Here is a 288,358-nt window from a genome sequence, read left to right on the forward strand (position 1 = left end):
GCAAGTTTAATGACTTAAGATCCACAGGATGATAAAAGGGACTTTATTTTATTGTGAGGAAGCTCTCACAAGGGTTAACCAATTTCCACTTTCCACTATCATTAATGCTCTGTTTCAAAAGAATACCCACCTATTTTTAGGATAGTCTATATTAGGACACCACTATCTCAACTTCTGGGGGATGAGGGTCACTAAGAGTCATCTTCTCCCATCCAGGTCTGAATATCAAAATTCGAGCTTTCACAGTGTGCTGAAAAGACATTAGAGTGTAGAAAAGAGACTCTGTTTCCTGGTAACTCAGAATCTCATAAACTATTGTTGCTTTAGCTGCATCTGACATTCTACTGTGGGACAAATGGGCCCCTGCAGTGGCCAGATTGTTTTCATGTTTTATCTGTTTTCCTTTGGAAAAGGTTGAGCTCTCTACTTTGTTTTGTGGTGTCTAGGGGGACTGTGTTTATGTAGTTTTTGGCAAGTTTGCTTGACCCTGGATTCCTCCAAATGTCATTCTCTGAGGCAACAGAATATGCACTGAAGACTCTTTTAAAAATACAAAAAGCTTTTTTTCGGGGGGGTGTCCTTGGTTGATTAAGGTATAATTATTTGTCATAATGAATATACTATTACTGGAACATTTTGGAGCAGAAGCAAAACATTTAAAAAATTCAACAATAACAACTGTATGTAAGAAAACTAAGGTGTCTTTTGATGATCACTTTAAGATTCATATCACCATTATCATCTTTGCATCAAATGTTTATTTAGAAGGATCTAATAGAGAACATCTTGCCAAGACCTGGGGACACCAAAATGAATATAATATGTTTTCCAACTTCTCAGGGATTGCAATCTTGTACAGAAGTCAGGGCACATATTGTTATAACCAGAGTATATCCAGGCTATACAGAAAAAAAATGTTCATAAAAAGCAAATCCCAAACCAGCAATATTTCTCCAGCTCATCTACTATGCATAGTTTGGCCTGCCATTCCCACCTCAAAATTTCCCAGCTAGTTCAGGAAGCTCTGAGGCAGTATCTCACCTGTGCTAACCAACAGAGGTTTCTTGTCTACGAGGTAGAGTCCAGGAGTTCTTCATCATGCCTTTACTGGGCAGGTATCTTGGCCACCCTGAGAGGCTACCATGTTCTCTATCCTGCTTTTGGCTCTTCAGGGATGTCTCTTGCTAGCACAGGTCTGTAATGTTGTCTTCTCGTCTTCTTTCCATGTGTAAGTCAATCTAGCCCCCTACCCAGGCTTTTATGGTCTTCTCCCTTCTCACATCTCATGCATCTCTGCTTCCTGGATGACTGCTCTGTTCAAGAGAGGAAAATGCTTTCCGTGTCTGCTTGTTGCTATGGCCTATTGCCTGGGCTAAAAAGAAGCAGCACTTTGTGTGCTCTGTGCCTGAAGAGATCTTAATAAAACAGCACTTTTATTTATTCACTTTATAAACTCTAAGTCCCTGGGATTTTCGGCTAAGTTCTGCTAGAGTTATTGGGTAAGGTGGTGATTGATGGGCTAAGAGAAAATGGGAACAAAATACTTCAGGTGGCACTTAAAACTACCCCTCTTTTCCTACATGACCCACTGGGCTTGGATTAATTGTTGCTGACAATAAATTACTTTCACAAAATGCTTCTTTGCTTTTTAGGCATGTAGATCTTTGTGCTTTCTCAACCTTAACGTCCCTCTACATATGTATTTATTTGATAAAATATATTGAGTACTTACTATGTGTCAGTTACTCTGCTAGGCCTTGGTGATATACTGGTTGATGAAACAGTCCTAGTTTCGGTCATCATGCATCTTACAGCCCCAAACTGTCTGAATATTCAGTGGATGAACAGCTTATGTTGGCTTCTAACCCCTGCTGCAGAACAAATGAACAACAGAAGGTTGTGTCTGTTAAATGCTTAGTAAAGAAGCACCATAGATTTCAGAGGGGCAATTGATTACTGGAAAGGCTGGTCTAAGCTCTGTGAAAGAGATGGGAGTTGAGTTGAGACCTTGAGGGAAAGGGAGGACTAGACGGATGGAAATGAACAGGAATAGCATTCCAGGAGAATTGCATATGGCAGGTCCCAGAAGAGGGAGGCAGTCCAGGTTTGTATCCATGCATGCCAGGAGGAATGCTCAGGAGAGTGTAAAGTCACACTGACCTTGATTCAAATCCCAGTTTGATCACTTAGTATGGATGTGATAACCTTGGGTTCATTAAATTCTCTGAGCCTCAGTTTTCTAATCTGTAAAATGAGGATATCAAGACCTACTTCATAGATTTTTGTATTGATTATAAGAGTACAAAGTAGATAAAGCACTAAAAAATCATGTCTGGAAAATAGTAAGTGCTCAAAACTAATAGGTCTTGCCAGTTTGGTTGAGCAGATGATGCATGTAAGGTGAAGGAAATACTCACTTTTAGATATATTTTTTGGAGTTTACCCCTTGCTGTTGAGGGGGTGCAAATGAATGAGGAACACTCTCTTGCTTTGTTACCCACAAGGTGAGAGAAAAAATCAGGTGGAAAAATAAATGAGGCAAATGGACTGTTTTCTTGTACTTCTCTCTACTTCTTATCATAGGTGTTGAGCACCTGAATTACTCAGCCTGATTCTGTCTGTGTATGGCACACGTGCTGGACCAGCTAGGGGCTGGGAAAGGACACCCCTTTTTTCTTATTTCTCTTTACTTGTCTGGCAAAACTAGGGGTAGAGTTGTATATGAGATGATCTGACCACATACATCATTGTTATGTCAGAGCATCAAGTTAGGTTATTTTAATTTAAAAAGCTATTAACAAACAGGGCTTATATGTTTCTCCTTCAGATCATAAAACACTAGCTTCTAAACATTTAGCTCTATTTGTTCCAATCTTGTCTTACCTTTGATTTGTGGCAAAATCAACTTCATTGACCGATTTAACTCACTCAGTCCTACTGTTGGCTTCTAATCTGTTTCCTTTATAATCACTTTAAACTCAAAATCAATTGTAGTGCCATAGAAACTGCAGCTTCAAAGTGAAGATGCCATTTCACGTTGAAAGGACAAAGTAGATCAACGCTTGCAGTTCTCCTCAATTTCGATTCCGCATACACAGGGCTTTAAACAAGTCCTTGTGGAAATCTCACCTGAGTTGTTGTTGCAGCCACAATAAGATAAAGTTAGAAGAATCAGAAATATGTCTGGCTCTATTTAGTTCTCAGTGTCTTTTGCTGAAAGAATGCAAACTCATACCAGAAAATCTAAAAGAGAAAAGCAGAGAATTATCAGTGGGAGTGGGATGTTTCGTAGTTGGAATAAAAAGCAACTAAAACCGGAAGAAAGTGAGAGCATTTGGTAAACACAAAAGAAGAAAAGCACGAAATAGGAGAAAGAATTACTCAGGATAGATTAACAATTTGCAGATAAGACAAATGATAAAGAATTGTTGCAGGAAGAATGGTACACAATTATTGGGTGGTGATTCAAACAGTTGTCTGGACTGAATGAGATGGAAGCAGTGGGGACTAAAGCATTGATTATAGGGGGAAGAATCAAAGGGGATTATAATTCCAATCCAGTGGGTTTCTTTTACTCTGAATTACCAGTAGACTAGAACAGCTCATATCATGATTTAATTAAGCAAACATCCCTGAATTTGTAACCCCTGTCCTTTTTGTTCCTAATAAGCCTTTCTTCTGAGATTGAACACCTGAGCACCATTGTATTCAAGTTAATTGATTAAGTGTCTCATTGCAGCTGCCAGTGAGACTCTTGGGGGCAAGGAGCCTGTTGTGTCCATCACTGAGTTTCCTGTGCCTGGCCCAAGATTGGGCACACATTAGGGGTTCCGTGAAAGTTGTGAATGAATAAACAAGTGACCCTTTAGCATGGCAAACAGGCTTTCAGCCCATTCTTTGAGTATTCTTTAGACAGATTGCTTATTATTCCACTTCCTCTGAAGCAATGAATTACCTCTGCCATCCAAGAAACCTTCAAAAAAAGAAATAGGACTTCGATTCCCAAAAGGGTTTCCCTGCAAACACAAAGTACTTCATGTGTAATGATGAAAGAACCCAAATCAGTCTGGCACCGTCGTGACGGTAACTGACAGGCTGACAAGCTGTGCTTGCCTGATACATCTCAGAGGGCTGGGTGTGTTTTTCATACCCTGCCAGTTTTGAGTGTCTACCTGACAGATGTCTGTCAGGCTGCAGCAAGAAGAAGGAGCCTAGGGGAGGCCCAATGCTGCTGCTTGCACGTGCAGCTAGATGTGAAAAGTGGCCTCATTTTCACTACTATGTGATCTCTTCTCTGGATCTGGAACCTAAGGTATTTTCATTTCCCCAGTTCTGGGAATTAGAGTCACTGTCAGTTACAGGAATTCGATTGTCCTTTTATTCTAGTGCATGGAGACAGCCTATTAAAAAAGGTATAGGTTAGAGAGTCAGGTGTGTGAAAGTGAGCAAATATCAATGAGTCTGTGATTCTTAATCCAAAAGAAATGTGTATAATACTTGTTTCACAGAGTTGTTGTGAGAATAGAGATAGTGTGCCTGGAGTTTATGAAATGGGACCTACTATAGAATGTTTGTCCTGCCCTCAAATTCATATGTTGAAACCTAATCCCCAGGCTGATGGCATGAGGAGATGGAGGCTTTGGGAGGTGATTAGGTCATGAGGGTGGAGCCCTCATGAGTGGGATTAGTGCCCTTCTTAGACCTCAAAGAGCTCCCTCCCCACTTCCACCATGTGAGGACAGAGCAAAAAAGATGGATTATCTATGAACCAAGAAGCTGGTCCTCACCAGACACCGAATATGCTGGTGCCCTGATCTTGTACTTTCCAGCCTCCAAAACTGTGAGAAATGTTTGTTATTTAAGCCACCCAATCTGTGGTATTTATGTTATAGCAGATCAAATGGATTAAGACAGAACCTATGGAACAGTGGTTCTTGACTGGAACAATTTTGAATTCCTCACTCTCTGGGGCATTAGGTAATGTCTAGAGACATTTTTGGTTGTCAAAACTGGGACAGTTGCTACTGGCATCTAGTGGCTAGAGGGGTGCTGCTCAACATCCTGCAATGCATAGAAGAGCAACCATCCCCTCCCCCAGGACTTATTCTGCTCAAAATAATCAGTAGTGCTGAGCCTGAGAAACACTGCTGGAGAACATGAATGCTCAAGCCCTGTGCAGAAGCTCATGGGTTTAAGTTCTAGAAGGTTTGCTGGCTTGTTCTACTTAAATAAACCCCCACTCAGAAACCCACCATCTGACCCTTGCTCCCAATTTAAAAAGCATTTAGGCTTTAATCTATTAAAATTAGGTTAAATTATTATGTTCTGTAACAAATATTTTTTAGTGACTCAAGCAACCACTCCTTCAGGTCTGAGACCCATGTCATCCTCCCACAGTCTCACAAAGTCCTCCAGAGTGTTCCCCTGTGCCACCTCTCATCCTTGGCCACACTCCATGGAGTGACGTGTGGGGTCTGCTCTCTGGCTCCTGACTTGCTGTGATTTCCGCATCACTGTATTGGCAGAGTTTGCTCATCACTCAGTTTACTGGCTGTTAGGGGCACCTCCCCAAACCCCAAATTCACATGTTAAAGTCCCAACCCTCCAGTACCTCATAATGTGACTCTATTTGTTGTTAGGGTCTTTCAAGAGGTAATTTAGTTAAAATTAGGTCCTTAGGGTGAACCCTAATCTAATATGACTGTTGCCCTTAAAAGAGATTAGGGGGCTTCCCTGGTGGCTCAGTGGTTGAGAATCTGCCTGCCAATGCAGGGGACACGGGTTCGAGCCCTGGTCTGGGAAGATCCCATATGCCGCGGAGCAACTAGGCCCGTGAGCCACAACTACTGAGCCTGTGCGTCTAGAGCCCCTGCTCCGCAACAAGAGAGGCTGCGATAGTGAGAGGCCTGTGCACCGCGATGAAGAGTGGCCCCCACTTGCCGCAACTAGAGAAAGCCCTCGCACAGAAACGAAGACCCCACACAGCCATAAATAAATAAATAAAAATTAAAAAAAAAAGAGATTAGGACACAGGAAAATACAGAGGGAAGACCAGCAGCATCAGGATCACCTGGGAACTCATTAGAAATGCAGATTCTCAGGCCCCGCCTCAGACTTGTTAAATCAGAAACTCTAGGGGTGGGACAGCAATTTTAAGAAGTCCTTCAGGTGACTGTGATACGCACTCAAGTTTGAGACTCTAGTCATGGCATCTTCAATTCTCTGAGTATTCTGTTTGTTCTGGCAGTCACTTCTGCCTACCAGGACCCTCTGGTATCTGAATCTTGGAGTCCCTCCCCAGAGGGACATACTATCCTTTCATCAAAACACCCTTCAACTGCTTTACTATGGGGAAATCACCAGTAGGTTCACAGATTCAGTGATAGAAAATTCAATTCTCTAATCATCCTTCCATCAAAATGAGAGCATTGGCTAGCTCTTTCCCTGGAAATTATTTTTCCCTGACCAGGCTTGTAACATCTTTATCCCCAGTTGCAACATTAAATGTCATTTTACGTTATCGCCAGGCTTTAAGTTCCAAATTTATGTACTTGATGTGGAAAGGAGGAGGGGAGGGGATCTTCCCAATAATGTTAGATAAACAGTAATATTAATAACAAGTTTGTAAAGCACTTTTCAATGTACAAAACTCTTTTTACATCCTGAAATGTTCGTGTCCTCATCTGTACGGTAGAGATAAGTATACTCAGCTAATGGGGCTTTCAAAACAAGCCTATGACTTTGGTTCCCCACTTCCCAGAAGGGAAACTGAGATTCAGAGAAATCACATGACACAAGCGCTCAGTCCTGCAAAGAGATACCTTGGGCCCAGTTCCTGCTAACTGATATCATCATTGAAAACAAGACAAACCCATTTATTTCCACGTTGCAGTTTTTAGCACTTACCAGGAATGGTCCAGCCATCCAGGGCTCTCAGTGACATGTGCTTGGGAGACAGATTATGATTCTTTCTTCTTTGGCTGCTAATCCATGGCCTCACTGTAAATAACTAAAATGTACAGCCAGGGGGCCTCCTTTCAATTCTCTTCTGTAAATTTACAGAGGGGAGAAGTGGTTTGGTACTGGCAAGGTACTGTCAACAGCAGGAAGATTTGGAAAGGCTGGTTATACATGTCTGTGGAAAGCCCTGGACATGAAGGTGGCTCTTCCTGTTACCTCTGGACACCTGCACAAAGGAGCCTGAGGACCCCGGGGGAAGACAGGCTCTGTCCACAAATTGGACAACTGTTTCCATTGCCTGATGCGAAAACTCTGGGGGGATGCTACAGATAATTGACAAATAATTACCAAAGAAGCACGGAGAGAGATTCATGTAAAAGACTTTGCAGGAAACTGGAAAACTCTGCTGAAACCTTGATGGTTGAATGAGAAAGCGTGTGCATGTGTGTTTATGCATGTGTACACGCCTTTGTGTACATGCAAGTGCGTGTGCTTGTGTGACTGTGTGTGTGTTTAATGTTTTTTTTATTGTGCCTTTTAAAAGCCCCACAGATGTTTGGGGGAGAGGATTTTAAATGATATGTAAGCCTGTCAGGTTATCTTTGAGAAAGCATAAATTTCTGGGAGCCATGGAAATTGAGATGGAATTTTCCTAGGTTCTTATAAGGAGAAGTGAATGCCAAGATTTAGTGTATAATTAGAATTTGTTAAAGTATATTCTTGGCAACCACCTACTTAATAGGTATTTTATGTTTTTTCTCCTCTCCCTTTCAAGGTGAGAGTCAATTGTTTGCCATCCCATAGCGTGTTGGCATGATTTAGACACATAATCTTGCTCTGACCTCTGAAAACTGCCACCTTGGCCCTGTTGTTTTTCATTATGAATGCATAAGTTATTGTTGCCTTTTGTAGTATGATGATACAACTAAAGTTCCAAATAAATCACAGTAATATAAGAGTTAACATTTCTTGTTTACTATGCTAGACATTGTTCTAAGATTTTATAGGTAACATCAAATTTAACTCCTACAATTTGGAAGCAGACTGAACAGCTGTGCTTGTTTCCCTTTTTTTCCCTGAGTTCATTATAATGAGAGCAGAAATAATCTTTTTAAAGGTATAAATCAGAGATTGAAAACTGACAAATCACAGTCTGGATTTTGCCAGTGAACATATTTTGATTGGTCTGCAAAGTGTTTAGAAATATGTTATTTTCCAACATTTAAAAACTGGTTGTTTCTCATAAAAGTTCATATTTCTGGCCAGTTTTGAAAAATCATATATTTGACAACACTTGTATTTCCTTCTCACAGGTCAGTGATTGTCTGGGGGTGGATAATAGTTGCCATTTTAGATGAATAATAAGTCTTAAACATTCTGCTACACAAAGTTATTTTATCTTCCTCTGAAATGTTGGAGCACCCAGGGCTTGATTGTTAGATCCCTTCTTTTTTCTATCTATACTCATCACTCTGTACTCCCTGGGTGATTTCATCTAATCTCATGACTTTTAATACCATTTCAATACAGATTAATCCAAAATTAATATTTTCATTCCAGAATACTCTGCTTTTCAGTAAATGGCAGCTCCATTCATCAAGGCTTTAAAAGTTACCGTCATCCTTGATTCTTTCTTCCACATCCCACATCTAATCCCTCAGCACATCTTGTTGGTTCTACCTGCAAAAGATCTCCAGGATCCGACTATTTCTTGACATCTCCCTTGCTCTCACCCTCTAAGCCTCTATCATCTGCCTGAATTATCACAGTGGCCTCCTCCTCAGGGTCACCTTGTTTCTGCCCTTGCTCACTCTAGACTATTTACAAGATAATTGCCAGAGAGATTCTTTTAAAATGCAAGCCAGACTATTTAATACAATAACCAAGACATGTAAGCAACCTAAATGTGGTATGTGTGTGTGTGTGTATACATATATATATATATATAAATATATAAATATATATATATAATGGAATATTACTCAGCCATTAAAAAGAATGAAATAATGCAGCAACATGGATGGACCTAGAGATTATCATACTAAGTAAAGTAAGTCAGACAGAGAAAGACAAATATCATATGATACCGCTTATATGTAGAATCTAAAATACGATACAAATGAACTTATTTACAAAACAGAAACAGACTCACAGACATAGAAAACAAACTTATGGTTACCAAAGGGGAAAGGGGGGGAGGGATAAATTAGGAGTTTGGGATTAACAGGTACACACTACTATATATAAAATAGGTAAACAGCAAGGACCTATTATTTAGCCCAGGGAACTATATTTAATATCTTATAATAACCTACAATGGAAAAGAATCTGAAAAAGAATAGATATAAATATATAACTGAATATATGTATGTGTGTGTGTATGTATATATATATATATATATATATATATATATATATATATATATAGCTGAATCACTTTGCTGTACACCTAAAACTAACACATTGTAGATCAACTACACTTCAATAAAAAAAAAATGTAACTCATTTCATGTTTCTCTGCTGCTTAAAACCCTCCACTGGCTTCCCAATTCACATAGGGAAAAGCCTAAACTATCTCAATGGCCAAAAAGACTTGACATGATCCTCTTTTGTTTTTATGTAATTAACTTTTATTGGAGTATAGTTGCTTTACAACGTTGTGTTAGTTTCTACTGTACAGCAAAGTGAATCAGCTATACGTATACATATATCCCCTCTTTTTTGGATTTCCTCCCCATTTAGGTCACCACAGAGCACTGAGTAGAGTTCCCTGAGCTGTATAGTAGGTTCTCATTAGTTATCTATTTTATACATAGTATCGATAGTGTATATATATATCAATCCCAATCTCCAAATTCATCCTGCCCCCCCCCTTCCCCCTTGGTGTCCATACATTTGTTCTCTATGTCTGTGTCTCTATTTCTGCTTTGCAAATAAGATCATTTGCCCTAACCTTCCACATTGCCTCTTATCTCATCGACTCCTCACTCTCTCCCCTATCCAAGACACTGCAGTGGACTCCTTGCTCTTCTTTAAACATGCTAGGTATGCCCCTGTCTTGGAGCCTCTTTAATTTCGTGTCTGGAGTACTCTTCCCCTGGATATCTCATTTCCCTACCTCCTTCATGTTCTTGCTGAAAAATCACCTTCTTGCTGAGGCCTTCCCTGACCACCCATCCTGTTTTTCACTGCATTCCTATCCCCTTCCCTGCTTTATTTTGGACCTTTATAAAAATTATCACTTCCTGAATTACTGTATGTGTTTATTTTTTTGTTTATTGTCTCTTTCTCTTTGAACTGACTGTCACTTTCCAAAGGCCAGAATATTCTGCTCATCACTATGTCCCAAGTGATACAGTGGTGCCTGATACTAAGTAGGTGCTCAATATATATCTGCTGAATAAATGAATAAATAAATAACTTGGCTCCAAGTAAAGTGTTTTCAAGGTGAATGGAACAGATTCAAAGGAATAGATAAAACAAGTAAGAGGCTGAAAAATATTCAAAGTATGACTAAGAAGGCATATATTTTCTTTCTCATCCTGAAATAACATTTAATCTTATGTACACTTGGAAATGAACATTCTTACAAACCAACTGTGTAAAGAAACATGGGGGAAAAAAAAGAATTGTGTTTAGTGATGAATTTTTAAACATTGGTTTAAAAATCAATGAAAATTGGAGTTAATTTTACATAGACAAGGCTTTAGCTGATATCAAATTTTAAAAGCCACAGGCTTACTTACTTGTGAAACATTACTTTCACTTTCTTGCACTAACTCAAGGGATTGGGTCTCCCAGGAAGAGCAGCATCAATATCACATGGAACCAGTTAGAAATGCAAATTCTCAGACCCCACCCCAATCAGCTGTATCAGAAACTCCTGGGGTAGGGCTCAGAAATTTGCATTTTTAACAAGCCCTCCAGGTGATTCTGATGCGTGCTAAAGTTTGAAAACCATGGCTGGCTGTAACCAAATCTGGCTCTCCAGAGGACGGACTGCTCCCCTGCAGCCCTCCCAAGTGGAAACTGTTTTCCAGCTGCATTCTTTGGACCACGGGCTTGAGGTGAGCTTGTGGTGTGGTTCTCCTTAAGCCTTCTTGCCTCTCACAGGCCATTTTTACTCCCTCCTCTGACAATGGAAACACTCACACACACACACACACACACGAGTTGTCAGACCAGAATTATTACCTATTGTTCCTTCTAATATGCTATCATCTTTGTCTTCTGCGTCGTGTACAAACAAGGTAATGTTTTCCCCATTTTAAAAATGAAACAAAAATTTAAAAACTCTCTCTTGAACTTCATTTCCCTTCCAGTCATTGCCCCATTTCTCACCTTCTTTTTACAGCAGAACTCAAAATAATTCTCTAAAAATTCTCCTTTGTTTTTCTTTTGAACCCACTGCATCAGCCTTTTACTGATACTGCTTTACTAAAACTGCTCTTATCAAGGTCATTTCACTTTGCTAAAACCAATGAGCAATGTTTAGTCCTCATCTAACTTGACCTGTCAGCAGCATCTGACAGTTTATCCTATCTACTGTGCTTGATTGACTTCAAGTCACCACACTCTCTTGATATTCTCCATCTCAATCTCCTTTGGTACTAACTTTCTCATATATCTGAGTACTGACCACTTCCCTATTCTATCTATTCCCATTCCTACATCTAGTGCCATGGCTTTAAATACTATTTATATGTTGATGACTCCCAAATTTCTGTCTCTAGTACCCGAATTCTAGAGTTCAAACCTATATCCAAATGTCTACTCCCCATATCCATTTTGGTGATTAATGGCCATCTTGAAATTAACATGTCCAAAACCAAGCTCCTATGTGTTCCCTCCCAGACCTACTTCTTTACAGTGTCTCCTATCTCAGGTGATGGTAACTCCAGTCTTCCAGTTGCTTAGACCAAAAACCTTGATAACTCCTTGGCTTCTTTCTCTCTCATGCCATATGCAAGCCAACAGCAAACCTTGTTAGCTCTACTTCCAAAATACATCCAGAATTTGACTGCTTAAATTCTCCCTCCATGACTCTTATCCTGGTCCAAGCCACCACTGTATCCTACCTGGATTGTATAGTGAGCTCCTAAATGCTCTGACTTGTTCTCTTGTTCCCAATGAATCCATCTCTGCACAGTGCTGGCCTGACCCTGCTAAACTTAAGTCAGATCTCATCACTCCTCTACTCAAATCCTTTCAGTGATTGCCCCTCTACGTCAGAGTGCAAAACAAAGCACTTATGATGATTTAAGAGGTGCTCCATGATCAGCCCACCATTACCTTTTTGATCTGAATTCCTGCTCACTCTCTCGCCACACTGGCCTCTTTGCTATTTTCTTAAACATGTCAGGCACATTCCCACTTCAGGGTCTGCCCTGAAGTACCTGCTATCTTTGCCTGGACTGCTTTCTTGCAGTTTTCTGCATCACTTTCTCTCTCTCACTTCCCCCAAGGTCACAATTCCAATGTTCCTTATCTACCATTTTAATTATCCTGGACAGTTTCTCTCTCCCTTCCATTTATTCTTTTTTCTTTATAACTTAGTACCATATAATGTATGGTCTATTTTCTTCATTTGTGTTGTTCACTGTCTCTCTTCCACATTGGAATATAAACTCTGTGAAAGTAGAAATTTGTGTCTCTTTTGCTCTGCCCCAGCACCTAGAGCAGTGCCTGGCATATGATAGGCACCTCATACCTATTTACTGAGAAATGAATGAATGAAAACTTAAGCTCTTAATTTCAAAAAGTAATTATACTCATCCACAGGCCTAGGGGATAATATAAAACTCTTGCATTTTTAATAGAAAGAATTTATATATTTTTATGATAATTTTGTTAAGGCCTATCCCTCCTTCCACTTGATTGTTAACAGCATGAAGACTGGAACTGAGTCTGATTTGCTCACAATTGTCCAGAGCCAGGAATAAGGGAGGCAACTGAGGCACGTGCTATGGTAATAACATTTAGTTAGAAGAAGGCACATCAAGTAATCAAGATACATCATTTAATGCAACATTTTTATAAAGTCGAAATGCAAAAATCTGTAATGAATAACATCAAAATTTTGAGTAAAAATAGGATTAGTATTCCTGACTTCCTTTAGCCTCACGCTCCAATTTGGCTTCACTTGGTGCTGATAATTACCTTCTGCCACCCGATAACCATTTGCTGAGTGAGTGAATGAATAAAGGCCAGCAAAGGTGTAGACTAAGAGAAATCTATCTCCTACAGACCTTTCTTTGTGCCTTAGCATTAATAACTAAAGCAACCAACACTTATTAGGTGCTAGGCATTGATCAATCATATATATATAAAATAACTTATTTAAGCATTCCCAAAACACTGTAAACAATTATTGCTGTTATCATCCCCATTTTACAGATGCGGACGTTGAGGTCCAGAGAGATGAAATGACTTGGGTGAGTTCATACCCTAGTAAGTGGCAGATCTAGGCTTGATGGTGGCCGTGTCAGATCTGTGGATAGGAAGTCTGATAGGTCTGCAAGTAACCAGGATACATTCCAGGAAAAGGGAATCTAAGCAAATTCCTTTTATTCTTATAGGGCGAGTTCACACGGACACCAAAATAAATCATGAAAACATAGGAAAAAACAGATGTCAAGATCCAAACACTAGGCTAGGGAAACTAATGTGGAATTATTTTATGAAGCCTGTGAAACATATGGAACAAGTTACAAAGTGGGGTCATTATAGTTTTTTGTTGCTTTTTTTTTTTTTTTTTTTTTAAGTACAGTTGGCTTCAGGAACCAGGGTGTAGTATAGAAGAAAGGAAAATGAAGGAAGGAGAGAAATTATCCTGTCCTCTGAAGTAGCAGAGACAGGTTGCTCTGACAGTTTCCTTATCATTATACACCTTTTAAAAATGTTTTTTCCCACTGAGAAATAATTCATGGTATCCTCATGGGAGTGCAAGCAATCCCCTAAACTCTATATGGTTTTGTATGTAAAGGGTAGGATCACAGGTGGGGATCACTTGCTAGAGATTTATTTGCAAGTCGTTGTAGCAAATACCATTGATGTTAGCCACGCTAATTTAGAATAATGCTTCGAGGGCTCTGTTGAGGTTTATCATCAGAAAGAAGACTTGCCATTTAAAATGTGTAAGTAAATTTCAGGGAATAACATTAACACATTTAATTAAATGTAATCTCTACACCCTTTATGGAAGCACCATCTCCCCTTGCTTTGTGCAAAATAGTGAACTTTTATTGCATTTTGTGAATGGTGGCAATGACATATGTAAAAGTCTTTGGGAAATAGGTTAAGGGTGAATAAATGGGAGAGGCCTTTTGTATTTTCAGTCTCTATTTGAAAACAAATTGCATAACATTTGGGTAGTAACCCCGTTTTGAATTCCAGCCCCTCAGGCGACAACTTCTGATTTCCCTCTGCCCTTCCCAGAACTCCCCGGCAAAGTAGACTCCACCTGGACCTTGAAGCCACAGGCTAAGCTATTCACCCTGGCAGCTCCACCTCTGCATTTAGACTAGAAAAGATAAGAAAATAAAAGTGTATCCATCCCCAGGCTCCAAGTGGAAATTTATATTCTGATCTGACTTCTTTTAAGATGTGTTGAAATAAAGTCAGACTTTTTTACCCCCCTTTTACTTTTACATGAATTTCTGGAGCTCTTTGAAGTCCCGGAGGGGACTGACAGCCCTACTTAGTTGTTTCTGTGAGACCTTGTAAGCGCTTGTCCTCCTGTGCCATTTTGTTCTGTGTGTTCTTGAGAGCAGACACTCAGCTCTTGTTGGTTTTTGGTGTATGTGAGGAATGATCCCTGTCCTAAATCACTAAAAGCTTCAGTGGAAATAAAGAGGTGTTTTAAAGTAGTGATTTCAAAAGGTGGGGGAGGGCCGTAGGCCCAAAGTGTCATTTTCCAACGTCAGATATAACAATTTGGTACCTCTCAACAGGAAAATAAGAGACAGGGAATGCTGAGACCAGACTTCTTTGATATTTCTTCAGTCAAGCATATGGGTTTGAGAGAAAACCCTGGATTTATAATAGTGTCTCTATTAGGCAATATCACGATAAATTACAGTCTAACATCACGAGAGGGCTGAGGCAATGAGCATGGCAAACTTGTTAAATCCCTCTGCTATCAATCAGCTCTGTGACCCTGGGCGAGACACTTTACTTTTCTGGGCCTTAGCTTTTTGTTTTTCTCTATAATTCTTTTCTTCCACATATGCAAGAAGAAATTAACAAGTTCACAGATATAATTTCATTCATTCATTCATTGAACATTTGTATTGATCATCTACTTTTGTGCCGGACTAATTAGAGGGTGCCAATGATTTAGTGCCAAGCAAAACTAGACTTGGTTGCTACACTCTTGGAGTTTACATTCTAGTGGGAAGAGATATGCATTATTCAAAACTCATAAAAAGAAAAAGAAAAATATAAATGTAATAACTTTAAAGGGGAGAAATGCGTTGAGCCATGCAGGCATTTAAAAGGGGGAATTGAACTAGTCCACCATGGGTATTATATTTTGTGCAAGGGATAGTCTAGGAAAAAGAAAATGTTTATGACAAGATTTTTTTTTTCACTCAAAAATAGTTTTATTGAGCCGCCTAGAGGAAATCTTATATACTTATTTCATGATATGGAGAAAAAAATTTTTAGTAGCTTATATAAGAACTCCTTGTAGGTAGAAACCCAATTTTGTAGAGAGAAGCCAAGTTTCTGAGAACTAAGTATGGATGGACTTCTGTGTGAGTGAGAAAATGGGACACATTTGTGAGCAGGCTTGAAGGTGTAGGATGAGAAGAGGGAATGGGTGTAGTGGAGGGAGCGAGACGACACAGATGTGAGGCAGTATGAGATGTGCCTCAGGATCCCTTAAGTTTTAAAGCTACTCAACTCACATCGTGCTTCAATGGACACTGATGGAGAGGTTGGACTTCGCAACTCTAGGTAGCAGGCCAAGAAACAGAGACGCTTAAGGATGTAAACCGTCAGAAATCTACAGAAAGCAAGGCTGGGGTCTCTTTGGACTCTCACAAAGGTTTGGTACTGAATTTAATGTTAAGTTCAATAAGATTTCTGTGAGGCAAGTGGGTTCAGCATACATCAGAATTATACTACATGTTAAATTATGTGCTATATTAAATAGAAGAATGCCAAAGAGAAAATTGGCTCTGCTTTTTAGCTACTAAAATGGTATCTGATGTCTCCGGTGACTATACTCAAATCCTCTGAGCCTCATCTCCATGTGGGCTTCAATTCACCTCATGATAGCTTCTGTTATGTGCCCATTTCTTTCTACAGCCACTGGTGGAAGCCTGCTCTCTTAACAAGGATTTGTATGTACCTGGGAATGAGGGGATTAATGCCTCTGGGAGCATCCTTTGTGGAGTGTGGGAACAGATGGATAAATTCATCCCCAGTTGACCCTCAGGTGAATAGTTCTAAGATGCATTAGTATACTTTTTATAAATTCCCCTGCAAGACCAAGCCCCAGTTGCCCACAGAAATGACCTCAAAATTACCTTTTCCCTCTTCCTTAACTCTTCTCATTCCCTCTCTCCTGCTTCTTGGAATTGCTCCTCAACTGGACTACCTGGATACAAGTCCTCATATCAGGATCTGTTTTTGGGGGGAACCCAAAAGACGACAAACGGTAAAACCTGTGCATATTTGAAAAGAAGTAATACGGATGCAGCTATCTGTCTTTCCATTCCTGGGTTTGTTTATGACTTTCTGAATTCCAAAGTACTATTATTATTGCATTTCATCCTTGAATTTATTCTGAAAGTAAGAATTATTATTATCCCCATTGTACAGATAGAGAAATTGAGGCTCAAAGGGAAGAAGTGAAAAGTAACTTGCTCGTTGTCACATGGATGTTACCCACATAGAGCTAAAATTGGTTATTCCACAGTCAGTACAACCTTCATGGAATGCCTACTGTGTGTCATGCCCCTGGCTAGCCATGGGACCATGTTGTTCCTCTTTCCCCTGGGCCTTCTCTCCAGATCTCTGTAGGGTCTCTTTTCTACTTGGGCTGATCTAGGCCTGATCCAGACGAGAGGGGCACTCTAGGCTCCAGTGCCTCTAGCCTCTGGAAGGATTGGTGGATAGGATACTAAGATTGCTTTCTTATTGGAGTTGCTCTTGCCCCAGGGGGCCAGAGATCCAATCCCTTCATCCCCCACCTCAGGGGTATCTTCACCTACTTTATTTTGCTCTTTACTCTCTCAGGCAAATGACGCAGGACCAACAATTCTGAAAAGATTCCTCTTCGAAAAGATTGCCTTGGTGGCTTTACTTGCCTGACCTCTCTGCTTGGTAAGTGCTGAAAGCTTGTGATTGAAATTATTTTACAGGAGTTATCTCAAGGCTGTATAGGCCATGGTCTCTCCTCAATGTTTTGAAGTGTGTTGACTCTTACATAGGCTGTGAGTGAATATTAAATTATTCTTCCCCCACAGGCAGCAATGAATCAAGTACAAGTGGTCTGATTTCTGAAATGATCCATAAAGCTAAGTAAATGGTACTGATCTGGATCAATAATACTGGACTATCAACCCACAAATTAATATGCATGCCTTGATTTAGAATTGGGCAATAAGAAGGATAAAAACAAAATCATTTAAAACATCTGGATTGTTTTGCTAACTGTATTATGAAAGTATACTGTAAATGGCATTAGAAGTTTGCCTTATTTTCTACCCAACATGACATAAAATAGCACACATATAAAAAACTGTCAAATGGACATCTATCTTATAATATGCCTCTACTATTAGCAGAGCAACTAAAACAGAACTTTGGTTTCAGGCCCCATAACATTTAAGAGAAAAAATATTTTAAACTAAAAAATATTTTAAGCTAAAAGTCTTCAAGGTACTCATCTCATTTATATATAATTTTAAGAGTCTGAAACCCTGCTTTCCTGAAGGATTATTGTTCTTACTGATCATTTTCCAAAGTATATGGCTGCTATTTTACAAAGTTCATATTTATTACTTTGTGTAAAGCTTTTTTTCCCACTAGCAAAGAACAAAACAAAACCATAAAAAGCAAACAAAAATTCTGGGGTTTATAAATTCTTTATGTTAATATCTTGTGTCATAATGTCACCATATAGTACTTAAGGATTTTATGTGGTGTGGAATTTTATATGGAATAGTAAAGGGAAATAAATGATCGTAGATATAATATGTCATATATATCTATATATTACTATATATTTATATATAAAACTGTATTTGTATAACTGTATATATATAACGTATAGATATATATAAAATTATACACACACATATACATACACAGATGTCTTACCCTGGATGCCCTTGAAAATTGAGCTTGACACAAGGCTGTGGTGCTAATGCTTTACTGGGAAGAGAATCCCAGGGTAACTAGAGGAAAAAGGCAAGTGTGGCAGGTAACAATGGGAAGCAAATACAAGATGATATGGTACCATACTGACCACTGCTTCACAAAGAGCCATAAAGAGACATAGCCATTCCATCAGCTGTGCACCTGCTTGGCCATATGTGATATTGCTTGCACAGACGGCATGGCAAAATATTGTATCTGAACAGCCCATCTTGGGGAAGAAGTAAGATGATATTTATCTACCAGCTCTCTTCCATCTTCTGTTTCCTATTGGTCACAGTTTGCCTCATGAGAGTGGATTCACCTACATTTATAAAATTCTATCATCTGGTCCCTTCGGCAGCTTTGGGGAAGCCAGATCCCACTCCATGTGATGTGTGCTTCTGGAATCTAAGTCTGGAAATGGTGGAAGGAACCAGGGACTTCAGACATGTTGCTTGTTTGGCCTCCGGTATAAAATCATGCATCAGACCCACAAGTAGACCTCAAGGTCAGCAGCTGAGATGGAGGAAGTTGCTGAGGGCCTGGGAGACAGGTGAGGTCAAGAGAATATAGATAGGAACATAAGATGTGATAATACAACATCAGTCAATCAATCAACCATCCATCCAACCAATCAATCAATCTCCAGATACAACATAATATATAATGCATTCTCAAATCTCTGCATTAAAGGAGGAAAAAGAAGTATGTATAAGCTTGTATAGAATATAATATGAAAATATGCTAAGCTTTGGAATGGGTGTTTGTATTTCCTGAGAGCCAAGTTAAAAGTGTGAAAACAGAGTACTGCAAGATGTATTTGGGAGACCTGGCTTAGGAAGCTAAAGATAACCATCTTTGCCTATCATCCCCCCTTTTGTCCTCGGGTTAACCACTTGCAGTAAAAGTACGTTTGTCTGTAAGTTGACAGGATAGTTTTCCAAACAATGCCAAGAATCAGATGCCTAGTAAGAGTTGTCTTCCCAGAGCAGAAGAAATAGTTAGATCTGTCGATTTCAAAGAGCTTCCCTCCAGGCTGCCTATAGAGTAAACAAAAAGAGGTAAGAAGCTAACAGTGCAAGTGGAGAAGTTGAATCAATAAACTTGAAATTCAGAAAACTGCAGTGTGAATAACAGTCTTTCAGATAAACAAGGCTGATAATTATAAGTGCTTAATTTATGTGTATCTTCTAGGTACTATAGGAAGAGGTCTATATAGGAAAACGTGCATTCTAGAAATCAACAACATGAGGGATCAAAATAAAATTATTAGACCAATATCCTTATAAGCAGAAAGCTATTATGTAATAAAGTGTCATGAACAAGTTGATTTTAAAAATAAGGGGCAGGTTTAGTCCCAATTTGTGTGCCTGGCATTTTACCCAGATCTGCCACAGTGGGTATCTTGGCAAGGGTTTCTTTATGTTGTGGCATTCAGGCATTTGGGGGCTTTGTGGGGACTTTACCTGAGCCACTATAAAGAAAAAAATCCCACTAAAGATAAAAAGGCTTGTGATTTTAAAGGCCAAATCATGTGCTCCACTGGTTTTACACTTGAAACCCATTGGAACCATACTGGGAATGTCAATGAAGGTTTTTACCATTTTGGAAACACTTTGGTCTCTGAACTGTGGTTAGCAATAAATAAATACAAGACATCAAACCTCCATGTTACTTGGAGGACTAAACATAGATGTCTTCAATATACTTTGTATGTTCTTAATATTTGAAGAGAATTTTTTGAATCTGTGCATTTTATTTTTTTCAATCTTATTTGACAAATTCCTATTCTATAAATAATAGGGTGTTGTAGATAGAGAAACTTAAGGCACTCTGCCGTTTGGTAATGAAATGAAGGGCAGAAGATTTAGAAAAGTTCATGTACCCAAACACACAACAAACTAAAATAAATTCATGTCTAATGTGTCCAGTGGTCAAAGACTTTGTACTGCTGCCAGAATTTCCAAATTTTAATAAAACTGGACTTGAATATAAAAAAAAAATAAGGGGCAATTAACTTTAGGGTGGGATTCTGGAAGTACCCATTAGAGTTCCATATAAAGAATGGAAGAATCCAAACTCTTGAAACGCTAAAGCTTTCAGGAGATAAAAATATCTTTAGGAACCTTTTAATTGTGGGTTTGATACTCTAGAAAGATCCAACAGTTTCTGCATTATGTATATTCTGGTGGCAAATCACTTGTTTTGTTTTGTTTTTTTTTTGTTTTTACTATTATTTTGCACTACTTTATTTGTAACATTTTTTTGTCCTGTTTTCATGTTTTCTTTCATTGTTTTTATTTCAAATTTTCATCTTAGATTACCTGAAGATCTTACCTATGTTGCTGAGATATGTTGTTAACTATTGCTTGTTAACAATTCTCAAAACTCAAATAATACCAGTTGAGATTGTAATGTGTCACCACTGGCTGGCAAATCACTTCTTATAATTTGTTAATGTAGGCCCTAAATATATATATATTTGCACAGCCTGTTGAAGATAGAGATTGCTCCATGGAAATGAAACCTCTGCATCTGGAGTTTCACGCTCGTGGCCTGTGGGGTAAATCATGCCTACAGATGTTTTTCGAAGTGTCTTCAAAATCAGGAAAGATTGCATAAAATTTTAATATCTGGCCATACTAGGTGTTCAGTCCTTCATGGCCAATATTGGCTGGAGGTGAGTATAGCAAGTGTGCCCTTGATACTAGTGCTCTCCTGTTAGCTCATTCTCACAACTCTGTTCTATTGAATCAAATCCATTTTCTCCTGTAGACAATTGCATCTGTTAACTGCATTCCTCCTCAAACAACCACCTTCAAGAAAATTACTCCAGAGAGATGTAACCCGAGTGTTCATCTTTTAACTTGTCAGTGCTTGCTAACTTTGGTTTCAGCATGGTTGGTGGCTTTCTTTGGCTCTTATGTGTTCCTCATTGCCGTCTCTGGCCATACCTCCAACTTCGTCTCTAACACAGGTGCCATTTTGGTGTGTTGCCTGTGCAGTCTTAGGATACTTTCTACCATTTCAATTTGAGATTTGGCTTTCATCTTCTGTCTTGGTACTAAAAGCTAATTCTAGTCTCACAGGTTGACGCCTCCTGATATTGTTGTAGGTTCATCCAAGTGACTGAATATGACTGCCTTCTTATTTTCAATATGCCTATGGTATATAGATTGTATGAATGGCCCCAATTTTCTGTGACTCTCTGTATCCACATCCTTCGGTAATGAATCCCCGCCACCCTCAAACACACACACTAACTCTGGGCTTGGCAAGTTGACCCAAACAGAGGCATTAAAATGCAGTTGTACTTTTACACTTCCTCTCTTGCCTTTGATTGCCTTGAAAACATATTTAAGCTGGCCAGAGAGCATTCCTGAACTAACCTATTGAAGGGATATGAAAGACAGGTACAAGTGAAGACACAAGAAGAGCTCAGTTGTCCCAGCTGAGTCTATCCTATATCAGCCTGCAGAAAGCTGACCCCCAAACACATTAAAGATCACAGAGTCACCTACCTGATATGCAGCTGATGCCCAGGTAAGGCCAGAATTGTCATGCTGACCTATAAAATAGTCAGCAATAATAAATGTCTATTATTTAAACCATTGAGTTTTGGAGTAGGTTTGTTACATAGCAATGACTAACTGATACAGCATCCCAATTAGTGAGATTTTGGTTGTATTTACCATACAGTCTTCTCATGATAAATGAACCTATAGGAGGAGCTTGGGCAGCTACACACTTAACAATGTGCCAGGAAAATATTCTTATAATATTTTGAAGTTTCTCAGAAGCAAAATAATTGAAGGGTTACTTTGGGGTAGGTTGTTTTCATTTGGGAGAATGTAAACATGTCTCATCTAAAAACTGAATATGTTCTGGGGACATTCAAACCCAATGTTTGTGTTGTAAATGGTGTTCCAAACCCATTTCCGCATAGGTAGGGGAATCTTGGGCTGGCATACAGAAAATATTTCCCAACAAACCATTGCATCCACTGTTACTTTGAGGTCTCTATGCAGAAATGTGATTGGAAATAAGTGCATTAGGGACCTCAGAAGGTTTGGCAGTGCATTTTAGATGCTTATCTGAACCACACAAGTTAGGAATCTGGGATGGAAATCTCCTAAGAATAACCATTCTCACGAAATTTCCAATCCCTCTTTTTTTTTTGGCAGAATTTAAAATTCTGTGAAAATGGCTCATGTCACAAGACTTCTGTGTGGTGTTGGCCAGCCCCAGGAAGAAGAGTGGCCCAGGAAAGGAAAACCAAACCAATGTGGCTGCTTGTTTTCACACCTTTGAAAAGGTTTGGGTTTGGCTCAAACCAAGAAAGAGCACTTGGGGTTTTTATTTTGTGCCAGCTCCTTGAAATACCATTCACCTGACTCATGGAGCTTTGAGCATCAGGAGGAAACAAGCCCTTAACCACCATTAACCACTTCCTTATCTCTCAACCCCACTAACCAAACCTTTATGATTCCCAACATGACTTTCATCCCAGCAGCTTCCACCCTCTCCATCCTCCAGGTTGCTCCATCTGCTTTCTCATATGCAAATATATAAGGTCAGCAAATGCTCATGGGTTAAGACTTTTTCATCAACTAGTCTAATTCTAAGATGCTAATTTAAAAGGGATCTTAATTTCTAGACCCTAGAATCATTTACAGCACTGAATTACTTGACAGTTAATAATATGGTAATATTTGGATTCAAAATGCAGAAACTCTTTCCCACGAAGTTAAAACAGGATAAGAGTAACCTGATTTAGTTTATTTTTCAAGTTGCCAGTGGCTGGGTACTTCATCAGATTATAGCATGAGATGGTACTAATGAAGCAAAGGTCAGGGGTTCACATCTCTGTCTGGTTCAATTAGCATTATTATTTTTCACATTCCCCTTCCATTCCCCTCACTCTCAGCCAAGTCTCCTACAAATTAGTGCAACTGTGCAAAGGGATGTCCAGAAAAGAGAGCATAGAAAGGATTCAGTGAAAACTCGCTCTTATTTCTGGAAAGTCCACTGACAGTTTATGTGCTATATTGCTGCGTATGTGTACATGTAAGTTTGTGCATGGTGAGGATTGTTTTGGTATGTGCAGTTATAAATATGTGTCTGTCTATCTAATCTCTCTTGCTGTCATACGATTTGAAAAGCGTGCATTGTTTTAGTCAGGTGGAAGGATTATGTTACCTGAATACCGGTATTTAATGTACATTATCACATTTATTATCATATCAAAACCAGATGTTTAAAATTTGGGCTAGAAATTCCATAACACGGATTGCATTACCTCAGGGTCACCCTACCACCTAATGCTCACTGCTCAGCTGGTATTTTGTTATGGCTCTAATAGAGCAATAATGTGCTTCCACAAGTCTTAGTCTGGTATTAGATGACATGTGGGCTAATTTTGGTGGGTTGAGCAGACGGGTAGGGGGTTATACAAACCAGAGCAATTTGCTTTCCCAACAATAAGAAAATATGTGAAGAATTATTGCTAATAGTCAAAGCTTCTCTCTCTCTCTCTCACTCTGGCTTTGGCTTGCTCTCTCTCCTTACTCTTACTCTCCCTTTCATTCTTTATCTTTGGCTCCTTTATTTAAAATTTGTTGTCATTTTTATTGTCTCCAAATGCCCCTCAAACTTACTCCAGAAACAGAAGCTACCTCTAATTACTAACTTTCTTATCTCAGCAAAAGCTATTTGAAACATTCCTCTTATTTGCCTTTCTTGCATTGCTTCTGTACTGATAAAATTAAAACAAGCAAGCTCAGAAAAGTGATAGCATTCTTGATTTAAGAAATTATAATCAATGCAATTTAGATAAGGTTTAAAAAAAGAAATAAGAGCCTATGTGGAACCAAGCCAACGACTCATCTGTTTGCATTAATAGGTTCCAGCAATGGTACTACAGGCACGGAAAGCCTGTTCGCCACTGCACTTAGCAAGCACATGAGCTTAAAAATAAACTTTGACAATGTAGATCTCTTTGTCCTTTCAGGAATGGAAAACATTATGTACTTCAAAGCATACTAAGCCTGATTTTAAAATATAGTTGGGATATTGTTACTGTGGCAATTGGGAGTGTCTTTAGGCTGCACACAGTACATGGATGCTTCGGGTGCAGTAGTACTTGAGTCACAAACTAGTGAGAGTAAATGACGCTGGCAATTTTGATATGCTCATTTATAAGGAAGAAACTTCTGTCTTTTAAGTTCTCTGGAACACTGCAATATATTTCCTCCTTTCAATCAGGGAATTTCTTCCTGAACCAAACTGCAAAAACAGAGTATTTGAGTAGCACATTTCACTTGCATACAGCAGCGTTTGTTCATTTTTGACTGTTTTTGGACAGGAAATCAATCTACAGGGTAACATTCACACATAAAAAGGAAACAATATGGGACAATGGCTTGTTAGTACAAGTGTCTCTGCTTGGGAAATTACCGACAAGAAACCTTGGAGGAAGAACGGCATTAAAGATCAAAAGCATGATGACTCCTGATGAAAACATCCCCAAATGATGAACCCACAAGCAAAAAGGAACTTCTACTGTAAGTATTTTTGCAATAATCAAGTATCTTATTATTTTCAAAACTTCTAGCGTATGTGGAGTAGATTTCCAAGCAAGTATTTGATGTAGGGAGTCTTCATTATAGACAAGTCTATAATTAAACTCAATGGGTGGTTCCAACGGAGGGTTAGTTACTGGAATTTTTTGCATGATCTTGCAACACAAATAAATTGCACGTTGACGTGGGCATGTTTTATACAATAGGCATGTTATATCAGGTTTTTACTGTGTGATGTATTACTTCTGGCAATGCAAAATTGATCAACGTTAGTATCTATAAATTCCATTACATTTGGATTCTGGTCATTTGAATGATGTTTACTTTGGTTTCATGTTATGGCTAACCCTGTAATCAATTTTTTTCATAAATAGATTGACACATTATTTGTAATTTACTTAGAGAGAATATTAGCTCTTTCCTTAGTGAATCTAATTTGTATTGTAGGGAAGAGGTGGCTTAGAATTTTAGAAATGGGGAAGAAAAGGTATGATAGTTTAAAACTTGGGAACTAAGGCCTTTTAAAATCTTTACATTTCCATAATTTATTTGGTAAGTAGCTTTGTTTGAAAATTGTTTAGATGTCTGTATATAAGACTTCTATATAACAATATTTAGTGTTCCATAGTAATATTGTTATGGTCTTGGAAATGTAAATCAAGCTCATCAACAGCATAATCCTATGTAATTATTAAGTATAGCTAAGTCTATCTTTAGTCCCTGGCATAGAGTACATCCTTAATAAATAGTTTTTGAATGTTTAATATATGCTGGTGTTGCATAATAGGACAATTACCCTGATTGTACAGTAATCATTTACATAACAGGAACTTACATGAACTTACACATGAATGTGATTGAATTGTTTAACAAAGAACTGTACAATAATAGGGTTACACTGTTTTGCTGTTTTCAAGAAGGGATTTCTTTAAAAATCAATTTTCTAATTGATTTCTATTCTTGGTTGTTTTTCTTTTGAAATACAAAAAAGTTTGTCCAACTTACTGTTTATCTGAAGGGTAATGTTTTTGGAGCAAATCAGTATGTAAAATATCAGCTTATTTCCAATCAGTATGTAATTTCCAGGTGCTAGTTTGTGGCATTGAGACTTGGAATTAGCAATTTTGGAGCCCCCTCTGCTGAGGAATAATGGGTAGGTCAAGACACTGGCCAAGTCCTCAAATGGGGGAGATCATTTTTTAGGTGTGAGGGGCATGAAAATAAACTGAGAGGCGAGTGGATGGAGAGATTCTTGGAGTCAAACCAAGTGTTTCTGGAGTGACAGAAGAGAAGCAGAAAATATGGAGAAAGGCACTGAGTGGGAGAGAGCTGAAGAGGTAATGGAAACTCATTACAGATGCCATCTTTGTCTCATATGATGCCAGATAACACTATTCTAGTACTTCAATTTTTTCTAGATCACTTGCTATAGATACTTGTTAAACTAAACACATGTCCTTCTGCTACCACAAGTAGGAAACAAGAATGCTGTACACATGATTTTATTGCATCTTATTAGAAGTGATGGTGGGATCCTTTGGGTAGGAGATGATAGAAGCTGTAACTAAGCAACAGTTATAATCAAGGTAAAAAGACTTTTGGATAATCATATATAACATTTGGATAAGCTTAAATAATCCCATTAACTATTCATTTTAGTCTCCTACTTAGAGATGTATTTTACAAGTAATTTATCCAGGCAGATCTATCAGAATGTAACTATAATTAGAATAAGATATTCTATAGGAATCATTTGGAAGTTCTTTTAAGAATTAGAAAGTTGGTTGATATTGTCTACATGAGCATTTTTTCAGGCTAAAATCACCTGGATTTATTAGGTAGAATTCTGAGACCCCAGTCAAGAAATGATGCAATATTAGGGAGGTCTTTTAAGCCTTCCTTTTTAAGCAAAGAGAAGGCATTTGATTATAATCTGAAAGCCAAAGTATGGTAGAATGATTTTGAGAATTATCTTCAAAAGGAAAATGTAGGCTTAGGATGTCCCCTCCTCCCCCCAGCCCCCCCACCCCCCCCACCACCGATCAGGATATAGTTATTGATAACAAATGATAATTTGAATTTTTATGGCACATTATATTTTTCCTAGTTAGTCGTTTGACATCAGAAATATCTGTTGCCAGAACTGTCTAAAGATTTGCTGTATCGGGAGGAATAAACTCCCTACCACTGGTAGATGAGGAGGTTCAATGTGGAGGGAAAAGCAAGTATTTTGAATCAGACAAATGTGTATTGGAATTCCAGATTCCTCACTTATAAACCAGGTGACCTTGAGCAAATTACTTGTACTCTAAGCATCTGGTTCCCAATAAGTGGGGTTAATAATTTGTGCCTCTTAGAATTATTGTAAAGGTTAAATTAGATAATTTACGTTAACTGCTTGGTCTGTAAGATGGTTAAACTACATGAACTTTAGAGACCTTTCTAACTTTGTCATTCTAGTAATTCTAGATGTTTAAAATAACCTAAATTCCTTGCTTGTGCTAAATGCTATCCAAAGATGCAACTCAATAGAAATATCTATTCTCCATCTAGTCGGCTCCTCACGTAAGAAAATTGTAAAGCAAAGCTATTACAAGTGCAGTAAAAGAATAAGGCATTCCTGGCATAAACCCCACTTGATCATGGTGTATGATCCTTTTAATGTGCTGCTGGATTCTGTTTGCTAGTATTTTCTTGAGGATTTTTGCATCTGTATTCATCAGTGATATTGGCCTGTAGTTTTCTGTTTTTGTGACATCTCTGTCTGGTTTTGGTATCAGGGTGATGGTGGCCTCATAGAATGAGTTTGGGCGTGTTTCTCCCTTTGCTGGATTTTGGAAGAGTTTGAGAAGGATAGGTGTTAGCTCTTTTCTGAATGTTTGATAGAATTCTCCTGTGAAGCCATCTGGTCCTGGGCTTTTGTTTGTTGGAAGATTTTTAATCACATTTTCAATTTCAGTTCTTGTGATTGGTCTGTTTATATTTTCTATTTCTTCTTGGTTCAGTCTCAGGAGGTTGTGCTTTTCTAAGAATTTGTCCATTTCTTCTAGGTTATCCATTTTATTGGCATATAGTTGCTTGTAATAATGCAAGGATTCTTCAATATACACAAATCAATCAATGTGATAAGCCATATTAACAAATTGAAGGAGAAAAACCATATGATCATCTCAGTAGATACAGAAAAAGCTTTTGACAAAATTCAACACCCATTTATGATAAAAACCCTCCAGAAAGTAGACATAGAGGGAACTTACCTCAACATAATAAAGGCCATATATGACAAACCCACAGCCAACATTGTTCTCAATGGTGAAAAACTGAAACCATTTGCACTAAGATCAGGAACAAGACAAGGTTGTCCACTCTCACCACGATTATTCAACATAGTTTTGGAAGTTTTATCCGCAGCAATCAGAGAAGAAAAAGAAATAAAAGGAATCCAAATCTGAAAAGAAGAAGTAAATCTGTCACTGTTTGCAGATGACATGATACTATACATAGAGAATCCTAAAGATGCTACCAGAAAACTACTAGAGCTAATCAATGAATTTGGTAAAGTAGCAGGAACCAAAATTAATGCACAGAAATCTCTGGCATTCCTATACACTAATGATGAAAAATCTGAAAGAGAAATTAAGGAAACACTCCCATTTACCATTGCAACAGAAAGAATAAAATACCTAGGCATTAACCTACCTAAGGAGACAAAAGACCTGTATGCAGAAAACTATAAGACACTGATGAAAGAAATTAAACATGATACAAACAGTTGGAGATATACCATGTTCTTGGATTGGAAGAATCAACATTGTGAAAATGACTCTACTACCCCAAGCAATCTACAGATTTAATGCAATCCCTATCAAACTACCAATAGCATTTTTCACAGAACTAGAACAAAAAATTTCACAATTTGTATGGAAACACAAAAGACCCCGAATAGCCAAAACAATCTTGAGAAAGAAAAACAGAGCTGCAGGAATCAGGCTCCCAGACTTCAGACTATACTACAAAGCTACAGTAATCAAGAAAGTATGGTACTGGCACAAAAACAGAAATATAGATCAGTGGAACAGGATATGAAGCCCAGAGATAAACCCACGCACATATGGTCACCTTATCTTTGATAAAGGAGGCAAGAATATACAATGGAGAAAAGACAGCCTCTTCAATAAGTGGTGTTGGGAAAACTGGACAGCTACATGCAAAAGAATGAAGTCAGAACACTCCCTAACACCATACACAAAAAGAAACTCAAAATGGATTAAAGATCTAAATGTAAGGCCAGACAGTATAAAACTCTTAGAGGAACACATAGGCAGCACACTGTATGACACAAGTCACAGCAAGATCCTTTTTGACCCACCTCCTAGAGAAATGGAAATAAAAACAAAAATAAACAAATGGGACCTAATGAAACTCAAAAGCTTTTGCACAGCAAAGGAAACCATAAACAAGACAATAAGACAACCCTCAGAATGGGAGAAAATATTTGCAAACGAAGCAACTGACAAAGGATTAATCTCCAAAATTTACAAGCAACTCATGCAGCTCAATATCAAAAAAACAAACAACCCAATCCAAAAATGAGCAGAAGACCTAAATAGACATTTCTCCCAAGAAGATATACAGATTGCCAACAAACACATGAAAGGATGCTCAACATCACTAATCATTAGAGAAATGCAAATCAAAACTACAATGAGGTATCACCTCACACCCGTCAGAATGGCCATCATCAAAAAATCTACAAGCAATAAATGTTGGAGAGGGTGTGGAGAAAAGGGAACCCTCTTGCACTGTTGATGGGAATGTAAATTGATACAGCCACTATGGAGAACAGTAGGAGGTTCCTTAAAAAACTAAAAATAGAACTAACATACGAGCCAACAATCCCACTACTGGGCATATACCCTGAGAAAACCATAATTCAATAACAGTCATGTACTGCAATGTTCATTGCAGCTTTATTTACAATAGCCAGGACATGGAAGCAACCTAAGTGTTCATCAACAGATGAATGGATAAAGAAGATGTGGCACATATATACAATGGAATATTACTCAGCCATAAAAAGAAATGAAATTGAGTTATTTGTAGTGAGGTGGGTGGACCTAGAGACTGTTGTACAGAGTGAAGTAAGTCAGAAAGAGAAAAATAAATACCCTAAGCTAACACATATATATGGAATCTAAAAACAAACAAACAAAAAATGGTTCTGAAGAACCTAGGGGCAGGACAAGAATAAAGACGCAGACGTAGAGAATGGCCTTGAGGACACGGGGTGGGGGAAGGGTAAGCTGGGACAAAATGAGAGAGTGGCATGGACATATATACAGTACCAAATGTAAAATAGATAGCTAGTGGGTAGCAACCGCATAGCACAGGGAGATCAGCTCGTGCTTTGTGACCCCCTAGAGGGGTGGGATAGGGAGGGTGGGAGGGAGACACAAGAGGGAAGAGATATGGCGATATGTGTATATGTATAGCTGATTCACTTTTTTTTTAAGCAGAAACTAACACACCATTTTAAAGCAATTATACTCCAATAAAGATGTTAAAATAAATTTAAAAAAATAAAACAAAACAAAAAAAGAATAAGACAATCAGAATGCACAGCTTGAAAGTAATAAAGTTTTTTGTGGTGTTTTTGATGTTTTAGATGGTCTAAATTAATTTGACGGACTGTTCTATAGTCTTTGATGACTAAGATAGTGGAAACACTGGCCAATTAATTTCCCCTTTCATCCTCTGTTAAATCATTTTAGGAAACCCACCATAGTCAGCAAGGTCATTCTCAGGAAATATGGCTTTGGAGAGTTTAAGGACAGAAAATTGTTGATCTTCAAAATGTTTCCTATGACATCTTCTCTTGGTGCCTGCAAAAGTCCAAGTTTTAAGTGGATTGTGTATGTCGATGATTTAATTTATTGTGTCCATTTGTTATCAGCGTAAGCGCAAAGCACTTGGCAGAACCATCATTTTTACACTACTGTTTATACTAGCTTAAGCAATATTTGCACATCACAGATATGAAATAACAATCTAGCTGTTAGATTTACTAGCTGGAAAATTACTGTGTATTTGGGAGAGTGTCAGCAGTGGCTATTAAAAAAATATTATCTTGCATCTGTCTAGTGCCATTTTCTTTTTAAAGTGTTTCTACATATATAATTTCATTTTTTCTCACCTTTGAAGTAGAGAGGGATGCACATTAACTTCATTTACTGCATAACATGAATAATAAGTCAGAGATTAGGCAGAATTGTCTAAGGAGAAGATCAAATATGAAATAAGACTTTGCATCTAGTGTAATTTATCTAATGGTTTGATGACTATCTCTGATTTTTATCTAGAAATATATGATTCATCTGCTTCTCTCATGCCTTAATACGACCCTGAAACTTGAGCACCAATTAACACTTTCCTTGTTTTGTGCCTTCTACAGAGACCCAACCAATCAGGCACACAAAAAGAGATACTGCAACTGGGTTCAACCCCAGTTAGGTGTGCAGAAAACTTGCATGTCTGGAATTCTCTGACTCCTATACTATCAGTATATCCCAGACACTTCTAGAGAGTAAAGGTGCTGATATTTTCTCATTAAATTTGTTGTTTTACAAGGGAGTCAAGGCCACAGTCACACTCTTGGCCATCTTCCTTGTCTAAAATGACATGGATTTGGACAATTTTATTTTATATATCTTATATTATTTTATTTATATACTATATAAATAAATAAATATATTTATTTATATATTTGTATATATATATTTGTGTGTGTGTGTATATAAATAAATAAATAAACACACACACACACACACACACACACACACACACACACACACACACGTACGTATAACCAATTAACAAAGTGGTAGTATCAGGTAAAACTCTGCTCTATAGCTCCTCAAAGACTGATAAGCTACATCTTATAGGCATAGATCTTGAGACTCAGGGTATGGTTATATCTGTTGATTTGTGTCTAATAATCAGAAGTCTTCTTGGTATGACTGAAGATTTTAGCCAGCAAGAACCACAATTTACAGGTACAAGAGAAAACCAGAAAACTATATAGCAGCAGGGTCCAAATATCTTACACAAGTTATCCACTAGGTGATTTTGAAATGTGCTGATTTTTTTCTCAGCAGCTCCGTCTGTGCAACATTCTTTTAGCTCAGTTATTAATTTTCATTTAATAGCTTAACATTGCCACATGTTCTGTATAATACTTTTGGTTGATGGCATTTTATGAAAATATCGGCTTGAAGAGGAAATTGAGGAATTGAGGGCTTAGATGCATTTTGAATTGAGTAGATTGAAATTTAGAGAAAACCTTATTCTGTGAGAATATGGCTCACATAGCGTTATCCTTATTACTCCTCCCTCTTGTGAGAGAAACAGCCTCTAAGATTAGACTTGGTGCAGCAGAGCTAATGGAGGTGCAATTACAGGTCATTGAATTGTATGATGCCAAAATGTTTAGTTTTCACTAGGCTGTTTTTGTTGTTTTGAAACCTGAGGTGAGAGGTCAAGATAAATTGAACAGTCATGTATAAAAGCAGCCGGTAAACTTTCCACACCTTGACATTTTAGAGTTCTGAGTAGTGTAATCCTGGAAAAGTTTTTGCTTCTTTTCCTTTATGTTTTTAAGATTTGTTTTATTTTTGAGAAAGGTACAGGATTCTCACTTCTTCAGGGTAAGATAGTCTGCTCACAAGACAGATTTTTATTTTGTATATATATTTTAAACTATTAAAAACCTACATAAAGTAAAATTCACTAATTTTTGTGTGCATAGATCTGCGAGTTTCAACAAATGTATAGAGTCTTGTAACCATCACCACAATCAAGATAAAGAACAGCTCCTTCATGGCCAGAATATTCCCTCATGCTGCCTGTTTGTAGTAAAAGCCTCCCCCATCCCTAATCCCTGGGAACACTTACCTGTTTTTATCTCTATAGTTTTGCTTTTTCCAGAAAGTCATATAAGTGAAATAATACAGTTTGCACCTTCTGAGTCTGGTTTCTTTCACTTAGCAGAAAGCATTTGTGACTCATCCATGTCTATCAATAGTTTGTTTCTTTTTATTGCTAAGCAATATTTTATTGTACCAGAGTTTGTTGGTTTATTCACCAATGAAGAACATTCAGGCTGTTTCCAGTTTTTGGTGATTATAAACAATGCTGCTCTAAACGTGATACACTGTAAATGCAGGTTTTTGTGTGAATGTAAGTTTTCATTTTTCTATGGTAAATGAATTCCTAGGAATGGGATTGCAGAATGTTGTAAATGTACATTTAACTTTATAAGAAACTGCCAAACTGTCTTCCAAACCGACTTTACCAATTTGCATTCCGAGCAGCAATGTATAAGAGTTCTAGTTTCTTGGCCTCCTTGTCAGCACTTGGCATTATCAGTCAGTTTATTGTTTGTTTTGTTGTTTTTATTTCTTATCCATTCTAAGAAGTGCGTAATGGCATCTCATTATGGTTTTTAGATGGTGAGAATTTTTTCACGTGCTTATTTGTGATCTGAATATCTTGTTTGGTGAAATGTTCAAATCTCTTGTCCATTTTTCGTTGGATATTTGTTTTCTTATTGTTATTTTGAGAGTTCTTTTAAAATTATGGGTATAAATCCTTTGTTGGATTTGTATTTGAAGATATTTCCTGTAGTTTGCCTTTCACTTTCTTAACCATCTTTTATAGAGAAAGCTGTTTTAGTTATGATGAGATATAACTGATCTATTTTTTTCCTCTTATGGATCAAGCTCTCAGTGTTATGTCTAAGAATTCTATTCCTAAACCAAACTCATGAGCATTTTCTCCTGTGTTTTCTTTTGTCAGAAGATTTGTAATTTTATGTTTTACATCTAGGTCTATGATCCACTTTAATTTTTTTTTATAAGTTATGAAGAGTGGCTTGAGGCATATATTTTTGCATATGAATGTCCAATTGTTTCAGCACTGTTTGTGGAAAACACCTATCTTTTATCCATAGAATTGCCTTTGTACTTGTATCAAAACTCAGTTGACTGTATTTTTGTAGGTCTATTTCTAGACTCTCTATTTTGTCCCATTAATTTATGTGTGTATACTTTCACTAATACCATACTGTCTTAATTAGTATAACTTTACAGTAAGTCATAAAACCAGATAATGTGAGGCCTCTAAATTTGTTCTTCTTTCTCAAAGTTGTTTTCTACATCCTTTGTCTTTCTATATAAAATTTTGACTCAACTTGACAATACCTATAAAAATCTTGCTGCAAGTTTGATTGGGATAAGAGGTAACTCTATAGATAAATTTGGGGAGCATTGACATCTCAATGATATTTGAGCCATTTAATCCACTTATTTAGCTCTTGATTTCTTTCATCAGTATTTTTTATTTTTTATCATGTAGACTACATTTTTTTGTTAGATTCATACCTAGGTATTTCATTTTTGGGAGCTATTATAAGTGGTACTTTAAAAATTATATTTCTTATTTTTATTGCTGGTATATAGGTGTATGTTAGATTGTTTTTGTGTATTGCCATTTATCTTGCAAATTTGCTAAGCTCATTTCTTAGTTCTAGGAGCTTTACCTGGACGTTTTTTAGATTTTTTTATGTAGATCATACAGTGTAGGAATAGAGACAGTTTTATTTATTTTTTTTCTTTCCAATACATGTGCCTTTTATTTCTTTTACTTGCCTTATTGTACTGGCTAGGGCTTTCAGTACTACGTTGAGTAGGAGTGGTGAGAACAAACATCTTTGACTTGTTCCTGATCTTAGGTGGAAAATATTGAATCTTCATCATTAGATATGGTGTTAGCTATAGGACTTTTTGTAGATATCCTTTATCAGGTTAAATAAGTTTCTTTCTATTATAATCATTATAATATATGATGCAGTTTGCTAAGAATTTTTATTATGGGTGGATTTTAATTTTTTTCAAATCCTTATTCTTCATCCATTGATATGGTCATGCGGGCCAAAAAAATTTTAAATGTAGTCAGTAATCATACTGCTGGTAATATTAATGTTGTTATTTTGAGATTATTCTACATGTAACATGAATAAAACAAATGAGTAATTATGGTATACTCTAATTTTATCATCTCTTGTGACCTTGAGAAGCAGGATTCTTATGGAAGAAATGAGATACAGATGATATGGAAGAAGTTAAGCATAAACTTTTTAGTATTGAATTTGAATTGGAAATATCAGGATTAACTTATAAGGTATTTAATATACACACATATATAATTTATATTATATATATGCAATTGAGAACATATGTAATAGAGTAGGTATGTAATATAGTATGTATGATGTAGATACAGTTATAAATTTATTTCCCAGCTGTGTCCACTGGAAGGGCTTTGAAAAAATTACCAAGCACCCAATAACAATGAGAATCTTTAGCACCAAAATTGTGGTCTTGATATACTGTTTCCCCACTAAAGAAGCTAAGACAGCTTTGGGAAATGTATGGTGGGTCCAAGTGTGGATCAAGATATGCAGAAGATGAACATGGAACATCTTATATCATATAGTGAAAAGGCCCTTAAGGCTAATAGGGCTATATCATTGATTCATGAATATGAAACCAATTTTAAAAGGCTACTATTAGCTAAAAATGAGACAATCTGAACAGGATAATAATTGCAATGAACTAAATCCATCAAATGTTTAAATCCATGAGTTCATAATGATAAGAAAAATTAACTGGAGATTCAGGGAAGGCCTTTTAAAAGTGACAGTTTAGCTGAAATTGAGGGATAAGTAGGAAAGAGCTAGTGAAGACAATGGAAGGAATATACGTGCACAGCCAGAGGATGGGAAGAACTTTGTCCTGTGTGGCAGGAAGACAGTGAGTGAAAGGGAGAGAGGTTCAAAATGAGATTGGAGAAATATACAGGACCAATCATTCAGGGCCATGTAGTCAAGCTTAGGAGTTCATCTTTCATTTTAAAAGCAATAGAAACTTCTTGAAAAGTTTTATGTAGGGAAGGGGCATAATCAGACTTACAGCTTTAAAAGATCGCTCTGACTGCTACATGGCCAATGAATTGGAGGAGTTAAGAGCAAAATCAGAGAGAGAGAGAGAGAGAAAGAGAGAGAGAAAGAAAGAGAGTGTTAGGAGCCACTGCAAGTGAGTGATGAAGCTGGCTAGGTCTGGTAAGCACCCATGGAATGCAATTCTCTTTCAACATGAAAAAAAGGAATCTAAGAAATACTCGTCGCTCTTTGGGTATTTTATAATCTTCTACATCCTAGATACCTGATAAAATGAGCCCTTTTATCCTTATTCCACAATTATCAATAACTGGTTTAGTATGGTTTCCTCCAACAGAACCTAGACTCCATGTAATTTTTATAATAAAAAAGAGACAGGGCTTCCCTGGTGGCGCAGTGGTTGAAAGTCTGCCTGCTGATGCAGGGGACACGGGTTCGAGCCCTGGTCTGGGAAGATCCCACATGCCGCGGAGCAACTAGGCCTGTGTGCCACAACTACTGAGCCTGCGTGTCTGGAGCCTGTGCTCCACAACAAGAGAGGCCGCGACAGTGAGAGGCCCGTGCACTGCGATGAAGAGTGGCCCCCGCTTGCCACAACTAGAGAAAGCCCTCGCACAGAAACGAAGACCCAACACAGCCAAAAATAAATAAATAAATAAATAAATTTATTAAAAAAAAAAAAAGAAACAAACACAGATATAGAGAACAAACTAGTGGTTACCAATGGGAAGAAGGAAGGGGGGTGGTAATATAGGGTTAGGAAATTAAGAGGTACACACTATTATGTATAAAAGCTACAGGGATATATTGTACAACACAGGGAATATAGCCAATATTTTATAATAACTATAAATGGAATATAACTTAAAAAATTGTGAATCACTATATTATACACCTGTAACTTATACATCAACTATACTTCAATAAAAAAAAAAGAAAAAAAATTAGGAAGCCCTTTTCTGTCTGATAGAGTGATATCACTTTGCTTTTAAAGTCTTCTGAATGTATAAAATTACCTACTTTTACAGTTTGATTTTACCTTTTCTGAAGCAAAATATAGACTTTTCAAAAAATAAGATACAACTAGAGACTGTGTTTCTTACTGAGTTCACATAAAGAAAAAACATCTATTTCTATGTAAAAAGGAGTTATTTCTTTCCTTAAGAAACAGCCATGAGCAGGGCTCAGATAAGGTGTCCAGTATGACAATGTCAGTTGTTAATGGCTAGTGCCTGTTAATTGCCGAATCTTTTCTAATTGGTTGGTGCTGATGCATTAATGTTTGTTAAATATTAAACACTCTGCTCATGAATATTAACATAATATTTAAAATTTTCATTTGGAACATATTTCAATTAATTCATCTTCTGTATGGTTGGAATTAGAGGTTGAGGGTAGGCAGCGTTCAGACATACCAAAGCGTTCCTTTTGGGTGGCAGGGAGGGAAGACTGTTAGAGAGATTTAGAGATGTTGTAGGTCATCTCTTCTTACACTGTCAATTTTTCAGAATGCTTGGTTATTCTCCATGGAGAATACTCCAGCTGGTTTGCCTCTGTTATTCTTTTCTTCCTTTCTTTGATGTGATATTATTTTTTTGCTTTTAAAAAAGAGACCACAATTTCTGACCATATTTTATTAAGAAAAGAAAAAGTTAAGAGGATTTAGTTCAACAGGAGTCGTCATAGATCTATTGGTCAAAGTTCATAGTATTAACTGTCTTTTCCTCCCTTGTTGAATGAGTGTGCATTTTCTACCATTTATGCCAATCCTTTGGTAGCTCGATAGGTGTCTTTCAGATGTGTGATGTTTTGGATATTATCAGTGGGGGCATTCTTTAAGGATAGTTTTGTGCTGTGAACTCCGTTAATACTGGGACCAATTTATTGAATTGGGACCAATTTATTGAATAAGTGTATCAAGCTTGGAAATATTATTAATAATCAAAGATAAAGTCTGACTACAAAGACTTTTAGACTACCTTTCTGGAATGTCCTGTAAATTGGTTAAACTCTAGTGACAACACCTATTTTCTTGTGGGGCTCATACACCATCTCAGAAGCCAATTTCAAAAGAGGATTCCAGAAATATTTTCAGCATCAATACCTTTAGATCTCAATGGTTTTCCAGGGTGAATATTTCAGGAGAAATATTCATACATCATTTGGATGTATGAATTCTAAAAAGTTTCCTTATGCTTTATTCTTTGTTCCCATCACGTACTCTCAAACAAATAATTGGGATTAAAGACTCTCCAACTAAAATGTCATACATAGGATATCACGTTTTAATTTCATTTTATAAGACTCCTGGTCTGCCTTTACTCTAATAATCAAACACATTTCAATAGTGATGAGAAGATTTAGTCATTTCAATAATTTTAAATGATCCAAGTTAAAAAGAATCACAGAATGTATATTTTCATTGATAAATGATACCTGGATATTGGATATTAAGAACATTTATTTTAACTTTACCGTAATTGTCTTCTATTTTTGGACAGTGAGAAAATTATGCTTGAGGTAGTCATGTAAAGTACTTGTGATTCTCTGCCTATAAACTCAAATGTTTAAGAAATATAATTTGACTTTCCTATGAAGTGACCTTAACTTTTATTTCACGTTCCCTATTTTACTTGGGAGAAATTTAATCTTGGGTTAATTTGGAGTTTCTTCCATTGTTTCAGGGTCTTTTCAGTCAATTCAGGTTCTTCTCAAATCCCAGGTTTGCTTCTAGGTCTGGGAGCTTTCAGAGGTCCAAGTCCTTGGCATGGATATTTTGACATCTACCTTGGTAGCACTAGTTGTGCCATATCTGGTTATTGAGTCCTCACAAGTTTTATCCTCCTTGTCCTAAACATCAGGACTCATCAAGTCTGTTTGACAATTTCTGAGCCCCTCTCAGGAGACATGAGAAATGTGTGGCTGTTCCCTTGTGCTATCCTGGGTCCACAGGGGCTCTCTGATGCCATCTCCATCCCCCTTTGGCTGGAAACCTTATGCAGCCATTGCTACTCAGATGGTACCATGCCGAGCAGGGCATAGTGCATTTTACAGAAATGCTCTGCTTTACTGAGATCTGCAAAGTAAGTTCCAGGTCACAGGCTCCCCTGGGATTCCCCAAACCTGACTGAGGAGGTGCATTCTCCCTCTGCCTGACTTGGCCTAGCATTGGGGGAGGGTACAAGGCCCCTTCCCAAGGATTTAGGAGCATCTAATCTCTCTTTCTCTCTCTGCTATTTCTCTCCTTTTCCCAGCCCAGATTATCTTTACATTCTCTGAAATAGAAGAGAATAAACCTTTAATTTCATACATCATGATTTTTCCAACTTTAATGTTTATATAAAGACTTTGGCTTTTAAAACTCATTTGCTGCTTTGTTCTTTCCTTCCCAGAGCCTGTAAATCTAGAATTGGCTTTATCAGTGGGGGTAGAATCACATGAGTAAAACGAAATTACTAGGAATGAAAAGAGACAGCCCAGTTATATAATATCCAAGTATGAAGAGTATGGTTGTTTACACATGGCTTTCCACAACCTACAGATTTTTAAACTGAAGGAAGTAACCCTAAAATATGAGACTTCTATTTTAATGGAGCTATTGCTGCTGTGAAACAGCTGTGTAAATCCCTTTCAACTGACCAATCTTGCCTTTTAGGAACTTTCTCTAAGGCTTTGTTTTTTGTTGTTGCATTTTTTTTTTTCCTGTACAGTTAAATTAGGAAAGAAATTTAGTCTTGGAAATACATGGGCTCTTTGGGCTCCAGCCAACTCTATTACAAAGACATCTTTCTGTGTACCTCTGTTTGACAAAGAGAATTCCTGCTGTATTATCCAGCTGTGCATAACTGAACTTGTCAGTTCAGTGACTCTTTAATGAATCTCCTTTTAATATCTACCCCCTGGCCATAAGTATGTCACTTCAATATTATTTTATAGTTTGACTTGAGTTACATTGAAACATTTTGAGACTGGAAAGACATGGCAGTATCTTACTTTAAATAACTCCCCAACAATTATAGTCAATAGTTGAGTGCCCTAGTTAGTGAGCCTGGGCATGTTGCAAACAAATTTAGCATCTAAGGATACATATTATAGCTAAAGTCCATCCATCAGCAGACGTCTTTCAGTAAGCCCCAAATTCCAGATTTATTTTGACACTAACGTTCACTAACAATGGGAGTGATGCAAAACAATTATACATTTAAAAAAATAATTTTTAGTTTATAAGACACTCTTTTCCAGGTGAGAAAATTTGGATGAGAGTAGTTGCTTAAAGCTAGGTTGGGGCTTCCCTGGTGGCGCAGTGGTTGAGAATCTGCCTGCCAATGCAGGGGACACGGGGTCGCGCCCTGGTCTGGGAAGATCCCACATGCCGCGGAGCAACTAGGCCCGTGCGCCACAACTACTGAGCCTGCGTGTCTGGAGCTTGTGCTCCGCAACAAGAGAGGCCGCGATAGTAGAGGCCCGCACACCGCGATGAAGAGTGGCCCCCACTTGCCGCAACTAGAGAAAGCCCTTGCACAGAAACGAAGACCCAACACAGCCATAAATAAATAAATAAATAAATAAATAAATAAATAAATAAATAAAATTAAAAAAAAAAAAAAAAAGCTAGGTTGGTCTACTGTAGCGATTATGTTTGACCCCAAACAACCGACCCTAAATTTTACATTATGCTCTGTTTTGTTTTCTTTTGTCTCCCACCACTATACCCTGATGCCTTTGATGTTTTGTCATTAGGACACAGAAGAGAAGGGCCAAATCTGCATACCCAGCGTTGGGGATCCCCCCACCCCCTCGCCAATGAGAGTAAATCCATGGAGGGCAGAAGTAAAGCCGCTGCCAAGAAGTGGGCAGGAGAAAGGACATGTGTCCCCTTTGTGGATGGGGACATTTATTTTGCTTCTGGCAAAGTAGTGGTGGCATGAGGTTCCTGAAGCAGGTGTAGGGACCTGATGGGGTGAATGCTTCTGCCAGGCACAGCTCTGCCCTGACACCCTGTGGACTCATAAGCCACATGGACTAAAGCAGTCTCTGGATGGGGCCAGTATTTGGTTGAGGACTTGCAGGCTGGAACCAAGGCTGGGGCTGTGTCAGGTGTCCACACAGCATCCCTGTCATCTTCTCACAGCGTTGGTTCACAACGTTAAGAGGCTCAGGGTTGCAGGTGCCTGGTCTACCTGCCCAGAGAATATCCTGGCATTTGAGACTGTGTAAACCTATGCTCTCTTCTAGGTTTATCAACACTACTTTCATGCAAAGACACTTGTGCTGGCCACGGTTCCTATAGCAATATAGGTTTTGAAGATGACTTGCAATTTTCTGCCCTAATTTTTTCTCACACTATTCCCATGACTTCTCAAAATCTTACCTATGCACTAAATTCCTCCTCCTTCATAAAGCTTTTCATGTCTGAAATTCCCACTGAACAAATGTTCCTTAAATGTTAAAAAGCCCTAAATGAGGAAGAAAAAAAAAAACCCCTCAGTGATTCATGAATTGTTTTCACTATGTAGGAGACTATCTGGCTGCTGATCAGACATGTATTAGTGATATAAAAGTCTTTATAGCCATCCCCACCTACAAGAGCTAATAAATTAACAGCCTACAGCCCAACAGACTCCTACAACGTTTTTCTTGCTCAAGCAAACATACATATCTCTAGGAGTTTATCTTTTTACTGAAATAAAATTATTTTATACACATTACATTTCAGTTGTGTGTTTAGCTTAATAATATGGCCTGGACATAAATTGGTTACAAGCAAGTATGTCTAGTGGCTAAGAGCCAAGGCTTCAGGGCCACACTGCTTGGGTTCAAATCCAAGCCCAGGAGCTAAGTAATCATGTAACTTTGGGAAAGTTATTTAAGCTCTAGTTTTCTCATTTGTTAAATGAAAATAATAATAATATGTACCTCATGGGGTTGTTGTGACAGGTAAGTAAGTTAGTCCACATAAAGTGCTTACAGGAGCACACTCAATGCATGTAGTTACACCTTGTCCGTATGGGTCAGAAAATATGCATATACACACAAACACAATTTTATGTAAATGAGGTTATCAGAATGCTTTCATTGCAGTACAATATTTCCTTTTTGTTTTTCCTTTTAGTCCCTACTGTCTTTCTTCTTCTTCCCATAATTGCCTCTCTTGCTCCAACCACTTGAAGTAATATCAACGTGAGCAATTATAAACCCCCCTAACTAGTGTAGTCTTACATGAATTCTTCTGTAAAGTCCCTGATGATTATCGAACCAGATCTCACATTTATACATATACATATAACATACATATGTGCACATATACACACCTATGTGCATATGTTTTTGTCATTGTTTGCACTGCAAAAGTGAAACCATATTATATACATTTTGGGGGGCATCTTTTCTCATGCATGAGTTGCGTTTGGGTGTCCCTCCAGGTTAGCAGACACGAACAGTAATATTGTGTCCTGTGGATTACCATAACTTATTTCTTTGTGTACACTTTTTTTTGCCACTACAAAGAGTACTGTAATAAACATCTGGGCTCACATATCTTTATTTACTGGTGGTTATATTGCTATGGGACATATACCCAGGAGATACATTGCTGGGTCAAAAGGTTTATGTATTTTTAACTTTAATAAATGTTGTCAGATTGCTTTCTGAAGAAGCTGTACCCATTTGCATTTCCACCAGCAACGCAGAAAATACTTTTTTCCACATACCCCACTGACAATGATATCATTATTTAAAATTTTTGCCAGTCTGATAAGTTTAAAGTGATGGTCTGTTGTTAACTCAGTTTTCAATTTCCCTATTAGTGAATTTAAACAACATATTTATATGTATTTATTGGCCATTTGGATTTGCTCATCTGTGAATTGCCTATTTATATCTGTTGCTCATTTTCCTCTTAGGCTGTTGCCTGTTTCTTGCCGATTTTTAAAGCTCTCTTTATATAATTATAGCTTTTAAACCCTTATTTGTCATCTGCATTGCAAACATGTTTTCTAAGTCTGTTATTTGTTTACTGTCTTTATTTATAGTGTCTTCTGCCACACCACAGTTCTTTATTAGCTTTTATGTCTTCCCCAGGAGTCCTAATAAAATATTAAAATTATAGTTATATTTACTACTTTACCTGTTTTTTTATATATGACATGAGCTAGGATTATTACTTTAATTTTTTCAGGACGGGTACCCAGTTTGGGGAGAAATTTTGTTAAATAGACATTTTTTTCTCCACCAAATTGCATTACACCCTCATCAAGTATTAATAAGATCAATATGATTCATAGATTTTATAGGTTCCATGCCTTTCTCATTCAATTCAGTTTATACTGTTATTTTAAAGGGAATGTTTTCTGCTTTTTCTTTTTCTAATGGTATATGTTACTAGAGAAGAGAAAATCTATTGATTTCAGTCTGCTTACCTGGTATGCAGTCATTCCATAAATTCTCTTATCAATGCTCATAGGTTTTCTCTTTTAGTCTCTTAGATTTTTAAGTACACAATCATGCCATCAGCAAAATAGTTTTACCTCTTCATTTTCAATATTTCTACCAACTATTTAATTTTTCTTATCTCATTGTTTTCACTAGACTCTCCAGGCTAATATTGAATAAACGTAGTGATAAGATCTCTGCTTGATTCCTGAATTTTACTGGGTTCTTTCAATTATTTTGACATTGAGAATACTTTTGACTCTTGGTTTTTTTTTTTAATTTTTTTTTTTTTTAATTTTACTTATTTATTTTTGGCTGTGTTGGGTCTTCGTTTCTGTGTGAGGGCTTTCTCCAGTTGTGGCAAGTGGGGGCCACTCCTCATCGCGGTGCGCGGGCCTCTCACTATCGCGGCCTCTCTTGTTGCGGAGCACAGGCTCCAGACGCGCAGGCTCAGCAGCTGTGGCTCACGGGCCCAGTTGCTCCGAGGCATGTGGGATCTTCCCAGACCAGGGCTCGAACCCGTGTCCCCTGCATTGGCAGGCGGATTCTCAACCACTGCACCACCAGGGAAGCCCCTTGACTCTTGGTTTTAGTAAATATTTCAGTGGTTCCCTTTTCCTATCTTACCTAAAGATTTTTTTTTTTTTTTTTTTTAACCTAAAGATTTTTTACTGGGATTGGCTGTTAAATATTATCAAATGTCATTTCAACATCTATTAATAGGGTCATATGAGTTGTTTTCCTTCAATTTGCTGAAACACTAAATTACGATGATAGATTTTCTAGTTTGAACCTCTTCTTGCACACCTACAATATACCCTACTCAGTTAGCTTCAGGTTTTTGTTGATATGTAGCCGTATTCTATTTGTTGAAATTTTATTTAGACTATTTGCAATTACTTTCTTAAGTAACATTGATCTATTTCAATCAAGTTTTGGTATTTAATTTATACTAACTTTATATAAAATTGGGATGCTGTCCAGATTTTCTGTGTTCTGGAATAGTATAAATTATCTTCTTTGAAAGTCTGATAGACCTCAGCTATGAAAATACCTGATGGATCTTACTTGCCTTTCATTCACTTCTATAGAAATTGGCCAATAAAAGTTTCCTTCTTTACTTTGGTTAATGTTAATAACTTTTGTATTTTGCTAAAAATTATCCCCTCTGACTGGCTTTTCAAATTAATTGTCATAGATTTGTGTGCAATATGTCCTTGTAATTCTTTTAATGCCTTCTGCAATTGAGGTTGTCTCATGTCTCATTCCTAAGAAAACTAATATTATAAAAATTTTCTCTTTTTTTCTTAACCAAGCTTACTAGAAGTTATACGATTTAACGGCTTTTTAAAAACAGCTTTTATAGTTCTGTCTTAATTTTATTTTTTTATATGTCTGTACCTTTAATTTCAGTATCATCTTGATTCCCTCTTTTCTACCTTTTTTTTGTTCTGTTTTGTCATTGTCATTCTAATTCTCAGGAATTATACTAAGCTAAAGTCATTTTAGCCCTTCTTTAATAGCAGAGACATTTAAACTATGCATTTTCCTTTGGGTAAAATTTTCACTCTTTCCCATAGGTTTTTGCATTTTTCAAAATTGTGGTATATTACATTTGGTGAAGTGCATAGATCCTAAGTGTACAGTTCAAAGAGGTTTTTTTTTTAGCTAATTAATTAATTAATTTTGGGCTGCGTTGGGTCTTTGTTGCTGCGCGTGGGCTTTCTCTAGTTGCGGCGAGCAGAGCCTACTCTTCGTTGCATTGCGTGGCTTCTCACTGTGGTGGCTTCTCTTGTTGTGGAGCACAGGCTCTAGGCGTGCAGGCTTCAATAGTTGTGGCATGTGGGCTCACAGTTTGTGGCTTGCGGGCTCTAGAGCGCAGGCTCACTAGTTGTGGTGCACGTGCTTAGTTGCTCCACAGCTTGTGGGATCTTCCCGAACCAGGGCTTGAACCCGTGTTCCCTGCATTGGCAGGTGGATTCATAACCACTGCGCCACCAGGGACGCCCTCAAAGAGTTTTGACAAATGCATTCAGCATATGACTCACACCCCTATTAAGATATATAGTCCACCTCTGAACAGCATGGTTTTGAACTCTGCAAGTCCACTTATACACAAATTTTTTTCAATAAGTATATAATAGGCTCTCCATATTCTTGGTTGTGGAATCCATGGATACAGGGGGCCGACTGTATTACTTGAGCATCTGTGGGTTTTGATATCCAAGGGATGATTTTAGAGCACTTCCATTACCCCAGGAAGCTCACTCATGTCCCTTTCCGGTAAATTCCTTCCAACACCTAGGCAACCATTGCTCTGATTTCTGTCACTATAAATCTTGCTGTTGTGGGCCTTCATATAAATTGAATAATTTAATGATTCATTTTAATGTCTGATTTATTTTATTTAGAATAATATTTTAAAATTCATTCATATTTTTACATATACCATTATTCAATACTTTTCATTGCTAAGTAGCAATCCATTGCATAGATATACCATAATTTGTTTATACTCTCCACTGATGATTGATATTTGTGTTGTTTCCATTTTCTTTACTAGTATGAATAAAGCTGCTATGAATATTTTATACAAGTCTTTTTCTGTTGTGTTTATTTATTTCTCTTGATTAAATACCAAGAGTGGAATTGCTGAGTCCTATCCTAAGTTTACACTTAACTTTATAAGTAACTTCCAGTTTTCTGAAGAGGTTTTATCATTTTACAGTATCGCCAGAATGTGTGAAAGTTCTGGTTATTTCACATGCTTGCAATACTTTCTACTGTCAGTCTCTGTAATTCAAGCCATTCTAGTGTTTGTGAAATGATAGCTCAGTGTGGTTTTAATTTGCAGTTCCTTGCCAACTAATGATGTTAAAAAAATTAAGTACTTCTCATTTGCTTCATTCTGTCTCTTCTTTTGTGAGGTAACTGTGGAGTCTTCTGCCAATTTGGGGGGGAGTTGTTTGTGTATTTTAAATTTTATTTTGGGATAATTTTTGATTTACATAAAAGTTGCAAAGATACCATCGAGTTCCCCTATAGCTTGAGTCCTTCTCCCAGCTTCCCTTAATGTTAACATCTTACATAACCATGGTATATTTGTCAAAACTAAAAAGTTAACATTGGTGCAATCCTAGTAACTACACTGCAAACTTTATTCAAATTCATCAGTTGCTGCAATTAATGAACCTATATTTATACCTTATTATTCATTAAAGTCTGTACTTTATTCAGATTTCTCTAGTTTTGACTCACTGTGTTTTTCTGTTCTAGGACCAAATCCAGAACACCACATTGCATTGAGTTGTCATGTCTCTTTAGTCTCCTTTGATATGTGACAGTTTCTCAATCATTTTGTTTCTGTTTTTGTTTTTCATGACCTTGATAGTTTGAAAAGTACTACTGGTCATGTATTTTGTAACATGTTCCTGAGTTTGAGCTCATCTGGTGTTTGCTCATGATTAGATGATTAGACTAGAGTTGTGGATTTATGGAAGGCTATCACACAGATGAAGCTCCCTTCTCTTCACATCATGTCTGATGACAAATGATCTCAACATGACTTACTGGTGATGTTAGCCTTGATCACTTGTTTAAGTTAGTCTGCCCAGTTTCCACCGTAAATTTACTCTTTTCTTTTTCCAAACTCTATTTTTCAGAATCCATTCACTAAGTCCATCTCACACTCAGGGGGACGGAAATTAAGCTCCACCTCCTGAAAGAGGAAGTATCTACATACATTATTTGAAATTTTCTGTGAGAAAGATTTGTTCCTTCTCCCCCATTTATTACTGACATTTATTTATATCTGTATGGATTTGTAGATATTTATTTTCTTTGGATTATAATCTAATACTGTTGTTGTTATTTTGCTCAAATTATTCCAGCTTTAGCCACCAAGAACTCTTTTAAGTTGACTCCTACATCCTTTGGATATTCAACATTTTTTTCTTTTCCATCTTCTTTTTCTCTTTGTTACTGTTTTTCTTTTTTGTGCTTTATTATTTTCTAGCATAAGATGCTCCAGGGTCATCTTGTATTTTCCTTGAACCAGCCCTAAATTCAACCTTTGCCTCAAGGAACCCTGGTTCCTTTTATTGGACAAAGGTATTAGAAAGCAAGATCTGGACAAATATGCATCCATATATTTATATTTATCTATTTGTATATACTTAAAAATACACATGAATTCATGTTGACATTGATGATTCTAATCCAGCATCACAGAATTCGTTCTAATCCGCCCTGCTCCAACCCCTGTCACTTGTTTATTTCTAACTTCTCTCTCAAACAGTAAGAAACCTGAATCCTGTTATCACAATTTATTTACTAATTTTTCAAATCTAATATACATGCAGTTTCACAATTGCTAACCTACACCCCTGTGAGAAACAAATTTGCCAACTAGAGTTAGTATTTGCTTATAAATCATTTTGTTTTTGTACTTAAACTGTCTAGCAAATGCACAGTTTTCCAAAGTCATTTAGGTCAACAACTTTTTATGTACATCCCCTTTAGTGATGTTATGTCATATGTATTTAATACAGTTAGACTCATTTATCACAGTTTGTGTTCCCTCCAGTAATCACCTGACATATGGTTGCGTTTTTAATATTTGCATATGGTAAAGTTACTTTTTGTGTTATACAGTTCAATGGGGATTTGACAGACGCATAGGGTCATGAATCCATTACCCCAGTACCATACAGAATAGTTCCATCACCCTAAAATTCCTTTATGTAGCTTTATTGTCAATTTCTTCTCAATTTCCCAACTCCTAGAAACCACTATCTGTCTTTCATTCTTATAGTTTTGCTTTTTTCATGTCATATAGTTGAAAGCTTATATATGTAGACTTTTGGTCTGGCTTCTTTTCTTTAGCAAAATACACTTGTTTCACCCATCTTATTGTATGAATCACTTGAGTAGTGATTCATTGCATAGATATACCACAGTTTGTTTATCCATTCACCTGTTGAATGACATCTTGTTGTTTCCAGTTTTTGACGATAATGAATAAAGCTACTATAGACGTTGGTGTACAGGTTTTTGTCTGAACCAAAATTTTCAAATCCCCTGTATAAATACTTATGAGTAGAATTGCTGATTTATATGGTAAGTATATATTTATCTTTATAAGAAAATGTCAAATTACTGTTTAAAGTGGCTGTGCATTCTGCTTCCCAGAAGCAGTGAATCAGGGTTTCCATTGCTCTGCATCCTCATCAGCATTTGGTGTCGTCAGCTTTTTGATTGGTTTACAGAATTCTTTACGTATTCTGGACACTGGTCCTTTTGTCAGATACATGCATAACAAATATTTTTCCTAGTTCACTTCTTGTCTCTTCATTTTCTTAGCAATGTCTTTTGATAATAAATTTTTAATTTTCATGAATTCCAACTTAGTAATTTTTTATGGGTAGTGCTTTCTGTGAACTATGTAAGAAATTTTTGCCTACTTCAAGTTTGTGAATACTCTCCTATGTTTTTTCCTAGAAATTTTATAATTTTAACATTCACTTTTAATCTGTAATCCATCTAAAATTAATTTTTGTGTATGGTAAGATAAGCATCATGATAAGGTCCATTTGTTTTCCATATGGATAGCAGTTGTTCCAGCACCATTTGTTGAAAAGACATTCCTTTCTTCCATTGAAATGCTTTGGTATGTATGTTTACTGAAAACCAGTTGTCTCCATAATTATGGATCTATGTCTGGACTGTCTATTCTGTTCCATTGATCTATTTTTCTATATCTACATCAATATCACACTGTCTTAATAAAAATAGATTTATAGAAAGTATCGAAACGCTAGTATAAGTCTTCCAACTTTGTTCTTCCTTTTCCACATCGCTTTAACTATTCTCTATTGTCAAATTTTTAGAATCAGTTTATCAATTTCTTCAAAATACCTGTTTAGGTTTGAATTGATTTGTCTTGAATCTATAGGTTATTTGAGGGAGAATTTACATCTTTGCAAGATTGAATCCTTCAACATACTATAACACTTTATTTACTTAAATTGTCTTTAATTTCTTTCAACAATATTTTGTAGTATTTAGTGTACAGATCTTGAGATCTTTTATTAAATTTATCCCTTAGTATTTCAGGTTTTTTGATGTTATTGTATATGGTATCATTTCCTTGATTTCATTTTCCAGTTGTTTGTTGCTGATATACAAGAATTCAGTTGACTTTGTGTATTGACCTTATATCCTGCAACCTTAATAAATTCATCTATTTGTTCTCATATTTGCTTCATAGATGCTTAAGATTTATTAAATGAATAATCATATCATCTGTGAATAGAGGTTACTTTACTTTTTCCTTTTCAGTCCTTATGTTTTTTATTCTTTTTCTTGCCTTGTTGCACTCCATAGAATGCCAGTTCAATATTGAATAGAAGTGGTGGGAATGTATATCCTTACTTTGTTTCTGACCTTTGGAAGGCAAAGCATTCAGTGTTTCATTGTTAAATATGCTAGCAAATGTAGCATTTTGGGTGTTTTGGTAGACAACTTTTATCAGGTTGAGAAAGTTACCATTTATTCCCAAGTTGCTAAGAACTTTTTCTTTTTATCATGAATGGGTATAGAATTTTGTTAAATGGTTTTTCCATATTTACTATAATAATCACATTTTAATTTTTTCCTTTACTATTTTAATGTGGTGAATTATGCTGATTGATTTTCAAATAAAAAGCCAATCTCATGTTCCTAACATAAACTCTAATTGCTTATGATGAATTGACTTTTTACATATCACTGGGTTTGACTTATTAGTTTTGTTAAGGATTTCCAGGTCCAAATTCATACAGGATATTGGTTTGCAATTTTCTTTTTTTGTAATATCATTGTCAGATTTTCATATGAGTTGTGCTTGTTGACCTTGTAAAATGTTATAAAGTATTCCATTCTCCAATATATTTGGAAAGACTTGTGTAAGATTGTATTATTTCATCTGTAAATGTTTGCATGAATTCACCAATGAAGTTACCCAAGCCTACAGTTTTCTTTGTAGGAAGGTTTTAAGTTATGAGTTCAGTTACTTGGTGGTTAGTATTTAATATTTAGATATTAATATTATGATAATCTATTTTGTCCTAAGTCAGTTTTGATAATTTGTGTCATTCAGGGTATTTGTCAGTTTCATCTACATTATCAGATTTATTGGCATCATATTTTTTTAATATGCCCAATTTCCTTTTAAGTTTTGTAGAATCTGTAGTGATCTCTTTCATTTCTGATATTGGTCATTGTGTTTTCTCTTTTTTTTTTTTTTTGAGAGATACCCAGTGGTAAGAAGTAGTTATGTGTGTTATAGCAACAGGTAGGTTGTCAGTGCTTTTTTAAGATAGGGGAGGGAAGCTTCTAGCCGCCCATTCTCCTTGTTTGCCTAGAAACCTCAATCCACATATCATCTCTTCTGTAAATCTTAGAGACCAGAGAGACCCTGCATCTCACTAGGGATATCATAGACCCACCCACCCCTTACAGGGGCTTAAGGATCTCTGAAGACAAGCCTTCTCTGGGATCCACCTCACTTAGTTCCTTGCCATAGGGCCCATCAATGATGTCCTCTGAGTCAGGCCCCAAATGGAGCAGATTTATAATTCATTGACTCATGCCCTCCAAGTATATTTTGCTTGCTGGTAACAACAGCTGCTGGGCCCTCAGGAGATGTATGGTAACATAAGAGTTGAAAGTGAATGGAGTTGGTATATGTTAAGGTGATAACCCCTTCCGTCTCAGGGTCCAAATTTTATTCCTTAAATTTAAGTTTGTAAACATTGTCTAGAAGACTCTGTCTAAATATTCACATAGCGTTTCTAGTACTATAGACAAGCTCCAGAATCACTTCTTATTTTTAACTCCATATATCTCATTTTGTCCCCGAAGAATTTGCAAAGGGACACAGAAACCAAATCAATTAATTGTATTCCTGGAATAGGGAACTCTTTTCCTTTCTTCCTCAGTAAATTTTAAAGAAATATTATTTATTTACAAATTCTAATCAAGAGGCATGTATATCTGACATTCTCTCTCAATTTGACCCTTCCTTAACATCACTGAAACCATTGAAAAATGTTTTATTTCAAGCACTTCTGCTTTCTGAATGCCACTTTGTTTGCTTCTATTTCTCTCCTTTCTCTCTTCAGCTATAAGGTCATTTACATGAAAATGGTATTTTAAGATGGCTTATCAATATGTTGTGATTATTTTCACCTGTAGCAGAGAATACTCTCACATCTTTTATTATTTCCATGGAAGCAATTATGCTATCAAAGGAGAGAATTAAGATTTCAGTTAGGGTAGAAATTAGGTTGGACAGATAATGTTGAAGAAATGAAAAGGTGCCTAGTATTTGTACCCAAAGGAAAACAAGGTATAAATTAGATAGTAATTAGTCATTTTGCTTTAAGATTATCGCAAGAATGTAAAATCAAATTTGGAGCCAAATGTGTGCATTTTGCCCATACAAAACAGTTAAAGAGTGTCATTCTGTGTCTTGATTGGTCTTTAATCTTTGTCAACTGCATTGGGTCACACAAAAACTTACTCTAACTTGAATATACTTCTGTTTTAACAAGCTAACCCATAACTTAGACCATGGTCCTTCTAGCAAGGCAGGGACAATTCCATCTGTTCATAAAACTTCTCACTAAAAAACAAAATTAATCTTGAAAAGTGAAGACTAGTTTGATCAGCCATTCATCATAGAAGCCACTGAGTTATACAGTAATTTCCTTAGAGTCTCTGCTTGGGAGACTCTTTTTTCTATTTTTGCAATAAAACTCATCCATGCTTGTTATGTCTTCATTATCTTCCAAATTATAAATACTGTCAAAGAAGATAGTATTTGGATATTAAAGAGAAGTAACGTGAAGGTAAGCTATTTTGAAAATTGAAGAGACACTCTATTTATTTTTTAAATGCATAGATTTTTTAAAAATTTATTTTATTATTTATTTTTGGCTGCGTTGGGTCTTCATTGCTGCACTCGGGCTTTCCTCTAGTTGCGGAGAGCCGGGTCTACTCTTCGTTGCGGTGCGCGGGCTTCTCATTGTGGTGGCTTCTCTTGTGAAACAAGGGCTCTAGGCGCACGGGCTTCAGTAGTTGTGGCTCGCAGGCTGTAGAGTGCAGGCTCAGTAGATGTGGCGCACGGGCTTAGTTGCTCCGTGGCATGTGAGATCTTCCCGGACCAGGGCTCGAACCCGTGCCCCCTGCATTGGCAGGCGGATTCTTAACCACTGCACCACCAGGAAAGTCCGAGACACTCAATTTAAATGGAAAGGTAAATTACAAAATTTAACTTGAAGTTGAGGCATAGTAGGGAAAATTTATGACTTCAAGATATTTTAAAAATTATTGTCAGAAAGCAAACACAATTATATTTAATGGACTATTTGAAAATTTTCTCTTTAAGTTCTCTTTCTACAAGTATTTTTCTCCCTTTAGGCTATGCATAGTTCAGTACTTGGATCCTTGCCATGCCATACAATTTGCTTTCTAATAATTTTAAAATTTATCCTCTGGAGGACTCAGCTACTCTGAGCCTCCTGAGATTGGGGTGTTTCGGACAAAGGAGGAATGAATGAAGACTTTTTCTATCATTGTTTGTTTCCTACCAGAAGAGTTGATTTTATGCAGCACGTTGAAATTAAATAGGGACTGAGCAATCTGGCTGTGCCACTTTGCAAAACATTATGGGATGTCATTCTTTTGGCACTTCTAGAAATGGGGAAGAATAAGCATGGTGTAATTGAAAGAGCTCTGAGTTGAGTGTTTAATATATTCTGTTCCTATGCTAAATAATTTATATTACAGTAATGTAGTGGTAATAGGCTTCTGAGCCAGGTAGTCTGGGGTTGAATCTGAACTCCCCGCTTACTGTTATGGGATGTTGGGCAAGTTATTTAACCTATCTCTGCCTTTTACTCTTATGTGTTAGGAAAATAGTACCCTGTCCACCTGTGAGGCTTGTTGCAGGGCACGTAATCAGGGCTACATAATATTTGCAATTACCTTTAATTCTTAAACCTATAAAGAAAGCACTGTTACTACTTCCATTTTACAGATGACAAAGCAGATGGTTAGAGAGGTTCCATAGCTTGCCCTAAGTCACACTCCTAGTTCAATGGTAAGATCAGAATCTGAACCTAGGCCTGTTTGCTTTTAAAGACATTATTCTTTATAATTATACCAGATGCGAATCTGCTTCTAAATAACTGCATGATACTGGAAATGTAACTGGAGAGTTAACCTTTCAGAGGCTTCCTTACACAACTGTGTGACTAATGAGAACACGGAGGTTAATATAAACAGAAACACTGACCCACTTAATGGAAGTCTCTTCTTATGAATTGAGGAAGTTGCTGTCACTAGAAGTGAATTGGCATGATGTAGTAGGAAGCTGTTTGGGGTTTTAGATACAGTGTAGCTCCTTGCTAGCTGTGAGGTCTTGGGCAAAGAAACTAGTTTTCTCAAGTCTGATTGGGATTCAGTCACTATCAGTTTTCAGTGCCCACCAGCACTACACCAGGTGAGAATAATATCCATCAGACAAGTCAACCTCTAAAGGCTGTTGGAGTATCATATAATATATTTGACACAAAACTGCTGATTGCATAGTATCTGTGCTCTGTATACAAGATGGGACTGTGTTCTGTGTGGACCGCTCTGCAAATCCCTTTTGACTCAGAGCCAGCCAAGAAAAACAGGTCTGAACAAGGCAGGGACCTCTGACCTAGTACTTGTCTTCCTTTTAAACTTTGCATTCTTACGTTTCACTCCCCTTCTCGTCTACCATCCCTTTTCCAGTTGGACTAAGAAGAACCATTAGATATTCAGCAATAGCGGTCAATGTTTTAGGAACCGAATACTCAGAAAATTATGCTTCATTTGATTTTTCTATTTTGTTATATATTTTTGGAGTGGCTCTGCCACTTCTCAGGAATTTATTTTGAGTAAATTATTTTTCTCACTAAGCCTCAGTTTTTTTAAATCTGTGAACTGAGGATAATAGGAACCATTTCCAAAAGTTAAATACGATAGTGCATATAAAGTGCTGAACAGAGTACCTGCTCACAGTGTGCACTAACTGGTAGTTAGTTAGCTGGTGAGAAGAGCTCTGAGGATATGAAATGAGATAAAACTTGAGTGTATAAATCTGATTTCTTATAACTCTGATTCAAGGTGATAGAAAAGGCCAACTTTTTTTTCCCTAAAATACGATTTGGAAATTTTCTGTGGTTCATGTTGTCTCTGTCTACCGTTAATATGGATAATCAAGCAAATCATATATAGTCAAATTTTGAAATTATTATTTTGCTGAAAATGTTGGGTTTTAAGCTCAGGTATTTGTCCTCAAAACTGTGTGATGAATTCTTAAGTTTATATATGCCTGGGGAGATTCAGAATGCCCACTATTGATGATTTCAGGTGAATCAAGGAGTTTACAAGTGTATTCTGAGGTGTGTAACTTAATCAGGAAGGGCACAGCCTGTTAAACATGGTTTTGTCTAGGGTATCAGGTTTGAGGCTTTTCGAAAGCATGCTAAGAATGGTCTTTTTTTCTGTGGGAGTTCACAGTTTCACAAACAATATTTATGAAGAAAGTCATAGAGAGGATGTAACAAATGAACAAGTACTGAAGAAATCATTTACTTGCATTTGTGGGCATGGCTTGCCCAAAGAGGATATTTTATTGGAGGCACTGCTTTAGATAAAATGGATAGGAAAAGAAATTTGAGAAGGTTCCTGTAGAAGCTAGAGTTTTATAAGCTGGGTCAGTGATGGAGTCAAAAGGGCCTGCCAATTTGTGAAAACAAAAACCAGCACATTCATGTCCCAATATAACTTTGGGAAAGGGCATTAACAGAAGTAGAATGGATGGACCAAGGGAGTACTGAGCTAATTTGCCTAAGAATAATAGCAGGAGAATAGAAAGTGCATTGTCTTTACGTTCAATTTAAAAATTTCTGTCAGTGGCTCTCTTGCTAGACAATTATCCAAGATGCTAAACTTAGAGTCACGTTTTATTTCTTCTCTTTTATCAAACCCTTTTGGGTTGATTTTACTCTACTTTATTCTCTCATGAATTCATGACTGGTCTTGCTGTTTCCTTTATGGACTCACCTCCAGAAAAATTTTCCCCAAACAAATGCCCACTTCTCACCTCAAATATTTACTTTTTCTGAATTTACAATGGCTCCCACTTCACCACTGGACAAAATACAAACTCATCTTTCCATTCTAGGCTTTCTTCTTGAATCTAATCTTCTCTCCTACTATATAATAAATGCTTACTAAGCATCCAGTACGTATCACATGCTCTCCTAGGTACCCATGATCGTATGGTAAACCAGTCTGTGCCCTCATGGGGCTACAAAATCAGTATTTGAATCATTCCTTAAAACATAAATCACTTCACACCCATTAAGGTGGCTATTAGAAACAAACAACAAAAAAGAAAGAAAATAACAGGTGTTGGAGAGGTTGTGTAGAAATTGGAATCTTTGTGCACCATTAGTGGGAATGTAAGTGTTGTAGCTGCTGTGGAAAATAGCACAGCAGGAAAGCAACCCAAATGTCCACTAATGGATCAATGATAAGCAAAATAGGTTATATATGTATACAATGGAATACTATTTAGCATTAAAAAGGAAGGAAATTCTGACACATGCTACAATGTGGGTGAACCTTGAAAGCATTGTGCTAAGTAAAATAACCACTCACAAAAGGACAAATGCTCTATGCTTCCAGTTATATGAGGCAGTAGAGCAGTCAAATTCACAGAGACATAAAGTGAAATGGTGGTTTCCAGAGGCTGGGGAAGGAGGGAATGGAGAGTTAGTGTTTGAAGTGTACAGAGTTTCAGTTTGGGAAGATGGAAAAAGTTCTGGAGATGGATCATGGTGATAGCTGCACAGCAATGTGAACGTACTTAATATCATAGAACTGTACACTTAAAAATGGTTAAAATAGTAAATGGTGTATATATTTTACCACAATAAAAATAAAATAAAGTAAATACTGGGTAATAACTAGCAAGTTATATACTCCCCCAAAATTGAGTTAGTGAGGTAGGTGAAATCCATAGATGATGCCAAAAAATATTATCATGATGAAAAAGATGAGAGAAAAGATAAATATATAATAAGAATTCCCAAAATACTGTATGTAGAGAATAGAAGGATAAGACAAAGATAATAAATAAGATATAATAGAAGAAAATTTTACTGAACTGAGGAAGAACATCAGTCTGCAAAATGTACAGGCTCTTTAAATACAATAAATTAATTAAACAGAAAAACACATATGTTTTGGTGCAGTTTTTCCCAAAGTACATTCAGGAGAATACTAGTCCTATATGATAGTCTGAGTGGAGAGAAAGGGTAACTACATTTAATACATTTTGGAACTAGTATATATATTATCCTCCATAGATATTTGTAAAACTCACTAGCTCTGAGAATCCCTATGGTGAAAAAACTGTTAATTTTTATCTAACCCAGCATTTTCCTAACTTATTTGAACAAAACATCTATTATATTCTAAAACATGCTTTGGAAAGGATTATGTAATTGAAAGTACATAGGATTTTTTTAGTTGGAAGACCTGGGTTTGAGTGCCATTTTTCTGAGTCTCAGTTTTCTCAATTATGAAGTGAGCATAATAATAATAATATCTGTTTCATAAGATTGAATACTAGAAGTTACGGTTGCTTGGCAAAGTAACCCATTAGTTGCTTTAATTAATTGATTACCACCTATTGGCATACACATATAATAAAAAGTAGTATCCTAATAGAGTAGGACTACAAAAGGGCACAATCTGATGGGGAGATATGAAGATTGGGTCATAATTGGGGATCCTGATTGACCAGAGTGGTGTTCTATAACTAGATACCTGGGGGTTAGCATGTGGGTGTGTGTGTGTGTGTGTGTGTGTGTGTGTGTGTGTGTGTGTGTTGATGGTGAGTTGGCAAGAATTTCTTAATAGATGGAGTTAAAAACAAATTTGGAATTAGCTAAACTATGACCCAGTAACTACTCCTACCAGTAAAATAAACCGTGGTGATCTCATATAAAACCCAATACTGGCCTGGGGGAGTAATTTGTCTGGGTCTTTGTACCATTGGTTATGTCCCTGTATGAGCTGCTGGAGAGATCTAACCTCTTTCTGAATGTGACAGTTTTCGTTTGCAAACTAAAATTCAAAGAGAACTGTAATCTTGCTCATTGCAGTTCATCAAAGGATGACCTTGTGAGTAATACTTGAGATAAGAAATTTTAAGGATTATGCAAATCTTGGATTTTTCCCAAATGCATATAAAATAACTCAAATATGCATATAACCTTTGCTTAATTTGATAGACTGCATCTGAAATTCTGTCCTTGAATTATTATCTGAAAGTCCTGTTCTTCGATCTATGTATTTTTGACCTTGTACAATTTTTTAAATAAAAAATGCCCTTGAATAGTTATCCAAAGTGGTATATGTGTTCCCAAGAGGTTTTCCTGGGCTCTCACCTATAAATAGATTTTCCATTCCATTGTCCCTCATTTTGCCATGCTAACAAATGCATGACTTCTATAAGAGGGTTGATGTGTGTTCCATGAATATGTCCCTTGATGCTAATAATGGTACAATTTGTAGTAATTACCTTGTTAAAGGACTCACCATTGGCAAAACACAAAAATCCATTATATTGTAAAAACGGCTCCAGAATGTTAACAAGTAGAATTCTACAGCTTTCAGTGTGATGGATTACACATCTTAATAGTTCAAGTAATCATGGGAAAATCTAGTGTGCAAAAATTGTTTACAATACAGGAGTGATTCACAAATATTTAGATCTTAAGCTATACTCAGATTTGTAAATTCTAGGTCATAGCCAGGAAAATAGAGCTTAATGGAATTGCCCCTTGGGGTGAATAGAAATCTCTGTAAACAAATGGTTTTGATTTGGAAAACATGGTTTGAGAAATACAACAGCTCTACGTTTTATAGAGATGGCCCTTGGCAAAAAAAAAAAAAGAATATGTCAGAAAAAAATTAAAGGATTAAATATATATATATATATTCATGCACTTTAATTTTTAGTGCTATATCAGTTTAATATTTTCCAGGTGTTGTGAATATGGTTGGGAACTATATTTGACTAAGGTCAAATTTGATCTGTAAGAGTATGGAATTTAGGAAGGCTTCATTTTCTGATATAGAATACTCATTCTGATGCTTGTGCTTTCAACTTTGAAAAGTCACAGGCAAAAAACTACATTTACCACAGTTAGAAGAAAGTTGTCCTTATAATAAACAGATTCAGATTGTGCTGAATATTACCATATTCATAGGCTCATATCAGTTTTCTCAGGCTTTCTAAACCTGTACTCTTTTATATAAACAAAATGTTATGTCCTTCTTTTATATTATAGAAAATTTAAAAATATATATATAACATGACTTAAAAATTAAGATAATGGTAAAATAAACTTTACATCAAAAGATTTATTTCTTGACTTTATCACGTGATATAAATTTGAGGCTTGACTTTGCTTGCTTGTTACAAGATTTTCTATCCAAGGAAGTATTGAAATGTGAACAGAGTGTAGATCAATTTCAGTGTTAAGTTTGTGGGAAAAGAGAAGCTAATCTCTCTCTCTGTAGTGATTTTCTAGCAATTGTCTAAAATGATCAAGTTGCACTTGATTTCAAAACTTCTTAGGTAGACCCTGGAACAGATTGAAACTGATTAAGAATATGGTTCCTCATAGCATTCAAAATGGGAAATTTCAGCGTCATGACAGGAAAATATTGTCTGGATTCAATTTCCAGAAAAATTAAATATAATTTAATGTTCTCCTTGAGAAGATTTTTCACAGAATATGGACAGGTAAGATATCTTAGCACCAATTCCTATAGTGATAGTTGGTTTGGACACTATTAGTAAAGGTAACACCTTTTTGAACACTTACCATATGCCCATTGTGCTAAGCATTTTGCATTAATTTTGAAAGATACAGAACTTTGGCTTCTTTGGATTTTCTAATTTAATTATCAGAACAACTGGATGAAATAGGATTATTATCTTCATTTTAGAGATGAAGTTGAGCGAAGTATAGGACGTGGGATTAGAGAGATTAAGTAACTGCCCAAGATCACACACCTAGCAAATGATACAACCTAGATTTGAATGTAGAGCTCTTTGATTCTTAAGTCCTTAATCTTGATCACAACTTCACAACATACATGATCAATACTATTAAGCAGTGGTATGGTGTTTGCTCCCTCTATTACTGCATTAAAACAAAATAGCTCTAGAAAATTTGCCAAAATCTTCTGAAAATTATTTTTTACATTTTGGAGTAAACTTTCTCCCTTGTTTTAACAATGCAGAAACTATAGCTTTTGTCACAGAACCAATCAAGCATATTTTCTTTAGCAATTTCTACACAGAGTTAAATATCAAGACATTCTTTATACCTATACAATGAGGTGTCAGAATGGCCATCATTAAAATGTCTACAGATAATAAATGCTGGAGAGGGTGTGGAGAAAAATGAACCCTCCTACACTGTTGGTGAGAATATAAATTTGTACAGCCACTATGGAGAACAGTATGGAGGTTCCTTAAAAAGATCTACCCTTTGATCCTGTGATTCCACTCTTGGGCATATATCCGGAGGAAACTATAATTCGAAAAGATACATACACCTTAACATATGTAGCAGAACTATGTACAATAGCTAAGACATGGAAGCAACCTAAGTGTCCATTGACAGATAAATGGATAAAGAAGATGTGGTATATATATATTCCACAGTAATAGTAATGTTAGTATTATAGTAACAACAGTAATATTCCATTGTATATATTATGTATAATATTCGTATATATTATATATAATATAGACAATGGAACGTTACTCAGCCATAAAAAAGAATGAAATAATGCCATTTGCAGCAACATGGTTGGACCTAGAGATTATCATATTAAGCGAAATAAGTCAGACAGAGAAAAAGTATCATATGATATTGCTTATATGTGGAAGCTATAAAAATGATACAAATGAACTTATTTACAAAACAGAAACAGACTCACAGACTTCGAAAACAAACTTATGGTTACCAAAGGGGGAAAGCTGGAGGGGAGGGATAAATTAGGAGGTTGGGATTAACATATACACACTACTATATATAAAATAGATAATCAATAAAGACCTACGGTATAGCACAAGGAACTCTACTCAATATTCTGTAATCACCTATATGGGAAAAGAATCTGCAGTATATATATCTGCAGTATATATATATATATATATATATATATATATATATATATATATATATATATGAATAACTGAATCACTTTGCTGTACTACTGAAGCTAATACAACATTGTAAATTAACTATACTTCAATTTAAAAAAGGTTAGAAAAAGATATTCTTTATCCAAATTGACAGGGAAATTTTGTGAACAATGGTAGATGTGTATCAAGGAAGGCAAATAAGCTGATGTTTCATACACTGTGCAAGTTTTAGAGGCCACTGTTTGCAGATGAAAACGCAAAGAAATCCTCCACAACACTGTTTTCTTCATTGAATTACACCAAGAATATTGATCACAAACCTAGAATTTCTGGAGTAATATCCGTGAACATTCCAATAATATTTTTTCCAATTCAGTTTATTCACTTTAAATAATTTTGACAAATCTTCAAAGATACTGCCAGGCTCTCATAGTGATCTTCCTGGATTGAGAAAATAGACTTATTCCTCCATACCAGGAATGAACAAATAGCTGAGCACAATGATTCTTCAGCAGATACATACCACTAGTTGCAAGAGGGGCGATACTTTTTTCTTTTGTAAATTTTGAGTTTGGTATCGACTCTAAGTCATCAGTTTAGCACTTAACCTAGAGTTGAAGAAGAAATATTATGAAAAGTCTTTTGTGTTTCCTTTCCAAGCAAAGTGTGGGTAGCAGCGTTCACACTACAGCCTTCATGAGAATTTCCAGTGATGTAAGGTGTTTTGTTTGTTCGTTTTGTTTTTGTTTTTAATGCTTAGTGATTGAAAGGGAAGATTCTTATGAAATTTCCATAGACTTTGTGGTTTTCTGAATATATTTCTCATACTGGCTGATCATATGCACTGCAGAGAATCATGCTTTGCAACAAAACAAACAATAACAACAAATAAAATATAGTCCCTCACATTCTTTGTTTTTAAAAAGGCTTGCATGGTTTTTCAATTCAAATTTTTTTCTCAAGTCAAATGGGCCCTACTGTTTTAGACAGATAATACGCAGAGTAAATTGTATTCCCTTCTTTGCTAGGGCTATGACTTACCATTGAGCACCCAACCAAAGGGACAGGGGGCGAGTGAAATCCACCTTGCTGGTTCACCAGACCCCATGTCTTGGTCAAGCTGTGTCATCCAGGAAGAATTCCTCCAAGTCTGGAGATGCATTCAAGTTTTGTGTGTATCAATAGTTTATACCTTTTTATTGCTGAGTAGTATTCCATGATGTACCAGGGTTTGTTTAACCATTATCCTATTAAAAGCATCTGGGTTGCTTCCACTGTTTGGTTATTATGAATAAAGCTGCTATGAACATGATATACATTGGGTTGGCCAAAAGGTTCGTTCAAGTTTTTCCTTGCCAGCATTTGAGGTTGTCACTAAGTTGTACTTTAGCTGTTCTGATGGGTGTATAGTGATGTCTCATTGTGGTGTTGCATTTTTAATGTGCATTTTTGTAATAGCTACCAAGGTTAATCATATTTTCATGTGCTTATTTGACATCTGTCCATCCTCTTCAGTGAAAGTTCTCTTCATGTCTTTTGCCCATTTTCAAATTGGAGTTTTAAAAAACTGTTGTTCTGAGAGAACTTTATATATCTAGATAACAGTCTATTGTTGATTACGTGGTATGTTCTCTCACTCTGTAGCTTTTCATCCTCTTAACAGGATCTTTTGCAGAACAAATGTTTCTAATTTTGATGGGGTCTGAGTTACCAAGTCTTCCTTTGATGTTCAGCCTGAGAACTCTTTGCATAGCCCTAGATCCCAAAGACTTTATTTTATTTTTTCTAAAAGTTGTATAGCTTTATGTTTTACATTGAAGTACATGCTTAATTTTGAGTTAGTTTTTGAATAAGGTGTGATGTTTAGGTTTAGGTTCATTTTTTTTGCCTGTGGAAGTCCAATCACTCTGGCACCATTTGATGAAAAAGTTATCTTCCTTCCTTTAAATTACTTTACACCTTTGTAAAAAATCAATTGGACATAAATGTGTGACTCTGTCTCTGGATTATCTATTCTGGTCGTTGGATCTATGTGTTTATTCCTCCATTAATACTACACTGTCTTTATTTCTATAGCTGTACAGTAGACCTTAATATCAGAGTGATTCCTTCTACTTTATTCTTATTTGTTTTAGCTATTCTAGAACCTGTACCTTTCCATATAAATTTTAGAATAAGCTTGTCTATGTCTATAAAAACCTTGCAAAGATTTTTATAGGAATTTTATTAACCTGGTAGCTCAATTTGGGGGAGAATTGACATCTCTACTATGCTGAATCTTCCAGTTTATGAACTTCCATTTTTTGTCTTTGATTTCTTTCAGTAGCATTTTGTAATTTTCAACATATAGATCCTGCATGTTCAGATCTTTAGATTCTGTAAATCTAAGCATTTCATTTGCTTTGGAGCCAGAATAAGTGGTGCTATATTTTGATTTGTTTCTACAGGTTAGTATATAGAAATGTGACTGATTTTTATGGTTGGGAGGATATTTTTAAAGTTGTTCATAGTTCAAAGACCTCTTGTAGCATTATATCTTTTCATTAGTTAATTCATTCAACAGATATTTACTGGGAGCCTTCTGTGTGCCAAGAACTGTTCTAAATGATGAGGATAGAACACTTAAAAAGTAGATAAAGTTTCTGTACTATGGGACTTAAGTTCTAGTTGGGGAGTAGGAGGGGAGAGAGAGGGGGGGTGGAGAGGAAGTAAATAAAAAGTAAATGTATCATGTTCTAGATGGAGATAAGGGTTATTGTGAAAAATAGTACAGATTAAAGATATGCTGACTGTATAATTTATCTTCCAAACTGGGACATCTTTGAGGGTGACAGATGGCACTGACCAAGTGGCATACATAAACAAGAAGTGTACACTTGGATTCTCCCAGCAAACTGGTGTATATTGACATTTTACTTAAAGTCATGGAGTATGCTCGTTGGGGTTGGGTGATGTTATTGTTGATGCTCTCCAGGCAAAATCCAACATAAACACACTTGTAGTTGAACAATGTTGTGTTTATTAACTCTTAGCAGTGAGGGAGACTGCACACCATAGGGAACTGTGGAATGTCTCAAGAGGTTGTTAAGAAGGGTTTATTACTAGACTTGAGGTTGTGTTAGGTGATTTTGGAGAACTTTCAAGGAAGTGGGGCTTTGCTCTTGATTGGGTACTTTTAGAAAGTCAAAGCAATTCTATGATTTGCTTAATAATCTTAATAATTTTATATGTAAGGTGGGGGGGGGACAAAGTGGAGCTACGGCTGAAATTGATAAAGATGGAGCAGTCACTCATATTAGGAGAAAGGAGAGTGTTTGACAGTGTTCCTCTCTCTTTCTCTCTCTCTCTCTCTCTCTCTCGGTCTCTACTCACACACAGTTACAGGGTGCACTTGTTTTTTGTCTTGATCCATCACATCACAGAGTAACCTTGTCTAATGTTGGTGTTCTGTAAAATTGTTTATAATTCAAGAGGAAAATATATTTGCCTGGCTGTTACAGCTAGGATAGCTCCAAGCTGATGGTACACAAGGGCTGCTTTTTCTTTCTTACTATTTTGTATAATGTAGTCAAGACCAGCCCTTCTAACAAGAGGACACTTGACCAGAAACCTAGCAGATGTGAGAGAGAGTCATGGGACATCTGGGATACAGGCTGGAAAGCAGCCAGTGCAAAGGCTCTAAAGTGGGCATGTGCTGGGCATGTTTGGGAACAAAAGGAAGGCCAGCGTGTGGGTCAAGTTTTGAGAGGCGAATGTTAGGAAATCACGTCGGGTAGGTAGTAGTGGTCCAGATCATTCAGGGTCTTGCAGGTAACTGGAAGGGCTTTTGCTTTAACTCTGGGTGAGATAAGAAACCTTTGGATTGCTTTGAGTAGATTTAATAATATAAAAATCATACATTATTTTAAATATGTAAAATGAAAATGAAAAGTAATATAAATGAAAAGTAAAAAATGAAAAATAATATAAATCCAAATAAAGATGATAGATGTGACTATAATACAATTAATATAGGGTAATGGTATATAGTATTTGGGGGAGAGGGGAGTTATTTACATAGAATGGTTCTGGAAGAACTCGCTGAGAAATGATATTTGAACAAACCCTTGAATACTATGAAAGAGTCAGCATTCCAAGGAGAGTATATAAATGTCCTGAAGTGGGAAAACCTGGCAGGTTTGAAAAATAGTATAAAAGCCAATGAAACTAGAGAACCATGAATAAGGGGAGAGTGCTGAGAGATAATATGGTGAGCAGTTCCCAGAATGGTGAGAAGCCATTAGAAGATTTTAAGAAGAGAAACGATATAATGTGATTGAGATTTTAAAAAGATCACGCTGACAATAGAGCAGAAAATGGACTCAAGGGGTTGCAGTGAAAAGCTATTGCAGTGGTCCAGGTGAGTGGTGAGAGCTTATTTAGATCTGGGTCAGATGGTAGATTTAGATTCAAGATAAATTTTGGAATTTCAGCTTTCAGGATTTGCTTTTAGGTTTAGTGGTGCCCAATTGGGAATGATTTTCACACCCCTCTCCCAGGGGATATTTGAAAATGTTTGGGGACATTTTTGTTTGTGATGGCTGGGGAAGTGCTATTAGCATGTAGAGGCCAGGGATGCTCTAAATATCCTGCCGTGAACAGGACAGCAACCCCACAACAGGACTTATTCAACCCAAAATGTCATTGGGGCCAAGGCTGACAAATCCTGGATTAGATGTTGTGGGAGAGGAATCAATGATGATTCCTAGGTTTGGGGCATCAACCATGAATGGTGTTCATTAGTCATTAGTTTTGTGATGAGAAGGAAGGGAGGAGGAACAGTTTTGCATTGTGACCATCACGTAGAATTAAGTAGCATACTGTAGTGTAGGTATTTCTCTGAGTTTTTGCCAATGTGCTAGATTCCTCTCTTTTCTGTAAATGGTAGGTATGTTATAGTCGGCTGGGTAGATGCAAGAAATGAGTGATAGGTTACTTGTTTCCTCCCAACCCAGAGGGATGCGAGCTTCTCATGTTTCCACTTGCAGGGTTTTTGATGTTTGTATTTCTGGGTTTAGCCATTTAATGATGAGCTTGAGGCTCCCATCTATACAACGGAGGAATGAAGAATATATCCATGGAGAGATGTGGAAAACTAAACTCCTCTCAGGCAGGATGCTCGCTGCCTGTCTCCTGAAATAGGTAGGAGGGTATCAGAAATCAATCAGCTGAAAAATGTTTGAGGTCCTAGTGTGTATGAGGACGTGAGGTTAGACACTGGAAAGTTTGTTGAATGAGCAGTGAATGAATGAACAAACAAGCAGGAAGAGATTAAGTGGACAAGGCAAATTATAACAACTTGCGGAAGATGTTAAATGTACTTTTTTTTGGACAGAAATTCACCTGAAAAAGTGATGTTTCCATGCTTGAACTCAAATCACAATTACAACTAGGAAATTCTAGTAAAGAGACAATGGAAATATAAATGAATACTTTCTCTCTTCTTCATTGTGCTTCTAGATTACAAAGGTAGAAATAAAGTGTGAGATAGATATTTGTGAACTAAGTACAGCCCTGGCTGTTGTGCTTTGATTTCTTTGTTTTATTGCTACTTTTCAAAGCTGTCTTTCCTTAGTAAATCAAAATGGCCCTCCACCTTAAATAAATGATAGCATAGATACCATAAAATCTATAATTTGTTAGCTGCAATTATATTTTTTGAGCTTTTCAATTTGTTAGTATTAATTCCATGATTAAAGAACTCAATGGTTGCTGAGATTTCCCTTAATTAAGAGTTGTCAATGTCACTTTCCTTGGTGGAGGGGAATTGGATAGTTAGGAGACTGTTCAAGGGAGTTTTGAGTCTTTCTCCTCCAGGTCAGAAAGGCTTATACACAGCTTCTTATTTTTAGCTCTGACTGCTGAAACCCCCAGGCCAATTTGAAAAACTTTTGAGAGGTCTCAAAGGCTGCTTTGTTTTCGGCACCATCCCTCCACCAGGAAACCGTAATTCATCACATGAGTATAAAATGTGCTATATTCTGTTCAGTGTAACTTAGCTTCCCCAGACATGTACCAAATGCCCACTGGAGATGGTTGGTTCCGCTATAGGCTACATTGCACACCCAGTGTTCTGAGATTTGCCGGGGCCAAGAAGGCACCAACCATGAGTTATTGTGCACCAGGAAAAATCTGCAAGTTTTGTGTCAAGGTCACTGGCATGTCTTTCTATAATAGCAAGCGATAATGCAAACCACAAAAATATGCAAAGACAAACTATTGCCTGACTGGGGACATTTTTTGAGTTATAAGAGAGGGCTTTTTAGCCTTTTTCCATATAAACCAATCAAAACTTGCTCAGAAAGATGATTCTCAGTGCACACGTACTTTAAACCATTTTTCATTTTTTCTAGTGTGTTCTTTCCTCTAGGTTTGTTTTTACTTGTCTTTACCAAATACTATGACTGTTCATGAAATCATATCTTGAAAGCACTAATTTGAATGTTGAGTGCACGATTCAAGTGTAAGATCACTCTTTTAAACAATGAACATAGAATTGAAATTTCATGGTAATTGGATTGGATGAACTGCTTATTTCAGCATATTACGTGAATATCCTAATTTATCATTAAATCTAAAATACATCAGAATTCTGCAAGTTTGACCTTGAATAATTAGTTCATATTATGTTAAGAAATGTCTATGGCCCTCTGTCTCTTAAAGAATATTACCATTATTCCTGAGTAAACAGAAGAACAAAAGACTTAAGATTTGTCAGTGTCTGGGTGTCTTTATACTACCTTCAGACAAGTGTTTTATATTTCCCAATAACGGTCTGGGATTAGAAATACTCACTACGTGCTCAGAATATCTTCCCATTTCAGAGAGAATAAGACACATATTTCCACAAGCCATGAAAAAGGACTAACAAATGAATATTGCACTGCTCATTGGTTTTCAACAAGATACAAGAAGGCATTCCTAAAGAACTGCTTCCATAGTTACAGGGATATTCTCAGAAGCTTGGGTGGGACAGCAGAGGAAAGGGACATGCTCTTACAGTTACTATTTGAAGAGCTTTGATTTTATTATGAGGAAGTAAAAACAGGCTCCCAGAATGCCCTCTGCAGTTTCCTATTTCTTTTGGGTCTTACTTTTCCTCACTTGAATGGGGAAGAGAGACAAGATTTCTAGCCTATCTTCTCTCCAAACTTCCCTCCCATCCTCCCTTCATTGTGGTTTAAACTACTTTCTGGCTGGATTTCTGTGTCTGGTAGGAATGTTCATTGGGCCTATAGTAGGCGTTCTTGTCACCTTCATTGACCTACTGACCTAGCTGAGGAATGGCTACAGTCCATTCCCATGGAACTGTAAATTCAGTGATCATACATTGCACTGTCCTTGAAGGATTCCTATCTGGTGGCATAGCAAATTACTAGAAATTTCTGTTTTATATACAATGGCTTACGGGTTGCAAATCCTAAAGCATGCATTTAAAGCCTAAGACCACATCAAAGATAAATTACTCTGTGTTTAGTTTCTTAAAATGTGTCATATTACCTGAAGGACTGGCTTATCAAATACTAAAAAAAACATGGAAAGCTAGGAGCGTAAGAATATCTAGAATAGTTGTTTCATAGCAACTGTATTTATTACTAGTGTGTATCCAAAGTGCTGACTTGAGACGAAGTGCTGACATAATGATCCTCTGAAGTTTGTTTAGAAAAAGAGAAGGAGGTTAAGATAATACCGTAGTTATTTTAATGTTTTAATGCATAAACATTAGTAAGCAAGTAGCATCCGTACTAGGTTTGTAATGCAGGATGTGCCTTAAACTCTCACTCAGGCTGTGGAGTCAATAGAACCAGATCCAACTCCTGGAAAACTTGCTATCCTAGAGACTCATCAGTAGAATAGGAATCATATTAGTAATTATCTAAAATGTTTGCTGGAAGAACTGAATGTAAACAGCTTATCACTTGTCTAGCACAGAGCGGGTGATAATTAAGTTTGTTACTTGTCTATATTACTCCTTTTTGGATTTCTACACTGTTGCTCATTTCCTAACCTGTTCTTAGCCAGCTATCTGCATTATGTAGTTGGATTACCCCATAGTCTGAATAAGCCTGTCCCTGGGGCAATAGCAAACCAGAGGTACAAATATTTTTTGGAGTGAATTTGAGCTTTGTGTATTTAAGCATAGAAATATTATAGGATAATCACAATTTTTTGAACATTCTTGCCCTTTCTTTTTGGCTTAGTATTATTCTCATTTTGAATTATACATGGTGGGTGAGATGAAAAGTGAACTTTTTAGAGCTTATAACCCTGGTTGGGTATGTGACAAAGGTCCCACACGTGCAGAGGGACTGGACTAGAGGTCAGGGCAGAGAGAATAGTCTCCACAAATGGCACGACCCTGGGTGTGAGAGCCAAGGCAGGACCCACACAGGTGACAATGAAAAAAGATGGCTCCTGCCTCGGCCCGTACGTGTTAGGAGCAGTGGTGTTGTGGAATAGAAGCTACATTGACCTGCTTTGAAGTCTTGGCTCTGCTCCTGAAGTTCTTTCAGCTCTAATAGTCCTCGACTTCTATTTCCTATTTGTAATAATACCAAATTTCAGATTAGTAATAGCCAGATAGGACAGAGGGAATAGGCAAGGCAGTCTGCCTAGAGTAGAAGAAGGAAACAGGAGAGGAGACAGAAGAAAGGGAGACAAACAGGCCAGGGGAAGGCCAGGGGATGACAAGCGGAAGGGGAGGAAGAGATGGAGAGAGGGACAGGAGAGAAAGGGCTGTGAGTGTGAAGGAAAGAGGGAGGAGCCACAGAGCAAGAGAGCTCAGGCCGAGGACACAGAGGCAGACAAACCTGTTTTCACACTCGGCTCTGCCACTTCCTGGCCTGGTAACCTAGCCTTGCGCAAACTGCTTTGTCTTGCCAAGCCCAGGGTACCTGTCAAGGGGGCTATCACATCTCCCCCAGGGAGGTTTCAAGAAGTAATTCAGATCATAAATGTGTGCTGGTTTAATAATAAATAATGCTGGCAGTGATGGTGATGATGATGATTACGATATGATGATGATGATGAAGGGCAAAATTAGCAAAGTTCAAGAAGTAAGAAAAATAAAGAGATGGAGAGGAAGCCTGGGGAATAGGAAAGTAGAACATGGGGAGTAAAAAGGGAAAAAGCGAACATGAAAGAGACTGATTTTTCAAATGCCAGGTGGACTCAGTTGAAGCTTTGCTCCAACCCTCTTCAAGGAATAGCATCTCTTTCTCTTCCCCATGATGGCCTCCTTGCCCCTCCACCAGATAGATACTTGTCATTTACCTATTCACAGGCTGCCAGAGGTACTCATTCCTCACGTCTGTGATACTTACCACCTTCTTTCCCTTCTAGGAGGGACAGAATTGCATCTTACTTAACTGAACTAAAGACAGAATTCAGGACCATTGGTTATGCAGATTGGGAATGGATACATGCTCACTCTATATATCTTTTCAGAAAATGCCAAAAGCAAAGAAATTATTCTTGATTCCTCTTTCTCTTATTCATCAATAAGTCCTGTTAATTTTACCTCCAAAACTCGTACTAAATTCATCCACTTTCTTTATACTACTAGCCCAAGTATAGTAGTGTAAAGACTACTACTTTAGTAGTACTTCAGTAATGCTATACTTTAGTAATACTACTACTTTAGTAATACTATGGTAGTATTTATACTACTATTTCTCAGTAGCCCGAGCCACCTTTGGCAATCACCAGGTTTTCTAAAATAAGCTTTGCTTCCGCTTTTGCCTCCCTCAATCTTTCTCCAAAGATAAAATCATTCTCCCCATTAAAACCATCTGATGGCCTCCCTTTGTGCATGTATAAAATCCAAATCCTTTCTCCTTGTTTACAAAACCCTACATAATCGCCTCCATTGAGCATTCCAATTTTCATTCTATTTTTCTCCTTGCCATTTACCCTCAAGCCACACTGAAGATGTTTTTCTCCCTGTTTCTTGAACTTGCCAAGTTGTGATTTTTTCCCCTTTAGGGCCTTTCAAATGGCTCTGTCTTTTCTTTCTTATCTTCATTTGCCAGACTTCTTCTTGTCATTCTGATTTTTGCTTAAAAGTCACTCTCTGAGCAGCTTTAGTTTGCCACTCCACGTAAAAGTCACCCAGTCTCTTGGGTCACAGTACACTACTTTATTTCTTCACATAGGCCCTTCTCACTTCTGTTTTTCTGGTTTGTGTGTGTATATATGTATCATGTATTTATATATGTGTGTCTCCTTGTCTCAAGAATTTCAGCTCCAAGAGTACAGAGGCCATGCCTGTCTTGTTTACAAAATCTCTCCTGGTGCCAAGAGTTATGTCTAGTATATAATAGGAACTCAATTCATAATCTGTTAAATTAATGATTCAGCCTCTGAATACAGAATCCTTGCCAGTATTTGAAACTCTTTACAGGTAATCAGCATTCCAATCAAGCTCTTAATTCAGAAAGCTTTTCCATCCCTCTTCTAACTTGATAAGTTAATAATGAGTAAAATTTGCTAAGTCAGTAGTGATAAAAATAATAAGAAATACTACTTAGAAAAAAATTAATATGATTTTATTTTATGTTTTACTTTCAATGTACAAAAAACTCAAGGCATCTACCTGCCTTGGGGTGAAGTGAGGATTAAGATTATTAAGGAAAGAAAAAAAATATCATTTATTTTATGACTTTCAAAACAGAGTCACAGCAAATCAGTGGCTTTAAAAGCCAGAGGCTGTTGAAAGAAAAAGGATTCTCTAAATGTCTACAACTCCCATTTAACAGTCCAAAATGCCAGGCCTGGCCAAACTAGATCACAGAATTTTATATATAGGCAATCTGTGATAGACAAAAGATGAAGTAGAAGAAAAATCCATCTAATCTAGCCCTAGAGAAGGGGAAGAAAAATAGTAAGAAGATATGGGAGGTAGAAAGTCAGAAATGCACCCTTTTGGTCTGAACCGTGGGGCTTGCAGGGGTGTGTGTTGCAGAGGCCTAGGGAACACCCGCGGCAGACGTTCGTTCTCTGGGCCTGCTCCCCTTCTGTGATAGGCTGATCCTCATGCACGGAGGTGCTGAGGCAACACGGAGAGGTGGGCTTAGGGCCCAACACAGTTGACAGGCCAAATCAGTGTGGTCAGTGTGCCTTGGGACTCTGTTATCTAGATATTTATATGGATTGCAGGGTACAGCCTGGCTTCAGTTTCCCTGAGGTGAGAGCCGGCAGACCCAGCCTGGGGCCTGGAGACTTGGCCAAGACTCAGAGGGTCTGCAGTGCCAGCCAGCCAGAGCTGAGGTGAGGCTGAGTAAGCAGGCAGGGCCTGGGCCCCAACTGACAGAAAGAATAGAGACTCTAGGTGTATTGACCAGAGGAGTCAAGAGTTGATAGCAGCAGAATGCTCTGGTAGAGACCAGCCTAATGATACTTCAGGGGATCAACTAATCCACAACAAAGGAGGAGCCTGCCCTCCTCCATGGCCTCCTTCCTCCCAAACCAAGAGATGAGGTAGACATTTTCCTGCGCCCTAGACACCATCTCTGAAAGAAGCAAGGAGAGGATAAGTGTCTGAAGGACAGAGCAAATATTCCCAAAGGCCCAGTAATATCTAGGTGTCTGGTATAAATTATTGGCTCAGGTGGACTCTTAAACTGACTTGAACTCAATTCATTCCTCCCTCTCTCCCTCCCTCCCTCTCTCCCTCCCTTCCTTCCTTCCTTTCTTCCTTCCTTCCCTCTTTCCTTCCTTCTTTTTTCTCATGCCATGTAGCAGGTAAGGGATTTGAGGAAGATTAGAGCAGTTTTAGACAAAATTATGAATGTACATTTTCTCTACAGACGTGTCATGTAAGTTGCTTTTGTAACCCATTCTACCATGTTGAATGGAAACTCATTCTTCATTCTGATGCCTTAGATGTTTACTGAATACAAATTACCTGATCAATCTGAGGCTAATAATATTAACACAGAATCTGATTTCTTAAGTTTATCACTATTTGTGAGGATATAAAAATACGAAGGAATAAATTTAGAGAGACATTTAGCTATTTAAGCTAAATATTAATTCAAGAATATATGATTGTGCAACTAGAAGGTGATAGATTTGTAGATATAAAATTTTTTTTTAAATTCTAAATAAGTTTTCTGATTACAGAAGACATGAATATTAGGAAAATTTGGATCACACAACCATACATTAATAGAAATAGATCTAGTACAAAATCGGTAGCATGTTGTATATTCTGATTTATCATCTTTTAAAACATTGATATTATAGTAGCTGATTTGTACATCATGCTATGTACCATGCTCAATTTCTAAGCCCTTTAAATATTCATTAATCAGATTGAGAACATTTTACCATACCATTAAAATATCTTCAAAAACAGTTTTTAATTGGTATGTAATATTCAACAATGCATATATATTATGATTTATTACACCACAGCTCTAATGATGGGCAATAAACTTATTTCTTCTGTTAGAAATAATTCTGTTTATACATAAAACTTTGTGTATATCACCCAGTCATTGAAGATGTGGTAACATGTTAACTAGCTTGTATGAGAGTGAAAGTTTACTATTAATGGATTCATCTGTTATCACCTTCAAACAATATGGCCTTTGCATATTCTCAAAATGTTTTGAAGCATCTGCTTTAAGCATCCATGTAAAATGAATGAGATTTGACATACTTTAAAATTTGAAATTAGTTTTAAATGAGTCTCTCGAGTATTTATATAGTTTATTTTTCAAATTAAGTTTCAATGTCCCTTTTTTTTTTTTTAATTTTAATGACTGATTTAAACATACCAATCAAAGGGGGTTCTATCAGAGATTTTTTTTTTTTTTTTTTAACAAAGCAATCCCTCCAGGACATTCTTTTTTTTTTAATTAATTAATTAATTTTTATTTTTGGTTGTGTTGGGTCTTCGTTTCTGTGTGAGGGCTTTCTCCAGTTGTCGCAAGTGGGGGCCACTCTTCATCGCGGTGCGCGGGCCTCTCATTATCGCGGCCTCTCTCGTTATGGAGCACGGGCTCCAGACGCGCAGGCTCAGTAGTTGTGGCTCACGGGCCCAGTTGCTCCGCGGCACGTGGGATCCTCCCAGACCAGGGCTCGAACCCGCGTCCCCTGCATTGGCAGGCAGCATTCTCAACCACTGCGCCACCAGGGAAGCCCCTCAATGTCCCTTTTAAAAGAAAAAACCTCCAAAGAACAAGTTTTTTAATTGTATTATTGATGTGGGATTTGAAAACCATTCATGCAGCTTAAAAATATTTATGATAGTCTGTCAAATATGCAAATAGTCTGTGGATTAAAAGTTAATTAATTCACTGACATTAAATCTTGAGGCCTTCAAAAAAATATTTTAAGAGTTAGTTTGGATAACTGAGTGGATTTAAAAGGAAAGTGGATTTCTTTAAAAATATTCCAGAAGTACTATCTTTCTCTAATAAAAAATAATCGTCCTTGTAATTAGTTTTAAGTAATTAACTAACAGTGGCTCAGCCTGTTTCTTTGAGGACATATTATTTAGGAAATAGTCAAGGGATAGTTGGGATAAAGAAGGATTTATTAGTGTTTGTTTTATTTTTAGAAGAAAATAATCTTAAAGTTATAGAAGCTTTAAGTAAACACTGATTTTTTTTTTTTAACATCTTTATTGGAGTATAATTGCTTTACATTGTGTGTTAGAATACGTGTAGCTGATTCACTTTGTAAACACTGATTTTAAACTCTAAAAAATTATAAATTATTAGGCAGTTTAAAGTAATTTTACAGTATAATAATAGATGCTAACAATCTTCAACAGGATATTATGATTTTAATGGTAACATTCTTCCTTTCTGCTCTAGGCAATACGTGGCTTTCATTAAGTACTACACAGGTCTCTGACAGAGTTAATTGTCTAAGCCCGTTAAAAAGGCTAGAAATTTCTCTCAGGGAATCAAAGCATTATGCTGGAAACCAAAGACACAGATAAGAGTGTGGACTTTAAAGAGGAGAGATGAGTCCTGTGCAATAAACAAAGATACTCTTATTGGTCTTAAAAGCTACAGCCTTTTTTTTTTTTTAAGTACCACTTCAGATCAATTTAAACCCTTTGAGTTATAAACAAGACACATGATCAGCTCATGAGCCAAACTCACCCAATTGTGTGGCTAGTACCTTAGCAATTCTACAACATCCGGTATTTACCTGTAGGTGGAACACAGTGGAAAAATAAATATGGTATCAAGCTTCAAAAAGGCCAACTCTAAGAAGGAAGGGAGGACAAACATAGAATCTACAAGAACCCTAAGCCTGAAATACAAAATAAAATCTTTAAGCCAGTACTCATGATCCTTAGATGTGGGATGGGCGGAAGTTTGGTTCAGCACTATTAAGTGATAGCTAGTTGGGTATCTGTGCAAATAAGATCACAGAAAGCTTGTTTACACCAAAGGCCTGCTTTGAAAATCTTTTAGTATTTTTAGGAGTAAAGTTTGCTGATCCCAAACTCATTTATGTACTCTTCAAACATTTATTAAAACATCTGCTATATGTTGGGACATGGTCCAAAACTTTGGGATCTAGGAAGTGAAAGATATAGACCCTGATTTCAAAGGAGAATGAACATGCCAGAAAACCAATGAGTGTAATACAGTGAAATAAGAATTATAAAAGGATGAACTTGGTGCTGGAAGGAGTCCAGAGATGTTCCTCTGAGAGTAGAAAAGAGAGAGAAGGTAATGCTCAGTCTTGGAAGGAGTTCTGAAGGATGAGTGGAAGTTAGCCAGACGGACTTGGGTCAGGGAGCAAGATCTTGTGCAAAGAGATGGCAGCATTGGAGAGCTTGCCCTGTTTGGGGGAACACGGAAGTAAAAGGCTGGGAACTAGACTCATAACATGTGGAAGCAAGATAGAACATGAACCTGAAGAAACATGCAATTGAAGAGCCTCTGTGTCTTGCCAGTTGCTGGAATTTCATTCTGAAGGCTGTGGGAAGCTGTGGGAAGCCACTGGAAGGTTTTCAGAAGGGTTAGATTCTGACCACAGCAGGGAGAAAAGATTAGAAAGAGATATGGTGGAGGCAAGGGCACCAACTCACAGCCTACAGCAGGGATCCAGGTGCAAAATGATGAGGTAACGGGTCCATCTTGCTTAACCCTTCCCCGTCCATATCTCCACTCATGCTCTCACACTTGAAAGATGCTTTTCCTGACTCTTCAGAAAGTAACTATGCTAATGATAGTAACTAATACCTATTGAGTTCTAACTGTGTGTCAGACAATTCTACACCTTTACAGGTCACAAATGATATAATTCTCAGAACAGCCCTGTGAGGAAAGTACTATCATTATCTCCATTTTACAGAAAAAAAAAAAAAGAGGAATAAGGCAGTCACAAAGCAAATAAGTGACAGAAACTTTTTTCAGAGTCTGTTTTTGACCAATTTGCTCTCATTACTGTCTTCAATAACATAATTATTTGGTTAATTTCTCTCCTTTGTCCTGATTACTCCCCTCAGTTATATTTTGATTTTATTTTGGCTTAGTGAGCTTTCAGTCACCCACACCCACCAGTGTTTTAGTTACTGCACCTAGACTCGACCCTGGCAGGACCCTGGGTTGACCCCTCAGCTGGGGTCACCAGCCTCCAGGTAAGACTTGGCTGCATAAACAGTGGGATGGAGAAGAAAGGGTGTAAACTATTCACAAATTAGAATTTGTGGGATTTGTTGACTAAATGTATTGGGTTAGGAAGAGAACAGGCACAAGGGTGTTATACCATAATTATTGGTTGTCAATACTCAATGTTTACATTATTTAGATTAAAAAATATCATTCACTGTGACCTATATAGGGAAATGTGACTGTATCTCCTTTCTAGTACTACTTGTCTTTTCTCTGGGATTAATAATTGCCTTATTTTTTAATTTGCTGTTTCCCATGTACCTATCATTATTTTGTTCCTCAAGTCTCTGACAGAAATATAAATCTTTTCTCACTGCATCACCCATGAGGAAATCTCTCAAGTTCATTTTTTACTTGCAGACATCTCTCCAGCCTTCCTTACATCCGCTCCAAATCAGACTATTTGCTCTTTAAGGTTGTCTGATCTCTGAAATCCTGGGACTTCCCTTTACCATCTTCCTATGACTTGCTTTTGCCTCACTTCTATATCCTGTATCGCATGTCTGCCAATTTCTTATTCTATTTCTTAGCTTTGTTGGAGCATATTATCCCACAGTTGCTGAGAAAGTTCATGGAAACTGGGCAGAGTTTACATTATGCCCCACATGTTAATGATAGACATGCATTCTGATGCTGGTCTTCTGTCCTGATTGATTTTAAATGTTTTGAATTTCATGTCAGCACAGGAGGTAAATATTTTGAGAATTTACATGTCTGAAAATAACTGTATTCTATACCACATAGGATTAGTTTGGTAGGCATGGAATTCTCATTTGGACATCATTTTTACTCAGAAATTTGCAGTTATTGCTAAATTGTCTTCAAATTCTGGTGTTAATATTCATACGTCCAAAATTACTCTAAATCCTGATTTGTAGTAAGTGACCTATTTTCTCTTTTTTGAAGTGTTATGGGTCTTCTTTTTATCTCCATTGCTCTGGCAGTTTCTAGTTTTTTTTCATTTATTGAGCTGTATATACTCTGTGAGGTATTTCAGTTTGATGACTTTTGATCTTCAGTTCTGGAAATTTTTCTTCTATTATTTCCCTGACAATTTTCTCTGTTAAAATTTTATCTAGTCTCTTTTTCTGGAACTACTATTATTTTAACACTAGAACCCCTGAACTAATCCTCTATCTTATATTTTCTTTCCTCTTTTCTATTCTTTGTGTTTTTTTGGTTATACTTTCCAGGGAATATCCTCAAATGTATCTGCTCAAACTTCTGTGCAATTTTTAATTTCTGCTTTCCAAGAGTTGATTTTGATTTTGATTTCCAAGAGTTTCTTTTTGTTCTCTGAATGTTCCTTTTTTATAACCTCCTGTTATTTTGTGGATGCAATCTTACCTTTTTTTGATGACTAACTAATTTTATTGAATTTTCACTTAAAAAGATAGGTTTATTTCTTTATTTTATTTTATTGAGGTATAATTGATGAATAAAAATTGTATATATTTAAGGTGTATAAAATCATGATTTTATATAAGTGTATATTGGAAATGATTACCACAATCAAGCTAATTATCACATCCGTTACCTCACCTAGTTACTTCTCTTAGCTCTCAGAATAATACAGTTTCTCTGAAATTTTCTTTTGGTCTCTGGATTATCTCTGTTTGCCTGAGATTTTTTAAATTGTTCTGCTCTTTTTTGTGTTAAAGGATTTCCTCTTATGTTTGATGATCCCTGGTGGTCCATTTGTATTTATAAGAACTGATAACAATGTGTGTGTGGTGGGGAGTGCCTGTGGAGTGGTGAGTTTCTGAGTGGGAGCCTTACTTTAGGGATGAGGCAGGCAGTGAGCTACAGACTTTTCTTCTTGGGCGTGTCAACTTCTCCATAGAGGAATTACCTAATCCTTGGCCTGGGGCAGTGACTTAAGCCTGCTGTCACCATTCTGAGAGCTAAGTAAGGGAAGGGAGCATTTCTTCAAACTATCTGAAAAATAGTACTGTCTCTTCTTTAGTTTGCTTTGTATTTCCTCCCAATTTGTTGGGATTAGTGAGAATTTTCTTCATGAACAATTAGTAAACATTTGGACCAATCCTATAAACTATGACTGTCACCATATACTTTAAAATTTTGTAAGACTCTAAAAATCATCTTTACAGATGGTGAAATTATTTTACTAACTTGCCATAATGACCGAAATTTTTACCATTAAGCTCTGTGTAGAAAACTTCCTTTAGATGCACCTATATTGCCCGAAAGAATTACCCATCATCAATTAAAATATCATGTTAGCTAGTCATCTCTTAATCCGGATCCTCTGAAAGAATGGCATGCAGAACAGGTTTCTTTTGATTGGGAAGAGAGTAGAGGAAACATATATAATGGTATACTAGCCTTCATTTCCCTAATGGAGTATCGTAACTGAGGGTCCTGGGATGCATTAGGAACCTGGGGGATAGGGTGCCATGTGGAAATGGAGAAAGAACACAAAGAAACAGAGCCAGTAGAAAAATCCTCCCTTCACAATATTTTCAGGGGAAAAGCAAAATTAACAGCTGGTTGGATCTGTAAAAGTAAGAATTTAAAAGTAACCAGAGTGGCAGGAGCCCCATAGAATGTATCTAGGGAGGTTTTATGGATAAGCCCCTTTGAGCAGAGTTCTAAAGTAGGAAAAGTAACATGATGTGGGGGTAACATGACTGAGAAAAAAAAATCATTGTTATCTATCTATCTATCATCTATCTATCTTCTGTCTATCATCTATCTATCTATCATCTATCTATTATCTATTGATCATCTATCTAGCTATCATCTATCATCTATCATCTATCTATCTATTATCTATCTATCTATCTATCTATCTATCTCTGTCTATCATGTTATCAAGCATTTTTTTGGTAATCTAAGTAAGCTATGTAGATTCACATGTGCTCATGCAAAGAGAATTAGAGAAATGAGATTCTACATGAATCATTAGAGTTAAAATACCACATTTATCTGAAATACCTGAACTATCCTGATAAATGAGACAAAAAGTGTCAAATTTGCATTTTTAAAAGCTTATGTATGTATTTAATATGGAGGGATCCAAACAAAGAAAATAAATAACTGGATTTCACATAGTTCAGAAAATTCAGAAACTGCCCAAGTCCTAGACACAGTACATTTGGCTGCATCGCCTTGGTGATGAGGCTGCAGAATCCAATGTCTAGAACAGTGTTTGCTTCCCTGGGTGATTCCAACAGGCTTGGACTTGCTCACTATCTTCTAGGGACCTCACTGCTCAGATACTGAGCTGCTCCATAAAGGGGTGCAGGTAACTGGGAAAGCCATGGCTTGCTCTAGGTACAGCTGGAACTTGGGTCAGGGAAGAAGAACAAAACTACTGCTGAGTCTGGTCTTCCAGGAGCTGGAAAACAGAGGCCACTTTGCTTTTCTTAAACATGAAGGCCAAGCTTCATTGGGGGCAGGGTTGTTAAATATTCAAGAGTTCAGGCTGAAGTCTATCTCTGGTAATTGTATTACTTATATTTAAATTCCTTTGCAATTTCAAATAGAAAAGTTCTATCTTCCTCTTTCTGCTATTGCTCGCCCCCCATATACCCTCTTTATTTATTGTGTTTGTGGGTTGTCAGTATTGTGGTTCAGTGTTTAAATATTAGCTGTGTTTTATCAAACAGATTAGGTTATTATTTGATGTGGGGAAACTTTGGAAATGAAAGGTGATAAAGGATTACAAATTTGCAGGTATTGCAATATACCACTTATTTAAAGTAGTTTTAAATTGGGGGATTAGACATTATATTATCAAGGCTTTGCATTCTTACCCATAGAGATTTATCTAATGCTTTAAGCAAGTATTTTTAAAATTTTGTGTAAACAGAACTTTGAAAATGGAACAAGATTTTTAGAGGTACTCTAATTTGAAGAGGCGCTCAGATAAATCCTCTTACAAAGCCAGGGGCTGCCATTTATTTTATCTGTCTTCAAAGTTTGGATTTTGTACGTGGGTATCTTCAAGTACACATACCTATGAACCAGAAGTTACACAGAAACTTAGTGTGTCCTTTAAGTTTTTTCCAAAAGACTTTTTATTGGTCCTTAGTCATAGCTAGATTTTTAGGGGGAAAAAAGGAATGAAAAGTGAGAAATGAACTCAAGCATCTAATTCCTGAATTGAGATATAGTAAATATATTTATTGGAACATTTAGGACCTCAAAACTAAAGTTCTTTCCTTAACAGTAGTCATCTGGTTATTGACTAGAGGTAAATTATGACTCAATGCTTCAGTTTCATATTAAATGAGAATTAAGTACCCAGGAGCCAAATGATTAAAGGGATTTTGTCTAGAAAATGCTTTTAGGAAATAGTGCATGTAATTAACTAGCAAGTCTCTTCTAAGCCACTGCTCTGTTTTCACAAACTCTATACATCCTTATTTGATGGGAAAATTTGGACAGCTTGCATTAGCAACCCATGTCCTGAGTTAATAGCCATGTCTGGCTATTAATAAGTTATATGTCTTTGAAAGAAAAATTGAGAGGAAAGGAAAGAAAGATATCTCTTCTGAAATTTCAAAAGAGAAATCCCCACCTCCTTTTCTTGCCAGTGCTCTAAACTGGGTATGAATTTGGTGACCGCTGGGCAGTTTTTGGAGTGGATCTTTGGGTCAGTGTGCACAGTTCATGCCTTGCTTATTATTTCTAATCCCTGGCTCTTAACTCAGGATTTTTTGCGTTGACAAAGCAGTCAGTAGAGAGGGCTGGCCAAGGTAGTCGGACAGAGTGAAAAGACATCAAAGAGACTCTTTGCTTCATATTCATAAGACTGTCTTTCATTTTTATAACCTAAGGCAAATATTAGATTTTAAATGATAAAGAATTTTACTCTAAATTTGATCAGGGAAAATGGATCATTCTGAAAAAGCTCTGCATATCTCAACATGGATAAATCTTGTCAATGTAAGTTTTAAATGAAAAAAAAAAAAGCCAGTTGAAAAGAATTCATTTAATATGATACCAATTATGTAAATTTTAAAATACTTTATATCTTTATGGCTACGTAGGCACATGAGAAGGATACATTTACAGTCACAAGAAGGATGAGCACCAACTCCAGCAAGGCAGTTATTTTAAGGGAAAGAGAAAGAAGAAAGGAACGGGGTGGGCTGGGGTGAATTGGGACTGTGGTTGTAATCTGTTTTTCTTCAAAAAAGGAGAAAAATATATCGGAAGCATATATGGCAAAATGTTAGTACTTTTAAAATCCAGGTTTATGCTATTTTAGGTTCTCTTGGAATATTTGATACTTAAAAACTTGCAAAATTTTTATAAATAAAATGTCTCTGAGGTTGCTGAAGTACTGGAGTTCATTTTAACAAGCCTTTATTGAGAATCTACTATCTATTAGGCATTAGAGAGGGTGACATGAGGATGACTCAGTCCCTACCCTAAGGAACTCACTGGCAAGGGAGAAAGAGAGATGTAATAAATACCCACAAAAATCTGTGGTAATCACAATCATGTTATATATAATGGCTTCTAAATGGAATGACTGACTCTGAGATGACTTTACTAGCTGAACGTTGAGAAAATCTAGACCAGGTTAATGACAAAAAAAAAAACCATTATGAATTGAATTTAAAAATAACTTATTTTCATATTTAATATTTCAAATGGATTGCTAACAAAATATTCTCAAAGAGAGGTCCTCAACTATAACTGGCATATGCTCCCATGTAATTTATTGGGTTGGCCAAAAAGTTCGTTCAGGTTTTTCCATAACTGAACGAACCTTTTGGCCAAGCCAATATTTAAATAAATATTTATTATGTACCTTAGCAGATGTTTCCTTTGTATTCCCTTCTAGGTCTGTCTTTATGATTCATTTTTTTTCATGGAAATGTTGTTTTCCTAGCTATATAAATCTCTACAGAGAGGTTTTTGTATTTTTACCACCCAATTGCTAGAGCTTTAAGTATAACCCTATATAAACAATAACAATGGTTCAATTTTTATTGAATGCCTACTGTATGTTACAGGAGCATAGTAAAAGAGTACTTAACCCTGAACTCAGAATTCAGGGTCAAGGGTAGCAGGAAAGACATGGGGAGCTAAAATCTATATTGCCCAAAATATGTGGATACAGTATATGAAGAATGTAATGCCACATGTGAAGATGGTGCAAATGACATCCATCACTTCAGGCAAAGGAAACACTATAGTTAATTACCAAGAAGGTTGGCAAGGCATTTTGGAATCTGAACAGCGTACTATTGGTTCCCCTTCTTGAGAAAATATTAATGGAAAACAATAAAGTTTTTTTCTACCCAACTTTCATCCAAAGAAAAACTACCACAAAACAGCATTCTACTGTTGGGGTAGATATAAAAACAGGAAAAAAGGCAGTTTGTTCTATTCATAGCTGTGCTTGGTGACTAAGAGATTTTCATCAAAAATTGTTAAAAATAGAACAGTAAATATTTGACATCTCAATTTTAATTAAAATGAGCGTAACATGATACCAGGGTGAGAAAAATAAGAGAGATCCCTGATAAATTTGCAAAGAGGGAACAGGTACAATATCTGAGTCACAGGAGTAAATACACATGACACCTGTTGGCTCAATAGCAAACTCCATTCCTAGGACCCTTATTGTATTTATATGTTATTTGCATACATTGTTCCCCTTAGCAACCAAACAACTTGGGGTTCCAAAAGTTGTACCTGAACCAAAAACCTGTTTGTGGAAAAGAAGAGTTTTATCTGTCCAGAAAACAAAATTGATAACAATGAAAGGGAAAAAAAAATCAAGCAAACCTGGAAGCATTTAAAGCAATCATAGTTGCTAAGGAGATAGAAAGTAAAGTCAACACAATTTAAGGGCCAGCGTCAGATAGCAACAGTCCAAAACGTTGGGGCCGTAGCCAAAGGGAGATCTGAGTATGTGCATGATAAAGAAAGTGGCAACACCACATCTATAACGATGAGAAGAGACCTTTTAAGTCTGTTTCTGGGCTCCCAGTACAGCCTTGTGAACCCACCTACTATTCCCTTCCTAATCCAACTGGATCTCACTTATCCACCTTTGTTGGCTACATCCTGGTACGGACTTCTCTCCCATCAGGTGGAATGGGAAAGGCTTCCTGCCTGGGAAGAAGCTGCCTGAGTTGCAGAGTTCTCTTCTTTCTAGAACAGAAGTGCTGGAATTTGACTCCATCTTTTGCAGCTGTCTTTTCCTTCCTGAATCCCATTTGCTCATTTGGTTCCTAAAAGCCAGCTTCCAGGTGTTTGCTGCCAAGCCCAAGAAGATAATGACCTCTTCCTTTTTGTTTCACTTCTTACCTCAGATCCATCTTCTTTCCCTCTCTCCATGATTTAGTGCTATCACTGGGAATAATACTATTAATAGCGATCATTGTTTACTGAGTTCTTACTCTGTTTAGGGCACTGTTCTAAATACTTTTCAAGCATTAACTCTTTTAGGTCTCATTAACAAGTTGAGGATGACTACTTTTCACCCCCATTTCACAGATGAGGAAATAAGGCACGGCTAATAAGTGGCTGGGCCTGGACTTGAAACTAGGCAGCTCACAGTCTTTACCAGTGACTATGCTGACCTTCATGTGAATCTGTGTGATAATAGAATTATATGGGATAATAAAGGACATGGAAGAAATACAGTGACTTTCAAGGTACTGAAAATACCTTCATGTGAATTAAATGCTTTGTGATGATAAATGTCACAGTTGTGAAATCCTTCTTTGAAAGTCATAAGAGCTGGTGATTTTGTGTGTGTTGGGATGGTGGTGGTCTTTTATTCATACCGATTCAAAAAACATTTGCATACCTACTGTGTGTTCTAAGAAATCAAAAAGAATTCAGATGAGGTAGTTGTCTTCAGAGAACCTTTAGTCTAGTAGAGAAAGCAGGACATAGAGACAAATGTATACACAAGAGTAAAAGGTGCTATGAATTTGTATAAGGATCCATAGGCAATTGTGATCAAATTTATCAGAGGTTAAAGAACAGGGAAGTTTTCACAGAGGAGAATAGTCAGGGTATACGATCAGGCAACTGTCCTGATCAAATTAAATTAATTGTCTAACTACATTTTTTATTTTCTAATATCTAAAGACCCAGATTTCACAGGAACTTGGGACTTCATCATATCTTGTTCTTATTCAAATTATAGTTACAGGGATTATGTAGTAGTGAAGTTTCTATGCTGGCTCCAATTGTTTTCCCAATGGGTGCTTTGACAGCTCATAAATATATTTGCATAATTGGCTGTGTTAGTCCTGGTGTGATGTTGACATGCGACTCTCAAGGTTTGAGAAAAGCTTTATAGAGATTGTGACAACCCGGAATTAACATTTTGCCCTCAGTTATTATGCAATTGTGCACATTAATTATCTCATGGAGGGGTTTGTGGTGATGATGGATGAGAAGGTCTGTATTCTGAGTGGCTGCTTAGGAAAGGTCACGGTGCTCTCTGTATTGTCTAGCTTTAAAACATTTCAGATGTGATTTCCAAGCTGAAAGCTGAACCAACATAAGAACATTCCATGGTAACTAACCTGCATCTGTTGGACCCCACTAGCAAGCTGTTGTAGGGCTAGAGCCAGATCCCCATCTGAAGCATCTAGCCATGTGGCAGAAGTAAACAGGTATTAAGCTGAAACCTGAGAGAAAAGTATAATTAAGGAAATTTCATCAGAAATGAGTTACACCATCTCAGAGGAGAAGAAACAACAGCGTTCAAGATACATTCTTTCGAAAGAGGGAGATAAACTTGAGAATCCACAGGAAGTGTAAGTTACTTCATCTTACGTGCAGTGCAGTCATGCATGTTTGGGCACAGAATTTTGGGTGAGTGAGGGGTTGCTTCTTCTGTAATATAGCGTAGTCCCTGGAGCTCCAGGAAAGGGGAGCTTACGCAACAGAAGAGAATTCCCGTGTGTGATCTAGCAGGGAGGGTAAGCATCAGTGAAACAAGGCAGCGGAGCCAGGACTAGGGTGAGGCTAGTGAGGCCAGCTGGTGCCAGTGCAGGGTTGGATCCTCTTTATTGAAAATTTTGAACTTTTTGTTCACCATGAATTTTTCACATTAACATTGATTTTAAAAACTATTGTATTAAAATATTATTTAGCTGTGTTTTTGATGCCCTTTTAAATTTTGTGCCCCAGGGGAGTGCCTCACTAGCCTTACCCTAGTGCCAGCCCCACATGACTACAATTGAAGTGAGATGTTTCAACACTTACCATAGCCTAGAAAGTGGAATCATTGCATTTCATTGCAGATATGACCTCACAGGGCATCTAATGTTACCTGAACCCAGAGGCTGAAATCAGAGAGCCTCAGGACCGTGTGCAGCCTACAGATATGTTTTATTTGCCATTATCACTGTTTATTTTTGAAAACTGATTTAGTGGCCCCCATTTTGAAATTGAAAGGGTTCTTCTAAAACAATTTGGATGTCTGACTTCTCTTGGAAAATTGGAAGGTCTAACACACTGGATCTATGTTCTTTCATGGCAGTAATCAACTAAAGATGACTAGAATATCTCCTCCAGTTCACTGGTTCACTAGACCCACTTCGTGCATGTATGTTCCTGCCTGATGCTATAGGCATAGCGATTCTGAGCCCTAATTAACTGCAGGATTCTTTCAATAATACCTCTTAATAATGGGCTTTCATTCATTTAATCAGTATTGATTTTTGTGCCTACTATATGTAAGATATTGTGCTAAGGAATAAGATGACAAGATCCCTTCTCTCTTGGAACTTGTTTTAGTCTCATAGGCAATGTTATGGGTTGAATTGCATCTCCATCAAAAAGGTATATTGAAGTCCTAACCCCAGTACCTGAGAATGTGACATTATTGGGAAAAGGGGTCTTTACAGAGGTAATTAAGTTGAAATGAGGTTATTAGGATGGGCCCTAATCCAGTATGACAGGTGTCCTTTGAAAAAAGGAGAAATTGGGACAGAGAGACAGACATATAAACAGGGAAAACAATGTGAAGACATACAAGGAGAAGATGGCCATGGGATTGGTGATGTATACACAAGCCGGGGAATGCCAAGGATCACCGGCAAATACCAGAAGCTAGAAGCAGCAAGGAAGGATTCTCCCCTAGTTCTGTCAGAGGGGGCATGGCCCTGCTGACACCTTGATTTCTGATTTCTAGCCTCAAGAACTGAGATCAAAATTTCTGGTGTTCTTAGCCACCTGAGTTTTTGGAACATTGTCACGGCAGCCCTAGAAAACTAATATAGGCAGTGACTAAATAATAATCCGAAGAAGTAGTTTAATAACAATTGTGACCAGGACAATGAGGGGAGAGTACAGAGTGCTATGAGAGCGTATATGTTGGGGTGGTGGGCTGATCTTGTTAGGAGGTGATGGAGCATTTTCTGAGGAAGGTATGCTTTAGCTGAGGTCTAGAGAAATAGTATAAGTTATTTTCTAGTAGTGAGGGAAACAGGCACAGTCTAGGCTAGAAGGACTGGTGTTAAGGCTCTAAGGAAAGAAGGAGTAGGGGATACTCAAGAAACTGGAAATGAGAAGAAAAGCTGGTGAGCTGGGCCCTATATAGTAGTTGTATTGATTTACCAGCTGTGTTACTGTGGGGAAGTTACTTTAACTTCTCTGAGGATAATAACCTCTTATGATTGTTATGAGGAGTAAACGAAGTAGTAAATGAAATGGTCTTGAAAGAAGGGCTGGCACAAATGCCTCGTTAGATGTTACCTATTGTTATGATTCCTGTTCTTATTGTTACTGTTATTATTCACAGGGCAAGGATTTTTGAGGCCCTGAGAATGCCCTTAGCCTATTAGTCTCTATGGTGAAGGCAGTGGGAAGGTAGTGTATGCTTTTAATCAGGACTTCAGTTTAACCAGATTTTATTTTAAAAGCTTCATCTGGCTGCAGTATGGAGAATGGATCAGAGTTGAGGCCACTGGTGAAGGTCCTGGGGACGGGTGGTGGTGGTGGTAGTCTTCTCGCCTTGATCACTTTGTAGAATTTGGAGAGATCACACAATCATCTTAGCAATTTAAAAAATTCTACCAAAAGCTGCTTTCTTCTTTGTTTTAGCACTTTCTTATAGAACAAACATGCCTTGGGTGATGCATGTGTTTTTAATCTCAATTCTTCCATAAACTTAGTAGACGGCCTTGAGCGAGGGGCTTGGATGTGCTCATTTAATCATAGACACAAAAAGGTATGAGGGAAAGCTAGATTCTATACATAAATGGTAAAATTAAGATCTTTGGTTATTGAACACATTAACAAATATCTTTAGGAGATTCCAAATCCTCACATTCTCTATTTGCTTTTTTATTGCCTTTATATCTTGTGACTTAATTTTAGAAGAGAAATTGAATTGATTTGTTCTTCATTGGTGTCAGAATTTGTAGTCTCAGGTGAAGGCAAAATGCTGGATTGGCAAACCTTCACAACAAATATAAGTTTTAAATAAAGTACTGGATGTGCTGAAAATTCAGGAGGTAATGAAAGCCATCAATAAAAATTTTAATTCTAGTTCTCTCTGGATTTTATGCCTGATTTTAATAAAAAGCACCACATTTGATATAATTTGTTTGCCTAATACTGGCAGACTTAAAAAATTATCTAATGAATTCATTGTTAGTCTAGATACATATTAGCAAAATGTTCATTTCCTAGTGATAGTTTATGATACTCAGCTTTGAAAGGAGAAAGAAAATCTGGAGTAGAATTTCCTCTTTGTAAACTAAGTAAATTCTAATGTTTTCTGAATTTAATTATAACAGAGTACCATTTTATAAGGATTTCCTTACTTTACAACACCCTTAGTCAATCTTGTTCCCTGTTGAGCAAAATTATATATGAATATTAGCTTACTTTAATAATTAACACTTAAGTGTACACTGATGAAAGAACTGATGTTTATATGCAAAAATTGGGTGTTTTGACTTACATAAATTTTTAAAACTGAAAAGAAATCACATGGGACTAAGAATTACCATTATAAAAGAGATTCTTATTTACATTTAAAAATCTTATCTTTCTTCATATTTTTGTGTATATGTGTTTACTTTAAAGTAAGCAAATATATAAAGCCATTAAAAAAGATATTGCTGAGTGTTATATACTTTAGAGTGACTTTAATTTTCACAAAATGAACCTCTTGAGTTTGATTGATTTTGCAAAGTTTTATGAAAAAAATGACATTTAAAAAAATGTTTCAGGGTGAGGTACTTTAATCTGAAACCTTCTCAGTAACTCAATGATGTTTTACAAATAGACATGCACATGGTTTTACTAGTGTCATTCTTTCCTTATTTTAACTCTATGATTACAATGATTTGGTGTGTCTTCTTTACCACTGTATATCCCCAAAGGCTAGAAAAATGCCTTTCTGATACACAGAAGGTGCTTAATAGTGAGAGTGAATGGTGATATGTACCAGTGCTTTCTGTGATTGCCAACCACGGTGGCAGAGGGCCTGAGCTGTCATCTAGCCCAATCTCTTACCACTGCAAAAACCGCCTCTGTGACTGTGAGCTATCAGAGCAGAGTGAACCCAAATTCTGCTTTTCCTCCAGGATTCGTAAAGTGTGCTCCCTGGACTAACGGCATTAGCATCACCTGGGAACTTGTTATTCATGCCAGTTCTTAGGCCTCACCCCAGACGTAATGCCTCAGAAACTCTGGCACTGGGCTCAACAACCTGTGTCCTATAAGCACGCCACACAATTCTGATGCACACTCAAGCTTGAGACCTACTGCTTGAGACAATGCTTGTACGGGCACTTCTAACACCTACCTCTTTGCTTCCTTTGCTCTTCTTCTAATGATGTCCAACTTCCCTTCTGATGGACATATTCTAATTTTAGGTTGATGACTACTTCAGAATGAATGCATTTTGGCCTTTGAGGAATTGCCTTCTTAAAGTAACTTGCATAACTCAGGTCTGACTGACACTTTCTAAGCTTACTTGGAATTTATCTCTTAGAGGTTGTGTTATTATCTATTGCTGCATAGCAAATTACCCCAAAACTTAGCACCTGAAAACAAGAAACATTTTTGGTCTCACAGTTTTTTTTTTTTGATTTTTAATTTTTTTAAATTGAAGTACAGTTGATTTACAATGTTGCATTAGTTTCAGGTGTACAGCAAAGTGATTCAGTTATTTTCAGATTCTTTTCTATTATAGGTTATTACAAGATATTGAATATATTTCCCTGTGCTATACAATAGGTCCTTGTTGTTTATCATTTTATATATAGCAGTGTGTATCTGTTAATCCCAAACTCCTAATTTATTCCTCCTCACCTTTCCCCTTTGGTAACCATAAATTTGCTTTCTATGTCCGTGAGTCTATTTCTATTATATAAATAAATTCATTTGTATCACTTTTTTTAGATTCCATATATAAGTGATATCATATGATATTTGTCTTTCTCTGACTTACTTCACTTAGTATGATAACCTCTAGGTCCATCCATGTTGCTGCAAATGGCATTATTTCACTCTTTTTTATGGCTGAGTAGTATTCCATTGTGTATATATACACCACATTTTCTTTATCCATTCATCTGTTCATGGACATTTATGTTGCTTCTCTAGCTTGGCTACTGTAAATAGTGCTGCAGTGAACACTGGGGTGTATGTAGTTTTTTGAATTAGAGTTTTCATCTTTTCCAGATATATGCCCAGGAATGGGATTGCTGGATCATATGGTAGCTCTATTTTTAGTCTTTTAAAGACCCTTCATACTGTTCTCCATAGTGGCTGCACCAGTTTATATTCCCGGGAACAGTGTAGGAGGGTTCCCTTTTCTCCACACTCTCTCCAGCATTTATTATTTGTAGACTTTTGATGATGGCCATTCTGACCAGAGTGAGGTGATACCTCATTGTAGTTTTGATTTGCATTTCTCTAATAATTAGCAATGTTGAGCATCTTTTCATGTGTTTGTTGGCCATATGTATGTCTTCCCTGGAAAAATGTCTATTTAGGTCTTCCGCCCATTTTTTGATTGGGTTGTTTGTTTTATTGATATTGAGTTGTATGAGCTGTCTGAATATTTTGGAAATTAATCCCTTGTTGGTTGCATTGTTTTGCAAATATTTTCTCCCATTCTGCAGGTTGTTTTTTCATTTTGTTTATGGTTTCCTTTGTTATTCAAAAGCGTTTAAGTTTAATTAGGTACCATTTGTTTATTTTTGTTTTTATTTCCATTACTCTAGGAGATGGATCCAAAAAAATACTGCTACGATTTATGTCAAAGAGTGTTCTGCCTATGTTTTCCTCTAGGTGATTTCACAGTTTTTGAGGCTCAAGAATTTGGAAGGAACTTACTTGGGTGGTTTTGGCTCAGGGTCTCTCAAGAGGCTGCACTCCAGGTGTTATCTAGGACTATAGTGATCTCATGGCTCGAATGGGGAAGGAAACCTCCAAGCTCACTTACATGGCTGTTAGAAGACCTCAGGAGATCCACTTCCAGGTTCACCTGGGCCTCTCCTCAAGGCTGCCTATGACATGGCAGCTGGCTGCCACCAGAGCGAGAGATCCAAGAGAGAGTGAGAGAGCACACACAAGAGGGAAGCCATAGTCTTTTTATAACCTAACCTTGGAAGGGACATCCCATTGCTTGTGATGTATTCTGTTCATTAGCAGCTCACATTCAAGGGGGCTGGAGGGTTTCATAACACAGGGCATGAATACCAGGGGGCAGGAATCATTGGAGTTCAACTTAGAGACCCCATATAGGTAAATCATTTCTCACTTTCTCCAGTTCCTTGCTTTGTAATGTTTTGATTAGGACTTTCTAGTATCAGAAATCTCAAGACAAATTTGGCTTATACAAAAAGAAAATTTGTATGGCTTATGGTGTAGTTTGATACAGGTGATTGATAAAATGTAGTCACAAAGAACTGGTCATTTTGGTTCTATTTGCTCTGTACTGGCTCCATTCTCAGGTAGCTTCTCTTCTCTTATTGTCATAATAGTCTCCAAGACCTTCAGGTCTTGGCTGAGACCCAGGACACACATGACACCGACAATCAGGGATGAGTCCCACAAGAAACATAACAGCCATAAGAGGGGAAGGTAAGTGTCCCTGGAGGGACCACATCAGGCAGGCATTTCACTGAAGTACTCCCTATACTGTTGTCTTCTCTAAGTTTGCATGAACTAGAACCTCTTGGAATATGCCCACCCTCTCCCTCAGCATTCACTCCCCACACCCGCTGGATCACAGAGGCCTGTTGACCTACTGCTGCCACCTCTCATATCCTCTCTTCCACTCCCATACAAGTCACCATGAATCTCTCACCTGGACTAAAGCAATAGCATCTAAACTCGCTGTCTACATGCTTTCATTTGTGTTCACCTTGTGTCTGTTCTCCATGTAGCAACCAGAGTGATTTCTTTTAAATGTCATCTGGTGATAGAGAGTGATCAAGCTAGAAAGGCAGGCAGAGACCAGGTCATAAGGCCTTGGATCTTAGTTAATGGGACTTTGATGAATTTTCAGCAGAGCACTAACTTCATCACTCTCTATCACCAATCCTCACTCTCTGAGCTCCCCAAATTCTCCAAGCTTCTTCCTGCCACACGTTCTTCCTTCTCCTGAGGAAGCTCTTTCCTTACATTATGCCTCTTCCTCTCCACCCACGCTCATCTTCAGGGCTCAACTGTAATGTCACTTCTTTTGACAGGCCTTCCAGACCCTCCAACATTATATACTCTTGTACTCTGTACCTTCTACTTATTGCATTGATCAGAATTTTAATTTTAGGTTTGTTTAGCACCTTCCCTCTCTAGACCATAAGCTTAATGAAGGCAGCAACCTTGCTGTATCCACAGAGCTCCTGTTTGGTACTGGGTAGGCACTCAATAGATATTTGACAAAAGTGATTCATTCTTCCTCATCTTAGACCTGTGCAATTGTGTTATCCAGAAGATTAAATAAATGCCAAGATTTATTATAGAGTTGGAATTTGTTGGTGGTCTTGCTAGGCCGGGAGCCGACTGGTTCGTTGGGTTAGGTCAAGCACAAGAGAGAATGAAATTCTTTTGAGGACCTACAATGTTAAACACATATATGTGTTTAATTCTTACAACAATCTCTTGTGGGTTCAGTGTAGTATCCCTATTTTGTAGATGAGGAAACAGATGGTCAGAGAGACAAAGGGACTCCCTCAAACTCACATTGTTCACAAATGGCAGAGTTAGGATACCCACAGAAGTCACCTTAACTCCAAAATTCTAGGTGTGAATGGAATTATGGAAAAGACAGTGGCATGCTCTTTTTTTCTTTACTTTTTGTTTTAACTATGAGTAGGCCAAGGTCAAAAAAGAAACTGAACATGCAAGTGAAGTCCTGTAGATTTCTTGCTGCTAGTTGGAGCATAACAGCAACTCTGAAAGCACTGGAAGGAGGGGAGTATAGAATTTGGGGGCGCTAAATCTTTGTATTACATATTTCAGGTTTTCCTGTCCATTAAAAGAAAGTTAATAGGTGTTGAGTAGCCTGGGTCTGGCAGCATGAAAGAAGTAGAGTCCATCTAGTTTTTCTATGACAGTTTGGTGGGATTTATATGTATGAGAAATGCAGACATAAAATTAAACAGGATAAACCATCCCATTTCCTTGTTTCTCCAGTTGCAACGATACACAAACTAGTCTATCCCCTTTTCTCCCTCTTACTTCAAACACAGTTAGTAAGCGCAAGGTGGCTCTTAAAGGGGTAGGGGTCTTTAACTGAGGGGGCTGTGAGGGGCTGCAGTAGAAAGCAGGGCTAGAGTCAGTGTGGGGACTAGTTTCTTGGTTCTTTTGAATAATTTGTGAGGTTGAGGCTAGCTTGCTGGAATGATTCCTGCTAATGCTACAGTTTGGAATTTTGTTTGTTTCTTTTTCAAATCTTATTTTAACGTCTCTGTAAAGTAAATCCGTGGCCCCCTACCCTCAGCCCTCTACATATATGTGTGCCTAATGTGAGAATAATGCAAGGGGAACATGGAGGACCACTGCCGCACGTGACTTGATAGAGAAAAGGAGGGAAAATGGCAAATCAGCATTTGGGATTGGTGGTGAGTTTTACATCCCATGAGGAAGGGATGCACTACACAGGCATATTTAAACTATGAGTTAATCCCACACTTTAGTAAGTATTAGCCAGTTGGACAGAGGACCAGTGCTTAGCAAGGTGTGGCTAAATTTGCAAAAGACCCAGATGGAACAAAAAAGAATCACCGAGCAAAAGGGGAAAAGTAAAAAAAAAAAAAGAATACTCAAAGTGTTTGGGATCATTTTACTCGGAGAACAAAAAGCCTGTGATAGGGTAGAAAATGATTCTGTAAGTGGTGGATTTATCTCATTTCCTATAAATGTAAGATACCTAGTTCCAAATATCTAGAAGGAGGCCAGATAAATGATGTCTGCAATCACACTTTCATTCAGATGTTTTATCAAACATCTATTTAGCGCCAGTCACTGGTTACTGTGGATACTATGGGGAACAGAAAGACGTGGTTTATGCCCTAACTGAGCTTACAGTCTAGTTTAAAGAAGCACAACACAATGTGACAAGTGCAAAAATAGAAGCATAAATTGTCCTGGGAAGCAAATAGTGAGACACCTGACTAGGATTCAGGAGAAACTTTAACTGCTGGGTGATCTGGAAGATAATACCTGTGATGGTTAGTTTGATGTGTCAACTTGGCTAGGCTATAGCACCCAATTATCTAATCAGACACTTACCTAGGTGTTGCTGTGGAGGTATTTTGTAGATGTGGTTAACATCTACAATCGGACTTTAAGGAAAGATCACCCTTGATGATGTGGGTAGGGCACATATAATCAGTTGGAGGTCTTATGAACAAAAACTGAGGTTTCCCGGAAAAGAAATTCAAGACTGAAGCATTAGCGCTTGCCTGATTTTCCAGAACTACCCTAGGGATTTCAGATGGACTTGACAGCCCCTGTGGTTGTGTGAGCCTATTCCTTAAAATAAAATTTATATACCCACGAATACATCTTATCTGTTCTGTTTCTCTGGAGAACCCTACGGATGCAGTGTCTTAGTCATGTAAAGTTGGGGAGAGGACTGCGGAAGGTGTGCGAGGGAAGATGACAGTAGCCAGGGAGTCCAGGAATGAAAAAGAGAAGCCAGATCAGGAAGCACATTACCTGTGACCCAGAGAGTCTAAAAGGGTTTTAAGTCAGCAAGTGAGAGGATCAGATTCACATTTTAGAAAGGACATCGGATTATACTATTATTGAGAGCAGAAGTCGAGAAAAACATGCTTCAATTCCAGCAGGAAGGAATTCCTAATAAGGAGGACATTTTTAATAGGAGAAAGAAGGAGACAGCCGGCTGAATCTATTCTGGAATTTAAAAAGTAATTTGGCATTTCAAATCGTAGACGGCCACAGCCTCGCGAAAGGTTTACAACGTTCTTTTTACAATCGACAGTCTTTCTGTTCTACCTTACCTCCTTCACGTCTATAGCTTTCGCTACGAAATTCTCCTGGTAAGTGGGGAAATACTCCAATCTGACCGAGCAGCGGTTCTGGAAGATAAACTCACACAGCGGTGGAGGTGGGAGGGTGGAGGTCAGCAGGGGATTCCCGCTGCGAAAGTGGGAAGGAAGAAAAGAGTTTACAAACCAGCTGAAGTTCCACTACATCATGTGTGCGGTGAGAAGACTCGCTCATTACAGCTGCAGCCCGTCCTCTGTGCGCTTTCTCCCTTTCCTCTGCGGGTTCGGTTCCCGCACTGGGGTCGCCAGGAGTTCAGCTGTCCCCGCGCGGTCGTCTGCTAGTCTGGGCGGGGTCTGGTACCTGCCAAGCTGGGATCCTGATGCGGAGGTGTGCGGGGAGCGCCGAGTTCAGACTGAGGTCTGAGGTCTCCCACCCCGCTGCTTTACCGACCACATTCGCAACCTCTGTTCCTAGCAAAAGGGGTCTTGCCCTGGGACCGAATAGATTTTTTATTCCGTTCCCTTTGCCTCCCTAAATGTCTTCACCCTGGCGCCCGGTGCTTTCCCCATTGGTGCAGCACTCTGCCCATCAGAGCTAGCTGCCTAGGTCGAGCACCCTTGGAGATGGGGTGGTGGTTGGTGGTGACTTGATAACCCTTATCCTTGGAAGAAATCAGCATCCTTATTACCGCCCTCACTCCAAGGGTTTCAGGTGTACGTCTCTGTACAACCCTGGGGCGGGGGGGGGGCGGAGGGAGGGCAGGATGCCCACGTGCTGGGGTCCCCGCTCCCCAAAGCTCGGTCCCACACCCCCGCGACCCGACTTGGAAGGAGATGGGCTGGAGCCCGTTGTGCCCGATAACGTGAGTGAGGATCTAGGGAGGGGGCAGGGTTAGGGAAGCGGCTGAAAGAAGGAGAGACTGCAGGTGAATCCAAGGGCTATGCCCCCAGGCGGGGAGGCGGCTTGAGGGGTACTTTGGAAGAGGCAGGGGAGACGCAGGCGAGGGTTGGGCTCGCAGCGGGTGCGGCGAGGAGGGCCCAGGCGGTGAGACGGGGTGGGGGGTGGGAGGGGTGCGAAGGGGAGGGAGTTCCGAAAGGAGGGAAAGGAACTAGCGAGGGGCGAGAGGAGCGAGCCTGGAAGGGAGAGCGGCGGGGGGCGGCCGAGCTGCGGGCTGGAGGGCGCCGGGCGCGCTGAGACCGTGCCACCTCCACCCCACCTCCACCCCCGGGGCACGGAGGGCTCTGCCTGGGAGACGCACAAAGACATGCGAAGAGGGGCTGAGCGAGGCTCGCGCACAAAGACGCCGGGGCGCACTGCGGCTCGGGCTGCACCCACCACCCCCGCGCCGCGCAGCGCAGGGGCCCGGCCAGCGCGGAGCCCGGGGAGGAGAGCGCTGCGGCGGCGGCGGCGGCGGCTGCTGGCCGGCGCGGGACCCGGGTCGCCGGCGCTCTCCTGGTGACCCGGGCCCGGCCGCAGGCGCGCGCGGGGGCGGCGGCGCCCCAGCCCAACTTGGCCTCGGCCTCGCCCTCTGCCCGGCCCGCCGGTGTCCCCTCCTTCCCGCGATTCCGTTTCTTCTCACGCTCCCCCCACCCTCCCTCCCGCGTCCAGCCCCGCTCTCCCCACCTTGTAAAACAAAGCCGGGGAAAATGCCTGCCCGTGCAGCTCGGAGCGCGCAGCCCGTCTCTGAATAAGAAGTGAGTACAATGGCGTGTTTGTAAAAGCTTCAAGTCCGTCTTTTTCAAAAACAAAAAAACCAAAAAACAAAAACAAAAACAAAAAAACCAAAAACATTGTGAATGCTGCATGCCTCATGCTTCCCAGCGCCTCGCAGGAGAGACCCGGCCATAGAGCAGGAGAAGGTGAGACCCCCAGGTACCCCCTTCCCCACCTCCCGCCGCGGGCTTTCAGCCCCAGCCAGTCCGGGGAGGGCTGCAAAAGCCCCGCCGGCCGCAAGCGGACGTTTTCCACCTTCGTTTCCCGTCCAAGGTGTTGGGTCATAATCTGGGGTTGGAGGCAAATCTATCCCCGGATCCTCTCCTGGCTGCTTCTCCCCACTCTCCCGCTGGTGCCTGGGGGTTTTGCATCTGCCTTGGGTATGGGTTTGGGACACTTGGGGGAGTTTCCGAAGGAGGAGGAGGGTCAGCTCTTGGGAGTAGCCGACGGGCAGGACGCATGGTGACCCTGGTCACACTTGTTGCCCGTTGCGTGGTGGTATAGGCAGTGGTGCTGAAAAAAGCTCATTTCTCCTGGTATTGAGTCGTCAGTTGTGGCCGGGAGCGAAGAAGACATACCTGGGTGAGGATGGGAGACCAGGATTAAGAGGACGCTGTGAGGTGCTGGGGGCAGAGAAGGGAGGTAGTGATGGTGCCGGTAGAGTGTGCGGAAGGGGTGAATCTTTGATTCCTTGTTCTAATGAGCTTCTCTTCATGATCATACATCAAACGACGTGGAGATGGAAACCCAGAGGTTTCCCCATATTAGACCGAGGGGAAAGGCTGTTGTTTTTTATTTTGGTATTTCACTAGTTTCTGCCCATTCTGCCTGCCAAATGTGCATTATATATATTTCTGCTAATTAAAAAATAAGGCAATAGCTTAAAAGAATTAAAATCCATCAGGAAATGTATTAGCTTAATAACACACAGACACAATCTTTAAAAAAAAAAATCTGTCCCCTTTCCCCCAAAGCATGTTAATACCTTAGTTTAGCACTGCAATCTAGGAGTAGGATTTGGGAGCATCAAGGTAAACAGTCTTGGTGTTTTCCAGTTCTGCAGACCAGAAACCAGTGATGTGAAAAATCAGAAATATGAGAGCCCAGAGAACTGGGGAGGAAAGACTTGGAAAGCTTCCTTCAGAGAGATAATATGGAGCTTCTATGTGATTTTCTGTTATTTTTATTCCAAAGATGGCTTAATTTTAGATTATGACCTTTATTTTTCACTGAGACTCACTAAGCAGCTTGCAGGTGGGGTGGAGTGGCTAGACAGCAGATGACAGTGATTTTAGCTGTTATCAACATTTCTGTTAAAATGTTTCAAAAAATTAAAACATTAAACACGTATCCAGTGCTAATTTTGGGTGAAGTTGCCTTTATGAATATCACATGTTAAAGGCGTCTGCTAGTTTGTGGCTTTATTTGGAGCAGCTGACTGTATCAGGAGGAAAATGTGTACATACCTGTTATAGCAGGTTGAACCATTGGAAACTGCTGAAATGAGTTGTACGTATGTGGAATCTCCGCTTGGAGCCAGGGGTACATTTAAGTCATCAGAGCTCCAACTTCTCCTCAAAGTCAGAACCATTCAGAGTTTTGCTGATTGAGGAGCCCTCTGTTATCTGTCATCATTATACAACACTGCTTACTTAGGTCTGGTGCTTCACATAGCTTTGCTTGCAAAGCTACTTTCTGATGGGCAACAGATGATTTATGAACTCCAGCTGTGGTAGTCAAAAGAGGGCAGGGTATGTAGCCATGTGAAAATTGACACTTCTTATTTTCGAGTAATTTCAGGTTCCTGTAGGGTATTTGGGTGCAATTTCACAGATTATTTCTTGTATACTTACTTAAAAGTGTCTTTTAGATTAGGTTATCATTTTATTAAACCTGTATTATATACACTAAACTAATTTTACTTATATCTCTAACAGTTACGGATGTTAAGTTGATTATTATGGTTGAGTTGATTTTTTTTTAAATCTTCCATCTTTCAGCCATTCTATTACCCCTTTTGGTTCAGTGTTGCCTTTCCAATCAAATATTCTGTAGTAGATGGCTTATTTTCCCCTTAGCAAGTGGAAGTCTAGTATCTCTTGAATTTTCTAAAAGGAAATCCATTAATGATATTTTTGAACAGCTGAGATGAATAATAAATGGATTTCGAGTCACCTCAGAATATATGGGAATTTGTAAGAGAACACATAAATCCACTCTAATGGAGCAATTAGCTCCGTACAGAGCATGTAGGGTCTAAGGTGTGAGACGATGTTTTTAATTTTTTTTCTTGATAATGTTCACTGTTGAAGGAACTTGTCATCTCTTGGCTGCACCTATGATTGTGTGCCAGAATGGGTAGGAATACTTTTGTTTTTTTAAAAGATGTCCGAGATTGAATAACAAAATACAGAGAATGATTAATCATGAGCCCACTTTGGAGGACAGCAAAAAGAAATGATTGAGCTATTGAGTGGTTTATTTGCCATCATGTTTTACCAGATAATTACTAACGTTTTACTTCGAGCAACAATGTTTGGATCGCAAATTCACTTACAATTCCTTTATTATAATGAATTTTTAAATAAAAATAGATAACGTTCTTTACACTGATTGCTTGTGGTATAGAGTGTTAAGTTCTTGGGAACAGGAATAATCCATTAGCCTTCTTTATGAGCACTCAAATATCTAGCTTAGTACCATCAACTCTTAGGAGTTCTGTAAATGTGTTGACTAGCACGTTGGACAGATATAAATTTTGAAATTAATTAGGAAGTCCTCAGGCATTCTTTTTTTTTTTAAGGTTCTTAGTCCGCTTCCTGTTTTTTTCCTCCCATCGGAAACCCCAATAGCAGCAGAGAGCTAAGACCCAGCCCCTTTTCATTGAACCCTTATATACTTCTGGTTTAGGCTCCGGAGCTTCCACCAGGAGAGCAAGCGGAGTTCAGTCCACCTTTGCTGACCCCTGAAAGAAGCCGAGCCATTCCCCTCTAACCTCCTTCAACCTAACCTCCATTCTCTATCGTTGGCAGTGGCGGCCCCTGACTTGCTGGATCCTAAATCTGCCGCTCAGAACTCTAAACCGAGGCTCTCGTTCTCCACGAAACCCACCGTGCTTGCTTCCCGGGTGGAGACCGACACGACCATTAATGTTATGAAATGGAAGACGGTCTCCACGATTTTCCTGGTGGTCGTCCTCTATCTGATCATCGGAGCCACAGTGTTCAAAGCGTTGGAGCAGCCTCACGAGATTTCCCAGAGGACCACCATTGTGATCCAGAAGCAGACGTTCATTTCCCAGCACTCCTGTGTCAATTCGACTGAGCTGGACGAACTCATCCAGGTAACTGGCACCCAGGAGTTGTTATTCCGTTTCCTCTGTGGGCAAAGACAAGTAAGAATAAGAGGCAATAACTCAGTACTAGGCCCTCCGATGTGCCTGTGGGGTCGTCTCCCACTTTTCTCCTTAGTGTAGACCTCTTGGCCACAGTTTCTTTTTCTCTTTATTGCACTCCCTCCCTCTTTTATTACTTCTGCCATCTTTTCTTCTCCTTTTCCTTTATTTCTCCCGCTCCCTGCTCCTTCTCATCCTCTTCTGCTCTTGTGTTTCTCTATTTCTGTCCTGTTGTCACCCTGCTTTCTTTTCCTTTGTCTTGTCTTAGAACTGCCAGTGGACAGTTCTGTGAACACAGGGTTACCTTGCTGGAGGCCCTCAGGGTTAGAGAACCACTGCCGACTGAGAAACTTTGCTGTGGCAAATGAGGGGAAAATATAAGGCAGAAAAAGTGCAGTAATCATGGCAGTGGCTATCATAAGATAGAAAAGATGAGTTTGTGGTGGATACATCTCATGGTTAACAAGCCATAGCTCACTTCTTTAATCTAGCCAAAGTATAACTCTGATAACTGCCTTTTTTAGGTGTCTGGGGAGAAGTGATTAATCATTGCTTCTCTAAACCCCAACTAAAAGCAATTTACTAGCAACACGGAAAAATGGAGTTTTTGAATAAAAACTAATTTAGTTTTAATTTACTCTATAATAGCAGAACAGTATCCTTATGGAAAAACGTTTTTTAAAAGAAATTTAATCCCAAAATGATTAAAAAATTTCAGTTAGGCTCTTTCGAGATGGCTATATTTTTGTTGTAGATTTCTTTTGTTTAAAACAAATCATTGGTCCAACCAAGAATCTTGGTCAAGAAGAAAGCCCTAGAATTTTCTTTCAAGGAGAGATCTGACTGATGAAAACATTTTAATTGTACATATATTCATTTTCCTATAGAGCCTATTTTTCTTACCAGGTTTATGTCAAATGGGATTGAAAACCATCTGTGAGTCATCAACTGAGCAGTTTCTTCCTCATCTTATGTTTGGTTTTACATCATTTGAGTGAGTTGGAATAGTCGATTGAGGGAAGAAACTATTATTGATTTTTATCCAGTTTCTTGTTCTACGACCTTTCCTCTTTTATTCCCTCTTGCCATGGATCCCCAAATGCTACCTCTGTCCTCCATAGCCCTCTCTATTTATAGAATACAAGTTCTCGTTCAAGTTTTATTGAAAGCTATCAAAGCTAGTACTCTCTGATCCTCATTTAGCTCCTACCACATTCAGACACTTCTGCATCTCACCTATTTGATTAAATTTTGGAAACGTTCTTCAGATAATTAGATACTGAATTCCCTACTATTTGTAGATGATGGTGCCATTTTCAGTATTGACAGTGAACCTGCCAAATAATATTATCAGTCCAGCCACCGCATTGTCCGTTCCTGCATAAGATCACTTCCACTTCACTCTTGATTTGTGCCCATCATCCTTAGAGGTACAGAAAATCTTTAAAGAGTCCCCACTTCCCTTGGGTTTTAGAAGAAGAGCTCTATGTTATTTTGGTGGAGGGAGCATGGAGTCGTGGTAAAAGCCTAAACTGTGGGATCGGATAGGACGTTTTAAATTCCATTTGAGTACTTTCCTAGAGTTGTCATCTTGAACAAGTAATTTTCCTCTCTAAGCTTTAGATCTATCTAGAGTGAGGGAAGAATACCTATCAAGTAAGGTTGCTGTAAGGAGTAAAGAGATAATCCGTGGAAGGCATTTAGGTGCTCAAGAAGTGTTAGGTTTATTTGCTGTTTTTGTTATTTTTCCTTCTCTGCTTACCTCTTAATTGGGTGGAAGCATCTGATTCAGGTAATTGCATACTTACCTTCTCAAGTGAGGTTGTTTGTCTTGGGCAGGAAAAAAAATGCTACATTGTTTTTGGAGTGAACACAAACAGAGCTCAATATATGACATAATTATTTTTCTTTTTGCTCTACACAGGCAATCCATTTTAGCTTTATTAATATTCATTGCCGATTGAGGATCTTTGCTTCTTAAAAAATCTTAAGGATTTTGGTGCTTATTGAGTGTTTTTAAATGCAGAGGTTTGCCTGTTATTTATTGTCATATCACTCACCTTTATAACCCTATGGTTTTAATAAATTATTTTTTTCTCTTTGAACATAATTTCTTCTTGTAAAAGAAGTCTTTATAGTGGCATGGCTCCAAGGATCAAGCTCAGTGTCTAAATAGGGAGGAAAGCAAATGAGCCAGGATTCATATATTAGAATTACATTTCATTTGTATGGTTCTCATAAATTTCCAAGTGTTTTTCCCGTGTTTATTTTCCCTTTTAATCCTCCCTTAAAACCTCATGAGCGGGTATATTAGGCAGAAATATCGCAGCATTAAGGATTAGGAGGCTAAGAAACCGAATGATTTACCCCAGATAGTATCTTTAGGATGAGAGTTCAGGTCTTCAGAATCTTGGTCTGGCTTTATTCCTAGGAGTCTCCACTCTTCCAGGGCTTTCAGTGCTGAGGGGAAAATAGTTGGAGAAGTTAGAAGTTCAGTCCTTGTGTTGGTGGAGAAGGAATTCTGGATTCCTTTTGTGAATAGTGGGCAAAGAGGAGGAAGTGGGTAGTCAGGCAGTAAGGCCAACGTCAGGTACAGTTAACCTAATCTGGCCTCCAGTTATTAATTACACCTCTGGGTGGGTGATGGTAACCTCATTCCATGCTGTGGTTGTATCACAGGGTAGCCTAGGCTTGGGGGCAGGGTGGGCGGGGTGTGGGGGGAGATTGGGAAATGGAGCATTAAGGCACATGAGAGCAACTTCCTTTTCTGCTATCGAGTCCCATCGTGTGTGTTCAATCTAAGTGCTGTTTGGTTTTTTAAAATATTTATTTATTTATTTGGTTGCACCGGTCTTAGTTGCGGCATGCGGGATCTTTGTTGCGGCATGTGGGCTCTTAGTTGCGGCACATGGGATCTAGTTCCCTGACCAGGGATTGAACCCGGGCCCCCTGCTTTGGGAGCATGGAGTCTTAACCACTGGACTGCCAGGGAAGTCCCTAAGTGCTGTTTTTGACAAAGACCCTCTAAGGCAAGATTGAGGTGGTGGCAGAGATATCAAGACAAAGAGATCTTTTCTGGGATGAAATATTTTGAAAACTTTGACTTTTCAACTTCCATTACATTTGTTAGTGTGATGCCAGTACAGAAAAATATATGGAAACCTTTTTAAGTTTCAAGAGTCATGAATACCATTAACAATAGCCAAATTTTAATGAGCACTTACTATGTGCGAGGCACTATTTTAATCCCCTTTCCATGTATTAGCTCCTTTAATTCTCTTAAACAACCCTATGAGGTATGTGCCTTATTATCTATATTTAACTTAGGTGGAAACTGAGAGGGAGCTAATTTTCCAAGAGCTAATTTTCCAAAAGGTAGAGTGCACTGTTATTCAAAGCTAAATGGACAGACTCCAGAGCTTATGATTTTAGCTCCTATATTTACTGCCTCTAAAAAAATTTAATAAACATTAAAGTTTGCTGTCAAGTTCCCTATTATTCTGTATATTAGAGTGTAATGAATATCAAATTATAGTCCTCTGTACATCGTGATTTACATTATATAACATATCTCTCTCCATATATATGGAGAGTATATAACCTGGATTTTAATATTCTTTTTGGACAACACTTCCTGGTTTTCTCCTGTTTGAATGTCGTAAACCAGTAGAGGCATGGTTATATTAGATATACCTGGTTTTAATCTAGTTATTTCCATGTTTGCTGAGTCAATTCTGAGATTAAAAAACGGGGCAAAAATCTATGATCTATACATTGATAATAAAAACATCTTATGGGAGATTTGACTCTTGTTTTATCGTTTGAGCTCTACGCCCCTGTGAGGTAGGTAGGGAAGGTATTCTATCCACTTTTTGGGTGAAGAAACTGACACATTTCACAAGGTCATGTGGTGACCTCAGGTCTAGATCTTTGGAGTCTTCCAGTTGAGGGGATTATATTCTCTGTACTGTTCCCTCTTCTCAATTTTGTTCTTACTGCTTCATTCAGTGGCATTTATTGAGCACTTCCAGTGTGTTGACCTTTGCGCTGGATATTGAGCCAAGTAAAATGATGGGGAAAAACATGGCTTCTCTTAAGGTACTCTCTCCTTCAGAGTCAATGCAGGAGACTGCTATAAACTTAGTTATAATAGAACTACTTGCAGATTGGAGCTGGGCTACTGAGGAAGAAATTAACCACCCAGTGAGAGTTGGGAAGACACAGAAGAAGAGGTGAAAGGGAAACTGGATTTTAAGTGTGGAGTCAGTGCTCTCTGGAGGAAAAATTGGAATCAGTAGATGTTCTAGGCAGAGGGCATGGTGCAACTGAATTGTCTGGGTGTAACTGAATTGTCTGGGTGTGAGGGGCAGCGGCATGAGCAAGTCTAACAGAGTAGAGAAAGGCCTCTTATTCCACAGGAAGGAGGTGGGCTTTACCCTAGGCCTATTCCCCTCCAGCTGGAGTAGATGCACCATTGAGGGCATTGGTTGTATACCGTGGGATACTTGGAGCTACATGCCTTCCTAGAATGCCAATGAACTAGACTTTAAAAAAAAAAAAAAAAGAAAAACATTGTTTTATACTAATTCTATAAGCATGTATTCGTTCATAGATATTTATTGAATTCTTGTTGAATTCCATGTGCGTTGTCGCAGGCACTGAAATACAGTAGAGAATAAAACACATGAAAATTCTTGCCCTTGGCGAGCTTGCATTTTACTGGGGGAGGATGGTATGTTAGTGATAAGTCTCAGGAGAAAAAAATAAAGTAGTGAAGAGGGGTGGGAAATGTTGGATGGTCTTGGTGATTAATTTTAGATAAGGTCACTGATAAGGTGACTTTTAAGTGAAGGGCGTGAGGGAATTAGCCAAGGGGCTGTCTGGGGAATAACACTCAGCAGAGGGCCCAGCATATCCCAAAGATGAGAGCATTCCTGGCCTGCAGAGGAACAGCAAGGATGCTGGGAGGGCGTGGTGGAAGATGATGTCAGGCAGGTAATGAGGGCCAAGTCCTGTAGGGCCTTGTAAGTGAGAATCAGGAGTTTGGCTTTTTAGTACAGATGAGTGTTCTATCCTGGCTTATGTTTCACCAGGATCACCCTGGCTGCTGAGTTCAGAATAGACTGCAGGAGGCCACGGGCAGAAACAGAGGGAGCAGTTACGAGGCTGTTGTAATAATCCTGGTGATGGATAAGGGGAGCTTGAAGTAAGGTTGTTGTAGAGAAAGTTGTGAGATATGCTCAGATTCTGGATGTATCTTGGCAGGAGAGCCAATGAGACTTACTGACGGACAGGATGGGCGGGGCAAAGGTGAGGAGTCAAAGATAAGCCCAACATTTTTGTCCTAAGAAACTGAAAGAATACAGTTCCCATTTTTCTGAGATGAGGAGGAGTGCAGGGGGACCTGGATTGGGGGTGATGTCAGGAGCTTAGTTTGGGGCACTAATCGTGTCCATTAGACGGGCTTCGATTATTGAAGAAGATTCACAGGACCCCACATAACAGTGCTTACAGATCTATAGCATAATGTAGGAACATGGTGCAGTACAACAACAGCACCCAAATAAGGATCTGCACCACAGGCAAGGGTCATATCGCAGCCTGGGGTCTGGCGGGGCCAGGAGCCAGCTGTATTTGTCCTCCCTCTGTAAGGCCATGCCAGGCCGTACTCCTCTCTTGGATCAAGAACCACCAGTGTGTGCACAGAACATTGTGGGCCAGGGAGACCAGAATGGCGTCTTGGCTGGAGTTTCTGATCCCCCGCTGGTCACATAGGCATTTTCTTGCTATATAACCAGCCTCAGTGGCAGTGCTTTCCAGGAGTCTCTCTGAGACCCGGTGCAAATCATCCACCACAATGTTATCCATAAATAACGCTGACAAGCTGGTGCTAACCTCCCTGAAGCTCCTCAGGTCATGGTTATAAAACAATACTCTTGATCAGAGTGTCTCATGCCTTTACCAAGGGACAGTGTTGTGTGGGTCCTTTAGCCCAACGGCTCAGGCCAATTCCAGGCCAGCACAGTCAAGTTAAGTTTGAAATGCCTGTGAGGACATCCAAGGGTAGATGTTGAGTAGGATGCTGGAAATGCGAGTTTGGTCTTTGGGGGAGGGGTCAGGCTAAAGATATACTTTTGGAAGTCATCATTATACCGAAAGCATTTAAAGTCAAGATGTTGGATGAAATCACCTGGAGAATGAGTGCAGGTTGAGATGAGCAGAGATTCTAGTATGACCCCAGGAGCACTTCAACATGTAGAGGTTGCTGAGGAACAGATCCAAAGTCTGCGTGAATGACTGATTTACAACCTAAGATTTCAAGGATGTTCCTCTTGTTTTAGCAAGCTGTATCACCCTATGCCCCCAGGCCTCTTAAGGTTTCTTTTTTCTTTGCCCGTAGGAACCCTTTAAAAGAAACATTTAAAAAGTATGTCTCTAGGCATGGGAGCCACTGAAAGTGTTTGAATAGGGGAGCCCAATTATGTTTTGGATTATGGCTCTCTTAATGGCAAATGGGATGGTTTAGCATATGAAAAGCGTGCTTAGAACTGATTGTACATGGTGGTGAGTGATACTATCTGATTCTGTATACAAGGGTTTGGTGGCTGTTATTCTAGTTTGTATAAGCATCCAGGTATTTTAAATATTTGGCTTCACTTTTGGAAAGCGTATGTTCATCTTTGATCATTTTATTTATGGACACAAAATCATGTTGTCCAGAAAGCATCTAAAAGGGCTGTCTTTTCTTATCAGTGATTTTACTTTTCCTGTTCAATATTTTGGATGAATTTAGACTTTAGGAACCCGATTCTAACAAAAAAATTGCCTGAAAAATATTTAAACATCTCATAAATACTTTACGTCCTTTGGGTTAATCTCTGGAAAAAGCATTTTTAGATGGCGTAATGTGTAAACTTCAAGTAGCTTGGATTATTTTAGCAGATTATCTGGGAGTCACTTAAAGTACTGGGCTACAAGGGTGAGGATTACTCAAGAGTGCTGTTTTCATAGTTAGAAGAGGGAGTTAGGTATCAAGGGTGATACAGAAACCTTGTCAGTTTCCAGTTTTCCTGGGACTCTCCCATTTGCTACTTTCTTAGTGGGATAACTTATGTTTGCCTCCCATCCCAGCACCTATATTCATGCTATCTTGACTTTCAGAGTGAAAGAATGAAAAGGGAAACACTTTTTCCATGTGTAAGTACATCCAGTAACAATTGAGATAGTTTCATTCACTGTTTTCTAATTATAGTTAGGTTTTTATTATAAAACATAAAAGTTGTCAGAAAATGATTTTATCTCCAAAGGATATATGAAACTTAACTAGTTAATATTGGTAAAAAAAAAAGTAAAGTGCTATATGAATATTATATATCAATAAAATATCACCCAAACTGATATGATTAAAAAGGAATATTATTTTAAAATAATGGCTAGGACATTATTTGATAGCTGGAATGGTTATTGCAGAGAGAGCAAAATTATTCTGCATATACATTGTAATACATTTAAAAATATTTTTTGGCTGACAATTTCTCTGGTCTAAACTTAAAACATGACTTAAATGTAAAGCTCAGTCAAATAGTATTAGAGTGAAGTTTGACTAGTATAGATCTGTCCATAGCAATTATGATGGTGGCTCTAAAATTCTTAGAGTTGTACATTCCATATTTTCATTTTATCATATATTTGAATACCATTTTGCATGTTAAGGTATATTATATTATTTAATTCACACATCCCCTGACATGTATATATTAATTCACATTTGCAAAGTGAGGAAACTGAGGCACAGACAGATTAGGTGCCTTGCAGTTCAGAAAGAGACAGAATGGTACCTTGATTAGATTCTTCCTTGTGACTCCATCTCCAGGGCCTTTTGCTTAGATACTTAACACAGGAATGTGTGTACCACAATGTCTAGTGATAGTAAATAACCAATAAATATTTAGTTCAAGGCTATATCTCTTTAAAAAGTACTTATATATGTATTCTATTTTGTTTGGTTAGGAAACAGAAAGGTTATTCTTCATCATCCCCCTTTTGTAGATAAGCGAACTGAGGCACAGAATGTTTAACCCCAGGTCACTCAGCCGTTTTTGGCTTGAGATGCTGAAAGTGGCACAGCGAGCATTAGAGTTGCAGAGCTGTCGTTCAGGTGACTCTATAGCTCGTTTCCATTGTTCCAGAAGGCCTTTTTAGGAGTGACATTATTTTGTTGTGTTTTCTCCGTGGGATCCCCTTTTATCTAACCCCACAAACTAAGTCAGATTTCTGACTTGTGCACCTAGGGTACACTTGCTTCATTTTAAGTTGCTGGTGCATCTGGCACATCCATGCTGTAGTAGCAAAGACCAGCAGCAGAAGACGCAGCAGGTCTGTAAATGTGAAGGCAGAATATATACTTGTGGAGAATGAGAGTACAATTATAAGGCCACAATGAGCAACTAAAATATTATGCAGAAACGTGTGTGGTTGGGCACTAGTCATGCTGAAGCCTGAGCAGGGGAGGAAAGCCTGAGCAGGTGAGGTCAGGGAAGGTGATTTCAAGCTGGAGGCTTCTTACCTGAATGGAAGAGGTGGACAGGAGTGGAAAGAGAAAGAGCAGAGGGAAATAGTTATAAGAACACACTAGGTTAACATTCTATCTATAGGATTATAGCACTTTTACTCCTTTCTTGGTTTCTAACATCCACAAAGTATGAATAGTATCTTGTACAAAATCCAGGTGATACCAGAAGGTATCAAGAAGAAAGTAAGATCTGAAATCCTTCCCTCCGGAGTTGGCCAAGACCTCTCTTTAGGCATTATACACAAATGGAATAGACTGAAGGGTGTGTGTGTGTGTTGGTGTATACACACACATATGCATCTGTCCACACAGAATTGTACACACATGGGATCACATATGCATGCCATTTTGCCATCTCCAGTTTTTGCTCACCATTGTGTAGGGGATGATTCAGGAATATTCCAAGTCTTCATGTTAGCTATTGTCTGAAGGGTTTTGACATAGAGGACCTGACACAGAGTACTACCACTCCCCACATCCCTTGTGGTGGGGGATTTAGATTCCCTTATGGTCCTTTGGTCGAAAAGCTTCATTCTCTTAATAAGTGATGAATAGAAGAAACCGAAGTATTGACTGAAGAGTTCAAGTATGGAGTATTGAAGAGTATAGAAGAATAGAACCTGTGGCATTGCAAAAGAGGAGAAGTACTCATCTACTTGTAGATCTTGTAGTAGTAGAATTGCTACATCCTGAAATGTTTTCATTTCAGGAAATAAATGATGGTTCCTTTCAGTCGTGCTATTGGAATCCTCCTATTTTGTTATTTATTAAGTATTCACATAGGTTAGGTAATATCCTTTTCAGTAAGGGAATGAGATGATGTTTTCTAACTTTTTCAGCTATTCCCCTGCCTTTCATTTTTATGAACATTTGAATATCTTGGCTGAATCAAGAATAGTAGTTCATCTAGCTTAGTATTTCTTACTCTTAACTATCTAAGGAACATATAAAAACAGTGCCTCAGTTCCCTTTATAAAGCCAGCTTTAGAAAGGACAACTGTACCCAGTGCCTCATGACATTATGAAAAATCTGTCATGGATCTAATATTCATAAGCTTAATTTATCTAAACTGTTTGAATATAACCACATTTCACCTTGTACCTTCTCTTGAGATAAGCGTCTTACATTCTACTCAATAAAGTTTTTCTTTTTATTTGCTCTTTTGTAAAATTACATCCTTTAAGTTTTAAGCCATTTGCTTAGCGAATTTAGCAAAGTCATGAAATTCCCTTCTACGGAGAGGGACACTGTCTTTTTTATCTTCATCCCCTACCGCATGTAGAATTCATTCTTCCTCAACTCTGTATGCTTTTGTAATCCGTGATATTGTGTGTCTTGGGTCTTTGCCTTTCTGGTAGTCTTGTTTTTTCATCTCTTCCTTAGCACTTACAGTGTCTTCTTGATTATTTTACTTATCCTTTTTTGAACTGCTTTCTGCTCAGTTAACATTTTGAGAAGTGTCAATTAGAGCTGTGGGCAGTATTCCAGAAGAGGAGGAATCATAATGTAGCACAAAAGTGGCTTTCTGATTTAATTCTTTCCTTGTCCTTTTTTTCCCCTGTTTTATTTCTATTACCTCTCTGATGATGCCTAGTGTTTCGTATGTTGTTGTTGTTGAATGATGTCCTCAGGCAAAGAATTGCAGTGACTTGAGGCTTCTTGTAGGTTACTGAAAACACTATTTGAAAAGGGTAGCCTGGGTTATTTTCTCCCAAATCCATTAGTTTTCACTTGACAAAGATGAGCCTCAGTTCTCATTTGTGTGCCTCTTTACCCAGGCATGTGAGATTTTAAAAATTCAATTGAACATCAGGCATTTCACAGATCATGGTAGTATTTCCACACTTTGATATTTCCCTTTTTAGTGTAAAATTAAAACTGCAGAACAGATACTTAGATTTACATTTATCCCTTCAAATATATATTTATTATACCTACATTTTTTAAACTATTAAAACCTTTTCTTTTAGACCTGTAACCAAACATACCCATTTTTTTTTATTTTCCCATTTTTACAAAGAACATTTTTTCTCAGTCTTTAGTACATACTTTTCTATTTATGACTACTTACATTTTGCTAATTAATTTTTCTCTATGTCCTTACGTACTCCCTTATAATAGCTTTTGGATCGGCGAAGCATACTTTCTCTATACAGTACTGCTTTATTTTTACCCCGTGATTAGTTAACTTGCATATGTGTTCAGAAATATTCTTTATGTGCTTTCACTCTGTTTTGCTTTTAGTTTTTCTCAGAAAACTCCAGTTTATTTAGAACTTACTGTTACGTATAAGTGAGAGAGCTCCAATTAGTCTGTAATTAGTCCTCGGTTTATAGTAATGTTAAGTGAAAGTGCCAATATTGGCAGATTGTTAAAAGTATGTATTTTTTTAGGGGTACCTAAGGAATCAAAATTTACCAGAGGCTTGTAGAAGTAAAATGTGTTCTCTAGTGATGTAGCAATTCAGGGAACTTTGGAAAATAAGTAAAGCAATGAATGTGAGTACTGTGAAAAGGGAGAAGAATCTCAGTAGACACCGTTACATGGCCACATGGGTTGCAGTGATGCATATTTCAGGAAAAAGAATCTTTAATTCTTAAATTTTCCATTTTTAGGGTCCCAAAATAGTTTCTTGGCTGTTGTAAAGTCCCTTTTCTACAGTTATGCATCTCTTCTTATTTTGCTAAAACTCACTTAGAGGAGTATGGGGAGTCATCAGAAACTCGTAATTGCTAAAGCAGGACATGTTCCTTTTGGGCAAATGAAAAGTTCTCCTTTCCTGTCACTGTTATTCATATACTATAGAGGGTGATTTGAAAACGTTTGATTTAAGTGACAGGTACAATAAAATGAACTCCACTGTCCTTGGACATATGTGCGATCAGCACAAGAGTGAAACTAATGGTACCAGGGAAGCAGATTCTGAGATTTATGGGTGAAGAGACACTGGTTGGTGTCCATTTAGACGTTTTGGTGTTAACCCCGAGAGCAGAGGTACCTCACTTCTCCTCCATATTTGAAGGGGAGACCTTAGGGAGGTTTTGTGTTAACCCAAGAGTCACCACCCCATGGGTCTGTGGTGCTGTGTGTTTCCAACAGAGTGATAGTGTGGTCAGGATTCACTAACAGATTTCCAAGCAAGGCAAGCCCAAATGGACTAGAAAGGAGAAACATCCTTATTAGATGGATTTAGGATTCTTCTCTTTTATTTTGCAGGGGAAGTAAAGGGAAGGTCTTATTTTCCTTAAAATAGCCACGGAGATGCATACAAATTATGTTCGTTAGTGGGCAGCATATTTTCACATAGCAGCATCTCAGATGATCGGGACCCAGGTGTTTGTTGAGCAAAGAAGAAGCTAGTGAATATGGCAGAGGTCTTCTTAGCTTTGACTTTAAAACTTGCTCTAGCGCTTGTGCTTTTATCTGGTAAAGTAGAATTTACGATGTTAATTACCTACCAGTCTGTAAGGAAATTTATATGTTGCTGGGTGCAGTTCTGAAGTTCCTGTTGCATGAGGGAGGGGCTAGTGAGGGTTTCTTTGAACACCTGTTTTTCTCTTGCTTCTCAGGAGGTAGGCAGGCTGCTGCTATTTTCCATTTGTCCTAGTCCATGAACAAATCATCAAATGATTTATTCCCAGTTTTTATTAAATAAAATTTTATGAGACAAAATTACATTTTGATAAGTCAAAGTAACTTATCACTCGTACAGGAAAACAAAATTGATTTGCAGCATAGTTTTGTGAATCTGAATTTTTTTGGACATTTGGACACACACTGGCCATCCTGAGTTCTCTTTCTGCATCCTCACTCAGAAACATTTTTGCATTCATCTATCACATTCAGGTAGCATATCAGCTATCAGAGAGACCTGAGGTAAGACGGTGTAAAGACCTACTCATCTAAAGGAAGAGGTAGTTAAAATGCACATTCATTCATTTATTCATTCTGCATGTAATGTTTTTTAAGAGGTGTAGTTTTAAGCAAGGGGAGTCATCAACATAGAACTATACTGACAGAGTCCTGCTCTCATGAAGCTTCTATCCTAGTGGGAAGTGACTAAAAATAAACTAAGAAGTAGCTGAACAAGATAATTTCAGGAAGTACAAATGTTCCGAAGACTAAAGAATGACCCAGTGAGATGGAATGATGGGAGCAGGGCTCCTCTAGAAGGGCTGTGTTTTCTCTGAGCTGGTGACCTTGGGATGAGGTTTGAATGAGGGAGTCAGTCGTGTAGAGATCTTGGGAGGAAGCGTTTGAGGAGGAGTAGGCAGCAGATGCAAAGGTGGGAGCATTCTTGGTGTGTCCTAGGGCCTATGCAAACACCGGTGTGGTTGGCCCATCATTCGTGAGTTGAGGGAAACAGGCCAAAGCCTCATAGGTCTTCATTAGTGGTCTAGGTTTTGCATGCAATGGAAATTGACAAATAGAAAGTTTAGAAAGAAACAAACATAATTATATCATAATTGTGCTAGGCAAATAACGTGGTGACTTAGGGGGATTAGAAAGATTAGTTGGAGAAATTTTAATGAAAGTTGATTTTGTGAAGAATTTTAAATAAGGGGGGACAAACAGGGTTTGGGCTAGTAGGATAGGAGCCCTTCAGGAAGATGTGCTCAAGGGCGATGATCCTGGAAATGTGTGTACTTTTGGGGGAAATATAAGGGAGAGGGGAGATGGCTGAGTGTTCTGAAGCTGATACTAGATAGTCAACTTAATGTGTCTAAGATTCATTGAAAAGAAGATCATTTTAATGAGCATAGATAATTGCTAGATGATTTGCACGGGCTCTGTGTGGCAGAAGCCCTTTATTTTATTTTTATTTTATCAAAATACATTCTAGTATCCATTTTAGGATAAAAGATGTATATTTTATTACCTTTAAAAATTATTTTTTATTTAAAATCTTCCACAATAGCGATATTTCTAGGCATGTTACAGCTTACATGTCACCGTAAATAATTGTGTAATTAGTTTTTCCTTGATAAATAACGATTTCCTTTTTTTTCTCCAAAAGTTCCAAAGCTTCACAGCAGTGTTCATTTCTGGAAGATGTTTTATCAGATGATGACATTTGGCTCTTGATTTGAGCAGGCCTGAAAGATCTATTACATGAGGCTAGTTTTAAATAAGTTGGCTTAATTAAAATAATCTTATTTTATGATAATGATATCATTCCTGAGGCATATTTTTCATGGACAGCTATATGGGGCTATTATGCAAAAAATAATGCAAAACTATATTTTGATAGGACAAGACATCCTGCTTTATTCTCTTTAGTCAGTACCTCATAGCCTTATTTCTTGATCCATAGAGAACTTGTGTGTATGTTTGTGTGTTTGTGTCTGTGTTTTATCCTCTGTAATCCTTTCCTTATGCAGGATTAAATTGTTTCAGATAGCCTTCTTGTTAGGGACCTAATGAGATTCCTTTCTTGAGGGAAAAGAAAAAAATAAGTTAATCTCATATATAAACTGAACTGGGATATGTGTCTTTGAGTCTCAAAGAAAATGCAAAGAGCAAGCAAAAGTGGTAACTATATCTGAAAATCAGGGAGTTTCTGAAAAGTGTCAGCAAAATTTTATCATAATGTATTTTGTATTAATTGCATTAACAACATTTTAAGGAATAAACTAATTGAATTTGGAACTTGGAATCTACAGTGCCTAGTCAAACTCTGTCATTTTAGAGCTAAGAAAATAAACAGTTCAGTAATTTTTCTAAGTGCCTGCTACCAGTTAGTAAAAGAACACTATTGGATCCGTGAGTTCTAGCTTCCTACACCTTATCCCCCACCTCCCAATTTCTCCTTTTTCTTTCTCTTATAAATATAAGCATCTTTCCAAGATCAGAGCTGCATTCTAACATTTTTTATTTTGTTGAAATAAGTAGTGCAGATATTTTGTTTTCTGCCCTCCAGAGCTTCAGTCTGTATACAGTCTGTATACCCATATAGATGACTCATTATTTTGCATCTGTCCATTGCTTGCTGCCTCTTATGGTGAATGAATGAATGGCTGGCTGGCTGGATGAATGAATGAAAAAAAATCTCAGAATTTTAGGATTACAGAGAATCCTTCTGAATCTTGAGAAAAATTAAAGTGAGTAGTGTCCTTTTGAAGGTTCTTGCCACCAAAATTGCCAGATAAAGTTATAAATAGATTTTTAAAAGGATTAATCCTTTTAATTAGGGGATGATAAATCAAAATGATCTAGGAAGGAGAAGCGAGACAACTTAGAATTAAAAAAAATTTTATCTGATAAATGAAAGAAAATTCCATGAATGTTTACATGTTAAGTGAATATTTATTGAATGCCTATTATGTACCTGGCACTGTATGAGACTATGGTTTCTTTTTCTCTCAAAACTGTACTTTATAATACATATTATTTTATATCCTAATTGTCTCACTTCACAATATATTATGAATCTATATCTATATCTTTAACTATAGATTTATGAAATCCTTTTTAATGGCTTTATAGTATGTCATTTTATGGCTATACCATAGTCTTTTAAGACTATTCTCCTATGTCAGGGACTTAACCTTTTATTATAATTTTTTTATTGAGGTAAAAAGTGCATAGCATGAGATCAACCCTGTTAACAAATTCTTAGGTGTGAAGCGCAGTATTGTTAACTGTAAGCACAATGTTGTACAGCAGATCTTTTGAACTTTTGCATCTTGCATGACTGAGGCTCTATATCCATTGAGAAAGCAACTGCACTTCCCTGCCCCCATCCAAACCCTGGTAACCACCATTCTACTTTCTGCTTCTGTTGAGTTTGACCACTTTAGATACCACATGTAAATGGAATCATGAAGTATTTGACCTTCTGTGACTAGCTTATTTCACTTAGCATAATGTCCTCAAGGTTCATTCAAGTTGTAGCATGTGACAAGGATGCCTTTTTTTTTTAAGGCTGAATAATATTTCATTGTATGCATATACCGCTTTTTTCTCTATCCATTCCTCCATTGATTGACATTTAGATTGTTTTCACCTCTTGACTAATGTGAACAATGCTGCAGTGATCATAGAATGTAGATATTTCTTTGAGAATCTGTTTTTGATTCTTTTGGTTAAATATTCAGAGATGGAATAGCTGGTTCTATCTTTAATTTTTGTTTCTTTGTTTTTTTTTTTTTTTTTTATCTTCTTTCTATCTATCTTTAATTTTTGAGGACCATCCATACTATTTCCTACAGTGGCTGCACCATTTTACATTCCCACCAAAGTGCCCAAGCGTTCAAATTTCTCCACATCATTGGCAACACTTGTTATGTTCTATTTTTTGTTTTTTTGTTTTGTTTTGTTTTTATAATGGCCATCCTAATGATGTGAGGTTATATTTCATTGTGGTTTTGATTTGCATTTCCATGATTAGTGATGGTGAGCATTTTTCATGTACCTGTTGGGCATTTGTATATCATTTTTGAATAAATGTCTATTTAAGTCTTTTGCTCATTTAAAAAAATTTAAATTTATTAATTTTTTTTGCTGTTGATTTGTAGGAGTTCCTTATGTATTTTGGATATTAACCCCTTATCAGATATATGGTTTTCCGTTATTTTCTCCCAGTCTGTAGGTTGCCTTTTCACTCTGTTGATTGTTTCCTTTGCTGTGGAGAAGATTTTTAGTTTGATGAAGTCCCACTTGTCTATTTTTGTTTTGTTGCCAGTGCTTTTGACAACATTTCCAAGAAATCATTGCCAAGACCAGGTTTATGAAGTTTGTCTCCTATGTTTTCTTCTAACAGTTTTATAGTTTCAGATCTTATGTTTAAGTCTTTAATCCATTTCAAGTTGATTTTTGTGTATGATGTAAGATGAGGGTTCACTTTCATTCTTTTGCATGTGGTTGTCGGTTTTCCACATCATTTGTTGAAGAGACTGTATTTTCCCTGTTTGTGATCTTGATACTCTTGTTGAAGATCATTTGATCATCTATGCATAGTTTTATTTCTGGGCTCTCTCTTCTCTTCCATTGTCTATATGTCTGTCTAGGTGCCAATACCATACTGTTTTGATTAATGCAGCTTTGTAATATGTTTTGAAGTTAGGAAGTGTGAGACCTCCAGCTTTGTTCTTTCTCAAAATTGTTTTGGCTATGCAGGGTCCTTTGTAGTTCCATACGAATTATTTTTTTATTGGAGTATAATTGCTTTACAATGTTGTGTTAGTTTCTGCTGTACAGTGAAGTGAATCAGCTGTATGTATACATATATCCCCTCCGTCTTGAGCCTCCCTCCCAACCCCCCATCCCACCCCTGTAGGTCATCACAGAGCACCGAGCTGGGCTCCTTGTGCCATACAGCAGCTTCCCACTAGCTATCTGTTTTACACATGGTAGTGTATATATGTCAATGCTACTCTCTCACTTCGTCCCACCCTCCCCTTCCCCCACGGTGTCCACAAGTATGTTCTCTATGTCTGTGTCTCTTTTCCTGCCCTGCAAATAGGTTCATCAGTACCATTTTTCTAGATTCCATATATATGCATTAATATATGATATTTGTTTTTCTCTTTCTGACTTACTTCATTCTGTATGACAGACTCTAGGTTCATCCACATCACTACAAATGACCCAATTTTGTTCCTTTTTATGGCTGAGTAATATTCCATTGTATATATGTACCACATCTTCTTTATCTATTCATCTGTCGATGGACATTTAGGTTGCTTCCATGTCCTGGCTATTGTAAATTGTGCTGCAATGAACACTGGGGTACACGTATCTTTTTGAATTATGTCTTTCTCAAGGTATGTGCCCAGTAGTGGGATTGCTGGGTCGTTTGGTAGTTCTATTTTTAGTTTTTTAAGGAACCTCCATACTGTTCTCCAAAGTGGTTGTATCAATTTACATTCCCACCAACAGTGCAAGAGGGTTTCCTTTTGTCTACACCCTCTCCAGCATTTATTGTTTGTAGACTTTTTGATTATGGCCATTCTGACCAGTGTGAGGCGATACCTCATTGTAGTTTTGATTTGCATTTCTCTAATAATTAGTGATGTTGAGCATCTTTTCATGTGTTGTCCGCCATCTTTATGTCTTCACTGGAGAAATGTCTATTTAGGTCTTCTGCCCATTTTTTGATTGGATTGTTTGTTTTTTTGATATTGAGCTGCATGAGCTGCTTGTATATTTTGGAGATTAATCCTTTGTCAGTTGCTTCGTTTGCAAATATTTTCTCCCATTCTGAGGGTTGTCTTTTTGGCTTATTTATGGTTTCCTTTGCTGTGCAAAAGCTTTTAAGTTTAATTAAGTCCCATTTATCTATTTTTGTTTTTATTTTCATTAGTCACCTTATCTTGGACAAAGGAGGCAAGAATATACACTGGGGAAACGACAGTCTCTTCAATAAGTGGTGCTGGGAAAACTGGACAGCTACATGTAAAAGAATGAAATTAGAACACTTCCTAACACCATACACAAAAATAAACTCAAAATGGATTAAAAATGTAAATGTAAGGCCAGACACTGTAAAACTTAGAAGAAAACATAGGCAGAACACTCTTTGACATAAATCGCAGCAAGATCCTTTTTGACCCACCTCCTAGAGTAATAACATACGAATTTTAGAATTGTTTTTTATTTCTGCAAAGTATAACATTCAGAGTTCAATAGGGATTTCATTGACTCAGCATATCATTTTGGGTAGTATGGACATTTCAATGATATTAAGTCTTCCAATATATGAACACAGGACATGTTTCCATTTATTTCTGTTTTCTTTAATTTCTTTCAGCAAATTTTGTATTTTTCATTATACAAGTCATTCACCTCCTTGGTTAAGTTTATTTCTAGGTATTTATTCATTTTTGATGCTATTATAAATGAGAATGTTTTCTTAATTTTTTTGATTGTTCAGTTAGTGTAGAAACACAACTGTTTCTTCTGTTGATTTTGTATTCTGCCACTTTGTTGTATTTGTTTATTAGTACTAACAGTTTTTTTGTGTGTGTAATCTTTAGGATTTTCTACATATAAGGTCATGTAATCTGGATAGAAATACTTTTACTTCTTTCTTTTCAATTTGGATGCCTTTATTTCTCTTTGTTGCTTAATTGCTTTATTTAGGACTTCCAGTACTATGTTGAATAGAAGTGGTGAGAGTGAGCATCCTTGCCTTGCTCCTGATCTTTGAGGAAAAACTTTTTTTTCATTGTTGAATATGATGCTAGCAGTGGGTTTTTCATATATGGCCTTTATTATGTTGAAGTAATTTCCTTCTATTTCTAGTTTGCTGAAAACTTTTTGTCATGACAGGGTGTTGAATTTTTCAAATGGTTTTTCTTTATCTATTGAGATGAATATATGATTTTTATTCCTTGTTCTCTTAATGTTATCATGTTGATTAATTTTTGTTTATTGAATCATCCTTGCATCCCAGGGATAAATCTCACTTGGTCATGTGTATGATCCATTTAATGTGCTATTAAATTCAGTTTGCTAGTATTTTGTTGATGACTTTTGCATCTATATTCATCACAGATATTGGTGTATAATTTTCTTTTATTGTAGTATCTTTCTGGCTTTGATATCAGGGTAATGCGGACTCTGTAAAATAAGTTTGGAAATATCCTTTTCAATTTTTTGGAAGCGGTTGGGAAAGATTGGTGTTAATTCTTCTTTAAATGTTTGGTAGCATTCATCAGTGAATCCTCTGGGCCTGGGCTTTTCTTTGTTGGGAGGTTTTCAATTACTGATTCAATCTCCTTACTAGTTTAGGTATGTTTAATTTTCTGTTTTTTCATGACTCAGTCTTTGTAGATTGTTTCTAAGAATTTATTCATTTCTTCTAGGTTATCCAATTTGTTGGGTATAATTGTTTATCATAGTCTCTTATAATCATTTTTGTTTCTGTGGCATTGGTTGTAATGTCTCCTCTTTCATTTCTGATTTTATTTATTTGAGGCTTCTTACTTTTTTTCTTAGTCAATTAGCTAAAGGTTTGTCAATTTTGTTTATCTTTTCAAAACACCAACTCTTATTTTTGCTGATTTTTTCTGTTTTTCTGTTCTCTATTTTGCTTATTTCTGCTCTGATCTTTATTATTTCTGTCCTTCTGCTAATGTCGAACTTAGTTTGTTTTTTCTAGTTCCTTGAGGTATAAAGTTAGGTTCTTCATTTGAGAGCTTTCTTTTTTAATAAAGGTGCTTACCACTATTGACTTCCCTTTTAGTACTGCTTTTGCTGCATTCCATATGCTTTGTTATGTGTGTTTTCATTTTTATTTGGCTCAAGATATTTTCTGATTTCCCTTTTGATTCTTCCTTGAACCATTCATTGTTTGGGAGTATGTTGTTTAATTTCCACAATTTGTGAATTTTCTAGTTTTTTTTCTGCTACTGATCTCTAGTTTCATTCCATTTTAGTTGGCAAAGATACTTGGTATGATTTCAGCCTTCTTAAATTTTGTTAAAACCTTTTTTGTGACCAACATGTGATCTTTCCTGGAGAAGGTTCTGTGGGCACTTGAGAAAAATGTGTATTCTGCTGCAATTGAGGGGCATGTCTGTTAGGGTCTTTGGTTTATAGTGTTGTTCATGTCCTTTGTTTCCTTATTGATCTTCTGTCTGGATGCTCAATCAGTTATTGAAAGTGGGGCATTGAACTCTACTACTATAATTATGGTTGCTGTTTATTTCTCCCTTTAGTTACGTCAGTGTTTGTTTCATGTATTTGGATGCTCTGATGTTAGATTCATACATACTTATAATTGTTATATCTTACTGGTGAATTAACCCTTTTATCATTATATAATACCCTTATTTGTCTCTTGTGACAGTTTTTGACTTAAAGTCTATTTTTCTATATAAGTATGGCCACCCCTACAATCTTTACCATTCACGTGAGAATATTTTTCTATTCTTTTATTTTTCAGTCTATGTATCACCTTAAATCTAAGCTAGTTTCTTGTAGACAGCATATTGTTGGATCCCTTTTTTTAAAAAAAACAATTCAGCCACTCTACATCTTAGGCGAGAACTTACTATTACTGTTTTGTTCATTGCTTTCTGTTTGTCTTGTAGCTTTTTTTCACTCTTTCCTCTTTGCTGTCTTCTTTTCTTTTTGCTGATTTTTTGTGATGATATGTTTTGATTTCTTTCTCTTTTTCTTTTGTATATCTTCTTACGTATTTTCTTTGTAGTTTCTATGGGGCTTGTACAAAACATCTTACAGCTATAATAGTCTATTTCAGGGTGATAACAACCTCACTTATGTACCAGTACTCACAAACACATGCTTTATATATTGATGTCACAAATTACATCTTTTTTATCTTGTATGCATTAACGTTTTTGTGGTTATAGTTATTTTTATACTCTTGTATTTTAACTTCTGTATCAGAATTAAAATAATTATGCACCACCTTCAAATATTCTATATTTGTTTATATATTTACCTTTAAGAGTGAAGTTTATACTTTTATGTGCTCTCTTGTTGCTCTCTAACGTCCTTTCATTTCAACGTGAAAGACTCCCTTAACATTTCTTGTAAGGCAGCCTGAGTGGTAATGAACTTCATTAATTTTTGTTTAATCTGGCAAAGTCTTTATTTATCTTTCATTTTTGAAGGACAGTTTTACCAGATATAGTGTACCTGGGTGGCATTTTTTTCTTTTAGCACTTTGAATATATTTTTCTGCCCTGCAGGTTTTCTGCTGAGAAATCTACTAATAGTCTTATGTGTGTTCCCTTGTATGTGATGAGTTACTTTTCTCTTGCTGCTTTCAAAATTCTCCCTTTGTCTTTGACTTTTGACAATTGGATTATATGTCTCTGGGTGGGGACTTCTTTGGATTCACCCTATTGAGAATCTTTTGGGCTTCTTGAATCTGTATGTTTATTGTCTTCCCCAGAATTGGGATTTTTTTGGCCATTATTTATTCAAATAAGCTCTCTGCCTCTTTCTTTCTTCTACTTCTGGGTCTTTGGATGTATACTGGTCTGCTTGATGGTGGTCCCTAAATCCCTTAGGCTCTCTTTACTCTTTTTTTTTTTTTTTTTGCCACATTGCACAGCTTGCAGGATCTTAGTTCCCTGACCAGGGATTGAACCCAGGCCCCAGCAGTGAAAGCACCAAGTAGTAACCCCTGGGCCACCAGAGAATTCCCTCTCTTTACTCTTTTTCATTCTTTTTCTTTTTTTTCCTCTGACTGGATAATTTCAAATCTCATGTCTTTCTATTCCCTGATTCTTTTTTTCTGCTTGATTGGGTCTGCTGTTGAATGCTTCTAGAGAATTTAACATTCAGTTATTGTATTCTTCAGCTCCAAAATTTCTGTTTGGTTCTTTTTTTTATACTTTCTTTTTGTGCACATTCTCATTTTGTTCATGCATTGTTTTCCTGAGCTCACTGATCATCTTTATGATAGCTATTTCATATTCCTTGAGGTAATTCATATACATTTGTTTCTTTAATATTTGTTTCTGGGGATTTATGTTGTTCCGTTGATTGAGCCATGCTTCCCTGTTTCTTTGTGTGTGGTGTTACTTTGTGTTGTGATCTACACATTTGAAAAAACAGCCACCTCTCTCATTCTTTACAGACTGATTATGTACAGGAAAAGACTTTCACCAGTCTGCCCAGCATGAGATTTGGTCAGCCTCTCAAACCTTTTCTGTGGTTGCATAGTCTCTGGACTTGTGCATATAAATTTCCAATTAGATGGATTTCTCTGTTTGTAATCTCTTGCTACTTCTGGAGTCTAGTACTGCAGGTTTTCTAGAGCTATTGCAAGGCTTCCAGGTCTCTTTTATTCTCAGTGGTCCTAATGTTTCTAGAATATGCTGCATCCCATCAGTGCTTTGAGTTGGATGAGATAGAAACCAGTCCTTTGGGTAGCCAGTCCCAAAAAGCTGGAGTGTCAGACACATGCTCCACTCTTTTCTGTCCCCTGAGGGAGAGACCGTTAAGCTGTAATAGACTCTGTCACCTGTATCATGCATCCTTTGGGGCAGAAGCAAGCTGCAAGCTGCCCAACTCACTTTGGTTTTCAGTGTCCTCCAGGCATCTAGAGTGTACGGAGTCCTGTAAGTGCTCTAAGATAGGCAAGACAGAAACCTGTCCCTTGGGTGGTACCCCAAAATCCAGAACATTAGATGATGCATGTTCCAGTTTCTTTCCTCTCTAAGGAGAAGCCAGAGGCTGGGTTTTCTTCCAGTTGCACCACACTGAACTGGCGAGTGCCATGAAATTTTCTACGAGCTTTGATGTGGTTGGTTTCATGCTCATTTGAGGTTTAGGAGCCTCTTAACTGATTTCTGGATTTCTCACTAAGGGAACTAGTCTGTGCATTGTTGAATTGGTACCTCTTTCTGGGGGAGGGGGAGAGGGTCTTGAGATTTCTGTTTCACCATTTTGCTGATGACACCCCACTTGAAGCCATGGACTTTAAAGCCATGAACAACTCAAGTAAGATTTTTATAATTATAGCAGCAGTAAATAAGTAAACTAATAAACATATAAGGTAATTACAAATGAAAAACCATAATTCTAAGTGTTTTGAAAAAATAGAGAGTCACTGCCTGGGCTAATTAAATTGGCAGATCAGGGAACTCAGATATTTTAGCATGTATCTGGAAGGTAATAAATAGCTATACATAGACACGTGAATAACTGGAGGAAGGCATTCCAGGTAGAGAGGAGAGCAAAAGCAAAGGCCCAGAGGTAGGCACATTCTTGGCAGAGAGGCCATCTGGTTACAGGGGATGAATGAAGGGGAAATTTATATTTAAAAGGGTTAGAGGAGTAACAGGGGCTCAGGTCCAATTGGGCCTTGTATATTGGTGTTTGGGATCTTAGATTTTACTCAGAGTGAGTTGCAGGACCATGAAAGGACTTGGAGCAGAGCAGGGACATGATCTGACTTGTAACTTAAAGGGATCACTGCGGTTGCCCTGTGAGGAGGAGAATGTAGGTGGATGAAGTTGAGAATCCACTGCAAGAGCCCAGTAGGGAGATAGTGGTGGCCTGGGTGAGGACAGAAGCAGTGAATGTGATGAGATGTGGTCAAATTGGGATCTTTTGAGGGTAAAGCTAACAGAATTTGATGTGAGTTGTGAGAGAAAGAAGTCGAGAATGATTCATAGGTTTGGGGCCTGAAGAAGTAGAAAAATAAAGTTGCCAACTATTGAGATGGGAAGAACTCATATGGAACAGTTTCAGGAAGGAGCTTAGGAGTTCAATTTGGCATATGATTGGTTTGAACTGCCTCCCAGACATCCAAGCAGGGAACAGTCCAGGATGAAGAATACCTTTGGGAGTTATCAGCATATTGACAATATTTAAAGCCTTGAGTTTAAATAAAATCACCTAAGAGTGTGGATGGGTAGAGAACAGAACCATGGGCTCAAAGGTGAGGGGGATGAGACAGCAGTCAGGGAGACTGGAGGAAAGCTAGAGTGTGGTGTTCTGTGAGCTAAGACATGTTGCCAGTGGGGAGAGATTAGCTGTGTCAAATGCTACTGCAAAGTCTTACTCTCTTTACCATGACCTGTAATGTGCAATTAGTACTCTAGTCAGTCAGCTCATGTTAGTGATTTTATATGTACTTAGAAATCAGTAAGCACAGCATATGCCACAAATAATTCTTGAGCAGTTAGCATTATGCTAGACATATAGGCCATATGTGACACAAAGATGTAAGACAAGGCCTGATGATCATTTGGGATACATTATATACACGTGGACAAAATAAACAAGATGTTCACCCAGCTTCAAACTTATGAATGGACTATTTTAAAAAAAAATTCATTTATAAATATATTTGCTACTTGGAACTTTAAAAGTTATCACATAGAAATAATATTATAAATGATAACTATGTCTGAAGCTAGGCAACCAAAGATGTAATACAGCTAAACAGTAACACCAAGACCTGTGACTGATTTTCCAGGTTATTTTATTATTGTTTTTACTTTGAACTAGTGATCCATTTAGATTCTCTCTGCCTCAGCTTTTGTGGAAGATAAATTATATGTATCTGATTCCTGTCAAATGATACCATTACTGATAGTGGTCACAGGGTTATTTTTGTGAGATGGTGAAGCATCTCAGGTCTTGCACTGCTGGTTCCCAATAGTTACTTAAGGAGAGGTAGCTGTCTAGAGGACGTACAATAGATGCACAGCAGGTGATTAAAAATGAAAAAGTGAGTGAGGCTCAGGTGTATTCAATCATCTCTTGATGCCAGCACTCTTGCCCCTCCCATGCCCCCTCTGGATCCTCAAGAGATTCTGTGTTGTTTTACTGTGACTTTTCATTCCTTTCTCTCTCTCTGCCCAGTTTAAACATAGCCTATCCTGCTCATTCTACCAGCATAAACACATTCTTGATTTGAGGGAGTTTGGGGGCAGGAGAAGTGAAGATCACTAAGGATGTTTAGCCCAACTTGGTACATTTCCAGGCATTAGACCCATCCTCTGGCAAAGACTGCCCTGCTAATGGCATCTTCACATTTTGGGCCTCTGAACAGAGGAGATCCTCTAGTCTTGTGCTTATCATGTAGATTTTGGGGCATCTTTCCTTTCATAGGTTGCTGTGCTCTGAAATGCTCTTGGGATTGGTATCTTTGTGTGAATGAAGATGAACAATGCTGCATATGTGAATGACGAATGTAGAAAACATGAGGAGAGATGCCAGGCTCATTTTCAGTGCTGAAGTGTGGTGTGACACTCTTAAGTCAGGCTGAGAGGTGCCCAAGGGAAGGATTTAATTGCATTTTTGTGCAGTAACTACTGGACAGGTGTCAAACGGTAGCTCAATCATTCCAGTTGGCTTGAAAAAGTATAAGAAATTCAGGTTTCTATTTTTCAACAAAATGGATTTCAACCAGTTCAAATTTGCTGTAACTGGTAAGTATATGGGTATGTAATTGAGAAAGATGGGGGAAACTTGGAGTTTTAAAAGCTAAGAAGCTAAGACAGGATGAGTACGAATCACTACACTTTGGGAAGTTATTCATATATTGTTTTTTCTGTCTTGATTCTGTGACCTAAAGAGCCAAGAAATATAAACATATTAAGCAGTTTTGCAGGACTTCCTTTTCTCTGCATAATGTTAGCAAGTCATTAGTAAATTTACTCTGCAGTGTATTAAGAAATTTTACCTGGATCCCAAAAGCACAGACATTTCTTGTAGATTTATTAATGGCAATGAGTCAATTCAGCTGCAGTGAGAAATACGTAAATTTTACGGGGCCTGAAACAGAGGAACTGTTTATCAGAATATTATTGGAATGTTTTAGTATTGTGATATTTTGCCTTTATTGGTGACTAATTTGGGGTGTGGGAAGTTTGGTTTACCTTCAATACAAGTTGGGTTAACAGCTTACTTTGTTGGTTGTGAGTGTGTGTACAGACCTTAAGATTTTCAATCCTTGTCATGATCTTTTACTATATATTCAGGAAGGGCAGGAAAAAAAATTCACTTGTTTTCAAAACCTCTAATAAAAACGAGATTGCCTTTCTGTGGAAACCTGAATGGTTTCCCTGTTTCCCCTATGATTAATTTTATATTGTTTAGTATAAAGCATATTTTTGTTTAAACTGGTATCTGTTATGGAAGTATACACTTAAGTGTATTGGAAAATCAAATGAATAGAAACCAGTGACATTCTATTAAAAAGGCCAACAGAATCTCCAAATTTGGGAATTCTATGGATGCGTGTAAGTGACACTGTAAAACTCCCTTTGTTCTGTTTTGGGCTATTTTGTTTTCTCATCAGTTTAGAACTTCAGGCCTTAAAAACAGAGCATGAATAAATGTTGGTTAGTGTGGTGTGCCTGGGCAAACTGGTGTAAAAATATTGCCTAGTGCTATGTCTCCTTGATCTCACTCTTCCACCTACTCAAATCCTATTTTAAGGATAACTTCTTTCAAAAGAACTTCCTAGACAGAGTGACTGTAACTCGCTAAGTTCCTATCTTATTCTTCCAGAACTGTCTCTTTGTTATCTAAACAGCCTTTATCTTTTTTCTCTTCTACTTGCCCTTTTGTTTCTTTCTGACTTCTTGTTCTATCTCCTTCTCTCTCCAAAGTTTCCTTTACTTTTTTTAACCTCTCCCCACCCCCGACTTATGCTGAGATGAGGTGGAAGGGGGATGGATAGAAATTAACATTCTGATAGAATATTAATACACAATGTAATAATATGGAACTTAGGAAAATTCATGGAAAATAGCACAGCTGGGGGAGTGCAGGTTTCAGTCTGCTTGCTTTACATGTATTTTTTTTTGGCTCCTTCTGAGTTGCAAGGACTCAGTGGTCTTGACCATGTTTTATCCTTTCTACAGTGCAGTGTCGTTTCATACAGACCTCAAAGAATAACAGAATTTCACTGTTTCCAGTTCAATCCTTGTCTGATGTATAAATCATCTCTATAATCACCTTGTAAATGGTCACTTGATCTTGGATTCTGTTATACAAATTCATTTAATGATAGAGGAGTGGTATGTAAACTATTTTACATGTAGCTACTCAGCGAGATATTGATGACTTCAAAATGCCTTAGGACATGCTTATGTTAGATGAAAATAGTTGAAAGCACATTTATTATGATAACTATTAAAACCAAAAATTGAATATATGCATGTTGTAAAAACTGTTTTAGGAACTGCGAGTGATTTTTTTAATTCTTATTTTTCCAAATGTTCAATAATATATATATATATTACTTTTATGATTAATAAAAGCTTCCAGAGTGGATAAAACAAGGAAGATGACCCTCATACCCTGCGGTGTGTCTCTTGCTTCTGGCCCTGGTGATAACATCCACCTCCAGCTCTCTGTTGGTTCCGACTTTGGATTTTAAGCTTCTGTTTCTACTGATAGGAAATAAATTTACACTTTCAATAGAGCAAGAAAAAAGCTGTACACTTCATTAGTCTGTATAAAAATAGTTTTGACATGCCATGGCATTATCCCTAAATAGAAGGGAAGTCTTGGGAAGGTAAGCGAGATGTTTACTTTTAGAGGTGCTTTCTAAAATCTGATATGTGGAAACTGCTTCCTGTAGGTAATACTATCCTTTCTAAGCTATAAGAATTAAGCTTTTTGTGTTTTTTACAAAAAGGACTCTTCTTTATAAGAAGTTTCTAATTAATGTGTGGTTAAACTTAGGTCATGCATTATTTGGAAACACACGCTAAGGACTTTCAAAGCCTATTTAAGAAGATAAGAAATGTGTTTTCATTCAAATTGTTTCCAACAAAGACAAAACATTAAAAATGTACTGCATATTACCTTTCTGACTTAAAAGATATACTCTGCGGAAACCTTGAAAAATTCCTTCTTTACCAGACTCTAAATATAGAATGATGTAATCACCTGTGTTCTGTATAAAATAGGCAAATGTACTGCTCCATCATTTTTCTACACATGAAATCAGAAATATATCTTTTAAAAAGGAAAAGATTATTGATGTTAGATTTAGAAATCTGACCTTTGTCAATACTTATTACAGTTCATTTAATTGTGGAATAAAATTTGGGGATTTATTTTGGATTTATGTAGGTGCCTCTAATTTTCCTAGACAAAAAAAATAACCAAAAAATAAAAAAATGCCATCTCTGTATAACTATAGAATTTCTGAAAAACTAAGTTCATTTATCAAACTGGAGGCTAGAATGTATGAAATATTGGATATCAAATGATGAATATACAAATTTACTTCTACGAAATGTAATCATCTTAAATAGTAGATAATAGCCCTTGATTTCTGAGATACGTGCAAATGTTGGACATAACCTGAATTTCCAATAAGGATGCAGTGGTTAGTCCATGTTTTCTCACAAAAGCGATCTCAACCATACAGGGTTTTACTTAAACTAAAACATATATATCCTTCACTGTAAGCAAGACCATAGTAGATTAATTTGCTATTAATAGTTTCCTGCTTATGGGCATTAACTTTATTTTTTTAATTTTATTACTCTCTTTAACATCTTTATTGGAGTATAATCTCTTTACAATGTTGTGTTAGTTTCTGCTGTATAGCAAAGTGAATCAGTTATACGTATACATATATCCCCATATCCCCTCCCTCTTGCGTCTCCCTCCCACCCTCCCTATCCCACCCCTCTAGGGGGTCACAAAGCACTGAGCTGATCTCGCTGTGCTATGCGGCTGCTTCCCACTAGCTATCTGTTTTACATTTGGTAGTGTATATATGTCCATGCCACTCTCTCACTTCGTCCCAGCTTACCCTTGCCCCTCCCCGTGTCCTCAAGTCCATTCGTTACGTATGCGTCTTTATTCCTCTCTTGCCCCTAGGTTCTTCAGGACCATTGTTTTCTTTTTTTAGATTCCATATATATGTGTTAGCATATGGCATTTGTTTTTCTCTTTCTGACTTACTTCACTCTGTATGACAGACTCTAGGTCCATCTACCTCACTACAAAAAACTCAATTTCATTTTTTTATGGCTGAGTAATATTCCATTGTATATATGTGCCACATCTTCTTTATCCATTCATCTGTCGATGGACACTTAGGTTGCTTCCATGTCCTGGCTATTGGAAATAGTGCTGCAACGAACATTGTGGTACATGACTCTTTTTGAATTATGGTTTTCTCAGGGTATATGCCCAGTAGTGGGATTGCTGGGTCGTATGTTAGTTCTATTTTTAGTTTTTTAAGGAAGCTCCATACTGTTCTCCATAGTGGCTGTATCAATTTACATTCCCACCAACAGTGCAAGAGGGTTCCCTTTTCTCCACACTCTCTCCAGCATTTATTGTTTGTAGATTTTTTGATGATGGCCGTTCTGACCAGTGTGAGGCGATACCTCATTGTAGTTTTGATTTGCATTTCTCTAATGATTAGTGATGTTGAGCATCCTTTCATGTGTTTGTTGGCAATCTGTATATCTTCTTGGGAGAAATGTCTATTTACATCTTCTGCCCATTTTTGGATTGGGTTGTTTGTTTTTCTGATATTGAGCTGCATGAGTTGCTTGTATATTTTGGAGATTAATCCTTTGTCAGTTGCTTCGTCTGCAAATATTTTCTACCATTCTGAGGGTGGTCTTTTTGTCTTGTTTATGTTTTCCTTTGCTGTGCAAAAGCTTTTAAGTTTCATTAGGTCCCATTTGTTTATTTTTGTTTTTATTTCCATTTCTCTAGGAGGTGGGTCAAAAAGGATCTTGCTGTGATTTATGTCATAGAGTGTTCTGCCTATGTTTTCCTCTCACAGTATTATAGTGTCTGACCTCACATTTAGATCTTTAATACATTTTGAGTTTCTTTTTGTGTATGGTGTTAGGGAGTGTTCTAATTTCATTCTTTTACATGTAGCTGTCCAGTTTCCCAATAAGTGCCACTTATTGAAGAGGCTGTCTTTTCTCCATTGTATATTCTTGCCTCCTTTATCAAAGATGAGGTGACCATATGTGCGTGGCTTTATCTCTGGGCTTTCTATCCTGTTCCATTGGTCTATATTTCTGTTTTTGTGCCAGTACCATCCTGTCTTGATTACTGTAGCTTTGTAGTATAGTCTGAAGTCAGGGAGCTGGAGGAATAGGGAGCCTAATTCCTCCAGCTCCATTTTTCTTTCTCATGATTGCTTTGGTATTCGGGGTCTTTTGTGTTTCCATACAAATTGTGAAAATTTTTGTTCTAGTTCTGTGAAAAATGCCATTGGTAGTTTCATAGGTATTGCACTGAATCTGTAGATTGCTTTGGGTAGTATAGTCATTTTCACAATGTTGATTCTTCCAATCCAGGAACATGGTATATCTCTCCATCTGTTTGCATCATCTTTAATTTCTTTCATAAGTGTCTTATAATTTTCTGCATACAGGTCCTTTGTCTCCTTAGGTAGGTTTATGCCTAGGTATTTTATTCTTTTTGTTGCAGTGGTAAATGGGAGTGTTTCCTTAATTTCTCTTTCAGATTTTTCATCATTAGTGTATAGGAATGCAGGAGATTTCTGTGCATTAATTTTGTACCCTGCTACTTTACCAACTTCATTGATTAGCTCTAGTAGTTTTCTGGTGGCATCTTTAGGATTCTCTATGTATAGGATCATGTCATCTGCAAACAGTGACAGCTTTACTTCTTCTTTTCCAATTTGTATTCCTTTTATTTCTTTTTCTTCTCTGATTGCTGTGGCTAAAACTTCCAAAACTATGTTGAATAATAGCGGTGAGAGTGGACAACCTTGTCTTGTTCCTGATCTTGGAGGAAATGGTTTCACTTTTTCACCATTGAGAACGATGTTGGCTGTGGGTTTGTCATATATGGCCTTTATTATGTTGAGGTAAGTTCCCTCTATGCCTACTTTCTGGAGGATTTTTAACATAAATGGGTGTTGAATTTTGTCGAAAGCTTTTTCTGCATCTATTGAGATGATCATATGGTGTTTATCCTTCAATTTGTTAATCACATTGATTGATTTGCATATATTGAAGAATCCTTGCATTCCTGGGATTAACCTCACTTGATCATGGTGTATGATCCTTTTAATGTGCTGTTGGATTCTGTTTGCTAGTATTTTGTTGAGGATTTTTGCATCTATGTTCATCAGTGATATTGGCCTGTAGTTTTCTTTCCTTGTGACATCTTTGTCTGGTTTTGGTATCAGGGTGATGGTGGCCTTGTAGAATGAGTTTGGAAGTATTCCTCTCTCTGCTATATTTTGGAAGAGTTTGAGAAGGATAGGTGTTAGCTCTTCTCTAAATGTTCGATAGAATTCGCCTGTGAAACCATCTGGTCCTGGGCTTTTGTTTGTTGGAAGATTTTTAATGACAGTCTCAATTTCAGTGCTTGTGATTGGTCAATTTATATTTTCTATTTCTTCCTGGTTCAGTCTCAGAAGGTTGTGCTTTTCTAAGAATTTGTCCATTTCTTCCAGGTTGTCCATTTTATTGGCATATAGTTGCTTGTAGTAATCTCTCATGAGCCTTTGTATTTCTGCAGTGTCAGTTGTTACTTCTTTTTCATTTCTAATTCTGTTGATTTGAGTCTTCTCCTTTTTTTTCTTGGTGAGTCTGGCTAATGGTCTATCAATTTTGTTTTTCTTCTCATAGAACCAGCTTTTAGCGTTATTGATCTTTGCTATCATTTCCTTCATTTCTTTTTCACTTATTTCTGATCTGATCTTTATGATTCCTTTTCTTCTGCTAACTTTGGGGTTTTTTTTTGTTCTTCTTTGTCTAATTGATTGAGGTGTAAAGTTCGGTTGTTTATTTGCAATGTTTCTTGTTTCTTGAGGTAGGATTGTATTGCTATAAACGTCCCTCTTAGAACTGCTTTTGCTGCATTGCATAGGTTTTGGGTCATTGTGTTTTCACTGTCATTTGTTTCTAGGTATTTTTTGATTTCCTCTTTGATTTCTTCAGTGATCTCTTGGTTATTTAGTAGCGTATTGTTTAGCCTCCATGTGTTTGTATTTTTTACAGTTTTTTTACTGTGATTAATATCTAGTCTCATAGCATTGTGGTCAGAAAAGATACTTGATATAATTTCAGTTTTCTTAAATATACCGAGGCTTGTTTTGTGGCCTTGTATGTGATCCCTCCTGTGGAATGTTTCATGTGCACTTGAAAAGAATGTGTGGCTACACGGCTCAGAACAAAATGGAGAAAAAGAAAGAAAGAAAAATAAATAAATAAAATAAAATTAAATAATAAAGTGATTAAAATATTTAAAAACTATTTAAATAAAAAAATTTTAAAGTAATTAAAAAAAAAGAAGAGAGCAACTAAACCAATAAGCAAATACACCAATGATAAGAAGTGCTAAAAACTATACTAAAATTAATTTAAAAATCGAAACTAGTCAGTTGCATACAGCAAACCCCAAGTCTACAGTTGCTCCCAACGTCCACCGCAGCAATTTTGGGATGATTCGTTGTCTCTTCAGGTATTCCACAGGTGCAGGGTACATCAAGTTAATTGTGGAGATTTAATCCACTGCTCCTGAGGCTGCAAAGAGAAATTTCTCTTTCTCTTCTTTGTTTGTACATCTCCTGTGGTTCAGCTTTGGATTTGGCCCCGCTTCTGCACGTAGATCGCCCTCTGGCATCTGTTCTTCACCCAGAAAGGAGGGGCTTAAAGGAGCAGCTGATTAGGGGACTCTGGCTCACTCAGGCCGGGGGCAGGGAGGGGTACGGAATGCAGGGTGAGTCTGCGGCCACAGAGGCCAGCGTGATGTTGCAACAACCTGAGGGGCACCGTGTGTTCTCCCGGGGAAGTTGTCCCTGGATCACGGGACCCCGGCAGGGGTGGGCTGCACAGGCTCCTGGGAGGGGAGGTGTGGATAGTGACCTGTGCTTGCACACAGGCTTCTTGGTGGCTGCAGCAGCAGCCTTAGCGTCTCACGCCCATCTCTGGTGTCTGTGCTGATAGCTGCGGCTCGCGCCTGTCTCCGGAGCTCATTTAGGTGGTGCTCTGAATCCCCTCTCTTCATGCACCCCGAAACAATGGTCTCTTGCCTCTTAGGCAGTTCCAAACTTTTTCCCGGACTCCCTCCTGGCTAGCTGTGGTGCACTAGCCCCCTTCAGGCTGTGTTCACCCAGCCAACCCCAGTCCTCTCCCTGGGCTCTGATCTCTGAAGCCTGAGCCTCAGCTCCCAGCCCCGACCCGCCCCAGCTGGTGAGCAGACAGGCCTCTCAGGCTGGTGAGTGCTGGTTGGCACCGATCCGCTGTGCGGGAATCTCTCCACTTTGCCCTCTGCACCCCTGTTGCTGTGCTCTCCTCCGTAGCTCTGAAGCTTCCCCCCCGCCACCCCCCATCTCTACCAGTGAAGGGGCTTCCTAGTGTGTGGAAACTTTTCCTCCTTCACAGCTCCCTCCCAGAGGTGCAGGTCCCATCCCTATTTTTTCTTTTTTCTTTTGCCCTACCAAGGTACGTGGGGAGTTTCTTGCCTTTTGGGAAGTCTGAGGTCTTCTGCCAGCGTTCAGTAGGTGTTCTGTAGGAGTTGTTCCCCACGTAGATGTATTTTTGATGTATTTGTGGGGAGGAAGTTGATTTCCACGTCTTACTCCTCCTCCATCTTGAAGGTCCTCCTCATATTAACTTTAATTCTGCAGTAATAAATGTTGCACTCAGTGAAAGCATGTTTTTACACACTGTTAATGAAAACATAAATACCATTCTCTTGTATGCTAATATGGAATTGATATTTTATAGGCCAAAAACTGCTTGGATATTGGCAATTTTACATGGTTCAACCAGTATTATTAGCTGAGAGCTACTACTGGAATATTTTTGTGGGGCAGTATGCTAATATGGTATGGTTTTTAGGAAGTTGTTTGCTTCCTCGTTGGATTGTCAACAGTCCCAGTTGATACTCTGACAGAAGTATTTGACAGAAATATTATCTCATGCAAGGAAGCCTATAGCACTTCTTTAGTCTCCAGAATACCAAGAAAGGACACAAATGTGAAGAAGATGGTTTTGGTTTCTGGGGATTTTTCTCAGTGGTACAAAGGATGTTATGGGCTGCCTTTGTATGTAAGTTTGCAATGAAGCCCTATAATGCTACTTCTTGGCTGAACTTAATTTAATAGGTATAATGGCCCAAGAAGCAGCCCCAGTGATTAGGACTACAATATGTCACTGACATTAGAAGAGAAGCTTCTTCTGCAAAAGATGTCTATAAATAACATTTAAGACAAATATGTTTGGCTAATAAAGATTTTCTGAAAAGCACCTAGGAAATGGATAAACAAATGTGACTACTCATTGATTCAAATATGCTGATGGAGGTTGCCTAGGATCTCCCAGTGCTGTATTTGAATTCTGAGCCTGTAAGAGTAAGGGCCATCTTGAGACACTCTCTGGTTTTATTAGCAGCACTTTTCAGAGCAGTTCACATCATCTGACATTAGGTAATCATGATATTGCTGCATAGCCAGAAGGTTAAGGATAAGATGCATAAGGACCCTGCAGCCTTTAGCAACAGTCTTCAAACATTGCTGCATATTATTGACGGTTGATGATGATTTTTTGTGGTGTAACAATAAATAGCAGTGATACCTACATAACATCTTCCCACAAAGTCATTTGGCAATAAGAGCATCATTATTTTGCTTTCCTTATTATGCATTCTTCACGTCAAGATTAGTCTTGTCTATATGGTTGAAATGGTCAGATGCAGTGTTGTGAATGTGTGATTTGACTTCTTTCCTAAAGGCTAGCCTCCACTCAGGATGAAATTAGTTCTTCCACAAGGAAATAGTGACCAAAAAAGATATAAAATTGTGTCTTACAGAAATTTGGCAAGAGAATACCTGTTCCCCTTTGAGAACTGTATAATTATACAGATATCAGTATAATTATAATTGGATTTAGCTACTATATCAATTTATTTGAAATAATGTCCTTTTTCAGAGGAGAAGAAATGAGATCAATCTTAAATATCCAGTTAAAAGAAGTTGTCATTGAACCAGTTACACATACATCTTTGATGTAGCCCTGTTAGATGCCAGTGCCTTGTACCTGAAGTTTAGAATTCTTATATCACTTAAAAATTTCAAATTATTAATGTGACCCTACTTTTAGGATTATAGGTATGATAGCATATTTTAATGAAATCTTGGTTATGATGTTAACAGAGGAGGAATTCATGGAAGGCATTCAGAACAGTCTGTATTGTTCTGGTGAACATGAACATCTGAGCATCTGAGCAAAGGGAAAAAACCCCATGAAATCAGAACTTGTATTTTAAGATCCACAATATAACCTACTCTGAAAATAATATATTCTTCAGGACTTCCCCGGGGTTACTTACTTTATAATATCTTTTCCTTCAATGAAAAAATAGCTAGTCAAGTACTTTATAACACATGCTAAAGTTGTTCCTAGGCATTGGACACACAGGAAAATTTTAATGATTGTCATTGATTGTCTTGAGTTCCAAGGCTATACTAGTCTCTTACAATTACAAATAAGTGTGTCTTATTGTTGTTCGGTGTTAAAACTCGATATAGTTCCAAAACACCAGATGACATCGCGACAGAAACTTCTTACAATTCAAGAATACACAAATTCACATTAGAACTCAGTGAACTTTGATTCTAAAGCCATCATTGTCATGGAAACCAAGATTTTTTATAATTACTTTTATGAGTAATTTATCCTTTATCCTCTCTAGAACTATAAGCCTCTCAGAGCTCTATTTCTTAAGTTTAAACTCCTATTCTTGACTAGAATCGTGTATGCAATTGCCTTTCCTTAATGTACATTTTATGATTGTCAGTTAACTGAAAAGCAAAAATTGAGTGTGAATCCAATCAAGGTTATTTTATACTATTTCTATTGTATGTTAAATTTGGAAGTCCTCCCTTAATCAATACTCCAGGATTAAATGCCTAGGATCCCACATTCTCTTTACCCTAACCTAAAAAATTCAACTTATTCATAAATTATGAACATGACTTGATTGTCCACAAAAGTTGCAGTTAGTGGAAAAGTGCATTTTTATTACAGATGAAGTGATTGTTACTTTAATCACATAATATGGCACATACAGAAACAGTTCTCATGAAGACATTTATTAAGTGCTCTGATGGCCTGAATTGACGTTGAAATTGTAGGGACTCTTAGATATGTCAGTGCACTTGTCAAGGGCATCCAATTTCCTGTGGATGTTGACCAGGGGACCTAGTACAAAAATATAAAATAGGGCTTCCCTGCTGGCACAGTGGTTAAGAATCTGCCTGCCAATGCATGGGACACAGGTTCGAGCCCTGGTCTGGGAAGATCCCACATGCCGCGGAGCAACTAAGCCCGTGTGCCACAACTACTGAGCCTGTGCTCTAGAGCCCGTGAGCCACAACTACTGAGCCCACGTGCCTCAACTACTGAAGCCCGCGTGCCTAGAGCCCGTGCTCCACAACAAGAGAAGCCACCACAATGAGAAGCCCGCGCACCACAATGAAGAGTAGCCCCCGCTCTCTGCAACTAGAGAAAAACCTGCATACAGCAACAAAGACCCAACGCAGCCAAATAAATAAATAAATAGATAGATAGATAAATAAATAAATAAATAATCCTCTTTAAAAATAGAAATTTACAAGAATCTTCCACAGAAAGGACCTCACGGTAGACTCATTCTCATAGTGATTTGACATATTCCTGGTTCCATCTCAAGCCTCTGTTGCAATAATCACAGCTCTGTGATAACTATTTACAACCCACACATTGCCAGACATTACTGTCTCTAAGTCTACATTTGCTTCTTTTGGGTTTAAATAATTTGTGGAACTTATCCAAATGTCTGGGTAATGCTGAACCTCGTCACTGACAAGCAAAAGAATAGGCTAAAATGATGATGCTGGCTATAGAGGCTATATTAGGTCAATTGTTGGAGGAATTAGCTTGCTTCTACTAAATAAAATAATTTTACTTAATTGGGTGGAGTCTAAAGACATGCCTTATCTTTTCTCATCTGTACCATCCATGTTTTCACTTCTCTGTTGTTTCCCCATTGTCTAGCACCATAAAAAATTGATAAATATTTTTTTGAATAAATGAATGTGTTGAAGAAATGTCTATAAAATATAAAAATATACTTTTTAATTAAAGTACAGTTGGCATACAGTATTATGTTATTTTCAGGTATACAACATAGTGATTCAACATTTAAATACATTACAGAATAATCGTCATGATAAATCTAGTAACCTTCTGTACCATACAAAATTACTACAGTGTTATTGACTATATTCCTTTTGCCATATATCACATCCCTATGACTTATTTATTTTATGAGGAAGTTTGTACTCTTAATCTCCTTTATTTATTTCACCCAGCTGCCTTCCCTTTCCCCTCTGACAGCCACTAGTTTGTTCTTTGTATCTATGAGTTTATGTTTTGCTTTGTTTGTTTTGTTTTTTAGACTTCATATATAAGTGAAATCATATGGTTTTTGTCTTTTTCTGTCTGACTTATTTCACTTAACATAATACCCTTTAGGTCCATTCATGTTACAAATGGCAATATTTCATTCTTTTTGATGGCTGAGCAATATTCCATTATATATGTATCCATCTGTTGATGGATCCTTAGGTTGCTTCCATGTCTTGGCTATTGTAAATAATGTAGCACTGAACATAGGGGTACGTATCTTTTTGAATTAATGTTTTTCATGTTCTTTGGATAAATACCAAGAAGTGGAGTTGCTGGATTGTATGGTAGTTCTGTTTTTAATTTTTTGAGGACTCGCCATACTGTGTTTCCAGATTGGTTGCAGAAGCATATATTAGAATCTGTTTCCTATTAAGCCTGGCATTTAAGAGATTTATAAAATTCTAAAACAATGCCTCTCTTCTCACTAAATCTTTGCCTTGGAAACATAATTATTTTTCATAAAAGTATGTTAATTTAACATATAATGGGCTTATTGTAATTTTTACATGAATTAATCAAAACATTTTGAAAGTTAGAAATTCAAAAATATAAATAACAATAGTTACAACTCACATTCCAATGCTCCTTGATGTCTACAGTAATTTTTGAGACCATAAAGTGGTTCTGAGATAAAAAAATTTGAAAGTTGCTGGCTCAAAGAATGGGCAATATATACTTGTGTATACAACAGCAATAACCAGTTATAATATAAAATGGAAAAAAAGTTAAATATCTAAAAATAACCTTACAGTCCTATGTGGAGTATAACAAAAAATGGTCTATTTCAGAATATGAAAGGAGACTCAGTAATGGAGATTCACACCATGTTCTTTGATGGGAAGTTTCACTATTATAATAGTGCTCATTTTTCTTAATTAATTTATAGATTTCACATATATCCAAACAACAGAAATATATTAAACCTGTGAAAATGAAAATTTCTATACAATTTAACTAAATGATTCCTAAGTTTATGCAAGAATAATAGGTTAGTAACTGCAAAAAAACATTTTTCAAAGAAGGATAATCAGGGAGACCTGCCTTATCTGATATTATATTTACAGTAGAGAGTCAAATAATCAGTTAACTCAAAACCAGCTTCATTGTGTGTTGTGCATATATGTGTATATATGTGTATTTGTGTGCATTTAACATATGATAAAGGAAACATTAGTGTTCAACATCACTCACTAAAGGATACGTAAATGTAAACAATTCTTATCAGTTTAGTAAAGATAAAATATTAATATCAGAGGTAATAGTATTGCTAAGCATTTGTAAATTGCTGGGGGGCAATTATAAATTGTAATAACCTTGGATAGCTACTTGCTACTATACATCAAGTGCTTTAAAATATTCATAATCTTCAATGTGGCAAATTTATTTCTAGCAATCTCTCCCACAAAAATATTCAGAAATGAAAAAATATTTATATGCAAATGTGTTCATAGCAGCACTTTTTATAATAAGACAAATTTTAGAACAGCATTTATGTCTACATATTGGCCAATGATTAAGTAAATATGGTAATGACAAGGAAAACCGCATATAGAATAATATTAAATAAAAATAGAGAATACATTTCATATAATTCATAAATCCAGCCATGTAAAATGTGTAGCAGAATGCCAGGAGCAGATACCTTAATACATTAACAGTGGTTGTCTCTGAATTCTGGAATTATGAAAAATTTTTATTATCCTCTTTATGCCTTCCTGTATTTTCCTGAGTTTTTAAGATAATGAATATATATCATTGTTAAAGTAAATAAAAACATTACAATTCAATTAACTGTTGAAGTTTCAATTTATAGTTTAAGACGAGTCAGACAACAGATTTTATATTGCATTTCAGCTCTGGATTACCTGTTATTTTACATCTGACAGTAACTTCAGATAGGTACTGTCATTAACTTACATGTCATTTACATGTCATTAACTTCAGATAGTGCCTCCATTTTTACAGTGTAGTTTTTGTCCATTTGCTAATAAACTATATAACTTTAAACAAGTCACTTTACCTTTCTTGGTCTTTAATTTCCTTGCCTATCAAATGAAGGTCCTTCCAATTTTAAAATCTGGAAATTAAGTGATAAAGATTTAAAAACTGTATTTCCAACAGAAATGTCTTTTGCCACCATCTATATGTCTCTCTTTTACTACACATTTTCTCCTAACTTATTCTCTTCTATGTTTGTGTTTCTGGAGCTCCCTCTTCCCTCCCTCACATCTGATGATTGAGAAGGGATTATAATATCATCTTTCTGTCTGTCTCCCAGTACTACTCAAAGCAGCATCCAGATTCTAGTGTTCCTATATGAATATTGTTGACTGTCATCTACAGGTCATTGATGATACTCATTGTCATAGAATTTATAAAAATCTGTAGAGATTCTAAGAATCTCGATATAAATGAACTGACTCAAGCTTGATGATGAAGTGCTGTTGTCTGTTCCTTGTCATTTTAGCCTGTTTTGTTGGACCTTACTGATATTATACTCTCTACTGCTATACACAACCCAGGCTTGGATACCTATGTTTACCATTCAAAATGACTAGCACTTTGGAAATACTTGTTTTTTTGATGAAGCTATTATATAGTATTTAAATTGTAGTTTGCAATCTGATATTTTAACTCTGTGGTGCTTACTAAAAATTATTGCTATATTTAGTTGTTAATTCAAATAAGTTGCTAAATATGGTACTGGATGATGATATGAATGCATATCATAACACAATATGATAAGCTTTATGCAGATTCATTCACTCGATATCAAATATAATTTTCTTATAATTTAATGTATTAAATTCTTTAGTGTAAAGTTTTAATCTATATTGTATACTTTAAATGAAAAAGAAAACCTCAGAATTGATGCTCTTTGTCTAATTGGTCATCTGGGGTGGAATATATGCTGTTTGATGCCTCCATGTGATTCATGTGTACTGATAAATTTCTTTTTAAACTTGCAGCAAATAGTGGCAGCAATAAATGCAGGGATTATACCTTTAGGAAACACCTCCAATCAAATCAGTCACTGGGATTTGGGAAGTTCCTTCTTCTTTGCTGGCACTGTTATTACAACCATAGGTAGGAGACAACTTATTTTGTTTTTTAATTTTGGTACAGCTTGTGAGCTAAAATTCACTTGTTTGAATTTTTTTACAGTTGGTCAAAATGGTCTACTTAAGGTAGAAAACTAGATTTTAGTAAATTGATTTTGAAAAGAGAGTTTAAAGGTTTGAACAAAGGAATGATGGAAATGAATTAGTTATTGTTTCAGAATACTGAGTTATTTAAAATCCATGTGAAACTCAAGAGCAGTTCATTTGAGTCATTTGACTAAAGGATAAGAACATCAAGAAATAGCTTGAAATGATGATTTTTTGGGGGGACAAGTAGTTTAAAATTTTCCTGCATCTTTGATTCTTTAGTACAGAAAGAAACGATTTGAGTACAATGTTGACATTCTTTTCATGAAGTTCTTATTTGATATCACGTTCTTCAACTTGTAAAATTTAACATTTGAACAGATTGTTCCTATTCTTATATGCTTGTCTATTATGATTATTTCAGGCCTTTTTCATGCATTATGTTTTTCCAATAACACAAATATATAAAAAATTAACACTGAAATATTAAGATTACAAAAAAATGAAAGTTTAAGCCCTTGCCCTTTTACCTTTTAATCACGTTGTATGTCATACTGTTAAAAAGGGTCACAGTGGAACATGGTCTCTTTTTTGGGATTGACTGTGCATCCACTCAGCACCCACTAGGCAGCAGAATGGGTACATGTAGATGACTTCTCTTCTGTTAGTTAGTCCTTCAGTGCCCAAGAAATATCCAGAGGATATAAATGCAGACCCCATAGTGAAAGCCATGCTTGCCATGCTGTGAGGATTGGGAGGAATTACAGCTGTCTTGTTTCATGGAAGGAGGTGGGTTTAAAGCATAATTTTCAATAAAGAGAAGGAAATTGACTCATCACAGTTATGAAGAAAATATGTGTGCAAAGGGAATTCTCCCCTTCCACACATGCTTGTGATGAGATTTCCTCTCATGGGCTTGACCTCTGATTTGGGTGTGTGAATTAAGATTCTAAAAGTTTTAATTTTATTCTTCGATGTCATTGATAGATTATGAAGTGTATACAGTTTTCAAATGAGTACCTTATATCAAAGTCCTAAATAAGTGAACATGGACAATTTATGGATGAACTCTTGCTTAGAATTTTCCTTTGAGAGGAATTTGTAGTGTCCTGTCATTATGTGAATCCACTGTAATGCCTCTTTGTGCTGGAACACTTGCCAGTGAAATAAATACCTTAGCATGTTGATTTTTGCCTTTGTTAAGAAGTCAAAGAGCTATGTTTACTCTTATATCTCCATCAGCTAGGTCAAAAGTTGTGTGGCTGCGAAAATCTGGAAGAATGGCAACCTTGATATCTAACCATAATAACAGGTTAACTTTGGAGCTTAGACATCTTGGCCATTTCTACTATGGAAATAACTGTTTATTGTGTAAACTACTTAGAGTCTGGAAGGAAAAAAAAAGCTCACAGACTGAGTGAGAATGGTTTGTTTCTGCCCAGTGAAAACTCAAATGTCCACGTTATAACTCATCATGACCACCACTAAATTATTCTCCAAGAGACTTAGTCATTATACAGACTTAGTGTTGCATCCTATGTTTATAAACAGTCTCATATTTTGAATCCCAAAGTCAGTAAGTTTTGCAGACATATACTTCCACACATGAAAAAAATAAACTTATTACCAGCCTTACCCCCAAATTACAGCCATTAAGCACAGTAGCTGATTATTTAGGTTGTTTAGGTAGCTGCCTGACAGCCCAAATCTCTTACTGTTCTATCTCAGTCTTAGATGGATTAAGTCATTCTAGGTCACTGACATTTACTCCATGGTCTTCTACTCCTAGGTCAAGGCCATCTCCTCTGACCTTGGACTAGATTATGGTCTAGGGCAAGGTAAAAATTTTGGCCTCTTTCATAAGTCTCCATTTGAGAGATATCCAAGTCATTATTTAATAAAATTCAAAGTGTAATTATTAATATTGCTAATGATAATAATTGTGTGATCTTTGAAGTGGTTTTTAGAAATCATAGAAATTGTAACCTCTAGCACTAAGCTACACTGTATTAGCTGTTTAAAAAACAGAACTTGAGACAGTCTGGGAGAAAAAGTTGCAGTTGCTCTTGTAGGGTGTCTGATACAGGCAGTGCTTCATGGAGCTGCATTGGCTGAACTGTCCCAGAATTTTCTACTCAGTGTTAACAATTTGTCTAAGAAGCCAAAGTGACCCTTATTATTCATTAGAAATATGCCCAAGAGAAGTTCAGTTATACAAAATAGAATATTAAAATTTAAGACCTAATTTTAGAGAATCTCTTCATATATCTACATACTGTTTTCAAAACCATACCCTTCCAAGCCCTTCACAAATTCCATTTCACAGTTGCACAGACTAACATCCATTCCTGACTATTCTTTTTCTTTCATTCCTTGCTTCCAGTTCATCAGTCAGTCCTGTTGGCTCTGCCTTTACAGTAGATCTATAATGTAACTACTGCTCACCATTCAAACTGCCACCATTTTGGTCCAAGCCAGCATCATCTCAGTGCCAGCATCCATGTAGAAAGAAACCTTCTTCTCAGAAATATTCTCTGGATTCCAACTCATTCAGAGCAAACACCATACCCCACTGCTTATCGCACCTAATAAGATGCAAGTTCTGGGATTCTTATGTGTTTGAGTCTTTTCTGTATCCCCAGTGCCTGACACATAGTGGGTGCTTAATAATTATTTTTGGAATTAAAAACAAATGGGGATTCTAAATGATATGAACTGCACCTTGTTGGAAATTACATAACACTAAATGGAAAACTTATTACACTAAATTCTTAGGTCTTTAAACAGGCTTCATTACTAACTTTTTTTGTTTGTTCATTTACTTATTCAAAAAATAATAAAACATGATCAGTCTGCTACTATAAAGATAAAAGATAAATTACTTGAGCCCAGGTGGCACATAGACCAGTCAGGGAGGCCCGTGGGCAGATAGTCATTTACAATATAGCATGCCAGGTGCTATGGCTTAAGAGCATTCAGTGGGAATGTATAGGAGTGACACTGTACATAGATACTGGGGTAGGTGGGTGGGTATAAAGGGAGCAAGGAATACTTCCCTTTCCTTGATAAATGTCCTATTTGAGATTGGAAAAATAATTAGGAATTTCCCAGATGAATAAAGGTAGAATGGGAGCATTCCAGGCATCAGGAGTTCATGTGGGAAAGATTAGGGGTAAGAGAGAATATGGTCTGTTTAGGAATTACAGGTCATCTAAAATTGTTGTTTGTAGTTGAAGGGATTCATCTTTAGAACCATGTAAATCATTTAGTCAACGTAGTAGCTCCTATTGGATCTATGCTACTTTTGCCACTGCTGGGAGTGTAAAAGGAAATAAGAACACAATCTGCAATCAAATTTGGGAGATAAAATTTACAATTAGGAAATAATGGAATAATAACAAAAATAGGTCTTGTATAATCAAATATTACATGGAACAATGGTTTCAGTGCTATAAGAATTGAGAAAAAGGAAAGAACATGTGGGCTGGAACGGGGAGGAAAGGCTTAATTAGAGAAGTTGGATTTGAACTATGCTTTGAAGAAATTGTTTTGGTTTAGATTGATGGAGGGGAAAAAGCCTCCCAGTCTGTGAGATAGCTAAGTAAAAACACCAAGAGAGAATGAGCCTGACTTATTTCAAGGATAGAAAAGTAAGTATTTGAGTAGACCAGAGGAATTGTTTAAAGGAGTAATGGGAAATATTATTGACTGATTCACATGGGAAGAATACAGTTGAATATAATTGGGTTTTTGAGAATTTTGGATCTACTGTACTAAGAACATGGATTTTTTGGAAAGCGAAGTGACAGGTTAAAAGTGACATTAGAAGATGCATCTGTCAGGAAGAGGATACGTGGAGACTGACAGTGAGGGAACAGTTAGGAGACCATTTCTGTGATCCACGGAAGGGGAGTGAGAGTGTTGACTGGGAGGATTGGAGTTGGTGTTGAAAGATGAGATTAGGACAAAAGGTTGAAATAATTAGATGTGGGAATCAACAGGCCTTGGTGACTAATACAACAAAGAGAGAGGCATCTAAATGTTGACTATTGAAATGAAATGAATATCTAGGCAGCAGGCTGGTATTTCATAAGCAATCCTAGTTGATCCTGTGAAGAAAAAGGAGTTTAAAAAAATGGCCAAGATTTTATACATGGTGTTATATTAGGAAGCTTCATTTTAGTCGTTTTCCCACCTCAATTTTTATTTGTTGGTTTATTCTTTAATTCAGACAGACTAGAAAGACAAGGTGGACAGGCTCCCTCCGGAGCTCACATTGGGGTTGAGGAGACCCAACAATCAGTCAGTGCACTTAAAAACAAGACCATTATCAATGGCAGTAAACGCTCTACAAGAAGTTCATGTGCGTGATCAAGAGTAGGTAGTGGAGCCGGAGCAGGGAGTGGCAGGTGCTCTAAAGCAGACTAATTCAAGAGCTCTCAGAGCAGGTGACAGTTAAGTGGAAGCCTAAGGGATGAAAAGAAATCAGCCAGGGAAAGAAGAGTGCAAAGATGAGTTCAGGCAGAGGGCACAGCATGGCAAAGAAGAAGCGAGATTAGCAAGATGAACAGGGGCCAGCGGATGTAGGACTTGGTAGGTCATGACAGTAGCCTCAATTCAGTGAGAAACCACTGAAAGATTTAAGCAGAAGGGAGTCCTGATGTGACTCAGGCTGCAGTTCAGAGGGCAAAAGGGAAAGCAGGAAGGCGAATGAGAAGGTTATTGCATTACTCCATATGAGAGAAGATGTTCACTTGAACTACGGAGGTGGCAGTGAGGATGAAAAGTGGACGGATGCATGATCTTAAAAAGACAGTTTATGGATGGAGATACACTTATCTCTGAGAATGGGGCCATGGGTGGGGGTGGGGTTAGTGTTTTAAATTTTATTTTAAAGAATAATAAGAAATCACTTAAACTCTAGGAAAGGCTGTTGGCAAAAATGATGTAATGGAAAACTGTATTCTATTTTGAGGTCAATTTAAAGATTAGAATAAGATGTAAGGTGATTTTATTCCCTGAAGGCATTAAAATATAATAAAATTTTCCCCAGTGGATAGTAAATCGGAATGCCAGGGACCGGATTTGCCCAAGCTTATCACTGAATCATCCTGATCTCTGAGTGTCAGAATGCAAATAACAAGACACCGCTTGTGGTCTACAGCAACTTTAAGATCCCAAAGCATCATGTTAGGTCTTATGGAAAACTTCCTTGGAGTAACATTTCTCGTATTTACAAAGCACTCTTGTTTTCCACCCCTTGAGTTATAGAGATTGGATTCAGGTATATAGTTTCTGTGTTTAGTTTTTCTGTATTTTGAACCAGCCACTGGGACTTTCAGTTTCCTTTTACCTAGATTGAGTTATTGAATTGCTGAAGCTGTTATGACAATGGTCACAGATTTTCTGCCAACTCTTATTTCACCTGTTTAGCATAATGCTTAATTATGCATTAGAAAACAGGGGAAAAAATTAAAGAACGATTAGAAAAAAACAGGGAAAAAAATTAAAGAAAGTTTTAACAAACAGTTCCAGATAAAAAGAAGAGGTCAATTTTGGAAATGCCAAGACTGTACTGAAAACTGTAAAGCCTATGCATATCTTTAACAGAGAGTCTAGGACCTTTCTGTTGGTAAAAAAGCTATAACTTAAAAGGTGAGGGAAAAGGTGTAAGATCTTTTTTGTTCAATTTTGTAATCTCATGAAACCACTGCCTGAACTTGGAAATGAACAGACTTGAAGCAGTGGTGTAGAATTTGACAGTCAGCATTTTCCCAGGGGATGATGTCATTGCAGGTTTGGGTGTTGGGTGCTATCTTATTAATTTGGTACACTCATAATTCTGTGGCATTTCACTAGTCTCTTGGCTGTTCTCTGAGAACTGCATATTGGATTTTGGAAACACATTTTAAAGGAAAGTTGAGCTTCCTTCAGGCAGCTTAAAAGGCAGATAATCTTGCAAGGTGACTTCCAGCTCTGACTCCATAATCTCATTGCATTTTTCTTTATGCCAGTTTGTTAAAGTAGATAATTCTTTTTCCAAAATCTGTAATTCTGGTGTTGTGCAGTTGAAATACAGAAGTTGAAATTAAGAAATTGTTTTGGGTCTTTGATACACTGTTTCTCTTCCCATCCACTAAAATTAATGAAAATAAAACCTATCTCAGGATATTAACATAAATTCCTACCATTCAGAACCTTCACATAGGTTTATTTTCTAAGTTAAAATGCATTTATTCTTCAGAGAAAATGCCTTCTGAACGGTAGTTAAGATTGCAGAGTGCAAAATTATATTTGATAGGCAATAAAGCAGAATTATTGCATAAATAGTATTATAGACTCCAAATCTTTTCTCATTATGTATGTATGTTAATCAGCACAAAGAGGTTTAATTCAGAACACCTAGTACTCAGAATCCTGTGCTAGTTGGACAGGGATTTGGGAGCATTAAGGATGTAATCTTCCCAGGAGTGAGGCAGTGTTTTTATTATTATTATTATTTGGTAGTAGAACACAGAGCAAGAAAGTATAGATATAAAAGAAACCGGAAGTGCCAGTGAGAGGAGGGCTGGCTATGGTATCTGCATAGTAGTCATCCATATCTTGGGTGTGTTCAAGGCAGGAATTGCTTGCATTCTGTAACAAAATATGCTTTTAGATATTTTTGCCTACTTTTGAAAAGTTTGCGATAACATATTTTTAATCTTCGGGAAATCAGTCACTGTCAAATGATGTGATCGTGAAATTACCCCAAAATTGGAAGCAAAGAATTGTCATGAAGTTCATGCCCTGAATAAATACAGAATCTATTTTTAATCTTGTCATTTCCCCCTTCCCAACCACTATATGAAATGTAGCACGCTTGTCATAGATTATAGATTTTATAGAGCATCTGATTGACCACTAGATATGCAAGTATTGCTCGGAATGTGGTTAAAACTAGGTGAGATAATTATCAGAAAAATATTTTTGTAATTGTCTCAAGTATTGCATTTGATAGGGAACAAACATAATAACATTTGTCTGGGCCTGTCTACTTTAAGCTAGTAATTATGCTACATATTTGTTTTCTTCCCAATCCTTTGAAAAAAAATCTAGACTTGTGCAATCTTACTCTTGGAAAATTGGCATTGTTATTTATGTGGTACTGTAAAAATAACATGGTATTTACAAAAGAAGTACCTGTGCCAAATGAGGTCCATGTGTAAGTATTGTGGTTTGTGTGCACATAAGGTACGATGCAGATAATGACTAATTCTGAACACAAAGGAATTCCATGCAGCCATCTCTTGGTTCTAAAGTACCACTGGGGGAAATATTGATATTATGAACTTTTGAAAGTCACAAGTCAGCAAAAAATGCAAGTTAATTACTAATCTTAAACTTCTTCCCCTTTTAACTTTATTTTTGAAGCAAAAACAGCAAACATGTGGGCAAATTTGGTTGATGTGTTGTACCTCTCCCCTTTAAGCTTAAGTTTCCCTTACTGGAGATGCTAACAAAGAGTGAAATTCCCAAAGGCAAGCAACAGGAGAAGGAAAAAGAAAGAAAGGGTATGGAATAAATCATAATCAGCCTAAGTAGCTCCTGTTTAAAGAGTGCAGGTTTTAATAGGTAATTTCAGTGGTACCTGTAGATAACTTAATGAAAACTCTGTTTTTTGTTCTTTGTTTCTTTGTTTTTTTGAATAAGAATTAGGTGATTTAATATATAACAAATGAGACTTAATCTAAAACATAGAAAAATGAAGGATTATTCAATTAATGATATTGAGGTAACTAGTTGCCAATATGGAAAAGATCACTTAGAACCATGCCTTATACATCAACATAAATTACAGTTGAATTCAAGAGTTAAGTTTTTCAAAAATCACTCCTTGGGAAAGTTAGAATAATTTGATTACTTAATATAAATAGAGATGAGTTATGATAAGCTATGCTAAAAACCAACAGAAAAAAAAAAATCACAGAAGAAAATAGGTATATGACCAGGTACAAAAACTGAATCCTCCGTATCCTTCCTGACACACATACACATGCAGTCACCAAGCTGAAACATCAAAATAGACAAAGCAGTTTGTACTATGAAAAAAGATTAATATACATCACATATAATTCTAAATAGACTTATAAAAATATCAAATCATCATAGACAGTTGAAGGACAGATTAGAAATTGGAGGTTATTTAAACTATATGTTGCCTTAAAAATCTAAGATATATATTATTCTACAAAATTTACGAATCTAAAAGCTGTATGATGCCAAATACTTGTGAGAATATTATAAGAAGGGCACTTTCCTATATTGCTGGTGGCATTGTAAATTGATACAACCTTTTTTTGGAAAGCAATTTGGCAATGTGTTTCAAGAGTCATAAAAATGTTCATACCCTTTAACCTAGTAATTCTACTTCTGGGAATCTATCCTAAGGAAATAATCCAAAATATTAAAAAATACCATTTACTTGACAATGTTTATCCCAGTGTAATTTATACTATATAAAAATGGAAACCACTCAAACTCTCCCACATAAAGGCTATGCTTTAGTAAATTATGGTCCATTCACTCAATGGAATGTACATGAATATAAAATAGTGAGTATTATAATTCATTTGTACTAACAATTCCTTCTCATGGTAAATCCTTTTCTGTGAGATCAGCTCATGTCCTACTTACATAATAAAACTAACAAAGATGTCATGCATCATCTTTTTAACTCTTGGGAAACTCTGTTTTAATATCATTTGATGCATAAAAAATAGATGTAGACATGACCTCCTAATAAATATTATACTGCAAGTAAATAAAGTGCTGTACATACTCATGCAGACACTTAACCTAGTTGTACTTACATAGTACAGCTTAGAATGAAAATATTGCTCCCTATTTTTTTCAAAGGAGTGAGTCAGTAGAAGGAACATCAGATTTCATTTCACAAAATTTAAGTTTAGGTTTCTGCCTTTGCTACTAGCTAGGGTTATATTCTTGAGCAAATCACAGTTCTTCTATTATTCTTAATTTTCTTATTTGTCACATGGGGCTAGTGTTTCTCACAATCAGAACGGTTGTGGAGGTTAAATAATGTATGTACAAAGAGCTTGTACACTGAATGGCAGTATACTAATTTAAAGTAAGCTAATTTTGTTACTAAAGTAATTTTTATTAAAATTTATACTACATTTATTTCTATTACTAATGTTAACAAAGAAAGAAAATACATTCTTTCCTAAAGCTTTAATCCACACATTTTAATTCTTATAATATATATAATGTTGCCTTCACATAATTAAGGTTTGCTCAAACCAGTTATTTTCACAATACAAAGTGTTAGATTTGACTAGTTTCTTCATCTAGTTAATTTGTTTTGATCTAATGAAACAAGTTGATTTTAATGATATCTAGATAATCCAAAATGTGATCATCAGAATGATATATAATGAAACAAGGTGTTACTCTTAGTTGAGTAGAATAAAAATTAATATTTTTATAAATCTTTTTTCTATATGATTTTTAAAAAAATCTATGCCTCTATATTAGGATCTGCTAAGTTATTTTCTGTAGTAAACGATCCTCACATCTTGGTGACTTTACCAAATAAAAAGTTTATTTCCTGATCACATTGTACGTCCTGTGTGGGTCAACAGGAGGGCCCTGCCCATTGTTCTTGCTCATAAGAAGGAGACCATGGGAAATTGAACACTGGCTAATCATGCTTCATATACGTGCACACATTGTTTTTACTCACGTGACATTGGCCAGACCAACTTCAAGAGTGTAGGTGGGGAAATGCTATCCTACCTTATGCTCAGAAGAACTAGGATATTTTGTGACAGCTCTAATAAGTTCCATAAATAAATATACTAATTAGATACCTCCTTGAATGTTCTTTGATATACAAAGTAATTAAACATTATAATAAAATAAGTAATTAACATTATAATAAAATATAATATTTTGTGGAATATATATATCTGTTAGATTTTTAAGGCAACATATAATTTATATTTTAAGGCAACATATAATATAAATTAAACATTATAATAAAATAAAATAGTTTATATTTTAATTTGCTTTCTCAAACTATGTCTCCTTAACTCCATCACTGCAATAGGATTTTCATTTTTCACATCTAATATAGTGCTAGTGAAGGAGATTGTGTTCCAAAATTATCTCCCTATACAGTGGTTTCATCAGTGAAACTATCTCAAAATGAAAATAAAAATCAATATGTAAAATTCTAATTTTAGCTTCTTGGCAGAGATTTTGCTGTCACTGGTGATACTATATAGGGATTCCATTAGCATTTAGAGTACAGTCACCCCTTGATATCCAAGGGCGAATTGATTCCAGAACCCTCACAGATATCCAAATCCATGGTTGCTCAAGTCATATAAAATGGCATAGTGGGAGGGAGACGCAAGAGGGAAGAGGTATGGGGATATATGTATATGTATAGCTGATTCACTTTGTTGTAAAGCAGAAACTAACACACCATTGTAAAGCAATTATACTCCAATAAAGATGTTAAAAAAAATAAAATGGCACAGTGATTGTATATAACCTACAAATGTCTTCCCATTTACTTTAAATCATCTTTAGATTAATTATAATACCTAATGCAATGTAAATGCTATGGAAATAATGGTAAATACAACGTAAACGGTATGGAGATAGTTGCCAGCATGCGGCAAATTCAAGTTCTGCTTTTTGGAACTTTCTGGAATTTTTCTTTTGAGTAGTTTTGATCCATGGTTGGTTGAATCTACTGATATGGAAACCAAGGATATGGAGGGCCAACTGCATTTTAGTAGTGATCACTTATCATGATGATACAAAAACAGTCAAACCATTTAGGAAAGTAAGTTAAACGACTGAGTTTACTTTTGATGTAGAAGCAAAATAATGCAGGGGTCAGCAAACTATGACCCTATGGGCAAAATCCCGCCTTCTTTCTGTTGTATAATTATTAGAACACAGCTACGTCCATTTATTTTAGTATCGTCTTTGGCTACCTTCATGCTATAATGGCAGAGCTGAATAGTACAACAGAGGTTATATGGCATGCAAAGCTGAAATTTTTAATATCTGGCCCTTTACAGAAGAAGTTTGCCAACCACTGGACTAAAGAAAAGAGTGTAAAGCAAGGAAAAAAATACAATTTGTAAATAGAAGACCTGGATTTGTCTTGATTCTAACATTATTCACTGTGTGATTTTGACCAGATCATTGAACTTCTCTGAATTATTTCCTCATGTGAATAGTCCAAATGACTTCCTAGTAGGTGAATAATAATAGTTGTGCTTGCCATCTCCCAGGATTTTATGAAAACTCAAAGGATAATATATTTCATAATGCTTAATTAACTACTGTGCAGTTAAAATTGATCATTTTAAAAGAATATTCTGTATTTCTCCATTTTTCCTCATTGTCCGATAAAGATTGAAGTGAGCTTTGTGACTCAATTCCTATGAACCTCTGATAGGGTAACCCTCAAGGGCTTATAATCTTGTTTTCTGGAGAGAGGGCCCATAATGTATATCGGATTCTCAAAATGGCCTGTCATTCTCAAAAAGGTTTAAAGCCATTGGCTTGAATAATTTCTGTTTTAATTTTCAGACTTATAGAAAGTAACATTTTGTAGCACTTCAAAAATTGAGAAAAAAATACCATATTAGAAACATCATAGCAATATGCTCATGTAGATGCTGGCCAACTAACTGCTTAGAGAACTGAGTATAGTGCTCAGAAAGAAACCATGTGAAAATACATTTCTAAAAATAAGAAAATCTTATGTTCCTGCTGAGCTCTGAGTGATATTATAGTGTCAAATATTTTCAGTTCTTCCAAACTCCTGCAGATTCTGAATTGTTTTCTGTAAACATGATAAGAAATGTTACGTTTTAGAAAACTAGAGTATTACCATCCCCATTCCTGACACTCTGGGTTTTAAAAATTCAGTCTTCCTCCTATTATATAATTATTAGAATATAGCTACATCAATTTGTTTTAGTATTGTCTTTGGCTACCTTCACGCTATAATGTCAGAGTTGAATAGTACAACAGAGGCTATATGGCCTGCAAAGCCAGAATCTGGAAAAGACTATATATATATATACACTTTGCTGTATACCTGAAACTAACACAACATTGTAAATCAACTATATTTCAATAAAAATTAAACAGAACAAAAACAAGAAAAGCATGCAAATGTAAGTATAAGAATTTAAAAAGTGGTACTGGATAAAGGAAAAAAAAAACTAGACCAGGAAAATAGGCTGGGAATGGGAAGGCACAATTTTAAAGGAGTTTAAAAGACGATATTTCTTCTCCAGTTTTTTATATTACTTGTTTTCACTTTGGATTTGTGTTTCTAAACTGTGAACATACAGTGTGAATGGGGGCCTCAGAAGTTCTTTCCACTTAATTCAACGTGGGCAGGCTTAGTAGCAGGATAACATAAGTATAGTTAGCTACCGGTTAGTACATTTCAGTTCACTTCCTTCTACTGAGTGGAAAATCCTCCCATATTCTCTATCTATAGGCTCTGGATTGTTATGGAAACAAGGAAACAATATTTTTATAGCTGTTGTCCTGAGCTATCTTTAGGAGTGTCTTGTTGATTTCTTACTTGCATTCCAGGATTAGGTTTTCTAATAGACTGAATTTAGGGTAAAGGACTTAATCTGAGATAGTCTTCATAGCTGTGAAGAGATTACAGAAAAGAGAAAACTGTATTAAGGGTTCACATTTAGGGCACGATCAGGCCTTCTTGTAATTATCTTTTTTTGTGTTCGTGTTTCACTTCAAGCTCAAATGAGACTGTGTAAGAAATTAAGTAAGGATACAAGGTAGTGTGGAACAGTGACGTTCGTACTCCTTCCCTGTCCCCCACCCCAGAAATCCTTCATTTAAATTAAACCTTATGAATGTCAAATATATAAAACAGAAAATGGAACTATTTGTGCGTGTACGTGTCTGTCCGTGGGGGGGCAGGGGTAGTGGGATGTATCCAAGAGCAGGCAGCCTGTTTCCATAGTAGGACAAGGCTTGGAGGTCAGATAGGTGTGCATTTAAACGCTGACTGTGTCACTTTCAATTGCTCACGTGTGTTTTACTTAACATTTCCGAGCCTTAGTATAAATAAGTTTTGAGACATCTTTTCCAGAATTTTTACTTTGGGAATTAATTGAGGAAAATATACCCAAAATGCCTAGGATACCACAGTCCCGCCCTTATAGTAGATTCTCAGTCAGTGTTAATTTCCTTTTACACATCTTTCCAGTTCAAACGTTCCCAGAGTTTGGGGGATGGACTTTTCCCCACCATCTTCTCCTAGTCCCAAGGCTTAGAGCACATATTCTACTATCTGTGGGAAATTGTGGAAAATAAATTCTAGACAGCAAAGGAAATTACCCACATAAAGCAAAGATTTCCATTAGGTAGGACAGAACCAATAAAAATTAATAGCACATGATCAGTGAGTCACCAACTATTATTAGGTGGATTCTTTGAGCTTCTGATGGTTCTTTCCTTGACAGAAATATACAAGAGGTATAGATTGGTAAGACCTGTAAAACCCAAGAGACATTGAGAAGTCAGGAAAATTGTGGCATCGGACTGAAAGATTTGTCTTTTGTATGGTCCCTTGTGTAATAATATAATAATAGCAAAAAAAATAACATTCAGTATGTACCAGGTACTGTTTTCAGTACTTTATGTACGTATTCAAACATTGTCATCCTTGCCACGACCCTATAAGGGAGTTACTGTCATTCTTCCCATTTTGGGATAAGCAAAGGGAGGCATTGAGAAGTTTAAATAACATGCCTGAGTCATGCAGTGAGTACGTGGCATTAGTGGGGTTTTAAACCCACAGAGCGTGGCTGCAAGGTCAGCATTCATACCCTCTGACCTGTATTGCGTCATATGTTGAGAAAAGCAAGGTATATGTGTTTTACCATAAATTTTTTGTGTACTGATGGTATTTGTTCATCTCTCCCTCCTAATGGTTAAGGACTTAGTTTCAAGACTCTACCTTTCTAGGTGAAAGGATGATGCCGTTGTTACCTTTGGAAAATGTACAAGTAATTTGCAGAAAATCAGCTTGAAAAGCACTGGGCTCTGATGGATCCTCCAACACTTTTTACTTGTAAATATTGAATTGAGCAAGGTATATCTTGAGCAACGTATACCTTTACCATGTGTGAGAAAACCTTGTATGATATTTAGACTGAATGGCCTTACTGTCTTGATGTTGAGGATATGAAGCTTTTAAACATGAAAATGTACCTCCTTAATTTTCCTTTTTAGTGTATTTTTTAAAAACTAAGATACACAAATAAGTTAGTTTGAAGATACTTAATTTGTCAAAATCAAAGAACGCATGGAAATCTAATCTCATATTTGAGGTGAATCTTAAAAGATGTTGGATGTTAAATTTAAATTGAGTTTAACCAATGTCCCTTAATGGTTTGGGTGATGTATTCTTTCATCTAAATGACCCAACTTCAGCTGTCGTCACTCAAGTTCAGTATCTGGATAATTATACATCTTTCAGGTAGGTTGGCTGTCACATTCTCTCTCTTTTCCTTTCTGACACTGACAATAGTTGATGAGTTTTGAATTACTGCCCCAAGGTAATAGCCAAGACAAGCATAGTTCCTTACACCATAATTTCATGTTAAATTGTATTAAGTATGGACACTCAATACTTGAAAACTTTGCATTTTGTCTCTTCAGCCTCTGCTACCTAATTACTACCAATACTTCAATTTTCTTAGTCTCAGCTTTCCATATTTGTGGAATGATGGGGTTAGAATTCTATTGGCCATTTCAATTCTTACATTTTATGATTTTGTTTAAAAACTTCAGGTGCCTTTTCCCTCTCAATTTGTGGTTGTTTATACTGTGAATATGGAAAAATACTAGGCCATCTCGGACAAGATACTTTCCATCAATCCTGTGAGAGATGTTGAAGTAGTTCCTCCAAAATAACAGGCTTTGCCATGATACAATTATTATGTTTACCACTTGCTAATGAAGGATGAAATATCCGATAGCTGCCAGTGCCTGCTTGGCTGTGACAGTAAACGGTGAATTGCAGTAACATAGAGTGCTTTGTCTATTATTTGATTGGTATCAAATAGCTGTTTTTGTTCCATGGCATAATCTGCACAGTGAAATGCGTGAAAAAGAATATTGGCTCAACTCCTCCTTATTCTAAACGTGTTTCAGTGGGAAAAGTAGTGTCAGCATGAGCTTCACCATCTTTACCACCATTGTTTTCATCAACAGTGGACATTTCTTCAGAGCACCACTGGCAGTACCTGAGCCATGCTTTATGGCCGGAAAAGTAACATTAGCCGGCGGATACTCACTGACTACTTGCCATGTGCCAAGCACCATACCATGTCCTTTATGTGTAGTATATCACATAATCCTCATTACTCTTTACAAATGGGGAAACTGAGGCACAGAGAGTTTTTTGTTTGGTTTTAGTAGTTTTCTCGGTGACAGAGTGGCAAAGTTAGGATTCAATCCCAGATATTTGGGCTCTAGAGCCTACAGTTTTAGTCACTATGCTATACCACCCTCAGTATCCTTGAAGGTAGATTTGAGTAAGTCTGTTTGCAATTGAGGAAAATTATTGCATATCAAAGATAGTGTAGCTTTCTTGGCAATTCAGATTATGAATGTCCTCCAAGATCCAACTTTCTAAAATGAAAAAAGAAAAAAAATTTTGCATTTATTATGTCTAATATATTCCTTTTAGAGGGATTGTATAGTTTTATCATTTGACTGTTTACAGTGTTAAAGAAAAAAATTAATGACCCTCATTAAAGAATAGTAAGGCAGACTTTATTCAGGGCCACTGTGATAGGTATAGGAACCACTGCAATAGAGTTTCATAGTGGGGGAGAGAGATTGGACTTAACTCTGAATACAACAAGGCAAAGTAGGGATTTATAGCCAAGGAGCAGGGTGGGGAATCAGTGGATAGAAAATTACTGAAAGGAAACGCAGGGAGTAAGGGGTGATTTTAGCCAAACCGACCTAACAGGATTCTTGCTAAAGGCCTATCAGAGGTAATCAGATATCACCTGGGCGACGATGATGGGAGGATAAGGAAACTGATCAGATATCGAGGGTGATCAAATACTGAGGATGGGGGATTCTGGCTAAACTGACTCAACAGGATTCTTACTAGAACTGGACTTTACAAAAAAGGACACGGGAACCCAAGGCTCAGTCAAAGCAGGAGCTCAGAAGAGCCGGACCAAAGTTTGGTCAAAGACAGAGTGTTTTCCAGTAGGTAGTATGGTTTTCTTTATTGCTTTTCTTTATTGCTGTTTTATTGTTTGATGTCATGTATGATCAGGAAGATAAGATCAAATTATACTGAAGTTCTTATAGGAAGATTCTTTTAACAATAACCTTTAAGGTGTGATTTCCAGAAAATGCATTATCACAGTTCAGATCCCTGATTATAATCTCTCTCTCTATGTGGGAAAATGTAAGTTATCCAGATTTCTTGCTAAGAAATAGTTCCCTACTTCCTTGATGCTGTTGGATCATTTTTCTCCCCTCTTGGGATAAGAGGAGAACCAGATAATAAGAGGCAGTTAAATGGCACATGAATTTGCTGCCATTTATAGAAACATCATTTCATTACACCTTGAACAGATTTCTGTTTATTGGCTTGAGCTTCAGATGAAATAGTTGGCCAACATTTAGTGGTCATGTTTTATCAAAATGCACATCTTAAACACTTAGAATCCAGTCCAGAACAGTTAGATGCTCTCACTGTGAGAGGCATGTGGGGACTGAGAAGGACTTTGAAATGAGCTGTTTCACCTTGTCCTGTGCACTCTAGGATGTTCTCACCAGGGGGATGGTGGGTGAGGCTCTAGTGCTACTTAAATGCGCTCTCTTACTCCTGCTTCCCTCACTGGGTCTCTCTCCTTCCTCACACATGTTTGCATAGGTGAAAAGAGGATAGGACGCAGTTCCAATGTATTAAATAAGAAGCTGGAAACAATATGCAGGTAGATTATTATTGTTGTTCTTTGGCACAATTCTTTTGTGAGAGAATTTTCCTTCAACATGTAGCTGCAGTTGTAGATTTTATAACTATATCTTGTGAACAAAAAAAATCAAAAAGCAACTTAAGAAATATGTAACTTCCTATAGATTTGCCATTATTCAACCGTGATGTAGGATTTTATGATGTAAGTCGCAGCTAAAGATAGCAAGGGAGCCATCTTGTGAAATACTGTTTGAACTGCAGGCCAGTGGCTTCTGGGCCAAAAGGAAGGCTGGTGATGTTAATGGTGAAACAAAAGGTCAGAACAACCCTTTGATTTAATTCCTTTAACTGACATGTTTGTTTTGATGCACCTATACATTCTTTCCCAGCCTGACTAGGTACAAAAGCAAGTACCTGCAGAATAGTATGTCCAGTGTATAGTTCGTACTCAGGTTATTCAACAACTGAGCCCAGAAGTTTGAGGAATGGTATTTGTAGCCTTGATCCCAAGTACGTGCTCTTAGTGATTGAGTTAACAGTTTAAATCTCAGCCTTAATGTTTAGTAAGTGTTTAACCTTGAACACATTGCTTCAGTAAACAGTTTCGACATTCAGAGTGAAGGTAATTAGTTGTACTTCATCTCATAGGGCTGTGAAAGTTGAATTAAGCACACATATGAAGGAACTAGCATTGTATCTGTCATGTAGTGAGAGAGAGACAGAGAGAGACAATGTTCAATAAATAATAGTGTTGGCCATTATTTCTATTATTGGTAATGACAATTATCTTATTATTTTCTTTTTGGTAATGAAAATATAGTAATAAAGTAATACCATAGCTGGGATAAAAGAGGAACTCTAATCAAGGTCATCCTACATACATACAGTTTGCTTCCTAATTTTGTATTCTTTTCTCCTGAAGAGACTCTCCCCCCATATTGTATAGCTTTAGACTCATAAAACCCTACTTCTGTCACAGGGTGTAAATCAGAATCACTTCTGTAGATATTTTAAAATACATATGCACATTCCCCTCCTCTCCCAGTGAAAGACAGTAATTTTGGTGTTCTGGGGTGGATTTTTAAAATTTCCTATGTGATTCTGATGTGTACCCTTGGTTTAAAACCAGTGATCTAGAAGAACAATACACTACTTTGTGAAAGTTCTGAAATGGTTGCATCTTTTTATCAAGACATTGTTTAGTTGTCTCTTAATTAGAATCATACTTTTCTGGAACTATATTTCTTCTTCAGTGTTCGATTAGCTTCTTTGCTTATATGGCAGAGATGTGGGTTTGACTAGCTTTTTAAAAAAGACCAGGTGTGATTATCATTTCACTATGTTTTCTGAACAGCTGCCTCTTTTTCTTAGGTTGCTAACAGAGTACACTCTGAACTTATGTTGTTCTCCTCACCCCACCTCCAACATTTTATTCTTATGCCCTACAGTATTAATGTTTTTCTGCCTCTAAAGTAATTTAAATTGTTTTATATTAAAATATTTTGATTGTTACTTTTAGGGTTTTTTTTTTAATAAAATTTGCACAAATCAATAACTTTCTTTTTTCTTGTCAGTCCTGACTAAAATTAAAAGGAGTAAAAAAATTAGTATAGCAGAACCATTTAGATCTGAGCATGTCTATTAAATAAAATATAGGATATTAATAAAATCCGTAGGCATTTCTTTTTAATTCAACTTATTTTCTTGAACATCTGCTACGAGCAAAGCACCACACATTGTATGTAGAGGAAAGAAAAATGACTAAAACAGTGTCTTTGCTCCCAAGAAATTTGTCATCCAGAAGAGAGAAAAAAAAAGCATGTAACCAAATGGTAAGAATTCATGTCAGGGTCATACATAATCCCTCCAAAGGAAATAGAAAGTACTATGTGTGTGGAAAGAAGGCAAGATCACAGCTGGTTGAAAGGGAAAGGAATGACTGTGTTGAAAGTGGTGTATGGGGCGGGCTGGGGGCAGAAAGGACAGAAACGATTGCAAATGACAATTGAAGGGCCACATTTGTACCAGTTAGAAGTAGCAAACAACATAAAAAATGTAAGGAATCAGAAGAGTCTAGCTTATTTTTTTCAGTGAGTAATGATGACTCTGGTGTTACCAGAAGGTATTGATAGAACAATTGCATAACAGGGAGTTTGGGGGAAGTAGGAATTGTGGTTTGCAAGTAAAGGCCTTGGAACACCTAAGGGTTTTACAAACTATGGAGTATAAAGACTGAAACAGTGCTTTAGGGAGAACAGACTGTGATGAGATGGATTTGGGTGAGAAAAGACCACAGTCAGTCTATTTTGATGCCCTGAAGTAGTGGCATTGTAACCACTGAGAAGCAGGGAAGGAGAATGGAAGGGTTGTGATGGAGAGGGGATCTGCTTCATTGCCTACAGAGCCATACGGCTTTGGGATCTGGGCTTGAGGAAGACTTGAGGACTCTGGCCCTTTGGTGACTGATTGAAATCTAACCAAATGGTGGTGAGGCCATACGTGTTGGGTCAGGGTATTGTCCCCATGACACAGAGTTCAGGAGCCTCCTCAGCACACCTGATATGGGGATGTCAGGGCTGGGGAAGGGGCAGGCTTCTATGAAAAAATGCTCCTTAAAGAAAGTCTTCATCAGACAATCCATAAGTTATTCAAGAAAAAGGTCACTAAAAAAGAGTGGCAAGACAAAGTGAATTAACATGATAGTTATCTGCTAGTCTTCCACTAAGAACAAAATCCTGAATTACTGGATGGAGGGAGATGAAATCTGCTAATCTGATTATTTCAAAAGGAAAAGTACTATTCAGAAGTCAACACAATAAAGAGAAACCTCAAATCACAACCTGTGCACAGAAGAGATTTTTAAGGATAACAAGAGAGTTAGTAGAGGGATACCTTTATGAGCATCTTTCCATAACCCCACGGTTTCACGAGAGCCACAAGGAACCAGCTGTTTGAAAACATTTTAGGTCCAAGCTCTAAAAGCCAATCAGGTACTCTTGAAATCCTCCACACTTGAAAAATGAGAAACTGCCTCAGTAGAATGGAGAGAGGGCTGCAGTGAGGGGCAGAGAGTAGAACGGGAGTTTCAGAAAGAATATATTTATTTAGATGTCCAATGGAAATGCACTAGGGCTACAGTGAGAACTAAAACATGGTCCCTCACAGAACTTCTAATTGCAGAACTGATGATTACAATCTAGTGAGGTAAGTCTTAGGTTAAAGGAAATGTGTACACAGGAGGGGGACCAAGCCCAATCTTTGGGGTATGTAGTGAGGGCTCAAGGAAGGCTTGTTGGAGAAATTAATTTCTAACCTAAGTAATGATGGAATTTTAGGGATCAGCCAGGTGAAGAGTGGTGGGAGGGGGGGGAGGGTGTGCATTTGAGGTAAAGGACGAAACATAATCAGAGAGGATCAATAAGGAAGTAGTTTGGTTAATTTATTTGTATCTTTCATTTACATGGTACTTACTTTTCACATAGAGTGAATTTTTTTCTTCATAATAGTAACCAATTTGCTCAGCATTATTAATTGCATAATTATTCAATTTCCAACTTATTCATGATGCTTAAAAAAAAAAAAGAATATTCTAGTCATTCTTGTTCTTTTATGTTTTGTTACATCCAATTCTACACTAGCCCAAGCTGTTCTCTAAAGCTCTTCCATATGTCTTGATAAGATTACTTTTAGGTATTTCATATTTCCCTAAATATTGAAAATAAGGTATTTTTCCATTTCATTTAGCACATTTGAGATTGTGCTAAAATAGAATAATGCTGTTGGTTTCTGCATATTTATCATGTATTCAGCTGTTTTGCTGAGCTTTTCTCTATTCGACAATTTTCAATATTCTCCTGTATTTACAAGAAATTTAGTTCCATACACAACAAATATTTGTCTTCTTTATAATAATTATTCCTTTTATATGTTCATTGCCATTAAACCTGCTAGAACTTTCAGATAATAAAAAATAATAGTTGTAAAATGGATATCTTTTTCCCCCTGATTTTAAGGAGATTCTTCTTGTTGACCTTTAATACTAAGTATGATATTAAATGTTTTGAGATAGATATTCTTTGTCATGATAAGACAGTAATTTTCTGTTTCTAGCTTTTAAGAACTATAATAAATGGTACAGATGGTTAATCAGATTGCTTTTTAATAGCTATAGTAAGTCTTGATATCATGTAGAGCAAATCTTCCCACCTCACTTTTTCCCCAAATATTCTTAGCTATTGGTCCTTTACTTTCTTTTATTACTTTTATAAAATTCCATCAACTTGCACTGAAAATCCTTCAAAATATTTATTGCAGTTGCATTATACTTAACATAAACTTGGTAAAGCTGATATCTGTAGCTCTCTTCATTTTTTCAGGCCTTTTATGTCATTCATTTTGTAACTTTTTTGATAATTTTATCTAGAAAATACTTATATATTAATTATTATATTTGTTCTTAGATATATTTATTAATATTGTTATTGAGATCTTTTGATTTTGTATTGCATTTGCTGGTTGGTTTTTCTGGGGGTATAGGAATGTTGTGTTGCAGATGATAAAAGGCCAGACACTGGACCTAAAATACCTGGGATTAAATCCCAGCTCCCCTACTTTATTAGCTGTGTAATCTTGGGAGAATTATTTAACCTCTCTGTGCTTCAGTTTCTCCATTTGAAAAATGAGAATAGGAGTACATATGTTATTTGGTTATTGTGAGAAGTAAACAAATCAATATGTTTAATTGATTGTAAGAGTGCCTGGCACATAATAAGCACATATGAGTATTTATTATTATTGGGTTGTTGTTTTCTTGACTTTGAATCCAGTATACCTGTTCTTGGCTTTATTACATAGACAAGCATGTTGTACAAAAAATAGTAATAGCTTCAACTTGTACTTTCTCATTTTATACCTTTTTTCCCCTAATTCTATAGCATTGACTCACAATACAATATAGTGGAGAAGTCATAATGATGATGTATTTTTCATGTTCCTGATCTTAAACCCAATGCCTGGAAGTTTCACCTTAAGTATATGTTGGCTATTAGTTTTTTGATTAAAAACCAGGTTAAGGACTTCTCTGGCGGCTCAGTGGTTAAGACTTCATGCTTCCACTGCAGGGGGCGCAGGTTCGATCCCTGGTCGGGGAACTAAGATCCCGTATGCTGCGTGGTGTGGCCAAAAAGTAAATGAGTTTAAAAACAAAAACCAGGTTAATAAATTTCCTTCAGTTTCTAGTTTCTAGGTCTGTTTTAGAGTGATCAATTTTATCAAATGCTTTTCTGCATCCTTATACCTATGAGGCCTTCGAGGTTACACTAGACCCCTATAATCAGACCCTGGCAGGTCCTACCACCGTCCCTTGTCATTCAAGCCTCACCTGCCTCCGCAGTCTCCCTCACATGTGCCAGGCTCACTTCTGCCTCAGGTCCTTTGCACCAACTCATTCCTCTCTTCCCCCAGATATTTCCATGGCCCTCTCCCTTCACCTCTTTCAAATCTTTCCTCAACTGTCACCTTCTCCGTGGAGCCCACTCTGACCACACCATTTAAAATTACAGTCCTACATGCCATATTCCTAATAACTCCCATTCTTTTCTATTTGTTACACCATGTAATGATTTCTAACAATTACAATTTATTCTGTTTATTTTCTTTACTGTCCAAAACTAGAGTAGCTCCATTTGAACAAAGAAGACTTTCTTCTTTTGTTCACTTATTGTATTTATAATGATTAACACATTGCAGTCAATAAATATTACTTGAATAAGTTGAATGAGTGAATCTGTTGAGATAGTCATATTGTTTTCCCTTTCAATCTGCAAATGTGGTATATTGCTTTAGCTGCTTTTCTGATGTTGAATGAATGTAGATTTGTCACTTTCTTATAATTTTGTCAGCTTTTGCTTAATAGTTTACAAAGTTATGGTGTTTGGCACATACAGAATCATGATTACTATAACATCTCTACTATTAGAGTACATAGTCACTCTCATTATTACTAGAAATATGTGTAGCCTTTAAATCTATTTGATCGATATTAATATTGCTATGCTGATTTTCTTTGGATAAGAATTTGCTAACAAATCTTTTTCTATCCCTTTGTTTTTATCTGAACTGTGATATTTTTATAAACTCTAATAATCCCTGTCTTTGCCTTTAGTCTGTTTACATAAATTGTGATTGTTGATATATTTGGGTTTTCTTCTATTCGTGTTATTTTATGTCATCCTCTTTCTTTGTTTCTTCTCTCCCTATTTTTCTACCTTTTGTTGTATTGATAGTGGTTGCTATTATTCTTTAACACATTTTTAGCTAGTACTTTTAATTCTATATGTTAGCCAAACAACAGTTAACTTACTCATTGAACCTCTATTTTCCCATCCATTGTGTTTACTGTTGTCCATTGTTTACTTTTAGTGTTTGCATGTGTGTGTTTCTGTGTGTGCACATGTTTTGCAGTTAGTAGTTGACTAAATTTTTGACTTTTTTCCCCATTTCTCTGCCCACTTTTGTTTCTCCTATGCTATGTTGTCCTGCTAGGCTCCTTTCTTTTTTCTGAAGTATATAATTTCTCAAGCACACCTAGATAGTTATTTTAGTAGGAGTTCCCTGGATGGTAAGGTTTCTTGGATTTTGTATGTCTGAAAATTGCTAAAATAGGTCCCTCATTATTTTTTGATAGATTAGCTAAATAGAAATTTTCAGGATGATGGTTATGTTTTATCAGCACTTTGAAGATGTTACTCCATTATTTTACAGTGACTATTATTGCTCATGTATTGTTCCTTTTTAAGTAATCTTTTCCCTCCTTCTAGCTGATAGCTTTTTGGATTTTATCTTGATTCCTGTATTCTTTGGTTTCTCTATTATGTGGCTGATAGCTTTTTGGATTTTATCTTGATTCCTATATTCTTTGGTTTCTCTATTACATGTCTAGGTGTGGATTTTACATTTATTTACCATATTCAATACTGAGTGCACTTTCAATATGGATCCACAGATCTTCAATTCTTGAAAATTCTCAGTTTAAATACTGTTTCCATCTTAGTCATTCCATTTTCTTCTTCTGGACTTACATGATTGTAATTCTCATGTCTCTGTCTCTAAAGGCCTCCTTCATGTTTTTAATTTTCTGTCTCTAAAGGCCTCCTTCATGTTTTTAAGTCCCCTTTCCTTTCTGAGTTGGGTTCTTTATGAATTATTCAACATCACCTTCAAATTCATTAATTCTTTCTTCACCTCTATCAGTCTATTTCATCTATTTTATTTCTTTAAAAATTAGTATGTTTCATTTCCAAGATTTCTTACACATCCCCTTTCTTATCTGTCTATTCATATCTTTATACCTTTTTATTGCATAATTTCACTAAAAATTTTGTTTTTATCTCTGGATATTCTAATATACCTCTTTCAAAATTTAAGTTCAGACTGTCCCATGAAATTATTCTCATTTAGATAAATTACTGCTTTAGTGGTTGTTTGTGTTTTTGCTTCTTAGCATTTGCATTATTCATAGACTTTTGTTTAGAGGCTTATGTTGAGTGGTTTATATTCTACTCTTTTTCACTCTCCTTTTACTTCTCACTCTTTATTTATCTACGGGGTCCTTGCAGAGTTTCCTGACACATGACATTAACATTTTATGTCTCAGTATAGACTATTTCGAGGCTTTTCTTGGGTCTGTCCTACTACCAGTGCTTAAATGCTGCATATTGAGAGTACCTGTGGCCTCTGAGTAGATTTAGTATTTGAATAGACCTAGCTTAGCCACTTCCTAGCTGGCTTGCTCTTATATTACAGAGATCCAAGTAAAATATGGGACCAAACTTATGCTAACCCAGCATAAGTGCAGTGTTTTAATGGGAGTATTCCTCACACACACATTGCTATTTTTGGTTTTCAGTGTAGCAAATCTTTGTCTATTTGTGTACCTTCATTAATGTTTAAAGAAAAGTTGGTAGATATCGTATTTAGTTGATTTTATTAATAACTTGGAATTTTTTGAAGCAGTGCTTTCTTCATCTTTGTGTCTGCAGTATCTTGCACAGTGTTTGGCATGTAATATTTATTGAATACTTTTTCATCAAACAGAATTAAATCATACTTATTGCTGTGGTGATATTTGATTTCTGTGTAGAGCTTGCTACCTTATGATATAAAATTGATCAAAAGTAAAATAATAGTAATGCATTTTTTCTTATCTAAATTTCTTCTCCATGAGATTGGGGTAATAGAACCTACTTCCTAAATTTTTGGTCAGAATTACTTAGATGTGTATTTTAAGCTGGGTTTAACTTTAGAATGGACTATATGAATGCAATTTCAATTTATTGTTGCTTTTATCCTTGCTGTTGTCAGTAAATGTAATCATAAACTACTGTTTCCACATTGGAAGCTGACTAAGAGATTAAAGATCTGCATGAACTGCCTATTAGTCAAATAGTGCTCTTAAATCTAGATTATGTATGCTGCAGCCAACAAGTCTAAACAGTTTAACTATGTTACTTAATTTCAGGCAGTCTGAGGCAGAGGGTAGAAAGGCTGCTATTATCCAACAGTGTTGCTTATTACAGGTTTAGTCTGACTTTTTCAGTAGAAGTGAACTTGTTTGTGAAAGTTGGCCACTTGACAGTCTTTCAGTAAATATTCCAAGTACTCATAACCAATAATGTATTTGGGGTTTATCAATGTATTGTTATGGATATTTGATATTTCCCAGTAACAGGTATATTTGTAAGTAACAATCCAAGGTCTACATATTAAGGCTGGAGACGAAAGGCAGAAGTCTAAATTTGAACATCTCAGATCACAAATGCAGACATGTTAGGTTCAGGACAACTTCAGCCCTGAAAGTGAAGTGAAAGTTTGCCTGTTTGATCAAGAAGAGCCCTGGTAGGACCAGTAGCAGAGGCGATTGGGTCTTTTCTGTACTGCCTCTCGGTAAAAACACTTTGCCTCTACATAGAATTTGTGTTCTTCTTTTGACATACAGCATTGTTATATTGTTGTGTAGTTGTATTTATCCTTCATTTCTTTATGGTTCTGCCCTAGGAGTTATATTTAGAGAATCATTCTCCTGTCCTTTCATGTATATTTTATGGTCACATTTTCTTTATATTTGATTATTTAATCTATCTGGTAATATTTAGTGTATACCATGAGGCAAGGACATAATTTATTTCTAAGTGGCTTACTATTTACCCCGTCATTGTTTACTTAATAATCAATTCTAATTGATTCTCTAACTCTACATTGTTATGAAATGTCATATTTACCAAACAGTACATTCAGTTATATGCTGGGTCTTTTCTATGCTTTCTGTTGTTTTCATTCATTAATTTTCCACATAGTTTTAATTATTAAAACTATAGATAACGTAGTTTTAATTTGGAAGTAAATTTTGCCTCATATTAGTCATGCTTTTAAATATTTATTGACTGTTATTGTTAATTTTATCCCAGATGAATTTTAGGATCATTTCATTAGGTTGTAAAAATTTTAAAAACTATGGAATTTTGATTGCAAAGATAGTAAATTTAGTAACTAGTGGGAGAGAAATTTAGTTTTTTTATGAGTTCTTATACAGAAACATTGTATTTCTCTGTATGCTTTTATTTTTCTCTACCCTCTTTCTAAAGTTTTGTGAATTTTTTAGGTTTATATGTCAGTCAACCAGTCAAGAAATATTTATTGATTGTCAATTAATGCACTAGTTAATAAGCCAGTAAGGTTTTGGAGTTATAGTTTTAACAACATATAAGTAAACAATAAATCAATCTCTACACTCATGGGACTCATAGTCAAGTGAGGAATATAGGTATTAAATCAATTGTTGCAAATAATTAAATAATTGCAAGTGTGCACAGTGTTTGAAGGGGTATTATTTATTTGTAGTATTAATAAATTCTGGCAGAAAAGTGACCTGTCCACTTGGGGCTGTTCAGATGGGGTGACATATCTGGGCCTCCTGCTAGGTAATCCACTTACAATGGACCTGCAATAGCTTTCCACGGAAAGCCCTTCCCTTAAAGTGATGTGAAGACGAGATGATAGCTATTCTGGTGCTGTATTTATATAAATGTCAGGGGTTGGCCTACAGGCTTCCATCCAGATGTCTAGCACAGACTATGTACGGTCTCTCAAATTTGACCCTGTCTTATTCTGTAGTGTATTGGTCAATATTAGGTAGCTGGGGGTGGGGGGGAGCCCTAAACTGTAGCGCTTGCCAATTTCTGAGGTGTAAGTATTCCTACTACAGTTGATTTCAAACTATCAATGTGAAGTCAGCTGACTTGCAGAATTCCTGAGAATTTAACCACTGATCTCTCAAGACAGCTTCAGGGTATCTTTGAAACCCCCTCCTCCTCCCAAGTCCTATCCTCTGGTGTCTGCCTCACCCCGCCTCCTCCAAGGTCAGGCCCCATCCATCTTCAGTCTTGTCTGTTCCCTTAAGCTCTTTGGAAGCTGGATTGACTGCTGCTCTTACAACTTTCTTGCCACGCATATGCGATGCTATAAACTGACAGCTGCTCTCCTCAGGCGAAGCATTTTGAGTGTGAACACCTTAATTTAGGAGTTAAAAGAAAACAAAATTTAATATTGTTTCTTTTCCGTTTTCTTCTTGCCAAAACAGTCTGTTTCACCCTGAGGCAAGGAAGGTGCTGCTGACTAACCACAGGGAAGGGTCAGGAAGTCCAGACAACCACTAAGATTAATATTTTAAAAGCTTGGCATACTGTATGGCTTAGAGTCAATGGACACTTTCTGTAAGTCCATTAATAATATCAAGTCATTTAACCAGGGTCTGTTCTTGGGTTAGACCCTGTGGTGTATCCGTGGAGAGAAGACCACTCTTATTTTACGCAGGGAAGAGGAGAAAACGTTAGGAACATCCCCTGAACAACCACGTGATCCTCTCACCTGGGCAGATGTTTAGGGTGTCGTTGGCATGCCCTTTATGTCAGAAAATGGCTAGGTGACTTTGTGTGTGTGCACTGGGTGACTGTGTGGGGGCAGCGACCTCTGAGGCACAGATTCAGCTGGAGAGCTCAGCGTAACGGTGTCGAGAGAAACATTTGGAAGGTGAAGCAGGAAGAGACTCAGAGAAGAATCATATCAGGATCCTTCAACCCTACTCCCTTCATTCTCCCTTCTGCTAACTTTGGAGATGATAAAGAGGAAGTACAGAGATGCCACAAGGAACTGGTCTCTTTTTTGATCCATGAAAGGTGATTGGCTTTCCTTACATCTAGAATTCTTTAGATTTGGGGCCATTTCATTTGTGATATAAACAGACTTTCTGAGGAAATCCTCTGTCCCCTTTACTGAAGATGTTCCAGTGGCTTCTGGGCCGAATCTGAGTCAGTGATGGATGAAAAGTTGGAGCCCTTTTTTCCTATGCCCTTTTAACTTGTGTGGGGCAGATCAAATTGAGCCCTCTGATACTTAGGCTTTTATTTTTTAAACAAACTGCAGAGCCTATTTATAGCAATGCCACAGTCAGTATAAAAAAAAACGTTGTATCTTTTCTTTTTGATCCTTGACCCTTTCTGGAAGTAGGTTACTTCTTATGGATATAACTTTGAAGACATTCGTCCTCTTATGCAAAAAGAGAAAATGGGATGGTATGGGATAACTCAGATGCCTGCCCTACTTCAGGTCACATGGTTATTCATCTGGAGAGGCAATAAAATAGTGTTGGATCTTAGCAGGACTCTCTGGAATAATCAGAGAACCCAGGTCAAAACAGTCCACACTGGGGGCTTCCCTGGTGGCGCAGTGGTTGAGAATCTGCCTGCCAATGCAGGGGACATGGGTTCAAGCCCTGGTCTGGGAAGATCCCACATGCCGCGGAGCAACTAGGCCCGTGAGCCACAACTACTGAGCCTGCGCGTCTGGAGCCTGTGCTCCGCAACAAGAGAGGCCGCGATAGTGAGAGGCCCGCGCACCACGATGAAGAGTGGCCCCCGCTTGCCACAACTAGAGAAAGCCCTCGCACAGAAACGAAGACCCAACACAGCCAAAAATAAATAAATAAATAAATTAATTAATTTAAAAAAAAACAAACAGTCCACACTGCTGATTTAGCAAGGCTCTCTTGTTATTGGTATTCTGCTTATTGATGCTAGAATAGAGGACAGGGTTGATATTGTTGAGTTCCATCTTGGATAGTGTACAGAAATGGTGCACCGTCCCAAATAGTCCAGTTTAAGCATTCTGTCTAACCTTTGTGATGGGCTTTTTCTTCTTCAAGTTACCTTGATACAAGACTTCTCGGCCTTTTTCACACTTGCCCTGGATGGACCTTTGTACATATTGCCCTGATGTTCAGCGTTCCGAGGCATTAGTAGATAAGAGCAGATGGAAGGTAAATGAGTTAAATGTGTAGACAGCTTACATCATGTTCCCCAAGCAGTCAGCAGGTCTGAGAAGCAGAAAGGCAGCTGTGAACTGGAGGCTGCCATGAGGAGTTAGGAAACCCTGCTATCAAGTTCTGTGCGGTGCACATCTATGTGAAAGGCCAATCAGACGCCAGCCCCCTTCTTTCCGGCCAACACTACTTGAACCACACTCCTTTGAAGAGAATCTTACGTGCACCACCAGATCAACCACGATTCTCACTGAGGCTGGGAAATACATTTCAGCCACAAAAACTAACCAAACTACTATTATACTGTGCTTACAAGTATGAAAATATGACCAGGAATTCTCAGACACTTGAAGAAAGTCACCTAAATAAAGGAAGTATAGGATTTCTCTCAAGGAATAGAGTTAATATATGGTACAACATTGTTAAAACAAAGAAATGAATGTAATTATTATTTTCATGGCATAAGAACCAACTAATGAAAACAGGCAAAGTTCTTGAAAATTAGATACATTTGAAAAAAACCACAACCCTCAATAGATGAATTGACTAGCAATGAATACCAAATTGACTGAGTAGGAAGAAGAGAAAGATGGAAATATTATGGGGAGAAAAATGTATGCACTAAAATAACCAAATATTAGCCCATCCCCTCCTCCCCCAGGGCAAGTTTTGTGAGGGAACCACATTAGGACTGGATTTGGGGGGATGATATGAATCCCTTTGGTAATATATGCCCTTTTTGTTTCCAACAAATAGAACATCCAGATTATTTTCAAAAAACAATGAAACAAATACAAAAATTGGCCATTATAAGGCCACAAAGAAAATCTCAATAGATTCCAAAAAGTAAAAATCACACAGGCCATACTCTTTGACAGTAATAGTCGTAAAACTAGAAAGTAGCAACAAAATGCCAATCTTAAAATCCCGATCCACATTCTTGAGTAAAAGAGGAAATTAAAACTAAAATTCCAGATTAATTTAATGTGAAAGGCAATGAGAGGATTACGTATCAAAAAAGATACTCTATGTACTTCTAGAGAACATGCATTCTTTACCTCAAACATGTTTGTAGACATTGCTTTTGTTCTTAAAAAGGGGGGGAATAAAGTTGAGCTGATTTAATCATAACAAGTAGAGCCATCCTTGCACAAAATTGAAAAGCCTTCAGAATCCTCAGAACTTTAAAAAGGTTTGATAATTTTAAGTTTTTATTTATTGCTTTTTGGTAGGTACTTGAATGGAAACAAAATTTAAAAGTTGTTATTAAACTTTAAACTAAATAATTTAAGCATATTTGAATACTCTTAAATGAAGGCAATACACTCTTAGTAAATGGCAATGAAAACTTTGTAGTCAACAGGATTAGCAGTATAGAGAGGTAGAGGTAAATTTAATGAAAACATTGACTTTATTACGTGTGTTACTCCCTCAGTTTTCATCATCTAGTTTAACTGGCGCATTAGCTATATTTTGTAGATTGTTAAAATATTTGTTTATAAGAGGATTTTACATTAAAAGCTTATGTGGTATAAAGCGATTCTTAATTAGTTGAAATCTAGGATTGATATCTTATAATATTTGGGAATTTCTGAATCAATCTTGAGGTCATATGTTTTAAACTATTACTCATTTATAAACAGCTGAATTCTTCTTCTTTGTGTTTTTTAGGATTTGGAAACATCTCACCACGCACAGAAGGGGGAAAAATATTCTGTATCATCTATGCCTTACTGGGAATTCCCCTCTTTGGTTTTCTGTTGGCTGGAGTTGGAGATCAACTAGGAACCATATTTGGAAAAGGAATTGCAAAAGTGGAAGATACATTTATTGTGAGTACAATAGCTTTTTACCAAATATGTTAATCATTTAAATTTTAAAAATATTATAACTTTTCTATTCACCTCAGATACAGTTTAGATGTTCAGTTACTGGGTTTTCTATAACAATTTATATGTACCTCTATTTGTAAGTAACTCACTGTATAGCTATTTTTATACTTCTTCAAATGAATACATTAATGAATGAGAAAAAGCAAAATATATGGAAAAGAAGTAGAAATTTGGCAGTCCTGGGTTCAAATTCCAGATGTATTGTCTCCTAGCTATATTCACTTAAGCTAGTTATTTTACCCTAAAATCTCCATTTTGCCATTTATATAATGTTAACAGTGGTACTGATGATGAGGCATTACTCTGAGAGTTAGAGATATTATAAGTGAAAGCCTAACATAGCTAGTAAACTTCAAATAGCCCTTTTGTGAAGGATCAAATAATACATAGCAAACACGATAAAGGGGATCATATAACTTAATTTAGTAATGTTATTGATAGAGATTTAACTAAAGGATGTAATTTAGTAGAACCAAAAGTGATACACATGAAGATGTTCATGGGTATATTATATTCAATAGAAAAAATGAAAATGCTGTAATTAGATTTTAAGTGAAAAATAATATCATGATGACAGGCTTCTACTCTTGAAAATAAATTATGAATAAAGAAAATAATTGTGTTAGAGACTGAGATTATAAATGGTTTGTTAGTACTGTCACTACTATTACATTTTATTTATTATTCAATAATTTATCTTTTCATAAAAAATTCGACAAAGTATTTAACTCTATTGATGAAATAAGACCACTGAGTATTAGTTTTTCAATTTAAATTATAACTCCAGTTTTAGCATTAGATATGTTTCATATTAAGTTCAAAGTTCATTCTCAAATATTTTTACTGTTAGAGTAAAGAAGGCATGGTTCTTCCAAACTAGTTGTTTTATCCTTTTTTGGGTGTTATACTTTTCTTATATTGATATTAAAAGTATCTTGTATTACATTAACTTAGAGGGCAGGTTAGTGGCATGAACTTGATAATGCTGAATTGTTCTTCATTCATTCATTCAACAGATGTTTGAGTGACTACAGGATGCTGGAGAATGTTTTTCATGCTGTATCCACATCAGTGCATAAAATAAATCCCATGCTCTGGTAGTGAATACATCCCAGTAGTCAAGATTCAACATTTAGTACTAAGCTCTGTTCTGAGAACTTTACAAACATGAATTCATTTAACTCTCATGTATATGATAAGGGTGATAGACTAGAGAAACTTTTATTTCCACTTTCCATTTGATGGTTTTATAGATCTTTATCTCTAGAAAATGTTCAAGCTCTAAAATTCAGTGATTTTTATATGGTGGGGATGTGACGTATAATTGTCATGGTAGATAAGACAGATCCAGGGAGATGAAAATATATAGTGATAATGACAAAAAGAGATATGGAGATAAATGGCTGTATGTACATACTTCACTTACTATGTTATGCTGTAGAGATTTCTGAGAAGGGAAGGAGTGAAAATATATGGGTCCTCTGAGGGCAGCTGTAGCTTAGGGGTGCTGAAGACTTATCCTTGCCTACATACCATGTCTGGTATATTTAGTTGTACAGCTTAAGGCCATAGAACAGAGAGGTAGTTCATCTGGTTCACATGGGAATCAACTGTGGACTTTAAGTCTGTTAGTATTTCACTTTAACCAATTGAAGAATGCTAGGAAAATGTGGTAGGAGTGAGAGGGAAAAGTCTTCATGAAATTAATAATTTTATCAACTATCAACAGTAGATATTTAATTCATGGTTCAGTTTTCTCCATTTCATATATTTCTAGATTATCTTTGGCATGCAATGAGTTGTATGCCTATAGAATAGAAATATTTCAAAAGTAGTTCAGGTAAACAAAGAACAATGTAAATCTGAAATTTTATTCTCAGAGCAAATGTAATTTACTTTAGAAAGTAATTTACCTGTTGTAAAGCTATGTAAGGGTAAAGTAGCATCATTATTAGCATTGGTTGTTTTCAGTTATTCATGTTATACCCAATATTTGTAAGTAAAGACAATTAAAATTAATTATAAGAGGGAATAAAATACCATTCTCATTTACTAATTTGCTAATAACAGTGTATTTATATATAGGTCAACTTCACAGGTACATTGATAATCTATCTCAATCGATTTCTCCCTCTCTCTCTCTCTCTCATCCTTAGAAGTGGAATGTTAGTCAAACCAAGATTCGAATCATCTCAACAATCATATTTATACTGTTTGGCTGTGTACTCTTTGTTGCTCTGCCTGCAATCATATTCAAGCACATAGAAGGCTGGAGTGCCCTGGACGCCATTTATTTTGTGGTTATCACTTTAACAACCATTGGTTTTGGCGACTACGTTGCAGGTAAGTTTTTGCTGGTACTGACACTGCTCTCCTAACCCTTCTCCTTTAGTTAGACTTTTCTCTTGGGTTTGCAGGACAACACAGTGACTGTCTTTGTTTCCCAGGGCTGTCATAACAAAGTACCACAAACTGGGTGGCTTTAAACTAAAGAAAGTCATTCTCTCATAGAAGTTCAAAATCAAGATGCCAGCAGGGGCAGGATCCTTCTGAGACTGGTAGAATCCTTCCTTGCTTCTTCCCAGCTTCTGGAGGAGGAGACCATCAGTCCTTGCTGGTCCTTGGCTTGCAGCTGCGTCATTCCCATCTCTGCTTCTGTCATCACATGGCATTCTCCCTGTGTTCCTGTCGCTGTGCCCAAATTTCCCTCTTCTTATAAAGACACCAGTCATATTGAATTAAAAGCCCACTCTACTCCAGTATGAATTCATCTTAACTAATTACATCTGCAAGGGCCTTATTTCCAAATAAGGTCATGTTCCAAGGTACCAGGGACTTCGACCCATATTTTTGGAAAACACAATTTCATCCATAACAGTGACAGAGCCAAAAAAAAAAAAAGGGGGGGGGGGTAGTCATTCCATGACAGTGAAGGTAAGCAAAAAGGTACAGTTGAATATTTATTTTTCATTCTATGAAAGAAATTTAAATTGCTGGTTGTTCAGAATTTATAGTCCCACCCTAATTTCAGAAACCATTTATCTGCCTCTTATTTATTTATTTTTTAGTGGTACAAGAATTCAAGTTTAAACCATCTTTGCTCTTTTTACTAGGCCTTTTCATGTCTTAGTTTTTTTTCCCCAGTTTTATTGAGAAATAATTGACATACATCACTGCATAGGTTTAAGGTGTACAGCAGGATGGTTTGATCATGAAATGAAATGATTACCATAATAGGTTCAGGTAACATCCATTCTTCTAACGCAGTCTGCCTTGATCTCTGGGGTGCCGAGGGTGCTTCAGCCTCACTTCCATGTCCTAGGATTCTGTCAGTGGTGTCTTGCCTTCGAATAGTTGTTAGTTGTTCTTCTCATGAGGGGGAGCAAAGTCAGGAACAAGCTATGTCACCATCTTGGTGACATCACTCTCTTATGCTTTAGTTTTAGAAACACATGCAAACTTTAGAAGATGTTCTTAGCTACTTAAAACCTTCTTTAAGATATTTCTCTCCTTTAATTTTCAATTCTAATGTCAATGTTCTGACCTTTTTAATATTTTGTCCACATTTTTAAATATATGGTTTTTAAAAATTTTTTCCTTCTCTATATATGTTATTTCAGTTGCTGTTTGCTTTATTGTTGTATCTCTTAGGTCTTACATTCCTGTCATTTCACCTCTCTCTTTTCTGGTTATGTTATCCAATTATTATTACTGTTCTAACTCCAATATTAAACAAATTGTGGTAATAGTGGTAAAAGTAATATAATAATGCTCTAACATGTATCAGTTTGACCAGCTCCTGAAAATCTAAACGATTCTTTTTTTTAAAAAAAAAAAAATCAGTTTGAAGTGTTAGAAAAACATGCTAATAAAGATTATAGTAGGAATGTGCTATTAAACTTCCCAGAATAAACTCACTAGGCTAATTCAGTTTTGAGGGTTTTATACTTTCTGGTTGTTTACTGTTCTTTCTTGACTCAAACTTCTTACTTAAATATTATCAGAAAAGAAAGTATGTTGTGTAGTTTTATAAAAATCTCAGAGAAGGCATCTGTTTTTATTATTTGTTAATTACAGTTTAACCTGGCAAAGCCCTTCTTTCTGGGGAATGTATAATACCCTTGAAGATGGGGATATTTTTACAAGCAAAGCTTTGCTTTGGGTCAAAAACACTATGTACACATCTCTGTGCTGGATGGAGGCCCTGAAAAAGGCGGGTACATCATGCTGATGGAGATTTTTAGTTTTCTAATTAGCAAAATGCAGAGAGAAGAATCTCAGAGATTTGCATCTCCATGTAGGACGATAAGCTTCTGTGCTAAGATACCCATTTTTCTACCTTTCATTGACGACATAGATATAATTCGCTTAAGTAGAAGTTGAAAGTGCTTTAATGTAGCAGAAAGTGAGACACAGTGATGATAACAAAATGTATACTGTGGCATGTTAGTCTTAGGCTGTTGTACCACTTTATAAATATAATTAACAAGGTCTTATAATTACTGTGGAATATATAGGTATTAGGTGACGAGTCTTCCATTTTCAGGCCAACAGCCTTGTGTTACACATATTATTGTATTCAATTTAATTTTTAATGTTTTATGGTAATGCATAGGTATGTTTATTTATTAATGTATTTTTCGGCTTTATTGAGGTACAGTTGACAAACAAACTTGTAAGATATTTAAAATGCACACTGTGGTGTTTTCATAGACATATACATTGTGAAAGGATCCAATTAATTAATACATCCCTTACCTCACTTTATTCATTTCTTTGTTTGTTTAGTGAGAACATTTAAGTTCTTTTATCTTAGCAAATTTCAATGATATAATACAGTGCATGTTATTTTAAATACGTGTCAGTCTAGTGTGTGACCCTCATAATCTGAGACTCTCTAAAAAAACAAAAATGATAAATTAAAAAAAAGTGGGTGGAATCTTAAAATAGTGTTTATTTTTGACCACAGTATAAACTGGCTTAGAAAAAAACGAACAAATAGTTTTACTTATGGTTTTGTAGAAGAAGAAAAAAAATTTCTTTTTTAATTTCCTTTAGGAGATCCACACTCTGACACTGGTTAGATTATGTGAGTCTATTAGTAGCCACTCTCAGCTGCCTGAGCAGTTAAGTTCAATGAAAACATCTTGTATATCAGTAGGGACCCTCAATACAGAGTCATGGTCACAGTACTGTAGGGGAACAGGGAAACAAAATATTTGTGTGGCATTAAGTGTAGTCTAATTTTATGATTACTAGGATTTTATTTTTATTATACCCCTCTTTAAACCCATTATTTTAATTGTATTTGTGTTTTACAGAGGAATAATGAAAAATGGTAGAAATACACTTTGCTAATAACTTGCAAAGGAATTTGATGTGTTCAAAGCGACAAATGCTGAGAAAATTAGAGAAGCAGATGGATACCACTTTTGTTGACTCATCTTTCTCTCCTTAATTTATGCATTTTGTAGCTGTTTTGGTCTTTGTGAAACTGTAGAACCCTATTCCTAGTACGATAGTCTTTACATGCTAGATCTTTGTGGCCAGGGAGCATTTTTGGAATGGAAATGTGGACAAGGGGGCAGATGTGGCAAAGGCTGGCTAGGAAATGCATGCCCTTTGCAAGAGTCTTTGGAAAAACAAAAATTATGAGGGTTTTTTTTTTAAGGATCTTAGAAAATAACTGCCTCTTATAGTTAAGTAGAGTACATAAAAGTAGTCTTTCCCTCTGGGTACCTTGTGACAATAAAGTAAAAATTAGCCACTAAGTTAAGACGACTACCCCATCTGGGAAATATCAGTTGTTTATTTTTTAGAACTTTCTCTCTTGCTATTAGATGTCTTGACAGATAGTATTCTCACTTAATTTTGATATTTTTGCCAGGGAAAAGCAAGAGGCACTGCTCTAGCTTGAACTTTCTCATCTTTCTATTAGGCTATAAATCTCCAAAGAAAAGAGAGATGTACTTCCCATAATAGACACTCATTGTCTGATGCCATTCTCAAGCCTGCAAACCCTACTCTGAATGGGATTAGAGTTCAGTTACACTGCTGTACTGAACTTCTTTGAAGACAAATTAAAAAACATGTTCTTCAAACTGTGGTGTTATTAAAGGAAAAGGAGTAAATTTTGGAAAGTGATATATAAATGTTTAGGACACAGGTTGTAACCTTGGTGTAATTATTAGGAGCATCTCAAAAGCAGCAAGTGATGATGTGGTAGTTTAGACCAGAACTCTGAAGCAGTGTGCTCATCCCCAGGGAATGAACAAGACAATCCATGCAGGTGGACCTTCTGCCATAGGAAGAAAACAGGACAACCCTTGTTGCTTTGTATTTTTAAACCTCATTTCTTACTTTTTATTTTTATATGTCATAATGTTCATGATATAATATATTAGAGCATAATAGATTTCTAACTCATAAATAAATATAAATTTACATTTGCAATAAAATTAGAAATGAAAAAGGAAAAGTTACAACAGACACCACAGAAATACAAAGCATGCTAAGAGACTACTACAAGAAACTTTGTGCCAATAAAATGGACAACCTGGAAGAAATGGACAAATTCTTAGAAAGGTATAACCTTCCAAGACTGAAGCAGGAAGAAATAGAGAATATGAACAGACCAATCACAAGCACTGAAATTGAAACTGCGATAAAAATCTTCCAACAAACAAAAGCCCAGGACCAGATGGCTTCACAGGTGAATTCTATCAAACATTTAGAGAAGAGCTAACACCCATCCTTCTCAAACTCTTCCAAAAAATTGCAGAGGAAGGAACACTCCCAAACTCATTCTATGAGGCCACCATCACCCTGATACCAAAACCAGACAAAGATACTACAAAAAAAGAAAATTACAGACCAATATCACTGATGAATATATATGCAAAAATCCTCAACAAAATACTAGCAAACAGAATCCAACAACACAATAAAAGGATAAAAAAATACACACACACACACACACACACACACACACACACACATATATATACTGTTAGGATTACAGTGAGTCATTGTTTAGAAGCTGCCCAAAGAAGTCTTTAGAAACACTCCTTTTTGTAAACCAGGTTAGTTCATAAGAGATAATATGATTGAGTGAAAGCCAGATACAAATACATAGTTTCACAAAGCAGTGTTCTCACATTACCTACTTTTTTAATAAAAACCAAAAATTTTAGCCAAAAGTTGGATGTATTCTAAGAAACCCTTATGATTGATATTATGAAAACACATTTTCCTTCTGAGCATAAATTTACTTTGCCATCCAAATATATCTTCTTGGAATTTTGATCAGTGAAATTTAGTATATTTAGTTCAATAATGAAATTTTCTTCATCTCACATGTAATTTTGAATACTTACTGGGTTAGTCAGGCTTTACGCTTAATGCCTTACACTCCTCTATATAGAAAATATAATTTGGGACTTTGAACAGATAAAATTCCCCTTCTAGTATGTTTACTAAACTTTTACGGTTTTCACACTTGTAGAATCATTTGTCTTCACATTTTTTGACTTGAGAAAAAACATTTTTGTATATCTCATATTAAGAATTAAGCTTTCGGGTTTCCCTGGTGGTGCAGTGGTTAAGGATCCGCCTGCCAATGCAGGGGACATGGGTTCGAGCCCTGGTCCGGGAAGATCCCACATGCTGTGGAGCAACTAAGCCCGTGCGCCACAACTACTGAGCCTGCGCTCTAGAGCCTGCGAGCCACAACTACTGAAGCTGGCACACCTAGAGCCCATGCTCTGCAACAAGAGAAGCCACCACAATAAGAAGCCCGTGCACCGCAACGAAGAGTAGCCCCCGCTCACCGCAACTAGAGGAAGCCCGCACACAGCAACAAAGACCCCACTCAGCCAAAAATAAATTAATTAATTAATTTTAAAAAAGGAATTAAGTTTTCTTAGAGTTATGTTTTCATAGTCATTAATGGAAATGCAGTTTTTAGTAACCAAACTATTGCTTTCTCTTATAACCAAAGCCCTGACTCATTTAGTCATGGAGTGCTCAGAGCTTGCTTAATGGAAGGAGATTTTATCATGAAAACATATAAATCTCCATTGAAATACCATGGCAAGTTTTTTTTGTTCAAAACAATTTGTCCTTATAGAGCACCTGGAGAAAACAGTTCCTGATGTGGCCTAAATTTTGCAACTATGTCAAAGGCCAGGTATTAAAATTGCTATTATTGAGCTGATGACTGCGCAAAAACTTGCCAGGAATTTAACAAATAACAAGGAAAACTACCTGATGAGAAAGAAGTGAGGTCAACTGAAGAACAGTCAGTACCACCACCACCACAATGGCTCAGAAAATTGCTTTGATTGAAAAGAGAGGGTTTATGTGACTGTTAGGGAGATGTCTTATATTCATCATTCATATGTTCATTCATTCTGTTGTTTAGTGAGCACATATTTTATAATACATACTGTGCTTAGCACTTAGTGATAATGATTGCTCTAGTTCCTGTTCCTATGGGACAGAATGTTTGAAATCCAGGAGTAACAATTAAATTAAATAGGAAATTGTCTTCTCTTCTTGGTGGTTCTGTGTTAATCTGGGAAAATTCTGAAAGGCATCTGGTCACCCCCTGATTCAGCTGGTGACTCTCAGAGAACTCATCAGAGAACTGAGAGTTATCTGTGTAATTAATTAAATGGGATTTGACCCAAAATGTTCAGAAGTCCTAGGGACTGTGGGCAAACCAAGAAGTTATTTAAATTCTAGGATTCAGAATGGATATATAGAAGAATTGTAGAAGCACGTGGAGAAAAAAATGACAAGGAAAACATTTAGTGATTGACAGTTAAGTCAGTGAGGCAGGCAGTAAATTGTACTAAGTTTAATGAAAAAGACTCTGAATTACTCTATATTGAGACTTAAAGGTAATTTCTAAGGGTAACAATAATGTACATCCTATATCCTGTAGATTTCCATCCTTGTAAAGGATGAGCAAGACAATGTGTTGATCTTTCTTTCTTTATGATCATTGAGACTGCCGTTCTTCTAATGGCAGTTTTCCTAATCTTAGACCAAGTACCTGGCAGGAAGTGGACAACTACTTCTTTTTTTTTTTTTAAACATCTTTATTGGAGTATAATTGCTTTACAATGTTGTGTTAGTTTCTGCAGCACTCTTCACAATAGGCAGGACATGGAAGCAACCTAAGTGTCCATCGACAGATGAATGGATAAAGAAAATGTGGCACATATATACAATGGACTATTACTCGGCCATAAAAAGAAATGAAATTGAGTTATTTGTAGTGAGGTGGATGGAGCTAGAGTCTGTCAGACAGAGTGAAGTAAGTCAGAAAGAGAAAAACAAATACCGTATGCTAACACATATATATGGAATCTAAAAAAAAAAAAAAAAATGGTTCTGAAGAACCTAGGGGCAGGACAGGAATAAAGATGCAAACCTACTAGAGAATGGAGTTGAGGACCTGGGGAGGGGGAAGGGTAAGCTGGGACAAAGTGAGAGAGTGGCATGTACATATATACACTACCAAATGTAAAACAGATAGCTAGTGGGAAGCAGCCACATAGCACAGGGAGATCAGCTTGGTGCTTTGTGACTACCTAGAGGGGTGGGATAGGGAGGGTGGGAGGGAGGGAGATGCAAGAGGGAAGAGATATGGGGATATATGTATATGTATGCTGATTCACTTTGTTATAAAGCAGAAACTAACACACCATTGTAAAGCAATTATACTCCAATAAAGATGTTAAAAAAAAACCCAAAACACTTCATTCAGTTAAATTGCTTTACTATAAAAAAAGAAAAATATACTAAAGCAGAATATATTTTTCCCCATCACATTAAGACAGAATAGCTTTCATTAATAAAAAGAAAGTCAAACAAACGAAAAAAAATTGAAATCCACATTTGATATCTAAACTAAAATAGTTACAGACCCATGTAACGAAATGACCTTTATTTTCTTTAGAACAAAGTTGTATGTGTATACACATTTATGTATATGTGTATTCTATAATACACATTTTAGAAAACCAGAAGAGGGGCATCGAGTTGGTAAGTTTAGTCCAAAATGGCTAGATGATTCTTTAAATCCAGGTTATATCTTTTTTTTTTCTTCATAAATATTCTGTGGTTCAGCAGCATCAAGAGAAAGAAAATTAAATTTAAGGAGGAGACGGCATTGTATATTCAAGTTCTATAGAGCAGAATAGGGCCAACTTCTGGAAACTGTTGGAATGAGGACATAAGCAAGGTAAGGAGGTTCCTGGTAAAACAGTGCTGACCTTCAGACCCACCTGATTTCTAGGTAGGAACCTTGAGGGGAAGAGGAACACTTTGTTTGACTTAGTGTTTCCAGCCCTAGCTGAGTGTCTACCATACAGTATGGACAAAAAATGGATAGTGGATAAATGATGGGAAGGACATCAGCTGAGATCATAGGTGACATAGACAGCCTGGTTCAATGAAAAGAGCCTGTGATCTGAAGCTAGGCAGGCCTGGCTTTGAATTCTAGCTCTCATGCCCTCTTTCCTGTGTAACCTGACAACTGTTATTTTACCTACTGAGAGTATGGTTTCTCTATTGTAAAATGGGGATATTTATACTTGGGATTTCAGGGAGCCAATACCAGTCTTTCACCCATGAGTTCTGAACGGGCTATAAGAATGATGGCAATTGAAATGTTAGCTTAAAAGGCATCTGATAAAGGCAGCTGGAGATATGGCTTAACTCTATGACCAAATGGTCTTGCTAATAGTCTTGTCCTAAATCAATGGAAATATGAGGAGTAGGAATACAACTCCTCTCAACACCTACCCCCTCAGGGCTTTAGGATGGCATGATTTCATTTAGGTAGGCCATCAGTAAGTCTTAGCTTTCACTCTTCTCTCTCCATCAGAGTTTGAATATTTTGTAAATCAGCTGCAATGAGTATAAAGCCTCGTATGGGGTTAGGGGGCATGTAGGGAGGGAATCCAGGACAGAGAAATTGCCCTAGGTTTTTAACAAGTAAGAGACCCATGCACAGGTTTCTTGAATGTACTAGACTAAGAGTAATGCTTATAATAACCAATACATTTAAAAAATATTTACTAATTTAAAAATAAAACTAATAACTTTTTAGTAAGTTATCTTAACATTACAGATATTTTAATTTGGTTAAGACTCTTGAATCAAATGAATAATGTGAAAATTAATTCATAAATCTTAGATATCGGAAAGTGAAAAGAATTTGTGAGTTGTTGGATAATACTTCTATTTATATACATTAGCTTTTCCTGGATCACTTGACTGCCAGTATTTCATCTTAAGAGTGGCAATTAAGAATGGGAAAAGGGCTTCCCTGGTGGCGCAGTGGTTAAGAGTCTGCCTGCGAATGCAGGGGACATGGATTCGAGCCCTGGTCTGGGAAGATCCCACATGCCGCGGAGCAACTAAGCCCATGAGCCACAACTACTGAGCCTGTGCGTCTGGAGCCTGTGCTCCGCAATGGGAGAGGCCGCAACAGTGAGAGGCCCGCGCACCGTGATGAAGAGTGGCCCCCGCTCGCCACAGCTGGAGAAAGCCCTCACACAGAAACGAAGACCCAACACAGCCAAAAATAAATAAATAAATAAATAAATTTATTTTAAAAAAAGCTTTAAAAAAAAAAAAAAAAGAATGGGAAAACATCCCCAATCCCACCCCTCCCCAGGCTTAGAATCCACTAAAACTTGTGGGATGAACATTTTACCCAAATATAGACCTTTTTGTGATTAAGTTAATTTACTGTTTTCAAACTGTGACATCCTGTTTATAAGAAAGAAGACTTATAAAAAGTCATCTTGAGCATGAACTAACTTCTAAAATCAACATTTTGGTGAACTTATGTGTTAAGTGAGTCACAACTATTTGGATGAGGATTTTCTGGTTTTGAAAGAGAAAGTACTTGGGAAAAAATGTCATTTTGGTTTCATTGAAATGGAAACATTTTAAAAATGGAATTCGCTAGTGAGCCTATCATATAACAAATTTCCACACACATTTCTTAAGTCACTTTGTGAATTTGTAGAGCTGCATCCCCCATGGGCCAAGTCTTAACCATCACAAGATGCATTTAACCTTTGTAATCCTTCCCAGAAATTACATTTTAATAAATGCTGCACAAGGTAAAAATTTTTACAATATTTTGAGGATAATATTACTGACTTTATAAACTGAATCTTGAAAATTATTCTTTGTCCCAAAAGCAAGCTGAACTTATATCTGTTCATATTATTTGCCTGATAGAAAAAGGTTCTCTTTTTACTCTGACCCTTTAGTATTTGAAAATGTCATTGTGGGCAACTCACAGTCTAATTTATAATTAGAGAGTAATGTTACATTCCAAATTTTATATTTGATTTTTAATGTGTTTTTGCTGTTTATTAGCTGTTCTTCTGAATGTACAGGTTAAATTTTGTGAATTGAGTGTGTCCACCACCCCTGTTTAAGCAGCCCTAGTCTCTGTGCTGTTGATCCTAAAATCTTTATCTCCTGCTCTGCCCTATTAAGTGTTAGATTAGTATTTAAGGATCCTGCTGGCTATCTTGCCTGTTGGTACCTCAAGCACTTCAAATTTATGATGTCCCAGTTTGAATGACTTTTCCTTTTATTGTCACTGTTCCTTCCCCTGTGTTTCCTGTTCAGTTGCTGGTACCATCTCCCAATGAGGGTCTGTGGTCTCTGGTCATCCTAGACCCCTTCCTTTCACTTATCACACCAACTATCTAGTCGTCAATCCCTGACAATTCTGCCTCAAATGTCTCTTCTCTCCATTCCAGTCTAACTCAGGCACAATCGTTGCTTAGCTAGTTCAGAACAAAGTTTCTCATGGGGCTTCTCTGTCAGTCCTCCTCTCTGCCACTAGATCTTTCTGTGCATATAGTCAAACACGAATCTGCCTATAAACTTTTACCTACTCCCCATTACTTCAGGAGCAAGTCTTTACAACCTGATACAGCTGATTTTTTCTAGATTCCCCTCTTCTACCTGTCTGCTCCCTTGACCCCCTTCCAAATGTAGCTTTAGTCGATACTAACAGTCCTTTGAATATATCAAATATTTTCACACTGAACTTTTCTGTTTTGATCCTCATTATTTAAGATTCACCTTCTGTCTTCTCATTTTCACCCTTCCAGAAGTAAAAATCATTTCTTCTATGTCCTCTCATAGAACTTTTTATTATTTTTCCCTATCACTTGATATACCCCATTGTGGTTAATTGTCTATGTGAGGCTTTCTCAGGCTAATTTATGAATTTCTCAAGAGAGAGACATGCTCTCCTCTATTGTGAAAAAAAACCACAACTGTTTCAGTGTTTGAAACTTAATTTAAGTACCCTATTAATATGTGCTAAAGTTGGGATGTATTGAAATGTATTCAGATTCTCATAGGTGCAGTTACTATACCAAACGAATGGAGAAGTAACATAGATTAAAGCAAAAGAACTCCTTTACCAATTTTTTCTTGAGAGCTAGGGATTTAAATTTATGACAAACATGGGAATTCCTCTGAAAAGTCAGAGAATAATGAATGGCAATATCACCTGCAAGTTACTATTTATTCAAAGTAGACCCACCAAGGCATTGTCTCTGGCGTTTGTTATCAATCCATTGTATTGATGTTTTAAAATAATAACTACTTTCTGTCCAAGTTGACTTCGAATTGATTGGTTTGCATGTATTGATTGGTTAGCATGAATTGATGGGCATTAAGATAAAGATACAAAGTTAAATGCATACCAAAAAAAGTGTCATCTCTGTTTCCCATTTGTTGCAATAGAGGTGGAAAGAGAAACTAATACACATGGAATAATTAAGTGCTACACTAGTTGAGATCAATTATAATAAAAAAGAAACATGGGACAAGGAAAAATTGTTATTATCTGGAGAAGTAATGAAAGGTCTTATTAAGAACTTACTAACACCTGAAACTAATAAAATATTGTAAATCAACTGTACTTCAATTTAAAAAAGAATTAACTGGTTCTTGAAAAATAGATAAGGATTAATTGAGTGAAAACAAGGAATTCCATATGAACAAAATAACATGGATCAACTGACAAGAAGATTTCTGTGTTTAGAAAGCCAAAATTTAGTTGATAATTTTAGCAGGAATCTGTGTTATTTACTTGTATGAATATGAAGTTATTTTGTCCTACTTTGTTTTTCTCTCACAGGTGGATCCGATATTGAATATCTAGACTTCTATAAGCCTGTCGTATGGTTTTGGATCCTTGTAGGGCTTGCTTACTTTGCTGCTGTCCTGAGCATGATTGGAGACTGGCTCCGAGTGATATCAAAAAAGACAAAAGAAGAGGTGAGAAATAAGAAGTGTGCAAAAACAATGTTATTTAGCTAATTCAGTAAAGGTTATTTTTAAACATTTTTTTTAACATTTATTTTTTAAAATATTTAAACGTTACTTAAAATTTGTAATGTTTATGTTTGGCATGAATTTGCTGTATGAGGCTATCAATCATATGAGGTATAATTTATTGATTTAACCAAAGCTTACTAAGTATCTCTACATGCCGGATGATATCTTGGTGCTGAGGGTAATTTGTAACGAAAAAAGATGCAATTAGAAACATTTTCTTCATTATTTCTTTTACTTTTTTTCTTTTATTTCTTTATTTCCTCAAGGACACAGAGTAAGTTTTATTCTATAAAGAGACAATAGGAAATATTTGTGTCAAGATACCAGTAGCATGAAAAAGTGAATGTATTATATAATATTGAATTTTTATTGTATTCAATTATTTCCTTTTTTCTTAGGTCTGTATAAGTGTGTGCAAGTGCACAAGTATACACAAGCATGTATTCCCCAAAGCTAGTTTGCATTATGACCAATTTCCCTGTGTACTGACTTCGGCTGTTCAAAAAGATATCTTGTTATCTATTTTGTGCAACTGTATATACAGAAATGACCATTAGAATTTTGACTCATGAAATTTTGGAAAGTTTGAAATTTAAATCTTGATTTTGAAATTTTTTATAGTTTAGAAATTAACTTTTGATTTTATATAGAAGGGTCCAGAAGTACTTTTAGTTTGAGTGTGAGAAAGTAGTGTTTTATTATGATTTCTGTGTTTTTTGCTTCTGGGTCTTAGCCAACTTTACTAATTTTTTTCAGAGCACAGCAAATCTGTAAGACCTGCAATTATAGTACCCACTGTCTTCCTTTAATTATCCCTCCATTTCATTATCTGGCGTTCATACACCAAGAGACATCAGTGTCAAAATCTTTGATTGATACAACAAGCATGATTCTTTAAACATACACCCAAATGAAAGAGAATAAGATAGGAAATGATAAAATTAATTTCGCTCTACAAACAAATATTTTCTTTGAAACACATCAAACCATATAATTTCTTATTAATACCCAAGATGCCTATGGTAATTAGGAGTGTAAGTTATCCAACATTTCTCTTCATCGATACCCTATTTCTCAACTAGTAATTCATATATTCAGTTTGTGTGTATTAATCTGTATCTTAGTTATACCATAAAACCAAAAACATTATTATAAACAAATCAGCAAGACAATATGCTTGACATTCTAGTTTAAATCATGTGAAAAGTACTGCTTTGAATAGGACTTCAACTGATTTGCCCCAGTCTTAGGCTTATTTTGTGTGTATGTTTGTGTGTGTGTGTGACAGAGACAGAGACAGGGAGAGAATGAGGTAGGGGAGGGAGAGAATTATGGTTATTTTAACTTCAGTGTACTTTTAAGGGTCTTGAGATGCTAAGGGGAACAAAGGAAATTGTAACTAGGAAATATTCTGGATAACATAGCTAAAAAGGGAACTTCTCAAACTTCCAGCCATAAACTGGCATTGAAATGCATGTTAAAAACACACACAGACCTTTTTTTTTTTAAGTAAAATAGAATTGAACAGAGCACATCGCTGTTAGATAGTTTAAAAAGTGTTGTTTTGTGGAAATATATATATACTTCCACCCACATACATACAATAAATATATATTATACACATATGTGCATATATATACTAATATTATTATGGGTCACAGTCCAAAAGTTTGAAAGCGACCAAGGCATATATAGAACAGGGGAAATTTTATCTTTATGCCATTGATATAATATATTTGATTAAAGTTTAAAAACTTGTATTGTTAAAAAACAGTGCTTTTTTGATAGGATTAACTTGTACAAAGCACTAGCACATTTTTTCCAGAGCAGTGAGATAATCATCTGTCTGCTTGGACTGCCATAACAAAATACCATAGACTGGGTGACTTAAACAACAGGAATTTATTTTCTCACAATTCAGGAAGCTGGAAGTACCAGATTAAGGCACTGGTCTCTGATGAGGTCTCTCTCTTTGGCTTGTAGATGGTGCCTTCTTGCTGTGTCTTCACAGGGCCTTGTATCTGCACATGTGCCCGGAGAGAGGGGGGGCTCTAGGCCCTTCCTCTTATAGGGACACCGGTCCTATTGGATTAGGGCTTGACCGTTATGACTTCATTTAACCTTAATTATCTCCTTAAAGGCTCTATCTCCAAATAAAGTCATAATGGGGATTAGGGCTTCAATATATGACTTGTTGGAGGACCCAATGCAGGCTATAATTGAATCCTTTCAAAAATTTAAATTTCTACATTAACTGGCTTATTTAATATGAAAAACAAGTTTGGTTGCCTACTTATGAGTGATCTTCGTGATTCTTAGCCAAATATGAGATGTATCATTGTGTTTTCAACACTGAAAAGTAGAAAGCTATTCTTTTTTCCTAACATAAGTCTTTCGGCTTCTCCCTAGCCCATTTTTTTTTTTAACATCTTTATTGGAGTGTAATTGCTTTACAAAGGTGTGTTAGTTTCTGCTGTATAACAAAGTGAGTCAGCTATACGTATACATATATCCCCATATACCCTCCCTCTTGCATCTCCCTCCCACCCTCCCTATCCCACCCCTCTAGGTGGTCACAAAGCACGGAGCTGATCTCCCTATGCTATGTGGCTGCTTCCCACTAGCTATCTATTTTATATTTGGTAGTGTATATAAGTCCATGCCACTATCTCACTTTGTCCCAGCTTACCCTTCCCCCTCCCCGTGTCCTCAAGTCCATTCTCTACGTCTCCATCTTTATTCCGGTCCTGCCCCTAGGTTCTTCAGAACCATTTTTTTTTTTTTTTTAGATTCCATATATATGTGTTAGCATATGGTATTTATTTTTCTCTTTCTGACTTACTTCACTCTGTATGACAGTCTCTAGGTCCATCCACCTCACTACAAATAACTCAATTTCGTTTCTCTTTATGGCTGAGTAATACTCAATTGTATATATGTGCCACATCATCTTTATCCATTCATCTGTAGATGGACAATTATGTTGCTTCCATGTCCTGGCTATTGTAAATAGAGCTGCAATGAACATTGTGGTGCATGGCTCTTTTTGAATTATGATTATCTCAGAGTATATGCCCAGTAGTGGGGTTGCTGGGTCATATGGTACTTCTATTTTTAGTTCTTTAAGGAACCTCCATACTGTTCTCCATAGTGGCTGTATCACTTTACATTTCCACCAACAGTGCAAGAGGGTTCTCTTTTCTCCACACCCTCTCCAGCATTTTTTGTTTGTAGATTTTTTGATGATGGCCATTCTGACCAGTGTGAGGTGATGCCTCATTGTAGTTTTGATTTGAATTTCTCTAATGATTAGTGATGTTGAGCATCCTTTCATGTGTTTGTTGGCAAGCTGTATATCTTCTTGGGAGAAATGTCTATTTAGGTCTTCTGCCCATTTTGGATTGGGTTGTTTGTTTTTTGATATTGAGCTGCATGAGCTGCTTGTAAATTTTGGAGATTAAATGCAGTTTGTGCATTTCTAAGAATCTGTCCATTTCTTCCAGGTTGTCCATTTTATTGGCATAGAGTTGCTTGTAGTAATCTCTCATGATCTTTTGTATTTCTGCAGTGTCAGTGGTTACTTCTCCTTTTTCATTTCTAATTCTATTGATCTGAGTCTTCTCCCTTTTTCTCTTGATGAGTCTGGCTAATGGTTTATCAATTTTGTTTATCTTCTCAAAGAACCAGCTTTTAGTTGTATTGATCTTTGCTATTGTTTCCTTCATTTCTTTTTCATTTATTTCTGATCTGATCTTTATGATTTCTTTCCTTCTGCTAACTTGGGAATTTTTTGTTCTTCTTTCTCTAATTGCTTTAGGTGTAAGGTTAGGTAGTTTATTTGAGTTGTTTCTTGTTTCTTGAGGTAGGATTGTATTGCTATAAACTTCCCTCTTAGAACTGCTTTTACTGCATCCCATAGGTTTTGGGTTGTCGTGTTTTCATTGTCATTTGTTTCATTGTCATTTGTTTCTAGGTATTTTTTGATTTCCTCTTTGATTTCTTCAGTCATCTCTTGGCTATTTGGTAGTGTGTTGTTTAGTCTTCATGTGTTTGTATTTTTTACAGATTTTTTCCTGTAATTGATATCTAGTCTCATTGTTGTGGTCGGAAAAGATACTTGATACGATTTCAATTTTCTTAAATTTACCAAGGCTTGATTTGTGACCCAAGATATGATCTATCCTGGAGAATGTTCCATGAGCACTTGAGAAAAATGTGTATTCTGTTGTTTTTGGGTGGAATGTCCTATAAATATCAATTAAGTCCATCTTGTTTAATGTATCATTTAAAGCTTGTGTTTCCTTATTTATTTTCATTTTGGATGATCTGTCCATTGGTGAAAGTGGGGTGTTAAAGTCCCCTACTATGATTGTGTGACTGTCGATTTCCCCTTTTAGGGCTGTTAGCATTTGCCTTATGTATTGAGGTGCTCCTATGTTGGGTGCATAAATATTTACAATTGTTATATCTTCTTCTTGGGTTGATCCCTTGATCATTATGTAGTGTCCTTCCTTGTCTCTGTAACTTTCTTTATTTTAAAGTCTATTTTATCTGATATGAGTATTGCTACTCCAGCTTTCTTTTGATTTCCATTTGTATGGAATATCTTTTTCCATCCCCTCGCTTCCAGTCTGTATGTGTCCCTAGGTCTGAAGTGGGTCTCTTGTAGACAGCATATGTATGGGTCTTGTTTTTGTATCCAATCAGCCAGTCTTTGTCTTTTGGTGGGAGCATTTAATCCATTTACATTTAAGGTAATTATCGATATGTATGTTCCTATTACCATTTTCTTAATTGTTTTGGATTTGTTATTGTAGGTCTTTTCCTTCTCTTATGTTTCCTGCCTAGAGAAGTTCCTTTAGCATTTTTTGTAAAGCTGGTTTGGTGGTGCTGAATTCTCTTAGCTTTTGCTTCCCTGTAAAGGTTTTAATTTCTCTGTCGAATCTGAATGAGATCCTTGCTGGGTAGAGTAATCTTGGTTGTAGGTTTTTCCCTTTCATCACTTTAAATATGTCTTGCCACTCCCTTCTGGCTTGCAGAGTTTCTGCTGAAGGATCAGCTGTTAACCTTGTGGAGATTCCCTTGTATGTTATTTGTTGTTTTTCCCTTGCTTCTTTTAATATTTTTTGTTTGTATTTAATTTTTGATAGTTTGATTAATATGTGTCTTGGCATGTTTCTCCTTCGATTTATCCTGTATGGGACTCTCTGTGCTTCCTGGACTTGACTGACCTTTTCCTTTCCCATATTAGGGAAGTTTTCAACTATAATCTCTTCAAATACTTTCTCAGTCCCTTTCTTTTTCTCTTCTTCTTCTGGGACCCCAGTAATTCGAATGTTGGTGCATTTAATGTTGTCCCAGAGGGCTCTAAGACTGTCCTCAATTCTTTTCATTTTTTTTTTCTTTATTCTGCTCTGCCATCATTATTTCTACTATTTTATCTTCCAGGTCACTTATCCATTCTTCTTCCTCAGTTATTCTGCAATTGATTCCTTCTAGAGAATTCTAAATTTCATTCATTGTGTTGTTCATCATTGTTTGTTTGCTCTTTAGTTCTTCTAGGTCCTTGTTAAATGTTTCTTATATTTTCTCCATTCTATTTCCAAGATTTTGGATCATCTTTACTATCATTACTCTGAATTCTTTTTCAGGTAGACTGCCTATTTCCTCTTCCTTTGTTTGGTCTGATGGGTTTTTACCTTGCTCCTTTATCTGCTGTGTGTTTCTCTGTCTTCTCATTTTGCTTAACTTACTGTGTTTGGCATGTCCTTTTCACAGGCTGCAGGTTCATAGTTCCCATTGTTTTTGCTGTCTACCCCCAGTGCCTAAGGTTGGTTTAGTGGGTTGTGTAGGCTTCCTGGTCAATGGGACTAGTGCCTGTGTTCTGGTGGATGAGGCTGGATCTTGTCTTTCCAGTGGGCAGGACTGCGTCTGGTGGTGTGTGTTGGGGTGTCTCTGACCTTATTATGATTTTAGGCAGCCTCTCTGCTAATGGGTGGGTTGTGTTCCTGTCTTGCTAGTTGTTTGGCATAGGGTGTCCAGCACTGTCGCTTGCTGGTCGTTGAGTGGAGCTGGGTCTTAGCGTTGAGATGGAGATCTCTGGGAGAGCTTTTGCCATTTGATATTATGTGGAGCTGGGAGGTCTCTGGTGGACCAATGTCCTGAACTCGGCTCTCCCACCTCCGACGCACAGGCCTGACACCTAGCTGGAACACCAAGACCCTGTCAGCCACATGGCTTTCTGTTGTGTGTCATAGTCCAGAGGAAGATGGTGTGACAGTAGATGTCATTATGGTGTTCCAGTTCCCCTCTGCTGAGTCAAGGGCAGTAAGAAAGAGGAAAATCCGTAGCATCCATGGTGTCACTGGCAAAGCCCCTGGGGTCCCCGGGAAAAATACAATGGAATCTAGGTGATAAGGTCTACCTTCTTTTGTGCTTAGTCTAGTTTCACTTGTCTGTAGAAGCTGCATGCAGAAGTCTTGCACCTAACATGTTGGATTAGCGTTCCCAGCATAGAAACGCTGTGCTGGATACTTTGGCGGCTGTGTCCTCCGTAGCCTTTTGTGTGACATGTACTTTCTGGTGACTGCATCTGGGGAAAGCTCATGTGAGTAAAGGCCATGAGCAAGTTTATGGGAATCCTCTGGAGCTGCAGCTGCTCCAGACATTTGAGCCAGTTACAATGGAACTGTCACTTTGAGCAGATGTGTATTTTCTAATTTATAATGCAGTTTAGGAAAATGACAAAATTGGGTCACAAATTCAATAGAGAACGTGAAGAAAGAAAGGGAAAGACAATTTGTAATTTATCTGTAGATTAATAGGGCCAAAATTTTTATAAATGAAATTCTAGTAACATTTCTACAGCAGTGGGGAAAAAAATTATTTGATAATTTTAGTCTTGAAATAACTTACTAAAGGACATATTTAAATAAAAACCAACTAAATACATTCTGGTTATCATCTTTACACACATGAACCATGGTGCGTGACTGTTCACAATATATTCCTTACCTTTTGTACCTAAACCATTCCAGATACTCCAACTTTTAAAAACTACCTGAATGTTCAGAAGCAACAAGAATATTTCTAGTTCTCAATTCCATAAAAATGCTAAATTTTTTTGGATAACTTGGAATTCTCACTATTAAAAGTGTAAGTAGTACAAAATATAAAAAATACAAAGTAATATATAGTATCAAATTTCCAAGTGGTGATACAAAAACACAAGATTTCCCCCAAAGAAAAGATCCTGGCTAATAGTAAGTTCCAGTCTTACATTATTTTTTCAAAAATAAATCTTCTTAAATGATATTGGTTAAGTGTAAACATAGAGCTCTAATCATATGTGGCCTTATTTCTGTTTTTCATGTTAAAGTCTATTCTGTTTCCAATGAAGACTAATTTCAATGAAAATATTATGTTTTGGAGTAAGAAGAATAGTTTTTGATGAACATGTTGATATAAAACATGTTGGTATAGCTAATCTATCTGAAATATTTGAAAGGAAAGGGTTAGTTGGAGCAACACTGCATAGTTTCAGAAATGTCACATATAATTAGAGTTGATCTGCATCCCTCAAGGAAAAGAATAATGACCTCAATAATTTTTCCATGGAGACATATAAGCTTCTGTAAAAGCATTTATTTGTTTCATTATTTTTTAAGCTCTAATGGAGAATAACACATGTTCAATGTTAAGAATTGATTTGACTAATTATCTTTTTCTATGAAGCCACGTACCCTCTTCTGAGGAAATGATGTTTCCATTTAGAAAATAAATATTATTTATGTATTCTAAATAATACAATAATACTGATATCTGAGGCAGGTAGAATAAAAATAAGATGTGACCACAGAATTCAGAAAGTAAATTTCTAAGCAAGCAGGGAGTAGTGCATCCTTATTATGTATAGACATAGTTCATTTTGCTATTGTTGACATTCCTTGAGTTTGAAAGACCTGTGATTTCTATATAGTTCTTGAATGTACATGTACCACAGTGTTTGGGATGTTCCTGTCCATATGTGAGACAAACACTACCTCAGCCCCTACATCAGCATCCCAGCGTTCTCAGGCCATGTGGCACTACAGCTGACCACAATGAGTGGATAACCAAGCATCACTTCTTTACCAGTATAATTTCTTTAGCCTCTGAAGGTATTCATGCAAATGGAGATGCTCACTTTAGTAAGTTGGCCTTACATCATATTAAGAAAACTCCCTTTGATTTCTAGTGTCTAGAAACCTTGAAAGATTGTCCCTGGAACTTGTATTTGGCCCCAGCATTGTGCAGGGACCTGAGAATATGGAGATACATAGTTTTCTTCTGCTGATGACCTGGCAAGAGCATTTGTTCTTCTCTGAACTTCACTCAGGGTGGCAATGCCTCCCTTTAGTGAAAAGAGCTGGGACTTAATGGCTCTTTATCTTGTCTGGAGATGGGGCATTAAAGAGCAGTTGCAGCCTGAGCCCTGGAAAGGTTACAGTAGAGTACATTATCATTATTTCTTAAGGGAGAAGTACTTTTAATATGAAAGGTTTTATATTCCCTTTGAAACAGTTTAGCCTTTATTCTGAAAACCTCAGGGAGCCATTGAAGAGTTTTAAAAAAGTGGAATGAAATATCTTGTCAACAGTGAGGAAGATGGATTAGAAACAAAGCCTGATGCTGGGAAATCAGTTGGGAGAGATTATTGCAGGAATCCAGGTAATACAGAATGAAGTCTATGGTGGCAGTGGACTAGAGTTCAAAGTATGGATTTCAAAATGATTTGGGGCATAGAAGAGATAGGTAACCCTTTAGCCATGGGCAATAAAGAGAAAGAGAGGATGACATTCATGATTCTAGCTTTGGATGGGATTACAAAACACAGGAGAATGAGAGACTCTGAGTTGACAGAAGGAATGAGAATGTCATTTTGGACATATTGTGATTGAGGGCTGTGTTGGATATCCAGGTGGCTAATTCAAGTGTAGATAATTGGATATGCAAGCCTGGAATTTAGGAAGGATGGGAGCTGGAGAGAGAGTGGCGGGGTGGGGGGGTGCGCATCACAACATACATGACAATGGAAGTTGTGAGTATAGATGAATTCACCTAGTGAAGATTTGTAAAGTAAGCCAACAATAAAGCTAACAATGGAACCCAGAGTAACACATTTATTAGGGGGTGGACATAGAGACTGTAAAGGACTGGAAAACAAATAATATAGTCAAAGAAACTGATTCATGGAAGGGCAAAGACGCTGAGGTTTTGAAGAGAGGATGGTCCAAATTATGGATAAACAAGATGAAAAGACAACCCTCAGAATGGGAGAAAATATTTGCAAACGAAGCAACTGACATAGGATTAATCTCCAAAATATACAAACAGCTCATGCAGCTCAATATCAAAAAAACAGACAACCCAATCAAAAGATGGGCAGGAGACCTAAATAGACATTTCTCCAAAGAAGACATACAGATGACCAACAAACACATGAAAATATGCTCAACATCACTTATTATTAGATAAATGCAAATCAGAACTACAATGAGGTGTCACCTCACACTGGTCAGAATGGGCATCATCAAAAAATCTACAAATAAATGCTGGAGAGGGTATGGAGAAAAGGGAACCCTCATGCACTGTTGGTAGGAATGTAAACTGATACAGCCACTATGGAGAACAGTATGGAGGTTCCTTAAAAAACTAAAAATAGAAGTACCATATGACCCAGCAATCCCACTACTGGGCATATACCCAGAGAAAACTATAATCCAAAAAGACACATGCACCCCAATGTTCACTGCAGCACTATTTACAATAGCCAAGACATGGAAGCGACCTAAATGTCCATCAGCAGAGGAATGAATAAAGAAGATGTGGTACCTATATACAATGGAATATTACTCAGCCATAAAAAGGAACAAAATTGGGTCATTTGTAGAGATGTGGATGGACCTAGAGACTGTCATACAGAGTGAAGTAAGTCAGAAGGAGAAAAACAAATATCGTATATTAATGCATATATGTGGAATCTAGAAAAATGGTACAGATGATCTTATTTGCAAAGCAGAAATAGAGACACAGACGTAGAGAACAAATGTGTGGATACCAAGGGGGAAGGGATGGGTGGGAGATTGGGATTGATATATATACACTATTGATACTATGTATAAAATAGATAACTAATGAGAACATGCTGTATAGCACAGGGAACTCTACCTAATGCACTGTGGTGACCTAAATGGGAAGGAAATCCAAAAAAGAGGGGATATACATATATGTATGGCAGATGCATTTTGCTGTACAGTAGAAACTAATGCAACATCATAAAGCAACTATGCTCCAATAAAAATTAATTTAAAAAACTCAAATGAAAATAATAAATTCAATAATAAATAAAATTTTCTGTGGCTGTTCAATAGAACCTATAAAGAAATAAATCTTTTTTTTAAAAGCTAAAAAACAAAACCAAATGATGGATCAGACTGGCTAAAGACAACGGGGAAGAAAAGGAATCCAAGGAAAGATTGACACACTAACATAAAATAAATAAATAAATTAACTAGAATTCTCTATAAGGTTGTGCTCCAAGGGCGCCACTCCTGTAGCAAAAAATGTAAATATTGCCCCCTGGAATTGTGCAATACACTGGGTATATCCTAAGATAGTTCTTTGGGCACATCAAGCACAATTCCAAAGGGTAATAGTCACAGAATATTTTATGAAAATGGGACCCTTGGAGCACAAGTAATTAAAAAAAACAAACAAAAAAAACCCTGTATGAATAGTGTCCCCAGAGCTTGAGCAGTGTGCAGCCCCGATCCTGGGTGCTGCTGGGCATGCATACGTGGTAAATATGGACAGTGGTGGCGTGGCAGGTGAGCTGTGGAATGACGGTGTCAGATGGCAGGAAAAGGAAAGCTGATCTCACGGAGGCCAGTTAGGAGACTATTTACTGTCTAATTCACTCCTAAATCACTCATTCATGAAAAAAAAAGATTTACTAAGTACTATCTGATGAGCACTATATTACATTCTGGGAGTAACTTTCCGTCTGTGGGAGTTTGAGGCTGATCTCTTTATTGGGAAGATTCCATAGGTGGTGCATTTCCTTATTGATCTTTATAATGTTTCTTTATAATGCTTTTACTTTTCTTTTTCTAGAGATGGAAAAAGGAATTTTGAAAAAGGAGGCACTTAGTCTTTGATTAATTCTCAAAATAGCCTACTTTTTTTCTTTTCTCTTCCTCCTTCCCTTCTGCTCTCCTTTCCTTCCTTTAATCCTCAGACAATCAGACTTTGTAGTTGTTGCTTTGATTTCTAACATATTTGGGGGAGGGGTGGTATATTTTTGTTTTCCTCTGTTGAGATGCTGAAGTAGTTATGAATGACTGAAGTTGGACTATGGGCACAGTATACAATGATCATAAGACTTCTCAGGTTTATTTTTTAATGCATATAACTCTTCTTTGACTAAAGGGTAGGAATAGAATAAAATAGAAGCAGTATCACAATGTGTTGTTAAAATAAGGCATATTTAAAGGGCCCTTGTTTTCTGTCCCATGGCGAAGGCAGTGTCCCTCGCTATTGCTTTGGGGAAAAGATCAGAGCAGACTTTGAGCTTTGTCTGCTGGTTTATATTTCACTTTGCCTAGTAGTGCCAAGGAGAAAGGAAGTTCCTTCTCTTTTTCAGTCCCACCCTCAGCTCAGCAAATTATTACTTATTTAGTAAATAGGCAATTGGAAAGGAGAAGAAAAGAACGAATAACAATATGACTTAAATTATGCTTTGAGACAGTAGTAACTCTCACACAACGGGGTATGTCTAGTTTCTAAATCAATTTTATGGACAGTCATTTCTGTAGAACCCAGACCCCAAATTGTGTCTGTGTTATCATCTCAGTATTGTGTTGCATACCGTGAACCTTTGTGAGTCTTAATGTTAGGAAGTTCTTAGAAGGCAAAATATATGTTAAAACCAAAACAGGGTTTGAGAGTGGTGAAAATGGAAATACTTTGCTTCTAGAATATGCTTTATTTCTTTTTTAAATCTTAAATGAGATAAAGTGTTCAGCTGTCAAATAAGAATTGCTAATAAGGAAACTGAAACACAGGGAGGTAAGGTGACTTACTTAAGGTTATACAGCTAGTATGTGATAGAATCAGTAGTCAACCCAGATGGCTTGACTGCATGGTCCACCCAGCCTTTTTGTTAAACTAACTTTTTTTCCTATGCTGCCTCCCAAGTGCTCAAGAGTTGTTTATGTACTTTTGTTACTTTTCTTTTTTTCTTATTATTTTATATGTAGGTAATAGCGACACATTAGAAATAAGTACCCAAATCTGACCCTTCTGTTACTACAAAGAACAGATACCCATCTGTAGCTACAAAGCAGAGCTTTGTGAATTTAGTTTGGTCACTGGTTGTGTTATGGTATAGATCAATGAAATCTTGAAATCTAAAGTTTTGACATTCTTTTAAATGAGTGGAAATGATTTGTATCATTTCTGAAAAGTTCATGGGCTTTGGAACCCTTAAAACTGAGATTTAATTCTATCTTAACTATTTACTAGCTCTGGCTCTGCAGACTTCGCCAAAATACCTCATCTCTGAGTCTCCATTTTCTTATAAAGTGAGATTTAACCTCCTTTATGAGGCTGCTGTAAAGATTCAGTGGGTAGTGTGGGATGTGGCTAAATGCTTACTGAATGCTTGTTCTTTTCCTCATGGGTTTTCGGAAGGAATTAGTATCAAAGTATTGTCCCAAATGAAATGACCTGTAAAGTTCTAAGACTATCATCTATATGTCATCATATATTGTTCTACATAGAATATAAAATGCTGTGTGTGCTTATATGTCTAAACATCTTATCTGGTTGAAATGATAAATAAACACAAAAGAAAAGATAAACAAGAAAACATTAAGATTATGTACATTGCTAGAATTTGATCATAAACCCAGGGTCCAAAATAGCCTAGGAAAAAAAGTGGGTTCAAGGATTTCAAGTATGTTGGATGTTCTATGGATTTGAAAACTAGTTTTTGCATTAAATGTTCCTTTAATGTACCTAGATCACTGTTATCTTAATTCCTCTCTTGATTTAGAGCCACAGATTTTCTGGTGTCCTGATGTGTGGACTGAGGTAGAATCCACCTTTATTTTTCCTTTTATTAAACTGAGAGTGAGTAGCTCAACTGTTACATTAAAAAATAAAAACATGAAGGAAGATTCCTCTTTTTCTGTTTTAGATTTTAGATTGAACCTTCACTATTTCTGTAACTTCTTTTTGCTTCAGGTATTTCACAGAATGTCATCTGGTAATGGAAATTCAGAGTACTTTTTTCTATTCATTTGTACACAATAGGAAAATAACTTAAGATAATAGTTTTTGCCTCAAAGCACTTTATAAGTAATTTAGTATTCTTTAGTTAGAGAGCACATTATGGGGATTTAATGCATCCAGATGTAATATTATCTATCTCTTTTGACTGTTTTGATAATGTCATCTGTTCTGAGAATTTGTGTTAGGAAAAGTGACCGCCATGAACTTGGCTTTCAAAATTGTTTTCGGACTTTCTTCATCAAACCAAAGTATTGTGCTCGCCTGTATTCAGGGCTAAAATCAATCACATTTTACAAAAAATCAAACCTGTGTTTTCTGAAAACACAAGCAAGTGTGTTTTCAAAGATGGATCGACACAAATAATTTTTAAAATTTCCTCTGTAGATGGCTTTCTGAAAGAATATTAGTTTGTGGTCAGTCAGAGTTGAGAGTAGGTAGAACACTTTGAAGTTTAATCAGGGATTATTTAATCATCTTTAGCAACAAAATATGGTGAATTGTTCAGTGTTTAGTGGATGGCACCCTAATTTTAGTAAGGGAATTTCATCTTCCTGCCTCAATCTTGATTTGAACCAAAAGAATGGTTTCCAGTTAATGATATGTGTGTGTATGTGCGTACACAGATACACAAAATCTCCTGTTTCTGAACAAGGAAGAACCCCTGTTTTTCCTCCAGTAAAAGAGTTAGTCATCAGTGCTATTCATTTATTACACAAATATTATACATTATTTATTAAACAAATATTTTCATTTGTCTCTCCATCCAGACATATGGTAGGATTGCACTTTCTCTTTCCCTTGTGGGTGGCGAGCCATAGGAATAGTTCTGGCCACCAGTTGTGGGCAGAATGGGAAGAAGATTTAATTGCACCTGTGAACCCCTCAAGTGCTTACTTGCCTCTGGCTCAGTGACCATAAAGATCACGGTGCTGTGTCAGCCTGGGTCCCTGAGTAACCGCAATGAGCAGAGCTGCTGCTGACGTGTCATGGGCATTCAGCACGAGTGAGGCATTAACCTTTGTTGCTTTAAGCCACTGATATTAAGGAGCTGTTTGTTCTACGTTATAACCTCCTCTGTCCTGACTAATCCAGTAAAATGCACTTGCTCTAACTTGAGGAAAGAGTTAAAGTAACAATAATAATTTAGAAGATTTAAATGTTACGTGCCATACTCGTATTTGGTGAGTTTTGTATTAGTTTCCAAATCTCGGATAGGATTAGACTTATTATCTGCAGTTATATTATTTAAGATATATTATCTGTATTTATCTTATTTACGACTCGCTAATGGTTTTATTAAAATACAAGCATCAAGGTAAGAGTTGAAGTAAAATAGAGCAACCTGCTTTTTAAAGAAAGTATAGATGGGCTTTAAATTGTCCAGAGACCAAATATTCCTGTTCCTATAAAAAAGCAGTCTCTCCACTCATTCGGGGTTATATACCCATTCAAAATTGGGTCCAATGATATTAAATCTGTTGTATATGTAAACTTTCTGAAATAAAGAAATTTGAACTGATGTTAAGTTTCATAAAACCAATGCATAATACCAGAGTAATCACAGATATAAAAGAGCAGGGTCTCCTTATATAATATTATTTTTGCAATTTATTAGGTTGAACTGTATGAAATTGTTGCCATTCAACTAGTTTTGACCTTAAGAATTACAATTTCATATCGTTGAACCTAATATTCTAATATTCAACTATATTTACAAAGCAGTTTCTACAAATAATATAATTTTCATATTATAATCTATCATTACATTATGACCTGTATATTATGCAAAATCATATATGGCTAGACATTTCTGGTATACTTTCTTTATTCAGTACTTGGCTAAAACTTTTCCAAAGTCTGTTTTATTATGTGTAGACTATAGACTGATTATCTCATCTCAACTCAAAGACAGACTAATTTGTTGTACTTGAATGTTTCACAAATCTATCCCTGTCACTTGTCACTTGTCACTCCAAACTGTAGCTCTGGATTTCCCTCTTCTTTTCTCACCCAGCCATGTCATAACTGCGGAAGCTCTCACTGGGGCTACTTAACTGCATTCATAGTTATAAACTTCTCAATTTATTTCCCATAAGGCAGCTAATATGAGGCTGACACAATTTATAAAACTTTGAGGAAAGCTTGAGGATAACTTAAGGGAATTACAGAGCAGAAAAGGGAAAAATTTATGCTTGGGCAATTAGACAATATTGCTCGTAGAATTCATTGGTCATCTTCTCAAAGGGTCCCCTCTTGGTGATCTTACTCCTCAACCCCTGGCTCTGTAGCATATTGCTGGGGTCTGCTTATCACTCTAGACCCGTTCATTCTATTGGGTGTTCCTTATCCTGAGTGCAGGGACCAAACCAGCAGAAGACAAGTTGACACAATAATAATACAATATATGCTATACACATATAGATGTATAGATGTAAATGTATATAGACATATACATGTACACACACAATATATGCAAATATACTCTCCCACAAATGGAGGTGGCTGTTTAAATTCTTAAACATGATACTGGATATCTCAGTCTAAAGCAACTCCATTTGGATTGCCTCTTCAGGTAAGTTTGTTCTTAGTAACTGTGGATATGTACTTAACTTACATTTCTGTGATTGAACAAACCAAACAAACAAACAGACATGGTCACCAAAATAGTCACATTTATAATGAAGGAGGTCCCACTACAAGGATAAACTCTAGCTCCAGAATATCAGGCTGCACATGATCTCTGAAATGTCTGTTTTTTCACCTTTAGAATTAAAACAAAACAAAACAAAAAGCTTCTCACATCTTATAGCTGTTTATCACTACTACACCTAGTTGTTCATAACCACTCTGGTTTTACTGTTTCATAATCTCTCTGTATCAACAAGCACTTAGTTTTCTTTCTAGGTAGAAAATCAATCATGTTGGGAAATCTTACTATACAAAGCAATTTATTTCCAAAATTGGAAGCTATGTGTATAAATATGACGACTTTTTCATGGTCTTTCTCATAATTGCCACAACTTGGAATATGTTGGTGGCCCCTTCAGTTTCCTGGTGCCTATTTGTGAGAAGCTAAAGCATTTCTATTAGTGCGGGTATTTTTATGTTATCCAGTGCTTTATATATACACGTCTGTATTCATCTTTATACAAAAATATATGGATACAATATATATATTATATGTTCATCTTTACTCCAATTTGTGCCATTTCTACTGTGCTTTCAGAGCCTGCTGGACAGATTTTGCCTAAATATAAGTTCAGTTTAAGGATTACTGTTTTGCATTCCATATGCATTTCCAAAGGAGCAATAAAGTCTGCAAGGACATATATCAGCAGGGCAGGATAAAAATTACTTTCGTATTTTGAAGCCACATGGACAGCAACATGCTAACTTTGTCATAAAGGTGAAGTGATCAAAAGGCACTAGAGTCTGAGTAGAGGGGAAATAGGGATCTCACTGAGTAGTGCTTCTAATATGCAAGTTGGGGACTGTTATGCCACCCCACAAAAGATGCGTAGCACAAGTGGCTTCGTTCCACAAGGACTCATTAACTAGTTTGTTCATCAAACATGTTTTGATTGTCCGTGGTGTGGGTATTGGGAAGAGAGGCATAAAAAAGAGATAGCATTTGCCCTCAAGGAGAAATTTCCAGGTAAGTGGGGGTATATAACTACTAATAATTACTCCAGGGTAGGAACTATGATAGAGATATAAAAGAGATGCTTTGTGTTCAGTGGTGTACAGAAACAGAATTACTAAATCTAGTTGGGTGAATTGGAGAAAATTACATAAAGAAGGTGATATCCTTGACCTCTCTTTCTTTCCCATTTTACATTCAGTCCTATGGGATTGATCTGAAAACATATCCAGACTCAAACCACTTCTCACTTTCTCATCATCCTTTCCTGGGCCATCATTAGCTCACACCTGGATTATTCCAAAAGCCTCCTAACCAGTCTCCCTGCTTGTACCTTTGCTCTCTGTAAAGTTTATACTCAACCAAGATGCCAGAGTAATCCTTTGAAACAAGTCATATCGTAATTTCTCTGCTTAGAAGTTTCCCAGTGTCTCCCCATTGTTCTCAGAGTAAAAATTAAAGTCTGTAAAATAGCAGAAAAGGTTCTATATGATCTAGTCCCCGTTATCATGACCTCTTCTCTTACTATTCCTCCCCACACTAGGCACACCCGTTCCAGTGTCTTTGCACTGATGGTTTCCTGCATCAGGAATACTCTTTTGCAGGGTATCTATCTGCCTGACTCACTTCCTAATATCTTCTAGTCTTTTTTAAAAAAACAATTTTAATTTTTAATAATGAAAATGATTTGCCATTTCAGAAACAACTTTAGGGGAGAAAACTCTTCTCTATAAAAACAAACTCATCAAAATTATAAAAAGTGTAAGTTTTTACTTCTTCAGTTCAAAGTGCTCCCCTGCAGTTCTACCCCTCCGTTCAACATCTTTCCTGTACCATCACATATTGAAGAGAAACAGTTTTACAGCAGAGCTTGACAGTTTAATTTAACCATAAGAATTTGTACAATGATTTTTTAAAAATCTTTGGCCTTAGTGGCTTTCCCTCTTTTACATTAAAAGTGCTGCTGCAGTGACCCGTGTGGAGGAGAACATCCTCAGCACCTGCCATTTCGTCAATGAGGCCACATCTGACCATCCTATTTAAAGCTGAAACCCCTCTCCCCACAGCGGTCTTGATTCTCCTTGCCCTGCTCTAGTTTTCTATCTGCCAACTTCTAACATTCTGTGTGGTTTATTCATTGATCGTTTCATTGTTTATTGCCTATTTCTCTTTCCAGAAGGTATTGTTCATAGGGAATGGATTTTTGCTATTTTACTCTATCGAAATGAAGTAAAACAGTCCTTGGCATATAATAGACACTCAATAAATGCTTGCTGAGCTGAATGAATGAAAAAGTGTAGAGATAAAATGATTCAGAATTCAGAGGAAGGGGTATAATTTGGAATTTGGAAAAATTTGGAGAGATCTAAAATAACATAGGGAGTTACTTTTCATGCTTATTTTCAATTTTAGCATATCTTGTACTTCTTTGGTGATAAAAGAGGAAAGAAAGGGGTAGTTTTCCTCTCTGTCAAATCAGAGAGATGATTTTAATTTTGTTCATTTTTTTAACGTTTTCAGTAGAACCCAAGGGTACTTACTTTGGTGGCTTTTATTCATTCTATTATTGCTTACAGAAACAAAATAATTTATAATTAATATTTAAGAGATGACTAATTTCATAATGAAATAGCTTGACATTTAAGCTGGTTAGAATTTTCCATAGGCTAAAACAATTCATGTTTCAATTAAAAAAACTTGAGTCATTACTGTAAGACGTAGTATGAAATTTGATACCATCAAGCTAGAAGCTAATTCAAAAGTTAGTCTCTCACAACCAAATGTCAGGAAATTTTCATTTTTATTTCTGATGTGCTGATTTCTTTACAATTTTAATATTTTTGTTTTGTTTTATTTTAAAAATAAAATAATTGGTTCTTATTATTCCTTGCTGCTATGTTAAAGAGTATACCCCCACACCCCATGTGAAATATTGTTTGTGGCAGCTGATACTATTTTAAGCATTAAGAACATTTTCCAGAAGGTTTTAATGCTTTTAATCTTTCTAGCCTCTGTAAAATTGCACATTTTGTAATTTGAAGGACACTTATTTGATTTGAAAAGTAGAATGTTTGCATGAGAGAAGAAAAATGCAGGCAGGAAGGGTGACTTGTATATAACTGACCTGTTTCTAAAGAACAGTACACATAATAATAGTATTGGGTAAAGTAAAGAAGGGGGTTTAGAGAAGTTGTTTTCTTAATGTGAAATTAAATCAGTATGAAATTCCAAATGAAGAGTCAGTATTTTTCCAAGATCTCCAATTAGAAAATATAGTTACCTCCAACACAGAATGCTGAATAATCTGCTGCTTGTTTTTTTAATTAGAGATCTTTTGCTCAGAAATGCTGATTTCACAATAGTTGTTCATTTCAAATAGTACAGGTTTTCTTCTCCCTCTGGCGCTTAGCAGGAGTGTCCTTTATTGGGAATGGTGTGTCTGAGATTCAGTTAGATCTCCTTGCGAATTCTGAATGAGCAGTTTAGGGAAAGAAGTTGTACTATCTTCCCTCCCCTTGACCAATTTACATGCTAAAGATCCTCGGGGGGGCTTCCCTGGTGGCGCAGTGGTTGAGAGTCCGCCTGCCAATGCAGGGCACGTGGGTTCGAGCCCTGGTCTGGGAGGATCCCACATGCCGCGGAGCAACTAGGCCCGTGAGCCACAATTACTGAGCCTGCGCGTCTGGACCCTGTGCTCCGCAACAAGAGAGGCCGCGATAGTGAGAGGCCCGCGCACCGCGATGAAGAGTGGCCCCCGCTTGCCGCAACTGGAGAAAGCCCTCGCACAGAAATGAAGACCCAACACAGCCATAAATAAATAAATTAATTAAAAATAAAAAATCATGAAGGTCCAAACCCTTTAAAAAAAAAGATCCTCGGAACATTTAGCACTTAAATGCTAAATTAGATAATCTATATTTGTGCTACATTAATGACTATATATAAAATAAAGTCTCTATGCTTTTCATAATTTGAGGGGGAAACATATGGGGATGCTTATGCTTGGCTGGAAGAAAAGTATTCCTGGCTTGAGATGTCTTGTAGTTTAAAGCCTATCAAAAGTGAAAATATTTTATATAGTCTTATATCCAAGATAGACAAAAGTTTTGTTTTCCCACACTTGACCAATGGGAAAGCTCACATGCTTCATGGAGTTCTTTTTTTTTTTTTTTTTTTGATGTGGACCATTTTTAAAGTCTTTATTGAATTTGTTACAATATTGCATTTGTTTTGGTTTTTTGGCCGCGAGGCATGTGGGATCTTAGCTCCCCGACCAAGGATCGAACCCGCACCCCCGTATTGGAAGGCGAAGTCTTAACCGCTGGACCGCCAGGGAAGTCCCCGTTCATGGAGTTCTTTTCATGTAGTGGAGGGAGATGTTTTATTGAAGGAGGCTTAGTGAAGTGAAATATGAACAAGTTAGAACACTCTTCTTATTTTAAATGAGGAGATTTAAGCTTATAAAAAAGTTCTCCCCAATTTTACAATCATCTTGAGGTATAGAATTATTAGAAATGATGGCTATTGTTAAATAGTAATACACTAAAGCTGGATCTCATAAAGCAGTACTTCCTTAAAATAAACAGAAGAAGTGTTAGGAATACAAATGTGAAGTTGCCTCTAGAACCCCTACCTGCCAAATAATCCCTAGGTTCTAATGATCAAAAGTGTAAGTTCCATAGTTGAAAGCATAAAACTCAAAAGTGTTATTTCAGAAGTTCTTGGAAAATGTCAAAGTTCTAGAATTTAATATTTGATAAATATTCTATATTCTACCCATCTCTCCTGTTGTCTGTCTGGGGGACTTTGCATGCATCCCTAATTTGACACTATCAGCTGAGCCAGAACAACTTTAAATGTATATGTCTATGTTATCACCTCTTTGAACCTGTTTATTATTACAGATGTGCTGTATTTGTCCACATTCGGCATCCACGAATAGCAGGACATTCTTGTATTTAAAAGCTCTCCGATACCTGGGTGTTTTCTCTCACAAAGCAATCATATGTGTGGCTTGTCCCTGTTGGACAGTCTGACAATTTAAAGAGATTTTTTTAGCTAGAGAAAAATGAAATGGTTATTTCCCTCTTCTTTTCTCTTTCCCTGGAAGTTTCCACCTGCCATTATGCAAAATGCACAAGCAACCAACTTTTACATCTGAAGGAAAAGAAGATAAGGAGGCTAGTGAGAGGGTAACTTGGGAATAGTTAAAGCTTTTGAGAGCTTTGTCATGAGCCCAGAACATGTTAAATAAAATCAGACCCAGGCAAAAGTTGCATCTCACTCCACCCTCTCTAACTATTGGTTGAATGTGAAAGATAATGAATCTGGGTTTATTTAGTCAGTATCAAATCAAAAACAATAGGTAACTGTGGCATGATACCTGGAGAGACATTTGGATTTGTCCTTGTTTCTTCCTGCCTTTTCTCACATTCCTGAATATTCCTTGCCCCTTTAGGACTTGATGTAATACAAGCTTCATAAAATAACCAGACCAAAGTATAATAGAGACCCACTATACCACAGCTCTCTGTTAAATGGATACAAGCAAAAATAGGTCAAATCGTGTTCTCAAAAGCACGAAGTGATATCATACGTGCTTTACAGGAAAGTCAGCCTGGAGGAGGTTAGCGGCGAAAGTGAAGAGGTTCCATTTTATTCTCTCTCGGTAGAATTCTTTACTATTTGTGTGGTATGAGTAGGTGCTTTGGACGCCCTGACTGCCACAGGCAAGGAGCGTGCGTGTCCATCGTGCTGCCTTTCCAGATATTATTTAGAAGCATCTATTGAAGGGAGATTGATATATTGCTTGTTGGTTTTTCTTTCACAATGGAGGCTTCCTATGTTTTATCCTTACGTTCAGTAGCATTGTTTTTCCCTAAATTCTAAATCCATAAGCCATCAGTAGACACAGATGGGGACATACGTTCATGGCATTTCTGATGTATATACATCACCCAGGGAAATCCCCTGCACTCTTCTGGGGCAGAAAACTAGCTGTGTCTTGCTGTCCCATCCTCAGTATTTCCATTGCCCCATCTTTAATTTTCTGTATTTCCTTCCTGTTTCTTAGGCAGCCTCATCACAGTTTGGCCAACTTAATCAGAATGCAGTGGTATGCTTGTGAGACAGGGCCTGTCCCACACAGTGAGCAGCCTGTCCGTAGGACTATCTTGGCAGCCTAACAGTCGGTTTAGGAAAAGCAGTTGTGAACACTGGTTTCGTGTGCAGTGAACACTGCATTATCAGACCTTCTCTGCTACTTTTACTTGTTGTAAAAGAGTGGGGGGACATTTCTGATTTTGTATTATTTTCTAAAAGTACATGACCAATTTTACTTTTTTTCTGAAAGTTTTTAAATACATTCATAAAAGAATAAAAGCATGATTTTTTGAGTCCAATTTAAAGATGGCAGTGGAAGGGCATTCTGTGAACCAGTGCTGCCATATAGAAATATAATGCAAAGTACAGATGCAAGCCACATATGTAACTTTAAATTTTCTCATAACCTCTTTACAAAAGTAAAAAGAAACAGATGAAATTAATTTTAATAATACATTTTAGTTAACCTAATATATTCAACTACTGTCATTTTGATATGTAAGTGTTGAAAATAGAAAACTTAGAAGTGAGATACTTTATAGTCTTTGTAATAAAATTTCATTATCCGGCATGTATTTTATACTTACAGTGTATCTCAAATCAGACTGACCACGTTTAAAGTGTCCAATAGCCAGAATGACAGTAGCCACTGAAGTGGACAGCACAGCTATAGAGTAAGATGAGAATATAGACTGTAGCCTATATTATAGAATATAGACTAAGCATCTCTGGCAATAACCTGTTTTAAAACAGAGCTGCTTCTTCTGTGCTAATGATATAGATTGTGTTTTTCCTTCTAGAAATTTTATTGTCCTTAATTGATATCATTTCAAGGAGTTAGAAAGGAGAAGAGGAAAAGGCAATTTGCAAAGGCAGTGACGTAAACGTGTCAATTCACCTTACTCTTGTCCCTATTTGAAGCAGTTCTTGGAGAATATCTTTAGCTTAGTATTAGGATTACTGTTGCCGCCTCTGCATTTTCATCTAATGTGTCAAGGTGAACAGCTACACGTGGATCACCAGTTATTTCAAAGGACTGCTGTAAATGTCGACCACCCACACTCACGCAGTTGTACATGGGAGAGTTTACTTTGTAAGAGCGATTTTCTGGAAGCAATTTCCCCTTTGAAAATGAAGTTGGAAATATGATTTTCCTGGATCTATCTGCTTAGACCATATTGTCTATTGTCTTCACATTCCTTTATGAAAAGTTTAAATATGACAAAGCTATTTTTAAACTGATAGAGCCTGTATTCAGAGATAAAGGCATTAACCTCTGAAAGTAAGAGCAACAGACAACAACAAAATGAAGACTTGTTCTTCTCTCACTTCTTTGTTACTCACTTCTCATCTTCTTTTTCACACCCTGAAACCCTCCAGCTGCTCATCTATAACTTGCACTGACACTGATTCTGGAAATGCACCTGATCAGACACTGGTTTATCCCTGGAAGCCTAAATAACTTTTTTTTTTAACTTTAATAGAGAAAAATAGAATACATAGCTAGCACTGCTTGGAATAGAATTTCCAGTATGCTTAAATTTCATGAATACAAACTGGATTTAATGGCTTTAAAATTTAAAACAATCACCTTTAGTTTATCGACTGAACTGGATTTTTGAGCATTGATAGGTGTGATTTAACTATTTTGATAGATTTAAGGTAAATGGTTGAAAGAAAAAGCAGTTAATTTTATCTGCACAGTTCAATAGTTTTAAAGCTTTATGCGGCAGCCTCTATGTTTCAGGCAATGAGGTTGATGCTGGAGATAAAAAGATGACACAGTTAGACACAGTCTCAGGCCTCGGTGACGAGTGTCCAATAGGAAACATAATAGAAGTAAACCAGTAGCCAAGATACAATATATGACTATCAAAGTATGTACGCAAATAGTGTTTGAGGGAATTTATGGGGTGCTGGGAGAGTATAGAGGTGATGCTTCATGGGGAGTAGAATAGTGAAGGAAGGAGTCGAGAGGGACCAGTGGACTAAGACACTAATGGACAAGTGCCTACGCGCTCAGTGCAGTCACTGTATAGGATATTGGTGGTAAGAGTAAAAGAGCTAGAGAGAATGGAGTTACGGTCAGAGATTAAGACCAGGATTGGGACATGCGAGTGGGTGCTGACCTACAGCAAAGGTTAAAGTTCTGGAGATGCTAGAGGTAGAGGCTGGTGGGGCTCTTGTGCTCAGTGGAGGTGGAAATTCCCCCAAGATGATGGCAGGAGCTGCTGTGCAGGGGATACTTTATAATCAACCACCTATTTATCGTCTCTAACTTAACATGACCCGCATGGGATGGTGATAGCCCCACCCTCCAAATATTCTCCTCCTCTCAGGCTCCAGTCCTCAGTAAATGTCACTTAACATGTATTCATTTGCTCATGCCAAAATCTTTGCAGTCATTCTTGATACTTTCTTTTCTTCACCTCCATGGTGCATACGTCACATGTTCTAGTGATAATGTCACAAAAGCACGTTTAAACGCTATCCTGTACACTCTGTCTCCACACCCCAAAACTACTGTATTAGTCTGCCTGATCCATCACAATTAGCATCCTAACTAGATGTCTTCCTTCCCTCCTCACCTCCCACCAATTCCTTGCCTTTCTTTAGTGGTCTCCAAAATTTTTACTGTGAATCATTATTAGTAAAAACATTTTGAGCATGTGCCTCTACAGTATGCATATTTAGTTATAAATTACATACACGCACTACTGTGTTCCTGTACCAATATACTAGATATATATTTAAAACGTATGCAAAGGGAGAAATGTTAAAAGATGAAAATGAAGTTGTTTTAATTGTGCCTACTGATAAGACAAAACCTTTTTGCTGTCACTAAAAGTTATTAATAATGAGAACAGTACGATTTGTATGTCCCATTACTTTTCCAGATCTGGAGTTAACACTCCATATTATGGTAATTCCCAATTCTACTTCATAGTGCAGTTTATTTTGATTCTTCATCTGATGGCTGTCATGTCAGAAAAAGGTAACTCATGTAGACACAAATGAAAGAAGTACATGTTTAAATTTTGCCTTTTAAACATCGTACTCATTTTTACATATTATTCACTAATTGTGAAAATTATTTTCTTAAGTTAGGAAGTATCCATCTTCTCTAATGCCAAGCCATTGTTTTTAAGGTTAGCCCATGTTCAGTATCCACCGAAACCCTTTGTTTGGGAGACTTTTCTACAGTTGGTAAAATCCTTCTTCCAAGTTTGCTAAGTATTAAGACATGTGATTTGATAAGTGGCACCCCATTTGGGGGAACATATATAACAGTGACAATATCTGCAAACACCCATTTACAATTTTTCTTCCATTGTACGCATTAAAAAACTTTTTTTGAACAGCAGTTGCCATCTTATATATCTTATATCTTTTAAAGGGGAAGACTAAATGAGTTTGTTTGTTTCAAATATCTGCCAAGTAGCATCCTACAGCAAACCTTTCTCATCACAAAGCAGGTCATCAAACTTTAAAACAGAAAAATGCATAGATGATCTTTAAGTATTACACCATGCAGCATGTGCCACCAGTATGTTGGTGCCTAAGATTTTCATGGCCACACCCCATCTTATTACTTACTTTTACAAAAACTCTACGATTTAAAGATCTTGGTTTTATAAAAGTAATCACATTGCTGATATCCAATAGCCCCATAAATTCTAATGCACCAGAATATGCTGACAGCAATGGAACGAGGGAGCCCCGGTCCTCCTGCCCATCGTGGAGATCGTGTTCTTCCCTCAGCATTCCTCTAGAGAACAGGGACCAAGTGAAGGCACTAGGGTCATTCCATACAGTAAATGTTAGTGGCAGTTTAATAAAAATAAATGAAACTAGAATTGCGTTTCTTTTCTCTGCATTCCCAGGAGTCAACATATGTAGTGCATGCACAGAAATTAAAACCCAAATCTGATAGTTATTCTCTGCTGCCCATTCTTCATTTGCCTCCCATTGCTCTGAGAATAAAGTTTAAAATCTTTTAATTACCATGATTTCTGTATTCATGCATAATTTGGACCCTGCCTACCTCTCAAACTCATCTTGTGGATTCACTAGAATCATGCTACATGGGCCTTCTTTCAGGTCCCTGATTGCACCAAGCTCTTTTTCACACCGGTCCCTTCCCTTCCCATGCTCTATGCCCTGGCCTTGAATGATCTTCTCCATACCCATCACCTTGCTGACCACAGAGATCCTTCGGATCTCAGGTCAAATGTCACATCTCTCCAGACATCCCATCTGACCCCTTCAATCTAAATTATTCCTCCTCCTTATATGCGCTCATTGCATATCTTACTTTGGCTTAACTGCACTTAATCATGATTTGTAATTATGTGTTTATTCATGAAGTTATTTGTCTATCTCACTCAGGAAGCACCAAGAGGGCAGTAGCTTTTCTCCCAACCCATTCCAATGGGCCTTTATTTCATGACACTCCTTGTTTGAAATTTATGGCATTCTCCATAATACTCTTTACCATCCTCTTCTCTGTTATCTACCCACCTCCTTGTGACACCCTAAAATTCATTTGGCTTCTGGGACATTTATTCAACAAAGATGTATAAGTGTCAACAGTGTGCCTGTACTGTGCTAGGCAGTTGAGATAAAACAGTACACACCATGAAACTTAGAAATAGATTGCTTTGAATGGTCTTCCACTTTTAAAAAAGAAGACTCCACTTATAAACATCAGTGTTGCATTCACTTAATATAGCAGGAGTCCATGACCTTTACTGGGTCTCATCCTCTTTGAGTTTGTTAAGAGCTCTGATCCCCTTTCACAGTGAAAAATGCACAAATCCTAACAGTGTATATACAGTTTTAAGAGGTTCATGTAGCCCCTGAGGCTCACAGTTGGGTGACACTTCTTAAATCAGTCATCTTCTTGGGAATCAAAATACTTACATTCTCTTCCTAAAACTCTGGGATAGAGAACGACAAAAAGGTGAAATGGAGACTAAAGAAGTGTGCCACAACTTCTGTCTCTGGAGGAAGGGAAGGGAGTGGATTATAGGAGAAAACCTTTTCTCGTTGCTGCCTGATACCATAGTTACAAAACACTGGTCCAGAACAGCGGTCTCCACAATTGTGTGTGTGAATTCCCTGAAAGTATCTTGAAAAGTGAGGTCTGTCCATGCCTATTTTTAAGTTAAAATCTAAAATATTCCATTTTAGGTTAAATAATCGCAAAGGACATACTTATCAGTGAACAGAAACACTTGACACTTAACTACGACTATTATATATCTTTTTAAATGTGCCAGTGAAATAGGAATATCACAGTGATTGATACCCACCATAAATCTAAATAACACATGAAAAACTTCTCCTCATTGCATCCTCTTAGATGGTACACAATTACATAAAGTAGTGGTTGCCAGGCTTCTCCACTACAAAGTTACTCTTTTTGCTACATAATTAATATATATATTGTAGGGAGGTATTGTGAGAGTTTATGATTGTCTCTTTCATCATCAAACTCTCATTTATCTATCTATCTATCTATCTATCTATCTATCTATCTATCTATCTATGGCTGTGTTGGGTCTTCGTTTCTGTGCGAGGGCTTTCTCTAGTTGTGGCAAGCGGGGGCCACTCTTCGTCGTGGTGCGCGGGCCTCTTGCTGTCGCGGCCTCTCTTGTTGCGGAGCACAGGCTCCAGACGCGCAGGCTCAGTAATTGTGGCTCACGGGCCTAGTTGCTCCGCGGCATGTGGGATCTTCCCAGACCAGGGTCGAACCCGTGTTCCCTGCATTGGCAGGCAGATTCTCAACCACTGCGCCACCAGGGAAGCCCAAAAAGTGTATAATTTATTTTGCTTTATGAATTTTAATACCCCCATCCTTACAACACAGTAAACTGTTGTATAAGTTGGATAAGCTCCATAATACGGATTGTTAAAGTGACACCAGACCAAGGGGAGAATTTCAAAGGTGCTCAGTGACACAAAGCCAATATGTCACTACAATGACAAAAATTAAGAAGCTGAGTTTACTCTACAAGTGAATGTCTGATTTTGCAGCCCCACCTCATTATTAGTGTAGTTAATATTATATATTATCCTTTTGTAATTTTAGATGAAAGATATTTAAAATCATGGTATTGATATTATCTTTCTTGACATTGTTTTTATTGACACTATCGTACTTAATCTTTACACAGTTATGTTAATATGTGTGGTATTAAGAAGTGAAGAAATTGCTAACTAAAAAAAGTAGTTTAGATTAAGGAGACCTTATGAATATTACATATACTTTCCTGAAAATCAGAGAAAAACATCATGTACTGTTCTGTCAAGATAATGTGACACTTTGTAATCCTTTTAGTTGTTTTTTTTTTTTAACCTGGTCGGTAAAGAGAATAATTTGAATTGTTCTTTTAATAGTACAGTTCAACAATACAACGAAATGGCAATACTTCAGAAAATGAATTAATGATAATTGTCAGAAATTACAGTCTAGGCAACCTCTGAAATTGGAATGCAAAGTAGGCTTCAAATTATTTTCACAAATTTAACCAGAGGGATGATTTCAACTAAGCTACCTGCTTTTTTTTTTTTTTTCCTGCTCCCTTCTTTTAATATTTAACTTTCCTCAAGTCATTAAGGTAGATAAGCATCTGAGTACTGAGAAGAGTAAATTAAAATACCACTGTCAAAAGGGACAGGAAAAAGCAGGGGTCAAAGACAAGAACCTCAGTAGTCCTATGCCTGGTGAAGAAAGTTACTTAATGGCCATTAAATCCTAAATGTTCAGCTTTGCTTTAGATCCTTGGGGAAATGTTCTCTATCCATGTTACTCTGCCCACACTGGAAACGATGATTAGATCGGCACGTAAATAGAATATTTACTTTAAAGAAAAGTTGAGGTTCTTCTGAGTATTATCCAGTACTTGAGTTGGCTGTTGGTAATTGTGAAAACTTTACAAAAACCTTACAGTGTTTCAGGTAAAAATTCCTCATCCCGTTATGACTCCATGAAAGGGACTGGCTTACCTGTAACGAGTGATTATTATCTATAGTTAATTGAGTGAACAAGAGAAGAAAAAATAAAGCCTATTAGAATAGAAAATATGGGTAAGGCAGGGTAAGATCTGTAGGGAAAAATCACTAGAAAAGACTGTAGCTCTGCAAAAAAATGGCCTTGTACATGAAGTAAGAATGGGGAGGGAGTGATTCAAGGAAAACGATTGGTGGGAGGGGCTTTGAGAGAAAGAAAATCCAAATTGTCATCTTACCATGGAGGACCAGCAGAGTTGCTGTTGCCAGATTTCCAAATTATACCACAAATTTCCACTCTGAAGTAGCTTCCTGCAAATAATTGCTGAGATATTCATCTTTGGAAATGGACAATTAAGATATTAGCAAATTTTTATTATTATTTATCTATTAATGATCAACACCCAAAACTATAAACAGTATTGTAGAATTTCAAAGCTAATAAGTAGTTAGGGAAAGTGGGGTGGTCATGATCTTGGGTGGAAAGCTGAAGCAGAAAATACAGGGTTTTCCGATTTAATGGAAGTGTACAGAGGGCTAAAGACTTGTTCAAGAGGACAAGGTTTTGGGTGGTTCTGAAGGTCATAGTGAACTAGAGAGTTAATGTAAATGAACAAATAATTTGGGTTAGAATTGTTCTAAATTTAAGGAATTTCACAGGCTCATCTAGATAAATGAAGCAACAGATCTAAAATGAAATAATGAAATAATGTTCAGCCTCTTGGTGATTGTTGAATTTTATAGAAAACAGGACTCATGGGATAGCATGGCTTAAAATTGTAGAGCCTTTTTTACATTAGCTAATATTCGACCATGCTATTTCAGGTAACCCCAGCTGGTGGGGAGACGGTGCCTTTTGCATGTGGAGAGAACGATTTTAGATGACATGCATCTGGATTCTGTTCTCTTATCAAGAGACAGAGGAGGATTAAGACTTCCTGTCACAGAAGCATGGCTCAGAAACAGATCAGAGGGAAAAAAGAAAGTATAAGGAAGTACTGCTCCTCACAAATCAGCTTTACTCTCTTGGAAAAACATGTCGCTGACATTTTGTAGAGTTGTTTGGACGAAAATAATCTTAGAAATGCAGTTGAGAAAGACCAAGCATTTAAAAGACCTGCAGTTTAAAATATACTTTTCAAACTGAGAACGCTGAAAATTCTCTTAAGTTCATGTTGGATTGGATTGGCCAAAAAATTCATTCGGGTTTTTCCGGAACATGAAAAACCCGAATGAACTTTTTGGCTAACCCAATACTTTCCGTTACTAAGAATGACTACTCCAATGAAGACTGACCAAGCGTAAAGACAAGGATACTTTCAGAAGTGGAATCATTAACAAATATGAAAAACAGGGCAGAGAATTATCCTTCATCACACCACGGTGTATAGTAAGGTATAAAAAATTATACTTTAGTAAACAGAGTTATGGTTCAGAAATATTGACTCAAACATTCTCAATCATTTTTTATTTTCTTTATAACATTAAAAATTAGACTCCTTCAAGATATTTTTTACTTTGATATTTAAATAATATTTAGAAAGGTTCCTGCTGGCAATTGCTGTCCAATTTTGACATGTGTGTTTATCAAATGAATAGCAATCCTGAGAGATCTCTGCCCTCACAAAGTTTATTCAAGGCTGGTATGCTATATGCTGAACCTATGCAGGCAATGTTATAACATCAGTAAGGGGAGAATTAAAAGGAAAAAAACTAAAAATTTCTGCACATCCAGAAAGTTAGCACTAAGCTCAAGGTCTGGTACATGGTAGATATTCAGTAGGTGATTGTTGAAATCCACAGTTTCCATAATTTTACCTTTAATATCCTTGCCTATATATATTCATTATTTTATATAGTTGTAATCAGAATAAAGACAACTTTGTTTTCTCTTTCACTTAACAAAATCATAATAGTAGAGTTGACTGACTTCACATAAACACTGACTTCTTAAATGACATTTATTTATCTCAATATTGTGCTATTCAACATATGGTTCAGAAAATATCTTCTTTCATACTGACTTTTTCCTTTGCTAGAAATTCTTGCCCAGGTTAAATTTCTTATCTTTTTTCATTGTTTAACATCTTTATTAGAGTATAAATGCTTTACAGCGGTGTGTCAGTTTCTGCTCTACAACAAAGCGTATCAGCCATACATACACACACGTCCCCATATCTCCTCCCTCCCACATCTCCCTCCCTCCCACCCTCCCCATCCCACCCCTCCAGGCGGTCACAAAGCACCGAGCTGATCTCCCTGTGCTATGCGGCTGCTTCCCACTAGCTATCTATTTTGCGTTTGGTAGTGTATATATGTCCATGCCACTCTCTCACTTTGTCCCAGCTTACTCTTCCCCCTCCCCATATCCTCAAGTCCATTCTCTAGTAGGTTTGCATCTTTATTCCTGTCTTGCCCCTAGGTTCTTCTGACCATTTTCTTTTCTTTTCTTTTCTTTTTTAGATTCCATATATGTGTGTTAGCATACAGTATTTGTTTTTCTCTTTCTGACTTACTTCACTCTGTATGACAGTCTCTAGGTCCATCCACCTCACTACAAATAACTTAGTTTTGTTCCCTTTTATGGCTGAGTAATATTCCATTGTATGTATGTGCCACATCTTCTTTATCCATTTATCTGTTGATGGACAGTTAGGTTCCTTCCATGTCCTGGCTATTGTAAATAGAGCTGCAATGAACATTTTGCTACATGACTCTTTTTGAATTATGGTTTTCTCAGGGTATATGCCCAGTAGTGGGATTGCTGGGTCATATGGTAGTTCTATCTTTAGTGTTTTAAGGACCCTCCATACTGTTTTCCATAGTGGCTGTATCAATTTACATTCCCACCAACAGTGCAAGAGGGTTCCCTTTTCTTCACACCCTCTCCAGCATTTATTGTTTGTAGATTTTTTGATGATGGCCATTCTGACCGGTGTGAGATGATATATCATTGTAGTTTTGATTTGCATTTCTCTAATGATTAATGATGTTGAGCATTCTTTCATGTGTTTGTTGGCAATCTGTATATCTTTGGAGAAATGTGTATTTAGGTCTTCTGCCCATCTTTGGATTGGGTTGTTTGTTTTTTTGATATTGAGCTGCATGAGTTGCTTGTATGTTTTGGAGATTAATCCTTTGTCAGTTGCTTCATTTGAAAACATTTTCTCCCATCCTGAGGTTTGTCTTTTCGTCTTGCTTATGGTTACATTTGCTGTGCAAAAGCTTTTAAGTTTCATTAGGTCCCATTTGTTTATTTTTGCTTTTATTTCCATTTCTCTAGGAGGTGGGTCAAAAAGGATCTTGCTGTGATTTATGTCATAGTGTTTTGCCTATGTTTTCCTCTAAGAGTTTGATGGTGTCTGGCCTTACATTTAGGTCTTTAATCCATTTTGAGTTTATTTTTGTGTATGGTGTCAGGGAGTGTTCTAATTTCATACTTTTACATGTACCTGTCCAGTTTTCCCAGCACCACTTATTGAAGAGGCTGTCTTTTCACCACTGTATATTCTTGCCTCCTTTATCAAAGATTAGGTGACCATAGGTGCGTGTGTTTATTTCTGGGCTTTCTATCCTGTTCCATTGATCTATATTTCTGTTTTTGTGCCAGTACCATACTGTCTTGATTACTGTAGCTTTGTAGTATAGTCTGAATTCAGGGAGCCTGATTCCTCCAGCTCTGTTTTACTGTCTCAAGATTGCTTTGGCTGTTTGGGGTCTTTTGTGTTTCCATACAAATGGTGAATTTTTTTGTTCTAGTTCTGTGAAAAATGACAGTGGTAGTTTGATAGGGATTGCATTGAATTTGTAGATTGCTTTGGGTAGAAGACTCATTTCCACAATGTTGATTCTTCCAATCCAAGAACATGGTATATCTCTCCATCTGTTTGTATCATCTTTAATTTCTTTCATCAGTGTCTTATATTTTTCTGCATACAGGTCCTGTCTCCTTAGGTAGGTTTTTTCCCAGGTATTTTATTCTTTTTGTTGCAATGGTAAATGGGAGTGTTTCCTTAATTTCTCTTTCAGATTTTTCATCATTAGTGTATAGGAATGCAAGAGATTTCTGTGCATTAATTTTGTATCCTGCTACTTTACCAAATTCATTGATTACCTCTAGTAGTTTTCTGATAGCATCTTTTGCATTCTCTATGTAGAGTATCATGTCATCTGCAAACAGTGACAGCTTTACTTCTTCTTTTCTGATTTGGATTCCTTTTATTTCTTTTTCTTCTCTGATTGCTGTGGCTAAAACTTCCAAAACTATGTTGAATAATAGTGGTGAGAGTGGACAACCTTGTCTTGTTGCGGATCTTAGTGGAAATGGTTTCAGTCTTTCACCATTGAGAATGATGTTGGCTGTGGGTTTGTCATATATGGCCTTTATTATGTTGAGGTAAGTTCCCTCTTTGCCTACTTTCTGGAGGGTTTTTATCATAAATGGGTGTTGAATTTTTTTGAAAGCTTTCTCTGCATCTATTGAGATGATCATATGGTTTTGCTCCTTCAATTTGTTAATATGGTATATCACATTGATTGATTTGCGTATATTCAAGAATCCTTGCATTCCTGGGATAAACCCCACTTGATCATAGTGTATGATCCTTTTAATGTGCTGTTGGATTCTGTTTGCTAATGTTTTGTTGAGGATTTTTGCATCTATGTTCATCAGTGATATTGGCCTGTAGTTTTCTTTCTTTGTGACATCTTTGTCTGGATTTGGTTTCAGAGTGATGATGGCCTTGTACAATGAGTTTGGGAGTGTTCCTCCCTTTGCTATATTTTGGAAGAGTTTGAGAAGAATAGGTGTTAGTTCTACTCTAAATGTTTGATAGAATTCGCCTGTGAAGCCATCTGGTTCTGGGCTTTTGTTTGTTGGAAGATTTTTCATCACAGTTTCAATTTCAGTGCTTGTGATTGGTCTGTTCATATTTTCTATTTCTTCCTGGTTCAGTCTCAGAAGGTTGTGCATTTCTAAGAATTTGTCCATTTCTTCCAGGTTGTCCATTTTATTGGCATAGAGTTGCTTGTAGTAATCTCTCATGATCTTTTGTATATCTGCAGTGTCAGTGGTTACTTCTCCTCTTTCATTTCTAATTCTATTGATTTGAGTCTTCTCCCTTTTTCTCTTGATGAGTCTGGCTAATGGTTTATCAATTTTGTTTATCTTCTCAAAGAACCAGCTTTTACTTTCATTGATTTTTGCTATTGTTTCCTTCATTTCTTTTTCATTTATTTCTGACCTAATCTTTATGATTTCTTTCCTTCTGCTGGCTTTGGGGTTTTCTTGTTCTTCTTTCTCTAATTGCTTTAGGTGCAAGGTTAGGTTGTTTATTCAAGATGTTTCCTGTTTCTTGAGGTAGGCTTGTATTGCTATAAACTTCCCTCTTAGCACTGCTTTTGCTGCGTCCCATAGGTTTTGGGTCGTCGTAGCTCCATTGTCATTTGTTTCTAGGTATTTTTTGATTTCCCCTTTGATTTCTTCAGTGATCACTTCGTTATTAAGTAGTGCATTGTGTAGCCTCCATGTGTTTGTATTTTTTACAGATCTTTTCCTGTAATTGATATCTAGTCTCATAGCGTTGTGGTCGGAAAAGATACTTGATACGATTTCAATTTTCTTAAATTTACCAAGGCTTGATTTGTGACCCAAGATATGATCTATCCTGGAGAATGTTCCATGAGCACTTGAGAAAAATGTGTATTCTGTTGTTTTTGGGTGGAATGTCCTATAAATATCAATTAAGTCCATCTTGTTTAATGTATCATTTAAAGCTTGTGTTTCCTTATTTATTTTCATTTTGGATGATCTGTCCATTGGTGAAAGTGGAGTGTTAAAGTCCCCTACTATGATTGTGTTGCTGTCGATTTCCCCTTTTATGGCTGTTAGTATTTGCCTTATGTATTGAGGTGCTCCTATGTTGGGTGCATAAATATTTACAATTGTTATATCTTCTTCTTGGATTGATCCCTTCATCATTATGTAGTATCCTTCTTTGTCTCTTGTAATAGTCTTTGTTTTAAAGTCTATTTTGTCTGATATGAGAATTGCTACCCCAGCTTTCTTTTGATTTCCATTTGCATGGAATATCTTTTTCCATCTGCTCACTTTCAGTCTGTATGTGTCCCTAGGTGGGAAGTGGGTCTCTTGTAGACAGCATATATATGGATCTTGTTTCTGTATACATTCAGCCAGTCTATGTCTTTTGGTTGGAGCATTTAATCCATTTACATTTAAGGTAATTATCGATATGTATGTTCCTATTACCATTTTCTTAATTGTTTTGGGTTTATTATTGTAGGTCTTTTCCTTCTCTTGTGTTTCCTGCCTAGAGAAGTTCCTTTAGCATTTTTTGTAAAGCTGGTTTGGTGGTGCTGAATTTTCTTAGCTTTTGCTTGTCTGTAAAGCTTTTAATTTCTCCCTCAAATCTGAATGAAATCCTTGCTGGGTAGACTAATCTTGGTTGTAGGTTTTTCTCTTTCATCACTTTAAATATGTCCTGCCACTCCCTTCTGCTTGCAGAGTTTCTGCTGAAAGATCAGCTGTTAACCTTATGGGGATTCTCTTGTATATTATTATTTTCTTTCCCTTGCTGCTTTTAATATTTTTTCTTTGTATTTAATTTTTGATAGTTTGATTAATATGTGTCTTGGCGTGTTTCTCCTTGGATTTATCTTGTATGGGACTGTCTGTGCTTCCTGGACTTGATTAACTATTTCCTTTCCCATATTAGGGAAGTTTTCAACTCTAATGTCTTCAAATATTTTCTCAGTCACTTTCTTTTTCTCTTTTTCTTCTGGGACCCCTATAATTCGAATGTTGGTTCGTTTAATATTGTCCCAGAGGTCTCTGAGACTGTCCTTAATTCTTTTCATTCTTTTTTCTTTACTCTGCTCTGCAGTCGTCATTTCCACTATTTTATCTTCCAGGTCACTTATCCGTTCTTCTGCCTCAGTTATTCTGCTATTGATCCCTTCTAGAGAATTTTTAATTTCATTCATTGTGTTGTTCATCTCTGTTTGTTTGCTCTTTAGTTCTTCTAGGTCCTTGTTAAACATTTCTTGTATTTTCTCCATTCTATTTCCACGATTTTGGATCACCTTTACTCTTATTATTCTGAATTCTTTTTCAGGTAGACTGCCTATTTCCTCTTCATTTTTTATGTCTGGTGGGTTTTTGCCTTGCCGCTTCATCTGCTGTGTGTTTCTCTGTCTTCTCATTTTGCTTAATTTACTGTGTTTGGGGTCTCCTTTTCACAGGCTGCAGATTCGTACTTTCCATTGTTTTTGGTGTCTGTCCCCAGTGGCTAAGGTTGGTTCAGGGGGTTGTGTAGGCTTCCCAGTAGAGGAGACTCGTGCCTGTGTTCCGGTGGATCTTGTCTTTCTGGTGGGCAGGACTGCGTCTTACTCTTCCGCCATCTTGAAGCTCCTCCTCTCCCAGGTTAAATTTCTGTGAATTACTGATTTTATCTGAGGATATGAACATTTTAGTGATTATTAAAATCGATTTATAAATTGCATTCTCTTCAGGCTATACCAAAACACACTGAAATAGAACTTAGGCAAATATCAGCTTCATATAAAGGCCCTGAGAGTGTTTGTGCAGGGAGAGTGCTGTCAGTCAGTGGTAACAGATTTCTCATTAGTTAGTCAGAAAGGATGTGGGAATCTACATTATTCAAATTATCATGTTGGGTACTTTAATGAGAAGAAATAAATAGGATGCATAGTCACTGTCATTACCATCTCGTTGGGAAGACCAAACTTATTTTATTAAATGACTCTACTCAAAGCACTGTCCAAGATTGTGCAATGTGGAGTGGGTGGGAAGTAAGGGTGAGCTTGATAAGAAATCGGGCATTGATCCTTAGCAGTAAGGAATCTGCTATGTAGTTGGTTAAGTGGATCAATGGAGTGATAAATACTCCTTATGGTTACAAATGAGCTTCCTGTAAACTTCCTAAATTGCAAGTTTCTAAGATAGTGAACTTTCATCTTTCTTAGACCATCCTATTGATCTTATCTGATTAAGGAAAATTGCCTTAAATTTGGGTTTGGAATCACTATTGGGGAGGAAAATACTGGGCCTCTGTAACCATGAGATTTTGCTACATTGAAAAGCTATCAGATGCTTAATAAGTGTTCCTAGTTGGTGATGAAGATGTTAGTGATTCTTCTAAAGTGAAAGGGTTAAACCTTCTTTAAGTTTTAAAAGGTTACATCCAGTAAGGATGGGGAAGCCCAGGTTCTGGGATAGCCTATTCAGGTATTGTCATGCAGAGTTGTAAGAACAATGGCAAAGGTTAAGGAGCTGGTAAGGAGAAGGGAAAGAAAAGGAAGTTTGATTTAAGGGGTCTATACAAGAGGCATGATGTTCTTCACCGTGAGATGAGGCATTAGTAGCATCACAGGCTTCTTAGAATGCTGAGGAGGCTCTGCAAAGACTAAAACCCTTGAGGAAACATACTTTGAACCTTTACTATAAATAGGCCTGGCCAAGTCTCCCTCCAGAGAGAAACAAGATTATCCCAGCAGAGTCAACTAAGAAGCAGACTCTTTTTACTGGAGTATATACCCAAAACATGATTGATTTGCCAGCCATTCATTCATTTGTCTAACAAATGCTTATTGAATTCCCACACATACACTCTTCTAGGTTCTGAGAATACCGAATGGGACATGGCAGACAAATCCTTTCTATTACCATGAAGACATTTAAACTAATCATTGTAATAAGTTTGTGATGAGAGTAATGCTAGGGAAGTACAGGATGACGTAGCTACAAATATCAAGTGATCCTGATCTTGTCTAGGGGATCAGGAAATGGCTCCATAAGGATGTCTAATTTAGGATGAGTAAAAAATATCCCAGAGAAGGACAGGGAATCAGTATTCTGGACAGAGCAAATAATAACTAATGAAGGAAGGAAGGAGAAGAAAAAGTGGCATATTTGAGGAAATAAAAGAAATGTTCAGTATGGGCCCCAAGAGTAGACTTTGAGAGGGTTGGGGGTTAGAAATGAAGCTGAAACAGTAGGTAAGCCCTAGAACATATGAGCCACTTTAAAGAGTTTGGACTAAGTGAAATGGGAATCAATTGAATAGTTTTATGCAGTGGAAAATACTTGATTGATTTATGTTTATTAAGGGGCACTCTGGCTGCTGTGTGAATGCATTTACGGGAGATGGACTTAAGTCAGCAAGACTGGTTAGGAAGCTGCTGAAATAATATAGATGAGACAAAATGGTGGACTGGACTATAGTTTTAGCAATGGGAATGGAGAGAAGTGAAAGGAATTGAGAGAAAAAAGGTAAATCAGCAAGACTTTGGGTTGATTTGATAAGATTGGGTGAGAGGAAGAATAAAGGATTATACTGAAGTTCCACTTGGGAAACTTAGTGGTTAATGGTGTTATTCACTGTGATAAAAAAAAATTAAGTAAGAATAGGTTTAAGAAGTTAAAGGATTTCATTTGGAGAAGTGCTGAGCTTGAGATGGTCAGGAGTCATCTTAAGTGAAGATGTTTCATAAGCAGTCAGTTGTATAGATACAGAATTCAGTAGGGAGACTTGACCTAGAAATATGTATTTGAGAGTCATCAGCAAATAGACAGTAACAGAAATAATTGAAGGGATATGGTTATCCAGGGAAAATGAGAAGAATAGAAGCCTGAGGGACAAAGGTAGTTAAGAGGAGGGTGAAAGAAAATGATCCCATGAGGTTGATGGAAAAGAATTCACTTGAACGGTTAAAAAAAAAAGCCACCATGAAAATGTACTGATTTGGAAATTAAGAGCAAAGACTGATTGGGAGTCATCATCAGTGCCATTTGCAGCTGTAAAGATCAGGCAAAAGAAGGACAGAGAATGGTGCACTGAATTTAGTGACAAGGACAAGAGCATTTCCAGTAGCGTTTAGAAGGCAAGCGACTGTTTGTAGCACTCCATTTTCTTCCTTTTCTTGTAAATCAGATCACTGGGCTGTGAGAATTATGTGAAAGTTAAGAATACATGGAATACAGAGGAAGACCTCTTCTTTGAGTCAAGTGCATGAGCTACCACCATCACATTCATGGTGATCCTTTAGGAGCTATTTCTGCTCACTTTGGAGTCCTCAGCTTTGTTATTGCTAAGTGGTGTAGATTTGCTTAGTTTTAGGGAGATGACATACTATTTGAATAAACTGTTGAAAGATTTTTTTTTAAATCCAACAAAACAAACATGTTTTAATGCATAAGGATTCATTTTAATTATCCACAAGCATTAATGTTTCAATTGAGAAAAATATTTACTTATATAAATTTGATGTTCTCTGGACTTTATTTTTTAATGTCTTAGAAAACAAAAAAGCACCTTCAGAGTTTGAATATACAGTTTTATCACCATTCAAAGATACGAGTCTGTACTTTAGGATACTATGTGCTATTTGATGAATAATGACTACATTGGTATAGGCAATTCTCTAAGGTCATGAATTTTTTTAAGAAATGGGAATAAATAATTCTTCTTTACTTTGATGGCCTTGGTTTAGTTTTTGAGGGACTCTTCTTTATTTTTCTCTTTTTTTTTCAAGCTTTGAGTTTGAGTGGCTATGTTCTTGAAGTCTTGTATCATGAAGAATAGTAGAAAAATAAGGCACAATAGAGAGGGAATAGATAGCATTATTGATTTAGATAAGTAGTCCTAGTGCATATTTTTATGAGTAAATTTTCATTCTTTCCAGTATCTTTAGGAAATTATGGCAGTGGATCCTCACCCTAATATAACCTGCTATAGGGTGGATTTCCACATAATGTGAATTTGCCTTGCACTCCTCCTAAAGATATTTAGTCTTTAGAGTTAATAAGATTTTACTGGTGAGGAAAAATAATATGTCGTAGTTAAACCTCCAGGTTTGAATCCTGGCTCCTGGCTCCTGGCTCTACCACATATGCATTGTGTGTCTTAAGTTTTTTAACCTCTCTAGTCTCAGTTTCTTCTGTGAAAAATAGAATCTTCCCCAGAGAGTTGTTGTAAAGATTAAATAAGTTAATATTTTTAAAAGAGCAATGCCTAGCACATAGTAGGCACTATCTATGCATACAAGATTTTATTCAGTCTCATTACATAGACCTGTATTAATAATGAGAATCCTTTTTATTATGAGTTATATATGTTTATTGAGTGGTACAATGAATTCATTATTATATTTTACAGTATTATTCCAGTTGTAATAATGAGTAAACATGAACACTGTCTTGCGTTGACCTTCATTTGACTGATGAAATACATCATTCAACGTATCTGGCCAGGATGATTGTTCAGCTGTATTTTTTATGTATGTCTTCAACATTCTCAAAACACCTCATGCTTTAAAGATCTCCAGAACTCTGAGTTTAGGCAATCTGTAGCACTTCTGGTGAGAATTTCAGAGACCTCAGGCCATGCTGCCACTGGGTGCCTAGAACCTGTGAGTTATATTCCAGGGAGAAGTGTCCCATTTTTTCAATTTTATATCACTTATTCTGTATCTGGTATTCTCCTGTAAGCTCTTTAAGTACCTTTCGCAAGCCACATCATTGTCACCAGCCTCATCATCATAATTACTAATTGTGTAGTCCTTTATATTTTAAGAACACAGACCCCCACACATGTACACACACACACGCACACACACATGCACACACACAATACTTGTTTCTCCTGTGAAATAGATTGTTATGACCTTATTTTATAGATAAAGAATCTGAAACTCAAAAAAGGTTAAATTGCTTGCCTGTATGCACACAGGTAAGTGACAGAGCTGGAACTGGAGGCTTCTTCCCACCTCCTGCTAACCCCTCTTCCCTCTGTTTTCTGACATTTTCAGCTGCAGCCTTATGACCTCCAGAGATTGCCTTTCCACTCTTGGAAACTCCAGAGAAATTAGAAAAAAAAAATGTCCCCAAAAGTGGTATTCTACCAGCCTCTGCCAGAGCTTGAGTGCAGTTAAAGATAAGAAAGTAAAGAGTTATGGATTAAGACAATTCTGAGCTTTCCTTGCATTTAGCCTTTTCCTAATTTGCAGGAATCACTAATTTGTGGAAACACCTGGCTCTACAGAAAGCTGTGTGTGTGTCATTAGTGCAACCTGAGAGATCATGGTGACTTCGTGAAACCTGCGTCTGGAGAAAAATCAGATCAAGTCTAAGGAAGGTTTTCATTCTTCCTCCAATTTATCATGACCAGTTAAATTTCAAATTGCAATAGAGAGATGATTAAAATTTCTAAAGAATTTTCTATGCAGGTGCCATGATCTAGTGCTTTTTGCTGTGAAAGACAGAGGTTCCCTAAGTGTGCAGAAAGAGGAAATAGTGGGGTGACTGGGAGCCCAGAGTCTGAAAACAGTAGGGATTAGATGGAAATTTCACAGTGTCCTCAAAATCTGAAAATATACATGTCTTTTGACCCAGTGTTTCCACTTCTAGTAATACTTGAACACATCAGCAAAGGTATGGTTATAAGAATGTTCACTGAAGTATTATTTTCCGTAGCAAAAACAAACAAACAAAAACCAAATCCATATTCATCAATACGGGCATGCCACATCCATCATCCTGTGGAATTCTAGGCAGCTGGTAGAAACTACGAGGTAGTATAATGAGTACTAAATGGGAAAAATGACTAAAATTGGTTAAGTGGGAAAAAAAGCCATTTGCAAAACAATGTGGTTAATGTAAGACCATTTTTGCAAAAATATTAATGATCATCAAAATGGAGGAGGAATAAAGTAAGGTTAGCACAGAGAAAAACAAGTGGCAGTATGTGTGCTACACTGTGCCTCATTGTTATCATTGAGATGTGAGATTACAGAGAACATGAATTTGGGGGCATATATTCATTCATTTTACAGGTATGTCTTAGAAGTCAGCTACATACCAGGTACTGTCTAGGTGCTGAGGATATTCATAGAACTTACATCCTAATTGGAGGAGATAGAAAATTGGCAAATAAATGTATTAACATTTGAATTTTGGATAAGCAAAGTCTATTATTATTAACAATAAGAAGATTTTTTATTGAAGTATAGTTGATTTACAATGTTTGTGTTAGTTTCAGGTGTACAGCAAAGTGATCCGGTTATACATATATATATATATCTATTCTTTTTCAGATTCTTTTCTTTTATAGGTTATTATAAAATATTGAGTATAATTCCCTGTGCTATATAATAAGTCCTTGTTGGTTATCTATTTCATATATAGTAGTGTGTATCTGTTAATCCCAAACTCCTAATTTATCCTTCCCACCTTCTTGTTTTCTATGTCTATGGGTCTATTTCTGTTTTGTAAATAAGTTCATTTGTATCATTTTTTAAGATTTCACTTATAAGCAATATCATATGATATTTGTCTTTGGCTTACTTAGCATAATAACCTCTAGGTCCATTCATATTGCTGAAAATAGCATTATTTAGTTCATTTTTATGGCTGAGTAATATTCCATTGTATATATGTGTGTATATATGTATATACATGTACACATATGTGTGTATATATGTATATGTGTATATACACACACACACACACACACCACATCTAATAAGATATTTTTAAGATAAAAATATGAGAAGACCATTACCAAAGAAAAGGGGAGGCAGATCCTATGAAGGTCAATGGCCTTTCTGGAGGTAAAAGTTTGGTAACCAAAACAAAGCTAATGGAAGCAATTCAACAAGTGGTTGATCTCCAAAATATACAAACAGCTCATGCACTCAATATCAAAAAAGCAAACAACACAATCAAAAATGGGCAGAAGACCTAAAGAAACATTTCTCCAAAGAAGATATACAGATAGCTAAAAAGCACATGAAAAGAGGCTCAACTTCACTAATTATTAGAGAAAGGCGAATCAAAACTACAATGAGGTATCACCTCACACCAGTCAGAATGGCCATCATCAAAAAATCTACAAACAATAAATGCTGGAGAGGGTGTGGATAAAAGGGAACCCTCCTACACTGTTGGTGGGAATGTAAATTGGTGCAGCCACTATGGAGAACAGTATGGAGGTTCCTTGAAAAACTAAAAATAGAGTTACCATATGATCCAGCAATCCCACTCCTGGGCATATATGTGGAGAAAACCATAATTCAAAAAAATACATGACCCCAGTGTTCGTTGCAGCACTATTTACAATAGCCAAGACATGGAAGCAACCTAAATGTCCATCAACAGAGGAATGGGTAAAGAAGATGTGGTACATATATTCAATGGAATATTACTCAGCCATAAAAAGAATGAAATAATGCCATTTGCAGCAACATGGATGGACCTAGAGATTGTTGTACTGAGTGAAGTAAGTCAACAGAGAAAGACAAATATCACATGATTTCGCTTATATGTGGAATCTTAAAGAAATGGTACAAATGAAATTATTAACAAAACAGAAATAGAGTCACAGATGTAGAAAACAAACTTATGGTTACCAAGGGGGAAGGGGGGAGGGATATTGGGAGTTTGCAATTGACATATACACACTATGATATATAAAACAGATAACTAATAAGAACCTACTGTGTAGCACAGGGAACTCTACTCAGTACTCTGTAATGACCTATATGGGAAAAGAATCTAAAAAAAGACTGGATATATGTATATGTATAACTGATTCACTTAGCTGTACAGAAGAAACTAACAACATTGTAAATCAACTATACCAATAAAAATCAATTAAAAAAAATAATAGACCTAATTTTAGGTCCATCAGTTCTGACAGTGCCTCCAGAATTGAGGCATGATTGAGGGGCTTACTCAGATGGCTGTCCTTTAAGTAAGTGATTATTTCTCATTACCCACTTGTATATAGGAGGAGATTGAATATAGTAGTTGATTCTTATACTTTTCACAGACATTTATTTAAACAAAAATGTAGATTCTTAGCTGTTCCCTTTATACTATTAACCTTACTACTAAGATAAGCTCATCATAGAAAACAGTATATTAGTATTTGTCCTTTTTACACTTAGAAAATTATGAATTCTCAAATGGAACAGATTAATTCCTCTTTAATAAAATCATTGGTTAAAGTGGGAGTAAAACTCAGAAGAAATGTTTAGTTTTTCATCAATAATTACTGTTTTATTTTATTTTATTTTTTTAACATCTTTATTGGAGTATAATTGCTTTACAATGGTGTGTTAGTTTCTGCTTTATAACAAAGTGAATCAGCTATACATATACATATATCCCCATATCTCCTCCCTATCCCACCCCTCTAGGTGGTCACAAAGCACCGAGCTGATCTCCCTGTGCTATGCGGCTGCTTCCCACTAGCTACCTATTTTACATTTGGTAGTGTATATATGTCCATGCCACACTCTCACTTCATCCCAGCTTACCCTTCCCACTCCCTGTGCACTAAAGTCCATTCTTCACGTCTGCATCTTTATTCCGGTCCTGCCCCTAGGTTCTTCTGAACCTTTTTTTTTTTTTTATTGATATACATGTGGTAGCATACAGTATTTGTTTTTCTCTTTCAGACTTAGTTCACTGTGTATGACAGACTGTATGTCCATCCATCTCACTGTAAATAACTCAATTTTGTTTCTTTTTATGGCTGAGTAATATTCCATTGTATATATGTGCCACATCTTTATCCATTCATCTGTTGATAAACACTTAGGTTGCTTCCATGTCCTGGCTATTGTAAATAGAGCTGCAATGAACATTATGGTACAGAACTCTTTTTGAATTATGGTTTTCTTAGGGTATATGCCCAGGAGTGGGATTGTTGGGTCATATGGTAGTTCTATTTTTAGTTTTTTAAGGAACCTCCATACTGTTCTCCATAGTGGCTGTATCAATTTACATTCCCACCCACAGTGCAAGAGGGTTCCCTTTTCTCCACACCCTCTCCAGCATATATTGTTTGTAGATTTTTTGGTGATGGCCATTCTGACTGGTGTGCAGTGATACCTCATTGTAGTTTTGATTTGCATTTCTCTGATGATTAGTGATGTTGAGCGTCCCTTCATGTGTTTGTTGGCAATGTGTATATCTTCTTTGGAGAAATGTCTGTTTGGGTCTTCTGCCCATTTTTGGATTGGGTTGTTTGTTTTTTTTGATATTGAGCTGCATGAGCTGCTTGTAAATTTTGGAGATTAATCCTTTGTCACTTGCTTCGTTTGTAAATATTTTCTCCCATTCTGAGGGTTGTCTTTTTGTCTCGTTTATGGTTTCCTTTGCTGTGCAAAAGCTTTTAAGTTTCATTAGGTCCCATTTGTTTATTTTTGGTTTTATTTCCATTTCTCTACGAGGTGGGTCAAAAAGGATCTTGCTGTGATTTATGTCATAGAGTATTCTGCCTGTGTTTTCCTCTAAGAGTTTTATACTGTCTGGCCTTAAATTTAGGTCCTTAATCCATTTTGAGTTTCTTTTTGTGTATGGTGTTAGGGAGTGTTCTAATTTCATTCTTTTACATGTACCTGTCCAGTTTTCCCAGCACCACTTATTGAAGAGACTGTCTTTTCTCCATGGTATATTCTTGCCTCCTTTATCAAAAATAAGGTGACCATATGTGTGTGGATCTATTTCTGGGCTTTCTTTCCTGTTCCATTGATCTATATTTCTGTTTTTGTGCCAGTACCATACTGTCTTGATTACTGTAGCTTTGTGTTAGAGTCTGAAGTCTGGGAGCCTGATTCCTCCAGCTCCATTTTTCTTTCTCAAGATTTCTTTGGCTATTCAGGGTCTTTTGTGTTTCCATACAAATTGCGAAATATTTTGTTCTAGTTCTGTGAAAAATGCCATTGGTAGTTTGATAGGGATTGCATTGAATCTGTAGATTGCTTTTGGTAGTATAGTCATTTTCACAGTGTTGATTCTTCCAATCCAAGAACATGGTATATCTCTCCATCTGTTTGTATCATCTTTAATTTCTTTTATCAGTCTCTTATAGTTTTCTGCATACAGGTCTTTTGTCTCCTTAGGTAGATTTATTCCTAGGTATTTTATTCTTTCTGTGGCAATGGTAAATGGGAGTGTTTCCTTAATTTCTCTTTCAGATTTTTCATCATTACTGTATAGGAATGCAAGAGATTTCTGTGCATTAATTTTGTACCCTGCTACTTTACCAAATTCATTGATTAGCTCTAGTAGTTTTCTGGTAGCATCTTTAGGATCCTCTATGTATAGTATCATGTTATCTGCAAACAGTGACAGCTTTACTTCTTTTCCGATTTGGATTCCTTTTATTTCTTTTTCTTCTCTGATTGCTCTGGCTAAAACTTCCAAAACAATGTTGAATATTAGTGGTGAGAGTGGACAACCTTGTCTTGTTCCTAATCTTAGAGGAAGTGGTTTCAGTTTTTCACCACTGAGAATGATGTTGGCTGTGGGTTTGCCATATATGGCCTTTATTATGTTGAGGTAAGTTCCCTCTATGTGTACTTTCTGGAGGGTTTTTATCATAAATTGGTGTTGAATTTTGTCGAAAGCTTTTTCTCCATCTATTGAAATGATCATATGGTTTTTCTCCTTCATTTGTTGATTGATTGATTTGCGTATATTGATTGATTTGCGTATATTGAAGAATCCTTGCATTCCTGGGATAAACCCCACTTGATCATGTTGTATGATCCTTTTAATGTGCTGTTGGATTCTGTTTGCTAGTATTTTGTTGAGGAATTTTGCATCTATGTTCATCAGTGATATTGGCCTGTAGTTTTCTTTCTTTGTGACATCTTTGTCTGGTTTTGGTATCAGGGTGATTGTGGCCTCGTAGAATGAGTTTGGGAGTGATCCTCCCTCTGCTATATTTTGGAAGAGTTTGAGAAGGATAGGTGTTAGCTCTTCTCTAAATGTTTGATAGAATTCGCCTATGAAGCCATCTGGTCCTGGGCTTTTGTTTGTTGGAAGATTTTTAATCACAGTCTTAATTTCAGTGCTTGTGATTGGTCTGTTTATATTTTCTATTTCTTCCTGGTTCAGTCTCGGAAGGTTGTGCTTTTCTAAGAATGTGTCCATTTCTTCCAGGTTGTCCATTTTACTGGCATATAGTTGCTTGTAGTAATCTCTCATGATCCTTTGTATTTCTGCAGTGTCCGTTGTTACTTCTCCTTTTTCATTTCTAATTCTATTGATTTGAGTTTTCTCCCTTTTTTTCTTGATGAGTCTGGCTAATGGTTTATCAATTTTGTTTATCTTCTCAAAGAACCAGCTTTTAGTTTTATTGACCTTTGCTATTGTTTCCTTCATTTCTTTTTCATTTATTTCTGATCTGATCTTTATGATTTCTTTCCTTAACTTTGGGGTTTTTTTTATTCTTCTTTCTCTAACTGCTTTAGGTGTAAGGTTAGGTTGTTTATTTGAGTTGTTTCCTGTCTCTTGAGGTAGGATTGTTTTGCTATAAACTTCCCTTTTAGAACTGCTTTTGCAGCATCCCATAGGTTTTCGGTCATCCTGTTTTCATTGTCATTTGTTTCTAGGTATTTTTTGATTTCCTCTTTGATTTCTTCAGTGATCTCTTGGCTGTTTAGTAGTGTGTTGTTTAGTCTCCATGTGTTTGTATTTTTTACAGATTTTTTCCTGTAATTGATATTTAGTCTCATAGCGTTGTGGTTGGAAAAGATACTTGATATGATTTAAATTTTCTTATATTTACCAAGGTTTGATTTGTGACCCAAGATATGATCTATCCTGGAGAATGTTCCATGAGCACTTGAGAAGAAAGTGTATTCTGTTGTTTTTGGATGGAATGTCCTATAAATATCAATTAAGTCCATCTTGTTTAATGTATCATTTAAAGCTTGTGTTTCCTTATTTATTTTCATTTGGATGATCTGTCCATTGGTGAAAGTGGGGTGTTAAAGTCCCCTACCATGATTGTGTTACTGTCGATTTCCCCTTTTATGACTCTTAGCATTTGCCTTAGGTATTGAGGTGCTCCTATGTTGGGTGCATAAATATTTAAAATTGTTATATCTTCTTCTTGGATTGATCCCTTCATCATTATGTAGTGTTCTTCTTTGTCTCTTGTAATAGTCTTTGTTTTAAAGTCTATTTTGTCTGATATGAGAATTGCTACTCCAGCTTTCTTTTGATTTCCATTTGCATGGAATATCTTTTTCCATCCCCTCACTTTCAGTCTGTATGTGTCCCTAGGTCTGAAGTGGGTCTCTTGTAGACAGCATATGTATGGGTCTTGTTTTTGTATCCATTCAGCCAGTCTTTGTCTTTTGGTGGGAGCATTTAATCCATTTACATTTAAGGTAATTATCGATATGTATGTTCCTATTACCATTTTCTTAATTGTTTTGGGTTTGTTATGGTAGGTCTTTTCCTTCTCTTGTGTTTCCCACTTAGAGAAGTTCCTTCAGCATTTGTTGTAAGCTGGTTTGTTGGTGCTGAATTCTCTTAGCTTTTGCTTGTCTGTAAAGATTTTAATTTCTCTGTTGAATCTGAAGGAGATCCTTGCTGGGTAGAGTAATCTTGGTTGTAGGTTTTTCCCTTTCATCCCTTTACATATGTCCTGCCACTCCCTTTTGGCTTGCAGAGTTTCTGCTGAAAGATCAGCTGTTAACCTTATGGGAATTCCCTTGTATGTTATTATTTTCTTTTCCCTTGCTGCATTTAATATTTTTTCTTTGTATTTAATTTTTGATAGTTTGATTAATTTGTGTCTCGGCGTGTTTCTCCTTGGATTTATCCTGTATGGAACTCTCTGTGCTTCCTGGGCTTGATTATCTCCTTTCCCATGTTATGGAAGTTTTCAACTATAATTTCTTCAAATATCTTCTCAGTCTCTTTCTTTTTCTCTTCTTCTTCTGGGACCCCTATAATTCGAATGTTGGTGCATTTAATGTTGTCCCAGAGGTCTCTGAGCTGTCCTGAATTCTTTTCATTCTTTTTTCTTTATTCTGTTCTGCAGGAGTTACTTCCACTATTTTATCTTCCAGGTCACTTATCTGTTCTTCTGCCTCATTTATTCTGCTATTGATTCCTTCCAGAGAATTTAAAATTTCATTTATTGTGTTATTCATCATTGTTTGTTTGCTCTTTAATTCTTCTAGGTCCTTGTTAAATATTTCTTGTATTTTCTCCATTCTATTTCCAAGATTTTGGATCATCTTTACTCTCATTACTCTGAATTCTTTTTCAGGTGGACTGCCTATTTCCTCTTCATTTGTTTTGGTCTGATGGGTTTTTACCTTGCTCCTTCATCTGTTGTGTTTTTCTCTGTCTTCTCATTTTGATTAACTTACTGTGTTTGGGGTCTCCTTTTCGCAGGCTGCCATTTTGTAGTTCCCATTGTTTATGGTGTCTGCCCTCAGTGCCTAAGGTTGGTTTAGTGGGTTGTGTAGGCTTCCTGGTGGAGGGAACTGGGGCCTGTGTTCTGGTGGATGAGGCTGGATCTTTTCTTTCTGGTGGGCAGGACTGCGTCCGGTGGTGTGTTTTGGGGTGCCTGTGACCTTATTATGATTTTAGGCAGCGTCTCTGCTAATGGGTGGGTTTGTGTTCCTGTCTTGCTAGTTGTTTGGCATAGGGTGTCCAGCACTGTAGCTTGCTGGTTGTTGAGTGGAGCTAGGTCTTAACGTTGAGATGGAGATCTCTGGGAGAGCTTTTGCCATTTGATATTATGTGGAGCTGGGAGGTCTCTGGTGGACCAGTGTCCTGAACTCGGCTCTCCCACCCCAGTAGCACAGGCCTGACACCTGGCTGGAGCACCAAGACCCTGTCAGCCACACAGCTCAGAAGAAAAATGAGACAAAATGAACGAAAAAAATGAAAGAAAAAAATTAAGTTATTAAATTAAAAAAATTATTAAAAGTAAAAAAAAATTTAAAAGTAATAAAAAAAAAAGAAAGAAGAGAGCAACCAAACCAAAAACAAATCCACCTATGATAACCAGTGCTAAAAAGTATACTAAAAAACAAAAGAAAAACAAAAACGGACAGACAGAATCCTAGGACAAATGGTAAAAGCAAAGCTGTACAGGCAAAATCACACAAAGAAGCATACATAAACACACTCACAAAAAGAGAAAAGGGAAAAAAAAAATATATATATATCTATATATATAAAAGGAAGAGAGCAACCAAATCAATAAACAAATCTACCAAGGATAATAAACTCTATATAGTAAACTAAGATAAACATAAAACCAAAACAAATTAGATACAGAAAGCAAACCCCAAGTCTACAGTGCTCCCAAAGTCCACCACCTCAATTTTGGGATAATTTGTTGTCTATTCAGGTATTCCAGTGATGCAGGGTACATCAAGTTGATTGTGGAGATTTAATCCTCTGCTCCTGAGTCTGCTGGGAGAAATTTCCATTTCTCTTCTTTGTTTGCACAGCTCCCGGGGTTCAGCTTTGGATTTGGACCTGCCTCTGCATGTAGGTCACGTGAGAGCATCTGTTCTTCACTCAGACAGGATGGGGTTAAAGTAACAGCTGATTAGGGGGCTCTGGCTCACTCAGGCCAGGGGGGAGGGAGGGGTACGGAATGTGGGGTGAGCCTGCAGCAGCCGAGGCTGGCGTGACATTGCACCAGCCTGAGGCCCACCATGTGTTCTCCTGGGGAAGTTGTCTCTGGATCATGGGACCCTGGCAGTGGCGGGTTGCACAGGCTCCTGGGAGGGGAGGTGTGGATAGTGACCTGTGCTTGCACACAGGTTTCTTGGTGGCTGCAGGAGCAGCCTTAGCGTCTCATGCCTGTCTCTGGTGTCTGCGCAGATAGTTGCAGCTCGTGCCCATCTCTGGAGCTCGTTTAGGCAGCGCTCTGAATCCCCTCTCCTCGCACACACCGAAACAATGGTCTCTTGCCTCTTAGGCATGTCCATACTTTTTCTGGACTCCCTGCTGGCTAGCTGTGGCGCACTAGCCCCCTTCAGGCTGTGTTCACGCAGCCAACCCCAGTCCTCTCCCTGGGATCTGACCTCTGAAGCCCGAGCCTCAGCTCCCAGCCCCCACCTGGCCTGGCGGGTGAGCAGACAAGCCTCTCAGGCTGGTGAGTGGTGGTCAACACCAATCCTCTGTGCAGGTATCTCTCCAATTTGCCCTCTGCACCCCTGTTGCTGTGCTCTCCTCTGTGTCTCTGAAGCTCCTCCCACCACCCCGTCTCTGCCAGTGAAGGGGCTTCCTAGTGTGTGGTAACTTTTCCTCCTTCACAGCTCCCTCCCACTGGTGCAGGTCCCGTCCCTATTCTTTTGTCTCTGTTTTTTCTTTTTTCTTTTGCCCTACTGAGGTATGTGGGGAGTTTCTTGCCTTTTGGGAAGTCTGAGGTCTTGTGCCAGTGTTCAGTAGGTGTTCTGTAGGAGTTGTTCCACATGTAGATATATTTCTGATGTACTTGTGGGGAAGAAGATGATCTCCACATCTTACTCCTCTGCCATCTTGAAGATCTCCTACTGTTTTACTTTAAACAGCAAATTTAACACGGCTCAGGATTATCTGTTTGTACTGTAAACTAGAAGAATTTAATAACATGTTGGACAATGATTAACTGTATTGTTCAAAACCATATTAATCAGGTTTTCTCTTTGTGTTTGTGCACCATCTTTAAGCAGGCTGCAATTTTCCGTCTTTAAAATTAAATTGGAACTGGTAGAGAAACAACTGAATCTCTTAACTGTTTATGTTAAAATATTATTTCGAAACTTTCTTGATAGTATTTACTTATTAATTCAATGCAATTCATCAAGTTTCTACTCAGTGCCTTCTCTATTCCAGACGCTAGATGTTTTATATACACCAATGTATGTAGTATAGACTCCGAACTCAAGAATGCTTAGTCTAATCAAAAAGACAGCTAGGTAAATAGAAGAAGAATATCAACAGTTGGAGGGTTTATTTATAAGTGCATTTGGAGTGATTTAGCATTTTTTACCACTGATTGATACTGCCTATACTTTTCTAACCAGAGAGTCCCCCCAAAGCAGAATTAAAAATTCAATAATTGCTTTTAGAGCTAAGTACAGTAGACACAGTCCCTTATGGGAACAGTAAGAATCTTCAGGCTGAATCACTATAAATTTAGCACTTCTTTCCCTGCAAGTTCCCTTTAAGTTGCCTCAGTGATTAAGGAATGCTTGATCTTGCCAGTTATGTATGCCACAAAGTTCTCATTTTTCCAGTTTGCTTTTTTCAGAACCAGAACCAGAAGACAAGCAATTATTTCTTGCTAGGTCAATACAAGTGGGAAATAAAAGACCTTTATAAAATAAAAGTAGATCATCAAATGTGTGCATGTATGTGATTATGGATGGATGAGGAAGAGTTGGTCTGCCATGTGCCACCTTCTAAGGATATTTGAACAGTTTCCATACACACACATACACTCACACAAATTTATATCCATGACCATCCGAGTGCATGTATACATCATGTTGAAGTAGATGTACATACATATGCTCTCTTATAAATCAGATTTTTAGTATAAATATTTAGAACCTGACTTTGTCCAATCAAGCTGCTATAACAAAATACCACACACTGGGGATCTTATAAACAGCATTTATTTCTCACAGTTCTAGAGATTCAAGATCACAGTGCCAGCATGACAGAGTGAGGACTCTCTTCCTGGTTTGTAGACAGAGCCTTCTTACTGTGTCCTCACATGGTGGAAGGGGTGAGGGATCTCTCTGGAACCCCTTTTGTAAGAGTGCTGATCTCATTCATGAAGGCTTTACTTCATGACTTAAGCACCTCCCTAAGGCCCCACCTACTAATATAATCACCTTTGCAGTTAATATTTCAACATATGAATTTTCAGGAGACACCAACGTTCAGACTATAGCAGAAACCATGAGTTATATTTCGCACATCAAAATTTAAAACAAAAAGCGACAGAGGTAAAATAAAACAAAACAAAGCAGTAGTTATTTGCTTGCCAGGTTAAAAGGAGCCCATGTCACTTAAAAATTGAGTTCCGTGGAGCTCCCTAATCCAAGAGCAGAAGTGCTAGCAATAGGGAATGGGGGACTTGTTCCCCCATTAGGAGATTATTCTAAGAGATATCCTAGATTATTAAATTCTAGTTGGTTAAGAAAAAGATTATAAAGTTTCCTGCGGGATGGGTCATTATTCTATTTTAGGTCACTAAAGTGCAGATATAATTTTAAAGAGGTCGAAGAAAACATTATGCAAATGCTTAGCACTTGGCAATGTCTTTTTATTCAATCTCAAACAAAGGCCACAATGATAACTATATAGTGATAGGCTCTTGCAGTTGAAGTGCATTACCCAGCCATCATGCTAGATGTGTGCTGTGAAGATGCCTGTTCCACAGCTGAGGAAATGGCAGCTCAGACAGGTTAACTTCACTAATTCCACAAACATTCATTGGGAAACTATTCCTTGGACTTAATCATTCTCCAAATGGGCCTCAAAATGAACTTGCCAGGCCTTGTTTATTTGCTTTCCCTGGAATCAGAAACAAAATATTTTATTGCTTATTTAGTAAATAGAGGATTCCTAAATGACCAGTGTGGGGTTGGAGTCAAAGTTCTTGCACACACCATTTCGGCTGTCTAAAATCTCTGTTTATATCCTGAGCAAACAGCATCACTGCTATGAGAACCAACCAGGTCACCTGGGTTCACACTCCAGGCTCTTTTACTCTGTCTTGCTGCTTCTCCTATGTCTTACTGCCTTCTCTACATTCAAATACTTCTTTAAATTACAGATTAAAAAAGAAACAGAGCTTTAAAAAGTTAGAGATTGCCTTTTGATCAGAAGTTTCAATGACAGGATTTGTCTCCAAAAACAAGGGCATCTAGTACCTCTAATATAATTTGGTTAATAGAGTTTAAGCTCACAGATTCATTTTTAGAGTCATATCTATATAAAATGGAAGCTTGTTCCTCACAACTTGCCTAAGTACCTCAATTCTCAGATCTCTCATATTACAAAAGGCTACGGTCTTCTTTTTAGAACCCCCAAATACAGTGATCAGAAGATAAAGCACACAAAACATTGACTGTCCTGTTGGTGTCTCTCTGTCTTTTCTCTGCGTGCACGTTCCAGGTGGGAGAGTTCAGAGCCCATGCTGCTGAGTGGACAGCCAATGTCACGGCCGAATTCAAGGAAACCAGGAGGCGGCTGAGCGTGGAGATTTACGACAAGTTCCAGCGTGCCACCTCCATAAAGCGGAAGCTCTCCGCAGAACTGGCTGGGAACCACAACCAGGAGCTGACTCCCTGTAGGAGGACCCTGTCAGTGAACCACCTCGCCAGCGAGAGGGACGTCTTGCCTCCCTTACTGAAAACTGAAAGTATCTATTTGAATGGACTGACGCCACACTGTGCAGGCGAGGAAATTGCTGTTATTGAGAACATTAAATAGCCCTCTCTTTGAAGAGCCCTAGGCATAGCCATAGGTGAGGACTTCTATATGCTCTTTTTGACTGTTGTTGGTAGCGTTTTTTAAATTGTGCATGAGCTCCAAAAAGGAAAAAAAAAAGAAAAATAGATACACCTATCATGGTCATCTACCATCAAGAGAATTTGAATTCTGAGCCAGCACTATCTTTTTGATGATTCTTGTTGAATGGTCCACTTTCTTTGACCAGTGGAATAAAACAAGCAATGTCTGATGCCTTTTTGTGCCCAGACTGTTTTTCTCTCTCTTTTCCAAGTGTGCCAAAAGGCCTCAGAATGAATTATAAGTATTTCCGGTGATAATGTAGCTTTGAGGGATCAGTCCTTAACTTTTCAGGGTCTACCTAACTGAGCCTAGATTATGGACCATTTATGGATGACAACATTTCTTTTTGTAAATGGCAAGAAATTCTTTTGCAGCCTTTTACCTAAGAAATTTTCTGTCAGTGCCTTATCTTACGAAGAAACAGAACCTCTCTAGCTAATGTGTGGTTTCTCCTTCCCCGCCCCACCCCTAGGCTCAACTCCGCAGTCCTTTACCCCACAACTCCTGTTTGAATACCATACCTTGCTGGAAACAGTGTGTAAAATGACCGAAGTGATGATGCCCGAAGAAGGAATAGATGCCAAATTAGATGGACATTGAAGCAACACTCAGAAACCCTAGCGTTAAAGGCACTGCAGAGAAATGAGGTGCAAAGACGGCCCCTCTGAGTATTTATTTGACTCAGGTACCAGTGGTACATATATACAGTGTAATTATTACCAGGCCAGTAAAATTGACTGCTCTCAATCAGTCCCTTTTTTCCTGGCAGTATTTAAAATTTATCATTTTTGACTAACTAACTATATATACATCTTTTAACGGTGGAAGAAGAAAAGCCATATATATATATATATATATATATATCCATATATATACATAAATGATCTGACAAAACTACGAAAATGGATATTCTTGAAGGTGAATTTAGACAGTTGGTGTGAATTGCCATTTGGATGAAAAGAAGATAGTAAAACAATGTGTTACAAGCATTTGCTAATAAACATTGTACTGCCAGCATCTATTTGCTTTTTAATGTATGAAAAGCTCATATGATTTTCTTTCCTTGGGTGACTTTCGCCAGATGAGGGGCGGAAATGTAGGAGGCAGAGCTGGGCACAGTCCTAGCCTTCTGTGGGTGTACCTCTGGAGTTGCAGCTGGGTGTGAAAGCGGAGTTGAAACTGGGACCACTGTGATTTTGCACATGGAAAAATGCAGATTGCAGGCATAATTCATCTCTGACATTAGAGAAAAAGCTGTTATAGCACAATTTAAATCTTGAGAGTTTTTTTTTTTTTAAAGATAGTAAAGGCTGTTAATCCTCTTTAGTTTAATTTTATATCTTGCAACTCTTTGGATGTTTTCAAGATTCAGAAGAAATTCAGTAAAGGCACCTAGTAGATTGCTACTCTTTCTTTTATTTTCATACACAGATCTGCTGTACATTGTAAATATAATTTGTAAAATGCAGAAAGAAAATGATTTCCCTAAATATAATGGCAAAACATTACTTTTATTCTTGGGGGTCAGGGGTGTATCTGAATAAGTGGCATTCAGATTAGGGTCTTAAAAAATAAACCCAGGATCTTAAAAAAAAAAAAAACTTAATAGATGCTTATTTTCCAAAATTTAAATTTAAGCTAGAAATGTAAATATTCAGTTAACTTGTTGAAGGTACTTTTATAAACTTAAAAAATTCTAACCAAAATTTTAGAAAGTCAGGCTCTTTTAGAAGGAAAGCTACACCCATTTCCTCAATAACTGTTCTGAAAGTTCATATGGTGGAATGCACCATGTATAAACTGTGAATTGTATTGACAAATAAAGTTTGTAATTAAAGTCGGCATTTTCTGAGTCTCCTGCTTGCCGCTGAGGACTTAGATCTGATTCTGGCTGTGCAGAACTCCAGAACTTCACTTTTCATGCTGAGTTTTTGTGGCTCCTTTGTTCACAGTATTCAAGAAATATTTTTGATGCAGTATTACTACCCTTGTTAAATACATGCAGATGTTCTTCTTGGTGGCTGTTAATCAAAAGTAAAATCCTGAAATTTCACTTTTAAAATATGATATTTTAAAGAGCATATAAATTCAAGATGGTTTCTATTAAATTATGTTATATCAATCAATATCTTAAATCATTGTTAGACCTTGTCTTGACACTGAAGTAATTGGAATGCCGAACATGGGCACCTGAATATTTTTTGTAGGAAAAGTCAAACATCCTGGCAGTGTTGAAGCCTAAAGAAGGTAGTTGCCGACTAATCTTCTAAACCTCGTACCCCAAATATTTGGACTACATACCTTGTCCGTATCGTACATAAATTTATTTATTCATTCCCAGGCACCTTGATACTCAGTAAATATCCTAAAACTGATCCCCAGCTTTATCCTTAAGATTGGGGAAAATCTAAGGAAACGTGCGTGTATTATATCAATTTTATTTTCTCAAGTTTCATTTTGTTTACCTCTTGTGGAGAGAATATTGACAAAGGTTTGACATAGTCTATGAGTTTATTTTTTCAATGGACCAGTTTAAGAATGAGTAGTTTTGCCCTGAAGGCTATTTGGGAAAATAAAAAGTACCAAGCCCAGCAAGGATGAGGAACTGTCTGATCTGGAATCTTAGACATGGGTTCTAGTCAAGGCTTTCTATCCACCTTACAACTAGTACATTTAAAATGACTGTTTTGGAGTTCTATTATTACATAAATCTATGTACTTTGCTACCATAGTTCATGTCACACTGCCTTTTTTTTCAATATTATTTCACTCTTGCAATACAGGAAAAAGTGAAACTTCTAAAGCCAAGAAGGAATTGAATAATTTGTCTTGGCCGTCAAAAAAAATGAGAGAAGGGTGTAAGGCTTGGTCTTTTTCTCAAATTCTAAGGAACATATGACATAAAAGGAGGACTAAATCCCACCTCACTTTGTATCAAAAAATCTGTAGAATTCACTGATTCTGAAGGCCAGAAGTTCAGACTAAGAGAAATTTTACATGGAACACCAGAAAAAAATATTTAGACATTCTGAAGACTTGAGATAGCTGTTTATGCCTAAGGACTATTTTGTTTTCCTTAAAAAAAAAAAATGTTTGCTGTTCTAGTGAAATCATAACTTATTTGTGGTTTGCATTCCTTACCAAAGTGTGAGTATAAATTTGCTTTTGTGTAAAGTAAAAGATGTCTCTATTTGAATACTCATAACTGCATTAAAATTAATATATGATTTCTGCTTCAGCATGACTTTACTTAAATGTTCTTTTCCAGAGAAACTTACTGGTCTTGCACATGTTCATCTGTTGGTTCTGAGATGGCATGGAGTAACCTGGTTACTTTTGGTAGAAACTTTTGGCAGTAACTTACTGTGGCTATCTTAATAAGGGGAAATCTTCATAACTCCACGGGCCTCCTTCATCCCACCCACCTCAAAGGATTATACAGCTTTTGTTTCACACATGATACTTCCCCTCCCAGATCTCAGCTACCCCTTCCTAAAAGACAGGGATTAGTTCCAATAACCAGGACTTTTGACTCTGCTCTTTTGTTTGACTCAACACCATTTGTTCACTAAGCCCCAGTTTTTACTATTTCTAATATTCATAAAACCATTTGTTATTTTCCTAGGATTAGTATTATAAAATATGTTCACTGTGTTATGCTTGTTTTCTTTTTATCTGTCATTCTTTTCCAAAGTACTTCTGTACATTCACCAAAGACTCACTGCCTGGTCTTTATTCTTTTTCTTTTGCCCTCTCAGATTGGATTTCTCTCTGAGCTTCATATTCATCTAGCTAACTCCAGTTGGATAGCTCCATTTCTCAAAGGCACCACCTCAGCATAACTAAGACTCTCATTATCTTTCCCCAGACCTGGGCCTCCTTAGGTGTCACCTATTTCAGCAAATGGCATCACCGTCCATTTGGTTGGGCAAGTCATCTTTGATGTCATCGTCTCTCCTTCAACCCCATACCCACCTATCACCAAGACATATTGCCTTGCACCCTGAATGTGTCTTGAGTTTATACACAGCCATAACCTTTATCCAAGCCACCGCCATAGCTCCCCCTTCTACTAACTGCTTTTGTTTCATTCTCTGCTCCAGATGAAAGAGTGGTCTTTTTCATATGCAAATCTGATGGTGTTACTGTCCAGTTTAAATCCACTAATTGTCCTTCATTTCTTTAGGAATAAGACCAGAATCCTTCAAATGGGCCTTCTTTTGGCCTCCCTTATACCATCCTCTCCGAGCTCATATTGTATCGCTCTCTACCTCTCTGTATCCCAGCCCCAGTGGATTTGTCTTTTTCCATGAAGTTATGCCTGGAATGCTTGCTCTCTTTTTCCTAAACTTTTTTTCACCTAACAAAAATCCTCCTCATTCTTCATAACTCAGCTTAAGTATCACTTTCTCTGATAAGCTTTCCCTGACTCCAATTCAGGTAACTTTATAATACACTCTATAAAACCCTGTTTATTTCCCTGTTTATGATTACATTCATCACTATTCCTCTTTATTATCTATCTTTCCCACTAGAATCTAACTCATTTGTTTTCGCTTACTAAAGTACTTTTATTTCCAAATACTAGCAAAGTACATATAGTAGGTGCTCAAAAAATACATGATGAATAAATGAATGGAGATAAAAACAGGGACTTAACTATTGTAACCATCTGAAGTATTGTAAACATCTGAAGTATAAATATCCCACATTTTCTCAGCTCTGCAAACATTTATCTGTCCTCTTCTACTGGCTTAGTAGTAAATGGGATACAAATATTTCTCTTATTAACTGACAAGCTGGTACTAGTTACTCATTGTATATAAAAAAATCAAAACCAATTCTTCAACTAAGGAGACTTGCAGTTTGTCATTATACACTCTTACTTGTTCTAAACAAGGGTTTCATTATTTTCACTTTCAAATTTTGGCTTCCAGTAGATACTATCAAAGCTTTTCAATTATAATTTAATCCTGAAAATTTGTTTAGAAATTAAGTGTTAATCATATTTGCTAATACTAGGAAATGGGTGCCTTTTATTAGTAGAAAGCTAAATGCACATTTATTATCCTTACCAAATAAAATTCAGCTTTTTCATGCTTAAATTTATAAGCAGTCTGGGAAGAAATCCATTATTGGGTACATCTTGAACTGTATCCAACTGAGAGTATTAGTCACTTACATGGTATAATTTTGAAATCAACTCATAAACATTAGTTTTTATCCCATTGATGCCTGACTTTCGTAGATGGCATCTCTTTCTACACTATACAATTAAGAAAGAGTATTGTGTAGACAATTTTTATCATACTACCTATTTTGTTTAAAAAACATTTTAGACTTTTAAATGTTATTGATATTAGACTGTATGTTTTCGGAGTTTTATTAAAAATTCTAAATGAGTATTAGTAAGTGGTAATGTCTGGTGCAGATTCAAATTTTATCATTACCCAAGTATTTTAGAGTTGGAAAGATAGCATCAAGATACTATTAGGGTATCTATCTAACCCATTTTGTCTCTCAGGTGCAACAATTAAGAGTTTATGCATGCACTGAGAAAGTTTAATATTGCCAAGGTCTAGATATATGCAAACAGATTAGCCAAGTGTATGAATCTCTTCAGTGATTACTTTGTATGTGCAAAGAAAACATTACTCTGTTCATGGTTTACCAGGTCAACATTTTTCAAGAGCTTTTAATGTGCCAATCACTAGAAATACTAAGCCAATTAAATGTCTGCTTTCTAGGAGATGGCAGGACACGGACATGCAGCACAGATGGAGGGAATGTCTCGGTGCAGAGGAGCCCTGAGCAAAAAGGCTCTTGCCTGTTTATGGTCCTGGAAGGCTGAGGCAGAAGGGAAGGGAGAAGGGCTAGCATGGAAAGTTACTGAGTCAGAGTGGAGAAAAGTACCTCAGTTGAGGCCCCAATAAAGAGGCCTCTGAATAGAGGTGCCTGAATCTGAGTGTTTGACTACAACTCTCTGCAGAAGATTACAGTGCTCTGGCTGTGGGAAGGGCAGCTTCCAAGACGACAACTGCCAGACAAAACCATGAAATTGCTTATGCTGGGGGCTGAAAGATCACACATAGCATTTTGGCCTGGAGCCAGACTCCTCAGAAAGAACTGTGATCCCTTTAGGAGTATTTTGCATTTGGCCATAGGAAAGTCATTTCAAACCTTAAAAAAGGGAGCGGTGTGAATAGATGTATACTTCTAGAACAATCACTCTGGCAAAAGTGTGGAATAGATGCTGAGGGGAATGAGATGAGGAGTATGGCAGGAAGTCCCTGAGAGAGAGATTTGGGTCTGAACCACACGAGGGCACTGGGTAGATGCGGGCTAGGAGGAAGGGGGAGAAGGTTTTGAATTGAAGGCACCTGCTGGGTCACCGAAATGAAAAACCCTCCATGGGCAGTTAGAATACTCAAATGAGTCAGGTCAGGGATCCTGGGAAGAGAAATGAATGTGGGAATCACTGACGTTAGAAGTCTGCACGTTGAAAATGAGAAGTTGATGTCACCACAGTCAATATTGTTAAATAAAATTCCCCTTCTAAATATTAACCCAGTTTTAAATGTTACGTAGGTTAGGTGTATTTCAATGCAAGTCAGAACAATCCTCTCATGTGAGTTAAATAAGAAGATCTGAGAACATTTTCAACCTAAATGTTAATCAAGCATTACTTGTGGGCTGGTGTTCTAGTAATTACTGTGTACATTTTCTTTGTGGTAAACAGTTTTCATCAGCAAAGCATATATATATATATATATATATATATATATATATATATTTGTGTGTGTGTACTTTATTTTAGCCCTGCTTACACTACTTCATTTGGTTCTGTTAATTTTAATGTATGTTCCCAGGACATCTTCTCTTCTTGGAAAGGAGAAGTATAACTAAGTCATCCATTAAAATAGAAAAACAGAAACAAAAACATACATGACAACTCTAGTGGACACCGTTGGTGTTTGTTAGTGGGCCAGTGGCCCCATCCCCAGCTGCTCTGAGTGTTGGATGATCCAGTTCTAGCTTCTCTAGAACGCAACCCTATGCAGATTAGAAGACACCTCAACCTTATGCAGCTCCAGCCCTTCCCCAATATGGGTGACCCACAGCCAGTAATTGACACGGGGAAAACAAAACACAGACGTCTTAGCCTTAGGTGGCACTTAACTCTGCTGCAACTTACACTCCAGAGCTCTCTGTGGAGCCAGGCTGAGGCCAGATTCCAGCTGAGACCACATCCTTGCTTAGCACCTTCCTCCATTCTCTCCCATTTTCCTCACTCCCTTTCTCCTGAGTGCAAGTCTCCAAATATCACATGCACCCAAATCCTTGCCTCAGGTTCTTTTTTGAAGACAACTATAGAAGTTATATATTGGAGTAGAAGGTAAGGGCAGGATGGGGAGAAATAAATTTTTTAGTACAGACATGATAACTCTGAGCACTTATTCCACTTCTATTTTCTAGGCAGCCACATTGAAAAGTGAAACATTTATCAGTAAACCAATGACTTGTTTCCCATTGTCCATGATGAGAAAGTGTATCCACATCTCATGAGAACAAAGACTTTCCAGCGCTGAGTTCTAAAAATAGACATTTTATATGGGCCTTCACATAGGTAACAGAGAGAGATGCAGGAGAAACAGAACACAATATTCAAACCAAAAAAGTTGCAGGGGATTCTACGACTGTTTTCATATTGGTTCTAGATATAAGATAATGGAATATCACCAATTTTAGTTTAGTGAAAGCATTTCTTCTCCATGAGTCAAAATTATATGATTCAAGTGCACATCTTTCTGATACCTGTCTTGGTAATATTTTGAATTTCCATAGCAGTGTTTTACAAATTTCAGTGTCTCTAAGAATAACCAGAAAGTTGGATTAAAGGGCAATTTTCTGAGGCCCATCACTAGGGAAGCTTGTAAAGTAGGTCTAAAGTGAAGCCCAGAAAATTGCACTTTCATATGTATGCTCATTGTTCAGAATGCACACTTTGAGAAACTAATGTAGAAGACTAGGTAGAAATGGTTTCCCAAATTTTTATTTATTTCAGCACAGTTTTTAATAAGCATTGGATAGCAAAAATTTCATGGTGTTATTCTCTGATAATTTGACCAAAGTACTGGCATGTGTCATTGTAAATTGAGTATGGATTGATAAACTTTATAGACTGAATATGCAGATGAAGGTATAGAATTTCTTTGAGAACAATGAAGTCAGCCAAGTTTGACATAGCCCACATGGAGGCTGGTCATGAGATAATCCTCTGTGGAGGTGTGGTCAGGAAAAAGCAATGAATATATTTACAATTCATGTAGGAATTTTAAAAATCTTCCTTATTAATAGTTTATAATTAATAGTGAACTTTTCCCTAGAGCCAGTTTCACCTTCATGTTTGATCACTTTTCTGCATCCCATTTGGAATATTTTTTCAGGATTCTGAAAAGGATAGTTATAAAATGGCAACAAAAGACACACAGAATTATAGATGTGTTGAAGTGATATAGCTGTGGTATAGGCTGGAGAGATTTAAAGTTTTTCTTTTAGCTTCAACAGAGTTTGAAAAGTGAAGCAAGCTGGGTAAGCCAGTCATAAAATAGCTAAATTAGTGAAGTTCAACCACATATTAACTGTGATTGAGGGAGAGAGATTAACAGCTAAATACCACAACAACTTAGAAAAATAAAACAATATGGCTTCGAATTGATCAGAGTTTCTCAACTTCTGTGCTATTGATATTTTAGACTGAATGCTTCTTTGTTGTGGGAGCTATTCTGTACATTGTAGGATGTTTGGCAGCATCAGTGGCCTCTGCCCACGAGATACCGGTAGTATCCCCAAAATTGTGACAACCAAAAATGTCCTTGAACGTTGCCATATTGTTACCAAACCAAACTTGGGTCCACTCTCTGGGTTGTGGTGAAGGAAAGTGCAGCCTTTATTACAAGGCCAAGCAAGGAGTACGGGGGGGCAAATGCTCAAAAGACCTGAACTCTCCGATGGCTTTCAGGGAAAGGTTTTTAAAGACAGGGTGAGGTAGAGGGTTACAGGTACATGATCAGCTTGTGGTCAGCATGTAGTTAACTTCTTCCACCTGCTGGGTGTTTCAGTGTCTGCAAAATAGCTCAAGGATATGGCTGAGAATATTATCTATAGCCCCTGAGAAGGAACTAAAAGTCCTTGACTTTGTTTAATGGCTAAACTATTATTATTTTGTCTTGCTTGACTGTTTTCCTTTGTTTCTTCATTTTCTCATTTGTCTCATTAAAATTGTTCTTTGGAACTCAGGGAAGGTCTAGGAGGCTAAAGTTTTTCTACAGACAAGAGGCAGGTGGAAGACTTGGGGGGGGCGTGGTCTGTCCTGGAAAGGTCCCATAGGTTCCTACCCAGTTACAGGGTGTCCCCTTGGAGGCAAAATTACTCCTAATTGAGAATCACTGAACTACACAGTTGTATATGTTATAGTAAGGAGTTTAGTAACATCAACCAAGAGGAAAAGAAATACTCTAGCAAAAGAAATAGGTGGACAGCTAATTAAATATATGCAGTTGAGATACAAACTAAGGAATGTTGTTAGAGAACTGGTTCAGACTGAAAATTTGTTCAAACCAATGAATGAAGGGGGCTAGCCAAGTTGCCTGCAATTCCTTCTGATTCTACTTGACTCAAGTGCTAAACAGAAACTTCCCTTGATTAGGTTTAGATTAGGCGGAATTAAAACCATTTTGACATTGTGGTCTGAAATTCTCACATTGCCCATCCATGGGCAGCCAATATAACCAAGGGAAGTGGTCAGATAAGTGGTAAGCAGTTCCATCTGCTGTGCTTGCCAAAGCCTGCATAAGCTAGGTCTGCATTTTGGAGGTTAGTAGCCTGTGACTAAGCCTTTCTCAAAACCCTTTTCCCCCGAGAGTCATGTAAATCCTCTTTGAATCTTTCCTCCACATGTTGTCTAACGAAGTCCACTGCAGTGGTGTAGACTCCCTTGTAAAGGTCTTACTCTCATCTGAATCCCAGTAGCAATTTCCTTCAGCAAAACAAGGATCTTTGAGTTTCAGTGTAGGAATTAAAAAATGCATTTCCTACTCATGTGTGAATGCTCTCCCCATGGCAGAGCTGAATTTTAAAGGTTTAACATTTGCAGTTTGCTAATTTCTTATAATCAGCTATGGAACATGACCAACATTACAACAAGGGACTCTAATTTTTCTGAATTATTTTGGCAATGGCTCTTAGCAGAAAGATATCTATTTAATCAGATCCTGATAAACTTCTGCCAATTAAGTGTTGCAATGCCCTCTGCACAGGAAATGCACCAAAGAGCAGAGATTTGGAATGCTTTGACTTCTGTGCCCTACTTAGCCAAGTGCATCTGGGCTTTTCCAAATTTCTCTTCATTGACTGCTCTGAAAATGTTACCTAATTAGGTGGATCTGATCTCTTGTTAATGTGACTGTGAAGAATCAAGGCTCTCTGTCAACCTTCCCCAAAATATTTAGCGAAACACTACCCTTCAGGATTTTCAGGGAAAAAAAGAATATTTTGTGGTCAAAAAATTGGGGATACACTGTATAGTATATCCTATTCCTTACAGATCCACAACTAACATCAGCAAGCTAAAGGCTTTGGGAAATCCTGTAGTAACAAATCAGTATTAGTTAATTACCTCCAAATGTAGCTACATAAAACAGACGTTTATTATCTCACAAAGTTTTAAAAGATCAGGAGTCCTGGAATGACTTAGCTGGGTGGTCTGGCTCAGGGTCTTTTGTGAGGTTGCAGTCAAGCTGTTGGCCAGGGCTGCAGTCATATGAAGGCTTGACTGGGGCAGGGAGATCTATGTCAAAGATGACTCACTCAAATGGCTGTTGGCAGAAGGTGTCAGTTCTTTACCATGTATATCTCTCCACAGCACTTCTGAGTGTCCTCCTGACATGGCAGTTTTCCCCACAGAATGAAAAAGAGAGAGCAAGCAGGAAGCCACAGTACTTTTTATGACCTAGTTTTTGAAATCATACATGGTCACATCCATTTTTATTCTATAGGTTAGAAGTGAATCACTAAGTCAAGATAACATGCTAAGAAAAGGGAATTAGGGAGCACTTTGAAGGGAGCATCAAAGAATTCATGGACTTATTTTGAATCGCCACCTCATCAAATGGTTTGATCCATCATTTTCTTAATTTATTTGACCACAGAAGTCTCTTTGACCATAATACCTACTAACATGGTTAATAATTCTGTAGAAATGAACATAATTGAGGGCATGCTATATTATACTTTTTATTTTCACTCACAGGAATGTGGACCCAAAAAAAAAAGATATATATATATATTTGTATGTATAAATTATGTACATAAAATGGTAATTTGACAAAGTGTCATCTTTGCTTTTTCATTTCTAATTTTGCAAATATATCTCGCACATTTTTAGGGAGAAGTTAATTGATATTACTGAAAAAAATTACACAATACAAAAACAATCCTTTTCCTCACATACACTTGTAATGCTCATTCTACGTATGGTTGGAGGCACTTTTGTTGTTTAAACAACACTCTGTACCAAAGGATTTCCCCAGCTTCAACACAGAATAACTGTTTCAGGAAGGATAAGTGATGATTATGGCCTATGGGAATGTTCTTTTGAAGAGTTGTTGAGACTTTGTAAGTACATGAATCTTCACAATGAAAGTAGAAGGTTCACATATGCACAGATCTGTTAGATACTGATACTTTTGATTAAACCAGCTGAAGCTCATTCTATTTTTAAGAAAATCATTTTTGGTTTTGCATAGGAATTCAAGCTTTTTGACAATGTGAGGTAAGAACATAATTTTTGGATAGATCATTATTTCTCAGATAATTCATAATCCATTCTGCATACTTAAAAATGTAAATCTTGAAAAAAATAGAAAAACTGGTTATTAGAGATATAGGTTATACTGGTTCTCCATACGTGAAGTACATTCCATCTTGATGCACAATTAAGTATGCTTTTATTACATTACATAAATATGCCTTTATTACATGCTTATATATATGTGGTATATAATATGTCTATATGGTATATGGTAATATATACAAATACTTTATTAGCAGAAAATATTTTTCATATGAACAATATTTCTAACAAGAAATGGGTTATCAATTGCCCTGTGAGAGTTGGATGACATTAGTATGCGTCTTAAGTGAAAACCCTGACAAATCTATTGTAGATCCAAATAGTAGTATATGTTACAGGTGAATATGTGACAATGACTTTTGAGAGAAGAAAATCAAGAATGATTAGCCTAATTTTTGGGTGAATTTGCTCACTTGCAAAGCATACTAATGATGACAATGCAAATGTCCCTAATTGCCAAAGAATTGTCCTCTATTTCATGGGCACAGTCCAGTGTTCCTCACCAGTCATTTTAAAGATGTTTGCTTGAAATAATTAAGAAATGACGTGAGAGAATGTAGATAGCTCAATAAAAAACCACAAGTCGTAACTGGACTGGATAAGGGAGAAACATTAATTTTATGTATTCCTTATGCTTCATTTTAAAGAATCTATAAATTTATCACTCCATATCCTAATGTATCTAATGCACTACATCATACCACAAATTAAAACAGATTGTTCCAAGATCTCACAACTCATCATCCCAGAATCTCAGAACCCCATATTAATGCCATTCTCATTTATTTGAAAACAGATAAAACTAGCTTTTGCTGGATGTCACACATTAAATTCTACAGCAAATATTTTAAAGAATCAGATCTACTGATTCACATAAGCACATATCACTTTTGAAATAATACGTATAAGTTTTGAATTGGAATTTCATTAAGATACGTACAAAAAAATTCAAGATATAAAATGGTGTATGCCTCCAGAGTTATAAAGACACTGGCTAGATTGGGTGGAGGTAAGATCTCATTCACCTCAAGGTTCACAGAAGACCTCATGGAAGAACAAGTTTTGACATTAAGGAGAAGTGAAAATCTTTGGAGTCTTTTCACTTCTCCCCCTTACCTCTCCCCCCACTTCCATGGGTCATCATGTCAGATTGTTTCTATCCCCTAACAATATATGTGTCACAATTAGGGAACCCCAGGAATCAGATATAGCCCCCAAGTAGTGCTAGATATGCAAGACATTTATTTGGGGGGAAATACTTGTGTTAGTTTCCTAGGACTCCCATAATGAAGTATCACAAACTGGGTGGCTTAAAACAACATATTCATTGTCTCACAGTTCTGAAGGCTAGAAGTCTGAAATCAAGGCGTTGGTAAGGCCATGCTTCCTCCAAGGCCTTCAGGGGAGAATCCTTCCTCATCTTTTCCTGCTTCGGGTAGCCCCAGTCTTTCCTTAGCTTGTGGTATCATAACTCCAATCCCTGTTTCTGTCTTTATGTGACTTTCTTCCCTCTTTGTCTTCCAAATTTCCCTCTTCTTATAAGGACAGCAGTCTTATTGGATTAAGGACCCACCCTAATGACCTCATCCTAACTTGATTATATCTTCAAAGACCCAATTTCAAAATAAGATCATATTTACAGGTACCAGGAGTTAGAACTCCAACATATCTTTTGAGGGGACACAATTCAACCTATAACAACACTTATGAAATATAAATGGAGAGGGAGCAAGAGTGTTCAAAGAGTGTCTTCTGATTTCAATGTGAGTCTGATACCTATGAAAGGAGGGAGGAAGGACAAATTGGGTAGGAAGAACCTCAAATCACAATACAGTTTTTAAAAAGTTCTGGCCACGCTGATGGGGAATTCCCAAAGTTTGCTATTAAAAAAATCCCACCTCAGGCAGAAATGACCTTGTTCTAGTAACCCCACTATGTACAGCTATTGGCTGGGAATATTTGTAGGAGTAGGAAACCCTGGACCATTGCTACCATTGGAGGAATCCACTTCAGGCAGGAATGGTCTGGTCCTAATATCCCTATTGTCTTCAGCTCCTGGCTGGGAGCAGCCCTACAAAAGCAAAGCGTGGAGTGAACTATGTGGTAGATCCAAAAATGTGTAAACTAGAAGCTGTCAATCAGCTATACACTGTGCAGCAGGTTTTCTTGAAGTGAGATCCAAATGGGGCACCTCCATGACAGACACAGGTAATTTACAAACCCTGTGGGGAACTGGGAGAGTGGGAAAGTGGGCAAGAGGACAAGCACCAATAAAGATATCAAATGGTTCCTTGTTCCTTGGTTTTGTCCAGATCTTCGCTGACTTATTGAATTGAATGTAGTTAATATGGTGACAAGAACTTGTGTTCTCATTCTTAGAAAATCCAGACTCTCCCACTTTTATTTTGACATGGCCTTAGTCTTGATCCCATATAGACGCTTGTCTTGACATCTATGATCCAAAATGTATTTGTGACAAAGGGAATAATTTGATATGAAGGAAGAAAGTGAGTAAGTTTTAAAGATAACTGTGGCTAGATCATGGACACCTTAAGACTGTGGTTCTTGGACTTTCATTCTGTTTACAAATTGTTATGGAATATTAATTACGGTTTCAGTGAAAAGGAGTCCTTTTACTACAGGCAAGAAATCATAACTGCTTCTCACTGTGGAAGTAAAAGTACAAATGATGTCTACTGTTTTTTAAAAGAACACTAAATATGAAAGAAAATATAAATATTTTCATTACTTACTGTTTTTTAAAGTGCATCTGGGTGAAAAGCTCTATGTGTTATTCGTAGAGTTTTGCTTCTGGTGCCAAAAATCATTTCTCCAGGTGAACATATTCTATTCAATCTCATTGCCCAGTTGCAAGAAAGGAATTGTTTACCTTTCAGATCTTAAGGGAGTAGATTATTAGATAAGGGAAAAAAAACAAAAAACAAAAAACTGTACAAGTCAGGACTGACCCAGAGGCAGGAAAGTTTCTGGAATAGCCCAGGGATGACGCTGACCATAAGCCAAATATACCAGGAAATCTTCCTTTACCTTTTAAACAAATCTATATGTCTAATGACTCTGAAACTAGATTAGGTGTAATCATGTCAAATGGGTTGGTATAATTACAGCATATCCAATTACATCTATTCGGAAACAGTATTTCTTTCTTTGATCAATTAAAGTTACTAAGGGGAGACTTTAATTAGTGCCAGCCCTCTGAGAATGAAGAATATGAAGATTAATATAGCCTGGAGTATTAGGGATTTCAGAAGTCTCATTTGCCCCCAAATATATTTCCCACTAGTCACCTAAAGGAACTGTCTCTTGAAAACCCCATTAGAAATAAAATGTAATTTCAAAAGAGATATAAATATTACCCAGTATTTACAAATCCTTCTCACTTCTGGGATATTGTGCTGAGGAAGTAAGTATAGGGAGGAAAAAAAATCTATAAATTCGAAGATGTTTTAGAAGTGTTGATTATACAACTAGATTCCCCAGTTATCATTAGATCACAAGAACTGATGGGGTCACACTGTTAGTAAGAACTTGAAGTTCTTGGGTCTTTTTCTCACCTTCTGGCAAATGGTCTCCCCCCAGGTATTCCTAGGAGTCCCCGGAAGTGTCTCCCATATGCCCACAAACAAGTCTCCTGGTGAGCATCATTCTTGCTTTGTGTGTCCCCCCAGGCACTGCCTCTCCCATCAGCTGTTACCTCTACTGCTCTTATGAAACACTCCACCTGAGAAATCTGTGACTCTTCCATTGCTTAAGCTCGGCCACTGATGGTGGCAAAATGAAGAGTATCCCAAAGCAATTTTGCTTCATGACCTCAATAGTACTCAATTCAATACTGAGAAATTGAATTTTTTAAAAATTATGTTAGTTTCTACTTACAGCCCTTTACCTCCCATATATAGAAATGAGTCCATGTGGCTGAACTGCGTATGGATTTTGAGTGGCAGCCGCCATGCTGAACTGAAAATCAGTAATCCTTTCTGATCCTGGTGTATTGTTGCTATGCTAAAATCATCACGCTGTCCCTCTTTTCCAGGTTCCCATCCAGACAGGCTTCTGTTGGGCATGGGATATCAGTTAGCAAGACATGACTAGATCTATCTAAATTTCAATTGAGGCTCAAATTTAAATCTTTGCTACATTTCCATTATCAAAAAACTAGAAACAAAGTGAATTCTCAGTAGATTATGAGATGAAAAATTCAGTCAAATGTGAATATAATAAATGCTAAATATTAAAGCATTGCAAATATATGGGGAAATATGGAAATGTATAGACTGTAATGTTAGGTATAAAAAAATTACTTAGCAATCCCATTTTATATACCCAAAGATGATAGTAATAAGCATATGTGAAAAAACAAGCCATACAAAAGCATATATAGTGCATTGTACATATGTATTATATATATTGTACATATATATTACATTATACTATATTATACTATATTATATATATAAGAAAAATTATGTACTTCTCAAAATTATTGTGTGGAGCAGAGAGAAACGTATAGTAACCCACCGACACTTGAACAGTTCACTAAAGTTCAGTATGATCCCAAGAGAAAGGGAGGGCAGACAGAAATGGTCTCAGAGCCTGGAAAGTAATTCCGGTCCAGAGAATGGGGGGAGCAGTGGCCAAGGTGGGAGACCACAATGGGGTATGACCCTGGGGCAGCTGAAATCTTGACTCATGGAAGGAGGGTGCCAGGGGTACATTAGTTCCCTTTTGCTTTTGCTTTGGGTTGACTCGAGCTTCAATATTTGTTTCTTCCTAGAGTGTCATAATGAAGTGTCCAGGGGCTTTATTCAGAAGCTAAAGCAAACTTATAAAACTACATTGACTTTTGTGCTTGCTCTGAACTCATTTAAACTCTCAGAGCTTCTCAATTCTTTAACTCTTCTCCCTTAAAACACCTGTATGCTCATATGCTCAGCTGTACAGCATATGGCAATTATGCAATTATATTTAATAAACAACATTAGAGTAAACCACAAAGGTATGACTTAGGTCACAATCTCCAATGAATGTTCAGAGAGGAAAAGTAAGAGAAAAATCCCTAAGCGTACTTCTGATTAACTGCAACAACCCGTCTTCGTTCATGGATTTTCAGGGTTACAAGACTTCCTAAAATCTTTTTGAAAATTTAGGGAGAAACCTAAAGCTGGTCCAAGGCTGTTGAACGGAAAAGTTGGTAAGCTAAAAATAAGTATAGGAATTACGTGTTAGTGACCCCATCTTCAAGTGAAAGAGATGTGCTTATCAGAATGCCCTGGAGGCAGCCTTAAGATCTGAGTATACTTAGTAGTGACTCCTCAAACCTTGTCCAAGAACAAAGTCAAAAGACTGCTTGCGTTTCCTGTGTGTAAGCCATTGATCGCTGGGAATAAGAGATATTTCTATTTGAGGTATACAAAGAGGAAAGGAAAAAAAAGATCTGAGACAATAGTGGTCTACTGATATATATCCTGTGATGGCCTGAGATAGGAATATCTTCTAATCTTTTCATAGAAAACATATTTTTCTCTACTTGAGAGTTCATATATCATTTTTATAATACATATTTTCTTAGGGTGTGGAATTATTGTACCTTGAAGACAGGTACATTTTTGTTTTATTTCACTCTGTTCATCTACAATGCACAGTGGCTTAAGCTTTTACATGTGGAAAGTACGTTTGTGGGGGGTGGGGAAGAGAGGGAGGCAGGCAGGTGGAGGAAGTAGAGGAGGGAGGGAGGAGCAGACTTTGAAAAATAATGCGGCAGGAGAAGGTTGTGACACAAGTTTGTAATTTTGTTATACTTAAGAGGCTTTGGAAGGGGTCTGCACCATGTTGTCCTCAAGTGCCTGCCGGGTTTAGTATTTTCTCAGAAACTCCAGTTTACAAATGAGCATCAGATTCTACAGGTGAGGTTCCTTGGTAAGCCATACCTGGGTGAAGAGTATCTTGCCTCTCTTCACCCAGGACTACATTCTATCATTAGAATAGCTACCATCATATTCATAACAGCCATTGAATGCTTAAAATATACCAGGAGAACCACATACCACAGTCAGATCTGTCAGACTCCACAGCAGCTGGTTTTCCCACTATGTAAACTATATCCCAGGAAGCCCTATTGCCTAGAGTCACAGGGCTGCCGTGGTAAGTTACAGTCTCAGTGGATGCCAGCAATACTTTTCTTACAAGAATGCCTCAGAGGAACTATCCTGGGGAAACACCCAGCTCCTTTCTGAGCCAAGATTCCTTCTATGTTAGCATACTGTGTACTACCTGACATTGGAGGGTAGCTCTGGCTTTTCCAGGTATGTAAGGACCACTCAACACAGATCATGTGGCTTTACTGCCTATTTCTAATCCTGCCCTAGGTCAAGGAAGAAGCCCAATTTTCAACTCAGCCTTGAACTCTAAGATCATCCTTTCTTTTAATCCCAGATCCATCTCATCACCTATCAGCCGGGGTACCAGACATAGTAGTAACCAGGACGTGTATCTGGGGAGCAGCAAAGTGTGACCTTCCTCCTGCAAACTCATCATCACCCACAACCCAGCTTCCGCCCACCCCCCCCAAACAGAAATACACTCTAGCAAATATACTGGAGGCCAGAATAGGCAGACCCTTGAATTTCTGTAAAAAAAACAATGACTGAGCTTTCTCCTCAAATTAAAAGGCTGTTGAAGTAATATCTAAATTATATAGCAGTTTCTTCTTTGCTCTATTTTTGTGCAAACTCTTTATTTTGTGCAGGTACAAGGCATATCTGTGGTGGCTCGGCAAGCTGACACCTATACAGCTTTTGACTGATGATTGTTTCTCAACACTAAAGAGCTGGGAGAGGCTTCTGACCTAGGAAGTATTCTGACCACTTGAAGGAGTCAAATATAATAGCATGTCGTCACAATTTTAAGACACAGAATGGAGGCTAGCACATGTTCTGGCCCTTTGCACACAATAAACCAACCCCCAGGCCTTTTAACTGGCCAAAGACAATCTGTTATCTTATGTGGATCTAGTCAAAGATAATTAAGGTAATCATTTCTGAACCAGACTCTGTATGTTATGCCTGACATATTGGTCTTTAAACAATGTTTATTAAATTGAATTGAATTAAGGGCCCTTTAGAAAGTTACTATTTCTTTTAATCTAGGAAATCTGTCTAGTGATCGTCTTTGCTGAAATTTGTCACATGGGATATTGGCACAGAAAAATGGGTACTTAAGTTAAACTTAAGAAGAATGATTCATGGTGGAATGGAAAGTGTCCTAGTCTCGGTTCTGGTCTTAATCCTGCCACTGCCTGACTATGTGATGACCAGCAAGGTGAGCTTCAGTTTCCCCATCCTGCAAATACAGGGCTGTGACTGACTAATCCCTTTAAGATTAAAGTTTCTGATATTATAATGCCTTCAAGGTCAAGGTGCCTTCTTTTGTAAACTCCTGAGTCATTAAGATCTACCTTTCATGATGAGAATTAGAAATGCAAATGGAAAAGGACCAAAGGCAGACCAATTCAGCCATTCAGAGATGAAAAGTAGCATGGATTCCTATCACCCACGGAAGGAATGAGTGCTTAGTTCATCCTGACATCAGAGAACTCAGTTATTTTCATTTCCAACCTTATTTCAGGCCAGCAAGATCCTTCCATTCAAGGCTGTGAGAGAAAAATCCAGGGCACTCTGATCATTAATATTTGGGACAAAAGGTGTCATGACTTTTGTTCTATTTTGAGTGGCATTCCATTCAGTAGAAATTGTAAACATGTTTGACATGTCTTAGTTGTCACTTTCCTATAGAAGAGCTTTAGAAAGCATGCTGGCATGCTGCCAAGTGGGACATTTGTTCCTCTAATTTCCCATACAGTAGCTATTTATCTGTCTCCAAGGCAATTCTAACCATAGTGTCTCAGAAGCAGATTAGAAGTTTAGAGTCAAGAAAGACTGCAGGCCCTACTGGACCCAAGTAATCAAATGGTTGTCAGAGAATAAATATGAGTGAAAACAAAACAGATGGAAGATTTTAACAACTACCGAATAGAGGTGAAGTGACCAGTTACCTCTTAATTATTAAAATATATTTTTTCAAGAGTATACATACTAAGCTACACATTGTTTAACCTCGACAGTGAGGCATTTGCTTTGCTTACAGTAATTATTACATGAAAGTTGCTTGAATTTTAAAACCTTGCATTTCCAGCAGATACCAGTCTCAGCAATTACACTAAAGAGGGATAACAATTTTGTAGAAAATGCATTTTGATTGTCATTTTCCCCGTGTTTTAATTTATACTCAAATTTAAATTACGTTCCAAAAATATTGAGGAAGCTCACATGTAATAGAAGAATTAGATTATAGCCAAGACTCAAATTTACATAGAGTTTTCACAGTGAGTTGGCAGACATATACAATCTTACTCCTTTGACCAACTGCAAAAATTTGTGAATAGGCTGCCTGGAAAGATTGGGACATGTTAGATTTATTTGTTTCCCTCTGTACCCAGAGAGAGGCATTAAATTTTATTGGGCACTTATGTATTAGGCATTATCAGAGGCTTTATGAATATTGACATTTAAACATCCAGAGAATTCAAGAAGGTGGATTTTATTTTTCTCCTTTTGCATATAAAGAAACTATGTCTCTTAGTCACCCTAATTAATTTACTTAAGGTAATATACATAATAAATGAAAGAACTGAGATTCTATCCCAGTGCCCTTGGACTGTAAGATGTGTGCTCTTTTCACTACCCCCGGTGTTTCAAACAAAATATAGTTTGAGCATTGGTTAAGAATCAACTTTATGCCCACTAACTACCCATAGGCTAGTAAGAATTGTATTTCACTAAGGAGGCTGAGGAAGAAAAAAGCCATGGTATTCGGTAAGTAGAACATCCTTGTGGAGCCTTAGGAATGATAGCTGTTGGGAACTGAGCCAGAGAAGGAGTAGAAGGAACACGTTTCTTTGGGGATCCATGGAGAGTGAACAGATATAAGGAGATGACGACAATGAAGACGGTTGGTGCAGCCAGAAGAGCTGAGCCTCATTATTTCCGGTTGTACATTTTTAAGTGGTACATTTTAAAGGTGTAAAATTTGTACATTTGAAAGGTTAATCTGGCTCTGTGAGTTCACACTTCTTATCTACATTGCATTAGCTTCTTGTGACTTCTCGGTTAATGGCTTTCCCCCATTTATCTGTTGGAGTTTTAATGTTTCTACTTACTGTATAAGTAATCTCTATGTTAGAATTGTTCAACTTTTCTCTGCTGAAAGGAAAAGAATTGTATTTCTCCATTTTTATTCCTTATTAATTTTGTATATGCATATATATTATACATTTATCTGAAATTTAGACTTTTTAAGTAATCTGGAAGAAGAAATGTAGAGTGAAGCATTAATGAGATGCTTTTTTTTTTTAAGGTCTGGTCCTTCCCTGGTTCTATTATGATGTCAATTTTCCAGTTTTCTGTAATTGATTCTGTCATAGGTTGTCCTCAATTTCTCCTTATTACACTGATATATGTGACTTCAAACTCACCCTTCTGATCACCTTGGAGCCAATCTATTTTTGCATATCCAAATACTTTGACTCACTCAGAAGCTAAGCGTATTTTGTGAACCAAGCTAAATGTGACTTTTTGGGAGCTAGAATTGCAGATACTTCCAAGTGCTCCATGTCCAGGATTGCTATGTGCCACCATTGGCAACTGCATTGGATTCTTTGGAGGAAAGCACATCAGTTTCCATGGGTGTAGTAGGAGGTCAATATCATCATTTTGTTCCCTGGGATTATACTTAGTGACCACTGTTGGTGGCAACTGTAGCAACCTTAAGTGAAGTGTAAGTTTTAGGACAAGTTGTGGGTAGTATGTTTGGGGTAGGGGAATGTATGCAGAAGACAGGAGCTCCCTTTCTCATGACTCATTTTTAGCAGTTTTTTCTCTTTTTTTAAAATTTTATTTTATTGAAATACAGTTGATTTACAATGTTGTGTTAGTTTCTGGTGTACAGCAAAGTGATTCAGTTATACATATACATAATAGTTTGCATCTGCTAATCCCAAACTCCCAATCCATCCCTCCCGTGCTCCCCCTTCTCCTTGGCAACCATAAGTCTGTTGTCTATGCTCATGACTCATTTTTCTTTTTACAAATAAGACCTTCAGTTAAGGAAGAATGTACTGCAAACTCTGATTAGAGAAAGACTTAAGAATAAATAGCCATCCAGGAGTTCCTCCAAAGGAGGGTAGTTTCTGAAGAATGGAGAGACTTTGTTAACGAGGGTCTCCCCATGGGGTGGACCCCAGTTTCGGCTCAGTAGACAATGTTTGATATTTAATGGTATTTTGGCCATCGTTGTTTTCTTAATATAGCACTTCAAGGAGAAAGGAAATCAATTTTATACACATGACCTGTCTGAATGTATGATTATAACTTAATTAAAGACCATTCAGTTACACATTCAATAGAGACTCGAAATGAACTATTAAACTCTGATACCAGTATTACATTCTTCTCTCACTTTAATGTATTTACAAATAATCATTTATTTCCTGCATCTTGGAGCACCTCAGAAGTCTTATGGTTAGCATGTGTGCAGACATCCAGATTTCCAGACAAATTCTCTTTCCAAATTATGTTCAGCTTGAGGTCTGAGTCTGGAAAGTGAACAGGCTACTACTGGCACCTTGTTTCCTCTTTAATTGGTTTTACAGTTACTCTCTCCAAAGGTGTCTGGATACTTAAGCGTTATCACTAGTGGATATTTTCTGCCCTGCCGGGTGTCCTGCAGTCGGGTTAGAGTGCCTCCTCACAGAAACTGCCTGATGTTAGGGAATCTTTAACCACTCTGTTTACAAGTTTAATCTTAAAAGGTCTCAAGGAGTGTGAATTTTTAAAAACTATTGCCGTAAGTCAATGTATAAACAAAATTCTAATAATTAGATTTCTTCTTGTTTATTCCAAAGGTTACACCTGAAAACTCTGAATTACTAGTTACAGTTAACTCTAGGCTAGGTTCTGTTGTGCCTAAGAGGGTTACTTTGGTAATACACTATTTATTCAGAAAATGTCAGAACAATTAAGAATATAGTAAAACAAGTATATTTTTAAATATACAGCACTGAGTTCAGAAATATTCCAGAAATTACTCTTCTCTAATGACTTATTAAACAAATAAATAAAAAAGCTTACAAACCTATAATATACGACTTTTCTTTGTTGCTTGTATGAAAAAGTCAGTTGCAAGGCAACTGGGAATCTATTATAATTGCTTTAATGCAATTTTGTGGGCGCTATCCATTATTTTGTCTGCTCTGCAACTTTCCCACCCTTCCTCTCATGACAGCACCCCAACTTTCTTTGGAGAAATATTCCTCCCCCATTCCATGTGATTGTGTTTGTGCCCCCAATCAGAATATTCCATCGATGTGGCCATGTTACACAATGCTGGCCATCATGACTGGCTTCCTGTTACATGTGCCTCTCCAAAATTCCTTTATGCTGGAAGAAATTTGTAGACCATGTCTGTCTTTTTCAACGTGCAATTATGAACTCTCTACTCAGCGCTAGGCTCTTCCAAAGACAGTCATACCAGCCACCACAAACATAGAGATTTTTATGGCTTTGAAGGCTCAGATAATTCCTAATGCGGGACACTGAAACACTCCACTGAAGTGCTGTGGTAATAGAACCTCATGGTTCTAGTACCATTATGTAACTTTTCAATCTTTCGCTTACATCTCAGGTTGTATCCCTCCCACATTTGTCAGGTGTTGGTAACCGGTATCCTCTACCAGTGAATCCAAAGTTTGATGCATAGCATGCTCTAAACTAGCTGCACAAATCAAGGGGATACATTTTCAGTTGGTAGAAAAAGGAAAAAATAATCTCAAAATTACTTAATTGAAACATGTTTGCCACAAACCTTCTCTTCCCCTCCAGAGAGGACTGATTTCTTAAGGAATTGATAAATCTGTTGAACCTGGGTGAAAAAACTAACCACAAAATTTATATCAGACTTTTGAAAGTTGATTAATTTCCTGAATTCACACATAACACGAAACAAGTCAAATTCTCTGTACACCCTTACCGGGTCATGTAACCGCTGACTTGCAATAATTCAGCCTTTACAATGTGCCTCTAGCATTTAGAGGACCATCCCATTTTATGCCCAGTCAATTCTTGATTCCGTACACCAAAAGGCAAGGAGCCAGAGAGTCATAGTGAAAGTTAAAGTTCCCTCTTGGCTCAGTTCTGGAGTCATTGTTGTGCCTGGGATGCTACAGACACTAGACTTGGGGTCCAACTTCCACGTAGTAGCTCCAAAATATAACCAGTATAAAGCTGTGCCTTCTGTTCAGTCTCAGCTAAGTGTTGCATTCAGAGGCAGTATACATCCAAATGTCCAAAATGAATGTAAAGCAATTTAAATCTTATGTGACAGGGAAAGGAGAGGAATTTCATGTCATGCCATTCAGCAAAACCACATAAATTCACCCACTTCCTCAAAGGTCTTTTTATCACAGTATGACATCCACCCCCCCCCCATGCCTACAATTCTTTCTCTCTTCCAACTATCCTAATTTCTCCCAATACATTTCTTCCTCTCTCTCTGCTTCTCCTATCTTAATTTTTTTTCTTTTTTTTTTTCTTCCAATGGTTCCCTGCCCTTCCTAATAGAATTCACTGCAGACTTTTTAAGGTTTTGTATTAGTAGAGGTCCACTCAAGAGAAAAAAACAAGAGCAAAAAGAATTTAATTTGTTAACTAGGAAAAAATGAAAGGGTAAAAAGAGAACTTTAGGATATTGTAGAGATAGCAACCACAAAAATTCACTCTTCCTCCAGCACTGACATAGAAAAGGGATCATGGTGGAATTATTAAAATTTAGAAACCCAGGGAAGGAGCTCCATGCAGTTGAAACTCTGACCTCTGAGGAGGAACTGCTGGTTGGCAGGTGCTAGAGTTTAATGACCAGTTCTGCAGGCCTCGAGAAAACTGAAAACTGCGTTCAGCTACTGCTCTAGGAAGGAACTCCCTCTCTGAAATAAGGAATTTTGCTGCAGTGACTCTCACAGAAAAGGCGAGCAGAGAAATAACCCACAGGAAGCAGATGGGAAGGAGCAAGTCTCTTCCATCTCGTTATCCAATTGTATAATCTACCTACGGTGCTGTCTATTGGCAGAGCTTAGCAGAGAGCCAGGTGGCAAAGCCAAAATGGGGTTCACAGAAGCCCATGCCCAGCATCACAAAACAGATTACACAAGTGTGTATTTGGAGTTGGGAGCAGTAATGTAATAACTGGCAGAGTCTGCCCCTTTGGCTACTTAACATCCATGCAGGGTCTCCTACTCATATTTTTACTTTCGTACAACAAAATATGCTGTTTCCGCCTAAGATGATGCAACTATCCTCACAAATGAAGACATTATCACCCTCTCTCCAAAAAGGAGGAGTTACAAAGTCTAATAACCAGTGTATACATCTTGGGGCTATATATATTACTCCTTAAATTCAGTCACAATCATGTCCAAATATTCTGTTACTTAAAGACTAAATAGTAAAGCTAACCTCCAACAAGACTTGTATAAATTAATGACAAAGGAGAGAGAAGAAAATAGTTAATCTGTACAAACACATAAACACACAAAGATATATATATATATATAAGATACACATACACACAAAGTAAAGCAAAGAAGAAAATATGCATGTTGGCTACTATTTTTAATTTTGTAACTGGTCAAAAGCCACAGAAGATATATATGTAACTTTCTTCTTGCAATACCCATTCCATATTTTTTTGTTTGTTTCGGCTCATTTGGTCAAGGTTATTTACCTGGTTAGGGCCCTCAAATTCATTCCTGAAGGATCTGAATCCTTAGTGAGTTTTCCTTTTGTTGTTGTTGCAGTAGTTTTCCATTAACTTTTATTTCTGTAGAAATGCTGTATGAAATATGATGACAGATGAAAAAAATAAAAACCCTTTTGCAAGTCCGTGAAATGTGGTTCGGGGAAAAACATGATGTGCAGCAAAGAAAATCAATGTTCAGAATATGCATCTGTTCCAGTGAGGACAAATCTGTAGCCATGTAGGAAGAAGTAAAATGTCATGAGTGTGTTATCAGGTAGCGAGATAGTCCTTCTGGTCTCTGCTTTGGGCAGCTTAGGCATCTAGCCTTGGTGAGGAGAAGTCCATGTTGTTGAGGCCATGCATTGTCTCCACCCCTATCACCATTGCCATAATTGGCTAATTGGCTGCTGTGTGCATCCATGGTCGTCCTTGGGATAGAGGCTGAATGACATCCATAGAATGTATCATTTTGTTCACCTTTGTTATAGATGTTCTTTGGTGAGTAGTCACACGTAACATGAATATTTTTATACTCTGTGCCCATTCTGAGAAGTTCATCTACAGACTTCTTTCCCAGACTTGTCATTCATATTCCAATTTTATGGGGTTTTTTCCCTCAGTGCTGTGACCATACAACTCAACCATTAGCAACTCTCCGTGAATCAGTGTAGATCCATCCTTCTGATTATCTCTAAGTCCAGAGAAAGTGGACAACCAAATATACCACTCAGTGTTTGACCACTATGTGGTTTATGCTTTGTCAGTTTTTCAGGGCTCCTCTTGAATGATGCTATAATGTTGCATCTGTCCACTTTCAGTGGGGTCTGCATATTGTGTAGAACTATCTGTAGACTAGGACTAAGTGTTTTTTTTCCTCACTCACCTGTTATAAAATTATGGGACCTTAAATGAGAAGACAATGCAGCAGAAGTCAGTGTCAAAGAAGCATGAAGCACCTGCTTATGCAACTTGCTTGTCTTTTGGACCCGCTCAAGAACAATCTCATATATGCCATTACCAACTGATTGCTTCACTTAGGTCTTAGTGAGTCAAGTAGCACCTCATTATAATGGAGATCTCAGGTTGCATGGCCACTCAGAGTCCCATGGTTCCATGTTCAGTCTCTATCCCTGGTTCAGTAGTAAGTCAGAAGCTGTTTCTCAAAAGAAAAGTAGTTATCAGCAAAAGAGGGTATAGATTTTCTACAAAATCCTTAAGGTGAACACTGCAATTATCCTATTGGTGTTTATCAGAGGCTCTATACAGCATCCCTATTTGCCCTGATTCTTCAAGTACCATTGGATCTGCTGGGTCATGAGGTAAAAGTGGAAGAGCTGGTTTGCACTGCACAGCACCAAGGCTTCTCTTAACTCTGGTCCCTTCTCCAAAAAAGGCACCCTTTTAAGCTTCAAACTAACACACTCAAATTTGATATATGTTGCCTCAAAAACAAAACAAACAAACAAGGTCATCAAGCATTGTGCCTTTTAATTTTTACTGGTAGGTGTACAAAGAGCAGCAACTTGATTTTCATGGTCGAGAGCTAACTTGATAGTCTCCAGACCACTTCACTTTAGGTGGCAGATACCTGCCACCTCCTATATTTCACTTCATTTATCTGCCACTCTCACGTTCACATATGAGTAAGCATCTCAAATTCTTGTTATTTATGTAAATTAGATCCAATCAGCAAAATGCCATCAGTGGCAATGAAATCAGGAATTCCATCTCAAACATGGTATTTCCTATTTTCATACCTGGTTTACAGAAGAGTCATCACAGAGCTTTACAAAGTTACAGGTACTTTACACATGCATGTGTTTCTCAATAGCTTAGTGAAGGGATTGTCTTCTGAGCCCTGTTGTGAGATGTTGTTAAAGTAATGATGTACAGTTTGCATATAATTTCGCCAACATTCATATCTCCCGAAGACTTTGAATTCCTTCCACTACCTCTTTGTAGTGGAAGCCTTTGAATTCCTTCCACTACATATTGCCATGAAAGTTTTGCCATTTCCACCTAATTATATATGACACTGTTAAGTTCAAATTCAGTCAACAAACCAAAAAAACTGCTAGAATCAGTTCTAGCTTTATGGCTTAACACACTAAATCCAGAATCTTTTAAAATTGTACCCATATCAAGCCCAGAAATAAACCCATGCCCTTACGGTCAATTAATCTACCACAAAGAAAGCAAGAATATACAATGGAGAAAAGACAGTCTCTTCAATAAGTAGTGCTGGGAAAACTGGACAGCTACATGTAAAAGAATGAAATTAGAACATCCTCTAAAACCATATACAAAATAAACTCAAAATAGATTAAAGACTTAAATGTAAGACTATATACTATAAAACTCCTAGAGAAAACATAGGCAGAACACTCTGTCATAAATCACAGCAATATTTTTTTGGGTCCATCCCTAAAGTAAAGGAAATAAAGGCAAAAATAAACAAATGGGACCTAATTAAACTTAAAAGCTTTTGCACATCAAAGGAAACCATCAAGAAAATGAAAAAACAACCTACTGAATGGGATAAAATACGATATGACCGATAAATGATATGACCGATAAGGGATTAATATTCAACATATATAAACAGCTCATACAACTCAACATCAAAAAAATAAACAACCCAATTTAAAAATGGGTGGAAGAACTGAATAGAACTGAATAGACATTTTTTTCCAAAGAGGAAATGAAGATGGCCAACAGGCACATGAAAAAGTGCTCAACATCAGTAATCATCAGGGAAATGCAAATCAAAACTATAATACAATGAGATATCACCTCACACCTGTCAGAATGACTATCATCAAAAAGAACGCAAATAATTAATGTTGGGGAGCATGTGGAGAAAAGGGAACCGTCATACACTGTTGGTGGGAATGTAAATTGGTGCAGCCACTGTGGAAAACTGTATGGAGTTTTGTAAAAAACTAAAAATAGAACTACCATATGACCCAGCAATTCCACTCCTGGATATATACCCAAAAAACCCAAAAATACTCATTTGAAAAGATACATGCCTCCCAATGTTCATAGCAGCATTATTTACAACTGCCAAGATATGGAAGCAACCTAAGTGTCCATCAACAGATGAATGAATAAAGAAGCTGTGGTATATATACAATAGAATACTACTCAGTCATAAAAAAAGAATGAAATTTTGCCATTTGCAACAACATGGATGGACTTGGAGGGCATTATGCTAAGTGAAATTAGTCACACAGAGAAAGACAAATACTGTATGATATCACTTATATGTGGAATCTAAAAGAGTCAAGAAACCAGTGAATATAACAAAAAAGAAGCAGACTCAGAGATATAGAGAACAAACTAGTGGTTACCAGTGTGGGGGGCAATAGAGGGGTGGTGGAGTGGGAGGTACAAATTATTGGGTGTAAGATAAGCTACAGGGATGTATTGTACAACACGGGGAATATAGCCAATATTTTATAATAACTGTAAATGGAGTGTAACCTTTAAAAATCATACTAACAATTTAAAAAAACTAAATGTAAGATTGTGTTCATATCAGTAAGTTAGGTTTGATATTGTTTTATATCCCATTTTCCTTATTCTAACTCCCCCTTAGAACTGACTTCACACATATTGCCTAGGTTTCTATCAATAGATTTTTTGCAAAATCTTACAATTATTTTGGTGTATAAACTATTTCCCTCTGGGTCAGATTTTGTACTTGACCTATGGGTCAGATTTTGTACTTGACCTATGTACTTGACCTCTGGGTCAGATTTTGTACTATGACCTATTTTGTATCTGACCCTAGTTTAAGTCTAGTGGCAACAAGAGATGGCGGAGATTAATCTTGAGCAAAGTGAACTCCACTTGCAAAGCAACAGCCCCTGGCTAGATGTCTGCAAGGTTTTCAAGCAAAGGAAGGCTTATCTTTTCAGACACAGATAGGCAATCAGCTCCTACTGACAAGGGATACTCATAGTGACTTGGGTCTAAGACTCTCAGCTTCATCTGCCTTTAACTTGGTGTGTCCATTTCAAATATCTGAGCCCTTCTTCTTCCTGAAGGCCCCAACTTTCTTGTGAGACACTTGGTGAGGCTGTGAGTTCAACACATATTGTAATTCTGCAACACACAATATTTTGAGTTTAGCTTTTTGAAATATTGGTGCTGTGCCTACAAAAAAAAAAGAGACAGAGAGAGAGACTCATTTAGGGTAGGCATGGAAGCTTCATGGTTCTCTAAATGAGACCATGACTTGAACTGGAAATTTAAAGATGTGTATTTGTCATTTCCATTCTATAAGCATTCCAATGCACTCATGAAAACCCAACCCATACCACAGTCTTTATAGGCATCCTTATTCCCACAACAGTCAAGTGCAGTAGCCACTTGAGTCCCTAAGACCCTCGATTCAGTAAATACTTCATAACGGTTGATTGTAAGTAGTAACTTGATTAATTGTAATGAGACTACTTGCCATGGGTTATTAGAATCTCATTTCCCATTGGCAAGGAGGTCAAGAACATGACCAAACTGATCCCAAAATAACTTTGAGGATCTGTGTCATAAAATGACCCCTGGAACTAGTAATTTCTGTGTAAGTAAGTAAGGGCTCAGTCTCAAAATGGACACGACACTACCTATTTGAACAAAAATTTTAATATAAATAATGATTAACTAGTTATAAAGTTCTTAAATAGATAAAGAAAAGCATAACAGTATAATGCTAAGATATCTAAGACACCAGCTGCAGAAAGTAGCTGCCACCCTTAGGGCTGAGGTGGCAATGAGAAGAGGTTGGAATTATTAAAACTTAAAACTTAGATAGGGGCTCTGTGGAGCTGAAATGCAGACATTTGAGGAGATATTGTTCAGCTAGAGCTGGTGTATCTGAGCTCAGAGAAAGGGACCTGTGGGCTTGGGACCCAGGTCTCTGGAGGGGAGGTGCATCAGACAGTTCTTGCTGGTGTTTCTGGATGGAGGGCATGATGAAGCTGCTTCTGCAAGTGTAAGAAAAACTACGAATTGGTTTCAGTTGCTGCCACGGGAAAGAAAGAAACTTGCTACGGGCTGGAAAAACAAGTCTGAAGTGATGTCCATAGCTACTGCCCTCAGGAGCAATAAAGGGTGTTGCTTGTTCCTCCTGCAGCCTTGCAGTCTCCCACTAGCACCCCTTCTTGGCAGGGTTTAATAGGGAGTAGCTGGCAAAGCCAGTGTGGTTTGCAGAGTTCAGCCCTGGCATCACAAAGCAGAGTAGAGAAGGGTGAGTCTGGAGCTGAGGACAATGACGTAACTGACACAGGATTCTTCTAGTTCTGCTCTTATGTCCATTGGCTTTATAAATCCAAAGCAGGAATCTGTTTAGAAGGTAGATAAATCACGTGGCTCCCTATTCCAGAGGCATTTGGTACTACTGACAACTTGCTCCTCTTCTCCTGACTTTATGACTGTCCCCTGGCTTTTCTACGGCTTCTCTGACTTCTATCAAACCTCATTCACAGCCTTTTGGCTTCACCGTATCTTTCCCAAACCTGCCCTTCCTCCTGTATTTGCCTCAATAAATGGCATTAACTTCTATATCGTCACCCAAGCTAGAAACTGAAGTCATTCCCCATCTTTTCCAGCCTGAGCATCCAGAAGGATAACAAAATCTGTGTATTCTACTTCCTCCCTAATCATTCTCTCTCACATATCTTCCCTCACTTTCTTTTGTTTTGCCCCTAACGTTATTTAGATGATCATCGTTACGCAATACCCCCTTCTAACTCACTTCCCTGCCTCTACCCTAATCCATCTACCCCACTTCCCTGCGTAAAGTCCCTCAATGTTTCCTTCAGCTTGGTGGTTGTCACCCAAAACTGTGCTAGGATCACCAGAGGAACTTTTAAAAATACAGATGCCTGACCCCTACCTCTAAAGGCTTCATTTAAACTGGTCTGGACAGGTGTGCAGGCTTTGATATGTTTCAAACATTCCCCAGCTGATTCTAATGTTCAGCCAAGGGGAGCTACTGCCCAAGTATCCAGTGCTTCTTATAAACTGTCTCGTTTCTATTTCTCTAACCACATATTCAACACCTTTCTCATAATACACAACGTGCCCTAGTCTTAATAAATACTTGCTTTCTTGCCTCTAATGTTCTCCCCACCACTTCTCTTCCTTACAAATCCAAAATCATTTTCTAAGACTCAACATAGACACCAATTTGGGAAGTGACTATAGTTGACCCTGGAACAACGTGGGTTTGAACTGTGCGGGTCCACTTATATGCGGATATTTTCCAATCGTAAATACTACTGTATTACACAATCTGTACTTGGTTAAATCTATAGATGTGGAGGAGCCCCAGTTACTGAGGCCGACTATAAATTATATATGAATTAATCCCCACATTGTTCAAGGGTCAACTGTACTGCCAACCCCTAAAGTTGTGTAATAAACAGATAACAGCATAGGTTTTGGAGTCTGAACATTTTAATCTCAGCTCTAACACTTACAACAACTATGTAGCCTCGGGCAAGTTACTTATCCTATCTAAGCTTTAAATCCTCAACTGTAAAATGGAGATAATATCTGCCCAAGAGGGTGGGTACACCAAATAAATAATGTATTAGCCCTCACTGCCCATCATAGTGCCTGGCAGTAGATATTATCTAAAAATCAGCAGCAGCATATGCCTTGTATTTGCTATCTTTCTCCCCCATCAATTGTAAGCACAGCATTGGCAGGGACCATATCTTTCATTTTTGTACCACAATACTTAAGACAGCAGCTGACACATCATAGGTATCAAATAAAATACCTATTAAATGAATAAAGATATGGTTCTCATTCTAGATGTCTCAGAGTATATTAAGAGATAGTCAGAAAACTAACTTTACTCTTTGAATTTTTGTTCATTCTTTTACCTCTCCTGAAGTTATACAATGTGTGGTACATATAGACACTCATAAGTTTTTAAAATTGACTTCCATGTGATAAGTGATATAGCACAAAATTGTTTCCTTAATCTGCAAATTAGAATTGTTTGCCTATCTGAGCTCCCATTTGTACACAATATACCCAATTTTTTTCAATAATATTTATCAAGTATCACATGCATCAGGCATTGCCCCTCACACTGGGGGAGGATTTGTGAACCCCTACTCTGGACTATTACCTATTTAGTGGTGGATAGCTGTTGGAAGGAAGAAAGGAAGGAAGGAAGGGAGGGAGAGAGGGAGGGAGGGAGGGAGAAAAGAAGGAAGAAAGACCACTGAGCTGGCTGCTTTCTCCCCACACCATCCTCTGCCATCTCCACCTTTACGAATTTCTTCCTTACTCTTCGTGGTGTTTTTAAAGAAATTCTACAATCTCTCAAGACCTATTTCAAATACCACCCTTCCACAAAGCTCTAAGGATCCTCCAGGTAGAATTAATCATATGCCAGTAAATGTGTGATCATTGTATTTTGTGTCTATTTCACACTGCCTTCATCCCCTGCTGGAGACATTTGGTCTACCTCTGACACTTCCAACAGACTGTATTCTTTGAGGCAGGGATGAGGCCATATATTGTCATACCCCTCATGAAATGTAGCATAGCTCAATACACATAGTGGTTATCCAACAACTATTTTTTGGCTGCAATTTTATATATTATCCAGGGTTTTTTTTTTTTTTTTCACCCTCTTCATACCCTCACTTACTGGAATATTTGTACCACAGTCAGCAGGATTTTCATCACTATCGTCTCTATTGTCACATAAGCATAAATGCTATTATGATTAGAGAAATTATAAAAAATAGTTGAAAAGTAGTGAGTTTCTTTCTTTAAACTTAATGGGAAAAAACACAACCACAAAATCACTTATCTTTAAAACTTCTGCAGTGAAGGTAGAGAAATGCCATAAAAAACACAACATATTTCTGAAACCTCAATTTCCTGTGAGTCATCCTTAGGGAAATACAATATGAAAAGAATCAGCACAGATTCCAGATGGGAAGGTTCCTTGAAATACCTTCGGAATTGCATGAAGATGTTCTCTGAATTGTTTGTGATTTATTAATCTGTACTGGGTCTGGACAAGAAATGTGTGATCCAGTCTGGTCCTTCTCTCTCTCCAAGTTCTCTTATCTCAACGGTTCGCTGTAAATTTGCCTAAGTAAGAAGGATTTTTTTTGAGTTTACACAATTTAATACCAATTACTGAGAACCTTCTTAGAGCCCCTCCTTTAAGTCACTTGCTTTAAGAGCAGTAAATGTTCAGCCTTATTTTTTTATTCCATGAATCAATTATACACTCTAAAGAAAAGCAATACAGCATGGAGATTAAGAGCATAGAATTTGGACTTAAATTTCCTGGGTTTGAAGCCTAACTCCACTATTATGAGCTTTGTGGCCATGAACGAGTTATTTAACCTCTTTGTCCCAGTTTCCCAATCTTACCTACCTCTTAATATGTATTTGCACCAGTAGATTAATTAACACATATCAATTTCTTAGGACAGGACATAGAGTAAGCACTCAATAAGTCTTAGATATTATTATCAAAAGTATTAAAATTTTTATCTTTCCAACCTTACCCCAAGTATGCTTCTTCCTCCCTCCCTTCCTTCCTTCCTTCCTCCCTCCCTTATTCCCTTCCTTCTTTCCTTGTCCTCCTTCCTTCCTTTTTTGCTTTCTTATTAACAAATATTATTGAGGAACTATTGTGTGCCAAGCACTCCTCTATGTGCTAGAGAAAAAGACATGAACAACATAGTCAACCTTCCTTGCATGAAGACGAGGCTTTGTTCATGAGGAGTAACCTGACAATAAGCAAACAGATCTACAGCATAATACCAGAGAGCAAAGATGGATTAGTATTATGAAGGGAAAACAAGACAAGATAAAGTGAGTATGTGACTGTTCCAAGTACAAAGGGGGACAATGATACATAGAAATCTGAACTGAACTGAGCAGTTCAGATAGTTTCAGATTTCACGGTATATGACATCTGCTTGCTGTCTTAAACTCACAACAAGAAGTGTTCATCTAAATTTCAGTACTTTGCTTTGTCAATTTGTATTTGTTCCTGCGGTATTTGGAAGCCCAGATTGTCATAAAATAGAGCTGACCAGGAAGAAAGGGGACCTGGAGCCTTGACACATGCTTCAGGGTCTGTAGGGAATCCACAAAGCCAGAAAAGCAATGATGGAGGGCAGTTCAATTTCTGGTCAATATTAGAGAGGCCCTGGTTAAGTAATAATAGTAATGGTCGCATTTTATGAATTTTGAAGCTGAGACTTCAGGAGGTTAAGTGACTTGCCTTGGTTTTATAATTTATAAAATGGGAATTGAAAAACGACTTCATGGAGTAGTTGCAGAGATTAAAGTTAATGGCTAAAAGTGAAGAATGAGTGATTCAGACCCATCACGGTCAGACTTCAAAGTCCATGGTATCTCCACCAGGCAGCCCTCCTGATCCCAGAAGGCAGACTAACGTCAGTATTGAGAAAGTGTTGCTAAAAGAGTGAAAGTTCTTGGGCATGGGGTGATGAGTGCTGTTTGAAGCAATAAGACCTATCAGGACAGGAAAAATCCTTCAAACCAAAGGAACCAAAGTGCTTGGCATTGAATTAAGACAGAAACTGAGGCAAGAGGGAAGAGATTTGGAACATGGGTTAGGAATGGAATTTATTAAGAAGCCAAGTTATCAGAAATGAGTGGCAGGTTGCTATGAGATTAACAGCAAATTTTGCCTCCTGATTCACCATAAAATCTATAGGCTATTATATTTCCTATATGGGGATGGAGCCAGCCCCTATGCTTAAAGTATAGTGAAGACATGTAGAGGTCAAAAAACAGTTATGATGATGTTGAAAAAATACGTATATCATAGATGCACCATTACTGTTGATTATAAATTAATATGCATAATCCTTAATACTTCAGATTCCTGATCCTTAATCTTTAAATAGCAGTAGATACCATGTGTTAATCTACCTGAATGTTTCTATTAGGTGCAAAGGTTCAGAGGTAGACACTGTAGTGTAGAAAGCACATGGGGCTTGAAATTGAAATCCGAATTTTGATTTTAATTCCCAGTCCATGCGACCTTATACTTATTTAATTTCTCTCAGGTTCTACAACTACAAAATTGACACCATTCTTGTTCTATATTGTTTATAAAATTGTTATTAAGATAATATGAATCAATACGTGGAGTGTATGAAATACTGACACAAAAATGATATTTTTGTGTTCCTGTGCAGTTGCAGGTAAAACAAGTTCTATATACTAGTACATTTAATACTGAGAACTGTCATTATCTAGGGTAACTGTGATAATCCTTTGGCCAAATTTTCAACTCATAAAAATGAATAGTTTCTCAAATGCATCTATTTATAATTTTGAATTTTGTATGTTGGCTTTTCTTAAATTTAAAAAGCCAACATCTTAAGCCCAGGTTATTAAAACATTTTAGCCTAGTCACACGCAAGTGGAAGGCCACTTCTGTCAGAACGGTGATGAAAGCTCCTAAGACAGGTGTTCAGGGGTGACACCTGATAGTTGAGTGTTGAATGCTCCTCAGACTCTTCCTCTAGTGGTAATCTGAACTGAGTAGACTTCGGAGGTGGTCCTAACTGCAGATGGAAACTATCAAGAGTCCATTGTGACAACAGAACAGAAGGCAGCTGTATGATGCAGCTGACCATGTCCTACTCAGGGGAGAAGTAGGAAAGATTGAGAGCATGGTAAAAAGAATCTGACTTTTGTATGGGTTCACTTATGCAACATCATGAAAGTTACTCACTCTTCCTTACCTGTGCTTACAAAGATTCTCCAATGAGTCCTGTCATTACAAATATGCTTATTTTTAAAAAAGATTAGGATGAAAAGAGATACTTGGTTCTCTGATATTACTGACTAGAAACACTGGATTTATATGGACCTCAGTAATATTGGAAATAAGAGAAGGATTGGGTAGACAACTCCAAATGCTCTGAGTAAGTAAAGGTATAAGAGGACCTTGACCATTTTGATGATGATTGGTGCCCCTTTCTAAGAGTGGGAAACTCACCATAGTCCTGTGACACACGAGAAACTGTTTAGTGGTTTTCACTATTCACTATTTAGTGCTATTTTGATAGTATGAATCTTGAAATTCCAAGCCTATAATATGATAATGAATGCCCAGGTTGCTGGTCCATGAGACAAAGCCTTCAGACACTCCTTGACTTCACTCAAAGTGCTAGTTTTATTTACCAGAATCTTCTATGTTTGGCAGCTCATAGCATAGAAACATCAGAAATGCCCACAATAGGATTCTTTCCCTCATCAAAATTCCATCCAAATTAAAACCAGGGGCACAGTTTTCTTCCAACCAAAATTAACCTTGCAACTGTGTTGTCCAGATGTACAAGGTCCTTGACAGTTTGTTTATGGATCGTATACATGTACTGCTTTGGAAAACAGAGAAGCTGTTGTTTTGGCAGTTGACTGTCAATGAACTTGAGGTAGTTGTTTGTGGGACCTTTACTGGAAATCTGAACATCTGACTGACTCAGAGGATGGCTTTGTTTGGTTCTCTACCAATCAGTATCCTCTTCAGCCCTCAGAATCTTTTATACAACTTAGCCTGCTATCATGTTCTATTAAGATTCAGTTGTAGTTCAAGAGGGTGCATGTGACATTTCAAATTATATACCCCAGGAATGGCATGTTCAAGTTAATTAGTTATGATTCTGGGCATTGTTCTGAATGTCAATGATATTCTTGCAAAAGAAAGGAGAAAGGCATATTTTTCCACTGTTTTTTTCATAGCTGATGAGTTTGTACACTGCATCAAAAGTCATTTAAGAGTCATCTTGTTATTTTCTAACAGGTTATATCTTCAATGATATACAATGAAAATTAACAATCAGGTCATGTCTTCGTAATGTTCAAAGTTCCAGTACAATTAGTCTTTAAAAACTCCAACTAAGTCTGTTTCATTTGCAGACTAATTTTGAGTGTTATTAGTGGAGATGGTTTAATTCATTTAAAAGTTTCATTTAAAACACTGTGTGTCTTAGTCAACTTGGGCTGCCATAACAAAATATCACAGACTGGGTGGCTTAAACAACAGAAGTTTGAATTCTCATAGTTCTGGAGGCTAGAAGCCTATGATCGAGGTGCCAGCATGGTCAGGTTTTAGTGAGAGCTCCCTTTCTGGCTTGTAGACAGCCATCTTCTTGCTGTGTCCTCACTTGACAAGGAGAGGGAAAGAGCAAACTCTTTGGTGTCTCCATTTATAAAAGGATTAATCTCATCATGAGGGCCACCCCCCTACTGCCTCATGAACTTCTCTAAACCTAATTATCTTCCAAAGACCCCATCTCCAAATACCACCATATTGGGGATAGGACTTCAACATATGAATTTAGAAGGAACATAATTCAGTCCATGGCAGCCTGCTTTGTCACTGTGCATATAAACCATTACTTTCCCCTCTGAATGTACTGAACCATCCAGACACTTTAAATTATCTCAGTTAGTGGTGTAAAATTCTCAACATAAAATCGATTGCAGTTCACTTTAATTTAAATAATATAAAATATGAAGCCTCTATCCTTGTGGAAATTAATGACTAACATGGTAGGTAAATACCTATAAAATAACAGAGTAGGAGCTATTAGTGGACTCGTAATAGGCAAAGACTAAAACAAACACAAACATGATATTTCTACCTCAAAAAGTTTGGAGTCATTGACACAATGAAAGCTAAACCATTTGGCTGTTTGAGAGCTGAACTATCCATCTGATGAGCTTTTAAATGCTAAAAATGTTGACAGTGAGTAGGCAGGTTTTAGTTCAGTAGTAAGCATGATTTATACATTATTAGGTTTATTCCCAGAACAGCACAAGGGATGGCTCAAACAAACCATTGTAGTGTGTCTATGGTGTAGTTATCACTTTGGAATCAGGGCACCTGGATACAGGCTATAGGAAGAGCCCTGTATTACAACCTTTAAAAGTCACGATCCATCCCTTCAATGCCCTATTCCAGCTGGGCATTCGGCACACATTTCAACTGGGGCAAATAGGTCCCATGAGGCTTCATATTTGATATTATTTAGACTAAAGTGAACTGCAATCGATTTTATGTTGAGTATTTTACACCACTAACTGAGACAATTTAAAGTGTCTGGATGGTTCAATACATTCAGAGGGGAAATACATTCAATAGGCAAATAGGTCCCAGCCCTTGAATTTTCCTTAAAGTCAGTCTGCCAGATCACAGCTGTTAACAGTATAGTTTGTACAATTCTTTGGCTTTCTTCCAGGAAAGAGTTAAGGATCTGTGATTAGGGGAGATTCCCAAGAGATTCAGACAAATCATTGTCCAAATCTCACAAGATGCCTAAGCATAACCACACAAGAAAATAAGTGCTCAAACTTTAGGCAACTCATATATTTATCTGGGATTGACATTGACTTAGAAATAAGCTTTTACGGCTCTAAATATACTGTTGACTCTGTTCCCCTTTGGAGATCTGAGTTCAAGTCCAGATTCTGCCACTTGTTTATGGATCACTTACCTGAAAAATCTCTTAACATTGTGATCATCATTTATTCATTCATTCATAGTTATATTAATAGAACGTTAGAAATTTACTAGTTTCTGAACAAAATACCTGGGAGAATATTATTTAATATAATGTAATAGTAACTATTTTAAAAATGGACTCTGAGTATGATATTAAATATTTTATTTCAACTGAATTAACTGAGTAATTTATAAAAGAACAGCTTGATTTTCTGTTACTATGCTCTTTACTCATCCCCCAAATATTGGATAATCTCTTTTACCATAATTAATTGTCAACCTATTGTTTTGTTATATTTACAAGCAACATATAAAATAAAATAAACCTTGGAGTATTCTATAGGCAAGGATCTAGCCTCAGTCCTGTGAACTCATATTTGCCTATAATTAAGTCCTTAGCATTTAAATGTGTGTCTCTCCTTATAAGAGTGATTCTCAAAGTGTGGGCCTGGACAGCAGCATCAGCATCATCTAGGAACTTGTTAGAGATGCAGAATCTCTCCCCTGCCACACATACACCAGACCTATTAAGTCAGAAACTTTGGGGTTGGAGACCATTAAAATAATCTGTATTTTAAGAAGCCCTCCCGGTTATTCTGATGTATGCTAAATTTGGAAAACCACTGCCCTAGAATATAAGCTTCATCTCCAGCACCTAGAATAAGTGCTTGCATTTATTAGATGCTCAATTAATAGTCATTGAATAAATGAATTGATACTTTTATCAATACTTGGAAGAAAGAACTATGAAGACATTATCATAATTAGCGAAGAAAAAGTAGGAGGGATAACAAAAATAATGGATGATAGTATCAGAATCCCAGATGATCTCAAAGTACAGTTTGATAGGTTCAGCAAGAATAAATTATGTTTACTGGATAAACATTATTCTTATATTTAGATAAGGAAAAGAAATGTACTGCACCAATACTTGCTAGGAAGATATGATTTGGATGTAATATGTAAAAAATTTTGAGTTTAATTTAAAGTGCATTTGATATGAGTCAATAGTGTATATAGTTGAGGGAAAAAAAGATGCTAATGTAATCTCAAGCTGCATTATAGGAAGTATGATATTCTATTTGAACAAGTATGGCTTTAATCCTCTTTATACTAATCACACCTCGTTTGAACTGTTGAGTCTGTTTCTGAGAGGGAGAGGCACACTTGAAGCGTTAAAAGAGAATAAGTGGGGCTTCCCTGGTGGTGCAGTGGTTGAGAATCTGCCTGCTAATGCAGGGGACACGGGTTCGAGCCCTGGTCTGGGAAGGTCCCACATGCCGCGGAGCAACTAAGCCCGTGTACCACAACTACTGAGCCTGCGCGTCTGGAGCCTGTGCTCCGCAACAAGAGAGGCCGCGATAGTGAGAGGCCCGCGCACCGCGATGAAGAGTGGCCCCCGCTTGCCGCAACTAGAGAAAGCCCTAGCACAGAAACGAAGACCCAACATAGCAATCAATCAATCAATAAATAAAATAAATAAATCTTTAAGAAAAAACAAAGGAAATAAGTGAATCCATCTATCTGTTTGTTTAAAAATGAAAGTGGTAAAGCTGGGCAAGGCACTGGGAATACAGGATGAATATGACACAGCCACTGATTCTAGGGAGCTCACCTATGACAGAAAAGTCAGGCATCTAAGACAGTAGCACAGGTGCCTGCCAAAAATGAGTTCTCTTAAGGTAGTGAGTGCCACAAGGAAGACTTAGTTAACAGGCTCTGTGGGTCTTAAAAACGTGTTCTCTCATGCACAGTTTTTAAAATTGGAAATTTCCAGCTTAGGGAAGAGTAGAGAAAGTGATAGCTATCATAAAATAGCTGAAGTGCTATCATCGATGGACACTGGGCGTTTATCTTTAAAGGTCCATTGTAGTAGATAGGGTCAATGGATGTTAACTCTGAGGAGATAGAAAGTTTGATATAAGAAAGAATTTTCTAAAAGTGAAAGCTTTCAAAGGCTGGAAAGAATTTCTTGGAAAAGAGGGAACATAAACTAGGGACTACTCTATAGAATACTTTGGCTTTGGAAGGGGGTTGGAGTATATAAATTTTATGATCTCTTTTTACTCTGAGATTCTATATAATTTACTATGATTCTGATTAAGATGGAGAGAAAATAATTTTGTTTGGGATTTTTTCCCACTTTACCTTAAAGAAAATTTTCTTTTAAACTCCTTTAGGTTTTATTCAACCCATAAATCCCTTAATAGTACTCCCTATTGACCAAGCCTAATAGTTAGAGGACAAGGAATTATGTAAGGTAGTCTTTGAGGACAGAGTGGAGGCAGCTGAAGAATGGAGTTGGAGTACAGAGCAAAACTATGGTGGGAAGGAAGGAATAGCTATAGATTATGTGGGGACAAAGGAGAATGTAGACTGTTAGGCAAAGAAATAAAGGTTGACATCAAACAATAAGGGACGATTGGAGGTTCTTTAGTATAGGATGATGTGACAAAATTAGCAGTTTAGGAGGTAGTATGTCAGTAGTATAAAAATTCAGCTATTAAGCAGGACTCAGATGTAAGGCTTGGAAATTAAAGTTGGGAGAAGGCAATACATGACACATTGACAAACAAGATTCATCAAGACTTGTTAACTGACTGCAACTGCAATGAAAGAAAGAAAGGATGAAAAATTATAGCACAATTTGAAGTGTGTGGGACTAAGAGAATGATGGTGTCATTGATAGAATAGGAGCATTAGAAATGAGATTTAAGGAGTAATGATTCTCACTCCAGTTCTGATCAGGGGTGTTCCCCACACCACCGAGATTTCTCTGACAGCACCTGGGAGACCTACAATTCAACTCCATTCTGACACTATCTACCTGGAGGTTCTGCCAGGTTAAGGGCTCAGTCCCACAAGCCTGCCCTCTACTTCAGATGCCACTTGAAAGCCCAGGCTGTCACCTATGCTTCTGACCCACCAGCTATAAACCAAAGGTTCCCACAGCCCCTCCTTGGGTTCAATTAATTTGCTACAGTGGTTTACAGGACTCAAGAAACCAATTGACTCACTAGATTACTGGTTTATTATAAAAGGGTATAACTTGGGAACAGCCAGATGGACATGATGCATAGGGCAAAGTACTGGGAAAGGACACAGAGCTTCCATGCTCTCTCTTGAGTGCACCACTCTTCCCAAATCTCCACATGTTCATCAACCCAGAAGCTCTCTGAACCCCTCCCTTTTGGATTTTTGTAGAGGCTTCATTACACAGCCAAAATTGATTAGATCATCATCCATTTGTGATTGAACTTGATCTTCACCCCTTCTCCTCTCCCCAGAGATCAGGACGTGGGACTGAAAGTTCCAACCCTCTAATCACAAGCTTTTTCCTCCTGGCAACTGGCACCCATCCTGAGGTGCTTTGCAAAAGTCACCTCATTAACATAACACACCTTGATTGCTCTCATCACTTGCAAATTCCAAAGGTTTTAGGAGTTTTGTGCCAGAAATGGGAAAAGACTACATACATATTCTGTATTATAAATCACAATGTCACAAAGAGTCTAGATGGAAACATCCTGGAGACATTTAAAAAGTTTTTAGATCATTTCCTCAGCTCATGATTTCCTCTTATATCAGGAGAGAGCATTACCTGACAAGAATGATTCAGTTATGTACAGAGTTATAGCCTTAGTGAGCAAAAAGTTTTTCTTCCATTTAAGATTTATTGTTTGAATAGAAGATAATTAAATTACTATTGGTTCCATGTCACTTTACTTTTTGTTAACTTTCTATTAATTTTTTTACATCAATAACAACAAAACAATTTTTTTTTTTACATTTTTAGTATTTGTCATTATTTCCATGTAAAATGGATTGCAGCAGTGACCATTGCTGCTGGGACAGCTGCAGTTGGTTATCTAACTTACAAGAGATTTTATGTTAAATATCATCACAGCAAATCTATGGTAAACCTTCACATCCAGAAAGACAACCCCAAGATAATACATGCTTTTGACATGGAGGATTTGGGAGATAAAGCTTTGTACTAACATTGTTGGAGGTCCAAAGTTCTCATTCTGTGATGGATTTCATGCAAAACACAATGAAAAGACTGAAGACAACATGGAACCTAAGTGAGAGAGTGGCATGGACATATATACACTACCAAATGTAAAACCGATAGCTAGTGGGAAGCAGCCACATAGCACAGGGAGATCAGCTCAGTGCTTTGTGAACACCTAGAGGGGTGGGATAGGGAGGGTGGGAGACACAAGAGGGAAGAGATATGGGGATATATGTATATGTATAGCTGATTCACTTTGTTATAAAGCAGAAACTAACACACCATTGTAAAGCAATTATACTCCAATAAAGATGTTTAAAAAATTTTTTTAAAGAAAAAAAGATGAAAAAAGAAACTTAAATGGACAGTTTTGTTGCTGCAAACCAACTTGTCAGGATTGTGTAATTGAATGACTACCACTTTTGTCTAATTTATCTTCCCTGGGTTCTAGATGTGATATATTGCAAACTGCAGCTTTCATATTCATGGCATTTGCCTTACTTGTTGAACCATTGTGGTGCACATAGAAGACAAGTCAAGTACTGGTTTTCTAAGGAAGGGAGCAAATTCTCTTCCTACAAGGTCATTAAAATTACAATGTAATACTGTTTTGATAGAATACAATCTAACTGTATATTAAATTATTACTTTATTAAAAAAATACTCTGTGTTGAAGAGCATATGTTATAACAGTATTTCTCTTATATGACTAATCATTTCTTTTTTATAAAACGTTTTATTATAGAGAATGTCTTCCATATATAAAAGTAGAGAGAATAGTATCAACTTATGGCCAATCTTCTTTTATCTCTTCCCCACCACAAATTAAAGAAAATTTTAGACACCATATTATTTTATCTCTAAATACTTCAGTATGCATCTCTAAAAAATATGGACTTAAAAAAAATTTTTTTTCACACACACACACTGTATTTTATTTTTACAAGAGATAAACTGACAGCAAGCATTGTAAATCGATGACCACAACAAAAGCAACAATGATTGCAATTACCAAACACGAAACACACTCATACTATGTCATAATATTGACATTCAGTCCAGTAATCCTCCACTGTAACAGCTCCTTTACTTTGCAGTGAAAATTGATTTGTATATATTTTGCCTCTGAGTCCTTGTGGGATTTTTTTATTTTTATTTTTTTATTATTTTTTTAATAAAAAAATATGGACTTTTAAAAAATATATAATCACAATGCTATTACTGCATCTAACAAAATTAATTAATTAATCCTTATTATCCTTATATACCCAATTATCTTATAATTTTATTATAGTTTCCCTTTTGCTTTGTTTACCTATAACAAATAGACTGCCAGTTATTTCTCCAGCAAGAAAGGGTTTATTCAGAATGAGCAAAGAATTGCAGTTTGGAGTCTGCAGCCATGAAGAGTCATGTGCCATTCCCTCCGCAGACAGGAGAGGAGAAATCTTTTAAAGAGGGGAAAAGAAAATAGGAAGGGGTATAGTAAACAAAGATTCCTCCATTGGAGGAATTAAGAGTTTGAAGTATACTGGTTTTCTATTGGCTGAGTTGTGACAGTTGTGACAGTCTCTCGTTGGCTGAGTGTCTGCCAAGAAAGAAGAGTCTTTCTACTTCCCGTTGGGCTCTGCTATCATCAAAGAATGTGAGAGATTGCCCTTCTGTTTTCTCAATTCTATGTAAGGGAGGTTTCTGCTTATTAATATTTTACATTTTCCCGTTTTGATCAAGATCTTTCTATGAAAGCATCACTGATCAAGAGTCAGGTTTTCTAGTTGCAGTTGTTTTTTGTACCTCCACGTCAGAAAGGACCTCTCCTGTGTGTAGTGTCTCATGTTGGAGGGAAAGTGCACAGATTGGGAAATGAAACATAAGAGGTCAGCGTTACCCAAAGCTATTTCCTGCAGATCATTATGAGGAGTCAGGAGGTTATCTGTCAGCCTTAAGCAGTCATGAGGGACGTCATTGGAGATGGAGGGGAGAAGAGTAGCAGGTTTAAGTCTATTACAACATAAAAAAGTTATGTGAAGAGCAGTTAACAAAAGAACTTCATAGGATGTGAGGTGGCTGACTGAGAAATGACGAATGGGATGAGAATTCAGGAGGGCTTTTATTTCATGAGGTACAAAAATGGTTAAAGAGGATCCCACAAAGATTTTCTTGATGGTCTTAACCAAAAGGTCAGTGACAGTAATGGCTCTAAGGCAACGGGGATCCAGTTGCTGGCTGTAACAACCTGTGGGTCAACGGTGGTCCCAATGTTTTGGATGAGTACCCCAAGGGCATTCCCTTGTTTTTTATATACAAAAAGGAAAAAGAGAATCCAATCATTGCGATGCCCAAGGGTAGGTGGGTTTATCAAAGTCTTCTTTAAGGCCTTACTAAAAGCTGTGTCATCCAGTTCTTCCCATAAAATTGTGTTGGGGTCGTTGTTCTTTAGTCAAACATACAAAACTTTGGCCATAAGAGAGAAATTTGGAATCCAGTGCTGGCAATATCCAGCTTGCTTGAGAAAACCTCACAGTTGATGCTTAGTTTTGGGTTTTGGGAAACTTAGAACACCATGAAGCCTATATGAATATAGATGTAGCCCTTGGTCTAATATCAGATGCCCTAAATACTGAAGCTGTGTTTGAGGAAACTCCAATTTTTCTGTGGTGACCCTATATTTCTAAAAGTTTTAGCAAGTGGATGCTGTCTTCCTATGAGGAGGCTTGAGAAGGAGAGCAAAGAAGCAAATGATCCATATATTATGACAAAGTAGGGAACTTGACATCATGAGGTCAGCCTTCAGGATTTGTGAGAAATAAGAAGGACTCTCAGTAAAATCCTGAGGCAGTACTGTCCAGGTGATTTTTCTTCGCAAGTGAAGGCAGAAGGTATTGGCTAGCTTCATCAACTGGAATACTAAAGAATGCACTGCATAAATCAGTTACAATAAAGAATTTGCTTCTGGTGAAAATGGATGTTAGTGGCACATGAGGGTTGGAAACAACAGGATGTTGAGGGATAAAAATGTTGTTTATTGCTCAGAGGCCCAGGACAAACCTCCACCCTAAGACCTTAGGTTTTTCTCACCAGTAAAATAGGAGTATTACAGGGACTAGTACAAGGGATAACAAAGCCTTGAGCCTTGTAATCTTCTATTATGGGCTTTATACCTTGAAGGGCTCCATTACTTATAGGTCATTGATTAATTCCAGGAAGATGCTTTCAGGGGTCTATTTGAATCTTGATGGGAGGTATGCTGTGAATTTTGCCAATATCAATTGGAGACTTTGCCTGTAAGGAACGTGGTACCTGATTCAATATGGACAAGTGTTCACTGTTTCAAGAATCGGTTCTAGTATCATCAGAGATGTAGCAAATAAAAGATGTCAAAGTGTCATTTAGTTCACCAGGTTGGCTGCTTTGATATTTATGGTCAAATTCTAGAATTATTTCTTTTTGGGAGAAAGAATCTCTGACATGATACTTTCCGAAGAAGTCTCAACCTAGTAAATGAACAGGGGCAGAGGAACTAGGGACAGAAGTGTCTCTCTTAAAGGGCATAAACAAAAGGGAATATTTGAACTGTTTCAGTACTCTGAGTCAGGGGCTGCTTTATGGTAGTGGGGTTGACCACTGAGAGTGTGGCTTCAGTGTCAGTTAGGACTGGAAGAGATTCATCCCCAATCTGAAGAAATGTTTCTCCAGCTGATTAAGAGGGAGGATTGGGAAGAGCCTCTGTAGTTGAGAATTGGGAGGACGTTGGAAAGGCTGGTTAGAGCACTGGAGGCACCTGAAGCACTTAAATTTGTAACAACCTCTTTTCCATGTCCTGGATCTTTGCAATAATAGCAGAAAATAGGAGAGTTTTGGTTTCATTTAGGGGCCTTCATTTGGTAGAGTTGAAGGTTAAGAATTTTAGTGGTCTTCCTTTTAGGTGGCTCATCTAGAGTATGAGAGCTGGTTTACTAGATTAACCAAACCTGGAGTGGAGATAGTTTCCCATTCCATTTTGGTCCTTTTTACTAGAAAAGAAAGGTCTCAGATTCGCCCATTAATAAACACAGAGTTAAAAGCTACCCGGGTGAAATCAATATCCAAAGAAGACCAGAATTTTCTTTTAAAATAATCTGAAGTTGATTGTAATAGTCATGAACAGGTTCATCAGATTTTTGTGTGAAGGCTAAATTTTGTTCCAATAAACAGGCTGTGGAAAAGCCCTAGGAATTGCCTGATGAAGTCACCTAGTGATTCCCGGATCCTGATCATATAATAGGGTGTTGGGCTGGCCAGTTGTAATCCTAGAAAACTTGTCAGGTGTTTCCCAATTAGTGATTTCCATCCAGTGTTGGGCCTGGTCTTCACCAATATGCATGTGAA

The 288,358-nt window shown here is 37.1% G+C and overlaps 1 protein-coding gene across 6 annotated transcripts; it reads left to right on the forward strand.

Moving 5' to 3' along the window:
- Positions 1-11,120: 11,120 nt before the first annotated feature.
- Positions 11,121-242,495, forward strand: KCNK2 (potassium two pore domain channel subfamily K member 2). 6 transcript variants are annotated; one of them, XM_082473252.1, is made up of 9 exons: positions 84,365-85,124; positions 91,320-91,419; positions 99,543-99,853; positions 140,312-140,429; positions 171,562-171,722; positions 173,939-174,125; positions 185,980-186,119; positions 240,257-240,608; positions 241,128-242,495. In XM_082473252.1, the coding sequence occupies exons 2-8, from the start codon at positions 91,380-91,382 to the stop codon at positions 240,572-240,574; spliced, it is 1,275 nt and encodes a 424-aa protein (XP_082329378.1). In that variant the 5' UTR covers positions 84,365-85,124; positions 91,320-91,379; the 3' UTR covers positions 240,575-240,608; positions 241,128-242,495. The 6 variants fall into 6 exon arrangements, with proteins under 6 accessions (XP_082329379.1, XP_082329381.1, XP_082329378.1 ...); XM_082473253.1 differs by lacking the exons at positions 84,365-85,124; positions 91,320-91,419 and adding an exon at positions 11,121-24,893; XM_082473255.1 differs by lacking the exons at positions 84,365-85,124; positions 91,320-91,419 and adding an exon at positions 73,869-75,808.
- The last annotated feature ends 45,863 nt before the right edge of the window (positions 242,496-288,358 follow it).

The sequence above is a fragment of the Balaenoptera physalus genome, assembly GCF_965194825.1.
Source record: "Balaenoptera physalus genome assembly, chromosome: 1".
Taxonomy (NCBI): domain Eukaryota; kingdom Metazoa; phylum Chordata; class Mammalia; order Artiodactyla; family Balaenopteridae; genus Balaenoptera; species Balaenoptera physalus.

Bases quoted from the DNA above. Each gene is read 5' to 3' on its own strand.
- KCNK2 (XM_082473251.1), top strand. From the start codon at position 96,608: ATGCTTCCCAGCGCCTCGCAGGAGAGACCCGGCCATAGAGCAGGAGAA. The intron at 96,657-99,542 runs GTGAGACCCCCA...TATCGTTGGCAG, and splicing joins CGGCCATAGAGCAGGAGAAG to TGGCGGCCCCTGACTTGCTG. The intron at 99,854-140,311 runs GTAACTGGCACC...TTAAACTTGCAG, and splicing joins AGCTGGACGAACTCATCCAG to CAAATAGTGGCAGCAATAAA.